Source organism: Pocillopora verrucosa, chromosome 1 (genome assembly GCF_036669915.1).
Source record: "Pocillopora verrucosa isolate sample1 chromosome 1, ASM3666991v2, whole genome shotgun sequence".
Classification (NCBI taxonomy): Eukaryota; Metazoa; Cnidaria; class Anthozoa; order Scleractinia; family Pocilloporidae; genus Pocillopora; species Pocillopora verrucosa.
In genome coordinates, this window is record NC_089312.1 from 19,275,047 (window position 1) to 19,555,739 (window position 280,693).

General features: G+C 38.4%; 31 protein-coding genes, 2 long non-coding RNA genes, 1 other non-coding gene and 2 pseudogenes across 45 annotated transcripts in view; 17 read left to right on the forward strand and 19 right to left on the reverse strand.

Annotated features, from left to right (window-relative positions):
• The window catches only part of LOC131788824 (uncharacterized), a 6,444-nt gene extending 24 nt beyond the window's left edge, over positions 1 to 6,420 (reverse strand). Inside the window, exons 1-6 of the mRNA XM_059105917.2 lie at positions 5,850 to 6,420; positions 4,236 to 4,444; positions 3,167 to 3,364; positions 2,009 to 2,250; positions 1,328 to 1,506; positions 1 to 886 (exon numbers count right to left, since the gene is read on the reverse strand). The exon at positions 1 to 886 is cut by the window's left edge and continues 24 nt beyond it. Of these exons, the coding sequence (XP_058961900.2) occupies positions 495 to 886; positions 1,328 to 1,506; positions 2,009 to 2,250; positions 3,167 to 3,364; positions 4,236 to 4,444; positions 5,850 to 6,414 (1,785 nt within the window). The 5' untranslated portion in view covers positions 6,415 to 6,420 and the 3' untranslated portion in view covers positions 1 to 494. The remainder of the gene's footprint in view (positions 887 to 1,327; positions 1,507 to 2,008; positions 2,251 to 3,166; positions 3,365 to 4,235; positions 4,445 to 5,849) is intronic.
• A 1,441-nt stretch (positions 6,421 to 7,861) lies between these two features.
• LOC131788730 (uncharacterized) lies at positions 7,862 to 13,969 on the reverse strand. The gene is made up of 6 exons (XM_059105812.2): positions 13,031 to 13,969; positions 12,174 to 12,385; positions 11,280 to 11,480; positions 10,677 to 10,921; positions 9,722 to 9,900; positions 7,862 to 8,726 (listed from the first exon to the last, which is right to left on the reverse strand). Exons 1-6 carry the CDS (start codon positions 13,614 to 13,616, stop codon positions 8,389 to 8,391), a joined length of 1,761 nt encoding a protein of 586 aa, XP_058961795.2. The 5' UTR covers positions 13,617 to 13,969; the 3' UTR covers positions 7,862 to 8,388.
• Positions 13,970 to 15,524: 1,555 nt separating this feature from the next.
• Positions 15,525 to 20,795, reverse strand: LOC131788731 (uncharacterized). The gene is made up of 6 exons (XM_059105813.2): positions 20,177 to 20,795; positions 19,305 to 19,516; positions 18,441 to 18,641; positions 17,110 to 17,354; positions 16,392 to 16,570; positions 15,525 to 16,001 (listed from the first exon to the last, which is right to left on the reverse strand). Exons 1-6 carry the CDS (start codon positions 20,754 to 20,756, stop codon positions 15,664 to 15,666), a joined length of 1,755 nt encoding a protein of 584 aa, XP_058961796.2. The 5' UTR covers positions 20,757 to 20,795; the 3' UTR covers positions 15,525 to 15,663.
• Positions 20,796 to 21,436: 641 nt separating this feature from the next.
• On the reverse strand, positions 21,437 to 29,602 carry LOC131788744 (2-Hydroxyacid oxidase 1). The gene is made up of 6 exons (XM_059105828.2): positions 29,415 to 29,602; positions 25,699 to 25,850; positions 23,436 to 23,941; positions 23,185 to 23,346; positions 22,584 to 22,653; positions 21,437 to 21,901 (listed from the first exon to the last, which is right to left on the reverse strand). The coding sequence occupies exons 1-6, from the start codon at positions 29,552 to 29,554 to the stop codon at positions 21,840 to 21,842; spliced, it is 1,092 nt and encodes a 363-aa protein (XP_058961811.2). The 5' UTR covers positions 29,555 to 29,602; the 3' UTR covers positions 21,437 to 21,839.
• Positions 29,603 to 31,390: 1,788 nt separating this feature from the next.
• On the forward strand, positions 31,391 to 33,015 carry LOC136277675 (uncharacterized; annotated as a pseudogene).
• Positions 33,016 to 35,499: 2,484 nt separating this feature from the next.
• LOC131788726 (serine/threonine-protein kinase 10) lies at positions 35,500 to 52,693 on the forward strand. Its single transcript, XM_059105807.2, has 22 exons — positions 35,500 to 36,350; positions 38,365 to 38,529; positions 39,194 to 39,242; positions 39,906 to 39,964; positions 40,887 to 40,977; positions 41,616 to 41,688; positions 41,995 to 42,052; positions 42,468 to 42,604; positions 42,899 to 42,980; positions 43,312 to 43,419; positions 43,793 to 45,043; positions 45,362 to 45,507; positions 45,861 to 45,984; positions 46,141 to 46,269; positions 46,950 to 47,012; positions 47,325 to 47,405; positions 47,902 to 48,031; positions 48,409 to 48,533; positions 48,978 to 49,166; positions 49,322 to 49,447; positions 50,390 to 50,503; positions 50,797 to 52,693. Exons 1-22 carry the CDS (start codon positions 36,204 to 36,206, stop codon positions 50,986 to 50,988), a joined length of 3,639 nt encoding a protein of 1,212 aa, XP_058961790.2. The 5' UTR covers positions 35,500 to 36,203; the 3' UTR covers positions 50,989 to 52,693.
• Positions 52,694 to 52,913: 220 nt separating this feature from the next.
• On the forward strand, positions 52,914 to 64,204 carry LOC131788843 (uncharacterized). Of its 4 annotated transcripts, XR_010718898.1 has the most exons (12): positions 52,914 to 53,057; positions 53,172 to 53,443; positions 54,475 to 54,561; positions 55,447 to 55,602; positions 56,010 to 56,041; positions 57,391 to 57,568; positions 58,250 to 58,365; positions 59,104 to 59,253; positions 59,991 to 60,148; positions 60,854 to 62,628; positions 62,709 to 62,757; positions 63,729 to 64,204. XR_010718898.1 is itself a non-coding variant. In XM_059105937.2 (10 exons), the coding sequence occupies exons 1-10, from the start codon at positions 52,919 to 52,921 to the stop codon at positions 61,069 to 61,071; spliced, it is 1,506 nt and encodes a 501-aa protein (XP_058961920.2). In that variant the 5' UTR covers positions 52,914 to 52,918; the 3' UTR covers positions 61,072 to 63,495. The 4 variants fall into 4 exon arrangements, 1 of the variants encoding a protein (XP_058961920.2); XR_010718897.1 differs by having other exon boundaries at positions 60,854 to 62,757; XR_010718899.1 differs by lacking the exon at positions 62,709 to 62,757.
• Positions 64,205 to 65,585: 1,381 nt separating this feature from the next.
• Positions 65,586 to 65,966, reverse strand: LOC131788827 (proline-rich nuclear receptor coactivator 2-like). Its single transcript, XM_059105920.2, has one exon. The coding sequence runs from the start codon at positions 65,964 to 65,966 to the stop codon at positions 65,586 to 65,588; it is 381 nt and encodes a 126-aa protein (XP_058961903.2).
• Positions 65,967 to 67,566: 1,600 nt separating this feature from the next.
• LOC131788733 (RING finger protein 44) lies at positions 67,567 to 75,539 on the forward strand. Of its 4 annotated transcripts, XM_066172828.1 has the most exons (10): positions 67,567 to 67,777; positions 68,006 to 68,222; positions 68,951 to 69,026; positions 70,689 to 70,781; positions 71,323 to 71,501; positions 71,679 to 71,982; positions 72,155 to 72,310; positions 72,579 to 72,812; positions 72,893 to 73,117; positions 73,676 to 75,539. In XM_066172828.1, the coding sequence occupies exons 4-10, from the start codon at positions 70,701 to 70,703 to the stop codon at positions 73,727 to 73,729; spliced, it is 1,233 nt and encodes a 410-aa protein (XP_066028925.1). In that variant the 5' UTR covers positions 67,567 to 67,777; positions 68,006 to 68,222; positions 68,951 to 69,026; positions 70,689 to 70,700; the 3' UTR covers positions 73,730 to 75,539. The 4 variants fall into 4 exon arrangements, with proteins under 4 accessions (XP_066028925.1, XP_066028929.1, XP_058961798.1 ...); XM_066172832.1 differs by lacking the exon at positions 68,951 to 69,026; XM_059105815.2 differs by lacking the exon at positions 68,006 to 68,222.
• Positions 75,540 to 75,659: 120 nt separating this feature from the next.
• On the reverse strand, positions 75,660 to 81,567 carry LOC131788734 (histone RNA hairpin-binding protein). Of its 2 annotated transcripts, none has more exons than XM_059105819.2 (6): positions 81,342 to 81,567; positions 80,682 to 80,891; positions 79,450 to 79,542; positions 77,952 to 78,116; positions 77,237 to 77,395; positions 75,660 to 76,811 (listed from the first exon to the last, which is right to left on the reverse strand). In XM_059105819.2, exons 1-6 carry the CDS (start codon positions 81,479 to 81,481, stop codon positions 76,652 to 76,654), a joined length of 927 nt encoding a protein of 308 aa, XP_058961802.1. In that variant the 5' UTR covers positions 81,482 to 81,567; the 3' UTR covers positions 75,660 to 76,651. The 2 variants fall into 2 exon arrangements, with proteins under 2 accessions (XP_058961802.1, XP_058961800.1); XM_059105817.2 differs by having other exon boundaries at positions 75,660 to 76,814.
• Positions 81,568 to 81,694: 127 nt separating this feature from the next.
• LOC131788790 (serine/arginine-rich splicing factor 10) lies at positions 81,695 to 86,251 on the forward strand. Its single transcript, XM_059105887.1, has 6 exons — positions 81,695 to 81,793; positions 81,870 to 81,974; positions 83,920 to 84,023; positions 84,557 to 84,653; positions 85,104 to 85,130; positions 85,543 to 86,251. Exons 1-6 carry the CDS (start codon positions 81,726 to 81,728, stop codon positions 85,808 to 85,810), a joined length of 669 nt encoding a protein of 222 aa, XP_058961870.1. The 5' UTR covers positions 81,695 to 81,725; the 3' UTR covers positions 85,811 to 86,251.
• Positions 86,252 to 87,487: 1,236 nt separating this feature from the next.
• Positions 87,488 to 93,383, forward strand: LOC136283722 (uncharacterized). The gene is made up of 5 exons (XR_010718901.1): positions 87,488 to 87,639; positions 89,928 to 90,011; positions 91,334 to 91,431; positions 92,442 to 92,543; positions 93,268 to 93,383. It is a non-coding gene; the product is annotated as an uncharacterized lncRNA (long non-coding RNA).
• On the reverse strand, positions 93,258 to 102,705 carry LOC136283727 (uncharacterized). The gene is made up of 4 exons (XR_010718902.1): positions 102,649 to 102,705; positions 100,680 to 100,792; positions 97,392 to 97,515; positions 93,258 to 94,223 (listed from the first exon to the last, which is right to left on the reverse strand). It is a non-coding gene; the product is annotated as an uncharacterized lncRNA (long non-coding RNA).
• Positions 102,706 to 103,627: 922 nt separating this feature from the next.
• On the reverse strand, positions 103,628 to 120,265 carry LOC131788848 (uncharacterized). Of its 3 annotated transcripts, none has more exons than XM_059105942.2 (18): positions 120,046 to 120,265; positions 117,363 to 117,554; positions 116,530 to 116,595; positions 115,669 to 115,773; positions 115,232 to 115,355; positions 113,648 to 114,685; positions 112,967 to 113,193; positions 112,722 to 112,859; positions 110,978 to 111,119; positions 109,872 to 110,093; positions 108,627 to 108,679; positions 108,005 to 108,269; positions 107,305 to 107,559; positions 106,112 to 106,182; positions 105,865 to 105,972; positions 105,280 to 105,374; positions 105,093 to 105,162; positions 103,628 to 104,711 (listed from the first exon to the last, which is right to left on the reverse strand). In XM_059105942.2, the coding sequence occupies exons 1-18, from the start codon at positions 120,196 to 120,198 to the stop codon at positions 104,466 to 104,468; spliced, it is 3,570 nt and encodes a 1,189-aa protein (XP_058961925.2). In that variant the 5' UTR covers positions 120,199 to 120,265; the 3' UTR covers positions 103,628 to 104,465. The 3 variants fall into 3 exon arrangements, with proteins under 3 accessions (XP_058961925.2, XP_066028886.1, XP_058961924.2); XM_066172789.1 differs by having other exon boundaries at positions 109,878 to 110,093; positions 116,530 to 116,598; XM_059105941.2 differs by having other exon boundaries at positions 116,530 to 116,598.
• Positions 120,266 to 120,372: 107 nt separating this feature from the next.
• Positions 120,373 to 127,337, forward strand: LOC131788762 (C-Jun-amino-terminal kinase-interacting protein 1-like). Its single transcript, XM_059105850.2, has 8 exons — positions 120,373 to 121,281; positions 122,065 to 122,107; positions 123,149 to 123,215; positions 123,660 to 123,773; positions 124,318 to 124,383; positions 124,998 to 125,071; positions 125,174 to 125,272; positions 125,878 to 127,337. Exons 1-8 carry the CDS (start codon positions 120,615 to 120,617, stop codon positions 125,948 to 125,950), a joined length of 1,203 nt encoding a protein of 400 aa, XP_058961833.1. The 5' UTR covers positions 120,373 to 120,614; the 3' UTR covers positions 125,951 to 127,337.
• A 4,046-nt stretch (positions 127,338 to 131,383) lies between these two features.
• LOC131788846 (galanin receptor type 1-like) lies at positions 131,384 to 133,386 on the reverse strand. Its single transcript, XM_059105939.2, has one exon. It carries the CDS (start codon positions 133,022 to 133,024, stop codon positions 131,930 to 131,932), a length of 1,095 nt encoding a protein of 364 aa, XP_058961922.1. The 5' UTR covers positions 133,025 to 133,386; the 3' UTR covers positions 131,384 to 131,929.
• Positions 133,387 to 134,888: 1,502 nt separating this feature from the next.
• LOC131788719 (aspartic and glutamic acid-rich protein-like) lies at positions 134,889 to 137,145 on the reverse strand. Its single transcript, XM_066172918.1, has 11 exons — positions 136,979 to 137,145; positions 136,838 to 136,903; positions 136,695 to 136,763; positions 136,557 to 136,619; positions 136,414 to 136,482; positions 136,270 to 136,338; positions 136,127 to 136,195; positions 135,982 to 136,050; positions 135,840 to 135,905; positions 135,420 to 135,545; positions 134,889 to 135,347 (listed from the first exon to the last, which is right to left on the reverse strand). The coding sequence occupies exons 6-11, from the start codon at positions 136,280 to 136,282 to the stop codon at positions 135,085 to 135,087; spliced, it is 606 nt and encodes a 201-aa protein (XP_066029015.1). The 5' UTR covers positions 136,283 to 136,338; positions 136,414 to 136,482; positions 136,557 to 136,619; positions 136,695 to 136,763; positions 136,838 to 136,903; positions 136,979 to 137,145; the 3' UTR covers positions 134,889 to 135,084.
• Positions 136,382 to 138,364, reverse strand: LOC136277696 (nucleoprotein TPR-like). The gene is made up of 14 exons (XM_066160237.1): positions 138,267 to 138,364; positions 138,124 to 138,192; positions 137,983 to 138,048; positions 137,840 to 137,908; positions 137,696 to 137,764; positions 137,553 to 137,621; positions 137,409 to 137,477; positions 137,266 to 137,334; positions 137,122 to 137,190; positions 136,979 to 137,042; positions 136,838 to 136,903; positions 136,695 to 136,763; positions 136,557 to 136,619; positions 136,382 to 136,482 (listed from the first exon to the last, which is right to left on the reverse strand). The coding sequence occupies exons 1-14, from the start codon at positions 138,288 to 138,290 to the stop codon at positions 136,382 to 136,384; spliced, it is 936 nt and encodes a 311-aa protein (XP_066016334.1). The 5' UTR covers positions 138,291 to 138,364.
• Positions 138,365 to 138,405: 41 nt separating this feature from the next.
• On the reverse strand, positions 138,406 to 146,107 carry LOC131788828 (serine-aspartate repeat-containing protein I-like). The gene is made up of 48 exons (XM_066160280.1): positions 145,753 to 146,107; positions 145,321 to 145,491; positions 145,182 to 145,250; positions 144,980 to 145,042; positions 144,818 to 144,886; positions 144,659 to 144,751; positions 144,435 to 144,503; positions 144,290 to 144,358; positions 144,148 to 144,216; positions 144,004 to 144,072; positions 143,861 to 143,929; positions 143,577 to 143,645; positions 143,433 to 143,501; positions 143,290 to 143,358; positions 143,146 to 143,214; positions 143,003 to 143,071; positions 142,859 to 142,927; positions 142,716 to 142,784; positions 142,572 to 142,640; positions 142,429 to 142,497; positions 142,285 to 142,353; positions 142,142 to 142,210; positions 141,998 to 142,066; positions 141,855 to 141,923; positions 141,711 to 141,779; positions 141,568 to 141,636; positions 141,424 to 141,492; positions 141,281 to 141,349; positions 141,137 to 141,205; positions 140,994 to 141,062; positions 140,850 to 140,918; positions 140,707 to 140,775; positions 140,563 to 140,631; positions 140,420 to 140,488; positions 140,276 to 140,344; positions 140,133 to 140,201; positions 139,989 to 140,057; positions 139,846 to 139,914; positions 139,702 to 139,770; positions 139,559 to 139,627; positions 139,415 to 139,483; positions 139,272 to 139,340; positions 139,128 to 139,196; positions 138,985 to 139,053; positions 138,841 to 138,909; positions 138,698 to 138,766; positions 138,554 to 138,622; positions 138,406 to 138,479 (listed from the first exon to the last, which is right to left on the reverse strand). The coding sequence occupies exons 1-48, from the start codon at positions 146,105 to 146,107 to the stop codon at positions 138,406 to 138,408; spliced, it is 3,723 nt and encodes a 1,240-aa protein (XP_066016377.1).
• Positions 146,108 to 149,278: 3,171 nt separating this feature from the next.
• LOC131788716 (uncharacterized) lies at positions 149,279 to 162,577 on the reverse strand. The gene is made up of 26 exons (XM_059105800.2): positions 162,348 to 162,577; positions 161,728 to 161,855; positions 160,975 to 161,046; positions 160,676 to 160,750; positions 160,289 to 160,347; positions 160,117 to 160,175; positions 159,351 to 159,466; positions 158,981 to 159,075; positions 158,436 to 158,548; positions 157,837 to 157,915; positions 157,349 to 157,404; positions 156,425 to 156,547; positions 155,644 to 155,720; positions 155,086 to 155,234; positions 154,654 to 154,750; positions 154,212 to 154,434; positions 153,802 to 153,916; positions 153,372 to 153,520; positions 153,035 to 153,111; positions 152,462 to 152,615; positions 152,045 to 152,169; positions 150,730 to 150,815; positions 150,517 to 150,626; positions 150,301 to 150,429; positions 150,040 to 150,217; positions 149,279 to 149,539 (listed from the first exon to the last, which is right to left on the reverse strand). The coding sequence occupies exons 1-26, from the start codon at positions 162,426 to 162,428 to the stop codon at positions 149,298 to 149,300; spliced, it is 2,967 nt and encodes a 988-aa protein (XP_058961783.2). The 5' UTR covers positions 162,429 to 162,577; the 3' UTR covers positions 149,279 to 149,297.
• A 58-nt stretch (positions 162,578 to 162,635) lies between these two features.
• On the forward strand, positions 162,636 to 164,088 carry LOC136283662 (histamine H2 receptor-like). Its single transcript, XM_066172861.1, has one exon. The coding sequence runs from the start codon at positions 162,764 to 162,766 to the stop codon at positions 163,739 to 163,741; it is 978 nt and encodes a 325-aa protein (XP_066028958.1). The 5' UTR covers positions 162,636 to 162,763; the 3' UTR covers positions 163,742 to 164,088.
• Positions 164,089 to 165,251: 1,163 nt separating this feature from the next.
• LOC131788718 (histamine H2 receptor-like) lies at positions 165,252 to 166,676 on the forward strand. The gene has a single exon (XM_059105801.2). It carries the CDS (start codon positions 165,376 to 165,378, stop codon positions 166,339 to 166,341), a length of 966 nt encoding a protein of 321 aa, XP_058961784.1. The 5' UTR covers positions 165,252 to 165,375; the 3' UTR covers positions 166,342 to 166,676.
• Positions 166,677 to 168,541: 1,865 nt separating this feature from the next.
• On the forward strand, positions 168,542 to 170,309 carry LOC131788829 (adenosine receptor A1). The gene has a single exon (XM_059105922.2). It carries the CDS (start codon positions 168,698 to 168,700, stop codon positions 169,664 to 169,666), a length of 969 nt encoding a protein of 322 aa, XP_058961905.2. The 5' UTR covers positions 168,542 to 168,697; the 3' UTR covers positions 169,667 to 170,309.
• A 3,968-nt stretch (positions 170,310 to 174,277) lies between these two features.
• Positions 174,278 to 176,178, forward strand: LOC131788800 (histamine H2 receptor-like). The gene has a single exon (XM_059105898.2). The coding sequence runs from the start codon at positions 174,400 to 174,402 to the stop codon at positions 175,366 to 175,368; it is 969 nt and encodes a 322-aa protein (XP_058961881.1). The 5' UTR covers positions 174,278 to 174,399; the 3' UTR covers positions 175,369 to 176,178.
• A 1,861-nt stretch (positions 176,179 to 178,039) lies between these two features.
• On the forward strand, positions 178,040 to 179,743 carry LOC131788799 (histamine H2 receptor-like). The gene has a single exon (XM_059105897.2). It carries the CDS (start codon positions 178,123 to 178,125, stop codon positions 179,077 to 179,079), a length of 957 nt encoding a protein of 318 aa, XP_058961880.2. The 5' UTR covers positions 178,040 to 178,122; the 3' UTR covers positions 179,080 to 179,743.
• A 1,372-nt stretch (positions 179,744 to 181,115) lies between these two features.
• On the forward strand, positions 181,116 to 182,540 carry LOC131788711 (uncharacterized). The gene has a single exon (XM_059105795.2). It carries the CDS (start codon positions 181,116 to 181,118, stop codon positions 182,538 to 182,540), a length of 1,425 nt encoding a protein of 474 aa, XP_058961778.2.
• A 5,399-nt stretch (positions 182,541 to 187,939) lies between these two features.
• LOC131791976 (uncharacterized) lies at positions 187,940 to 188,866 on the forward strand (annotated as a pseudogene).
• A 2,554-nt stretch (positions 188,867 to 191,420) lies between these two features.
• Positions 191,421 to 193,430, reverse strand: LOC131788624 (uncharacterized). Its single transcript, XM_066160389.1, has 2 exons — positions 192,325 to 193,430; positions 191,421 to 192,255 (listed from the first exon to the last, which is right to left on the reverse strand). Exons 1-2 carry the CDS (start codon positions 193,428 to 193,430, stop codon positions 191,421 to 191,423), a joined length of 1,941 nt encoding a protein of 646 aa, XP_066016486.1.
• Positions 193,431 to 193,483: 53 nt separating this feature from the next.
• LOC131788625 (uncharacterized) lies at positions 193,484 to 194,867 on the reverse strand. Its single transcript, XM_066160433.1, has 2 exons — positions 193,582 to 194,867; positions 193,484 to 193,499 (listed from the first exon to the last, which is right to left on the reverse strand). The coding sequence occupies exons 1-2, from the start codon at positions 194,865 to 194,867 to the stop codon at positions 193,484 to 193,486; spliced, it is 1,302 nt and encodes a 433-aa protein (XP_066016530.1).
• A 1,776-nt stretch (positions 194,868 to 196,643) lies between these two features.
• LOC131788794 (melanocortin receptor 5-like) lies at positions 196,644 to 198,332 on the forward strand. Its single transcript, XM_059105892.2, has one exon. It carries the CDS (start codon positions 196,959 to 196,961, stop codon positions 197,964 to 197,966), a length of 1,008 nt encoding a protein of 335 aa, XP_058961875.2. The 5' UTR covers positions 196,644 to 196,958; the 3' UTR covers positions 197,967 to 198,332.
• Positions 198,333 to 228,813: 30,481 nt separating this feature from the next.
• Positions 228,814 to 230,699, forward strand: LOC136283704 (uncharacterized). The gene is made up of 4 exons (XM_066172907.1): positions 228,814 to 228,944; positions 229,037 to 229,078; positions 229,228 to 229,364; positions 230,235 to 230,699. Exons 1-4 carry the CDS (start codon positions 228,851 to 228,853, stop codon positions 230,607 to 230,609), a joined length of 648 nt encoding a protein of 215 aa, XP_066029004.1. The 5' UTR covers positions 228,814 to 228,850; the 3' UTR covers positions 230,610 to 230,699.
• Positions 230,700 to 234,370: 3,671 nt separating this feature from the next.
• On the forward strand, positions 234,371 to 235,501 carry LOC136277775 (uncharacterized). The gene has a single exon (XM_066160476.1). It carries the CDS (start codon positions 234,371 to 234,373, stop codon positions 235,499 to 235,501), a length of 1,131 nt encoding a protein of 376 aa, XP_066016573.1.
• Positions 235,502 to 243,050: 7,549 nt separating this feature from the next.
• On the reverse strand, positions 243,051 to 243,123 carry Trnav-uac (transfer RNA valine (anticodon UAC)). The gene has a single exon. It is a non-coding gene; the product is annotated as a tRNA-Val (tRNA).
• Positions 243,124 to 244,419: 1,296 nt separating this feature from the next.
• Positions 244,420 to 264,132, reverse strand: LOC131788873 (ankyrin repeat domain-containing protein 17). Of its 3 annotated transcripts, none has more exons than XM_059105970.2 (29): positions 263,871 to 264,132; positions 261,333 to 261,471; positions 260,413 to 260,580; positions 259,680 to 259,811; positions 259,051 to 259,452; positions 258,142 to 258,284; positions 257,932 to 258,053; positions 257,401 to 257,468; positions 257,204 to 257,305; positions 257,005 to 257,094; positions 256,452 to 256,561; positions 256,230 to 256,317; positions 255,973 to 256,100; positions 255,070 to 255,790; positions 254,615 to 254,848; positions 253,929 to 254,074; positions 253,256 to 253,612; positions 251,918 to 252,155; positions 251,217 to 251,413; positions 250,471 to 250,762; positions 249,961 to 250,117; positions 249,404 to 249,640; positions 249,152 to 249,304; positions 247,287 to 248,569; positions 246,852 to 247,081; positions 246,318 to 246,389; positions 245,840 to 246,073; positions 245,336 to 245,380; positions 244,420 to 244,541 (listed from the first exon to the last, which is right to left on the reverse strand). In XM_059105970.2, the coding sequence occupies exons 1-28, from the start codon at positions 264,003 to 264,005 to the stop codon at positions 245,345 to 245,347; spliced, it is 6,414 nt and encodes a 2,137-aa protein (XP_058961953.2). In that variant the 5' UTR covers positions 264,006 to 264,132; the 3' UTR covers positions 244,420 to 244,541; positions 245,336 to 245,344. The 3 variants fall into 3 exon arrangements, with proteins under 3 accessions (XP_058961953.2, XP_058961954.2, XP_058961951.2); XM_059105971.2 differs by having other exon boundaries at positions 245,336 to 245,377; positions 250,468 to 250,762; XM_059105968.2 differs by having other exon boundaries at positions 250,468 to 250,762.
• A 1,499-nt stretch (positions 264,133 to 265,631) lies between these two features.
• Positions 265,632 to 276,128, reverse strand: LOC131788724 (zinc finger protein 271). Its single transcript, XM_059105804.2, has 2 exons — positions 275,865 to 276,128; positions 265,632 to 270,885 (listed from the first exon to the last, which is right to left on the reverse strand). The coding sequence occupies exon 2, from the start codon at positions 270,853 to 270,855 to the stop codon at positions 268,861 to 268,863; it is 1,995 nt and encodes a 664-aa protein (XP_058961787.2). The 5' UTR covers positions 270,856 to 270,885; positions 275,865 to 276,128; the 3' UTR covers positions 265,632 to 268,860.
• Positions 276,129 to 276,865: 737 nt separating this feature from the next.
• On the reverse strand, positions 276,866 to 280,607 carry LOC131788725 (two pore potassium channel protein sup-9). The gene is made up of 3 exons (XM_059105805.2): positions 280,536 to 280,607; positions 278,672 to 279,005; positions 276,866 to 278,046 (listed from the first exon to the last, which is right to left on the reverse strand). The coding sequence occupies exons 1-3, from the start codon at positions 280,560 to 280,562 to the stop codon at positions 277,331 to 277,333; spliced, it is 1,077 nt and encodes a 358-aa protein (XP_058961788.1). The 5' UTR covers positions 280,563 to 280,607; the 3' UTR covers positions 276,866 to 277,330.
• Positions 280,608 to 280,693: the final 86 nt, after the last annotated feature.

Consider the following 280,693-nt stretch of genomic DNA (forward strand, 5'->3'; position numbering starts at 1 on the left):
GAATTCAAACCACTGACCGTGACACACCATATTCATTTCAGCTTTACCTTTTTCATACTAGACCCGAAAATAGCAATTTATCAATGCCAATCGATCGAAAGCAAAATCTACAGCTGCAAAGTTAGTGCTGATTCCTCTTTTCAAGAACCAGTAAAGAAAAAAAAGATTCAAGCCATAACGAGATGACATGATTATATTTGGTTGCACAACAAAATTCTGGTCAGCGAATCGCAGCATAATTTCCTTTTATGATTTCCACTCTCCCCAGAGTTAATCAGTAATGTGATATAAATATTTTGTGAACATTTTCAGTGAATTTTATTTTCTAAAAAAGATTAATTATTCTCATCGTTATCAATACCGTTGTTACTTTCAAGGCTTTCAAGCAAAGGTATATGACAATATTATTTATGAAAACAACGAGCTGTAAAATTCTATGAAATAAATTCTTAATTCGTGACAAGTATGCTTGACCTCACCAACAATTAACAGTTTTATAATTTTCGATATCTCAATACTTCATTATCTCCACTTTTTCGATCTGGTTTCATCAACCAAACTTTATCACGGACAACCTTGTCTTTATTTCGGACCCATTCAAAATACAATGCTGACCTATTAGCCACAAGGACTCTTCCATATCCGTAGTCATTCTCTCGAAAACGTGACCATTTCACATCCCAATAGCCTTGTAAATTCAACCAAAACCCAGCAGACCCAACCACCACGTGTGTTGTGCCAATTCCATCCTCCTGACATTGATGCTTGTAAACTGCGCATGTTCTTTCGTAGCTGTGATAGTGTCCCCAGAAGGCAAGGTCCACTTGATATTCGTGGAAGAGGTTTTCCAAATAATACTGCAAGCCTCTTGACACAATGTAGTCCCCTAGGAGAAAGGATGGTTATAAGTCAATGGAAAGCCGAACACTAATCTCGCGAAAGAAAACTCGGCGGAGCTAGAGCTTCCATGAGTCTGATGGTAGAACATTCTTCAGGTGGTACAAAGCGGAGGATCATACGTTTGATTCCTCAAAGAAACCTCTGACCTCTACACGAATGTATTAATATCATCCTTTCTTATTCATTGGACACCCTCAGGAATGGCAAGGTCGTTATCAAAATTTGGCGTCTATCTTATGAAAGTGACAGATTTTGAAAAGGGTTATAGTACTGCTTTTTCCAATTCGGACCAAAGTTCATGTTCAGTGAATGAGCGTGTTTCCTAAATATCTGAGAGGTGTCTTAGATGCGTGGTATGTGCTGAATTAGCATTGGCATCTCGGGATTCTGGCAAAAAAATTTTTTAAAATACATCATAAGTGCTTACTCAGCACTTTCTGACTTGTATACATTGGTCGATGTCCTCCCAGCACAATCCAAGGTGTTATATTGCGATCAACTTTCTTCAAGTCATTTTCCAGCCAAGTGTACTGCCTTGATCCGGGTCTGATATCATGTTCGGTGCTCATCATAATGAAATGAACGCTTCCATATTCATAGCTGTACCTGTAATATCAAAACAGTAGCGGTGACCAGGACGAATCGTAATGATCAGGATCGTAAATCTCCCTATCATACAGAGAGTGCAAGTCTTGTGGAAGAATTTGACCCTTCCAACTGCAATGGCTGATGGTCAATATAATTGAACGCGAAGGGAATCAGTAAATGATGGAAAACCTTTCAAGAAAGTTTCAAGAAGATAGCTGCCGGCGGTTAAGTTAAATATGATTTACTGCAATAAACAAGTTGCTATTTGATGTGTGCAAGGGAAGAGATGATCATCCTCATCATCATCATCATCATCATGGTTATTCATCTCGTCCTTAGTGTAAAGGTGCGCGGCGATGTGCGCCCGTACTTTAAACTCTGAGAAAATAACAACATCTTCGAATGCTCCCAACCTGAAGGATATGTACATGGTTTGGAACAACTTCGACTGACAAGAGAAGACATCAACAATGCGTGGTAATTATGATAGAAGTGGTAAAATGTAAGACTGACGACATACCACCAAAGTCCATTTCCATTGTCAGGCATATGAAATCTGTAGAACATAGGCACTCCACACTCTCCCCCTGAGTCATCCAAATAGTTTCCCCACCAAGGGTGCCAGCCATCACCCGGGGCACCACTAGGGTCCTTGGAACCTCCAAAGATATGGTCTTGTTCGTGATTTCCCACGCCCACCATGTATGGCATCAATGTAGCATAAGGCTCGATGAGATCGTGCCATAGTTCCCAGATATAGGCCTGATACACAAAGACAGGAAATTTGAAAGTTACATGGTTCTATAGGAGCTACGTCATAGTCTACTACGTCTTGAAAAATGAAACTAAAATATTTCTGGATTCAATCCATGCTGATCACCACCATCCCACGCCATCTTTTCTATTTTTTTTTCTGGTTTATTCTCACTTCCTCAGTCATTGTCCATCCCGGCAAACTGTTGGTAAAGATAACCCTCTCTTCAAATGTTCTTTTCTATGATGCTAAAAATGGTCTATATATCGTGACGTAGGTATGTACAGAAACCTACGTTGCATGAGACATCATGGCACCCGTTGTTTGATGCTCTCAGTTTATTTATCTTAGGCCTTCTATATCTTCCTTCCGTGTCCGCACAAACATGTAGTATCGATAATACTACAAGTGAGTGCAGCCGCATGGAATTAGGGGTAAAAAAACATATTGTCGGTGTACATGTCGCGTTTATACATACGTGTTTTGATGCAGTTTGATCGAAGAACCTGCAATCGGCAACAAAATTGTTGACGCATTGACCTTTTCAACCCCCCTGTTCCTTCAATTTTATCTCTTTGGTCTTGTTAAGTTAACCTATCCGCCCCCTTTATCCCAAAACAACGCTGTATTGTGATTCCATGAACTTTTAGCTACATAAAGGCAACATTGAATGGAGGAGAGAGAGAGGGGGGGGAGGTCTTGTCAATGATTTAGAGTGTGTTAGAAACAGGAGTGTTATTCTACGCATAAATAGGACTGTACAAACATGATGTGTCAACTAATTTTAGCGCTGATTGTGGGCCCCCCTACTGTTCGATGAACAGATAACTAGACAAGTTGTTTGTTGACATGTTTTCAGTTGCATAACGGCGGACTAATTCTGCTTCAAAATTCGGATGCTTACGCTTTTTTAAATTTACTTACAATTCCAACAGCGTATGAAATGTCACCAATGTGGAAAACAAGTGAGCTTCCGTTCTTGGCTTCCTCAACCATGTACTTAGCTGTATCGTGCGCGCCAGGGATGGCTGTGATCCCCATGTCTCCATAAACTACAAATTTAAAGGACGCATCTGGATCTGTGACGGGAGCTGAACGAAAGTGGCGCACAGGGCTCATTATCTGCACAAGGAGATAAAACCATGGAGAAATCGTAGGAAATAAGGTGAAAACTCTTTCACACAAATCTTCCCTCAAGTTCATTTCGTGGGATCTTTTCCCCGTGTCGTTTGTCACAACGTCTCCCTGTATCAGAATTAATTAAGACAAGCGGAGGCGTGGCTAATGGGGCCTATGGTGCATAGGACCCCCTCTCGGTCAAAGTTATGATAAGTAATTATAAGTGCAAACACTTCAGAAATCCCTCGGGGTCGGAGCTCGTGTATTTCGAGGGCTTCCAGAGAAGGGAAGGAATTGCCGCCTACATTTCACGCATATCATAAAAGCATTATGCTTCTCTACGATTGAAAATGTACGATGTAAAAACCTGAAACGTTATCTAGTCAAAATGAATGACAGTACAAGTACTACAATAGTGTCCTTTATGCGGGTGGAGGAGGAAGGCAAGGGGCCTATTTAGAAACTTGAAGTTCGAGGAAGGTGTGTATTAGATGTGAGAAGTAGCTGACAAAGAGGGAGAGAGGCGTATGAGGGCGTTGATGGTGTAATGGAAAATCCCCAGCTATGATGCTCGAAAAATACCAGTAAGACCAGTAAGACGTTAGTGTTGGAACACCTAACTGCAAAATCTCACATCCTCGTACTGAGAAACGCATGAACTCGTTGAGTATGATTATGAAAAATCAGTTATGTACCGTAGAATTACAAAAAAGTTCAGGGCATGCAGAAAAATCCAAGAACCACAAACTCTTTACCGTTCCTGTTTGCGGTTTACTTCTCTGTTCCCCGATTGGCTTTCTCATCGGAAAAAATTTCACGAGAGTCTCTAGGGTTCATTTTTTTTCTGAGTTTCTCTTTAAAGTTACCAACAAACCTCCGATGATCCGTACGAATAGAAATACTGTATAGAGGGAGTCAATCCTGTCAAGAGAACATCATGAATGTAGCCAGGATTTCTAAAACATATCCACAACGACGCCGGTGGGCCACACATATCGCTCCTTTGGTATGTCTTTGAGGTGCCTGTGGCCCTGAACTTCAGCAGAGAGGGATCTTTTCCATAGTATACAACCGGAGTTTCATCTGAAAAAAAACCATCTCAGTATTACGAAGACGCAAATGATGAGATTTAAATGAGAGATGCACGACCATAGTAAAATTTTCCTAGGAAGATGTACAGCGGTGGTTTGCTTACGACGCTGCCACATTCTCGTCATCCTTCAACAATTGCTAAAGAAATTTATCAAGATAGAGTGAAGAACAATGCAATAACTTTTCTCTATCAGGATAACCAATAATTTTTTCCCTAAATTTGACAGTCTCAGTAGCTGTCAGCCATCCTAAGGTACAAAGTAAGGTTATCAAAGAAATCAAGGGCGCAGAGTCACGACATTCAAGCGCACACAATCGTTATGTTAAGGTCCCCTCCACCTCTAACTGTGAATGAGAATCACTCGTGTGATCGATCGCGTCCATTTGGGAGATATGAACGTAAATGCTTACTGCACATCAGGTGAGGTCACGTGACACGACTAATCATTACGAGTCCATTGATTAACATATCTTATAACATAGCGCGCGTGCTTGCCCTATATAAGTCCTATTTAGCCGCTATGAACAAAATCTTTATTTACACACGCCCGTGCGTAAATAAGATGACGTGGGCATTTCTTTTACCTGGCTTCAGAGTTTCTGCTGCAGCCATAACTGTTCGTCAAAATAACAGCGTGGTGGTTGCCCAGGAGAAAACTGCAAGTTTCCTGCAGTCTGTTTTCTCCAATTGCACCGTGCACGGCAGCGTAAACATTATTTTAACCAATCAAAACAGTTTAAACTCTTGATAACTTCGGGTCTTTGACTTTTAAAACATTTTTTGGTGACACTTGAGTTCATTTGGCTTTGATTTTCTCTATTTTCCCCGTAAATTTTGAGCTTTTCATTTACAGTTACAGGTTAACTGGATCAAGATGTCCTTGCTCAAACCAAAGTATAAAAATGTGGCGTGTTTTTGACCAGCCAATAGGGACGTTTGTTTACTTTTTTTTGTGCGTTGTGAGAATTTTGCACTCTATCACAATAAAAGGCTTTTTCGCGCAGATCCTTGTCGCTCTGTTATAAAAGAATTTGCTCATGCTTTTAGCTGTGCTTTTATCAAGTTATGGATGCACTTAGAAAGTTTGGAGAGGACTCAAAAAGCTAGAGTTGCTTTCGGCTGTGCCTCGAGCTACTCTTTCACATTTTTCGTGCTCTCCAAACCGCGTACATCCATAACTCGATATACGCTCGCTAACCATGAACAAATTCTTAATTTCAGCACCTCTTATGATCATAACCTTCAATGCCCAGCCCCTTTTTCGTGCCGATCACTTGCACAGTCATCGTTGCAAGTTCAAGAAGTAGTAAGCGTTCGGCGAAAAGTAGGATCGGAAGTGAAAGTTTATCAACAGCTAAGCACTTCACTAAATAAACGGCGCAACAATGATTTTACCTGTTCCCGAAACCCACATAACTCTCATCTGTGTTGGATCGCCTGTAAGGGCCAGATGACCTTGCAAAGGAGCATTTTTTCCTCCCTTAAATTCGAGCACATTACTGGTGGCTACTTGAATTTGTTTCTCCTGATAATAACGGAATTCGCAGCTGGTTCTCATATTGTGCACAGTGACCTGCCTCCAGCCATATCCAAAAACATAACTTGGTGAGTCTGTCACGTAAAACAAGTCCAAATAATGATCAGGATGATCCTCTTCAGGGCAATAAAACGCGATAATATCCGGGCTGTTAGGCATCTGTATTCCACTCCAAGAAACATTCACAGTGGCACTGTTTTCCACCAAAGAGGGATTGACCTCCAGAATCGCACCGGTGGAAAAATCTCTCCGAGTTGGATTCGCAAACTCTACACGAATTTTGAGATTGCCGGCGTCTACCAGTGAGCCATCCGGATTTATGCGTTTAAAGTAAGTGGGAACCGCGTGGTTTTTCTTTGTCTCTGTCGCTGAAAATAGGCCAAGAAGAAAATATGCTAACAGATGAGCCCACCAAGCTGCCATGTTAAAATTTCTGGTTGTTGCAGCGCCGGAGCTTATATCATCACTGTTGCGTAACGAGGAAGAAAGGGTCACTGCCTGAAAAGGATGCGTGATGTGTCTGTGATGGCGTGATGTGCAAGTGATTGTGTGATCTTCATAGTGTTGAAGACCGTATTCGAAGCGGGGGTGGGTGGGGGCGTTACCGGTAGTGTGTTGTAACGGTATTTTCATATTCTTTTCCTGAAGTTTTGCGGCGTTACTTTTTTAATATTTTGACCCAAAAATGAACACTGAAAAAGAACTTATTGATGACTTTGGTTACCTTTTAAAATAAGGTAGGCGAGAATGTTCATTAGTACGGTACTTTTTGCAGGGTTTCATCGGTTCTAATTGTGTAGATGGGGTTAAAATGTCGTCAATTTGCGCTTGATGTAGTTATTAACCCAAAAGCTAACCGGGCTGACAATTTCACCTCCCCTGCCCCCCCTTCCGGTATCTACCACTTGGCTGCCAATTTTACATTGGCTCGCGTAAAAATGCCTGTTACACCGCAAAATGTAGTAATAACTTTTCGACGCAAAATGTAATAGATCTCGAATGACATGTATCGTCATAACTCTGTTGTCTAACCCATCGCAGATCATGCAAGTGTAAGTTCGGGCCCTCTTCGTTTGAAAATTTATTACATTTTACGTAATTGTATAATGTAATGGAAAACTTATTTCATAGCGAGTGTTATCAGGGCCCGCGCAGCAAATTTTTGAGTAGGGGGTGCTAAAGACGCACGCGTAAGCTTTAGCCAACAAGGCATGGGTCTGAGGCATGCTCAGCTAGACAAGTTTTTTTACCAAAAAAAAGGGGGGGGTGTAAGCCCCCCCAGCCCCTCCCTCTGCTTGGTCCCTGGTTACTCCAGCGATTATTATTAAACAGAAGCCTAAAGATCATTATTCAAGCAGAGACAGGCCAATGTTGTACATATCTTATGGTTATCAAAGATTTCATAACTAACCAGAGCTCAGCAGTATTGGCCGCCCTCAATAAAATACCTGTAAGCACATGCACATTGTCTTATTATGATCAGGAGCCTGTTATTTTTTAATACGGCCTGATCCCTGACTCTGTGAGAAACACTGTTGATCTCGATCTCAAAGTTTATGAACTCATTAATTCTGGAAAACAATTTCTAGAAAACACGAAATTAATAAAAATTGTCTTTCTAAATCGATTTTTTGTAATTCGCACATTTCGTCGTCAACAAGACAAACGTTACCTCGCATGAAAGAAGCCGCATGAGCACGTTTTGTGCCTCTCGAGTAACGCACGATAATTGTCCGATCCTTCCGCGTGGAAAATAGCACTAGGCTATTGGCAACCTTGAATCGAGCTCCTGGTTGCAGGGAGGAGACACACGGCGCGCGCATCAAGAACGGAGGGCACAGGCACCGACTAACAACACTAAGAGACAACCTTAAATGAAAAAATCAATCGAAAAAAATTTAATAACATTCACTCAACTGCGTCACATATCAAAGGGTTAGTATCTTACTCACTTCTACGAGAGAGAGTTATACTGTACTGGTAACAAACGTTATTTTTCGTGTTCAGTCCTCGTAACCTCAACTAGCTGGGGCCGTCTGAGGAACAACCTCTCGCTTACAATGTCGGTAACTTCGAATGTCTCTGATAACCAACCTCTGTGTGTTCTGGATATTGCATCAGATAAATCAGTTTACTCTGGGTTATGATTATTCCACTTATGCTCGAAATTTGGCCCTCTGTCTTATAGTAGATTATCAGTTGCTAATTCAGGAGAAATCTCGCCTTTCTCCATTAATCAATCCACAAAAGACAGCATTACCGGTAAACATATTTAAGTCTATACAGTGCTATTAAAGTGAAAATAAGATTATGATAATTAAGTTTTAAAAACTCATTTTTAAGTCTGCATTGTCTATTTTATACCAAACGAGGGTTAGCACACATAAAAAATGATTATCACTTCGTCAACCACACTTGATCTTTGACCTTTCCGCTTGTATTCTGAACCCATTCCCACAGCAGCGCAGACCGATTAGCTTGAGTCAGCCGGCCATATCCATAGTCCCTTTCGTGATACAGCGACCAGCTCGCAGGAAAATAATCTTCTGTATCCAACTCTTTCCCTGCTGTCCCCACGACGATGTGCACAGGTGCTCCTGGGGTACACTGACGCTGGTAGACAGGACATGTGCGCTCATAGCTGTGATAATGAGCCCAGAAGGCCAGATCAACTTTGTACTTATACAACAGAGAATCTAATGCGTGCTGCATGCCAAGGGAGACGATGTAATCCACTGCAAAGGTAAAACAAAGACAAAGTGGAAAACAATGGTTAAAATTTTAAAATTATATTGAATATAATGACGATAAAAACAATAATCATATTGATGATGTTATTTACAAATCACGCAGATTTGTTAATAAGCCTGATAAGAGCCTCTGTTTATTAGCCGATGAAAACCGTTGTTGAAACAAAATTATTCTTAATTATCCCTGACTCAGCACCTACTCTTGAAAGTGAGTATCTCAAGTAAATTTGTAAGGTTTCCTTCTGTGTGTGAGTTGTGGTGGCCTCACAATTAATGTCCTGGACTCCAGGACAAGAGGTGTGGATGTTGGTGCTAGTTAAAGTAAGTGTGTTGAGTTCTTTCATGGCTCTATCTTTACCCAGAGTTCGATTCTGCACTGGCTAACTAACTGTGTTGAGTTCATTGCCAAGAGCAGAATTAACCACGAATGGCTCTCTCTCCACTCAGAATGGATTTTGCACTGGCTGAGTAACTGTGTTAAGTTCTTTACAGAGAAAAGTTATTATACGTCCAGAGTAGGATTTTGCACTGGTTAACTTACTGTGTTGAGTTATTTAAAGAGGAAAGTTGTTATCACTATGGCTTTTTCTCCACCCACAGTGGATTTTGCACTTGTTAAGTAACTGTGTTGAGTTCTTTAACAAAAAGATTCATAATCAATATGGCTTTCTCTTCACCCAGAGCTGGAATTTAGACTAGCCGAGTAACTGTGTTGAGTTCTTTACCAGGAAAATTTGCAATTACTATAGTTCTCTCTCCACTTGCATTTGTTAAGTTACTGTTTTGAGTTCTTTGCCAAGCCAGATTAGTATCTCCATGGCTCTCTCTCCGTTCAGGAGTATAAATAAATACCAGTAAACTGTATCTCTATCACAAGAATGAAATGCTATTCTAACAACTTTCATCATTCAGAGAATGGATAGGATGTCTCTCTTACTTTGTTATTGGGCTTGATACTTAATTCTATTTGTCCCACTTACCTTCCTCCTTCTGACTTGAGTACATAGCTCTGTGGCCTACAATTGCTACCCAAGGGGTGAGAGAGCGGTTGACATTCTTTAAGTCTTGTTCGATCCATTTGTACTGACGAGATCCTTGTGTAAAGTTGTGTTCTGTGCTCATCATCGTGAAGTGGATACTGCCATAATCAAAGCTGTACCTGTCAAAAGAAAGAAAAAAAATTAACGTTTTCAAAAAGAGGTGTAATCTACATCAATCATCCGATACAATATCTTTTTTTGATGTAAAAATAATTTCTGATGAGAAAAGCATAACAAAAAAAAAATGAAAATGGCAAATTGCTTTAAGACTTCTGTGACTGTTCATTACAGGCATTATTTGTACACATGCAGAAAGTTGGTTAAAACTATACATGACAAAAAAAATTATGCACTTCTAATTGGCTTGAAAGGTGTACATTTTTTAAGTAAAATGAGTGCAAAGTCATGACACAAGTGTAAAGTACAAATAACATGCACTGTCAAAATTTTGTCTGTCCTGACTTCTGCGATGCTTTTTTCATGAAAATTATAAATAAGTTATGACACAATTTCTCATGCAATTTGGTGTGAATAAGCACTTGTAAATTTTTTGAAGACTTCAAATTGCACTTGCCCTACAGGCTCATGCAATTTTTCTGCTTTTGAAAAAATTAATTCATGCTCAGTCACCAAAACCAAAATCCACTTGAAATCATGTTATTACCTATAACAATACCATCTTGTGAGTTGTCATTTTTTTTCTGTTAAAAGCAAGAGTTTCAATAATTCAAAATCCTTTTCATGACCCCAACATGAAAGTCTGGATTAATCACCATACATGATCTACACTTGACATAAAAACTCCTTTCTGTGTTCAATGAAGAGTTACAGGAGGGAAACAACAAAAACTTTGAGTTTGTGAGAGAGGGAATAAGTTTGTCATATCTGGACTTACCACCACACTGCATTTCCATTGTCAGGCATGTGGAAACGGTAATACATTGGAACACCACATTCACCAAATGAATCATGGCCCCATCCCCCTGACCACCAAGGATGAAAGCCTTCTCCAGGAGCTCCACTGGGGTCCTTGGATCCTCCCTTCACGTGATCCTGCTCATGGTTCCCAATACCCACCATATATGGCAGTATGGTGGCATAGGGCTCAATAATTGCATGCCACTGTTCCCAAATGTAGGCCTGTGATGAATATAAAATGTTTATTTCATGTGGGAATGGTCTTACAGAAACTACATGTAGAAGAAACCTGTAAAATTCATTTCTTTTAGGAACTGTTGTGCAAAGTGCGAAGATTATAAGAAAGAGACTTTTTGGAGGCACAATAGCAGCATAAGGGAATACTTGAAAAAAAGCTTGATTCAACTGAAAGAGGATTATGTGCAAGTATCCTACATTAGCACTACTTGGGTTTTTAAAATAAAAGCGGCTTCGAAGGCTTGTGATTAGCGTCTTGATGTACAACTAAAGATTTGTTATGGCTTGACCAAAAACTTAAGACTAAACTTAAAGCAAAAGCAATAAAACTTGTTTCACTTACATGCCCTCGAGCATAAGATATATCACCATTGTGAATTACAAAAGCTGCAGTTCCATTGTTAGCCTCCTCAGTTGCATAATCTGCTGTCTTGTATGCACGAGGTATTGGGGATACTCCCATGTCTCCATAAACCAGGGCAGTAAACCTATTTGCAGAGCCAACAGGAGGAGCTGTATAGAAATGCTGAATGGGACTCATCATCTAAATATTAAACATTCAAATATTTTAAGATCATAAATATTGGTACTTCTGATAAAAGTTGAGAGCACTGTAATTGGCCAGTCCTAAGATACTTGGCATACCTATCTTTACCAGTCACCTGGACAAAAGTTATTTCTAAATCCATTACCCAGGCATATAGCATCATATCCAAGGTTATTTCCCAAAAGCATCATATCCATTATGATAGTATCTACCCAAAGTCTACCCAAAACAGTTTAAGATTACCAATTCTGTGAATTTGGGAATTTACTGTTGGTGAAATAAAAAATATTTACCAGTAGAAATCAGTTGTGTTGGGTGATCTACTATCAATATTGCAAGAAAACAAACTGTTCTGATAGTTCACAAGTTAACATATACATACACACAAGTTAAAGATTCACAAGACTTGCACAGTTATTTGGATGTCATTTCAATGCTTAGCTTCAACTGATCTTCAGAAAACCATAAGTTCACCTAAAAAGCTGGAAGTTTGGACGGCATTAGACATCAGATAATTCTCTGACCTGTATACCAAATTCTTCAACTGCCTTTTGATGACCCCTTTTATTCAAAAGTAGAAAACAATCTAATGTTACAGTATCTTACATTATTCACCTGCTTCTTGATTTTCAAACAAAAACCCTTGAAAGACCACATGTATACAAAACAATTCAGTTCTGCAAAAAATACCTTCTTTGAACCATAAGAGTAGTAATATCTTGTTCCTGGTGTGAGGTTAGTCAGCAGAACATCATGAATATAGCCAGGATCAACAAAGTTATTGACATCATTGGCAGGTGCATTGCACATGTCAGCAGCAGTGTAGGTTTTACTGATATTCCCCATGATCACTTCAGACATAGCTGATGGGTCAGTCCCGTATTTTACAAAAGAAGTTTCCACTACAAATTAAAGCAGTGAATTTATCATCAGAGAAGAAAGAAAAAATCTATTTATCAAAAGGAAAGCTCGGCAACTGTTGATTTTGTTTGTTTGAATTGTTGTATTTACAACAGACAATTCTGCTAAAAATTAAAGCAATGAAATCACCATATGAGGGGAAGAGAAATTCTAGAGTCTAACTGTTGATTTGGTTTAATTGAAAATCGCAATTAGAAAAATAACTGGAAATTATCATTCTATATATCAACGGTGTCATTAAGAACTAATAACAATTTTTGGTGGAGCATGAAAGTCTTGCTTGAAATTGTCAAAAACAGAACTTCTCTATGTGGCATAGCCTAAAAAGTTTATATATTATAGTCCAGGATCATCCTATTGCAGTTTACCCCTCCTCTGAAAATTTCAAAAGGGTTCTGTATAGCTTGCTGGTCAAAAGATACCGAGTGTCTAGCCCACAAAAACAAAATAATGATTGATGGAAAAACCAAGTTACATTGAATTCTTTAATTTGTGCCGTAGGAAAAAGTGGCAAGTCTAATGCAGAATGCAAGGCACAGACAACATGGTACGCTGAGCAACTCCAGCCAAAGCATGCTTTCTCTGCTCCCTCTATTCTGAAACTATGCACAAATTACAGAACTTACTGAAGCCAGACACCCACATAACTCTCATTTCTGTAGGGTTGCCTGTGAGTGCTAGATGGCCCTGTAATGGCATCTCTGCTCCTCCTTCGAAAGTCACAATATTGCTTTCCACCGCAAGCATCGAGTAATTACCAATCCTGAAGTATCTGAATACACAGTCCTTCCTTACGTTCCAAAGCCGAACTGCAAACTCGCCATAACCTTTGGGGTAAGTCGCTATAGTACTGACATTGACATAGTCTAAATATCGTTCAGGTTCGGCATCTGGTGGACAATATAGAACAACGACATCTTCTTTATTTGGAAAAGTAACTCCATGCCACATGACGTTCACCTCCGCGCCATTTTTTATCTCTGATGAAGGTGACACTTTCAAAACAGCACCAGAATCTTGAGTTGTAATCGGTTTCAGTGGAAAAGAGAACCTGAGCTTATTTGCCGGGTTTCGAGCGTCGACGATGGTTCCATTTGGATGCAGTTTGCCGAAATAAGTTGGAACAGGATGGTCGTGTTTACAGTCTATGCCAGTAGCCCAAAAGACAGATAACCAAACCGCTACATTAGAAACCAAAACAGTAGCCACCATTTTGAAATGTGATGTAACGGGTCACATTGCATTTCCTTTGTGAAGAGCCTCACCGTGGGGTGGGCAATCACAAGTGAAAGGTAAAGCCGATAACACGTACCCCTCTGTTAGATTAAGGCATAAAAAGCCAAACATTTGTTTAAAGTATTTTCAGGGTATCAGAAAAATCGTGCGAAATTTTAGGAAAACGAAGGAGCAAGTGAGATTTTTACGGGCTTTTAGATGTTGATGAGGCGAATTGATTTAATAGTTTCTTTGCCATTGTCTAGAGATCGGACAAAAGCATAATTTTAAATCTGTTTTCATAGCTTTGACTGCAATTAATCCAACCTTAAAGCGATACTTCCATTTTCTAATCTCCAAATCTACACCAGTCAGGTTAGTTAGTAGCCTCCTGCGCAGAAGTTGTTAGGCACGTCACGTCACGCAATCATTCCTCCCCACAAACGTTAGTAGGGAGGAATGATTGCGTGACGTAACAAGCCTGACAACGTCTGCCAAAGAGGCTAAACAGACGAAAGACGCACGTTTAAAAAGCTACCTAGAGTGTTGGGACTTTAATAGGGTTTCATAGAGTCGTTTTGAGGGGAAAAATTGGAGTTTTAAGATATTTTTTTAACGATGTTTTTGTTTGTTTGTCATTGCTTTTTGACTCTTCCGACAAAGTCAAAGGATCACTTCAAACTGCAATGACGCTGTTATTCACTCTTTTGGAAATAGAATTATCAAACACTTTCCGAGTTATCATAAACATGCAGAAAAGTAGACATAGTGAACATCTGTTAAAAAAAAATATGGACTCTAGATATCTTAATAAATTTATTTTCATTTACATTTCAAAAGAATTAAAAGATAAAATATAAAAGGAAGATGTGTTCCAAAATAGAGGAAGGAAGGTTTAATACGTTCTCTAGAAGGGTGGAAAAGAGTGCACTAAATTTCTGTAAAAAGATGCAAAGTTGATAAAGATTCTAATATTAAAATCTGGGGTTGTTGTAATCTAAGACAAAAATCTATTTAAATAGGAAAATAAAAACCAATGATGATTGTTTCCTCACAGAAACTAAAACCCCCTCTCTCCCTCCCTTCTAGGCTGTTCGCAGATGATAACTTTATCTCACTACTAAGGGGGTGAGGGTTAGGGGATAATGTCCTCAAGAGATGCACATCCTGAGACAACAAGAGAAAAAGAGCAGTTAATGACTTCAAGTAAACTAATATTAATGCCTTGATGAAAGAAATGTGCAAGGATTACCTTGAAAGTTGTCATTTTGTCCATCGATAATACCTTTGATACCATGCGGTATACACTATCCCACTGAAAAAGACCCTCATGCTTAAGAAACAACAGGAGCCCATCATAAGTAATGGGCTCCTGGAAACAAGTACTATCCAGGTACTGGTGTTATCTGATGTTTCAACTTCATCCTCCTCTAAAATTGTCCAGTATCTGAGTTTTCTCAACAATGATGGTGTCAGTAACACACACATGTAAAATCTGCTCTATTTTTTTAATGTCCCAATTGTAGAGCAGAACAGGTCACTGCCTGAAAAGGGTGCGCAATGTGTCTGTAATTGTAAGATGTGGAGTACTGAGGATGAACGAGGTGGTGCAAATAATATTTTGTATGGGTTGTTTCCCCCCTGAATTCTACAGCATTATTTTTTTCATATTTTGACCAAAAAAATGAACACTAAAAAAGAACATATGTCTGACTTCAATGAATGCCATAAATTAAAGTAGGTGAGGATGTCCATCACTGCAGGTCTTTTCCCAGGGTTTTACCAGTCATAAGCATGTAAAAGGGTTAAAATGTCTTCAATTTCTTCATACAGATACTAGCCCAAAAGCCATTCTGGGCTGACAATTTCACTGATCCACAAAAGGCAGCATTAACCAAATTAAAATCCATACGGTGCTTTTAAAGTGCAAATTTTTCTAATGAAATGTAATGAAAAATTAGCCGTAAGAACACAGTTTAAAGTCTGCCCTATTCACAAATTGTCTATTTTAAATAAACGAGGGGTAACACAATCAGAGTGATCATCACTTCGTCAACCACACTTGATCTTTGACCTTTCCACTTGTATTCTCAACCCATTCCCACAGAAGTGCAGAGCGATTTGCCTGAGTCAGCCGGCCATATCCATAGTCATTTTCTTGATACAGTGACCAGCTCACTGGAAAATAATCCTCTAAATCCAATTCTTTCCCTGCTGTCCCTACAACAATGTGCACAGGTGCTCCTGGGGTGCATTGACGCTGGTAGACAGGACATGTGCGCTCATAGCTGTGATAATGAGCCCAGAAGGCCAGATCAACTTTGTACTTATACAACAGAGATTCAAATGCATGCTGCATGCCCAGGGAGATGATGTAATCCCCTGCAAATGTTAAACGAAAAAAAAGTATGAAACAGGGGGTATAATTTTCTAATGATAATGAAGATAGTGCAGCCTATACGTGGATGCGGCTTATCTGCAGGTAAATCTGGCATTTGTTAATATGCCTATTAAGAACCTTTTGAAAATTGTGGTTGAAATAATAATTATTCTTAAGCATCCTTCACTCTGAACCTACTCAACCTTGAGCCAAAATGTTAACCACATGACGATGGTAACAAAAACAAACTGGCATCCTCACTACAAAGGACTAATATCCCTATCAGAGGAATGGAATGCTTGTCCAATAACTTAAATTGTTCAGGCAATGGATAGAATGCACCTCTTGCTTAGTTATTGGACTTGATACTTATTTTGATTTGTCCTACTTACCCTCCAACTTCTGACTTGTGTACATTGCTCTGTGTCCTGCAATCACTACCCAAGGGGTAAGAGAGCGGTTGACATTCTTTAAGTCTTGTTCCATCCATTCATACTGACGAGATCCTTGTGTAAAGTTGTGTTCTGTGCTCATCATCATGAAGTGGATACTGCCATAATCAAAGCTGTACCTGTCAAAACAAACAAACAAAATTACACATTTCCAAAGAAACAAAATCTATTCAATCCTCCAATAGGATATCCTTCCTTGATGTTAAAATAATTTCTGATAAGGTTAACAAGAAAACATGAAAATGGCAAAAAAACTTAAGAATACATATCTTCTGTGATTATCCATTACAGGCATTCCTTGCTCACATGCAGATAGTTGGTAAATACCATAATAATAATCTTTATTGAGATAACTTTTAAACAAACATGGTTTTTAAAAAAGAAGGATCTCATACCACTGAAAATAAAATAAAGCGAGTCGTCAGTTTATTTTTTTTTCTGTTTTACAAAATTGAAAAAGATCACTGCATGACAAGAGCTAGTTTCAATAATTCACAATCCTTTCCTGACCCTAACTTGAGAATCTGGATTGATCAACATAAATGATAACACTCCTTTCTATGTTCAGTAAGGAGTTACAGAGAAACTCATCTGAAGGGAAACAATGAGAACTTTGAGTTTGTGGGAGAGGAAACAAGTTTGCTATATCTGGACTTACCACCACACTGCATTTCCGTTATCAGGCATGTGGAAACGGTAGTACATTGGAACCCCACATTCACCACCTGAATCATAGCCCCATCCCCCAGACCACCAGGGATGAAAACCTTCTCCAGGGGCTCCACTGGGGTCCTTGGATCCTCCCTTCAAATGATCCTGCTCATGGTTCCCAATACCCACCATATATGGCAGTATAGTGGCATAGGGCTCAATAATTGCATGCCACTGTTCCCAAATGTAGGCCTGCAATTATACAATAGAGAATCATACATGGGCATGCATAGATATGGAATTTCTCTTTGAGTGTTCAACTCAATAGCTCACAAGTGAGCATAGCAAACAAGTGAGATGTCGAGATGAGAAGAGAAATTCCATATCTATAAGCAACCATGTATTATTTTGTTTATCATATAAACACAATAGCCCTTTACTGTCAAGAAAAGCCTACTTCATTAATGAATGAAAATAAATGAATCAACAATCCCCAAATAACAATAGTAAAGTGCATTGGCACTAACTGTCAAGATGGAAAAAGGCGTTGAATCACGATTACAAAAACAACAATGGTCGTTATTTTTAATTTACCAAATTCTCATTTATTGAATTTGTCCTCACCAACAGAAGAAGTCTTTCAGGTAAAAGACCAAAATCGGCTTGTGGCAAATCTTCCAGTAGTCAATTTTCATTATCAGCCAAAAGAAATGCCAACACCAAAGCCACTGAATACGTAACTTTTGGTTTCTTTTTGTTGCTAGTCACTCTCAGGGGTTAACCCTTTCACTCTCACAAGTGACCAAGACAGAATTTCTCCTTACAATATCAATACAATATCAAGCAGGCAGGTGATGAGAATAGAGAAGAATATCAATCATGGGATTATTAGTTGATCCAATACTAAATTCTCTGAACTAACATCATAAGAATTGTATGGCAGATAGTAAGGAGAATTACTAAATAGATCTTAGGAGTGAAAGGGTTAAAGGGTTAATTAAGGAAATTCATAAAATAACTACATTCAGGTAAAGAGTATTATGGGAAGGTATCCTCAGCTGGTACTACACTGGTTTTTAAAACAAGAGAGGTGTGGTAAGCTCATGATTATTGTGTTTATATATGTTGTGGTTCAATTTTATCCTTAGTTCAAATTTTGTTTTCTTTTGTTTTTGGGTATTGTTATGTATGATAATGAGTTTGAAACAAAAGAAATTAAAATTTGAACCAAGGATGAAATTGAACCACAACATATACAACTAAAAGTTGGCCAAGTTTTAACAAAAAATTTGCAACAAAACTTAAAGGAAAATCAACAGAATTTGTTACACTACTTACAAATCCTCGAGCATAAGAAATATCACCATTGTGAAATACAAAGGCTGCAGTTCCATTGTTAGCCTCTTCTGTTGCATAATCTGCTGTCTTGTATGCCCGAGGTATTGGGGATATTCCCATGTCTCCATAAACCAGGGCAGTAAACCTATTTGCAGAACCAACAGGAGGAGCTGTATTGAAATGCTGAATAGGACTCATCATCTAAAATTAAACATTAAAATATTTTAAGATCACAAAGACTTCATAATGAAAGTTGAAAGTATTATAGTTGGCCAGTTCCAAGTTAGGCATGCCTTTACCTGTCACTTGGACAAGTATTATTTCTAAACCCATTAACCTTCAGCAACATATCTAAGGTGATTTCCCATAAGTCCACCCAAAAGAGCTCAAAGGCAACAATTTTATGATGTTCAACAAGAAAAGAATTTGTAAATTTTATTCTCAGTGGAAAGAAAACTAATTGCTGATGGAAATGAGATATGATGAGTGATATATTACAGTGTTGCAAGATATCAAACTTTTGTGATACCTCGCAGGCAAAATACACTTCTTCTCAGGTGAAAGATTCACTAGACTTGCACAGTTATTAGGGGTCATTTCAATGCTTAGTTTTGACTGATTTTCACTTCAGAAAACCATGAGTTCACCTAAAAAGGAGGAAGTTCTGTGGGCATCACACATCAGATAATTCTCTAACCTGTATACCAAATTCTCCAACTACCATTTGATGACCCTTTTTATCAAAAATAGTAGAAAATATCCTCCTGTTACAGTATTTTATACTATCTGCCTACTTCTTGATTTTCTTTAATCAAAATCCTGGAAAGACTAATATATGACATGATTCAATCCTGAAAAAGATACCTTCACTGAACCATAGGAGTAGTAATATTTTGTTCCTGGTGTGAGGTTAGTCAGCAGAACATCATGAATATAGCCAGGATCAACAAAGTTATTGACATCATTGGCAGGTGCATTGCACATGTCAGCAGCAGTGTAGGTTTTACTGATATTCCCCATGATCACTTCAGACATAGCGGACGGGTCAGTTCCATATTTTACAACAGAAGTTTCCACTATAAATTAAAGTAATGAATTTATCATCAGAGGAGAAAGAAAAAAATCTATTTACCAAAAGAAAGCTAGGCAATTGTTGATTTTGTTTGTTTGAAAATCTAAATTCAGATAATAAGTGGCTTTTATCATTTTTTATATAAACTGTGTCAGTAAGAACTATTTACACATTTTTATGCAGCATGATAGATTCTTACTAGGAATTGTCAAAAAGGTTTATCCATTTTAATTATAAACCTGATAGTACGCATGGGCAATAAGAAGTGCATCCTCTTTGTTTGGTCAAGATAGCGGGAGATTAGCCTTCTTCCTTTAATGTGTTTTTAAGGAACCTTGCCAATATTCAGCCATCTTGACCAAACAAGCTTGGTCACATAACAAATACATTTAAATAAATAGGATGATCCTTTCCCGTTTGCCAGTAAAAAGATACAAAGAGTCTTACTAAAAAGTAAAATGAAATAATGATTTCAGGAGGAATCGAAAAAAGGGGGTGGATAAGGGAAAACAAAGTGACATTGGATAGCTTTGTAAAATGGGAGAAAAGAAGTAAATCTAATGTATACAAGGCATGAGAAACATGGTTGGCAGTGCAACTCGAGCCATAGCATGCGTCCTCTGCTTCCTCTATTCTAAAACTTTGCAAAAATTGCACAACTTACTTAAGCCGGACACCCACATAACTCTCATTTCTGTAGGGTTGCCTGTGAGTGATAGATGGCCCTGCAGTGGTATCTCTGCTCCTCCTTCGAAAGTAACAACGTTGCTTTGTACCACAAGCATCGAGTAGTTACCAATCCTGTAGTATCTGAATACACAGTCCTTCCTTAAATTCCAAAGTCGAACCCCAAACTCGCCATAACCTTTCGAGTAAGTGGCTATGCTGCTGACATTGACATAGTCTAAATAAAGATCGGGTTCGGCATCCGGTGGGCAGTAAAGACCAACAACATCTTTTTTATTTGGAAGAGTAACTCCATACCACATGACGTTCACCTCCGCGCCGTTTTTGATCTCTGATGAAGGTGACACTTTCAAAACAGCACCAGAATCTTGAGTTGTAATCGGTTTCAGTGGAAAGGAGAACCTAAGTTTATTTGCCGGGTTTCGAGCATCGACAATGGTTCCATTTGGATGCAGTTTGCCGAAATAAGTTGGAACGGGATGATCGTGTTTACAGTCCATGCCAGTGACCCAAATGATAGATATCCAAACTACTAGGAAGGCCTCAGCGGCCGCCATTTTGAAGGAAGGAACGGACTTTAGGTGATGTAACGGAGTCACGCGGGCCAATACAGATGAACGATACGCAACTAATCCCCTCCTCCCCCCCTCTACCCATGTACCTTTAGAATTGAAGAGGTTTAAGGAATATGTAGAAGGAAGGATTTTTATGGGATTTTAGATGATAATGACAAAAGTGTGTGTATTTGTAACGAGGGAGATCATTCATTTTTTTCTTTGATTTTCTCTGCCCGCTCTGTTATGAAACCTAACAAAATCACAACTTTTTCTTGCATTCCTTTTTACTATTGAATGACTTCAATACAACCTTAGAGCAACATCCCCATTTTGTAATCCTCAAATTTACACTACTCAGGCAAGGTGGAAACGATTCCCTTTCATCTACTGTTTTGGAGACATACACCAAAGGGTTTCAGAGCGTCTTTTAGAAGAAAAATAATGAGAATTTTAATTTGTAGATTTTTTCGATTTCTGTGTCCCAGGCTACTAAAGTTCTCCCTTGTTTTTTAATCCTCTGACGAAGTAAAAGGATCGTTTCAAGCTGAAATTGCGCTGTTATTGATTCTTTTGGAAATAAAATCCGAGTTATCATAAACCAGCATAAAAGTAGACATAGCGAACATCTTAAAAGAGTCATGGACCTACAAATCTTAATAAGACCTTTATTCTTCACTAACTTAAAATATCGATAGAAATAAAAAGAGGAGGATGGGACAAATTCAAGAGAGGTTAATACGTTCTCTGGAAGGGTGAAAGTGAGTGCCTATGGTGTAATTCACGTATCTACTGTCGAAAATCCGTTTAGTTAAAAAAAAATTTATAGTATTAAAATCTGGGCTTATCGCACTCTTTTACAAAATCTATTAAAATAGCAAACAACGGACAACGACTGTTGTCACATAAAATTATTGAAACTCCTTCTATGAATGCTTGCAAGAATGCGTTCGCTTTTGCAAATAAATTTTTTCACTAGGAATAAATATCCCCAGTTTAAATTCAAAGCAATTCATTTCACTGCTGCTCTGATTTTCCTGATGGGAAAATTGCCATTTCTCAGCATATCATCGAATTCTAAGCCTTTCACAGATTACTTGCTTGTCTCATCACTAAAGCTGGGGTAATGTCCTTGAGAGATGCACAACCTGACACAACAGAAGAAACATTGCAATTAATGGCTTCAAGTGAATTACTTTTCACACTATGATAAAAAAAAATTAGCAATGATGACCTTGAGATTTGGGGTTGGTGTAACGATATCAAATTGATGGCGATAGCGATCTTTACAACGAAAGAGCTAATAATAATAATAATGATAATAATAATAATAATAATAATGATAATAATAATAGTAATAATAATAATACTAACAAAAATACAGATTGGGTATGCTCATTTCCTTCTAAGGTGGCCAAACGAATATTTCACGGCAAATAGAAGACGAAAAAAGGGTTTTAGATTGATAAGTGATTTCGCAGCGTGCTAATCAATCGTAGTCAACGAAAAGTTTGCTAGATTCTAAACCTCGGAGAACCTACAGGTTAAAAAACTGCTGCAATACTTTCCAGAGTTAGAGATGAGGCTTCAATAATAAATCCTTAATTAGCTAAAGCATTGTGAAAATAAGTTGTTCAAGTTACAGCAATGGTAGTGCTGTTGCTCAAGCAGCGCAAACTCATTTATATCGGAAGCAGAAACAGGTCACCTTCTTAGAAAGCTTTTGTAAAACCTGAGTCAATAAAAGTTGCGATTGTACTTGAATTAACGGGTAGACCCAAGTTGATGGATTCAGTCGACTTTTGCGAGTTACAAGTTCAAACATGATACCTGCCAAAGCCATGGCCACCTTCAGTTCATCTCTAAGCATCTCAAGGACTTTACTTACACCCTGCTCTCCCTTATAAAAAAAAAAAAAAAAAAAAGAACAAAGACGAGAATGCACGGTTACGGGGCCTGTTGATTATCTTTAATGACGTCTCCTCTAATCCTCTTGAATTGGACGATTTGTTTGTCAAAAAAGATTTCACCCTGGGATCAACGAGGTCTGAATGCAAAAATGGCATAGAAAAATAATTTGTATAACGATTCAAGATAAAATAAATCATATTAAATAACATGACTTTAGAGAACAAAAGAACGATACAAGTAATTTCGTGCTGGAAAACGAGTGGGTGCAAATCTGCACCGGTGGTAGACTATGTTACACCATGATAAACATTTTATTTTTTGTCCTAAGTCCACGCGTAGCATTTCTATCTCTTTTACGCTGAAAACATAGATGAATAAGAGAAACAAACTAACGTAGAAAAGAAAAACTCTCGAAAGCAAAAACAAAACTTTTAGGGGAAAAAGTACCTTGCTCAAAGGGTTCGTGGTAAAAAATGATTGAATGCGAGTCTAAACAAAAAAATTCACACCAGTTTGGCACCTTATATGCGAGTCCCCAGATAACTGGCCTGCCAACAAACACTGCTCGTGCCCCCAAAGCAAGGGCCTTTAGAACATCAGTGCCCAGTCTCACACCACCGTCTATATACACTTCGATCCCAGTCCCTCGCACGGCTTCCACTATATCGGGTAACACCTCAATCTGAGAACAAATGAAATATTTTAATAGTCATAACTCCGAGGCAGAAATAAAGGTGTCTTTCGAAAATTTCGTATCAGTTATCAACGTACAGTGGCCGGGACACCATCTAATTGCCGTCCTCCATGATTTGACACCATAATTCCCTGAGCCCCATGTTGCACCGCGAGACAAGCATCTTCTGGAGTCAGTATTCCCTTGAGAACAAACGGAAGGGACGAAATCGAACGGAGCCAGTCAAATGTCTTCCAATCAACACTGGCGTCAGATGCATTGATAATATAATTATCAATCTCCTCATTAGTGCGAAGTCCTTTCTCCGTATGTAACGATTTGAAATTAGCATACTTCAGATGTTTCGGGAGGTGAAAATTGCGCCTGGCTTTATGTCTACCATAAACCGGAATATCAACTGTTAGGAAAATTGCTTTGTAGCCTGCTTTTTCCGCTCGTTTTACCACTTGCTCCATAAATGGCCGATCACTGTAAAACTGCAACTGCATGAATTTGATCGTGTTCGGACACTCCCGCGCGACGTCCTCAAGACTGTTTGTGGAGTATAAGCTTAAACCCATTGCTGTATCTACAGACTTAACCGCTGAAAGAGAGATGTAATAAAACAATCAGACATAGTTTGATGCTACTCTGGTTTGCAGATTTAATGAATGTATGTAAGGTGATCTAATCGCTGCAACAAGAGGTCCTTTTATATGATCACTAATTAGCGGCCTTTTTTCTGACGAGGTGTAAATAGGCGTCAGGAAGCAAACCGCCATCGTCACGATTTAAAGGAGCGTGGGCGGAGTTAATATGCCAAGCCTCCAAACAAAGGCGCTGGTGGTAACGCCGATTAGTGGTGATAAGTTTAGAATTATCCCATCCAATTGTATGGTTAGTTAGGCATGTGTGCTCCGATAAAGCTGAATTTTCCTTTTTGCAAAGGAAAACCGCTTTTTGGTGCTCTTTTAACCGTGTACCAACGTTTGGTCTGTCCGATGTATTCGTTGCCACAGTCATTGCAAGGAATAGGATAATTGGCGTCGGTTCGTTGTTCTTTCGTGACAGGATCCTTGGGTTTGGCGAAGTCTGAAAAGGTTTTTGAGCAACTTTAACGTTGTGGATATTCAAAATTCTCTTGATGGGTTCCGTAACGTTGGACGTTAGACGTTGGGTCTATGAATTGTAACTTCTTCGGTTACATTCATTAAATCTGCAAACCAGAGTAGCATCAAATTATGTCTGATTGTCCACCTGGTTGCAGTGTGAACTTTAATATATTTCATTTGCGAGAAAAGTATGGTCAAACTGTTGTTACAAGGGTCAACTGGCTCGCGAACATCAGAGTCCGCATTGCTAAGTATCGCTGTCATTTGTATTTCAATCACCGTTGTAAAGAAAACTATGTGCTTCCATCGAGTTTGAGATTTCGGCCTCCTTTACGGAGTGCTAAAGGATACAAGCTCATGGTCCGTACTGGTTTTTCTTTTTTAAGCTACGAATAGATGAATGTCACAGTTCCATACTGCGTTTGCGTGCGTTATTCTCTCGTTCACTCAGTGAACTCTCTGCTTTGATTAACAACTCCGAAACCTCCTGGGTCGAGGAGTTCTGCAGTTCGAAAGAACTGCAGACGTTTACCAAACAGAGAGAGAGACACGACAGAAAACTCTGTCACTTGCTCAGTAAGAGGTCTCCTGTTAATTCGGGCTCATCTCTGAAAGATAAATGGGTCATGAACCTTTCCTCCAAGGAGTTATCCGCGCTGGAACGGAGTGGTTTAGAGAAGGGTCCGAAGTTTGCTATTGCTCCTCGCAAAATACCGACTGCCGAAATTGTCGCCACTGTTGAGGAGAGTATCTCTCAACTCAACGACGATCGTAGGCATTTGGTAACAGCAGAAGTAAGTAGCATACTCAGGCGTGCTAAACCCCCTCCCAAAAACATTCAAAAGGATGTTTTCAATGCGCTTATAGCTCTCAAAAAGTATCCGGACAGGCTTGTATTATCTGCTGACAAGGGTAATTGTGTTGTGGCTATGGACAAACAGCAATATCACGACAAAGCTTTGTCTCTGCTTAGTGACAAGAGTACGTATGTACGTAGTACGTTCTCTGCAAACGACAATGAATGGGAATCTAAGTTGTCTTAAGGATAAATAAATTCAGTAATTTTTAGCCCTGCTATGCCATCCAACTATAATGAACCACTTCAAGCGTGGAAGATTTCAGAGTACGTTAGGAGATGTAGCCTTTTTCGTAATCAATGTAATTGAGAGACTTTTAAATTTTTTATCGGGTTAGCAAAACCCGATCTGGTCGCATTAGTCGGAATTCAGTGTAAGAACTGTTAGTTTACCTCTGACTGTGGCCAGTTCCCCGTCTGGATGTGCCATTGCTTGATAAGCAGTAGGTGACACACAAATTGGCATGCTAAGCTGGTGGCCTAGAACCGTGACAGAGATGTCCTGTTGAGAAACGTCTCGCAGCATTCGCGGCCGTAATTTTATCCTGAAAAGAAGCATACCGAATCGTTCGGTAAACTAGCTTTTAATTTTGATAAGAGATAAACATTCCTCAGTTCTTTTTTAGTAACAATAGCTCAAACCTTTATTTAAAGAAAATGCCAAGAGGGTAGCTTATATTCAGCTGTTTCGGGTAGGCTGTCAAATAAAAAGGACAAAAGTGCAGGCCAAAATTTTGAAAGGTTATTTGGGTATCCGGTGATCAAAGAGTTTCAACAAGTCAAATAAGCAGACCAACTCGTCAAACCCGCTATGCCTCGTCTTTATTACGGTAACTTTTCTCTCAGATTTTCTTTAAATCCTGGGGTCAAGAAACCGTGACCTGAAACTACCCACATATCTCGCATCAATCAGATTGCCGCATAAGGGTAAGCATCTCGCACTAATCAGATTGCCGAACTAAGGTCTGTATCTCGCACCAATTATGTCACAGCATTAGAATATCTCTTCACCAATCACAGCGTTTGGGTATTGCTTTCTTACAAATGATGTCATAGAATCAGGGGGCTGCGCAGAAAGAGTGACATTAACCAGAAATTTTGGGCTCATTTTATAACTGCAATGGTTTGTGGCCTTCGCGAGAGCCTCGTTGATTAAGGTTAAGATTTATCGGGATATAAAAGATTAGCGTTAAGCTTTTATATAATTTTAAGTTAAAACGCGTTTTTCCGCTCCTCTACTAACAACGCACACGTGAAACAACTTACATCCCATCACGTACCATAAAAAACGATGTTCAAAGTTCAATCATAACATACTTAGTCAGTGCACCACGTGAACATTAGGCAATTTTTCACGTCATTTCCGTGTAAAAAAAAAAAACCTGAATTTTATCACGCATTCTAAACGAATTGCCCAGCCCCACCAAAAAAATGAACATAGAACTAACTGTTAATGATAGTGAATTTCCAGTTTTATATTTTTGCCTAGAAGTACACCTTCTGCTGTTCATTACCAGAAAATATACTTTCATTTATTCCAAAAGTTATATCAATAACGTAAATATGTTTTTCATTAACTCTAAAATACATTTCATTAGTGTTGATCGAACTTTCAATTAGGATATTTGAATATGTATCGATATTCAATAACGTTAACTGACAAACAAATGCGCGCTCAGACATTTTGAGCGGGAACTTTATAGTGTATTATGGCAATAGAGACAATAGACCACAAAATATCTGTGCGAGTTTAGATAAATTTTTTTTTTGTTTCTTTCTCTTAAGGTGAAGGAATGCGATATTATCGTTCTTTTGAAAGTTATGCTATTTTTCTGTTACAAAAATGAAAACAGTAGATACACAGTGTCCCATCTCAACCCACCCAGCCTAAACAATACGCAGTCTGAAATAGACTAGATGCCCGGCAGACAAAAATTTTCGCGCAATTTCCGCCGAAAGGTTCTTTCAACCTTCCTAAGAATACCAAATGTTTTATTAACAAATGACAAGCGATTCCAAAAATTTATTTGTGTTTTTTTTTTGTGGACAAATGCTCCGAGCTTGTGCATATTATAATATCGCTCGGTTGTCGACAACTTGGAAATTCAACGCTTCTGATCAGACTGCCGGGCACGGTTTCAAATGGACTAAATGCCCGGCAGTTAGAAATATTCACCAAAATGCCACTGAAAGGTTCCTTCAAACTTCTTAAGAGTATCAGATGTTAGTTAAGAAATGTCTAGCGATTCCAAAAATTAATTTTTTTTTTTCAGTGGACAAATTCTCTGAGCTTTTGCATACTACAATAGTACTACAATATCGCTCGGTTATCGACACTTCGAAATTCTACGCTTCTGATCAGACTGCCAGTGTCCTAGCGGAGTTGGACCCCCCAACAAAACTAAGTGAAAACATCATCCTTAACGTTCTAGTAAAAATATATGATACTTTGCGTTTCAGTGCGTACTAAAGTATGTCTTTAATTCAAAACATGCGTATCGTTAATGCATACGAACTGGTAGCCGGAAATGACCCGTCGGATGTTTCTTTTGACAAAGGGAAAATGGGCAAGCATTTAGTTAAATGTTGGAGAAAGGTCGTTTTTGAACCTTTTCCGCGATAGTCGAACAATGCTAGATTCAATAAGAGACAAACTTGTGACACTGATTTATTTTGTCATTGTTCAATGCTCGAGTATTGGGACGACATGGTACAGTGCGAGTTGTGCGAGGAATGGTTACACATGAGCTGCGAGGGATTTAAGATTGTCCCGGAAGGCGAGTGGTTCTGCATTGTCTGCAGATCGCCAGACTCTAGAAGTCTTCGTAATTGTTAAAGTGTTATTTCGGATCCCTCAACAGTTAATAATCGTTAAAATTAGAAAATAAGATTAAGTTCGACGCAATAGTCTCCACTTTTGTTAACACGTAGACATGAAAGTTGATTTGCATCTGAAAATAAGCTGAGAGTTCCAATAGTTCAGAGTAGAAACATTTTTACTTGTCATAGGCTTTACGAACGACTTGTATTAGGAGTAGTTTCTTCACTCTTGTTCAGAAACTGTTTAATGTTATTATTTTAGAAAATCAGACCGAGTTATTTTTGTAACTGGACGCAGTAGTCTCCACTATTGTTATGACGTTTCGTATCAATGTTGATTCGTATCAGAAGAAGCAAAGATTTATTGTAACAATTTCAATAGTTCGAATGCAGTAGTTTGTTCGCATCTAATTCTTGCGTATACTGTACGACTCGCTATAATAAATGCGACAGAAATGGAACGAAATGGCTGGTTTTTCTTTACCTTTTTTGAGGAATGTTGTGTTGTGATTGAAAAGAACACCGACAAAAAGCTTGAAAATAGAATTCGTTACCAAATATGATACAAACGATGCTTAAAAGGAAAGTTTGGTAGGGGGGGTTCCAAATCTGCAAATCCGCTGTGACACCGGGCACGGTCTCAAATAGACTAATAAATGCCAGGCAGTCAGAAATTTTCATCAAAATGCCACTGAAAGGTTCCTTTAAAGTGCTAAAGAGCATCAGATGTTTGCTTGGAAATGTTAAGCGATGCTAAAAATTGGTATTCTGACGTAGCTGACCCTTGCTTTCACACCACAGTTGTCTACGAAACCAGCCTGACCTCCTAAGCTTCATAACATGTTTATAAAATTTATATTATATATATCACCGACTGTAAGAAATTACGCCGTCAGTTACTGGCGTAAAATGTTACAGTGTATACATTACCGACTGGAAGAAATTACACCGTTAGTTACTGGCGTAAAATCTTACATATGTACATTACCGACTGGAAGAAATTACGCCGTTAATTACTGGCGTAAAATCGTACATGTAAACATTACCGACAGGAAGAAATTACGATAACCCTCGGGCCCATGATTCGAGTTATCGAGAGAAATATTCATGAGTCCTCCAATTTATCACCTTAGATATTAAAAATCCGTCTCGCCGAAATTCAAATAACTATATTCCAACCTTTCGTTTTTCGCTTATGCCTCGAATGATGTGTTAAGTTTTTGGATTGGTTAAATTCCGTGTCTTCGTGATTTACAAAGAATTAAGCTTGGACTAGGTCTTTACTTTACCTTCTAAAAGCTTCTCGATTTTCGTGCAAAGTCACATCCTTGTCTGCTCCTGTAGAATAGTAATCAAAAGCGTTTTGGTCTAGATGTCTTGCAGCATAGGTCTCCAAATCATCCATTGTGACAGGCTCTCCAAAAGCCATCTACGGTCTTACATGAAATGATCTGTAACCTTTTCAAAGAGGCCAAGAGTTTGCTTGATGCTTGTCAAACAAACACAGAATGAAAAAGAGAAGGACTGGGGATAAAGGTCGTTTTGCTGTATCACCGTTCTTCGATCGTCGAAATTTGCATCGCTCTGGTGTTGGACTCAAAAGATCTTTATCAACACTTACCAGACCTGGAAACAAGAGTCTAACAGTAAGATTTACCCTGTGCAATAAGTCACTGTGCAAGAGCTGTTTATTGTCAAACGGCATGTACAGTTGAACTTCGATTATCCGGACTCGGTGGGACTAGACGAAATAGTCCGGATAATCAAGAATATGAATATTAATGAGGAATAAAAACTAGTTAAATTAAAAAAGCGATATTTGATCATAAAATAAAACATGTACATATCATTTTGAAAAAATATGGTCTACGTCTTCACTATCAATTGTGAACACCGATTTGAAAATGCTAATTCCGTAAACTCGGATTTGCATAAGACAGTAACAACCGAGAGTGGTCGAGTACCTTCTCCCACGGGACTGCTTAGTACAATAGTCACAGATCAAAACAAAATTAAACTAAGTCTGCCCGATTATGAGGTGTTTCCTTCCGAAATAAAGAACAAAACATGGGGTAATATTAGCCTCGCGAGCTTCTGTAATATTGTCAGTGTTTACGACGAAATCGTCCACTACAGGAGAAATATATTCAATGTACCATCTGGCCGTACAGGGAAGAGTTTCATTGAAGAATTCACTTTCTGGATTAAGCAGTTCAATGCAGATTCTGATTTGAACTCAGTTGCCTTGAAAGCATTCATGGTGCTCCCAACTTTGATCCTGCGAACACCGTCTGCTACTTCTAAAAGCAAGGAACACAGCGCAGCAATAGAGCGTCGATTAGCTCTCTGGAAACAAGGAAACCTTGATTTGTCGCTTAAAGAAGAAGTTTATACAGGAGAAATTTGTGAACTCTAAGAAAGCTAGGACGGTCGAGGACGTATCCAAAGTTTTTTCAAAACTGACTCTGCAAGGAAAATTTTCAGCTGCAATGAAACTCCTAGATAACGAGAGCTCGTCTGGCCTGCTCGACCTATCACCAGACGTCCTGCGAGGGCTACATGACAAGCACCCAAAGGCGGCTGATATTCACCAAAGGAGAGTTTGTTGCACGGTCCAGTTGATTATATTCCACCAAACGTGTATGATCTCATAGACGAAGAAATGATCTACAACTCAGCAAGCAAAACCAAGGGCTCAGCAGGGCCATCTGGAATGGACTCGGAGCTTTATAGGAGAATCCTGTGCTCTAAGAACTTTAAGACTGAGGGTAAAATCCTGAGAGAGGAGATAGCTGTGTCCACGAGAAATCTGCTTAAGAAATCGTACCATCCATCTTTACTCGAAGCCTTTGCAGCTTGCAGGCTCATCCCGCTCGACAAGAACCCTGGAATCAGACCAATTGGTGTTGGAGAGGTCCTAAGGCGAATAGTGGGAAAAACGGTCAGCGGTTTCTTAAAGGAGGAAATAAAAGAAGCGGCAGGTCCTCTACAAGTTTGTGCTGGTCATAATGCAGGAGTGGAGGCTGCGATACATGCAATGAGCCAAGTGTTTGAAGAAGAAGGAACAGATGGGATCCTGTTGATCGATGCAAGTAACGCCTTTAACCAAATGAACAGGTCAGCGGCTTTGCACAATATCCAGATCATGTGTAAAGAAATGGCGCTCTATGTAATAAACACCTATAGAAGCCCATCTAGACTGTTCATCTGCGGTGGAGGTGAAATACTTTCACAAGAAGTCACTACGCAGGGGGATCCCCTAGCGATGCCACGGTACTCAGTCAATACATCTATAATGATTCAGAATCTGAGGACGCACTTTCCGATGGTTAAACAGGTGTGGCTTGCAGACGACTCTGCTGGAGGAGGGAGAATCGCGCAGTTGTAAGACTAGTACAAGCAATTGATTAAAGAGGGAGAAAAGTTTGGATATCTCGCGAACGGGTCACAGAGCTGGCTGATTGTTAAGTCTGAGGCACTTGCAGATGAAGCAATGAGGGTGTTTGGAGATGAGTTAATATAACAACTGAAGGTCAGCGCCATCTAGGAGCAGTCATTGCGTCGCAAGAATACAAAGATTTGTATTGTGAGGAGAAAATTCGCACATGAAAAGAGGAAATCGAACGGCTCTCCGAAATTGCAAAGAGTCAGCCTCACACAGCTACATTGCCTTCACAAAAGGGTACAAGTCAAAGTTCACCTACTTCATGCGCTAAATAATTCGTTTGAGGATTATGTCGATCCAATCCAGGGGGCGATTGACGACTTTCCTCTTCCAACTTTGTTCGGTCAATCAGAGCCTCTCCCCAACGAGGTGCGTCTACTCGTCACCTTAAAAACAGCTCAAGGGGGTCTGGGCATGCAAGATTTGAGAGCTGAGGCGCCACAACAGTTTTCTGCCTCGAAGTCAATAACTTCTGCGCACGTAGATTCTATCACATCGCAGAATACATTTATGGCGCCAGGCGAAAGCTCTACGGAGGAGCTTAAGAGATATCATCAGTCACTTAAGACGGCGCGTGACAAAGAGAAAATGGAAAGCGTTGCGTCAACTCTTTCCTCGGATCTGCTGCAACTAGTTAATCAATCGAGAGACAAGGGCGCAAATTCTTGGTTAAATGCGATGCCTCTCGCAGATCAGAGCTTAGCCCTTAATAGGCAGGAGTTCAGAGACTCGCTACGCCCACGGTATAATTTGCCTCTAGTCGATATACCAAGTCTAGGTGTGTGTGGGGATAAATTTACTGTAGGCCATGCCCTTTCATGTAAAAAGGGGGGCTTTGTAGCGCAGAGACATGATGGTGTCCATGATTTATTAACGGCATTCATCAATAAGGTCTGCAACAATGTGGAAATTGAACCACGCCTTCAACCCCTCGACAACGAACGGCTACATTTGAGAAGTGCTGTCACAAGCTCTGAGGCAAGATTAGACATCAAGGGGGGAGGTTTCTGGTCAAGAGGAGTTACGACATTTTTTTATGTAAGAGTTACGCACGTTAACTCCAAGTGTTACCAGGACAAGACAACACCTGAAGTATTTAAGGAGCAAGAGGACAAGAAGAAATGCAAGTACCAGCAGCGGGTGCTAGATGTAGAGATGGGTTCATTCACACCTTTAGTGTTTGGAACCAATGGTGGAATGGGAAATGAGTGTCAGAAATGAATGTCTTTCCTGAAGCATCCTGCAGATAAGATAGCTCAGAAGGACACCAAGCCGTATAACACTGTTATCGCATGGCTCAGGACACAAATCTATTTCGAACTAAGAGTCTAAGATCAGTACACGCATGCGTGAGGGGTTCACGAACGCCTTTTCACAGCAAGATAGGACACTCCTTAGACTACAAAATAAAAGTCGCCACTGCGGGCATCTTAAGTTTTTTTTAGGGCAATTTTCAAGCTAAATGCTTTTGTACTATACATGATTTTGAATTTTTATGAAATTTCGTATATTAATTTTATCAATTGTATTATGTAAATAATCTTGAATTGTGAATAAAGTAATCCTTTCAGTTGTCGGCAAACTTCATGTTTTCTCCCTTGATCGTGAATAAACATTCGTGAAGCTGTATAGCTTATTGATCTTGCATCATACCACGCCGAACGAGCCACTAGAGCGTGAAATCTCACTTAGCAACAAAGCAACTCTAAACCAATCAAACCTCATTCGAATGTTCTCTACTAGTTACAACTAATTCATTTTTAAGACGAACATGTCAACCAGATTTACTTAAGTTTGTCACATAATACTCAGCATAAGTATGAGTGGAATTTCTTAGAAAGGAACAGTCTCTATTTTCATGATGTTTCTGTTTGATTAGGAGTATTGCTGACAAGGCCAACCATTGTCTGAAATACTACAATCAAGTCATATTTAGGGTCATTTTCCTTTTGTATTTTCAGTGATATTTAACAGCATGTATGACTGTATGAAAACCTTAAGGGTCCTTATGTTATTCTTGAAAATATAAAATGGTCATATTATATCTATATATACATAGAATTTATACAATTAAATAAATGAGATTAACCTTTGCCTGTGCTAGTTATTGTATTTTTAAATAAAAATTGCTATTATTGAAAAGAAATCAAATCTTTCTTATTTGAACGTCAACCAGAAACCCTTTACTTATTGCCTAATAATGCCTGCTTTAGTTTCAGCTGATTACCCATAAGGAGTCATTTGTTGCTCATAGCTTGTGCGCTGTGTCATCAAAGAAGCAGTGGTAGGTACACGACCAAGGAACGAGAGGATATTCTTAAAAAAGTGATTCTTATAAGACTAAAATGGAATGCCAAAAAGTAAAATGCAGAGCAGACTGTGATAAAAATTGAGCAAAGTCGATGAAATATGCAAGCTGTACTTCAAGTATTTTCTAAGCCTCCTAAGAAAAAAATAGAAAGTAATACGCGGGGAATTCGATGAATTCTTTAATATAAAAAATAAAGAAGCCTTAATCCATCTGTCAAACACGCAAAAATTTGAAATAATTCCTCCAAGAAGATAGGGAAGATATAACTCTTGAAATTTCACTTTTCAGAAGACATACTGAGGCAAGTGTTGTCCTCCATGATTAGATACCATAATCCCATGAGGAGAGGGAGTGGGAAGAGCCCACTCTTCCCAATCCCTTATCCCTTTTTCCCGTACTCCGTCAATAACATTGCCCCATAATTTCCTTCTTGGCACACGCTGTTAGGAATGAAAATAAACATCTGACCTTTGTCCTCTCTGAAAACAATTGTAGTATCGGGGTCTACTTACGGTGATTTACACGTGCGAGCATGTAGAATTTGTTGGACTGAGGGAGAAAGAAATTAATTCGAGCACTTTGCCAAGTTGAGTCCCAGCCAGATCAGATATTTCACGCATTTGTTCATCAGCGAAGTTACGGGAAAATTGCCGGTGGTTTTTAGGCTCACAGCTCGGATCAGCAATTTCGAGAGTGTCCTATACGCAGAATGGGTAAAAAGGACAACTGGAAATTTCAGCGCGGTTGTCAGGACGGACGACCTATTGGTCTCTTCGTCAGTAACAGCAGATTCTCCTCCTAAAGCAGGTGTCCGCGAGGCTTGAAGGGATTCCACTTATACTCCAGCGGCTCATGTTTTCGTGCCTATTTTAGCCATTACCTAAAGCCCAGATAAGTTGTTCATCCTTAAAGAGTGATAACGTCGTTGCAAAATGTTTGTTGTTGAAGACAGTTGTTGGGAAGTCTTAATTATCCTGTGAAAACGGTCAAGGTACCAATTTCTGGTTGTACTTAAGAGTTTTCTCTGTAACTATCTCCAGTGAACTTCTGATTTCACTGTTTTAACGTAATCACCAGAATCGCGGGAAATAATAAACAGATGGTGTTCCAGGATTGGCTTCTTCGGTTGGTTGATTAAAGCGGCCTAGCTGAACTTCGTTTCACAAATTCCTATAAGCTATATAATTAAACTCGACTGCTTTTTGGCTAGAAAAGTTTGTTTCACTTAACTTAAGAGAGAATCGTGAGATTTTCTCATACTGTAATTAGTGATCAAGCACCCAGTTGGTCATACGAGAAAGACAGTAATCCCCGTGCTTTTGAACCAACTTCCTGCATGCCTTAATGCACAAATGAATTACAGCACGATTCATGATGAGGTGGATATTTTGATCCTATTACTCAGTATTTGTCCATGAGGATTTTTATCCTCATCTTATGATGAAGTTACTCATCACACTTTATATATTCACACTGTATCCCGGTTGAAGAAAATCTGTTCTAGCTTTATACGGCTTTTTTAGTTTCTTACTATTTTTTTTTAGTTTTATTATTTCAGCTCGAAATAGGTATTTTATATTTTACACCTTTACACTCCTATTTCTTTTTTTCTCTTCCCCACATCAATTTTTATTCAAATATTTTTGTTTCATATGTATCCGTGATTTGTACATCCGGTATTTTCGTGGATCGTCAAGTTCGAAACCTGAGAAACCTGAGAAATACACGATAAGAACTTCAGATAAATGTCACGAAAATAATTTAATTTTTTTTTTCAGTTTAGTGCGATCAACCTTTGCATTTTATTATTGTTTCATAACTATTTTTGGCTGATCAGATATTTTACAGATCTTCCCAGGCCGGCCTCAGTTTCAGTTTTTGGCATTTCAACATTTCAAGGATCATTCTTCAGAGCAACGATTTCTGTGTAAACTGCTTACGAAGTGCTCGTGGTGCGTGGTGATGCAAGAAAAATATTTCCTGCTTGGGGCGTGCCTCTTACGTCACAGCGTGACAGAGAGAGACTGCATCGAGCACGAAACTTGGCACTGGGAACGATATCAGGATGTGACGTCAGTTATCGGAATGGCCGGAGGAGGAAAGTGTTCATCGGTGAGGGAAATGATACTAGTAACACTGTGAAGGGGGATGTTTGTAAACCAACACTGCACTTATATTCATGTTCTGAGTAATTCTGTACAGAATTTTTAAACAAGTTATCCTTAACATTACTGATGCAAGATCTTTCAAAATCTGCTCAACTGGGTTAAGATTGTACAAGTTCGTAATAGCTGCTGCACACGCTTATGATCAAAATTCAAGATGTCTTCGTTCTTCAAACAACTGTTCCCCTTCATGAAAGTCAAGAAAAAGAAGGAATTTTCCTACATTATTCGTGGAGTTGACCCTAACACTATTTGGAGTCTTGTTGGTGAACTAGGTGATGGAAGTTTTGGGAAGGTTTATAAGGTAAGATTAAAATGCATATTCACTATTAATTTAAGCCGTTGCTGCACTGTAAATTCCAACGAAATCTTGTTTGGTTTGACTTGATTCAGCTTTGAGTTTGTCTCATAAGAAACACTTTACAACGCCTTGGGGAGTTACGGGAATATTTTTGTGGTAAATTCTAGAAACAATGTATGGATGCAAGTATTTCGTGAGAAAAATGTCTGTAAATTTCCTCATTAGTTAGAAGTTGTTCATGCAATTGGTCCGGCAATTCTTAAAAATATTTTGAGATTCGGTTTTTATAGCCTCACCGGCGACAGAAATATGCGACGGCAAAGCCTAACATTTTGCTTATTCTGATCGTGTTTGTGCAATGTTTACTGAACAAACAATACAAATGATATGTACTAATCAGTCGTTTGGATGTTTCTGTCAACTTTAATTTGCATTGTGGGATGCGGTGTAAGATAAATAGTTTTAAAAAAGCTTCAAATCACCTCTAGTATAGATTACTCACACATTCATCCCATTCTCCATTTGGAAATACTATTTCAGTTTGAAATATAAAATGGTATCCCTCAGGCATTTTGCACACAGGAACTAACAAGTTCAACAAAAAAATAATTACTGTAAATGGAAAGCTATTGAAGTATGACCCTTACAGTCGCCACATAAATGTATTCATGACATCAATGATATTGGTGGGCAGCTGTAAAGTGCTTCCTGCATAGGATAGCCTAAAAGTATCGAGAGAAAGTATCTTGTGGTTTTATTGCTATTACTTCATGCAAGGAATCATTTTTTATCATATTAACTGAGAATCTGGCAACCATCATCAGCTTGATAACCATCTTTTATGCCCTCTCCTGAGATCTGATTTATAATTCTCCTGTTAAGTTGCTATACATTTTATCTTACTTAGTTAAGAGAATTTGGTATTTTATCAAGACAACTCAAGTTTGCCTGTTTTTATCATCTGATTGGTGTATAGCATAATGATCTTGTTTGGAAAAGTTGTTTGTTTATCACCCCTTGGGGTCAGAAGATCAATTTAGTCTAGATCTTCTGTTAAAATCATACATACATTTGTAAGGATCATCTGACACTTGTAAGGATTCAGATAGATCCTCTCAACTGAAACTTTTGATGTTAAAAAAATCTTGCACAAAGCAGTATAGTGTGCATAAGGAAGTGCAAACAAAAAGCAAAAAGATTTTGAACACAATGTTGTGCAAAGTGTCAGATGTATTATCTGTTTGAAGTTTTTCATACTATTTCATTTCTCACATCAAAATTGCTAAAACTCATTAATGACACACTAGAAGAATAGGGCAGCAATGCAAACAATGTTCACAAGGATTACACGGCATCATATCAGTGCTAGAACAGAAAATGTTCAAGGACAAATTCATGAGAATATTTTCAAGCCATCATGTTAATCAGGCCTGCATGTTTATGGTCTTCCAAATATTTTTTATATATACAGGAAAAAATCTTTCTATACTGATTAGTATCAATATTTTCTTTTTAGGGTTGTCTTTTTCAACCATTAAACATTTTAAATTTGTCTCTCTTTCTGTAACAACAGCAAATTTCTCTATTATCATGAAATGAAGGTTAAATGAAGATTTTTATTGTTTGGGACATGATATTACATTTTTGTACGACCCATATGGCCTGTGTGTGTGTCTATTTAAAGACACAAGACAAAAATCCCTGTTTGAGGGCTTTGCGCTATGGAGCAGACAGGACCAGAAAAAGATGTGAGATACAAGCTATAAGAAGAAAGAAAGATAAAGTGGTGATCATGTGATACCATGCTTAGTGTCTGAGTTAGGTAAAAACAGAAAAAATATTGGTTCTCTATCATGACCTGCCTGGCTGGCCCTCTCAATCAGTAAATAAGTACATATCTGGTGGGGCATTTTAAGTCAAAGTATGTATTGAGCTTTAATTAATGTGATATAAAATACTCAGGTGGAAGTTTCAGTTGTTTGTTTCACTGAATTTGTGTCACTAAAATGTTTTACAGGCAGAACGAAAAACAGATAGTGTTCTAGCAGCTGCCAAGATCATTGATGTTAAAGATGAAAGTGAACTGGATGACTTTATGGTTGAAATAGACATTCTGAGTGAGTGTAAACACAAGCATGTCGTGGGAATGTATGAAGCTTACTACCATGAAAATAAGTTGTGGGTAAGTAGTTAGCAACTTATGTTGCAGAATGTATTAAATTATAATTATCTTAATTTGCTTACACAGAGCATGGAAAAAAACCAGGAGACAGTTTCCAGATACCCTTGAAAATGAAATCATTTTGTTAATTGTATTAATCTCTACTTAGTCTATAATGTTGATGCAACTTATTGTTGTACAATCAGGTCTTTTATCAAGTTATTAACAAATCAGATAACAGTGAAGTAGGAGTCCAATTTGTTAATCATGTGTATGATTACTGACACAAATAATATATGATGCAAAGCCAAAGTTCAATGTTATATTTTTATTAATGAAAATTTTACCAGCTGGGTATATTGTTTTGTAAATATGTCATAGTGTTAATTACTTGTGAATAATTGGTAACAGGACTTAATTGATTATCAGAGGCCCAATATGAGTACATAGTCTAATAGCTATGCTTGTGATATGACAGTTTGTGTTGTGTGGGAGTGCTCTCATACAGACTGTTGGAACTTACTGTATTTTTGTTAATGCTCAAAACAAGTTGCTGATAACCAACGATGTTCAAGAATTGAATATAGTTTTGAATGTGGTATGGGTATACATGCTGATACCAGGTAGATATTAAGTGGTTGTAACAGCAACTTAGATAAAGAATTCATGATTGTTTGATTTGCAGATGATGCTGGAATTTTGTTCTGGAGGAGCTTTAGATGATTTAATATTAGGTAAAAATTTTATTAAGGCTACATTGTATAAGCATCAACGTGTTACAAGTTCCTTTTGAGGGATATTTACACCTCAAGTTTTGTAGCTGGACAGCACCTATGTCATCTCTGGTAGGAAAATGAAATAGAGGTGGGTGGGGAGGGGGTCACTGGATTAATTTTGCTATAGATTGTTTCACAGACAGTACTATCAATGGTATTCTTATGCAATATTTGATCAAATACACAATTTCAAGGTAGTAGGATGGTGTATTCTAACTTGAGTCTGTGATATTAATCTCAGCTTCAATAGTCTTATCAAAAAGACATTTCCTACCACTGTCATTCCTTCAGAAACAGCTTGATTTTATGTGAACAATACAACTGCAAAATTACTGAAATTATTCAAATTCAGAATTTTTTGTTGAGGGTTAATAGAATCAGTAATGGAATGGATTTATTAAAAAAAAAAAGAAAAAAATTATCTTCCTCGCTAATAGGGTGTAAATCATGATACTAGGACAAATTTTATGTTGCCCTGATTGGAGAAAAATTTTGGGTGGAAGGATGACCACAGTAAACTTTAAATGAACTTAGAGGGAGTTGTTTTATTAAACAGTATGTATTTAATGTACTCTGGGACTGGTTTCATAGACCTGGAAAATGATTTATTTTCTGTTTTAGAACTTGAGCGAGGTCTAAATGAAGAACAGATCAGAGTGGTGTGCAAGCAAATGTTTGAGGTAATGATAATTTATTGTTGTATACAGTTCAATGTCCTTTTTACTCATGAGTATTCAGAGCATAGGAAAAAGTAAAGTGGGCATGCACATTTTGTGGCTTTAGCATGGCCATAGGAGTCAGGGAGAGTATGCATCTTATAAATGATGTTGGACCAATCTTTAATTGTGGTGAATCAATTAGGGAGTACTTTCATGGGATGACAACTCATTTCAGTTTCTTGGAATCACAAGATATTGGCTTGTAGTATTATCACTGTTTATTCCTTTTGAACACTCTGCACAGGGTATTGACAGGTTCACCATAGTGTCACTTTGATTAGTGTCTTGAATGGCAGTTGTCCTTGTGAAAAACAAGTTTGCTTGAGCTTATTGTAGGGTCATTTAGAAGCAAACATTTCTCAGGATGAATGTGCATTTTTGATGGCTTCCAATCTTAAGGGATGGTACCTGCTTCTATTAATCATCTAAGGGATGGGTGTTATTAATAATAGTTATACTTTCTTTGAAGTGCACCCTGCACAGCATCAATATAATACTAATCCTAAGACTCTAAGGCTGCCAAAACTATTCCTATAATACATATTCTATGGCCCATCATTTTCACAACATTTTTGTCTGCACTTTCGTGGGTCATCTGACTGAATTTTAGAAAGTAGTCAGAAACCTCTGTGTTTGATCTGTAAACTCTGTTCCATAGTGAGAATTTAATTAGCTTCTCATACTCTGGTAAACTTTTTCTTCATGAAGTATATATTTCTCCACAGTTTCATTTAATAGTATTTGTTTGTGGAAATATATTATGGCAATTTTTAAAAAGTCAGGATTCATTTCAGTGATGCTGAAAAGTCATGTTAGCTACTATTTATAATCTGTTTTAAGAAAATTTTATCCACTCATTCATCTATTATCTTCTTAATTGTAGTGCCTCCACTTTCTTCATACTCACAAAGTAATCCATAGAGATTTGAAAGCTGGAAATTTGCTGCTTACAAATGAGGGCAACATCAAGCTTGGTAGGATATGTTTGTGATATAAAGGAGGCCTTGAAAAATTCCTTTCTAGGGATGAATTCAAATTTGCAAAGGGGTACTCTTACTTGTACTTTACTCTCAAAGTGCATCTTCCCCCTGCAGGAGTGTAGGCTCTGTAGCAAGGGGGTTAGGTCATTATTGAGAAATTGACCAGCATCCTTTCCTCGAAGTAGGTGGAGTGTTGTGTTTTGTTTTGGGCAAGGCACTTTACTCTCACAATACCTCTCTCTCCCCCACAGGAGAATCTGTGGGTTCTGGCAGACTACTTGGGAAAATATATGTGGGAGGGGGGGGGAGGGGTAGGGGCAAGTTATAAGCAATGGATTGGTATTCTTTTCGTGAAGTATTAGCAACACTCCTAGTTGCTTAATGCTACAGAAACCAGGTAAGGTATGGCTTTTAAGCCAACTTTACCATTTTAAGTTTCACAAGTGGGCAAAAATATTGATTATAAAAATATGATTTTTTCCTCAATTGGGGTTATTTTAATGGAAGGTTACAATTTTTCATTGTCTTAAAACTAATGGGTCTCCTAATGTATATTTGGTGTGCATAATTACAAAGTTTCCTTGAGATAGGATTTTAAGCCTCCCTGTGAATGAGTGCAATTTATTTTCCAGCTGATTTTGGTGTTTCTGCCAAGAACAAGAAAACTATACAGAGAAGAACAACATTCATTGGGACACCTTACTGGTGAGTTAGATTATGACTCAAAGATGTCAAAAATGTGTTGTGATGTAGCTACTTAAAGAAATTATGGAGAATTTGAGCCAAAAATAAGAGTCCCTCAGATTTTAACCATGTACACCCATATTTCTTGAGGGTCTCTCAGAGTCCAACAGTTGCAAGGGAAAAAACTTTATATGTTTATTTATTTAGTTATCAATAATATTTCACTAGGCTGGCCTAGTTCAGCAGCAACCAGTAAAAACATTTTAGAGTAATATGTGCTAAAAGACCCGAGATAATTTACAACAATTAGTACATGCTAATTTTTAGGATGGCTCCTGAAGTTATTGTAACAGAGACATGCAAAGATGACCCCTATGACTACAAGGTAATGTTGACTTCATCTTGTTAGGTAACTGTGGTATGCACTACTCTGATCTTTTCAATATACCTCAGATATGCTGGTGCTAAAACACAATTAGACAAACTGATGGTACAGATTTTTAAAACTGTGTAATTTGTAAATGTGGAAATCTTTCAAGCAAATGTACTGCTCTGTAGTGTGAGACCATGTAATATTTTTCACAGAGCCATACAATGCTACTTTTGAAGGTTAAAGTATGTCATTAAATTTACATGTACCTCATGTTCTTTCCTCTTGTATGTTGTGGTAATTTTATTAGAGTAATGCTTGTAAAAGGCCCTTTTTCCTTCTCACCTCCTAAAGGGTTAGGATCGCAGCATTCAGAGAAGTTGAATGATCTTCACTTTGCCAACTTTAACTTTCTTTGCTTTCATTTAAGGCTGATATTTGGTCTGCTGGTGTTACACTCATTGAGCTGGCTGAGATGCAACCTCCCTACCATGACATGCACCCTATGAGAGTGTTGTTCAAAATACCTAAAGCTGACCCACCTACACTGCAGTTTAGAAATAGATGGTAAGTAAGGTCATTGAAGGGTGGAGTGGGAAAGGGTGATGGGCCATTAGGCACAGTGTCAGTTAGGGGAACAGAGACTTTTAGTGGGAGGCAAGGAGGATACACTTACTGTGTATTATTATAGACATGTATGGTTAGCTTTTCCTCTAAATAAGTTATATTTTACCAAGTTTTCTGTCTGTTCTAGTGTTTGCAAAAGTATATTAATACAACATTGTTGATAAGCCATTGTGGTCTTAAAGTCAGGATCACGTTCTCTACATTCACATACTCTTCTGATTTTTTTTTCACTAGGTCCAAGGATTTCCATGATTTTCTGTCTCTTTGTGTGGTAAAATCCCCTGAAATGCGATCATCAGCAGCAGATTTACTGGAGGTGAGAAACCAAGATAATTTATGATCATAATATGTGTTCAAAGGAACAACATTTTTACAGAAAATGATAGAATCAGGAAATTTAACTCTTCATTCCTTGTGATGTTAATCCATTGACCCCTGGGAGTGACTAGCATCTAATTTCTCCATATAAAGCACCCCTGAATCACACATTAAGGTCACAATAATAATAAACAAATTCTCCTTGTCAGCACCTTAGGAGATGTTTAGAGAACAGTTGGAAGAATTTGCTTAAAGATGCTAGGGTGTAAAGGATTAAGTAAGCAGCACACTGTGTTAGTAATCCAGGTGAACATTCGACTTTCCTGCAGCATCCTTTTATTGTCAACTGTGTTGACAATAAACCTCTGAAAGAACTTTACAATGAAGCCAAGGCTGTTGTGATTGAAGAATTTGAAGATCTTCCTGAAGATAAAGAGGTGCTGTTTTACTATTCATTTGATTTAGTTTTGTGAATGCAATATTTATTAGGAGAGGCATATGCTCGTGGTATGCTCATTCATTAAGGGTGCAGTTCTATCTGATGATATGGATCATGATTCAACATTAAAATTGGCCAATTGAATGGCCCACTGACCCACAGACGGATGGAAAGTTGTAAAATTTGTATGAATTATTTTGTAGATTCTTTGAAAAGATATTAACTCAGCTGTGCTATTTCTTAAGACTGTACCAAAGAATAATTGGGAAATGTTTTCGCTCGTTTTGTTTTGTGTCTTAGTTTGCTTGATAATTTTGTGACCAATTAACATATTTAAATTCACTCTTTGGTCACGATTTTTCTGCACTTAGAAGAGAGATAAAGAAGCCCTGAAGTCAGCAGAATCGACTGAGTCTTTGGACGAAAGTGAAGAATTGTTTATCGAAACAGGTTCAAAGGACTTGGATAAGGAGAAAGACGAGAGAGAGGAGAGTGAGCTGGAAGAATCTACAGAGAAGGAAAAAGATTCTGAGAAAGAGGCTGGAACAGAGGAAGGTGATGAAGATCTCAAGGAAAATGCAGAGGTGAAGAAAGAAGAAAGAGACGAAAATTTATTAGAGAAAGAGGAGGAAATTGCAGATAAAGGGGAAACGAAGGAAGAACGAAAGTCAGAAGGAGAAAGTAATAAAGAAGAGGGACCCTTGGAAAACCAAGCGGATGCGGTGGAAGAAAATATAGAAGTTTTCGATGACAAGGAGGTGAAAGAGGAAAAGGAGAAAGAGAACCTTGAAGAAAAGGAGGAGGAAGTTGAGGTGAAGATAGAGGAAGCTGGAGAGAGGAAGGATGAAGGCGAAACGGAAAGTCACGGATCTGAAGAAAAGAGGGAAGAAGGTCAAGCTGAGACGGAGGAAGCGGTTGAGAAAATCGAAGAAGATGGAGAAACGAAGGAGGAAGTTTCAGAAAGTAGAGGGGAAACAGATGAAAAGAAAGAAGAAGTTGAAGAGAAACTCGAGGAAAGAAAAGAAGAACCTGAAGTTGTAACAAAAGATGCTGAAGATAAAGCAAATGATATTGAAGCAAAAGAAGAGATGGAAGATGAAGAAGAAGTTACAACTGAGGAGTCGAAAGAGGAACCCACAGCGGACGAGGCTGATGCCGTGATAGTTGTTAAAGATAGTAATGAACCGGCAAAAGTAACACAAAAAGAAGGACAGCAACTGCCAGATAAGTACTCTACACGCTTAGACAACATCTTAGACAAGTTAGAGGAAGACGAAGGAGAGTCAGCAGGCGAAGTAGGAGAACCATCAGTTCCTCAAGACGAAGAAAAACCCGAAGAGGGTGAAAAGCAGAGGGATGAAGAAACAACGACAGCTCAGGAAGAAGAGAAATCAGATGACGCTGAGGAAACAGCCACAAAAGTGGAGGAGAAAGAAACGGAAGAAAAGAACGACGAAGACAAGGACAGTGAACAGACTGAAAACAAAACTGAATTAGAAGATGAACAGACTTTAGATGCAGATGAAAAGATTCCCATACCAAATGGCGATGTGTTAGTTCAACCCGTGAAGAACGACAAAGAACCGTCCAATCATTCTAAAGAGAAATCAGAAACTACAGATGTAAGTTAGTTGCATGTAAATTTTTACAAGTCTATAGGTTTCTTTTATTGGAACGCTTTTTTTTTAAGCTTGTTGTAAAACCTTTGCAGTCGTCCTTGTAATGTCACGCAATGCTCTCAGGAGCGTTGCATGACATCCGGAAGATGGTCTGTAGAGGAGTCTCGTTGTGTGTTCTTTTGCTTACTAGGATTAGATCCAGGGATAGAGATATCTTACTCAGGCTGTTTCCCCGAGTCGTGCCTTTAAAGTATGAATTACCGTATTTTTTAATGGCAGGGGGGGTTAGCTTCCGTTGAATTTTTAATTATTACAATTTAGGGCGTGGAGGAGAAAAGTTTCAAAACATTAAAAAGGATTCGTAAGTATGAAAAAGATGGCAAGATAGTGACGGAGACGACATCACGAGTTGTAGATGTGAGTCAGGATGACTACAGGAATGCACTGATGAAAGAACAGCAACAAAGGTACTACTGTAAGCCGGCAAAGTGAAAAACATGAACATTCTAAAACAAGTGTTACTGATAGTTAAAGATTTGCCGCAAATTTCGCGAGGAGTACTCGTGATGGATATACCCAAGGAAGCTTAAACTTCAAGGAAGCTTAGCATATATTTTTTTTTGCTAGCCAGTTTGTAATCTGTTTCTGGGAACTCGTAGACAAGGTGACATGGTGGGCTGGTTTGTAGGGAAATTGACTTGTGGGCGAATTGATGTAGAGGGAGTTTACTTTAAGGCGAGCTGATCGTAGGCGAGACTACTTGAGGGCGAGTTTTCTTGAAGGCGAGAACTACTAATGTTTCTTTAATGTCTTTTCCTAGAAAAGTGAATCTTCGTGAAATGAAGATCCTCCAACGCGAGGAACAGAAACAAGGAATTCTACTCATGGCCAAAATTCGCCGTCAGTGGGAAGCTCAGGAACAACGATTTGAACAGGAGCTGCAGGTGCCATATGACTGATCCTTTAGATGATAGAACTGCTACGATTGGTCAATCTTAATTAATACGTTTTCCACACACGTAATGTTTTCTTTGTTGAGAGCAAGAGATTACTTTTTTTGGGGAGCATTCCAGATTTACCAGAATTTCTCGTCTTTGTAGGAATTGGTAAAGAAATTTGAGGTAGATTTGGACACTTCAAGCAGGAATCAAAAGAAAGACATAGAAAAACTAGAAATTGCGCAGAATGCTGACCTTCGCACTTCCTCACGCAAGATGAAACAAGACCAGGTAACTTTTGGGATTCATTCTTTTAGCTCTTGTGTTTCAATCACAAAACTGTGTAAATTCTCTGACCTTCTGACGTCTGTTCAGCATCTGTGATCGCTGTAGGAAGAAAGTCTCCTTCAGTTTTAGGTTGAGAAGTTGAAGTCTTCTCTCAAGCTTTTCAGTTGAGACTTGGTAACTCCTGGGAGTAGTCATTGCTAGATTTTTCCGCGCCTATAAGGGAAGGAAAGGAAAGGGAACGCGGCGACTGATTTCCGTCTTGTGGCACGATCTCTCCCACTTTTTGCCGTCTTTCACTTTTATGCATTAATTTTTTTTTCCTTATCCGGTGTATCAATATTATATTTTTTGCCTATTGCGAGCTTAACGACCGGCAACTAAAGCCAGCATTCGACTTCAATAAGCCGGCACTGCGATCGTTACCAATGCTTTATCAACCGTTTCAACATGGTGCGATAGTGGTTGAAAAGTTGATCGATCAAATCAACCAGAAACTGTTCTCTTCCTCAAGAGAACACGGAAGCCCCGGACATCCTGGCAGTTGATCTAAGAAAACTCGACCTTAGTCCGAACCCCTTATGAAGCGTCACACAACTATGAAAACCTTAAACGTGTATCGTGACAATTGAGAAGCGACGAGCGGTTACACCTATGTCTCGCATTCACTGTTTTCTTATTTTCAGGAAAAAGAGCTCAAGAAATTCAGAGAGAATCTCAAAGAGGAACTCAAATTTGCCAAGAAAGAGGTTTGAAAACTGAACTAGTCTTTTATTGAGTCGTGGAAGGGAAAGGAACATCTTGAAATAACTGTTATGATAAAGATTTCGAATGTTGTTTCTCATTTATGACTGTTTTAAAAAACACTCATAAATGAGAAACAAAAGTGGGTTTTTTGTACTCTATATACTGAAGAAATAGTTACCATGGTAGCAAACCTGTTGTTTCTGTAGGAAAGACTCTCTTTGGTCAATTGTGTCGCGCTTTTTTGCAGCCTAGGTTTGAAGAAATGTCTTGGTTATATAGATGGTTATTCCCTTTATTTCATGATTCTGTTTAAGGTGGATCAACTGCCAAGGAATTTAAGGAAGGAGAGTTGGCGAAAGAAGAGAGATGAAGTAGAAGTCTCACAGCGGCAAGCTGTAAGTACGACACTTACTAATGAAATTCAATGGACTTAAATACAGTATTAATAGAAAATTTTCCTTTGTAAAAATTGTCCAGAGTTTCTCTCCCACAGTTGCCAGTTTCAATAGCTGTCAACTATCTTTTTCAAATTAAGGATATCATTCTAAAATGTTCTTCAAGAATTTTTAATTCGCACCCTAAGATTATATTTTCGTTTTGAAAATGATAAAGATTTCAGCCAGCTATTGACTCTGGCAGCTATAGGAAAGAAACTGGGTTGTGTTAGAAGAACAATTTGGCATTAAGCAGTAAGTAAACTTTAGAAGAATTCTCAACTTATTTGATATTGAGATTAATCCTATAGTTTCCATTTGGGTAAGGGGTAGCGATGCAAGTCCTTGCATAAAGCAGCATTATTCCAGGGTTAGGGAGGTAACGCGTGACAGTTGTGATGGTTGTGTTTTCTCTCTTTCCTCCAATCGTCGCTAATTGTAATCATTCTGTCTTTAGGAACACGAATTTCTAGCCATGCAACAGGCGGAGTTTGAGAGATTCACGAAAGAGCTGGTTGAATTACATCGTGAGAAGATGTACGCCATGGAAATGCAATTCCTAAAGGCGAAACACACCCTCAAGAGAGGTACATTTCTTGTCTTTTTTTAAGCGTCATTAGAGCACAACTCGTTCGTCAGTTTCAAATGCGATCATGATCCCTTCTTAAATGTGTTTCTAGTTCTGACTCTTGTTCCGATTGTTCCATGACTCGTTAATAAATTTGTTCTGTCACTTGTGCTGTAACCTACGCGTTGCTGTTCATGCTTAACCAAAACTTTGTTGTTGTTGTTGTTGTTTTATGTAGAAGGAGAAACCTTTATTTGTTAGACATTTTCTATTAATTGTGGAGAACTCTCCAAGTTCTGAAGCAAACAAATACTCTTAATTTTTTGAGGGTACGATCAATTTCTGTATTGAGGCCCTGTGAATTAAGCATTGGGGATCATGTTGATTTGTTTGCAGATCACGAGGGAGATTCGTGGAAGATTGAGCAGCGACAACTGCAGGACAGACATCAGTTGGCCAGAACACAACTGAAGGAGACTTTCTTCCTACAGCGATCACAGATGCTGAACAGACATCAGAAGGTCAGAGAATTTACACAGTTTTGTAATTCGAGTTTTCCTCTTGTAAATGGTGTAGAACAATGCTTCGAAGGATATCTTTTGTTTATAGCGTTCAGTGTAAAATGCTATAGGAATGGTATTATAAGGGGGCCCAGTCATTTTCATCAACCCGAGCTATGACCACCAACGAACCAATCAGAACGAACTAACGTTACCAACTGATCAAAACAACTTACAACTAACTGACACTACCCAAGTCTTACAGCTGGTAACATCACAGCGAAAATGACCAATCAACTTGACTCTGATGATGACTTTCACTTGGGCTGTCGAAAGGTCAGTCCCTCTCACCGACAACAGCTCTTTTTTAGTTACTCACGCCAGGAGTATCAGACTATCCGGTCAACTACTGTGCCTGGTTTGAAAACAGTTACTGTATGTATGATCTTTCGGAATTTATTGCAGGAAGTGGAGCAACACAATCGTCTAACCAAACTTAAGGAAGAGGAAATGAAGAGACGTCATGAGATCGAACGGAAACGGCTTCCCAAGATACAACGGGAAGAAATCAAGTCTAAGACACAGCAGTACCGCAAGTCTTTGAGGATAGACAAGAGATATTCAATGGATATTGAGCGAGAATTAATGAAAGAGGTACCATGATCAGTCATTGTTAAAAGACTGACATCATTTCAGTTATTTACAGATAATGTCACGTGATCTTATTGAAATGACGGCTTCTTATTCACAATAGGAAACAAAGGAAAAGCGGTGGAATTAGTTATTTTTTTTCTCTTCCCTTTTTTCAGTTTGAATTGCAGGAACGTAAAAAGGCTCGATCAGAGTATGATAAATTGTTATTCCGACAAGAAATGGAGGTAGAGGAGCTGCGCGTCTCCTCTGAATCTGCTCTCAAAGAGTTGCAACTGTTACAGGTGAGCTGTTTGTCACCTTCTATGTTATCTTGCTCACGAAAAGTGAACACGAACTGGTAGGCGGTATCACTTCTTCGAAAGGAAAGCAATTATCCTGGAAATTCTTCCCTGTGAAGAACAAATTTAGCATGTGTAGATGGGTTTTTATGGGTAGTTATCACGGAGAAAGTTGTGAAACATTGAATGGAAATTGTTTTCCAGTATTGATTGGTATTCTTTTCCGATATTTTTTTAAGCGCAAAAAATTTTCTTTACGGATGCAGTTGAATAATGGAAGATTTGTTAAATATTTAAGGATGAAGACTAGCGATACGAATACATCTTGTTTCGATGATTACATGGATTTTTCAATAATATCGTTGCAGAGGAGTTTTTTTTTTCTTGTGTCGCTCAAGTTTATTTTTAATTTGATTTGCAAGGAGCACCTAATGGTGTAAATGCGGCTTAAGGACAAAAATTAACTCTCACATGGCATACAAATTTAGGACGCTTTTCGATTCAATGTCTTAAAACCAATTTGCAAATCAATGGTGCTGAGAGCTGTGCATGTTATTTTCTCCTATAGAAAAAGGTAACAGGATAACGTATGATGAACTGTTGATTGCTCATAACACTGCAGATGGTCATTAGGAGTAATTTTAATCTGACTGTTTGAAGTAATTCAGGATTGCATACTTCATATGACTAGTCGCGCCAATGTTGACTTGTAGGATACAAAATCTGCGTCTCCAACGGTTTGTTTATTTTTATTTTGGGTTCTCCTTGGTTTGTTATCCCCGAATCTTTTTTATTGATTAGCCTTGGCATTACTTTGGTTTTGGTTGCTGCACATTTAATCTTAATGCTTTTCAGTCCTTCTGGGCCAGGGTGGAAACGGTAAACAAGTAATAGAAACTGATTTAAGATTAAAAAGGGATTTCGTATGATTGATTGGTTTTGCAGAATGAGAAGCGTCACATGTTAATGGAAAGCGAAACTATGAAGTTAAAAGAACGAGACGAAAAGCATCAAACCCAGTTAGAATCCTGGAAAGCTGAACTTGGTCCACGAAAGAAGGTAAGGCGTTCCTAAGTCATTCTGGCAGTATACACTTGGCAAATTATAGAAAACGGGGTACTCTTTAAGTGTTTATGGTGAATTTTTAAGAGACAGGGACGATTTGGTTTGAAAAAATATTTCACTTTGGACGTCAGGTTTCTCTGAGTTTTAAAGAGAAGTACGTAACCTTATGAAATTTTGCTGTGTTCATCTTCGAGTATTTTCTGAGAAAGCTTTTCCTGGCTCTTATTAAGGTGGATTTTTGTTCAGTCCTACAATTGACACAATATTTTTTCGTTTTCTTTCACCAGATTCTCGAAGAGGAATTCGCGCGCGAGGAACGTGAACAGCAACTTTTTTATGCCGGAAATATAAGCGATTACCCAATCTCCCCGGTAACGTCGAATAAGGAATCAGAAGAGGAGCCTGGGGAGATCCAAATGGATGGAGAGAAAACGCCAGAGGACAATCTTTCTAGTAAATCATCATCCGGATCTACTTAGTTCAATGTTGTCTCTATAGTTTCTGTACAGTTATTGTTCAGTGTAATAGTGTTTTTATTGTTTAAAAGGTAGATACGCACGTTATATTTGTGACATGTGTTAGACAATTCCCTGCTGAAAAAAAAAATGTACTCGGGATTAATAATTTACCAGACAGGAAACCGAAATAGTTCAATTGAACGTTTGGTTGGGTGATAGTCATTCGTTTATGAATCTCGGAAGTCGGGAAATTAGCTTAGATACGAAAACAGCGATTTAAAACTGAGCAGTGATTGACTCTTGTTGATATTAAGTTGTCGCCTAGAGGGCTTTTTCCAAAGAGGATACTGAAGATCTCGACAGTTTTATAGCGCGCTCTGGGTTCTTATATTAAAAATTGGAAATATTGTCCTTGATGTTAAGTTTAACCAGTCGGCCAGTCGTGCAGACACTTGTCACAACAGTCGAATGGCAAGGGTAGTACTGAGCCAATCAGAATTCTTGAGACATTCCACTTGTCCACACTTGTGCAAAACGTTGCAATTACGATTCTTGAAGGTTTTACTTTTCGTGGAATGTGGGTGAGAACTTGAACGAGTTACCATAAAAACTTATCTGAAACTGAAGAACCAGTTTCTAAAATGTGTGTTTACTTAACATTTATATGATGCGACAGATCGTGCCTCTTTGGATGCAATTGATAGATTTGAGTCAAACGTTCGTGTCTTCGCAAAAATTATCGGTTTGACATGCATTCTTTTTTTTCCAAGTGGAAATGACAGGTGATGTGCCTAGGTACCATTGCAAACTTTTCGGAGACTGGTCCTCCAAACACTGAAATGATTCTTGTAGACTGAATTGAAAAATGTAGCCTTTTTAAATTTATCAATAGTTTAAAACGCGAAAGGAATATCTCTTTTGATAAGTTTTACCCTCCGCTACTTTTATTTCATGTGTGTTGTGTTATTATCATTCATTGGATTTGTCTTTTGCTCAAATATATTCTTTGGTTTTTCTTCCTTTTAATGTGCTGTAACGTGCAAACCTTTTTTTTAAGGTCAAACAAGTCTGGTCGTATACATTTTGAGAACATTTGTAAGGCTTATAAATATATTCTCTTGACAGAATTGGCTTTTATGAGATGCTTTTCTTTAAGTGAGTCTTATCTTGGTTTAGTCCAGTATTTGCTCTTTGAAACGTTATAATTCCCGTAGTAATGTCGCTGATAGTATTAGGTTCTTTATGTTCTTCATCGAATCGATGATAACTTCATTTCTTTAAGGGAATCATGTTTGGCTCGATGGCAGACTTCTTTTCTTGTTATTCATAACTTCACGGCCTGTGAAATTTTGCCATGCATTTCCTGTTTAGTTTGACCTTTTCAGACATCAGTCCAAGCACATCTCCCTCTTCAGTCTTAAGAATCCTTACTGCGATACTCGTAATGGCCTCTTGTAACATGTGGCCATCTCCCACGAAAGAGGTGTCGTAAAACGATCTTTGCTTTCTATGAATATCTTAATTTCGAAATGCTGTCTATTTATGAGTGCAGTCCCCTTTAATTATAGTTTTTCCTACGTAATTTAGGTTGCATAAACCATAGCTAAAAATTTGTTAAAGTAATCCCCTCTAGCAGAGCTGTGCTCGCTTAGATTTTCAAATTTTATGGGAAATTAAGAAAACAAGATAAATATTTGAAATAGTCGAATAAAAATTGTAATTATGATCTGCTCGTTGTAGTCTTTTTTATTACTGTAGATTTTAGAACGGCTGAGTTAGTCCTTGCACTGCCATGTTGGTAGGAAGGTTTGCGAAAATGAAGGAAAGTTGGTGAGGGTCTCAGCATTTGAGGACGATATAAGAATGCTTTACACAGTGTAGGTTATTAATTTCGCATTGCATGGAGGGATTTCTTACGAGAACGAGATAGACTGGGGTCAACGAGTCACAAATGGCGGGCAAACCGTCGAACGACGCTAACCTGTTAGGAATCACCTCGGAATGGTTCCTAGATTATTGTATTTATCAGCTTTGGAAGGAATTCAAAGAAAAACACTCATTTTCTGGCTTCTGGAGAAACGCTCTACAGGGTAAGTTTTTTCAAGAATTCAGTGCAGAATTCCTTCATCGAAGGTAACTTTACCTTGTTGGTAAACTTAAATTTTGTCTCTGTTTACAAACTGACACGTGCTTACTTTGTACAGATTACTTGTTAAGTGGTCGACACTCTGAAGTAAGGAAAGAACTCTCAGATAAGCTCAATTGCATCAGATTTATTATTGGATTGTGGGAGTGTCAAGAAGATGATGTTGGTGGAAGTCAGGAAAGTTCCCCTTCTGACGATGAAGGTCACTGTGAACAAATCGAAAAAGGGATACTGGGACCGGAATGTCTGAAATTCTTCGAAAAAGTAACGTGCATCTTTCCGTTTTCTCAGGCTGAGCGGTCTCATATGAAAAGCAGTTTAAAGTTACAGGTAATGATTTTGTATCGTAGTTGAGCCACGATTAAATATCACTCGCGAAACAGGCTGCTCCTAGCTGAAAAGGTTGATGACGGCAGGTATCAGCCTAAGCTGATACCTACCGGCAGCTCGACCCTAATACCTAATGTCACGAGAATAAAGGAAATGACCACCAACTAAAGAAGCTCTTGATTATTAAAAAAATTACCTTTGTCAGCTCCTTAGGAAATGTTTAGAGGACAGTATGGAAAATAAGCCTTCTGATGTTAGAGTGTATTAGAGATCCACAGTTCATTGATTTGCCAGCTTTGACATCTATCAAACTCAGAATGGTCAAGATAGTGGAGTGTTTATGAGCTTGAACCCTGCCTGTTTATCACTGAAATGTTTACAGCTTATTAGCATCATCTGTGAGCTAACTTACAACAAATGAAACTTTTAATTCAGAACCACCTTAATTTTTTGATAATTTTTTGGTACCTCTCAATGTTATGAAAATATTTTTTATCATTTTCCATATAAATGAAAGTGGAAAAAGAATAGGGGTCACTAAAATTTTTCTTTTAGCTACAGGGACCCAATAGGTTTTTATTAAGTATTCATGCACTGCTAAGGAATCTAGCTCTAAAACACTACACTGCCTAGCTGAACAAGTGCTAACACTCAATTGCTTTTTATTCTGTGGCTACTATTACAAACAAACTAATGGCATAGCCATGGGTACCAAAATGGGACCTAGATACATCAATCTTTTCATAAATTTATCAAACACCAATTTTTCAGTCATTACAATAGCCCTAAAGTTTCTCAGACTTCGTTGTCTGTGTAGTGACAACTCTGATTTTTCTGAAAAATTTTTCCCCTTTTATTCATTTGTAACTAAAAATTACAAAACTTTTTTGAGCCATCCAACAGTAAGCTTCAGCCACTTGCCCATGTTGCCTTCTCTGCTTTAAAGTAATTTGGTACTTCACAGGAATTTTGACAGAGTTCATCAATTAATTGATTAATGATTGATTAAAACTTATCTCTTTTCCTCACAGATCATCCTATCATGTTACAGATGTGGTGACATTCAAAATGCTGAAAACTTGTTTTCTAGATTGTACAGTGAGAATGGTTATGATGAAGTAAGTTACATGTAATTATTGCTACATTTTACCATTTACTGGATATACTACTCAATTTACTGTAGAAAAGTACAAGGCTAAACTATTCATCCAAGAAAAGTCTAACAGCCAAGGACATATTCACAAATCCCCTTCTTTGTGTTCAAAGTATATTCTAGTAAAAAAATCTGTCAATAGTAGTTGAGAGAGTGCTTTTCCCATTTGTTGTAAGGGAATTTATGAGATCAATTATAGTAGGTTTATCTCAGTCAAATGGTGTGTTTTGTCGTCATTTGTATATGTTTTTCTGTTGAAAGGTTGGCGTTTACACACATAGTTTTTTGTTTGAAGCCTTGTTTCTCACCAATAATCGTGATAGTTCCTTTTTGAATTACTAAGTGGTGTTTCTCTTTGAGCTCCTGAAATAGTTGGCTGATGGGTTGATTAAGCAAGTTGGAAACATGGGGTTGAAATCAATTATATAGGCAGACACTGTTTTCGGAAATGAAAGTGTTTATATCTAACATACTTGGTGCTCTGTGAATGGACGGTAGTATCCTATTTAGCACAAATTGGGCCGATATGTCTTGGACAAGTTTGAAAAAGTTCGAGTGATGTTTGTTACAGTCCAACAAAATTTGAGCAACAAATTAACTTATGGGAAATTGATCCTAAAAGCACTCCCTTAACTGTTGTCAGTTTTTTATGAAAATCTTATGTTGTATTTTTTATTGTCCCATTTAAAATCTGCCATCTCCCTAAAGACTATATAGAAGCTATGTTTAGTACATGATTTACAATTCAGAGTTTTGTCTGATACTGTGGCAATAATTTTTTCGAGATATTGCTGTTAAATTTTTATTAATATAGACCCAGCCAAAGGTATGATTGATTTCTTTTTAACAGGAGTATCAAGATGACCTCAGGGAGTTATTTCAATCTGAAAATGATACGTTCATAGAAACATTTTTGGGAAAGCACACATATGAAAAGTTTCTCAACCAAGTTCAGAAGTTTTTTACCCCAGCATGGAAAAAGTTTGAAATTCCAGTTTTAGAAGAGGTAAAAAAATTAACTCCTATATCTTATACATTTTGCTGTACCTAGTTGTAAGGAATCAAGGATATGAATCCTGAAAAAATCCAGATTTTTCTTGAATACAGAATTAATCTTTTTGGGAGAACCCCTGACAACTGCTATTCTGCTCAGGCTATATCATTTTGAGTGCAACCTTGAGTGGAAAATGAAAATGATGGTTTGGAAAAAAGTGTGAAAAGTCTTAAATTTTGCACACTGTTGTGTGTTTATGAATCCTGTGTGAAGCATTATTGCTAAGTGACCCTCCATCACCTTAAATATTTAGAACAATACTGTAGTGCACCAATGTTAAGCTTAGTTTTCTCTTTTCCCCTTTATAAGTGAATAGTGTCATTATAGTAAGTTTTACTTTCAATTCTTGCTTATTTTAGGCACCTTTGCTGGAGAATGCAACCAAAGAAAGGTATGTCCTCCCATTTTAGGCCTTGGGCTTTGCTCTTTCACAGAGAGAAATCTCTGCAGACAAATATGAACTGAAGTATATGTTTTAGGCCAAATGGAAGCAATTTTTAGGTATACATGTAGAGGTTATGCCATGCCTTCCATAAGTAGTTTCTAAACCTGAATGAAGAGATAATTATCATATTTTTTAATTTGGGTTTTTCATAACACTTGGAAATTATTATAAATTCCTAGGTTTTTGTCATGTACCTCATCCTTTGGCTTTGGCAGTTAACATGAATTCAGACCTTGGTTATTCTTACTGTTTTGCTTAACCTTATCCAGTTAAAATTATTTTGTTCAGTGATGATAAGAATATGCCAGTTGTGGTTGTCTCCATTTGATTTCATCTCAATTACTTGGCTTGATAAAGTTAATATGGTTGATCACTCTCTCCCTGAGGCTTATATAATACTTTCTGAATACATGGAAGGTCAATTTTAACTAACAGGTCAAGGGGTGAATAATAAATAGTAAGGAGATCACTAAACACAATGAAAATACACTGAATGATATAGAATAAGAAATATGGTTAATTCAAGCTCTGCTTAGCTGTCGAAAAACGATAGTTATTATTTGTCTGTGACCAGCGTAGGGAAAAAATTCCATATCTTTCTTACAGGAAACCTTCATTCTTGATGCAAATGTTGCTCAAAAGGCTCTAAATATATTAAATATGCATGGATTCATGCAATTGGAAGGATATGTCTCCCAAAAGAATCATGTCTGTGTTCCAAACATTTTGAGGACCATTGCTTCCATGAATCATACCTAATGGAAGAATGGATAGCTTTGTTTACAATAGAATGACTGGATACACATTTGATAACAGAAGCCCAGCAACTATCACATGTCATTATTTCAGAGTGCCCTAGGCACCTAATAAGATGGTGGATGTAGAAAGTTCAAACTTGCTGTGAAGTGTGGTTTTGAAGGCTGAAAAAATTTTACTAGTTTAGAGGAATAATTTTTAAGAACCAAATATCTTGTATTTGATACATTTATAGCCTTTTGAGTTAAATGTTTGCTGTAAGAGTGGAGGTTCCCTTTAATGCCCATACACTCTTGTGACATTGATGGCCCCAGCAGTATGCAAGAAGCTTGTTGTACATAATCATGTATATTTCTTAGCTTGCCAAAGATTTTTCTTTTGTTCAGTGACAGAACAATAGACCACAAAAGCAGCAAGTCAGGGGCTTAATTCATCATGGTGTACTCAGATTTTTTTGTGTAGAACAAAAAAAGTGAATGCTAATTGTCTTAGGTTATTAATCTGTGTTATAAGTGTAAGAATTGAATTTACTCTTATAGGCCTGGGATTGATGCAAAAACAATAAAAGCCCTTTACTTTGCTTGGGATACATCAGATGAAGTTGAAGAAAACTGGAAAAGTATTGTGGAAGGAACCCATCCTGATATTAGCATTTTGAACAAAAAAATTGGTAGAGGAAAGATAAAAACAACATCTCCAATTTTACCTCAACAAGGGGTATGATAATGGCATTTTTTTAGACCAATGACATGTTAACTGTTAGATAATGCAAGTGAGAAACCCATGTTCCATTGTTTGAGACCAGAATACCATAATGATTGCTTTTATCTACCTGTGACATGTACAACAAAGGGATCTCAAACTCCAAAGTTTCCCCTGGGTTCTCATGTGGTTATGTTATATGTGTTTATTTTTGCTTCTTCTTTAAGAAATTTGATAGTGTTTGAAACTAAGTCAATGTAATGCCCCCCTTATCTTCAAAACAAATAACACAGAGTCAGTTTTGTATGTCCTGGGAAAGTAGAAATGCAATCAATACATAATTTTCTCAAATACAGCATGTTTTAAAAGTTAATTGTCTCTCAGCATGAAGAGTGAACCATTTGAGAAAAAATTGTCAAAATCTGCTGAGTCACAAAACTATAGAGTTGATGTCACCTATAACCTTGTTTTTGTCTAGTGTTCTTCCGTTTAAATTCAGAATATGCAGATATGAAAGTTACTGAGTTGAGCTTAAACATGAAAAAAATATCTGGGTGGGTGTGGGGGGTGTTGGGGGCGGGGTGTGGGAAGGATGGGTTCCTAGCTCTTAAACTGACTTTATCTACTCTACCCCTTTACCTATGTGACAGGGGAAAGCATTCTTCAACAAATCTAAGGTATTCTTTCTTCCCAAAGGTTACAAAAAGCAATGCAGAAGCAAGTAGCACAACTGCAGGGAGTAGTATGGTACACAGGATTCAGCAATGTCAAGTAGTAATCAATAATTTGAAACAATCATCTAAAAATCTTTTGTAAGTGCTTCAAGCTTTCTTCTCTGTTAAATTTCTATTTTTTGGTAATAACCTTTACCACACATCTGAATGTGGAGAGTTGGTCTACAATTTTGCTGCAAATGAACTTTTCCTTATGGAAAAATGTGACAAGCATATTTTGTGGGGTATTGCAATGTTTTAACTTTGGACTTTTGTGTACCTCTAAGATTTGTAGGTTGAAAAATATATTCTTCAGAAAATATTGACAATTCTTATTAGATCCTAAAGTATACTCTAGGTTCTTGCTGCTACATATTAAAGAGTTAGCCCTCTGCTGCCTGATTGTCAAGGATTGGGCATGTTTTTGTTGAAAAACCTCAAGCTTTTGAAAAATCTACTAGAGTATTTCATTTATCTTCACTAGCACTCTCCCCTTGCCAAAGTTTTCGGTATGATTGGATTAAGACATGTATTTTTCATTGCATTTTACAAGAGGTTTACAAACGATGTGTGAAAATGGAAGGTATGAAATTAAGTTTTTAATCAGGCTCATTCTTTTTTTACCAGAGTCAATCATCAAGTACCTATGTTACTATACTATAGATTCCACTGAAATTTGTTTGGTTGATTTTACTTCAAGGCTATGTTGTGCCTTATTTTTCAAAACATTTGAGTGAGTCATGAGGTCTTATGTTCTGCCTTGAGGGGTGACAAAATGTTCATAGATTTCTACGGTTTTGTTTTCACCAGTTTTGTTTTCTATTTCAATGACTTTAGCTCTGGAGTAAGTAAACAGCACTCTTATAAGGTGGCAGCAAAAGCTGGGCCAAGCAGAGTTATCGATGACAAAAGCAATGACAATGACAAGAATGATAATGATGGGGAGAGTGAGAGGCATTGCAAGACCATTGTTGCTCTACCAGTCAGGTAGAAAGGATTTTCTCTAGCAGTGTTATTAGCCTTCATTTGCTTAAAGTAGAGATGTTTGTTGATTACCATTGTTAACAAAGTTTTAAGATACCTCCCTTTTGGGAGTTTTATTTTTAAAAGAGCTTGGTTACATTTTGTACAAACATTTTCCACAAGTGGTTTGATAAAAGAAATCAAAGTTCTGTAGTTTCATTGCTCCAAAATCTAAGGATTGACAGGAATTTTCATTTTAAGTATAGTAACAATGCTGGTAAGCATCATAGCTAAAATTGGTAATGAATCTATTTGTTCTGGTACTGAATATGGAATTTCCTAAAATGTTACAAATGAGCTGAAGGTTAGAAGAAGTAAAAAGGCACTAAGCTTACAAAAAGGCCACCTCTCGGATCTGGCATACATCTCTAACATTGAGCTTTCCTTTTCTATGAATATTTCAATGACTCTATGACAAATATGGTGAAGAGGGAGAATAAAATTTATTGAAATGTTCTTCCGATTAACAAGTTTGCAGAGAGCTCAGTATTACAGGGATTGATTTTTTAAATAAGTACTTTGATTTGAGTATTTGATAGCTTGTTTTCGAGCAAAGGGCATCCTCTTATGAGTTATGGCCCTTAGGGACTTGGATTTATCTGGGAGTGAGGATTTGATGTGGTTTGATCAATGAAGACTCTGATTATTTAAATTGTTAATTCATGAATAATAATGATATTATTTTGTCATTGTTGACCCAGCATATCTAGCCCTAGTGGAAGTAATCAAAACAAAAGAGAGAGGAAATCTTTAGAAAAACGGACAATAAAGAGAAGGTATAATGAAAATCATAGCGATGCTGAAGAAATAGATTGGGCCTCAGACGACGAGGAAACAGTGTTTAAGCACAAATCAATTAGTAAGTCTTATAGCTGGGTATATCACTCTGAACAATTTAAAGTGTTCTAGCAAGATTAGGTTGATGAAACAGTCTTTCAAGTGATTGAAAAGGTTTTTTTATTGTGCAAAAAGTTATCACTAATAATTAAGAATTAATTCAATGAATTAATTCATTATCTATCATATTGTTCCATGGAAGGGGGCTTTTTTTCCAATCACATTTGTGGGAGGGAGGATGGGAGCAGAGTATTTTAAAACTTGACTTGAAGTGGTATATAATTGTTGTATGATCACGATTAGCTCTACTCTTTGGAGGCCTATTTTTTAAATTGCCTTTTAGGAAATTTTTACTGACCGAATCCCCTCTTGAAAAACAAAAATGATAAATCAGCATTTAAGAGTCATTATTGTAGAGATATCATCTCCTTCCATTAGCTCCTACCTTGATTCAGTATAATGGTTCTTAAAATTAAAACAGAAATGAAATTTTTTATACCAACTGGGTCACTGCATCAGTCAATCAGAATATCATTCTGTGATACATATAAATCTGTAAAGTGTAGGGTAACTTTTGATGTCAATCACGGAGGGTGGGAGGGTTAATGTAAGGGAGAAATAACCTTTAAAACTAAGGGGAGATTTTTATCTGTGATGGTGGCTGTACAGTACAAAAGGTGCTTCAAACGCTTTCAGAAACATGATCTGAGATTATTTTCTTGTGCAGCACTTCCTTCCCCGGCTAAACCACGACATCTCAATATCAAGCTCCCTGTTGGTTCAGCAAAGAAGTTTTGGAGCGCTGATGAAACAAGATGGTTAGAAGAGGGTGTGGAACTATATGGCACAGGGAACTGGGCAAAGATACTGAAAAAGTATAACTTTGTTGGGCGAACATCAGTTAATCTCAAGGATAAGTGGCGTAATTTAAAAAAGAACAGTTGATAATGAGCATGTGGATGAATGAGATGGATAGTTTAATGTTTCTGTCTGTGATGTATATAGTAATTTTTGTATATTTATGGAAATTCCTTGCCATCAATATTTCTTGAAAAAAAAGAAAGGAATCTTTATATTTATATTTTATCAGATTATTTTGTGGAACTTTTAGTATGCTAGCTAGCACAAAAATCTCCAGGCTTTTTCAAATTCATCTTTAAATAAATTTACATTTGAACCTCTCCCATATATATATATATATATATATATATATATATATATATAATTATACCCATTTTCAAAAACATTCGTTTGAAAATATATTTGAAATATATATATGTGTCTTCTGTTTTCTCATCAAGAAAGGTGATGAACAATGCAGGTATATTTCACATCAAGGGAACAAAATCTTTTTTGTTATAGTTTGAGAATTGCTGTGCCTACTAACATTGTCTTACACCAGTCTTTGCATGGTGCCATTAAGTTCAGTAAGAAACCGAAATCTCAATGCAATCACAAGTATTTCAATATATGTATAATATATAGATCTAGAGAGAGTACTGTTGGTTTATTCAACACTATCTTCGCTGTTGTATGACTGCTTAATTATAGCCATAAAAGTCAAACATAACTGAAAAAGTAGGTTCTACAGTATATAATCTCAATTTATCCATATCTGGTTTACAACAGTATGCCTTAGAGTGACACTGTTTGGTGTGTACATCTGGAAGAGTTGAACAAATGCTGCTTTTCTTAAATTGTTGTTTTGTTATTATTATTGAATATGCAACAAAGCCTTTGTGAAATTTCCAAGTTAATGCGTTGTCTACTATGTTATTCACCACCAACTTATTTCAAAAGAGAAATGGTTAAAGATCACTGGTTCATAATTTATGCAATCATACAGGTATTTCAGTGGAAAACTTGTCTACTTGACTACAGTTAAATTGTAGTCCCACTTTTTCACCTGCATAAATTGGATAACTTGATCTACATAATACATCTAAACAAATGGGCACTTAAAGCAAAAGAATCGTACAAAGATGAAACAAAGTCTCTGGAAATTTTGACTATTGTACTATCCTTTTGAAAAATTGTCCCTTTAATTGATTCTGTTAACACCTTTTTTATGAGAAAATGGGTGTATATATATATATATAATTATTATATATAATTATATATAATTATATATTTTTAACTATGTAATGATTTTTTGAAATCTTGATTTGAGTTTCCATCATCAAATTTCAATGAATGTGTGACAAGCAATACCTGATCAAGCATGCAGGAATTTGGTTTTGTATTTATTTTACAAGTGGCAACAAATAAGAGAGTGAATTCCTAAATGATTGACAGTTATTTAATAGTCTCTTTTTTTATATGGTTTTTCTTATTGAAATGGAAAACACTCATTAGAAAGTCTAGACATTGATGTTTTAAGGTGTAAACAGCATTTGAAGGTTGCTTGGCCTTTTCCCAAATATTTACAGAAAATTGTTTGTTTTTAGAACATAGTGGAACATTGTTAAGCTGCCATTTTCCAATTGATTTGTTGAGGTTAAGGTATGCTCAATGCAGTTGCATATGCTTTCCAGTAATAGTGAGCTCTCCTTCATAGATTTTTTTAATCCCCTCTTTCTTAGGCTGAACTGATTTTGACTGACAGCAAGTCTGATGATTTGAGATTTATAGGTAACTTGAATGAACAGGGTGGAGAGTGAACGAAATTGCCAAAATGTTGTTTATTTACATAATGAACTAGATCTCCTCAAGCTTGACTGGGGATGCTGATTTTAGTTTTGATTATATTCATCAACTACACGGATTATTAACAGAGGTTGTAATAAATTTATTGGTGATATTGTGTTCCATATGTAAAACTTTTTTATATTGAATAGAATGTTTATTTTCTTGTGCATCTTGTAACCTACTGAGGTGATATCAGTAATCATCAGTGTATAATATCTTGTTTTATCATAGTCAATTTTTTAGATTTGATTTTTTTGTTGGTAGTTTTGATAATTTTCATAATTTTCAAAAATACATAGGCTAGATGTTCTGTAGTGTGATATCTGAAGTCATTACTTGAAGGTTAAGTTATTTTCTCCTATTTTTCCCATTCTCATCTACCCACCAAACATACATGTATTTTGCACCCAATTAGCAACTTGCCAATAAAAATTTTGACCAGGTTACACTAAGAGTTTCAAAGAAACCATCCCACTTCTTGGTGGTTTCAAGGTCTGCCTTCACCCTTTAACTCCCACAATCTGATTGTTAATTCTCCCCTCTAGCTGCCACACATTTTCTCATAACTTAGTTGTGAGAATTTGATATTATATCAAGATAACATCCTCTACCTGATAAGTTTAAGTATTTTTATAACCTTTTTGCTGGATAATGTATAGCTATTATAGGGAGAAGTAACATGTTAATCACTTTTGGGAGTTAAAAGAATCATTTACTCTTGGTTTCTTTGAGAGCTGGACTCTGAAATTTTAGATTGGATTAAGAAATCATATGTTTTGCTTTTATTGATTTGAAGTGTACTGTAAATGTTAGGGCTACTAGGCAAGTAGATACACTTTTTGTTCTTAATAGTGTAAGGTGTTGCTATTAGATTTTGGCAAGGTCTGAACCTTTTCCTTCCTCCCCCTTCAAAGCAAAGTTCAGCCAGGCAAGTGGCAAGGTTGCTAGTAACAGGGAAATGGTAACGAAACAAAGCCTTGTGGAGCAGTTGAACAGAAGAGTGGCAAGTTTTTGCCAGAGCAGTTTTAATGAAGTGCAAGGATTAATCTGGAATTGCTTGGAAGTCAGTTTAATTTTACTCTGTGATTGCCTGAGCAAAGGTGAACAACTGAATGTGAAAGATTCGGGGCAAAAGACCTCATGCTGAAGTACTCATTGGCCAATTATATGCAAGGCAATAGTCTGTCAGCTAACTTGGCTAAAATGCAATTGGCATTTTAAAAAAGACTACACATTTCATAGAGCAGTATTCAACTGGAAAAGTAAAGTCAATTTGTGTTAGTAAATGGAAATTTGAGAATGTGATAATAGAAGGTTGGCATGTGTATCCATTATAAGTAAAATTTGTCGCAATGATAGAATTTAGGTTTAATTAAGCATCTCGTGCAATGCTCACTCTTTTAACTAATGGTAAGAATTTTTCATTTTCAGCCTTTCCTTTGGAATTGATGACAATGAAAAAATGTTGAATTTCAAAGTGTTAGATATGCTTACCAAAGCAGATTCAATTCTCAGTTAAAATGTTCCGCATTCCATGAGGAATGAAAGGTTATTTGCCTTCAAGGTTCCTTTATAGACAGATCTGACAGGAGGGAATTTTAAGTTAGCTTGACGAACTTTGACTTCAAACAGGAAATGGCTTATCTTAATAAGCACTCACAGAGCTGAATTTTGGATGGGGTCCATGAATTCTATTCAAATCCTTAATTGTGGTTTGGTAGAAGTTTGTATTGTTTCTATTTTTTGGCTTTTTAATGTCAATCTTGACACCTTGAACAGCTAAAATTGTCTGTCTGGGTGAGAAAACTACACAATGGTCTTGCAAGTCTGGACATGTTAAAATGACACTAGTGACAGTTTATAATTTAAATACTGTCATGACTATGATAAAAAAATATTAAGTTACACTGGGGAGGAGAATGGACTGAAGTTGATTGATATGGAGCCATTAAAGTAAGAGAGAGTTAAAGAGAAAGAGGAGTATGAGCATGAATATTGTGCATTGATAAGAATCGACTGCACAAAATATCTCACTATTGGTTATGACTTTTTCAGATTTGGGTGGCCCTGAATAGGGCCGGTGTGTTGTCGTTGTTGTCTTGTCTGAATAATTGTGTCGCAGTCTTCTTTCTTCAGTCTTGCTGGCCTCAGTCTTTGATTCCTTGTAGTTGTGAGTTTTTAGCTATGGGTGTCCAAGCAGTCCAGTATTTTTGTCTTTGGTTCAAGATCTAGCGAAGGAGATGAATCCATTTGTTGGCACTTCACACTTCCTCTACGTGGAAATACGTCGATCAGTTCTTTCTTCTCTTCAATCAGTCTGTTGTTGAGCGAGTCTTACAAGTCCTATCCTATCTATTTTTGTTTCGTCAACTTTCCAGTTTAAAATATCCGATTTTCCTTACTTACTACTTAACATATTATCACTACTTTCTGCACCATCCTAAGGTTGAAACGTTCCAAAACCTAACGAAAATTTTTACTTTCTACCTGTGTCAAAAAGGCTAAGAAAAAATTCATTTGAGTCGATCAGACATGAACAAATTACCAAAATTGAAACAAAGCAAAATGAATTTTACACGTCAATATAGCTAAGATGTTGTAAACTCGAAACTAAAACAATTTAAAAATTAGAACGTATGATAAATTTTCTCTTATTTACAAATATACAAATTTGTACAAAATCTACAAATTTGCTATGACGTCTCGGTCTTGATATATACACTAGAATAGCTTTTACTTTCGTTAACCGTCTTTGTCTTTGAGAAAGCTCACTATGACTCTACTCGAAGCAGCATTCTAAGATGTTGCGACATCGCCGCAAAATCTCCGTCGAGATTGTGGATGGGAGACGATATCCAGTGTGATGGCGGTTTGGGAAGAACACTTGGATGAGGTGGACTGCTAAATTTTGGCCCCGCATATGGAATGAGCGCCGTGTCGCTACTGTTTTCGCTTCGTCGTCGACGTGGTATGTTGACAGTAGTCGCGAGTCCTGAATCTAATACAACGGAAGCAGGCTCCTGAACTGATTTCACTTTAACGGAACGGTCGTTCCGAAATCTTGTGTTCTTCTTCGAGTTATTTTTGTGATGGATGCTGTCTTTATTAGGTGAAATGCGATCGTTTTGTGTCACTTGTGTCCCGAACGTCATCTTCACTTTATAGCTCTGTTTCCCTTACGAATCGCAATGCTGCTAATCGTCGACTTATCTCTTCTCGTAAGTTTTACTCCACTCTAAGGTCCAATCTCCTTTAACCAAACTATTCTTACGGTTTTGTGCACAGCAATAGGAAGAACGTTATGGCCTTTCCGTAAAACCTTCCTTTCAATTTTACCCACTAGATTGAAATGGTATTGACGAGTGTTGAAAATTTATTCCTTCGCGGAAAGCCAATCAGCGAAATTTGGACGTCAGAATTGTCATAGCAACAGCCAATCAGAGCCCTAAAGATCTCCACACCCTGATCATGTGAAGTAGAATGACGTTAGAGAAGGAAAATCTAATTTTAGAAAAGGGACTTTTGTTTGTCTTTCGGTTTTGTTTTGTAAAGCTGGAAACTTTATCATCATCTTGCTTGGGCAATATTTAGATTGTGAGAAGAGTACAGGAAATGCTTCATGCTTTTAGAATCATTACAATCAGAGGCGACAGCCTTGGGCGATCGTAAATTAGATACTGTGCCGATGTGTTTCTGGGCACGCAAGTGTCGATTAGTCTTCAGGCTTCAAAGCCAGAAAAGTAAGAGATTGTCTGAAACTTTGTCGTGAGTGCTGTAGTACTTCCTATCAATCTCAATCTAAAATGGTTCATTTCTGTAGAATTATCAGCGTCGTTCCGCAATCTGTTTTGATTTCAAAGCCCAGAAGTTGGTTATTTCCTGAAAAGGAAGGGAGACAGGCAGATGTCACGCGCCAATCATAATCGGCCCGGAGAAACAAAGGGCTTTTCTAAATGTGTCAAAACAACCCTAATCTGGATGTATGCCTCGCTTTTTGCATTATTCATACTTTTCACTGTGAGCGCTTTCCATGTTAATTGTGATAATATTTCGTTGTGGAAAATTCTATAAAGATCGAGAATCTTCTCAGTCCTCGATCTCTACAAGTTTGCAAAACGCGGCCAAACTGTATAATTCCCTTAGAATTTGTAAATCTTTTTTTCTCCACACAATTAATCTATAATCCGAAAGCTCGAAACACGATTTTAGTAATACTTTGTTGAACCCAAAGCAAGCCTCAGTTCCATGAGCTCTTTCTCTTTGAGTCAATTTTCCGCCCCCCTTTGGACCGGAAGTGCGCTTAGAAAAACCCTTTTCCAATTCCAAAGTAGAACGCAGTAATATTGCCTTATCTTGCTGTTCATTCAAATTTTCGCACTGAACATGTTTAAAGCAGCATACCAAAGAGATAAAACAACAAAGCTTTGGCGCCTCACACGTACTCCGGACGAAGATGAATTAATCCAAAATGACGCGAAGCTAAAATTACGAAGAGAATATCAAGCAAGATTGACCTTTCCCAACCAGTTAAAGGATCAGAATGTCATAAATAATTTTTGGTCCGAATAAAGATCGTCAAGCACAACGAAAACTTGTTCGGATGTGATAGTAGCTTGTTTGCGATCGAAAGGACAATATCGAATGCAAGTGATTATGCATTCAGTGGGCTGGGGCTTCGAGAAGTGTCAAGTGACGTCACAATATGACTGACTATGATGTCAAATGTCAACAAAGACTAGGGGAGGTTTTCCATTGATCGATTTCACAAAGAACCGCAAACCCATGTGCAAGAAGTAGTTTATACTCGTAAATATAAATTCTTTTCCTCGCTTTTCCATTCCGATCTGAAACTTTTCAGGGCCAGTGATTGAAGAAGACCCGATCATTTCAGCTGGAAATCGTAAATTCAATCGTCGACCTTCGGCTGAAAACTAAGAACTGAACCTGAAGAGCAAACATTTAGGTAGGTTACACGGATGGATTTTAGGATCCTTTTGGTATGAGCCATATGTTGTTCTGTTGTTATTGCTTTCTAAAGCAATGTAGTAGAATGTCATCTCCATAAATTAAATGATATAGGTGATCTGGAATTACGTATAAATCCTTTGAAACTAACATTCCGGTTGCCTATTTCTGTTAACTTGCTACAGCGATCGATCGAATTTTGAGCGGAAATGTTTTTATTTCTGAGATTCGTTAATAGGAAACGACCCTTTGGGCCGAAACAGCTGAGAGGGATATCGCAAGATTCCTTGAACTTTCTACAGAAATAGGACTGGCAACAAAAAGGTTAAAACGATTGGGCCAAAGTTTCGGAAACATAAAAAACGGTGAAACGCATCGGCTCGAGAACCAATTCTTTGATCCTCGTGAGGAACAGCAAATTAACCGTACCCCAGTATCGAGAGGTGGGTTTGGTTCTAATCTTCAAACGTATTCGAGGAGCATCGTGATCTTGAAGAATGTTAAATGTGCTGTACTTGTTTACGTGTGAGTGAAGGCGAAAGATTGTGAATTTCCTCGGATGTTTGTTTCAAAGCTTCGACTATGTTTCTTTCCCTCCACCGGAGGGAATAAAGTCACGTTTTGACTGTATGTTTGTTCGCCCGCGAGGCAAAGCAGTAGGGTTTTGCCGTCAAGGGCGACTAGTTCAGTAGCGAATATTAGTTTCTATCTATCGATCAGCGAATAAGTTGATTGGTTATGTCTTAAGTTTGCCAAAGTTTGCTCAACTTGTACCAGCCAAGTCGTAGACTCTCCTCTAACATGGGTTGTTAATGAACAGTAGCTCAGTCACGGAACTGATGGCAAGGTAACAGCTAGTTCGTTGAAGGCGAAAAAGCTTCCTGCTCTCGGCAGTTTTGTCTTTTGCCGTTCCTATAACTGTTACCTTTAAAAGAAACACCGCTCGATCAACTCCGATCGTGCAGAGACTGAACTTCTGAACGATAAGTTTGTTACAAAATTGTTGGTGCTCAAACACGCCAATTTTGCGAAGATTTATCGAGGAAAGGCATAGGGGAGTGCTTTAGAGCAGGTATATTTTAATTTGTTTGCACTGATTCGGGAAAGTAAAAGAAGTGTAGTGATTCAAATGTTCCCCAATGAGTGAATCAACGATGTCTGGTTTTTCCAGTTCTGCCGAAGCTTTACCGAGGAAAACCATATGCAAATGTTCTGCGGTATTCCTGTGTTCAGCTGGGTCGATACAGGTACATTTCTTTGTCGCTTTCCTTGCACTTCGTAAACTTTGTTCCTCATATTATTTTTTTTGATTTTTGGTTTAATAAATTTATTTCCATCAGGATCAAGATTTGCGCTAATGCATGAACTATTTTTTTAGTCCAAAAGTTTCCTTGCGGGGAGCGTTTCATGCTGTCGTCTTTCATGCATAAATTAGAGGTCAAAAGGAATTGTTTGAGATGACGTTGTGGTTTAATCATTTTTGTTCTGACAATATCGCTTATTTGAGACGTTACGCGTTTATTGTGAAGTTTTGAAGCTAAATATCCTTCCCCTGTTATTTTGTTATTCCAAAAAACGATGTTTTATGCGAATCGTTGGTTGAAGATTCGAATAGTATCGTGCGAACGCGCATTCGTCACGCCTGGTCGCAACATCGGCAAATTAGCGGCAAAATCAAAAGAAGAACGAACTCCCTCGGCAATGAGACCTGTCGGCAAATATCATAACGAAAAATTCGAATCTTATCTGTTACTATAGAAGATTGCTTGGGAGCTTCACTAAAACCCAGCTTTTTCACAAATGAGTGAGTTGAATTCATTCCTGTAGTTTGTCTGAGACGGAAAAATATGTACTAGATTTTTTTGGCCCCAGATTCTTTTAGTTTGTGGTTACATCAACCTATCACGTTTCAGTTTTTTGTCTGCGGTTCCACTTAGACAGATTACAGCCATGGGGTTTGCTCTAAGAAATGAATGCCCTTTACACTTTCCCACTCTTTATTACTTTTTTTTTGTTCTTCATAATGCTTTCTACTCTGTGATTCATCTTATATATCAAAGTGTCAGCTATGCAACTCTGACAATGCACAATTTTTCTTTTTTTTTTTTGTTGTTGTTGTTGTTGTTGGGAAAGATTTTGGTTGTATCTTTTTTTGCAGCTCTGTAGTAAGTTTGGTGTTTGCAATTATTTTCTTTAGAATGGTACCCAAAAACATCTTGTGAATCCAGAGCTGTGGTTCTTTTCATACAATAGGTCTATATCACTATTACTCTGAAGAATCTGTGTACAACATAATTTCTTGTAATTATATGAAAGTGAGTTTTTGTGGATGTGAATCAACATAGAAGTAAAGGAAAGAGGCATCTTTGCAGCTTGCAGCATTTCAATGTGCTTGACCAATCTCTCTGTGATATCCCAGGTAAAAACAGGTGGTTGGATCCTCTACCTGGGATTCCAGATGGGATTGGTGGTTAATCTTGGCTGCCTTTTTACCTGGGTCTGGCAGTAGTGATATAAATGGGTCTGATAATAATGGCGACATTAAGGGTGGTGGTGGACACAAGAGTGGGATACATTGCTGTGAGGCTATTGTTAAAATTGTTTAGGTGTATTTATTTTGCTGTCAGCATCTTGTAATATTGTGAAAATGGTTATGGTTTCCATGTTCAGCTGGAAGATAATAATTCCCCAATATGAAAAGCTATTATTTCTGATGTAATCTATGATAGAAGTGTAGAATTTTGTTAGTTTTAATTACCCAGACCAGTAGAGAACAATGCTTGAGAGTGGAAGCTTGAGATAGCTGATGGTAAATAACTGAATAAATTTAATTTATTTTACCATGAAGAATAAGTTCCATTGCTGAACATGATGGTGGAAAGCTTTAGCAATTTTTTTTTCCATCAAAGGTTGGTTATGATATGGCCAGAGAATTGATTCCCAGCTTGCAACCACTTTCTCCATTAGAGCATCCTGGAACTTCTTGTAGTACTTTCATCAAGGTAGTTATATTTATGTACCCCTACCCAAAATAATTTTTTGGCACTTACTGATCATTAAGCTCACATCCTAGTGCACTTAAGAGTCTTGACCTTGTAACCATAACTGACAAAACCTGGATTTAGTTCAGTTTACACCATTCTACAAACAACACTCTAGACCATGTTTCAGCTCTATGCTAACATGACCACTGGTAATCTGAACATTAAATATATTCTTGAAACTCCTTAAAAACTACTGATATAAGGAAAAGATGTTGTTTATCTAAAACATGAACAAGAAAATACAATGAATTGTCTCTTAGTGGGGCTGCTAGTGTCCTTGGAGGCTCAATTTTATGCCAGAACCCTTGCACACCCCACACTGGCTTGCTTCACCCACCCCATCAATTCTTGCAGACTTTGTAAGAAGCTTGCATTTAGTGCTCATGTGGCAGTGCCAGACTCCTGGTAAACCTTACTGTGCTCATTAGGTGAAGCTCACATGATTCTTATTCTTACATAGCCATGAATTCTTCTGATGGTTTTTTAAATTTCCTCTTAGAGTGATATTAAGTCAAGTCGTAGCCCACAAGTCATTGATCTCACAAGTGAAGGCTCTTTAACAACTATGGCACATCAGCCATTGAGGCATATGCCTCCTTATCCAGCTCATCCTCATCATTCCTCAGCCTTTCACAGAGTTAATAATCTGCCTGGTCATCCACCCTCAGAAAGTCATGGGTGAGTACTCTATTTTACAACAACTCAAGCCCAAGTTAATAAAATGCTATATTTATTGTGTTATATGTGTGATATGATGAAAATTATTTTGAGTCAGTCAGGGTCTATCTTATGTTGCTTTACCTGCATCTGTCAACTTATTTAATATTCTGATTTAGAAGTAATTTTGTGTTTTAGGAGTTCATCAAGTCATAGCTGCCCCTTTCTTCATCAGCAACAGCAGCAGCAGCAGCAACACCATCACTCTTCACACAATAGATTTTTCCATCCATCAACAAACAACAATTTCTGCCCTCTCAGTATGGGATCTACAGTTCCTTTACAACATCACCCACCCCATTCTGGACCACCAGTTCTCATCGATGTGGATCAAATACCTGATCATGTCAGAGCAGTACCAGTAACAAGCCTACCAAACTCTTTGCTAGTTGCAGGTGTCCCTGTTGCAGCGCCAACATACATTCAACCTCACCATTCTCCAGTAAGTAATCTTCTTAGAAGTTTACACCAAATTGTTGTAGCCAGCCATGTCACAGATAGGTACCAATAGGAAACTTTAAAAAGGAAAACAACCTAAACTAGAATTAGTTGTATGTAGGATTAATAGTATTAGTAGTATTAGTTTTTCATTTTTTATTCTGCCGATTTTTCAGATGGATGTTGATGGCAGAGGAAGTAATGGAGTTAGTACACACCATCATCATCATTATCACCACCATCACCACCACCACCATCATCATATCGTGCAGCCTCCTTACCAAGTTCCACAGCCACAGGCATACCACCCATACCCTACACCTGGAAGTATGGTAAGATATCATTTTAACCCAACATATGGAACTGCGTTCTTTTCATCAGTTCTGTGAAGTTTCCAATCTTCAAGGATATAGTGAGTTTTGTAGTGTATTAAAATAAGTAATCAATAAAATAGGAAGGGCCCTGAGTAGTGTGTTATTTTATATCTTACTCCAGGATTACCACATCTCCATCCCTTCTATAAATAAAGAGACCATATATTCAGTTGTGGAATTTGTGAATCAGGTCTAAGACATCCATTTTTGTTCTTGTCTCTATTAGCACTACAGACACTACCGAAGATGGCACCACAACAACACATCTCATCCAGGTTGGCCTTCCCGGCGTGCTCACCGCACACCTCCACCACCACCCCCTCCTCCTGTGCACTCTGGTGTACATCCATACCCTGATTTACTCTATCATTTAATATCTGTGATGTCCATACAGCAGTTAGCAACACAGCCAACTCCTGCTGCATGGGAAGAAGAACTTCATCCACGTGAAAACTATGAGGTAAGTTTTAATTTAAGAGGAAACTGCCAGCTATTAAGTGCTTCTTCATGATTGTTAAAATTTCTTTACATTTCTTGCAGACCCTCCTTAACTTTGCAGAGCAAATGGGAGAGGTAAAACCTAAAGGATTGTCACGTGTTGAAATCGATCAGCTTCCCACATACCGTGTAACAGCAGGAGCAAAGGAAGAAGCTGAGGAAAAACGATGCGTGGTTTGCTTGGTAGACTTCGAAGAGAAACAGCTTGTCAGAGTATTGCCTTGTTTGCATGAGTATCACACAAGATGTATTGACAAATGGCTCAAGGTAAGAGCAGTTTTGATTTCCAAGGATTATAAATTAAGGTCTATTTCAAGGTTTTGGGCCAGGGTTTTAAATTTCATGCAAGTAACATTTGTGGTAATTCTTTTCATCAGATGGATTGATGGATTGAAAGATTGCAAGTTACTTGAAATTTTGAAATATAAAAAATTAATTGACTTTGAATTTTACTTATAAAGCAAATCAATTAAAGCAATATTAACTATGGTATTGAATTGAATCATGGAGCAGGATTTGACCAATCTTTATTTGTAGCAAAACAGTTGAGAAATATTTTAGTTTGCTTTAAACAATAAGGGGAAAAAAGGGATAACACCTGTCTAATTTAACTTGAGGAAGTGACTTCCCACCCCTTTTAAAGGTGTCTAAAGCAGACCACGAGTAATCTGTAGTTAGTTGGAATTGTATGACTGTAAATATTATTAAACAATGAATAAAAAGAACATTAAGTAATGGTTAGACTGTGCATCTTAAAATTTTTTCATCCATTTAGGTTGATAGCTGATAATATGATTATTGAATTTATTTGTATTTATTTTGTAGTCAAACAGAACATGTCCCATTTGCCGAGCAGAGGTTAATGTCAATACAGATTAAAGTGAAGAGTTGAAAAATGGATTTAAGGGAGATGTACCCTTAATGAAGAACAAAAGAGGTAGCAGCTGCAATAAAATTTGGGGTCAAGAAAGATGGCTTAACATTGAAAGGCCTTCAATTGTAAAAAGCTATAAAATCTTAATTGCTATGTAACCGCAATGTGTTCCATGAATGAAAGGTGCAATAATGCAGACTTATGCTATATATTTGGAAGTGTTGAGACAAAATTGAGATAACCAGCTTATGCTGACATAGGAACAGTTGTAAACATTGTGGCTATCATGATGTTGAGCCCTTTATACCAATACAAGGAAATAAAACAATTTATTTTTAGCTTATGGAATACTCCAACCCTTTAAATTCTAGGGAGAAAGTCATCTGAGAAAAAGTGAAGCATTTATGCAAAACATTGAAATTTGTTGGTGCAGAACGAAAAGGAATTTTATCTGGAAATTTTTCTTGCTTTATGCAACATAGTCAATACTTTCATTTTTGAATTGAAACTACACAGGTCAGTCATATCTCTTACTGCCAAATACATGGCTTTGTGACCCATATTTTGAACATGTCAGTGGAAATGCAGATTGGTAAAAACTATGTGTTAGCTTGATGCTGCTAAGAAGTGATGAAACAGTTTTTGTTTTCAATCTCTTGACCTTAAAGATCTAAGAATTTCTCTGTCCTAAGGAGTATATTGAGAAACCTATTTTTCCTTATGAGAATTAGCAATTCTGTTTTTTGGATTTAGGAACTTTTCAGATCAATTGAGTATAGGTGGGTTTTCTCTTCTCTGCTTGCATGTATTCATTTTGGTAAATGAAGTCCATGGTTCACCTGTTGTTCCATTTAAGTAGTTTTGAAGAGAACAGTTCATTTTTTTGGTTTTTAATCATGGTAAGGTATCTCATTACAATTTCGATGGAATAGAAAACTTGCACAACTTTCGTATTACACAAAAGATATTAAAACCAAGGTCAGATAAATTAATTGGGCTTGATTGTGACCATTGAGCATAATGCTGGAAGAAGTATTGTACTTAATGAACATACACATCTTAACCTCTCTTTTTCTCTGACTTGCATGAAGTTTCCAGGCAACACATTGGAAATGCTGTCTCACTTTTCATTACTTTGGCTAGTAGGCAAAGACATGTCAACAGATGGCTTGTTACTATTCAAGTTCTTGCTATGCGTGGTTGCCTGGGCACTGTGAGAATTAAAATTTGCTTTTAAAGCTTGCACCTTAAGTCTAGTTAAATTTTGACCTCAGCCTAAGTAAATCTCAAAGTTTTGAGTGTAATTTATCTGACCTCTATCATAATTAGCCTCAGTGAAATTGTTTTGTATTTTTAGTGTTCTAAAGAGTTACTTTAAATGGAGCAACACCTATTTACCTTCCCAAAATACGAACATTTTACTATCTCATATTATTTTGTTACCTGTGATAAACAGAGAATTGTACTTTGCTCATTCTGTTTCAAAACAGAAACCCTCTCATACCAAAGCAATTTGTAAATAAAGAATGGCCATTGAGTAAGACATGCTAGGTATGAAAACTAAAAGTGGGAAAAATAATTTTTATAAAGTAATGTCACATACATATAGATATATCCTGCTGTTTTGTACAAAAAAGTATAAGTTACCATGTGCATGGGGATGAATGTGGCTGTGAAAGTAAACAAAAGTTGAGAGAAATATACTGAGCAAAAGTTGCATTACTGATTTTATTAAAAGGAATTTGAAAAATGGCAGCCATGAAAGGTCAATGTACATGAAACAGCAATAACAAATAAAGATAACTTTTATGACAAGTTGTGAGATGAATTATTTTATCTTGTTTGATTCCTTTTGCCAAAAGCTGGCATCAATGATGAAAACAGGCGTTAAACAATGTGATGACAGTACAGTGCAAAGGGAATAACAGTAATAATGGTGTCTCTCTGCAATGAGTAATCCAAATTACAACAATTATTCAGGTAATTGTGTAGTACATTGCATCTATTGCTGTCATTATTTCTTACTTTTGAAAACCTCCATCTAAGAAAATTAAATATATTTTAACCTTTAATTTCTTGAAGTGATTAACGTTTAACTTGCCGATATAATATCCAACATTACCCAGGCAAACAGTAATAAGACTGTTCAAACTTATGGGGTTGAAGTTATCTTGATCTAACATCACATTCTTGTAACCAATATACAAGGAAATGTGTAGAAGTTAGAGGATAGAATTAACAATTAGATTTTATGAATAAAAGGATTAAAAATATGTTAGTTGAAATATAGGTTTCTGTATTTGAGAAAAAGGCTCAATGGAAATCAATACACAAGTAAAGAAGTTTAGAACTATAATTTACCTGGATAAAAAATAAGCAAAAAATATAATTTCCTCCTAAAGTTTTATTGTTAATTTCATGATCAGTTACCAGAAAAGAAAAAAAATATCTCCAAGTACACTACATGAGTATTCCCCAACCCATTCAATGATTGTATTTAAGTTATTACAGTTAACATTATGGGTTTACAAGTCAATCACTTTATTTAAGTGCTCCATCAAAATTTCTAGTACATACATGAATATTTTTCTTTCAGCAGAGGAGTAAGAGTGGCCTTGGTTTTTTCACATCAGAAATGCTACCAAAAGGCCAAAAAGGCTGAACTTCTCTAATAAATAAAATCTGAAATTCAACTTATCTAAAACAGGTCAAATCATAAACCACAGTTTGAACTTTGCAATAGTTTTTTAAAACTTTTGAAACAGTTCATTTGAGAAATTTGTATAAACCTATCAGAACTGAATAAAAGTTTGACCCATGCCTTTTGAAATCTATGCAAATCTCAAAGTTCTTTTAACACTAATTACTTAAAATCTTGAGTCTAAAAAATTTCTTAAATGAAAAATGGAATAGGTATATTCTCAAAATTATAATGGCAAGCCATCATTCATCAAACAGGCATCAAGATCAAAGTCACCAAACACATCATCAATACTACTTGGGGTGGATGTTGACATCATGTCATCATCAGCATCACCATTATAACTATCCACTTCCATCTTACCCTCACAAGGGAATGACTGAATACTGCTGTTGAATTAAAACATTTTCAACCAATAATTAACACTCAATGACAAAAACTAGCAATGTTAAATGTTGATTACTTGAAGAATACTTACTGTAATCACAAAACATTTTGGTCACATGTACATTGGTTCAAAAGAATCAATTCCATACAGACAGCTCTCCTTTAGTCAACCCTTAAACTCTCAAGAGCTAATTGTTAATTCTCCCTCCTAGCTATGACACTTTTACATGTAAATTAGTAACATGAATTTGTGTTAAATCAAGAACATGTCTTCCTAAAAAGTTTGAGTATTCTCATTTCCTGTTTTTTGGATAATGTATGGATATTACAAGGAGAAATTGTATGTTGATCCCTTCTGAAAGTTAAGGGGTTGATGAGAGTAATGCTTCAAACCACTCTTTGCCTACTAAATGTGTGTCCCTACCTCTGTGAAGACAAAGAGAACAAATCCTCTTTTCCTTCAGATGGTGGGTCCCAGATGTGAAGTTTTCGACGCCAAAGCTTCACCTGACCAACCCAAGATCGAGTGCTGCATATTTGAAATTTGTCTGGTGTATTGGGGTCTTCTTTCGTCCGTTGTTCTCTGAAAGTTTTATTCAATAGGAAGTGCACATAAGAGACTTATCATTTTTGCTAAGTGTAAACTTACAAAAATTCAAGTTTAATTACGTTGGCCATTTTTCTGGTGATCTCAGCTGTAATAGAATAGTAATTGAATTAATCTCTAAGGGTATTAGTTCAACAAGTGATAATATATAGATTTAGGCAAGCCTAAAAGCGGAGCTTGCATTTTTTTTTCCTGCACGTCTCTTCAACAGAACTAAAGCCCCTACTATGGAAAAAGTGCATGGTAATATTAATGGATTTTCATTCACAACTTCTCCATGTCCGTGTAGAGGATTGATCATAAGACAATGCCCATGGTACAGTTGGCCGCACATGCTAAAAGTAGCACCTTGTATGATCAGTCGTACAGTCATATGGTCATACATCCAAATTTGTTCGGCTTGATGGGTTACCACTATTTTGTACAATTATGGGGCTACATAAGCTCCACTATATACTTACAACAGTTACAAAAACAGCCTTTCTCAACATTGTGGAGGATGGTAAGACTACCATTGCATGCTAGTAATTACCTTGGCACTGCAGCTGTGTAACGTCCATAGGACAAGGTGTTCTTTCCAATGTCAATTTGTTTTTGTCTTTGGAGCAGTTTATGTGGATCAGTCAAGACAGGTTTCTGGCTTAGAGATTTTAAATTTTCATCCCTAGACTCTGAGAGCAGCAGTTTTCTTTTAAATCTGCAAGTTTCAATTAATTTTGCTTAGTACAGTTAAGTTCTCCAGAAAGCATTTTATGATGCACTAGATAATGATATTTAAGTGTTGAATACATCTGTCTTGGATACCAATAACTGACGCATAATAATACAAGTTCTAAGCCAGAATTTTTACTATATCACACATTTCTAATTCTGGTGGAATATTTCCTTGTCATTGGTAAAGTTTTTCTACACTGTTTGGCTTCTCTGAAGGCCTAAACAATTAAAAAAAAATTAAAAGAAATGACTGTCTCCAGAGGAAAAAAATGTACATTGCCCAAGAAAAGTTGAACAGAAAAATAAGATCCTGAAAACCTTTACTCTATTTGTCATAGATTTCTTCATCAGAAAATTTTTTAATTTTACACCCTCATCTTTGAGGAATATCTCAATTATTTGAAGTAATACATTAGTTTTGGGTGATGGGTCTAAAGAAGTCTAAAATTTGTGAAGCTTTGCTTCTTAGCCATCAGCCAGCAATTGTTTGTGATCATCTCATGGTTAAATGTGACATTCTGCCAAATGTGATGTTCTTATGAAAGCAAGATTTAATTCTTGAAGAATCTTACTAGTCTCTCAAGAACAGCTAAGTTAATGTCTGCCTGTTCAGTGGTTAGCAACACAATGGACAAGTGCTGTGGCTCACAAATGTTAAAAGATCAGACAGTTATTGCAGTGATGTGGTGATGATAAATGACTGGATAAGTACGGAGGAGCAAACACACACACACACACACACAATGGAAGAGAAAGATGAATGAACTTATGAGAAGGCAAAGTCACATTTCCATGTCTCCTGCACTTCGCTGTCATCATTTGGCATTTACCTATCACTCACACTGTACGTTGTGCATTTTTTTTGTGGCATGGCAAAAGAAGAGCTCAGTAACTTGACAGCACGAAGGGTAAGACTCTTTTCCTTTATTCACCTTTTTTCAACAAAAGTTGACCATTGTGGTCATCATTAACAACAAAAAACATTTTCATAGCATATTTTAGAGGCAGCTTATTCCTGCTGTGATTTGTGGGGGAAAGGGTGGGTAAAAAATGTCGTCGCCTGCTCATGGAGTGTCTTCTTCATTGTAATTTCCTGAGCAACTGGTCCACAACCTTACTATTACAGCCAATTATTAGTGCCCCACAGCGAGTTAGAGCCTCAACATTTACATATTCAGACCCAGGGTGCTTTTATTAAAACATGGTTGCACTGTGAAAGGTATTATTCCTATAAAATTACCCACAATTACTTTACAGGTGAGTTGAATCAATTTGTTTAATTTAAAAAAAAAAAAAAAAAAAAAAAAAAAACATACCTTAAATTTGTTCTCTTTTTCACTGGGTCTCTTTTCCCTTCTTCCTCTTCATCAACTATACTTCCCCAGTCCTTTGTCAACTCAGGAGTATAACTGAAGGATAATTATTTACATAGTACTTTCAGTATTACAAACTCATTCATGTACTTAGAAGGTGAATTCTTTTGGAAGCAATCCAGATCTGCATTGGTGATACAAGTTCATCACTTGGTGAATTTGCTCAGAGTTATCATTCATAAGCTTCTTCAATGTGTTAGAGCAATTCTCAATTGAGTTTCCAGAGTAAACTAGGATAATGTTTTGGTTTTACTTAACCTTGCTCTGTAATTGGTCTAGAAAACTTCTGCCATCCTCTTGACCAATCTTATGCAAATCTTAAAATAATTGGAACTAATTCATTTGCATTTTCCAGTGCTCCAACACTTTCAGTTCTCATTGGCTAGTGATAATGTTAACCTTGGTTCTGATTGGTCACTTGGGTTGACTTGGTTTTTTTTGATACTTAATTGAAAATAGCTCTATAAAGCAGGTGATCTTGGATCACTTATCTCTTAGTTGTTAACGTTCTATTTTTCTGATCAAGAGGTCCAAATTTGAGCCTCGGCCAGGGTCTACATCACTATGCTGTGTGTTTATAAACATTACAGTATTTCTCTCAACCCTGGCATATAAATGAATTTCAGAAAACCATCAGGAAATCTTTACAAAATTTTGGCATAGAATCGCATTCTACCTTCAAAGAGAAGCAAAACTGCCCTTTGTTATCTCACAGAGGGCCAGTATGAAGACTTAGGCAGTGTTCACACTTGGTGCCCGAGCACTAGTACCCGGGTACCGGCACAAAATGGTGCTGTGTTCAGACACACGGTACCCAGTCTGAAGATATGTTTGCATTCAATAAACAGAGCACACGCTCACTATTGAAATCTCGAGTGGGACAAGGGATTGTGGGTACGAAAACAAGTGGTTTGTGGGTAAAGTGTCAGGGCACCAACGAAAAATGTGTTCACACAAGGACTCAGTGCCCAGTTTAGTGCCCGAGTACAAGGTCGAGACCTTGTACTCAGGCACCGGCACCGTGCCCGAGTTCTGGCGTGGGTACCAGGAAAAAAGGTGTGTTCACATTGGTGCCCGGCGTAGAATAGAACCCGGGCACGGTGCCCGGGCACCAAGTGTGAACACTGCCTTAAACACCATTGATTGGTACAAAAACGGATAACATGAATATTTACCTCGAAACTCCAAGAGGAGGGAATTCTTTGGAGAGGTCCTGAATTTTAAGATGTGATCTGTTGGGGGGTGTCTGTTTGCTGCTTGCAGTTTTAGCCCATTTATTTCTTTCGTTTTGAGGGGTGTTTACATCCGAGATGTTTTCATCAGAGTTGTTCTTGACCGAAGGAAACAGTGATATGCACTGACTCTCTGGTATTTCCCTCCTTCTCCTTTCGAAATAAAAGGATTTCTATAAACGCGTGCATATCTTATTCATAACACCCTTCTACTAAATTTGAGAACGCCATCGATCCTCCGTTTACACAGGTGTGTTTAAAGCGAATATTTATGTATGCCTTGCATTGCGGTTTAAGTATAATCAGCAACATCGTGAGAGCGTGAAATGGAAATGATGAAAGTTTAAATAGAACAAGTCAGGTTGATTTTGGTCTTTAATCTGGTTCGCACATCGCGAAGCAAAACATCATCTCACACAGAAATCTACCCTATTCTATTATGGCGGGAAATCCTTAGAACAGTTAGACTCATAATACTTACGATCTTGAAATTATCTGAGTCGTATCGCTCAATAAAACCTTATAATTACGTTCTTATTTTAAACCTGTCGATCAACGAATCAAGCAAACTGGAATAAAGCAAGGAAAGATTAAAAAGAATACCTGTGATTGTCACGCTTCTGTGTCTTTCGGAAGTTCCCTGACCTGTACATTTCACGAGAATCTCTCGAACTTCGTTCACTTTCTCTGCTGTCAGGACGCGATTTCTTGTTTTGCTGGAATGTAGGAGACTTTGCGTCCATATTGTTTAAGGGACTAATTATTTCTTGAACATCGATTCACTGAAAAAGTGGTTGTAAGTCAGTCGAGAGTTTAGGCGCTTTGTGAAATGAATTTCGCGCCAAGCGACGAAAAGAAGCTTGCTTTCCAAATAAGGTGACCGAAGCCAAATTAGGTTAGTGAGCGAGACCGATGACCGAAAATAGCGCAGATGTCTTTAACACCATCCCATAATTTAGCTTTGTAGCGTGGATTTCAGTTCGCAAAATGTCGAGTCGTTACTCAAGACCGCCAAACAGTTCACTTTACGTGAGAAATTTACACCATGATACGAGGTAAGACTCACAAGAGACACAGTATAACCTCTATTCTTTTTGAAATCCACGTAACGCTATGGATTTCTTTTCACAGACCCGAAGACCTTCGACGTATGTTCGGGAAGTATGGACGCATTACCGACGTGTACATTCCCCTAGATTACTACACGAGGGAGTCTCGAGGCTTTGCCTACGTACAATATCCTTTTCTGTATGTTGTGACTTGTTATTCGTCAAGTTTCTTTCTATCTCTGAGTTTCTTTGGTATTATTCGTAATAACTGAATTATCTCATTGTACTTTTGGTAGTCAGGACTAGAGAGAGAACGAAAGCGAAAGTCCTCAAGAAAAAGTCTGCTAAATCGGTAAAGATTTTAAAGCCCAAGCTAATCCAAAGTGGGAACGAAAGTAAAAAGTCCAAGTAACAGGAATGAAAGCTTGTAAAGACAAAGCAAAGAGATATGATTATTCAAAAGATGAAGTTAAAAAGAGTAAATTGTCAAGCTACGGCTAGCCCAGGCGCGAAAAAGGCAAAGAAAGGTTTCAAGGGCTTGTCGAGTTAAGAGCAGTGGTGTTAAAAGTGGAGCCAATTCTGCAAAGAATGAAATTTTTAGATGTAAGTATTAGAACCAAGCATTAACTTGCCATCACCATTGCTGTTTTTATCGTATCCAGAAACTCCTGTCCATTCTAAAGCTTAAAATTTTTTTCAGGAATTAAGTAGTAGTGCTACCAAGTATAAAAGATCATCAGCAACAACAAAGAAAAGGTGTAGGCATGTAAAAGAATCTTAAAGTCAAGTCAAAAGAAAGAATGTGGTTGGCCTGCTGATCAAAGTGTGTTGCACAAGGTGCAGGGCAATTGAAAGGCAAACAGAGTCATCATGATGGTTTCCTTTTCAACCACAGATAAAAGGCGCCTAGAAAGTTCAAATTTGTCGGACTTGCAAGCTTGGTACACAGACAAGTCTTTAAGTAATGTATCAGAGAGTTTGATGATCAAAATCTTTAAAGTTTAACAAGGTGCAAAGAAAGGCGACAAAATGACATTCCAAGCAATTATTTTTCATCAAGACTGGCATTTCGGTTATCAAGTACCAAGTTTTCGAAAGAATAACAACAAATACTGTAAGTAATTCATGGTGATATGGAGCTTCAGTGTCTGTTTTAGATAGGGTATATCCCTTAGAATAAGGTATTTATTACAAGGAGCTTGGAAAAGGAGGGGTAGCAAACGCTTCACTTGATATCAAACAATTAGCTATGTTATTCTGCCGGAACAAGAGATATGCCAAGGAAAAGTGACCTTTGTTCAAATAGAAAGCAAAAATAGGTGCAACATGGTGACACAACTACCCCTTGGAGGGCCTTTATCTAGCTAGCATTGCTTGTAAAAGATTTTGTGGCTTTTTCCTTTAACGTTCCTCTGATATTAACTTTTGAAGAGTTTCATTTTCTCAAGATGTGATTGTATTTAGCCTTCAGGAATGTAAAGGTCGGAATTTTCTTTCAAACTACCTGCTTAATAGCAAAATGCCCTTAACAGCATTAGTCAACCTGCTATGACACCTTAATAGAGTATTGTAAAATCAAAATAATGAATCATAACTAATAATTAATCACAGTAAAGGAAATTATCACAAAAGCCAACGAGAATGCAAAGAAGAAACCAGCAAACTATTCAAAGTTGGAAAAACATTGGTCAACTAGTTGCAATTGGTTTTAATTTTGAATCTCAATGGTGGAGAGGGTGGCATAAGTTTTCTGGACCAATCACATGATGAAGTGAACCAAACCAAATCAATCCAGATTAACTTTTGAAAATCAGTGAGAAATTGCTCTAAATGAATATGTTGGTGGGAAAATCAGAATAGAGTTTAGCCTTGTTAGAAATGTGGAAGAAATGTATCACAAGTAACTTTGCTTACAATCATATGTAAAGCATTACTTAGGGTCATTTGAGTGTGGCATGTTTTATGCTATTGTCAAATCTGCTCCAGAAATGCAAGGGAAGGTAATTAAAGAGTGTGACGTATCAGCATAAAGTATCATTGTGTTCAAGTGTACTTCAGTGGTGACAGCACCTTCAAGCTTCTGGTCCAGGTCAAGCTTGGAAAAGGGGAAATCAAGCCTTAACTAATGATACATTTGAAGATATCCGTGATGCAGAAGATGCCCATTACTACTTGGACAGGGTTGTTTTGCTTGGAAGAGAACTGGAAGTTCAGTTTGCAGAAGGAGACAGAAAGAGTAAGGCACTTTATGAGACATAAACCCATTCAACATCAAAATAAGTTAAAGCTTTGATACTTTTGGAATTAACACCTCACCTGAAGCCAGCCTTTTTTCAAAAGCCTCTCACTTGTCAGTCAGAATTGAAAATAAACTCCTATGCATAGTGGCACCTCTCCTCCCCAATGTTTTCACGGACAAGCACTGAGTTCTGTAAAGTTTTTTAACAGATAGAGAATGAACTAGAAATCAAACAAGATCACTTTGCTGTCATGTCCAATTTTTTGATGTTTAGCACTTGAGGCTCAAATAATTAAATAAGCAGAGCCACCCTTAGTTGTGTAAATATTTTAATTCCTCTTAACTTCGTCATTGCAATGCAAGAAACCAATCTCTTTTCTTTAAAGATGCATTTTATAGTTTTATCCTTGTAATTGGGCATTTATACCTTAACTGGTATGGATTTTGTGACTTGAGTCTGAGTCTTCTGTTTTATTGCATTTTCACCTGCTCTCAATATGATCTAACTGCAAATTATTTCTTTTGTTTAGCCCCACAACAGATGCGCGGCAAAGAAAAAAGGGAAGCCTATGGTGGTGGTGGTGGTGGTTACAGCAGCAGGAGAGATTATCAGGATGATTCTTATAGGTGAAACATTGCTTTTAATCTCTACTAACAAAGTTAGAGTACCTCATGATTGGGTGTCTTAAAACCCAAACCAATATGAAAAATACAGACCATCACATTAGAGGTCAATAGTGCAAGGAAGTTCTAAGATTCAAAGGATGTACATGAGAAGTAGCTCATACTTGTGAAAGTGTTCATAATTCAAGCCCCATTAGATTGCCATCTGATTTGTGTGGAGGATTTTGAAAGGTTTCTTTTCAAGTGACCTACTCCAGTGAGTAATGCAATGGAACCATGGCAATTCCATTTTACTGTCAACACCAAATTTGATTTGCTGTTTAGTTTGTTTTAGTTTGACCCTACTGAGTTTGATTGTAGTTGGTGTTTTGGCCCACTAAACTCTGATTTAATTACATGTAATGGAATTCTCCTTTTTAGATCATTAGTAGATTTTGAATTTTTTTTTTTCAGTCGTCGCTCCCGCAGTCGCAGTCCAAGGTGAGTTTTTGTTATTTCAAAGCTAAGAAACATGCGTCTGTGTAGCCACTAAGTCCCCTAAAGTACCGTCTTTAGTCCCTTAGTTTTTTGTATGTGTTAGCATGTGACTGCAGTTGCTCCTCATCGCACCTAACCCAGCTGGCGTACATATCGACTCCTGTTTTGTGTTCGTTCAAGCGTTTCAATTCTTCTCTCGCTGGGAAAACCTAGCGAGTGGATGCATCCTCAGAAGGATTAAAATATTTTGTTCTAGAAGTTGTGCTGTTACAATGGGAGTAAAAATAAGACGGAAGACCGACATCTTTCCACGTCCTTGGAGTTTTTAGATGTAGTTCTAAGCAGACGATTCGTTCCAAAATTTCCAGTATTAGTACAGTTCATGATCACATTCATGATTGTTTCTTTTCTTCAGACGTCGTCGCCGTCGATCTCACTCCCGTTCTAAATCACGTTCTCCCAAACGCCGTGAACGCAGCAGCCGTAGCGAAAGAAGCCGAGACAGTCACCGTGACAGCAAAAGAGAGAAAGAACGAGAGCGATCACGATCTCGCTCGAGATCACGCTCGCCATCTCCCGCACGATCAGCAGCTTCACGGTCACGCTCAGGCTCTCCAGCAGCAGAGTTCAGCGATAAAGAAGAAGAACAGGGTGGACAAAGCCGCTCACCAAGTCCAAACTAAGTTGTTCTCACTATGTGCTCGATTTAAAAGACTTGAGATAGAAAAGGAATTATATTCCAAGAATTGTTGCAACACTTCCAAGTTCAATAATGCGTTTTTTTAGATTTAGTTTGGCCTCTAGCTCTGTTCACCTCTCTTAGCACAAGCCCAAGGCAGTGTTCCTGCACAGAAAGTAGGAGGAAGTTGAAGAACTCTTAAATTGATATTTGTGTTTAGTTTTGATCATGCAACAAGTAGTGTTGTTCCAAATCGCAGCTATTCTCAGGCTCGAAGATTTTTTCTGTGGCGGAGTATTTTCAATAAACGACGGCATATAATGATTTTTCCATTTTAGGGCGCTATGTACACATCAAAAATGCACGTGCAATCGAAATATAGCTTTATATCTTAACACTGTAAACTTTTATCGTAGCGTTGAGAATTAAATCTTGCGTTGTTTTACGTTTTGTTGAATACTGAATCTGGCTGCCCACCATGCTCATGAGTTACACACAATTCGTATGAACATCTAAACAACTTGATTGCATGACACTCAACTTGTATGTGGTCAGTTTCCTTCGTGTTGTCTTTCGTAAATTTTACAAATTTGGTTCACGGGAAAACTAACAGACAATTATATCGCAATGAAAGCCAAATCCTCAAGGATTGAGAATTTTCATTGAAATGTTTCTAGCCTTCGACCATCCTTGATTCCTCTAATTCCACCGAGTGACCAATCTTAGGTACACTGGGTGGCAGAGTCGCTCGGATCCAGGGCGACTGGTAAAAGCCTTAGAGGATTAAACCTTAGAGGAAGGTGCAAAAATTTATATTTTTACCATCTTTCCCTGTACGGTGATGATCGCGAAGGTCTCCGGGACGTACTTGTGGCCATGTAACAGTGTTCACTCACCACTGGGTTTCGATTGGTACGGCTGCACGTGAGTGACTGACCAACTGTCGGTTATTAGATTAGTGTATATTTCTGTTTTACTCCAATCCACCCCAGGTCCCCGAGTTTGGATAAATTCTGATCGACCTCTTTCCCAGGCAGGTCCAAGCCTATGAGGACGCTCAGGAGCTAATACCACTAGACACGAGGCGCTAGTATCAATCAATTTACGTCCATATTCCTTTTACTCTAAAAAAAATTCTTCGAAATGTTGCGTCTACGCAGTAATTCTCTATCTTTAGAAACATCCATAGATAACGGAAACCAGGAACCCATTACTTGATGGGTTCCTGCGGAAACCCAAGGTATGTACATATACACACACTTCCTCGGTAATTGGAATAGGCTGTAGTCAGGAGCCCATTACAGTAATGGGCTCCTGCTATAGTATAATAAATGTCAAGAGCATACTTTCACTATCCCTCTCTATTCCACCATCTATCTTTCAATACACGTTTACAGGATTAGAATTTTATTTTTAAATGATAGTCTTGGCGATTTTTTGCTGCTCGCCAAAAGCGTGTTACTGCGCGTGTTGCGTGAGATATGTGCTCTCTCAGTCAAAAAAACTGGGAACAATAATATTTACTCATTTTGCGCGGGAAATTGGTGTGAGGCTGGCCAAAATTAACGCCCTTGCGCATGCCTTACAATTGACCGCTGTGTTGTGCCATCATGACGGCCTATATCTTGAGTGTTCAACTGTGCTGTTCTGAACTGCGAAATGAACTGCCTATTTTGAGACCAAAAGATGAGCAAAAACGGTACCACAATCTTCACTTGCCTAATAATATACGACGGCTCTTTTCAGATGGTGTTTGGATGGAAAAAATGACGTCTCAGCGGTTTTAATACTCTGAAATGGAAACCACGTGTGACATGTAGATCAACTGCTGAGGTTAGTGAAAAACATAAACAAAAAGACTGGTTGATGAGCATGTTGTTTCAATTTATTTCTGCTCCCTGTTCTTTTAAGTTATTGAATAAGCTTGTAATGTAATCGGATCATTTTGACATTCCACCAGTATAAGTACAAATAGTTCTCAGTGTTTTGCGGGAAATTTAAAAAGTGCTGACAAAGTAAAATTAAATTTTCTGACAGTTTTAAAATTACATATTCTTATATACGATGTGAAAAATTTTTTGTGTGAACGTAATCTAGTTCATGTTTATCTTATCCTCTGTTGACCTAAGTGTTGCACAAAAAAAGTATTATTTAATTGCATGCTAGATAATTATTATGAACTGTGTTGGTATTTCAACATTAATTCTTCAGTTGGTATTCAATTTCAAGACTTTGGAGCCCTCTTTTTTCCAACTATGTATTCCTCTGTATGTTTGCTCTATGTCTTTAAGGTCTACTAAGATGTATTTTGATCAAATATAGAAGCGATCCTCGTAGTTATGAACACTACTTAAGTAGTAGTGTAAATAAGGCCTGAAAAATATTCAGGTTCATACAGGATTTGAACCCATGACCTCTGTGATACTGATGCAGTTCTCTACCAAATGAGCCAACGGGCTTTATTTTCACCACTTCCTAAGTAGTGTTCATAACTGCAAGGATTGCTTCCATATTCATTTCTTCAATTGAAGTTCACATAAATAATTTTCATGTACCGGTATTTACAGTCATTTATATATTTTGATCATTGATGGAGTGAGAAGAAGGGAAACTACTTAGATCATTTTAGCATAGGGCCTATGACAACAGACCTCATTTTGATAAATATATTGATTACTCAATGTGCTCAGGCAAAAATTTACACCTTTGTCCCACCCCCCCCCCCCCAAGTATATGTAAAAAGACAGTAGCATGAATTTGGGGAAAAAAGCAAACTTATTAGGGGAAGCAGAGAATAACATGTTTAATCAAAGTGTTAAAGCATGAATTGATTGTCTTAAAGATTAGAATGGAGCAAGTGAGTAACAATGTGAATTGAATGCTAACATCTTGAATTTGCAAACAGGATTTTGAGTGCCATGCTTAACGAGTTTGCTTGAAATGTTCAAAACATATCTGATTTGTCTCTTGGCTAAGATGAAATGCCACGTCATACTAGTTACAAAATATTATTTTAACAATTTTCTGAAAATGTGGTCTTGTATTTTCAATTTGTTTATGTTCTTTACCCAAATGTTTTCTGTGCTCAGACCAAAAGATGGCTTTTAATTATTAAAACATATAAACTTTGTGTGACAAATAACATGGCAATGCACTCACCAGGTGCCAAACAGTATTAGTAGTAAAGCCTAGTTGGATTCCAAGTCAGTTTAATCTGGAAGTAATGTGAGGTCTCTATATTCTTCACTGAAATGTTGATTAAGAAATGTTAGTGGCTGCTGAGTGCTCAAATGTTCCAACAAAAAAAGGAAACTATGAGTATGGATTATTTAATTAGTGGAAGGTACATCAGGCTATGTAAACACGGAAACCATTTTACATTTCTTTTATAAAATAACTAATGAAAGAGGAACAAAAACTATGTTTACATATGCTCGTGTAAAATGGCTTTATGGCCAATCAGAGCGAGTGTACTATTTGAATTATTTTATAATTCACAATGTATCTTCTGCAAAAATTACATTTTCTCCCCAGTCTCTTCCCACAGGATCGTTTTAAAACTGATTGAGAGGTCTACAGAATTTTGGATTTTAATTTTGAATTTTGAATTTTGAATTCCTTACTCTCATTAGATATTAACAAGACAGTCATTGAACTTGAGTTTGTTTGCCAAACCAGTGCTGTTATTTTTTCAAACATGTACATGTGCTTTTTTTTTTCCTTATGTGCTCTCTAATTGACAGGTGTCAGATCATGACTGATACTTGTTAAAAAATTGTTTCAAAGTTTGTTTGGAAGCCTTTTAGATCAACCTTTTCATTACACAAATAAAAATGTTATGGTGAAGCCTCTCTCTTTCATTTGCATTAGTTCTGTTTCAACTACCTTTCACTTGTTCAAAAATTGTTCAGTTTATGGAGGATCTTGCCTAATTTACATCCATAAATAAAGGATTTCATTAAGTTTTAGGAAAAAATAAAAGTGTTATTTGCCAGCCTAGGTTGGTCTGTATTGAGAAAAATTGTTCCCTCAGCCTATGGCATCAGGCAGTACTCAAGACCTTGGGCAGAGTTTTTACTAACATGGACCTCTCTGCTGTTATTCAATGTTAATTATTTCAGGATATTTATGCATTAAGCTCTGAGCTTAACTTGGCTGTTAACAGTTTGCTGCTGGACAGTCCTAGACAGTCATAACTCCTTAAGGTTAGAGCAGAAATGTTGGTTGATCTTGACTTATAGTTTTTGGTGCGTAAGGGTGAATACAAGTGGGTCAACTTAGTCAACCAATGAAGTGACAGAATTGGTGTCTTCTTTGAGCTCATGAAAATTGTATTGTTTCATTCTCCTGCAATGTAACATGATGTTATAAATGACTGACAGACTGACTGACTGATCAATGAACAGAAAAAAAAAACTACCTGAATGATTAACTGATTGACAAATAGACTTACTGACTGGTTTAAAAGCTTGTTGATCGATCCATTGATTGATTGATTAGCTGATTGACACTGCCTGACTGACCAACAAATGCTCTGACTTACTGACTGACTGACCAACTGACTAGTTGGCCAAATTGCTGACTAAATGACTGACTGATGGACAGACTGACTTGTCAACAGATGGACTTTCTGACCAGTGAACTGGCTGATTGATTGACTGACTAACTGGTTGACTTACTGACTGGTTGACAAACAGATGGACTCACTGGCTGTTCAACTGGCTGATTCATTGACTGATTGTTTGACTGACTTACAGACTGACTGACCAACAGATGCACTAACTTATTGACAGACCAACTGACGGACCAAATGACTAGCTAGCTGGCTGGCAGGCAGGCTGGGTGGCTCGTTGCCTGGCTGGTTGCCTGGCTGATTGACCAACTGAATGAATAATCTATCAATAAATTTACCAAGAGACTAGTAGTATTGTTAATTCATTTATGCTGAATGGTTACAGACTGAACATAATTGGGTTTCCAGATGAGTTATTGCCTTTTCATATGATTATTTCTGCTTGATGGTTTCAACATCCTTTCCCACTGCCGAGATGGTCTGGGATACTGTAAAGGGCCATTATGAATGAGAAAAAATATCTAACCCTTAAATTTAAAATAAGATGTATAGGGCCATTTCTCAGTAGTAAGTCTTGACTCTGTTACACCTTGTGGGCCTGAATACTGCCTCACTGTTGATGATTGAAAAGTTAATTGTCAAAACATGGCACATACCTCTTTTTTTCCTGTCTGTACAGCTGTTTCAACAACTGACTATGGCAGCATTTTAAGCTTTCAAACAATTTTTTATCTGGATGAGTTAAACCTGTGTCATTGTTATTTTTATATCAATGTTCATTATGTTCTCACTGGCCAAGATGCAACTTTTTGTAACATATTACAATCCTTGTACAGATGTATGGGGTCAGAGCCTAATAAAGCACTAGTTACTCATGTTACTACACTTTTTCCACCATCTTCATCTCAAACAAGAACAACCCCATTTACTGTGTTCAAACCATTTTTGTTTTAGCTCCATGTGAAACAAAAGCCACAGCTGAAGTTACATAAAGACGTCATCTTTACACATCAAACCAAATATTTCTTCACTAAAGAGCTAGTCATCAACAGGTATTTATTTGCACTGTATTTTCCGCTTAATTATGAATGTATGTATAACTATGTAATCTCACTATCACGCATTCCCATACCTATAAATAAGGAAATTTGGCCAATAGTATGTGAAATTTTAGTGCTTTTGCCTCTACCCAGTGGATGTTTTCCTGTATTTGTAAGTTGCAACTTTTTGGGTGGGGTTGGGAGTCAAATCTGTGAGAGAATTTTCCTCCATACATCTCTTAAATTGTTCACTCAGCAGTCAACACTGTCCACTTGAATTCTACATATAGGTGTTAAAAAAAAAAAAAAAATTGGGCGGGGCATTTGAACACAATTTTTGCCCCCAGGGGATGGGGTGGAAATTCGAACAAACCAGACTCAAGTGCTCAAAGGGTTGTCCAGGGGGAGATGTTAAAGTTTCAAATTGATCAACACATACACAACTCAAGACTGATTAAAGGTAACCGTGTACACATCTTTATTTGTCTCTACTTATAGTGAGAAGTTACGGTTAGATTTTGTATAGAATGTTAGAGTCTCAGCCAGTTTTGAACTTTTGTTAGAGGAAGGTTGTGTGGTCCACTCTAAATTGTTGAAGGTTTCTCTCAAAAAGGTTATTGGGGGAACGGGGGGTATTTGGAAAAGAAGGTGCCTTAGGGCCTTTCGTGGACAATATTCTCTTGCCAAACTCTGACTTTAATATTCGTTCAGTTGAGACGTTTCTTTTATTCCTATTTTGTTGTAAAGGCCAGTAGCTATGTGATAAGGTAGTGTTGCCTTTAACAACATCTAAAGCTACCCATCACCTGTTTATTTCCTGGTGAGATAATGCCTAGATAACTTTGTTGTACTTGTGCTACATTGTCACTGTTTTTTGCACAAAAATGGAGTTAACTTTGGCTCTGCTTAATTCAGTTAAAGTTTAATTTTGTTTTTTGATGTCTTTGTATAGTACTAAACAAATTACATACAGTATCGGGCTCGCACCTGCAAATACGTTTTACTCGAACTTTCTTTTTCAGGTAGACATTGTTTTAGTTGAAGATTACAGTTATGGAGGAATCGTATATGATGTCTACGGGGATCGAAATATCCAAGTTGAGATGTCGATGTACCGATTACAGGTTAGAAAGTTCTTCAATTTATTGAGTCCATGGTCATATTCTACAGAAACCTATCTAGACATGAATCAGTAATAGTAGGACTCAAAACCTTGAGAAATTGATCCTATCGCTGATGGGAAACTAAAATTTGAATGCATAAAGTGTCAAAGTAAACGCAAAGTGTGGTTTTAATGGCTTGTTGGAATGTTTTCGCCTCTTTGTTCCGTCAAAATCAAATTATAAGGCACATTTGTTAGTTTGCACTTGTTATTTCCTAGTCGTGCAATTCAAGCAATTAGCGAGTCGGCCACTGTCTATTTGTAGTACAAATAAACAAATTAAATATATCAATCAAATTCAAGTCATACAACTCCGCAGGTGGTTCTCCATGGACTAAGATTCACCGAAATTGTTTTTCAAGTTATCAAGAAATACGGGAAATTTGCTTCACAGAATTCAGTAATGCGAAGCCATTTCAGAAAGCCACATGCAAACGCAAGTTGAAATACGCAAATTCCACGCCGAAAGCAGAATTCACGCTGCCCGAGGGATTTGAGAGCACCTCGCTTATAGTTTCACCCTCCGTTTTGTTTCTATCTATCACCGTTTGCTTTTTGCTTTATTTCACTATAGAGATGCCTTCGTCAATCTGATAGAGTTGTACATTGTGATTTGTCAAACCTCAAAGACTTGAACAGTACACTGAAACAGCTTTCGTGTTGAATGATACTCTGTTTATTTGCAGCCCGTTCAAACAGAAGTACAGATTATATTTGTATCCTTAACCTTTCTCCAGATTGCTAGAGGGAGCAAAGAAGCCGGAAAGATTGGGCCTAAGAAATCAATAATGAAAGGCAGGAAAATATTAGCTTTTTGTCAGATGAAGAAAAGCTAATATAGTTTAATTACACCGAGGAGACGCTTAGTCTATACCAAGACAGGAGAAAGAAACAACGCAGAAAGGAAGGAAATATTTGAATCATTTGTCTCTCCCAATATTTACGTTTACCCTGATAGCTTGGACAAATATGAAAATTGGAAGGAGATATTGGTAAAAATCGGGGGTCGATCCGCTACCGTCCCCCACTACACCCACCTATTAAAGGCAGTTTTTTTTAGTATTTGTAAGAGCTGCGTACTTTCTGGCGACAACATCATGTAACATACATGCGTAATAAGACCTTTAAATGTTACTACCACTAGGTAGAGAACTTTTTTAAAAACTTACCAAAACTGCCACAGGAGGTGGGCGTGGCGGGGGAGGTTGGTCGGGGGAAACACAACTGTATTGAAAAAGTGGTAATTAAATTCTTGTAACTAAAAAAATGCAACTGAATTGATGTAAAAAAGGATTGTTACTTACATTAGGAGGTTATACTATAATATTAATAAAAAAAATGTTTGTACCACACGCTAGATGACTTTTATCTAGAGTTAGGAAACTGTCTTCTGGGGAACGATGGACGGGGAACCGTCTTTGATTTCTTTCCAAGGTAGGTGGGGTGGGGGATGGTGAACGGATCGAACCCCAATTTTTTCATTTTATTCCCTGAATTTGGGGTCGATCCAATTTTGCTTTCCAAGATTGATATTTGTCTCTGGTCTCGTGCTTAAGGTGATCGTGTTTCTTGGTATTTAGCTTTGGGTGGTTGAACGTTCATATTTGATCTTGGTTCTTGAGATAGTCATTCTTCAAGAAATCTGTGAAAAGATGAAGAGAGACTTTCGAATCAGCCACATTGCAACATTATAATACACGATATGACACCAATAAGCACTCATTTTTAACTGAACTCCATAAAGACGCGAATGGCCACTCAGTTCTAATGCTGTACATAAAGTACTTTGTTAAATTGTACATTCGTTTCGTTCAACTGTACCACACGTAAAAAATCTTGTCGTTTAATTAAAGCTTAAACTTATCAAGTTTGTTTCTGATGGTGAAAGACTACATCCGAGTAAACTGTACGTCAGCAAATATACTCTTTCAGACCAACTCTAAGTTTTAACCTGGATAACGAAAAAAATGCGAGTGTGTCAAAACTCAACGTAAAGTGCGAAAACAATGTTGGATGGATAATGCTTTTCCCTACTTAGGTTACTTAGAATCTTCATGGTGATTTTTAAAGACCCAGTTTACTACACAATCTATTTTGTATTGTTTTCCCTCGTATTCACGCTTGTAGTTATCTTTTCTTAGGAACACATTTGGTGTCTACCTAAATTACCCAAATGGGTGGTTTAAGACAATTTTGTGTGCCCCATAAAACACGATTGCCGCCCTACGTGCCACACGGCATGATGGGCATGAGTGAGTGATAAAACACGATTCAAAATACCATGACAGCACTCCTTGACTTAAGAAAGGGATATTTCTTCATATAACTAATTTAAAAAGTGAACGGAAGGGGAAGCCCTTCCAGGTAATTAGTGAGTGGATATGATTAAGGTTGCATGTCCTAAGATTGAGATAGTACATCATTCTTATAACAATCACAACAAGTTTGAATAAAAGATGATGACATACAATCCAAGAAGACTGCTACTCATCACTGACTGATCTGACAAATAATTGCTCCTTACTTAGTCCTAACATGATACACTAGACGACTCCATATGCCAATCGCACACCAGATATCGGTAATTTTATTCACCGGTATTCACAAAGCAGACTCGGAGCCAATTTTTTGAAATTGCCAGTAACTTAACAGGCCCAAAGCCATATTTTACTGACAACTTTCGCTGGCAATCGTTACAATCAGTGTATAGAATCGTCTGTTGTGTCACTGGCCCCTACCAATGTGTGACCTCCAGGAATTTGTGTTATCAACAGGGAAAAGGAAGGTAAAGAAGGTCATATAATAATGAGAACAGTCCTAACAATCCTGACAAAGTCTCTTACAAACTGTGTGAAAAATAGGTTTGTCCTACTCGTGGTAAAAATAAAAGCATCACGCCGGACAAAACTGGTCTCAGGCTAGCATTCAGTGAAAATACACTATGACACTGACCCTAGAAAGGGTCAGCTTTTAGTAACCCACCTCTTGTACAAAGTCAAACGCCCAATCAGCACATAAAGACATTCCAGTGGCCGAAACAGTTTACCCTCTTTTTGGGGGACCAAGTCTTTGCATCACAGATCAAGACTAAGGAAGAGTTGTGCAGGGTGAAACCAACTCCTTAGTGGGTCAGCTTTCAGTCACCCATCTCTTATACAAAGTCAAACACCTGATCAGCACATAAAGACAGTCCAGTGTTCAAAACAGTTTATCCTCTTTTATGGGGACCAAGTCTTTGCATCACAGATCAAGACTAAGGAAGAGTTGTGTAGGGTGAAACCAACTCCTTAGCAGGTCAGCTGTCAGTCACCCATCTCTTGTACAAATTCAAACACCTGATCAGCACATAAAGACAGTCCAGTGTCCAAAACAGTTTATCCTCTTTTATGGGGACTAAGTCTTTGCATCACAGATCAAGACTAAGGAAGAGTTGTGCAGGGTGAAACCAACTCCTTAGCAAGTCAGCTTTCAGTCACCCATCTCTTGTACAAAGTCAAACAACTGATCAGCACATAAAGACAGTCCAGTGTTCAAAACAGTTTATCCTCTTTTATGGGGACCAAGTCTTTGCATCACAGATCGAGACTAAGGAAGAGTTGTGCAGGGTGAAACCAACTCCTTAGTGGGTCAGCTTTCAGTCACCCATCTCTTGTACAAAGTCAAACACCTGATCAGCACATAAAGACAGTCCAGTGTTCAAAACAGTTTATCCTCTTTTTGGGGGACCAAGTCTTTGCATCACAGATCAAGACTAAGGAAGAGTTGTGCAGGGTGAAACCAACTCCTTAGTGGGTCAGCTTTCAGTCACCCATCTCTTATACAAAGTCAAACACCTGATCAGCACATAAAGACAGTCCAGTGTTCAAAACAGTTTATCCTCTTTTATGGGGACCAAGTCTTTGCATCACAGATCAAGACTAAGGAAGAGTTGTGTAGGGTGAAACCAACTCCTTAGCAGGTCAGCTGTCAGTCACCCATCTCTTGTACAAATTCAAACACCTGATCAGCACATAAAGACAGTCCAGTGTCCAAAACAGTTTATCCTCTTTTATGGGGACTAAGTCTTTGCATCACAGATCAAGACTAAGGAAGAGTTGTGCAGGGTGAAACCAACTCCTTAGCAAGTCAGCTTTCAGTCACCCATCTCTTGTACAAAGTCAAACAACTGATCAGCACATAAAGACAGTCCAGTGTTCAAAACAGTTTATCCTCTTTTATGGGGACCAAGTCTTTGCATCACAGATCGAGACTAAGGAAGAGTTATGCAGGGTGAAACCAACTCCTTAGTGGGTCAGCTTTCAGTCACCCATCTCTTGTACAAAGTCAAACACCTGATCAGCACATAGTGACAGTCCAGTGGCCAAAACAGTTTATCCTCTTTTTTGGGGACCAAGTCTTTGCATCACAGATCAAGACTAATGAAGAGTTATGAAAGGTGAAACCAACTCCTTAGCTAGTCAGCTTTCAGTCACCCTTCTCTTGCACAAAGTCAAACACCTGATCAGCACATAAAGACAGTCCAGTGGCCGAAACAGTTTATTCTCTTTTTTGGGGACCAAGTCTTCACATCACAGATTGAGACTAAGGAAGAGTTGTGTAGGGTGAAACCAACTCCTTCGCAGGTCAGCTTTCAGTCACCCATCTCTTGTACAAAGTCAAACACCTGATCAGCACATAAAGACAGTCCAGTGTCCAAAACAGTTTGTCCTCTTTCTTGGGGACCAAAACTAGACTTTAATATTTGTAAAAACTAGACTAAACTAGAAAAACTAGACTATAATATTTGTATGTTGTCCATATCAATACTTACCTCATGAAATCCACACCACTACCAAAAATCCAGGGATACTCATTCAGCGGAAGAGCATCCTTCTTACCATGGGATAGAAACAGGAAATCTTTCATGCCTCCCTCTCAAAATAAGGTTTTGAGTTCTGTAATATAAAAGAGTTTGATAGTTGTCTCAGTAAAAAAAATACAATAATACCTACAATCAATTTCAAGTGCTTTGTTAACAAGTTTTGAACCTTTTGACAAGCAAAAATCAATCTTGGTTACAAAGTATTTATAGCTATGTGCATGCTCTGTTGGGAAATTAGGTGTTTTAGTGGGCTAGTGGAGGGATGCTTCAGACTATTTGCAAATAAATTTTTAATGCAAGCCACATAATGAAAACTAAACCATAAGCATAAAAAACTTGTGAACCTGACAGCTATATGTAAGCATAAGAACAAGGAAGCATAGAAATGAACTTTGCAAGGCAGATTTTGCAGTAATGAAGCCCACACATTGAGAGCAGGGTTCTTTTTTCCCAAAGAATAATTGAAAGTTGTTATAAGGACAAGTGTTTGGTTTTGCAGTTCTAGTCAGTAAATCAATCAGCCATCAGTAAGCTGATAAATCTGTTAAGTACTCAGTTAGACAGTTTATCAGTCCCTCAGCTACTCACTCATTGACACTCAGTTCATCAGTGATACCTGTGACGACTCTCTTGAAATATCTCACTGATAAAGGATGAAATTTCAAGTCCATAAGAAAATAATTAGATTTTCTGTTCAAGGAAAGTTCAATTTGTGTTTTTCTTTTTTAGGATTATGTGCTCCATTTAAGTGACTTCTAGTCAATGGAAAGAGACTGCATAAAAGAGGTCAATCAAAAAATTTAACAAGAGGGGTGGTTATGAAATTCAAATTTGACAACTTCAGATTTCAGATTTTCAAAAGTTGGCATCTATGCAAATTGTCAGTTATTCTGTACATCAGTTGTCAGTCTGTCAGTTTGTCAGTCAGTCAGTCAGTAGGTCAGTCCATCAGCTTTTTAGTCAGACAGTCATCCAGTCAGTCGTGCAATCTTGCACAAACATCACCGTTTTTTGGTTGTGGTAAGTCAATTCATTTCTGTGCAGTCTTATATCAGTTTGCCTAGTAGTTAATTGGTCTGTAAGAAGGTCTTTTCTTGCTTAATAACTTGTAGTCAGTCTGTTAATGAATAAGATCATCAGCAAGCGAGCCCCCCACTTTACTCAAGACAACACTTCAGTCATTTTGTCTTTGAGTTTTCTGGTCAAAGAGTGAATCAGCAAGTGAGTCATCAATGATTCATTGCAAGGGTCACTCAATAGCTCAGCAAGTCATTCTAATGGTCAGTCACTAACTCAATTAATCAATAACTGCAGAGTTTCTTAATTATCCAGTGAGTCCATCGATGGTTTATAGGATTTGTCAGTCTGTCAACCAGTCTGTCCATTGATTAGAGAGACAGACCGTTACTAATTAAGTTAGTCAATACATCAGTGAATCGGTCACTGATTCTGTCATAAAAGCTGACATGTCTGTGAGTCATTTAATGAATCAGTCACTCTATCAATAAGATACTCACTCAAACAGTTGCGCAGATAGTCAGTCAGTTAGTAATTCCACCTCATTTTAGTGATTTAGTAGGTCTGTAATTCAGTCATCCAGCAAGTCTGATGGTACAGAGGTTCTTTATAAGTCTGAATGCTTGAGTAAATGTATCATGTGGCAAGTTGATCATTTAAGCCATCATTTAAGTCAGTCAGTCAGTTGGTCAATTTATGAGTAAATTGATGAGTATGCCTGCTAATTCATAAATGTTTTCTGCGACTCAGTTTTTTTAAAAGTTAATCAGCTTATTATACATCAGTTAGCAAGCCAGTTAGTTAGTTAGTGAGACAGATAGTCAGCCACTGAATCTCACAGTTAAGAGATCAGTAAGTCAGTGAGACAGTCAGCAAGTTGGTCATAATTGAAACCACAAGTTCATTAGCAGGTTGACAAGTCAATCAGTTAGCTAATTGTTTAGTCAATCCTTTTTTACATCAATGTAAATGTATCAGTCAACAAGTTGATTATTTCAGCCAGCAGTTGATAAGTGAGTGAAAACACCCCAATGAACAATCAGTCAGTAATTTGACAATGGATAGGTTAGTAGAGTGTCAGCCAATCAAGTCAGTCCATCAAGTAGGTCCATAAAGTCAGCCTATCAAGTCGGTCAATAAAGTCAGTAAATCAATTCAGTCAGTCAGCCAGTTGATCAATCAACAAACTGGGCAATGAGACAGGGTAAAATGTATCATCATCAAGTTGCTTATTCTAGCCAGCAGTTAATACGTAAGTTAATACACCTAAATATACCAGTCAGTTAATTGGTCTATTGGTAGGTTAGTGAGTCAGACAACAAGCGTGAAGGTAAATCTGAAAGTCAAGAGGTGAGGTTTTGTCAGGTTAGCTCAGTAAGAAAGCTGGACATTCAAGGCAGCATTTGATACACAAGTTAAAAATTCAGTGTTTTGCAGACAGTAAGTCACTCAATCAACGAGTCTGTCTATCAGCAAGTCAGTCATTCTGTCAGTAAATAAGTCTGTCATTTAGCCAGTCACACAGTCAATAAATCACCATATCAGTAAGGAACTTTGTCATTCAAGCTGGCACCGAATGGATAAGTGGTAACTTGGGCAGCCAGTTTGGAAATCAATGAGTCCGTCAACCAGTCAGTGAGTAAGTACATCTTAAGTCCAAGTCAGATGGTTAGTAAATCAGTATATCATTAAAAAAGTTGATCATTCAATCTAGCAATTAACAGAAAATTATGATGGATGAGTCATAGAATAATAAGACCAGCAGATAGGCAGTCAATAAGTGAGTCTGTTAGAGTCAATTGATATGTCACTAAATATGACACTCACATGGTCAGTTACAGCAGTAGTCAGCATGTCTGTGAGCATGTCTCAGTCAGCTTGGTTGTTCCAACTAATAATTTATGGCTGTTATTCAATTGGTCAGACATACAGTTAGATAAACTGTTAGTGACTGAGACAAGCAGCCAGTAAGAGACTGGCAGTCAGATTAATCAGGGTACCACCCAGCAAGATAGTCATTCATGCCAGAAATATTTCACTGAAAAATTCAGACTACAAGTTTTGAAGAAAAGGCATTATGTCATGTCTTTCACAATGAAAAAATAATTCATAATCTAAAAATCTTTCAGATTCAAAAAAGAAAGAAACAGTAGCAAGACAGACTGCAAATAAGAAGTGAGTTAAGTAGACCAGAACTTGGCCTACATCAATTTTTTTTACCTGGTTCACTCACTGGTAATAAGTTGTGAAGCAGAACAGGCACTGTGAAATAGAACCATTTCAACAATTTTGGTCCACTCATCCAGTGTTTGACGTCTCTGCTGACTCATTATCTTAAAGAAAAGATTATTATACAATAATCACTTCAAAATAGCATAAAAATTTTGAGGTAGAAATTTTCAGTCATGAACCTGTTGGTTCGTTAATTAAATAAAGCATCACTTATCATTACTTTGTTACTGTACCTAAAAAACTGATTAAAATGCTGGCATGCATCTGTTATAGAGCAGACATGACAGCTTTTAATGTGATGTTAAAAAAATTTATTCAAAGAAATTGTTTTGATCTTTCTTTGTGCTCTCATCAAATATCACACAGTCATTAACTACAGTGAAGGGGAATAGTGGAGGATATTTACAGAGACAATTAAGGTGGCAAGTTAAACATGTCTCTTTCACCAACACTTGGGTGAATAATTATTTCAATAAAAACTTTATACTGCAGTCTAAGATGAATTTAGGTCAAATTAATTTTCTTCTACAAAATAATGTAGTTTGACTGTTTTCTTTTTTTCTTCATAGCAGTAAATTTCTTAAACCTTTAGCTCCCATGATCTGATGGTTAATTCTCCCCTCTAGCTGCTATGCATTTCCTTGTGAAGTAGCTGGGAGAATTCGGTATTAAATCAAGGTAACTTTTACCTAATAAGTTTGAGTATTCTCATTACCTACTTGTTCAGTACTGTATGGATGTTACAGGGAGAAATAACATGTTAATCACTTCTGGGAGGTAAAGGGTCAACTACAGAAAAACAGAAGCAAGCCTTGTTTCAGATATCATCTGAATCAAAGTCCTGTAACAATTAAGAAACCCCCCAAAAAAGCAGTGATACAGCGATAGACTGATAATCCAACCAGTCAACATTTTCATTTAAATGTAGAAAACAGCTGTTGTTATCACTCAGTACCTAAAAGTCTGGCACAAATCATGCCAGTGTTTCTGTTCACATTTCAAATGACCTATTGTTTTCCATTCAATTTTCATTGGTTGGGTTCATAACCCACAAGAAATCCAAAAGTGGTTTGTAAAAATGAAATTTAGCACACAAAGCAATGCTATCATAGACACATACTGTTAACGCATGTGAGCAAATCGTTATTAATGTTTGCTTCTTTTTTGGTTATTACTTGAAAAGTTTTTGAGGATTCAAAGTTGTATTCAAATATGATGCACACTGACACAAGGTCAGCAATTTTGGTGGCATGTGAAATTTTAGTCAGGAAGTTGCAAGTTGAAGATACTGAAGACTACTAGCAGATAATAAAAATGAACTACAAGGCGTTATACGAAATTTTGATCGCCACTACAGTCATTTTACCATTAGCCATTTTGACTTGAGTCTGTTTTTAGCGAAACTGCTGATTGTAAAACTATCGTTTACTATCATCTCCCCGTTCAAACGGCAAAAACTATTCGTATATTGTCAAGTCGAATTTGAACATGCCGAAACTACATGACAGTTGAGATAATCGCTGATAGTGCATGATAGTTTGTGGTAGTTGAAACCATTATCGACTATCAAGACCGTTTGAACGGGGCTTCTGTTCGCCAGACATCGTACGTGGAATAATCGCAAGTAGAATACTCACAAGTAAGATACAGACTTCATTACTGATCAACAGTATACTCAAATTCAAACAAAAATAATTCTGCAATCCAGCTCAGTACCTTATTTCATACTGTACTCGATACTATCTCATTAGATTTCCGTACAAAGCATTGGTCCCAAAGGTTATCTCATGTTTTCACCATTGTTTCCTTAAATCGAAAAGCTGTCTACACAGTGAGTTCATACGGAAATGCTACCCTGCATTGCAATTTTACAATATGCTAACTGAAGACCATGCACAGATAGCTCTGAAGACCTTTTTTACAGAGGTAATAAGATTTGGACGATAATGAACCTCACCTGCAGTATGAAAACAAACATAGCGGATAACTTCTTCCTAATTTAATCCGCATAGCCTGTAACCAACGAGAACAAAGCTGGCCAAATTACGAAAACGAAAACACGGCTATCATTCTCCTGATGTGATATTTTAGGGTAAAGTTATTTCCAAAGTCGGTACAAACCTGTGGACTACTGGATAACAGGCATGGCTGCCGAGTAAAATATGTTCACCCGCAAAGACTAGTGGGAAGTATTGAAACTGACATAGGGGGACTCATAGGGAGGGCGAACACATGGATATCCCCCAATCGAATTGCACGACTGTTCGGGACCTTTTCTGCTACTCTTCGTAAGTTTTGCAAGTCCTTCATTGGGTTACTAAGTTTTCACTTCCAGAACCCCTTCGTAAAACCTTCGGGATCCTTCAGGCTCTTAAATTTTACCTCTTTCATAACTTCATCAAACCCCTCCCAGCTTGCGCGATGACGATGACACATACACATTCATTGAAGTCCGTGATATCCTCAGCCCAAGAATTTTACCCTAACGAACGGACCTGGGATGAGGTGATCAATAATAGCTGGCAAAGGTCCATAACAGCTTCCAATGATAACCAAGGTCAGTATATACTACACAACTGAGGAGTGTTGTTCGCGCGCGCTGATTTCTAGTTCGGAAGTGAATAGCAACTTCTATTTACTGACGGGAAGGGGAATAATTGCTAACTTTTGGCACGACTTGGTGACGACGGACTCCAAGAGTATTGAGTTGTGATTGCCACATTCAGCCAAATCATAGTAAGGTGATCACCGAGAAGGTTCCTCACAGTTTTTTGGGGGGCCGGTGTGTTGGGAGTCTTTGGAATGGGGTAGGGCTGACTACGGGAAGGACGATGGCTGTTCTTACATTCAGGACAGGAATTTGTCCCCTTAAAAGTTATCTAAATGCAAAAAAAAAGTCAACACTTCAATGTTCAACAAGTAGAATACTTCTTTGCTTTGCTTTGGTATATCTACATCAGGTGTCTTCTTAAATAATTTTTTTGACTATCTTTAGACAGTTGGCAAATGTGCACAGTGAAAACTTGTTTATCCTTTATTTCTCTAAAGACTTAGTTCAGAGGGAAATCTCAAAATGAGAAATTCTTCAAATAAATAATTATAAATTATACCTCAACGCATTTACACCCAACGAAATCTCGCAATTTCCATTGACATACGAAAATTGAGTAACTTCACAGGGCATATATTCATTCGCCTGTTCGATTCAAAGTGGACCTTTTCGTGCGAAAAAAGTATTTACCAGAGCTAAGCGGTAAACGTTTTCAAACATAGCTGGGAAAGTAAGTCCCAAAACATTGCTAAAATAAACTAACTAATGTTCCCGAAATGAACTAGCAAACTAATACCCACAATAACATATCCCTCAGGAACAACGAGGTATCCCTGCTACATTGAGCAATAGGTTCTTTTCTATCGAGGAAGTCATGCATCGAATCTATCTGCGAGAATTAAATAACCACCAGATGACGGTTGGAGACGTTCAAGGCTTGATCGTCCCCTGTCGTGTTCATAACGAATGCAGTCAACGCGGGTGACAAAGGTGCGCAAGGAATGATGGGTACTCTCCTACTGCGCTCGTTGAGAAGATATCAGAGCACGAGCCAGAGCAGAAAGACTGTGTTACCGATAATAAGTCAAAAAACGTGCGATGCAGTTTAGAATGATTTGTGGCAATAGCATCGTCTAAGTGTTGTGTGGCGTTTCCTGATTGGTTGAGGACAACCAAGAAAGTCACCTCTAGACGGTATTTAGGACGAGCACCACATGCGATCTCTAAACTGTCAACATACTTTGGTAGACAACGGTTCCCAGTGGATCTTGTAGAATATGATCATGAATGTGTATAAATAACGGAATGTATGTTAAAAAGTCCAAGAAGTCCAAAGAGGCCGTCCTGCCGAGGATTTTCATTGTCTGTTCTTTTTGATCATCTGACAGACCACCAGCCGTTAGTCCTAACATAAGCTCCTCAAGCGAGATGGTCTTAGTCGCTTCGTCAACATAGCACAGAAACAACCGCTAAATAGAAAAGTAAAAAATGTCAATAGTGCGGATGTCTGAGGTAGCACACCTTTCATTCCACTACTCTCAATTGACTCAGGAAACACCATTCTCATCTAACTACGACACAAGGCAGCATTTCCCAGCTTGCCAACGGGTTATGCGCGTTCGTTTCTAATACTGGCCTACGTTTAGCCGTACCCGTACTGTCACGGAACACGATTAGTGTCAGGTTTGCGTAGGCGTTCCCTCGCCTCCGTTTCACCTTGGGGGTAGGGTGCGGCTACATGTAAACTATTCTAAAACTAAACAAAATCAAAACAACATCCACCAGAAATGCATTCTTGACTTTCAGGTACCTTAACTTTTACGAACTTCCATGAATCATTTGTGTCATACCTTTGATTTTTGCAATTTGAAATCCAATTCTCTGAAATCCAGCTTCGAAATCAATATTTTTGCAAATTCGCTAAGGGACAGAATAAATGCAAACCATGTGAGTACATTCAATTTACTATACAGTAAAGATATGAAAATGAACAAGATTTAGAAAAACAGAATTTGAAAATAATCTCAAGCTACGTACTCCAACACTGCGACGCGCTGAGAAAATGCAGCAATCACGGAAAACAACTTCATATCCACTCCAGAGTCCAAGCTGCAATCACACAATTCCAGTACCTAGACAAACGAAAAAACAATGGCCACACCAGTTTCGAATGGAAGAGGAAAGGAAAATCAGCATCAGCTCTAGTTTAAACTGAAAAAATAACTTACTCCATCTTTGACAATTCCAATGAATGATTCTCAGTTACGCTAGAAGCGCATTTGAATCAGGAAACTAGCAAGACCATTACAGTGCAAATACCCACAGGACTGTAGCTATCGTCCGCTCAACACAGGGTACCCACCCAGTTTGGGGTCCCCTCTATTTAACAAATAGATTCCAAGTTGCCGTGCGTCTGTTCAGTAATAGATCACAGATGACGTCAAAATGTGGTAAGAACAAAAAAGTGGCACACGAGACGCAGCCGAGTGTGTCACTGATGATTTAATGATGACGTCATCTACGCGTCTGTCCTCCAATAGATCATAAGTGAGAACCCATCAGATTGCGTGCATAACTGAGCTTATTATATAAAAATATTTCGTTGGATACAAGATAACTTACTCGGTAAATATAATTTATATGAGAGTCCGACAGCAGGTTTGAATTGACGCTTTCAAGGGCTTCAAGGAGATCTTCGGGAAATAGAAATCCATCCTTGTCTTCATCAAACTATAGAAATAAAAGGAAAACATTTCGTGTTAAAATCAACAAGGCTACAAGAGCTTGAAGTTTCAGGAACTACAGCCTTTTGTGAATGTAACAATCCAAGACATGTCTCCGCAGGTGTGAGACAAATCATCATACTTACGGTTTTAAAAATACGACGGTAGTAATTAGCTTGTCCTTCACTTATGATGCAGTACTTTGAAAGAAAGTCGTCTGCAAGCAAAATTAGACATAAGGTTAGATGGTCTTCAAAAAGTAAGGCTGCTTCCCTACGTATCTGGACATAAAGTAGAGCTTTGACTCATCTCAGTAGAAGGGAAAGTGCCTCTAAATCATTCATTTCACATAACATGAACAACACTTCTTCAAGGCAAGTCCCTTGAGGAAGGCTTGGGGATTGTTTCTTATCCATTTCAAGTAACTTACCCCTTAACCCACTAGCTCCTGAACCTGATGTTCTATACGGTTTCCCATACGTTAGCTAAGGCTGGAGGGGGGGGGGGTCCTGGGGTGCCCGTGACCCCCTCTTTGTCAGCCTTTTGTTGTCACATTAAGTATAACACAGCGTGGAGGTTAAGATGACAATCCAGTGAGTACCCTCTGTTTGACACATTGTGACCCCCCCCCCTCCCCCTTTTGAAAAATCCTGGCTGCGCCCCTAGTTTAGGTGAAGAGAGGCTCTTCATCGCGGCACTGAGAGGCACTGCATCGTGTCCAAGAATCTAAGACTGTCCTCAATCTGGTCAAGGGTCAGGGATCAAAGAGGGAATCTTTCGATCCGGAATCTAGGCGCTAATCATTATAGCCTCTATAAATCCCCCAGAGAACGAAAGAATATTCACTTTCAGAACCAAAAGCACGAGCACTTCTAGAAAACTACCCCGAGACATGTGCAAATTTCTTTGGCTTTAGATGACTGAAATTTCTGCTCGGAACTGATTTCTGCGATTTTCTGTTTGAGCAACAGAAGAGTAACAAAGAGATAAAATCTAGTGTTTCCAGATTCTCCACTAACTTTTCGAGCCAAACAGAGGGCAGTTATTGGGTAGACGATATGTAGATTGATATTTCAAGTGAGGAGAGACACATCTACGAAGAAGAATAATAAACGTTTCATTCGCATGCAGTGGTTTTCTTTTGACTGAGTATGTTAAATTCTTGCGTTTATTCTGCGGATTTTTTTTTCTTCGAAAACTTTAGCATCAAATCCGCACAATTTAGAACCATGCTAGCAGGTATTTCTCACTGTTTTGCGGGGCAAGAGATAGTTTATCACTTGAATGAGAATTTTGTTTTTTTAATTTACAATCTGCCAGAATAAAGTAATCTACCCACCTAAATGAGCAGAATCACCGTGACTATCAACGACAGGGCTCTGCACTTGAATCCCTCTCTTAGATTTTCCCGTGGCTGCCAGTAATTTCTTTCTCCTGTCCTCCGCCAGCTGTTGACGCATCAGCTCGTTGCGAATACTGTCATCTGTCTGCGCACGTCGCCTGACTGGTTTAGCCGGCTCCTGAGAGCTCTCTTTCCTCACTGGAAACATGCTGAGGCTACGTTTAGGAGGTGGCGGCATCTGGGTAACACTCTCTAGGGGTAAAAGATGGAGAAAAATTGAATTCATAAAAATTACGGAACACATCATTTAAGGCCTAATGAGAAAAACAAACCGAAGGGTACAAATGACATGCGACTACGTAAATACCACTCAAAATGATAACTTAAACAGCTTAACTTTCATCTTGAATTTAATTTAATTTTCATCTTGAGCCTTGAAATACCCCTTGGAGTAAGATTTTTCCGTTACACCCAGTTTCATAACCCCACGAAATTCTAGCTTTTTTGAAACTTCAAGGTCTCATGAATAGCATATTAAAATCAAGATTAACTTAATCGATCAATTATTAAAGGTTTATAGAATACATCAAATTAAGTCTGGATGCTTTCTTAAATTGCTCAAATAATACATCCGTTGTAAAATCATACGTGTGTTAAAAATGGCTGGCAACGCAGACGGTTAAAGATCGACTTGTACCTGGTCTCTTGGGTATTTCAGGGATGATGGGTGAGTTTCTCTTAGGTTCTTCTTCCTCTTCTTCCTCTTCTTGGGACGAGGCTCCCTCTTCCTCCTCCTCGGTTTCTTCCAACAAAGTAAGACTAGATTCACTACGCCCTTTCACTTCCCTTTCTTTCGCCATCTTCTTCGTCTTTTTCTTCTTTTTCTTTTTCCTCTTTTCTTCGTTTTCTTCCTGTTTCTCCTGTTTTGGCTTCTTGGATTTTTGTTTGGTTTTAGGCGATTGCTGAAACAATGAAGTAGTAAAATTGTTGACAAAATCGTGTTGTGGTCCAACAATCGCGGAAACTGCCTAATTGTCAGATTACCTTAACTGGCTGAAGACTGAAGAAAAAGTTACAATGCGCGGATTCTGAGGTTCAGACCAATAAGCTACACCTCCTTTTCCCTATTGCCTTTTACACGGTAACTGGTACCCTGCACCACAACACCCCCTTAATACAACCTCCTTCCTGCACTAACACCGATAACTATTAATTTTTAATTTACCTCATACCTAGACCTAAACTGTAAAAAAGTAAACCAATCACAAACGCGTACTCTACATGTTGTGAACAAATCTTGCATTTAGTTAAGGACGCACCTTTTCACCTTGCACAGCAAGGTCCAACGATGAACTCCGGGATATTACAGCCACTAGACCAATAGAAAACAGGAAAAAGATATGTTAATTGTACAACATCCAAAAATATGCTCTTCGTTGGCCAAATATGTCGTGAAAGCTGCCATTTTTTCTACAGTTTTAGGTCTTTTTAGAGCCAAGAGGAAAACACATATGCGTTCGTGGGAGTCAAGCGAGGGGAAGATAAATTCAAGTATTTATGAGTCGATAAACCAGTCTTGCCCGTTCGGATAGCCAATCACAACACAAGATTCGTTCATCTTGCCTACTCGCTGAACCAGAGAAGAAAGAGCATACTTTAAAACCAAAGTTATATTTGCGATGTTAACCGCAAATTTAACCAAATCTTTTAAGATGTTTTCAAGCGTCACAACTCAACATCGACAGGAGCTTCCTTCAAAAACTCTTTCTCCATCATATCGGCTGCTTCAATCATTGTTACCGACCCTTAATCGAAATGTTGTTGGTACTTCGTCGGACTAAAGTTTCAAAAAGATACAGACCAAACGGAACTTACGATAGGGTTCAATAACGCCACTATTGGGTGACTGCGAACGAAAGAGTAGCTTACGATTGATTCCGCCACCTTTCCAGTCTAAGGCAAGGGAAACTGAGAAGTTTGTGTGTTTCGCAGTATACCTCTGCCGATAATTCCACTGGAAAGCTGAAGTCAGTTTGCATTTGAATCCACAATCATCAAAAGGTTTTTTTACACAACAATTTCTGTCGCATTGTGAAATGTTACATTAGGCGTGTGGGAAACCATAAGAGCCGGATTACTGAGATTGATGAGTTAAAAATAACATCGAAATGAATAGAAAACTAATGAGCGACTGGGATGACCAAGGATGTAGAGCACCGGCATATATTGTGAATTAGAAAGTCAAATAATCCAGACTTCATTTTCAAGACGCACTTGTCGTGAATTGGCTCATTTCAGATTAGGATAAAGAACGAAAAAAAAAATTACCAAACCAATCAGAGTGACAATAAAACTACTATAAACATTTAGTGACTTAATTGCAGTTCCTTTCGATTTCAACTTATTGAAGGTATCAGCATAATTATCCCGGAAGCAATAATATTTAAGGTTTTTCTAAGCAAGGCAATGCACAAATGAAACGCAAATAGAAAAGCCTTCACTTACACAATCAAGATTCTAAATCTCGTGTCAACCCATGTTGTCAATAAAAACTTGAAACTTACCTCTACCTTGAATCTGTGAAGCTGTTTCGACAACAGTATGCGCAGTTTCCTCTTCCCAGGCTTCCTCTTCCACCACCACTTCCTTGTTTTCAGTGTCACAAACAAATTCCTCAAGTTCTGGTTGTTCTTCTTCCTCTAAAATAACGTTATGGACGAAGTCTCTCTCTTTTTCTTGCTCTTCTTCAAGTAGCGGAGATGGTGAGTTTCTCTCCAAGTCAGGCTCTAAAATGAAAACGAAGGTGCCAACGATTGTAAAGCATGTAATGACTTCATAACGATCTTCTAATCTGTTCGTTCAATTGTTGTGCTCGCCTTTCTTTTAGACTGGCAAAACAATAATCACTTATCTTTTAGCCAATCACTGTAAAGACGCAATCCTCTCGACTAATCAGCGACACAGCAATTTGACAAGCAAATTCCTTTCTGCATTAATTTTAATTAATAGTCCATTAGCGAAAATAATTTAAATTTAGATTTCTATTTTATGAAATGTTGGTATATTTCCTATCAAAAGCACAGTCAAGAAATTGCTGAGCTTGGTTGTTTAATATTCAAAAATAATGCAACGTCTTTGTTCTGGGAATTTATCCTTCCACAGCAAACAATCTTTTTGTTTTCAAACCACCTTCGCCAGAGCCAAACTACTCGTTTCCTTTGCTATCCGCTCCTGGCACACCAAGAGTGACAACAAATCATGCATGACCAGCATAAGCGCTCTTTTTGCATCTCTATGTAACACAATTCTTGCTTCGTTTGCGACACTTCTTCTCTTCTTGGTGCTATCATTACAACTATCTATCCTGCTCAGCGCGTGGCGCTTACGAGTAGTCCGAACTCATTTATTAGATAGTTTAATATAAGATTTAAAAAAAAGCCCTTCTCGAGCGCTTTTCCTTGAATTCATTTGAAAACCATCCTTCAAACAAGTGATTGCAAGTTACCAATTAGATGATTGAGCCAGGGTTAGCGTGGGACAGTTCTTATTACTAACTGAACATATCCTCTTTGTGAATAAACCCATCTGACCAACCGATTCTGACAAATAATACGCGCAACCTCATTGAAAAAAATATATATATAAAAATAAAATTATCATATCAATGTACCTGTAACTTCTCCGTATACTTCAACTCTCATGGCAATGCTGTTTTTCCAGGACTGTGGTATAAACCGAACAAATCTTGCCTCCACTGGATTTTTAATGCTGTTAATAACAACTGTGTTGTTGTCTCTGTTTCCTCTGAAAACCTGCAATGAAAAGTTGTCTTTTCTTATTCATACCAGAGGGTATGAAAGTAAACCCTACACAACTGATTAAAACTCCGCAATGTAAGTAAATAAAAGATGTAACTAAAATCTCTATAGATAAATAAGTTCGGTCTGACTGAACCCCAAATAACTGAGCAAAATCCTATAGTGTAAGTAACTTAAAAATGAATAAAAAAGATAGAGAACCCAGATTTTTGATGACCGTGTCATGTATTAACTCAACCAAGGATGATCTGTTACAAGTTTTCTTATTTTGAGGGCCGAATATTTAAGCAAAGTTTAGCCGTTTTTTTTACAAAACCGCGTCCTAAACAATGCTCAATTTAGCTCAACCTTTTGTCTGAACATCTTTTTATGTAAACGATGTTAAGAGTGCCGAAAGCTAAAAATGTAAGAACATTTATTTAATTAAATCGACCCTCTTTGAGAGAGAGCGTGAGGCCCACTGATTGCGTAAAACCATGGTCTGGGTTAAAACCCTGTATAAATAACCGGACCTAAAAGTCTGTATATTAACTTCAGCTTCGAATACAAGGCAGCCACTCTTTTGGCCTGTGCCACAAATTCTAAATTTCGTAATAAATGGAGAATTGATGAAACAATATTTCGCATTCTTATCAAAGTCGTTGGGAGCGGTACATTTAGAATACTGTACACATTCTTGTTTAAATTGTTGGTTTAAATATTTTATACACTGAGCAAAGTAAAACACAAATACGCGATATCAGTAACTTCAATGCTTAAACTATGTTACTGTATGTTAGAAGGGTAACGTGATAATACCTGCCATTGTTTAGCAATTTTCTGTTACCATGCTGTTTAATTTTAATTAAATCATGACTGTAGGCTGCAATACAAGTGGAAAATGAAACAATGAAACATTTTAAAACCTCATTTTTAATTTTTAAAAATTTTACGCTGCCTCTTCTGATTCTCTTTCTTCACTTTAAAGAATTACCGTAATATGCACACTAGTATAAAGTAATCAAAATATAACTAAAAGTTTAATCATCTCTTGTTTAAAAAATATAAGTCGTGAAAAACTAAATTTGTTCTACCATTTACTATGAAAAAATATTTAAGATAGTACGCGCGCTCTCATTGATTGATGGCGCGTAGATGTAAGAAAGCAAACACGGTTGTGATGTCACGCTGTCTGTGTTTATAATTATCTATGCGATATAATTTATAAAACCAATAGAGGATTTTTTCCCCGTGTTTACATAGCCTGATCTAAACACGACCGGGTTTAGGAGACGCAATATCGGGTTTGCATAAACTTCTCGAATCATCTCAGCTTTCCTCGTGTTTAGATGAGGCTCTATAACCAAGACCCCTATAGCTTAGTTGTTCTCTCAAATCATGTTCTACACAGAGTGCATTATAACTTAAATCTAATTGAAAAAAACTTCAGGTGAATCTGAGTATTGCTAATAGAAGACTTCTGAGTATGTCAACTGCACACATAATCGTCAAAAAATAGAAGTTCACGTAATTGTAACAGGGAACTCTCAGGCACAGCCCAGCAGTTCAATGTAGGTAGGTGGCTCCCACATGGAGAGGACTATAATCAATTATTACCTTCACCACGCCATCCTCTGTGTAGTGTTGCCAAGTTGAGCCATCTGTGCTGAAGGCGAGAACGTATGACTCCACCCAACATTTATCTTTCTTCTGTGTCTTAACACCGTTAGCTGAGGGACAACCTTGAGTGGCGACCTAAATTACGTAGAAGAACGTATCCTATTTAAAGGTTCACTGAACTGATATTTTTCTACGAGGTCCTGTATAAATTGTTACCAGAACTGTGTAAAACACGCACAAACCTGAGAAACGAGCGTCAAAGCTCCAAGGTCCACCTCTAGGTATTGCTTTTTGTCATTGATTTTTGGTTTCCAGGCTCCACTGTTTTTCCCCTGTTTGGTATTATTTAGTCGTGCCTGGCTAGGTACATGGTAACGATCCAGTACGGAAGAGGCTCGCATTGCATCATTGGTTATTAAGCCATTGCCAACGCCCAGTGCCACGGGAATAAACGCCCCCATCAAAGAAGCTAAAAATAAACGTATTAATTAAGAGTGTGGAGAGACAATTAACAAAGCAATGACAAAAACAGTTTCATAAATCAGTAAAAACAGCATTGCCTAGAGATTTGCAGACCACAACAAAAACGGATGAGTGTGCGCAAGTCAAGTCGAGAGTTGTATAAGGTAGAGAAAATACAGTCAAGGAGGGGTCTCAACTGAACCTTCCAGGATATTCCCAAAATGAAAAGAGACAAGAACTGATAAAAGAAATACATGGCCATTTGCGCATCTTGAGAACTTTTATATAAGATTTTAAAGAGTTACATCCTTGTTTCCCTTTGGTTTCCTCTCCCCTGTTTAGCGTGTTTCTCCTTCTCTGCGAACTATCACTAAGAAGGCTTCCTCCTGATCATAGACAACTTTTGATTAGCCAAAAAACAACCCAAGATCCTTCAAGAGTTAATTCAACTACATGATTACCTGTATCATCTGCATCACCTATAGCACCATTATCAGAGCCATTCTCACCAGCCAGCAGTGGAACACTTGGAGGTGCAAGATAATTCATTACTATTTTCTTTATTTGTTCTTTGTCTTCACCATGTTCACTTAGTTCCTTCTTGTCCACTCTACTTTGAATTCCCTCCTCTTGAGGTTGTTCCTTGGTCTCAGCACTTGCTATACTATCCAGCTCTACTGTATCCTTAACTTGTACTGTCTCTATCGTTTCGTTTACTTGTTCTGTCTCTAATGTTTCGTAAACTTGTTCTGTCCCTACTGTGTTGTTAACTTGTTCAATCTCTAAAAGCGCCTCTGTGCTACTTACGTCTACTGAATTAATATTCTCCTTTTGCTGTTCGTGAGACCTTTCCGTGTCTACTGTTTCTTTTTTTCTATTTAACACAATCTGTTCATCAACTTTTGCATCTACACTTTCCGAAACTACATCACTTTCAAGTTCTATTTGTAAATCCAACCGCACAACATTGTTATTATCTAATAGGGCTTTCACATTCTTTCCTTCCACCGTTTCAACACTGCATTCTATGCCTTGAGATATAGAGTCTGTAACATCAGTGTCAGCCTTTGTAGGAACTTTCTGCTCAAGTTCGGGCAATATCCTACCGACTTGCTCTTCACCCTGTTGTGTATTCTCAAAATAATTCCGTTCTTGGCAACTGCTCTCTAACTCAGGCAGCGCAAGAGAATCTCCTTTGCTACCCTGGGACTCCACCTCGCTTTCATCATTTCCTTTATCGATTTGATTTTGAAGACCACTCGGAATGTTCACCAAACTTGGTAACACACTCTGTCTCTCGTTTGTAAGGCTTTGTGGTCGGGAGTATTGAAGTGTCTCTAGCTCCTCGTACTGAGAAACAACTATTTTAGGAAGTTTAAAACGTTGCTTGGATAATATTTCTTCCCTCTTTTTAGCTTGCTCGAGGCGTATAATTTTCTCGCGTTCTCTTCTTTCTTCTCTTTTCTTTTTGATAACTTCATCTGGGTCGACGTAACCATCTGTTGTTAAATACAAGAAAGAGAGGGTAATCATTATAAAAGTGCACGAAACACTCAAGAATACACTGAAGGCGGTTGTTAAAATTGAAAGATAGAATAGCAGCATAATCTTTTGTACAACAGCAAAGGGACTGCTAGTGCACAAAGTAAGGGCCTTACTGACGCTACTTCATGTGCATCTCACAGAGTCTCGCAGAGCCGCGCGGAAGATTTGCAAGCTGTCTTGGTCAACTCCTCTTAGACCAAGGAACACGAACCAGTTCGAGATCCTCAGGCAGCGGTGCCAATGAGAGCGTTACCGCAGGCTAGGGTCTTGGTACCAATAAACCCGCGTCTCTGTCTGCTGGAGCGATTTTCAGTTGTGTGTTGAAAGCAATCAGATCACCTCACTCTGCGATTAGACGGGAAAATTCGCGCCACTTCCTCGACCAATCACAAGGAGATGTAAAGCTGAACCTAGTCGTGTCAAAATGACTTGCCTCTATGTATTCATTGGCTCTCGTGATCTTATCTTTAGTGTTGGTTTACTGACTAAACCAATGTTACCTCTGTTCTTCCTGAAGTTGTTCAGTCTATTATCGTGTTCTGTTCCTGAGGACTTGCTTTGGTTTGACCACTGATCCCACATGTCACGAATCTTTTGAATTCTCTCGACAATCCGCCTATGACGCTGACATGAAAGAAATAAAATCTCCATTGGTTTAAAAAACTAAAGTTCCACGGAGTTTCGAACTTTAAATTTTCAAGTTCACCATTTGCAATTCATAGAAATATTTTCCAATCTTATTCCTCTTTGTTCTTTCTTAGTTCAGCATTACCCTTTTTTTTTTTTTTTTTTGCTTTGTTTTTTTTTTCTTTTCATTTTTTCTGACTTACCCGGATTTTATATTTTGTAAATTCTTAGGAGATGAGTAACTTCCCCTAAAGTCTCACTTAATTTAAACGTATCTTAATTTTACTTAGTTGAAATGTAGAGCACAAACCTCTTGTTTCCTCAAATCATCATCTGTTTTCATCCTACGTTGTTGTCGTTTAAGAGCAGAGAGCGTCCTTTCGTGGGAACATCTTGGAACATGTGGACAGGGATCCTGTATTAACAACGAAAAAAAAAACCACACAAATCAGCGTTAATAAATACTTACACAAAGAGACAAGGGCCCCAATTCCATTAAACACGTTTACTTAACTACTCTTTAATACGCACGTAAAGCAGAAGTACATTCCTACTTCCTAAGGAACCGAAAAACGACTTTTACGAAAATATACTAGCATACACTGCAAAGAGGGAAAAATAAACGGGAATATACCATGAGACAAAAAGAAAACTTACCAAATGCTGAGGTAATAGGCGAGACAAGAAAAACTCGTGGGAAAAAGGTTTACATCAACGCGAAAATAAAACACACTGCTACAAGGGGCGTGAGACATGGTATAGGAAGGGCGGCATAATTTACATAAAGTGCGAAAATGATGGCGGATAAACGAAAGGTGTAAAAACGAAAAGAATAAGCGTAAAGAAATGGGTGCAGAAATAGACGACCGGCTAAACTGCAGAATACCCTGCCACTCATTTACATGTCATTGAATAAGAATAGCATCTATTCTGTTAAGCCTCGTTCTTGAAAGCCTCACGACACATATAAATGAGGTGGACCAAAGTGGCAGGGTATTCTGAAGTTACTCCATACGACCTATACGTAAGAAAACAAAAAAATATACATTCGCCACAACACTTACATCTTGTTACATTAACTGCGACATTCAACAAGGAAAAACGTCGACATTAACATTGTTCGTGAATGATCGATTCAGTTCTAACAATATTAAAAGCACCCTATGCTTACCAAAAACATGTCACTGGTGCGTCTTAACAGCTCAGCATTTCTTATGAATGTCTCATAGCAATTAGTCTTCTGCAATGAAAGAATCAACATCACTGACACTACAGTTTTTACAGTTACTTCAGGTATGATCCTTTTATGATCATGATAGGAAAAAATTATTATATTCTGCAATTGTCTAGCTCCATTCTCTGTTTGTTTTATTGTATAAAAATCACTTGGTAACAGCAACAAAGATCCAAAAGGAATGGAAAAAGACAGGGTGAGAAAACCTGCAAGAGGATATGTAAGGAGGTAAGAGAATTCCCATATAAATTTTGTTGGATTTTAAACAATTTAAACATCAATTCAATGACACACTTTTCTTTAATGGAAATTTTTTCAATCCAACTAACTTCTCATCTTCTTATGTTTCAAACTATGGCAATTTTCTTGAAACAAAGCAAAACCAACAGTGCATTGCTTACCATATTAAGATATTATTTGTGCAATGTACAACCCAACATTGTTTATGCATTCTGCAGCATAAATACTCCATAACTAGAAAGTATTACATGAATTATTATAGAAATCAAAAGCCACACTATCTAACACAATCAATGTAACATCTTTAATGAAATGCTGCTCATAGTTTGAATGGATATTTTTTAAATGTTTCTGAAAAAATGCAAACAGAAACACTTTCATATTACTTCTATCTTCAGCCCTTTACAGATCTTCAAAACATTCTAAGACCGACAATCTTGCAGAATATTTCAAAGACAGATCTTTTATACTGTAATATAAATTTTGCCAAAGTTTGCCTGAAATTGTGTATGGTGGTGAGAAGTTCTTACCTTATTACTGGGTAGCCAGACTCCTAGAGGATCCAGCCACGTTGGAAGAGATGATTGATTCTGACTCCTTGTTGGTCTTCTGCAACTTTTGCTTGGAGACGGTGATTGTGCAGGAGTGCGATATGGTGCAATATCACCAAAGTAAATGCTACTTGTTCCTTCAAGAAGTCCATTGCTCTCCCTTGAACATTCCTAGAACAATTTAAAAGTAAAGAACAGTCATTTGTAAATCAGGACTCAAGAGAAAGCTACATTTAAATAGTGATTAGAGTAATCATATGAGATTATCCAAAGGAACCTCAATTGTATGAATTTCTTTGCAATTTAAGGGAATCTTAAAATTTTAAATTCAATCTTAAGACTTTTGGCTTTCATCAAGATTCATAAGAAAGCAAACGTATCCCTGAGGACTAGCCCATGATGTACCAGTAACAACTGAAGAACTGAGAGTTCTGCAAGCTCCCTCTCTGTCTTCTTCTTAATCTTTTCAATTACAATCAGATTTCCCTTAATTGTCATATTTTAGTAGAATCTTAACAAGGACAATGTCCTATCCCCCTTCAATCATTAGTCTACTAATGAAAGTCATGTGTTACAAGTGCATGTACTGACTGCTGACTGATAGAAGGCAAACCTAAATTTAAGTTTTGCCGCTGCAACTCTGAAATGGTGGTAACAAGAGAGAGTTAAATTATCAAAAATTACATTTATAATTTTGGAAATAAATTTTGTCATTGCCCCAAAGTTAATACACACCATTCTTAGAATTCTTATGTAAATCATCTAGATTTTTTTACATATTTTTACTATTGTTGACCTCTTTATTACTTTTTTAAGTTTTAGTTTGTAAACTGAGAGATTTCATAAAAAAGGTTGTGGTTATTCATCATGGTGAATAACAATAAAAGCTAAGTTTTCCGTTTGTCTCATGATGTAGTCATGTGTGGTGTAAATTGCAACATTTCAACTGCATACTTCTAGTCTTCTTCAAGCAAATGACAATGTGAAGAAGACTAGCATTATGCAGTCGAAACATCACGATCTACATCACATGTGACTACATCGTGAGACAAATGGAAAACTTAGCTTTTATTGTTAATCTAAGAGATATAATTTTTTATCTAGAGAAGAATTATGGAGACTACCAATACTACATCTAAGCTTAATTATCCATGCATTTTTAATTGCTTCGTAGTAATCCTCTACTGGAGGACAGACACATTGATGACACCACCATGAACAACTCTTTGCTTTTTTATTTCACATAGTATGTGTTGAGCTACTAACTGTGTTTTGATGAACAAGAAAGCAGTTTAATCAACTCTGTTTCATTATGGTGGCTGAGAAAGGAGAGTTACATGCTGAGTTTCTTCTTAAAATATAAGAAGGTCAATATGGAATGAATTCAGTTTATTGACCTTCATCTGTTCAACAATGGATCATAACAGATATCAAACAGCAGTGATACACTTGACTGCACCTTGTATGCCATTTTCCTATTTTTACCACATTTTGATGTCATCAGTAATCTCTAGAATAGCAACAGCCCAACATGGGACCTCCTTAGACTCTAAAAACTTAATTTAATCTGTTATGATCCATTGTTGAACAGATGAAGGTCAATATGGAATGAATTTAGTTTATTGACCTTCATCTGTTCAACAATGGATCATAACAGATATCAAACAGCAGTGATACACTTGACTGCACCTTGTATGCCATTTTCCTATTCTTACCACATTTTGACGTCATCAGTAATCTCTAGAATAGCGACAGCCCAACATGGGACCTCCTTAGACACTAAAAACTTAATTTGCAAAATACTAACCCACTGGGATGACGATATTTTAAGAAGAAACTCAGCATGTAACTCTCCTTTCTCAGCCACCATAATGAAACAGAGTTGATTAAACTATATGCCAAAATTTTCTGCTTTCTTGTTCATCAAAACACAGTTAGTAGATCAACACATACTATGTGATTTTCTCAGCCACAAATTTAGAAATAAAACAAGATGCATAAAAGTGAAAGATGGAAATATCTGAAGGCTATTTAATTGCTTTGTTTTGTATACACCTCATAGGGTAAAAGAAAAATTTGAATAACAAGAACACCCAACAGACAGAATGTTCAAGATTTAAATAATAACCCTGAGGGCGCTACATACTTATCTCTTCCAAGTAAATTAAGAGAGCTCCAAATATGACAAAAATGCATTTTACCGACACCTTTAAACCAAAAGAAATTTGCCTATAATTTTTCTAAAAGTTTGTGTCTCAGTAGTTTACCTTTGGTAAGAAAGTTGAATATTAATTTGTTAACTGGTTTGATTTCACAAAGTTACTGCGCTACAGCGTTGCAAATTTCTAAGAAAAAAATTACCTAACAGCTGTACAGAAAAATGCACAATATTTACCTTCTTATCAACCGTACTCGACGAGACTTAACAGCGAGTAATCAAGGCTCACATTGGCTAAATTTCAGTAAAATTTCTAATGTGATCAGTCGACGTTAAACTTAGCAGATAAACTGTTGTATCAACAATGGTGTCTAAAGTTCGAGAATAATGTGGTGTAAATTTTTCAAAAGATTATTTTTGTTCCATGTAAAATCCAAAATTATTAAGTATAGCCAATTTTGTATCCTTTTTAACACGTATTTGCTATGTTTGCAGACCACTCACCGGTCTGTTGACATTTCTTCCACTCTTCGATTGTCCGTCCTTGAACTGAGCTGTCTTGGACGAAACTTCGTGTAAACTCAATCTGTAACTTTTCTTCTCTGGAGAGACAGCACTCTTGGGCTCTTTGATTTGTAAATACGGTAAGGCCTGCATTTTGACTGAGCCTTGACCACCAATTAATATCAAATTAAGCCATCACGAATTTGCTTACATTCGTACAACTTGGTTGCTAATGAAGCTAGGCCAGGTTACCTAGCATAATTAAATTCCTCCACATGCCGTCGTTTGGTTAATATTTACAATTCAATTAGATTAACCTCAAAGTCATTATCCGATCGTGAAAAGTCAGCTGACATGCTCTGGGTCTGAGACTTCACTGATATTAGAATGTCTGCCCTTTCTTCTGAAGAGCCGGTGAATGAGGTAAAAACGGAGGGAAACCGCGCGATCCGCCTCTCAAACGTAAGTGTTGTCATTTTTTGGTTGCCGCCAAGCCGATATTGCACCAATATTTGTTGATCGATACAAGCTCTCAAGCGGGAAGTACAAAAGGTAAGTTTCCCTGAGCGATGCTAAATTCGGCAGCCTCTACATTAGTGGACTCTGATCTTGCAAGAACAGGTGAAAGAGAAACAATTGGTCGAAACATAACTTCACTGTACGGGAATGCGAAGAACAATACAGAAACCCTGAAGGAACAATTGGAAACTTTCACCATTAAAAACAAAGATGTGTTGAGGGATCACAGAGATAAAATGACAAGCCGAACTTCGACCGTAGAAGAAAACGGACATGTCAAGCAGTCTCGAGATGTCGGAAATGTCTCCGAACAAAAGATAATGAGTCCAAAAACAGAAAGAGGAAGAAGACTCTTACCAGCAACTCCAAAGTCACTTTATTTATCCCAGAGTCCAGTGACTCCGTCGATTAATTATTCAGCTGAAATTGTGACATTAAAATCCAAACGACTGAGTACGTCCTCATCACGAAGCAGTAATACTTCTTTATCTTCGGAAGATGACCTCGGTAGATCGAAAATCAAACAAACCCACATTGCGCTTTATAAGTTCGTGGCCCGACACGACGACGAAGTTAGCTTGGAAACTGGAGATGCGGTTCATGTGAACAAGAAGGATGAAGATCTGTGGTTCGTAGGGATTAATTTGCGGACCGGCGAATCAGGAATTTTCCCATCTCGCTACGTCTCTGATATTTTGCGAGAAAGCGACGTTCAAGGTTAGAGTGATATTCTTGTCAGAAAAATAGCTCGGGTCTAACATTCAACTCTATTTTCTTTGTTTAACTTTGAAAAGAATGAAACAATTTCCTTTCAGCTTTTATGGATTAGGAAACAATGGAAATAACAACAAATAGCAAATAAGTGATAACCAGCTTCCTAAAATGAATGAAACATATAATTATGTAGGTGGTAACTTCTTTATTATTCAAATTACTGCCATCAACATCGGTGTTGTCGTCATTACAAACAAATAAATGGATTGCATGCTAGAGAGCCTTTCTAAAAACAGACGTTGATTACGTAATAAAGGCAAAGCATGTTTGTTCAAAAATTACACTTTTGTTGCTGGCCCAAAGCAAGCAAATTTATCATAACTCGATTTTTCTAATAAATCAAACTCTCAAAGTGATCTCAATTGAAATTTTTTTTGGTTAAGAGTCTTCATTGACTAATATTAGTTAACAATTATTCATTTTCACCGACATTAAGGTGAATAATTGTTTTAACAATACACCAGACTAGAGCCAGAAAAATGGTCGGAAATGAAGTTCTTGAGGGGCTATTTTCCTCTGGCAGCTTGGAGATTCATAGCACTAACTAATCACTTGCGAGGCTAAATTTTGCCACTACTATGATCAAGACTAGAAATATAAGTCAGCAAATTTTGAAAAAAAATAAGTTTACAAAAATAATTATTTAATTCTACTAAGAGCATATATGATCTAAACATATATATTATAAATAAAGCAGTCAGCAAGACATATTTTCTACTCTTTCAGACAATTCCAAAAGAGGTACACAAGTGAATCAGTTCAGTGTCAGGTATGTACAATGTAACATTTGGGTGTAAAATGGAAAGAGAAAGCATCTTTAATTTCAAATATAGCAAGTGTACTATCTCTATATTTACAATATAGGTTATAAAATGATTCCAAGTTTTATTTATAATTAGAGAGTATTGTCAGGTAAACTCTTCTAGGATTGAAAAAAAATCAGCAAGAGCTCATTGTGGTCTTTATAAGTGGATTTTTGGAGTGTAATATTAAAAAGATATTGCTTAAGAAATTATTACACATCAGTAATGTACATATTACTTTGTACTGTTTGGGATTAGTTGACCAGATTGATATGCTCTCAGTTAAAGAGCGTGTTAACACTTTAGCAGATGAAAAATGAAAAATTTGTCAAGGAGTTGTTTCATTTAGAATGAATTAGAAACCTAAGAACTGAAAAATGATTTGTTCTCAGTAATCATTTTCTTCTGGGCCACTTATCATAAGTTCTTTTTTAATTGAATTTGGAATTGACATTCCATTGAATTGAACTTGAATATTTAATAAACTAAAATTGAATTATCTTTGATGTGCGATCAAATTTCATGGCTCTGAAATTTAATATAATTAAATAATAATTTAATTAAGCATTGAATGTTACCTAATGGTCTATCACATACCACCTATGGTTAGCCATTTGATAATAATTACTAAATAAGCAGTACAGAAAATACTAATACAGTTATCAAGTCTGTTAAATGTAAAAAACCTCAGTGGTAATCATTGTATAAAGAACCTCTCAAGAGCTTTGACCCAAGATTTTAATTTTTTATGGGGTTTTGTTACATTATTAAGGTAGACAATGCTCTTACTCAATTTAATTTCAATTTTCACTTTCCATGTGCATGAGCTCATAGAGATGTAAAAGAAACAGTGCTGGACATGAAGAAAAGCCATTGAAATCATTTTGTTACAATTTTTTTCTTAACTGCAAAATATATTGAGTGATTAAGTTTATGAAATCAATGTAAACATCTATTGAACACTTTTCTGGAAGGAACTTTATGTTTCTTGTTTTCATACTCTTAAGATTTCTCGGATCAGTTGAAGTGAGTGGCTTCAAGGGAAATGATATCATATGTGATGCTATGAGAGAGGTATGCTTGAGTTTTTTGCCAGTGTTATTACAGTTTGTTTTCTTTCTTTTTTCCATTTGAAAGGATTCATCTCTGTATCTCAAAATCTTTAAAAACATCAGATCCTTCTGATACCTTGTAAAAGCAAGTGATAGATGAACACCAGTCCTTTGCTTGTATGATCCATCCTTACTGAACCTCTCACTTGTTTTTTCTTTTATTCCCCCCCCCCCCCTGAAAAGAACTGCCAGGCTGTTTTGAAGACTATCAGCTACTTTCAAGAATCCTGCTTGCACCCATTGCATTCATAAATGCATAAATTTTACAATTCAACAGGCCTTTGTATAGGTTGTGTAACATGGTGTACCTTTGATGTTGGGATCCAATATTAGGGGTCTGCAGAGTCCTATACATCAAAACCTTTTTTTATTATAATAATAATTATAATTTTTTAACACCTTTCAGATTGTAAAACAGCATCAACTGACATCAGTTACCAAACCCCCAGCATGTTTACTGGATGTCAGTGAGAGAGGAATCAGAATTACTGAACATCCTCAAGGTCCATTAGGAGGGAAGGTAAAGTGTATTTATTGTTTATCTACAGTGCAGATGTCACATTACATACAGTGTTCTCCTAATATTAAGTACAGCAAAATTTTCTTGAATTCCAACCAATCTTAGCCGTTTATAAAAGGTACTACAAGTGGTAAATTTGACCAGTTACTACCCAAAAAGGATAACACTATGCATTTGAACTTTATAGTCCATTGAATGTTGGTTATGACTTGTTGTTTGGTGCACTATTCATCACCATAAGCATGGGTACATAACTGCTATCTCTCTAAGGGGAATACAGCATGGTGTACATATGAATGTTGAATGTGTTGAAATCTGTTTAAAAGTCTTGATATAATTCTCAGCTTATCTTGGCCTAAGAGGAAATGATTTCTGTGTTTCCAAATTGATGTTTGGACCCTCCCTACCAGGAATTCCTGGATCTGCCCCTGTGACTGAATTTTAACCTGTAATATATATTTCTTGCAATTTACACAATGCTATATGTTGTGCTGGTGACAAGGTAGGGATTCAGTGGTGATCTCTTTTTTTGCTATCATTTCAGGACTCTGCATCTAATAAGAAATCAAGCAGACGTAAACTAGGAAAACTTTTTGACAGGGATGGAAAGGTTTACAGTTATTTTCTTACAACAAATCAGGTTTTTGTTATAGTTCAGTTGCTGGGAGATACAATGGCCTAATAATCAGTGCACTGGACTCTAGGTTGAGTGTCCAAGGTGTAAGACATGGCCAGGTCAATGTGTAGTGTTGTTGTACAAGATACAATACTCCAGCAGTGCCCTTCTCCACCCAGGAGTATAAATGGGTACTAGCAAATTGTCAGGGAAGCCTGATGAAATGCTGGAGGGTACCCTTAGGATGAGTGGCATCCCATCCAAGGGGGAGTAGTAACACTCCTAGTCAATTCATGCTACATGGAAACTGGGATAGGCTCTGGCTGGAAAAAAAAGGAAAAAATAAACAAGGAGGCTGGTGATAACATCCCTGTTGCATTCTGTTATGCCAAAATGGTGAAAATAAAATCTTTGAAGTTGTTGAAGCATTCACCGGTTGGATTCAATCTCTATTACCCAAGGGTGGGTGTTTGTTACTGTTACTGTAATGCTTATATACTGTAGAATGTTCTGGAGTAGCTTATGCCGCTTTATTTCACCTTTACCACCCTCTCCCAAATGAAGAAAAGAAATATTAAACCCAACAGTGTTTGTTTGTTTTTTCGTAGGAAACTTTAACGCAATCTCACTATTTTGCATTAAAGAATGTAACGTTTTGTGGTTGTCATCCACAAAATGCCAGGTACGCTAGAAAAGTCTTTTTTTTCTTCGTAATTTTAACTACAGATTTTTTTAATTGAAAGTCAATGCGCACATTCTAACGACTAGTTTTTCTGTTTTCCAGATTCTTCGCCTTTATCACGAAACATCCTGAAGATCACCGATTTGCGTGTCACGTGTTTATGTCGGAATACTCGACCGAGCCAGTAGCAAATGCTGTAGGGTAGGGAGTTTCTCAATGTTTTCTAGATCTTTTTATTTTATTTATTTCTGTATGTTATATTTTTCTGTTAATCTTCTTTAAGAGTGGATCAAGCTACAATACACACCAAAGAAACTAAACCCTCTTTGGAGGTTCTATTTCAGAGTCAACCTCCTTAAATTATTTTATAGTTAATCTCTCGTGTTAATTGAAGAATAAACGAAGAAGACTGGATGGGTAACGTTTTTGTCCACATAAGCTGCATTTGCCCTTTTGGGTTGGCTATCTGTTAGGTGTTCCTCAAATATACGAAATCCTAAGATGGATTACCCCTAAAGTAGATCTTAATGTGGATAATTCAGTCCCACGGCTTGATCGTCGTCACTTGTGATAACTTTGGCCCCCCTTAGCTTGACTCAACGATCACTGGTAACATTTCAGTTTCATGATGGCCAAGACAATGTTGCCGAATGACAGTGGGCTTTTTGATGTACTGCGTTTGCTGAAATGCTTTCTCCTGTTTGGCTGAGTTCAGTCCGGCATCATTTGGCTTGAAATAACGGACATAGACACTCTTTCTTCCGTTAAAAGTACTAATCGAGTTTTATCTGCTCTTGTGATTACAGGCTTGCCTTCAAGAAGTTTTATGCTGAATTTCTCGACTATCAAGCTCCTATAGAAGATTTCTATATCGAGTGACGTCGAAATTTGTCCCTGTTTTTGGTTTGTTGTACCCCAAAACTATTGTAATTCATTGCAATTTAAAATATACTTCCAGATAATTTGATTTTGAAACATCAACAAGGAATTATTTAATAGATAGGTTAAACCTAAATTTGGTGATATGAAAGGTATTCTCCCTTTCGTGTTGCAAGCGGGAACAATCCGCGTAAATATTCATTCAATTTTTAAATGGTGATATTAATAATATTGTAATTTTGAAGAAAAACAGTATATACTACAGATTGGTAGCCATAAGAATCCTTGAAATGTGGTGCAGTGCAGTCCTGATACAATACTCACCTTCCAAGTGAGCATCCTGAACGTGTTTCGTTCCCAGTTCTATCGCAAGAATTTCTCTCTTTCAGTTTGGAGCTGAAATCGTTGGCCAAACTCTTTCCTACTAAGAATTAGATACTGAAGGAAACAATATACGCGGAGCTTATTTGGAAACTAAGTTACAAAATGTAACATTAGAGAATGTTGTGTTCAAAGAATAAGTAGATAATATCAGGTCTGCACTGCGCGCAAATATTTTTAAAGAGTAACTATAATGCTCTACACCTGTTCATTTATTATGCATATTAGATGAATTTTGTAACCTACTGAACAAAAAGCTCGATACCATTAAGCTTTAGAAGCAACCCTTAATTTTAGTACTTAGATGATATAGAGTTAAGTATATAGTTTTAATATATAGATTAAGTTGAGTAAAAAATTTGTGTTGAAACACATCCGAAACCGTGCCATTACGGTCAGTAACGTGGTCATTACTTTTGACTTAAAAAACCTTATAATTCATATGCAGACGCAATAAACTTTGACTGAAATCTTTACGAGATTGGAAAAAGATAAACTTAATTAAAAGACTGGACCGCCTCTTCAACAAAGGAGTCGGAGAATAGATCTGTTATATAGTACCTTGCTTGAAAGGAGACCCTTTAAATTGGCGCCGAGTCAGACCCCTCAAGCCCTCACTATATAAGTCAGAAAAATTTAACCAACACAGAAGAAATGACCCTTAATTTGGCCGTTATTCGAAGTCTCCACTAGCTAGGTATTGTTAAAAGTAACCATTTAAAATGAATTTCAAACATAGTCTTTGGCTTGGGTTGACAGTCATTGAACCCACATTCTTTTGAGCGTCTGTAAATGAGCACATTTTCAAACCATCGTTTCTATATAATTGGAGTTGTATTGCCTTAAATTTCCAATACTCTCCACTTGAACTATGAAAGTCGTCGTAGTAGGAATTATCTTCCCTTGTGATAAATGTTAACTTTTGATTTCCAAATTAAACAAAGCATCATTTATTGCATGGGGTTTACGTGGCTTCATTTTATTTAAGACAGGTGAGTGTTGTGGATGACGAATAAGGGGATCTACAAGACTCCATGTGACCAAAACTCAGAGATGTGCTGTATCAAAAGTACCGCAGATATGAGTGTTCAACGCTGTTCAAATTGATTTGAAACAGTAGAGAAATCAGTAGATTAAAGAAAAGAGAAAAACTACTGTATTCCTTTCATAACGAACCTTTTTTGGCCGGCGCCCGTTTCTGTCACAATTTACTTGTGAAACCATGTGAGGAATGCCAAGTTATCGACTGTTTTGCCGATTCAAAGAGATGTAATATTTAAAAAAAACGAAATCACATTTACACGGTTGAGGTTGAAGACCAATAAATAGAACGTCATTTTTTTTTTATTTCGTTTAACCCTTAAATTATCTCTTAATGAGTTGAACATCAACCTTTGTTTCCCGCACTTTGTTTTGCACACTGGTTTGTATTTATTTCTTTTTACCCTTATTATCTCTTAATGAGTTAAACATCAAACTTTGTTTCCTGCAGACTTCCATCTTTGAAACATCGATATCAACGTTTGCTGGTGAAGCACAATGACTTAACAACTCTTACTTTCAGATTATTTTTAGTTTGATAAACTTTCTAATATCAGGTCGCTTATACTTCAGCTCTGATAAACGCCATATCTACAATGCAATGTTTCATGTCTAAACTTAATAAATGAATTTGGAGAAGAAGGCGGTTCTCAGAAAATCGGCCTGTCCTTATCAGATCACCGACAGAAGTTATTAAAATTATTGAGTTCAAGTGCAATAGGTGCAATAGTCTTCATGTCTCTTCTGAGTGAACAAAGGAATATCACTTTACACACGTCTTTTTTTCTAGCTTTCTGTTAAAATTCTATCAGTGTCAAGAAATTTTACCTTCTTTAGTTCCTTTAAGTTTTAACCTCGCTATGGGGCACTTCTCCCACTTGGCTGTGTTAGTCACAAGAGTTGAGAAGGAAATATTGGATTTTAAGACAGTAAGTATTTACTGTAGTTTGATACCTCAGATCAAATCCCTGAAATAACATGAAATATAAAACAGTCTTGATATATATGGTTACGTCCCGAATAAATTCACTGCGGTACGAAATCTATCCATAGAATTCTACTCTTTTAGTTTACCACTGAAATTGTCGAACTCTTTCTTGTGGTGACTCGTGACATGGTAGTATAGGTGTTATGATGCAAACTTACAAAGAATATTGGGCTGTGTGGGTGAGAGTCATTATTTAACAATCAGATTATGGGCTAAAGATTTCCCTCGCTTGATACTCAGTAGTTGGTGAGAGCAAAGCCCGAATCAACCATCACGCAAAGAAATCGAGTGCGAATAGGCTGATTGCTCTAGTGTAAATTTTACTGCTCGTTCAAAACCGAACAAGACTGGCCTGTGTAGTTCAGTATTTTTATTCTGTTTACAATTGCACCGACACTATTCGACCATTTACTTTACTCAGCGTCTATCACGGAATAGATAGCGAGTGGCGAAGCGAATAAGATAACAGCATTTGTGATAGAACTCAAGTGGACTGGTACTAAAATCGGATGTGCATCTCGCACAAATATTTTTAAAAAATTGACGATGATGCCTACTACAGAGTTTAGAGGCATTTCGTAGCCTATCAGATATTTCATTTGGGAGGCTAGCACTTGAGAAACAATACTAAATCATGGCGCTTGGCTAAAAATAGCTTTACTCAAGTTAGGATAGGTTAAAATTATGTGCATGCAAAACTATCCAGAATGCACCATCACAGTTAAGTTAAGATAGTGTGCAAAAAATGCTTAATAATTCATATAGTAACAGAGTGCGCGTTGATAAATTTTCAGGTAGACCAGTATGAAGACTAGCAAAAATCGATCAACGAGACAGAATTCAAAGCCTCCAGAAAGAGAAACCCTGTAAGAGAATGGTGCGAAATGGTCACAGATAATCAAAACACTATACTTTGAACTGTGCTCACTGTAGGAAACATGTTACAGAACCAAACTATATAAGTATTAAATTTATCAATCCCACAAAACTGCAGTCAGCTAGTGCAGGTGTTGTATCTGCCGAGAAAATGTAATCTGACAAATCAAAGAACAAATAAAAAAGTCACAAACTCAGTCAGACGTCATTAAAGAAGAATTATGTTAGTCTGTTCAGTTTCATGATAATTTGGGTTGTGGTTACTTCTCGAACAATAACCTTCCTTGCTAGCACAATTTACTCAAAAATGAGCGTCGAGAACAATCCAGGATTGCTTGGGTTTTGTTTACTTCGCTTCGCGGTTGCTACTTTGGTGAGGGATTTTGGTAAATATTGCTAAGATCAAATAAGTCTGATTGGCTCGGGTGTAAAATATCTATCAAGAATAGGGCCGTCACAAATGCATATGAATGCATGAATTTGAAATCCGTAAGTAAAGGAATCATGAATCCCCAATCGCTCCTTCAGGATAGCGCTCGTTACGCTTGTTGGACCGTTTCCAAAGAAAGAGTACCTTCTTATGCATTGAATAAAAGGGGTAAGTTTCTACAGAAACTCTGGTGCCGCGTCAATGGGAGTTTTTAACAGGGTAATTTAGCATTATCAACTGAGTTGATAACGTAAATTTGCCACCGTAAAGAGTTAAAAAGCTGACGTTTCAAAGAGCTACCGCTCGAAACGTCAGCTTTGAAACTCTTTACGGTGGCCAATTTACGTCGTCAACGCAGTTGATAATGCTAAATTACCTTTTTGTGCATTGTTTCAAATCGTTTACGGACATCACGACACTGTTAAGATTGCAGAGGGGTTTTTTGTGTTACACCAAGGACTTTGAAAAATTTTAGGCGGGATACTCAGCTTTGTGTGCAGTGATCCTCTTGCCCGATGTTAGAAAAGAAGGCTTTGGTATTCTAGAGATTCTATTTTGTTTTCTTTGGTTTAGTTTTGGTTTATTTGTTTTCGCTTTGTTAGGATTAACCATGAATAAAAAAAACATCATCTTTTCATGGAATTTTTATCATAATTCTTTGCTTTTAATCTGTCTTTTAAATAATTTACAATGTAAAACTATAATTAATAGAACGTGATTTAAAAAACCATCTTGCCCTGGGGGCATTTCCCACGATAACTTGTAGCTTGCGTTTGATTAACAGTTCAAGCCCAGATCGCGTGCTCCAGCCAGCGTAAATACCATATCTATAATTCCAGCACTCAATGGTCTACAATAATAGTAAATAAGTTGATTAATCCACATAGAATGAGGGATGATTTTGAGGAAATCGTATTATCCTAATCATACATGAGACACCGTCGTTAAAAAAAAATTGAGTTGATTCGGAATAGTTCTGTAATGTTTCGTCTGGTTTGGCAATATTTTTAGTCTACATTCACCGACGGCCGTGTTTCTGGTAGGCAGTGAAAAATTAGTTAGCACTAACACGTCTCAGCAGCTGAAGTATTACTACGTGAATTAGGCTTAATTGGGTACAACACCTGTAAAAGCAATGTTAAGAATGTGTTGACCTGCAGGAAGAGCCTTTTGCTTTAGGAGTCCAGAAGGACGGATTTGATTATTACAAGGACGAAGTATGTCACAAGTACTTGTGCGCACGCACCCTACCAGCACCCTTCGCACGCTTTCCTCCTGCACCCACCCAAATAATACCCTTGTACTACAGACTGTAGTCTGGAGCTCTTTTCTGAAAGAGGACAACGATCGATCAAATTGTCGGTTATTGACACAATTGATTTTAAATACTCGTCTTTTTGCTCAAACATTATTTAAGTAATTCTAAAAACTGGAAATTTGTGTTCACTTTTTTACGAACTATGAAAATAATAAGATTTTTGAAATGTGAAATGATGTATTCCTGATTATCAGCCACCGGTGTGACTGAGATGCACAAAAAGAGCACGAAATCTCAACTCGTAAAAATTAATAATAATAATTGGAATAAAAAAACAAATCAGACGAGATAGAGATTAAAGAGAATGCTCCCTATTTACGTCAGGCAAGTTGAACGGTTTGTGTTCTTCAGGAAACAGGATGGTGTGGTTCATCTTACCCGGAAAGCTTTTAATTATTTTGACAATTAAAGTTTCCTTTGGTTACAAAAGTGTCATCAGGATCCAAGAAATCTTCCAGAACAGACGCCAAATTTTATGAAACCTCCATTTCAAAACGGTTGGTGTTACAAAATAGGGGGTATACCTTAGGTCGTTAACTGTTAAATGTTATCGTTCCAAAATATGGCCTTAGATAACTTACAGCTACATGCACCCGATCAGTGCAGAAGGTATCATTGTGCTTATCAAACAGCAGCAATTCCTTTCTTTATTAGGATTATCGCGTAGTATCAAAGATAAAACGTAAGCCTCTGAATCGATTACTCGGCGAGGTCCAAAATAATTGGCAATCGAAGGCCTAGTTTAATCTTTCAGAGGTTAATAAGTTCAGCTTTTTAAACTTAACATCGAAGTTTCGCAACAATTGTGCCCTCAGAGAAAATAACATTGATACCTTACGCTCCGAAAAGTTTAACAAACCGATATATTTTACTCGCTTGGCGACTCAAGCGATCTCTAGCGCTAAATAACTAACATAACTTGACAGCCAGATTAATGATCCGTGTTCATACGGACGAAGTATAAATAATGGGGGCGTTTGGAAGCTTAAAGTACGGCTTTTTTGTTGAATTATCGCAGTTTTGTTGTTTTAGGGATACGTTGTTGTTTGTCTTTCGCCGTTCGTTAACCATTTGAATATTCAAGCACCTTTGAAGCATGGCCGCACATGTTTTACTCCAATTGTGTCGTATCACAGTGCCTCCAAAAATAAATGGGTCCACTAAACTGTTGAAATACACCAAAGCGTTCGCAAACACCAGTACATCTCCAAAATAACTCCAGTGAGCACCATTTCCGAAGTCAGCCCATAACCACATAATGTGATAGGGTAACAAGCACAGGGAGAACGCTACAGCACCGAACAAAAACGTTTTCACAATAATGACATTCGTCCTTGTTCGCTGCCTCACCAGCCTTCGGAACGACTGATTTCCAGCACCTTGTTTAATGCTGAATCGTTTCATCTTTTTTCCGTCAGAGTACAATCTGAATCCAATGCAAATGTATGCCGGGGCAATAATACACAGAGGCAGAGAGTAAAAGAGTAGAAAAACACACATAGTGAACATTTTTGGATAGTTCTCACTTGGCCACGCTTCGGTGCACTGTAGCTGTTCGCGTTTATGTTCAAGAACAACGATGTAAGGTGACACAAGAGCACCAGATATGCACCAAACAGCGGATATCACAACCTTAACCATTCTTTTTGTTATCATTGGCTTGAAAGGTGTCACAATGGCCCGATATCGCTCGATGGCCATGCATGTCAATGTTGCAACTGAAACTCCTATTAAAGCCGTCTGAAATGGGTACACAACTTTACACATGAGGGCTCCAAATGGCCAACGCTGGATTAAAATTTCGGCCATATCTAACGGAATCCCAACTGCACACGTCATGAGATCGGTAAAAGCCAGATTCAGCACGAAATATTCGCTGGGGCTTCGTTGTTTTTTTCCCAGCAGTGCACCATACAACAGTAAATTTGCAACAGTCCCGAGGATTGTTATGAGCGCATACGATGTCACTTGCACAATTGTTACTGTCCCTATATCTGAAGCTCCTGTCGAATTTGGCTGCGTCTGGTTTGAGTTCATCATATTTTCTGTTTTATCAAAGTTAGTTTTTGCAAAGAGAATCAAGCTCCTAGTTCCTCTACAGTCTGTGCAACAGCAATTAGTCTTTTAAGGGCTACGAAATTTAAGCTAGCGTGAATAATTACCGTATAGCTCGACTCTCGTGTAATCTTGAACCAAAGTTCAGTTGTGTGGAATTGCATAAGACCTCTGTTAAAATGCTTCTCTATTCTGCGATAATATTCCCTGAAGGCATATCACATTAAAATTGTTCGATGTAGGTGCTGATGTTCTCAATCACCTCACCAATGGGCTCAAAAATGGACTATTAATGCACTCCCCATTAAGAGTTTTTTAAGCATTTTCCCTTGCCACATATGCCCTGACGTGACGTAAATTGGACTCCATTCACTGTTTTGAAAACTGTAGCCTAATTAGGCGCTTTGACGAAGGAAAAGATTAGAAACGAGTGGGTGTGGTTTCGTATGACAGTGACGGCGATGTCCATAAGCAAATGCTCATTACTTTTCACAAGGTTCTGTTAAGAGCAGAGCAAGACACCAGAAAAGATTACTTTCTATTTTTGATATTGAAATGGTGACTTAATCTTCATTTTAAAGCGCACTTAATGATAAATATTGGTCCGTGCACCTAGTGACACGCGTGAGAAATTGTTTATCGTGAGTGGTTAACCGCAAGATTGAGCGAAGACTAACGTTGGAGTAGTGAGGGGGAAGATAAACTCTCTTATTTCCCTTTTCACCCACTCGTCTTCGAATTATATTTTATATTTTCCTTTACATGATCAAGGAAACTGAGCTCCACCGGCTTAGTGATATCGCTTCAACAACATAACATCGAATAAGAGTTCTTTTTAAAGGTGTTTACCTCAACTTAGTAACCCTTTATCACGTAATTATCGCCGCATGGTGCAGAAAATTGCCGAAGGTAAAAATGTCACACAGTCGTCTCTAGCAATAAATTAGTCTTTTGCAGTAGTAACTGAATTAATGCCGGAAAAGAAAAGTATTATTCCCCAACGAAGTATTTTGAAGAGTGCAATGTTTCGATACAATATTGACCTTTTGACTTGACGGCAAAAACAAGTGTAGCAGCCGATAAATTGTTAATCTATCCGATTTAAAACACGGTGTAGTTTGATTACGACAAACGAGCGCCCCTGACTTTATATTTTGGATTACTTGCACTATGCATGATACATATGGTTACCTGCCATTTCCTTAGTTGTTGTGTTTTGTTACTAACCTTTCATAATGCAAAAATATGATATAATATTCTTGGAAAGTAATCGAATTAAAAACACCAATGCGTCGTCTATCTGGTGTTTCGTACTTCGTTTGGATTAGACATATTAGGAGCTTGTGTACGTATATAACTGTCAGAACCACTTCGCTCTCCCTGGGCAACAATTAGCACAACTCAAACCAAAACATCTGTAGAAAAGTCCACGAATTGAGGGAGCAACTATTCTCTTGTGACGCACGGAAGAGAAGGATTGAGAACGAGGGAGAAATAACTAAAAAAAACTTAAAAACACGGAAAAATTGACAAAAATGCATGGGGTATGCAATAGACAAGAATAATCATTTTGCTTTCGGCGTGGTCATGAATGGTATTCCTAATAAAGTGAGAACCGTTAATAACATGAAATTTGTGCAATACAATATGTTTGATGCTGAGCCTAAAGCCGACTGAACCATAGCCTAAGTCAGGCGCTTGATCAGTGAATACGCAGTGAGCGAAAACGACAAAAAATTGATCGCAAAGCATGATCGGCCATCATCCATGAACTGGTTGAGAATTATCACACTTTAGAGAAATTGTGTTGTCAACCTGTCAAAGAGTTTTATTGTTATGAATACCAGAACTGAAGAAGGAGTTGTACTTTAAGAAAAAGAAACCAAAATTTCCACTCATTCATTGGCCACATATTTCCTTCACTGTAAAATCTTGATCAAAGACCCCCCTCCCGCAAATATAGATTCCACGAAAGCAAGTTGACAGTTATCAAATTAACATCATTATCATGAAAAAAAAGAAAAGTCCTCATTCCACTTTAAGTTTCAGATTTCCTCCAAATTATTTTCAAACTCATCGAAAGTGTTTTCATTGTTGTCATTCCACCATGCAGTTTCTATGCCTTCATTATTATTATGAACTCCAAAGCCTCCAGAACCCTCCTTGTCATCATCATCACTCCACTCTGTATCCTCAAATTGCGCGTGATGCTCCACAAATTTAGGGACGTTTCGAATATCTTCGGTATCTGGATCTGAAGCTTCGGTTTCTGGAAAGTCGTCTCTAGCATCGAGAGCACCTACGATATCTACAATCGTTTCGAATTAATTGTCAATATCATCTACGTGATGATTTGAATCTAAAATCTCATTTGATTCACCTTCAGAAGAGGAGTCATCAGCATTTCTTTCATTCTGTTTGGAATGTTCACTTTCATAAGGGTCGTCCTCAGTGCCGAAAGAGTAGTCATCTTCATTCTGGTCCCAATCTCTATCATCAGAACCACCTTAGATACATAAAGAGTCATTAGCAAAATCTTCTTTATGATTCGAATCACCCGTACCTTGGAGCTCATCTTCTTTAACAAAGCTTAACATCAAAATCGAAAGAGTCCTGAGTATCATCCTCTTTCTGGTTCGAATCTTCATTTTCAACGAGCTCCTCTTCGATACCAGAGTAGTCAATTCTATCATCATCATGGTGATCAAGGTCTTCCGTTCCATCAAATTCACCTTTAATGCCAAGAGCTCATTACTTTTGGCGTTATTGAGAGAGAAATCCTAACTTTCATGGAACTTACCCTCACTATCAATAGAGTCATCACCACCGTCACTCCACTCGATATCCTCATAGCCATTTGGCTCACCTTTAGCACAAACAGAGCCGTTAGTATCACCTTAATTTTGACGTCAATCACCATAACAAAGTTTTCTGAGGCTTACCTTCACTATCAATGAGGTCATCATCCTCACTGTCCCTCCACTCGATATCTTCATCACCTTCTAGCTCACCTTAAGCACAAGGAGAGTTGTTAATATAATTTTGATTGCAATGTTAATCTCCATGAAAAAGTTTTCTGAGGCTTACCTTCATTATCGATGAGGTCATCATCCTCACTGTCTCTCCACTCGGTATCTTTATCTTCATCCGGCTCACCTTTAGCACAACAAAAGCCATTTGTATCATCTTAATTCCGATGTCAAACTCTATGTTACTTTCATAGAGCTTACCTTCACTATCCATGAAGTCATCATCTTCACTGTCCCTCCACTCGGCCTCTTCATCGCTATCTCGCTCACCTGTAGCACAAAGAGAGTTGTTAATATCATCTTAGTTCCGATGTCAATCTTCATGATAAGTTTTGGAGAGTTTACCATCGTTATCAACTTGGCCATCATTGTCACTCTCTTTCCATTCGACATCTTCATCGACATCCTGCCCACCTTAAGCACAAAGATAGTCATTTGTATCATTTTAATTCCGATGTCAATATTCATGTTCCTTTTATAAGGCTTACCTTCAATGAAGTCTTTATCTTTATTGCCACTCCACTCGACATCTTCATTGTCATTTAGCTCACCTTTAGTACAATGACAGCCTTCAGTTCATCTTAATTTCAATGTAAATCTCCATGAAAAAGTTTTCTGAGGCTTACCTTCATTATCGATGAGGTCATCATCCTCACTGTCTCTCCAATCGGTGTCTTTATCACCATCCGGCTCACCTTTAGCACAAAGAGAGCTGTAAGTATTATCGTAATTCTGATGTGAACTTCGTGATTAGTTTCATTGGGGTTACCTTTACTATCAATAGAAATGTCATCATCGTCACTCCACTCGAGATCCTCACCGCCATGTGCCTCACCTATAGCACAAAAAGAGTTGTTAATATCATCCTAATTCCGATGTCAATTCTCATGAAAAGTTTTATGGGACTTACCATCACTATCGACTAGGTCATCATAGTCACTGTCTCTCCATTCGACATCTTCATCGCCAGCCGGCTTGCCTTTGGCACAAAGAAAGCCATTTGTATCATCTTAATTCCGATGTCAAACTCCATGTTACTTTCATAAAGCTTACCTTCACTATCCATGAAGTCATCATCTTCACCGTCTCTCCAATCGGCATCTTCATCGCTATCTCGCTCACCTGTAGCACAAAGGGAGTCGTTAGTATCATCTTAAATCCGATGTTAATCTTTAGGATAAGTTTCGGGGAACTTACCATCATCATCAACGAGGTCATCATCGTCACTGTCTCTCCATTCGACATCTTCATCGCCATCCGGCTCACCTTTAGCACAAAGATAGTCAATTGTACTATCTTAACTCCGATATCAAACTTCATGTTACTTTCATAAGGCTTACCTTCACTATCGATGAGGTCGTCATCTTCACTGTCTCTCCAATCGGCATCTTCATCGCTATCTCGCTCACCTGTAGCACAAAGGGAGTCGTTAGTATCATCTTAATTCCGATGTCAATCTTCATGATAAGTTTCAGTGAGCTTACCATCGTTATCAACGAGGTCATCATCGTCACTGTCTCTCCATTCGAGATCTTCATTGCCATCCTGCTCACCTTTAGCACAAAGATAGTCATTTGCATCATCTTAATTCCGATGTCAATCTTCACGTTACTTTCGTAAGACTTACCTTCACTATCAATGAGGTCATCATCTTCAATGTCTCTCCACTCAACATCTTCATCGCCATCTGGCTCACCTTTATAACAGGGAGAGTCGTTTACATCATCTTGATTACGATGTGAATCTTCATGGTAACTTTCATTAGGTTTACCTTCACTATCGATGAGGTCATTATCTTCACGGTCTCTCCCATCGGTATCTGCATTGTCATCCGGCTCACCTTTGGCAAAAAGAGAGTCGTTAGTGTAATCCTAGTTCTGATGTGGTATTTATGATTTGTTTCATAAGGGTTACCTTCACTATCAATAGAATTATCATCACTGTTGTTCCACTCGATATCTTCATCACCATCAGTCTCACCTGTAGCACAAATAGAGTTGTTAATATCATCCTTATTCCGAAGCCAATTTTTATGATAAGTTTCATGAGGCTTACCATCACTATCGTCGGGGCCATCATCTTGACTGTCTCTCCACTCGACATCTTCATCGTCATCCTGCTCACCTTTAGTATAAAGAAAGCCGTTTGTATCATTTCAATTCCGATGTCAAACTCCATGTTACCTTCATAAAGCTTACCTTCACTATCGATGAAATCACCATCTTCACTATCTATCCAATTGGCATCTTCATCGCTATCTGGCTCACCTGTAGCACAAAGAGAGTCGTTAGTATCATCTTGATTCCGTTTTGAATCTTCATGATAAGTTTCATTAGGCTAACCGTTACTAGCGACGAGATCATTACCGTCACTGTCTCTCCATTCGACATCTTCGTCGTCATCCGGCTCACCTTTAGCACAAAGATAGTCAATTGTACTATCTTAACTCCGATATCAAACTTCATGTTACTTTCATAAAGCTTACCTTCACTATCCATGAAGTCATCATCTTCACCGTCTCTCCAATCGGCATCTTCATCGCTATCTCGCTCACCTGTAGCACAAAGGGAGTCGTTAGTATCATCTTAAATCCGATGTTAATCTTTAGGATAAGTTTCGGGGAACTTACCATCATCATCAACGAGGTCATCATCGTCACTGTCGCTCCATTCGACATCTTCATCGCCATCCGGCTCACCTTTAGCACAAAGATAGTCAATTGTACTATCTTAACTCCGATATCAAACTTCATGTTACTTTCATAAAGCTTACCTTCACTATCCATGAAGTCATCATCTTCACCGTCTCTCCAATCGGCATCTTCATCGCTATCTCGCTCACCTGTAGCACAAAGGGAGTCGTTAGTATCATCTTAAATCCGATGTTAATCTTTAGGATAAGTTTCGGGGAACTTACCATCATCATCAACGAGGTCATCATCGTCACTGTCTCTCCATTCGACATCTTCATCGCCATCCGGCTCACCTTTAGCACAAAGATAGTCAATTGTACTATCTTAACTCCGATATCAAACTTCATGTTACTTTCATAAAGCTTACCTTCACTATCCATGAAGTCATCATCTTCACCGTCTCTCCAATCGGCATCTTCATCGCTATCTCGCTCACCTGTAGCACAAAGGGAGTCGTTAGTATCATCTTAAATCCGATGTTAATCTTTAGGATAAGTTTCGGGGAACTTACCATCATCATCAACGAGGTCATCATCGTCACTGTCTCTCCATTCGACATCTTCATCGCCATCCGGCTCACCTTTAGCACAAAGATAGTCAATTGTACTATCTTAACTCCGATATCAAACTTCATGTTACTTTCATAAAGCTTACCTTCACTATCCATGAAGTCATCATCTTCACTGTCTCTCCAATCGGCATCTTCATCGCTATCTCGCTCACCTGTAGCACAAAGAGAGTCGTTAGTATCATCTTAAATCCGATGTTAATCTTTAGGATAAGTTTCGGGGAACTTACCATCATCATCAACGAGGTCATCATCGTCACTGTCTCTCCATTCGACATCTTCGTCGTCATCCGGCTCACCTTTAGCACAAAGATAGTCAATTGTACTATCTTAACTCCGATATCAAACTTCATGTTACTTTCATAAAGCTTACCTTCACTATCCATGAAGTCATCATCTTCACCGTCTCTCCAATCGGCATCTTCATCGCTATCTCGCTCACCTGTAGCACAAAGGGAGTCGTTAGTATCTTCTTAAATCTGATGTTAATCTTTAGGATAAGTTTCGGGGAACTTACCATCATCATCAACGAGGTCATCATCGTCACTGTCTCTCCATTCGACATCTTCATCGCCATCCGGCTCACCTTTAGCACAAAGATAGTCAATTGTACTATCTTAACTCCGATATCGAACTTCATGTTACTTTCATAAAGCTTACCTTCACTATCCATGAAGTCATCATCTTCACTGTCTCTCCAATCGGCATCTTCATCGCTATCTCGCTCACCTGTAGCACAAAGGGAGTCCTTAGTATCATCTTAAATCCGATGTTAATCTTTAGGAGAAGTTTCGGGGAACTTACCATCATCATCGACGAGGTCATCATCGTCACTGTCTCTCCATTCGACATCTTCATCGCCATCCGGCTCACCTTTAGCACAAAGATAGTCAATTGTACTATCTTAACTCCGATATCAAACTTCATGTTACTTTCATAAAGCTTACCTTCACTATCCATGAAGTCATCATCTTCACTGTCTCTCCAATCGGCATCTTCATCGCTATCTCGCTCACCTGTAGCACAAAGGGAGTCGTTAGTATCATCTTAAATCCGATGTTAATCTTTAGGATAAGTTTCGGGGAACTTACCATCATCATCAACGAGGTCATCATCGTCACTGTCTCTCCATTCGACATCTTCATCGCCATCCGGCTCACCTTTAGCACAAAGATAGTCAATTGTACTATCTTAACTCCGATATCAAACTTCATGTTACTTTTATAAAGCTTACCTTCACTATCCATGAAGTCATCATCTTCACCGTCTCTCCAATCGGCATCTTCATCGCTATCTCGCTCACCTGTAGCACAAAGGGAGTCCTTAGTATCATCTTAAATCCAATGTTAATCTTTAGGATAAGTTTCGGGGAACTTACCATCATCATCAACGAGGTCATCATCGTCACTGTCTCTCCATTCGACATCTTCATCGCCATCCGGCTCACCTTTAGCACAAAGATAGTCAATTGTACTATCTTAACTCCGATATCAAACTTCATGTTACTTTCATAAAGCTTACCTTCACTATCCATGAAGTCATCATCTTCACTGTCTCTCCAATCGGCATCTTCATCGCTATCTCGCTCACCTGTAGCACAAAGGGAGTCGTTAGTATCATCTTAAATCCGATGTTAATCTTTAGGACAAATCTCGGGGAACTTACCATCATCATTAACGAGGTCATCATCGTCACTGTCTCTCCATTCGACATCTTCATCGCCATCCGGCTCACCTTTAGCACAAAGATAGTCAATTCTACTATCTTAACTCCGATATCAAAATTCATGTTACTTTCATAAAGCTTACCTTCACTATCCATGAAGTCATCATCTTCACTGTCTCTCCAATCGGCATCTTCATCGCTATCTCGCTCACCTGTAGCACAAAGGGAGTCCTTAGTATCATCTTAAATCCGATGTTAATCTTTAGGATAGGTTTCGGGGAACTTACCATCATCATCAACGAGGTCATCATCGTCACTGTCTCTCCATTGGACATCGTCATCCCCATCCGGCTCACCTTTAGCACAAAGATAGTCAATTGTACTATCTTAACTCCGATATCAAACTTCATGTTACTTTCATAAAGCTTACCTTCACTATCCATGAAGTCATCATCTTCACTGTCTCTCCAATCGGCATCTTCATCGCTATCTCGCTCACCTGTAGCACAAAGGGAGTCGTTAGTATCATCTTAAATCCGATGTTAATCTTTAGGATAAGTTTCGGGGAACTTACCATCATCATCAACGAGGTCATCATCGTCACTGTCTCTCCATTCGACATCTTCATCGCCATCCGGCTCACCTTTAGCACAAAGATAGTCAATTGTACTATCTTAACTCCGATATCAAACTTCATGTTACTTTCATAAAGCTTACCTTCACTATCCATGAAGTCATCATCTTCACTGTCTCTCCAATCGGGATCTTCATCGCTATCTCGCTCACCTGTAACACAAAGGGAATCGTTAGTATCATCTTTAATCCGATGTTAATCTTTAGGATAAGTTTCGGGGAACTTACCATCATCATCAACGAGGTCATCATCGTCACTGTCTCTCCATTCGACATCTTCATCGCCATCCGGCTCACCTTTAGCACAAAGATAGTCAATTGTACTATCTTAACTCCGATATCGAACTTCATGTTACTTTCATAAAGCTTACCTTCACTATCCATGAAGTCATCATCTTCACTGTCTCTCCAATCGGCATCTTCATCGCTATCTCGCTCACCTGTAGCACAAAGGGAGTCGTTAGTATCATCTTAAATCCGATGTTAATCTTTAGGATAAGTTTCGGGGAACTTACTATCATCATCAACGAGGTCATCATCGTCACTGTCGCTCCATTCGACATCTTCATCGCCATCCGGCTCACCTTTAGCACAAAGATAGTCAATTGTACTATCTTAACTCCGATATCAAACTTCATGTTTCTTTCATAAAGCTTACCTTCACTATCCATGAAGTCATCATCTTCACCGTCTCTCCAATCGGCATCTTCATCGCTATCTCGCTCACCTGTAGCACAAAGGGAGTCGTTAGTATCATCTTAAATCCGATGTTAATCTTTAGGATAAGTTTCGGGGAACTTACCATCATCATCAACGAGGTCATCATCGTCACTGTCTCTCCATTCGACATCTTCATCGCCATCCGGCTCACCTTTAGCACAAAGATAGTCAATTGTACTATCTTAACTCCGATATCGAACTTCATGTTACTTTCATAAAGCTTACCTTCACTATCCATGAAGTCATCATCTTCACTGTCTCTCCAATCGGCATCTTCATCGCTATCTCGCTCACCTGTAGCACAAAGGGAGTCGTTAGTATCATCTTAAATCCGATGTTAATCTTTAGGATAAGTTTCGGGGAACTTACTATCATCATCAACGAGGTCATCATCGTCACTGTCGCTCCATTCGACATCTTCATCGCCATCCGGCTCACCTTTAGCACAAAGATAGTCAATTGTACTATCTTAACTCCGATATCAAACTTCATGTTACTTTCATAAAGCTTACCTTCACTATCCATGAAGTCATCATCTTCACTGTCTCTCCAATCGGCATCTTCATCGCTATCTCGCTCACCTGTAGCACAAAGGGAGTCGTTAGTATCATCTTAAATGCGATGTTAATCTTTAGGATAAGTTTCGGGGAACTTACCATCATCATCAACGAGGTCATCATCGTCACTGTCTCTCCATTCGACATCTTCATCGCCATCCGGCTCACCTTTAGCACAAAGATAGTCAATTGTACTATCTTAACTCCGATATCAAACTTCATGTTACTTTCATAAAGCTTACCTTCACTATCCATGAAGTCATCATCTTCACCGTCTCTCCAATCGGCATCTTCATCGCTATCTCGCTCACCTGTAGCACAAAGGGAGTCGTTAGTATCATCTTAAATCCGATGTTAATCTTTAGGATAAGTTTCGGGGAACTTACCATCATCATCAACGAGGTCATCATCGTCACTGTCTCTCCATTCGACATCTTCATCGCCATCTGGCTCACCTTTAGCACAAAGATAGTCATTTGTATCATCTTAATTCCGATGTTAATCTTCACGTTACTTTCATAATGCTTACCTTTACTATCGATAAGGTCATCATCTTTAGTGTCCCTCCACTCGACATCTTTATCGCCATCTGGCTCACCTTTAGAACAGGGAGAGCCGTTTACATCATCTTGATTATGATGTGAATCTCTAGGGTAATTTTTATGAGGCCTACCTTCACTATTGATGAGGTCATTATCGTCACTGTCTGTCCCATCGGTATCATCATCGCCATCCGGCTCACCTTTGGCAAAAAGAGAGTCGTTAGTGTAATCCTAGTTCTGATTTGGAATTTATGATTTGTTTCATAAGGGTTACCTTCACTATCAATAGAATTATCATCACTGTCACTCCACTCGATATCTTCATCACCATCAGTCTCACCTGTAGCACAAAGAGAGTTGTTAATGTCATCGTTATTCCGATGTCAATTCTCAGGATAAGTTTCATGGGGCTTACCATCACTATCGACGGGGCCATCATCGTGACTGTCTCTCCACTCGACATCTTTATCGTCATCCGGCTCACCTTTAGCACAAAAATAGTCATTTGTATCATTTTAACTCCAATGCCAAACTCCATGTTACTTTCATTAAGCTTACCTTCATTGTCGATGAAGTCATCATCTTTACTGTCTATCCAATCGGCATCTTCATCGCTATTTTGCTCACCTTAAGTACAAAGAGAGTCCATAGTATCATCTTAATTCCCATGTCAATCTTCATGATAAGTTTAGTGGGTCTTACCGTCGCTATCCACGAGGTCAATATCGTCATTATCTCTCCATTTGACATCTTCGTCGCCGCCCAGCTCACCTTTAGCATAAAGAGAGTTATTGCATCATCCTAATTGCGATGTCAATCTTTGTGTTACTTTCATAAGACTTACCTTCATTATCAATGAAGTCATCTTCTTCACTGCCACTCCACTCGGCATCTTCATCGCCATCTGGCTCACCTTTAGCACAATGAGAGCCGTTAGTATCATCTTTATTTCGATGTCAATCTCCACGAAAAAGTTTTCTGAGACTTACCTTCACTATGGATGAGGTCATCATCCTCACTTTCACTCCTTTCGATATCTTCATCGCCATCTAGTTCACCTAGAGCATCAAGAGAAACGTTAGTGTCCTCCCTCTCTTTGGTTATTCAACATTATAAGTTTCGTGGAACTATCTGGGGCTCCCCTTTAGTACTAAAGGTAACATAAGTATTATTCTTATTCTGATAAAAAAATTTTGAGTTTCAGGAAGCTTACCATCAGAATAATCACTGTGCTTGTCCTCAATACCGAAGTAATCATCAGGATCATCATTGTTTTCAGTTGAGTCTTCAGTTCTATCGAGTTCACCTTAAATACCAAGAAGGTCATTAGTATCGACGTTATTGACATATAAATTCTCATTTTCTAGCTCACCATCAGCATCGCTAGACTCATCACGATCACCGCCACTTAACTCAGCATCTTCATCGACATCCGGCTCACCTTTAACAAAAAGTTAGCTGTGAGTGCTTTAAGCAGGGATATCATTAGCATCAGTGTCATTCTCATATAAACCCGTACTTTCATGGGGCTTACCTTCACTGTTGATTAAGTCATCACCGTCGCTCCACTTGGCATCTTCATCGTCATTGGGCTCACCTTAAGCACAAAGAGGGTTATTAGTATCATCTTTACTCCGATGTGGATTCTGCGTGATAAGTTTCATGGGGATTGCTTTAAGTACTTAGGGATTCATTTGTATCAACGTCATTGTCAATGTCTGTTGTACGGAACTTACGCTCACTATCGATAGAGTGATCATAATCACCGTCTCTCCACTCTGCGTCTTCATCGTCATCCAGATCACCTATAGCACCAAGATAGTCATTAGTATCATCTCAATTCTGATGCTAATCTCCAAGGTCGTGGGGGCCTACCTTCACCATCGATAGAGTCACCTCCTTCTTTGTCTCTCCACTCGGCATTTTCGTTGTAATCATCACCGTTAGTCCAGTTGGCTTCTTCATCGTCATCGGCTCCACCTTTATCATGCAAAGAGTCGTTAATATCATCTTCATTCGGGGGTGGATCATTTTCGGGGTACCTACCTTTAATGCTAGGGAAGTCATTACAACTGTAGTATAATCCTCACTCTGGTATATATATTCAGTGTCATGAAGTTTACCGTCAGAATCAAGAGCTACATCATTGTAAGGTTATTTATAAGGTGATGTTAATGACTCTTAGTTCCGAGAGTACGTTAAGAATTCAATGACTTATGCATAGCGTCTTCATTTCAACCTGAATCCTCAGAGTCACCGGGTCACTTTCATTGTCGAGACATGAATCTTCAGGCTCATGGGGCTTACCTTCATAATCGAAAATGGCATCAATATCATTTTCTTTCCACTCGGAATTCTCAGAGTGATCGGGAACACCTTCAAAATATTCTGAGTCATCATGATTATTATCATCGTTTTGACTCATACCTTTGTTATCAATGTCATCTTCTATTTGACGATAGTAAAAAGCATCATCTTTATTCCGATCTGAAATATCAATGTCTTCACCGTAAAGGGAAGACTGGTCTTCGGATGATTCATCGATCTTTTCTTCGTCTGTGCTTTTCTCTTCATCAATAGATCTAAAATAATCATCTGGTTCTTCGCTTTCTTTGAACGCTCCTTCTGTGCCACGGGCAATTTTATCAGGAGGGTGTTTCATGTCCTGTAGAATTCCTGTATCGAGGAACAGAAGTCTTCCTGAGAACGGGGATGTTTATGAAAGTTTTCCATCGAGACTAAAACTGACGTCATCAGACTGTGGAAGACTGTTGGCTGATAGCTTTTCATCTTAACTACTCTTTAGGAAATTTAGTGTCAGTGTCCAGCCATACGTAAATTATTATTCTGAACCCTACCGTTACTCTTTGAAACCTTTGATACCATTTCGCCGAGCCAGAACTGACTTATCGTGAGCTTAAGAGTACTTTACTTTAACTACCTTGAAATGAAAATCTACGCGCACGACGTAAGAGTATCAGAAACTAAACAACCTAGAATAACAGAGTTAAAAAAACGTATGTACACATCACGGACTTTCGCGGGCTAACGCCATGGAGCCATAGCAATGGTCGCAACACTACAGACTTGCCAAAGAATCAGGGAAGGTTTTGAAAAATTGAAAGTTGTCGGGAATTTACATCAAGGGTTATGCCTATTGACAGTTGTCTAACATGGATATACAGCCTATCTTTTGAACACCTCAGTTCGACTGTTTCATTCCTGGACAAACGCTGAAAGCTGGCTGCAAAGTACTTAAAACTCAGTAGTTTTAACACAAGCGCTTTTCAGCAGTCGTTGCTTTATTAGTCACTTTGCTTCAGATAAACTACTCAATAAAATTTTAGCATCACTTGGGTCGCGCGATCCATTAAAGAAGTGCGTGCAGCTCTTTTTATTATTGATTATGTCGAACAAATTCACCCCTAGTGTTCGATGTACCCTCCCCAACCGCATAAAAAATGAGGAAATTAGAATTTAAAAATGCTTTATCAACATGACCTTCGGCGATTAGAGCTGTTTTTTATTACTAACTTTGGTTTTGCCCTACCAAGTTCTATGTCTGGCATAGTAATTCGCGCTATGATCTTGTCGATTACATTTTCCTGCGCCTGAAGCAGGATACGTCTGCCAACTTTGTGCTATCACTTTCTATAATTAATAATGTTACAATGATTGGCCTTCGTTCATAAGCTCCAGTCATTGGTTGGTGACCCCACAAGACGATATACCCGGTTGACCTATTAATTATTATTATATAGGTAATCACATGATTTCGAGTGCAATAAATAAGCACGAGTAATTTTTTCTCAAAGACTAATAAAATTGCACGAGCCCTTTGGGCGAGTGCAATTTGTGGTCTTTGAAAAAATTAACGAGTGCTTATTTATTCCAAATTGCACGAGGAAAATCATGTGATTTCGTATTAATAATATACATGAAAAAATACGAGATAGCTTGTCATAATAGTCCATTTTACAGTTGTGTGCTTGGATGCCAAGCCTTTGAACAGGAATGAGGCTAAGGGTGACCTTGTTATGATACAAACCTTGCTGCTTTTCAAATGCAAATTACTTTGTTATCATGCTAATTGGATACTGGTCTCTATCACAACAAGGTCACCTTCAGCCTCACTCCAAATCAAAGGCTTAGCAACTAAGTACACTACTGGAAAATGGCCTATTATGCAGAAGCAAAGCGCGCGCATCAAGTGCAAAAATAATTTATTCAAACCTGCAAGTGACAGTGCGCGTTCGGTCAAAACAACCGCGTACAATCAAAACAATAATATACAATATTTTCACATCTCTAAGACGCAAAGAAGTTCAAAGTCCGGCGAAACAGTTCAAGGAATTGTTCAGTCTGTGTCCGATCACTTTCGATGAAATGGAATCGTCGTTTGCGAGGTTTAACCATGTTTGTTTTTAATTTTGGCGTAGAATGGCTCGAGTAAAGTGTTAGGCTGGGTCGGCTCGTAATTTTCGATTTCCTTAGCAATTCCTTTCTCTAAACACCACTTTTTCCAAACCGACAACCAAAAGGTAGTGTTTTCGTTATTAGAGCTGTTTCTCAGCTGCTCTATTACGGTGGCGAAAGAAAACCTACTCAAAACGCCGGCCATTGTTCGCTCGCAAATTTCCAGCGTATCCAAATGTTGCGACATCCAAGGCTCGCATTTAATTATTGACCAATCAGAATGTCTGGTTTGTAACTTCTTTGCACTGAATTAACCCTCTTCTATATTGAATTACCTGAAAACTACACTTATCTTAACCAATCAGAACTGAGTAATTTTTTCATGTATATTATTCAGTAGGAAACCCAAGGAATGTTTACCTACCATCATTTAGTAGTGGTTTTGATCTTGGAATGGGCCGAGCATTGATTCCCAGTTGTGTCGACACAACCAAGAACACAATCCCGACCCACAATTTCATTTCTCCTTGTAGGAAATCTCTCTTATAAGAAAATTTTGTCTCCGCACTGCAACTCAACTCCTAATGTGAAGAAAAGTTTCGCAATACTAATTCTACGTCACAATAACGAATTAGTACATTTGACGTCGTGCCTCGTGAATTAAATAATTACAAATAATGGAGATCACCTCATCTCCCTGTAAATCAGTAATTGCCGTAAAGTCAAGGTCGCTTTTTGTAAATTTTGAACAGTAATGATAGTACCGCTAAGGCTATGTAAACAAAACGTTAGCTTTGGAGTCTTTCTTTAAAAAAGGCCTTACCGCCTTGTTTCAAAAGTAGAACGCTGCGCGCGCAAAATGCTGCGTGCATTATACCGCCGAAAGAACGGAGAGGTACTTTTCCCTAATTTCCAACACTTAGGCAAGACAAGAGAAGTAGCAAGGTTTTTTTTTTGGCATTACTGCTACCATATTATCGCACCTACATGTCGTGTCAATCAGTCTGCCAACTTGAACAGATGATCTTGTTCGATTCACTGCAGATGAAGATGAAACAGTCTGGAAATGAGTTGTCACAGTGGTGTAGCTTTTTAGAATGAAATTCTGAGATGCATACAAAAAGCCAAATAAGCGAGTAGATAACCAAACTGCGGGTTTTTTGTTACACCAAAAATAGAATACGGGGCGTATTGCCTTGATGACGATCACTGGTAGTTCTTCTCTTTCACCACGATCTTTCAATGATGTAGCAAATAGATAACCCGAATATCTACAGCGCAATTTAACTCTAAGCAACGCGGAAATCACCCCATTCGCTTATCGCACCGTTGAAATGGACAATCATAACAGTTGACTAACGAGACTTTACCAGTTCATCTGTGTCTAGGCAGTTAAAAGATTGTGGATAACAGCGCATTTCTAAATTCAAAAATTTCTATTTACTTTCAGTAATCTTTACATAATAAAACAGCCAATAGACTGCAGCAACTCCTACAAAGCCTAAGATTTTTGCCGACAGAGTGCTGCAGTAAATCAAAAGCACCACGTTGCTAGGAGCCGTGAACATAACCAGTTGTTGTTCAACCAATGACATCTCGCCGGCGCGCCATATCGTGCACACTAAGACTACATAAGTCGGTAAGGAACTGACCAAGATAAGCATCTCCAAAACGTAACCTGTAGAATAAAGTTAAAATACTTTAAAGAAACTATAAAAATGTTCAGGACTAAGAAAAGTAAGGATATGTATGTCTTGTATTCTCGTAACAGAAAAAGGAAGAACGAAGAAGTTCACCAACTGCTATTCCTTGCTATCGGAGAATGAAACAATTTATTGCTTCCTCAAGCTTTTTGGCGTTTCCCTCGGCTTTTTTTGTTATTTGTTGCCAGTTAGCGCGCTGGAATCTGAATGGAAAGGTCTAGGTTCGGTTCGATAGGAAACGAAATTAGGTTTGGCATAACTCTATTTACTTAAATTTACAGTCTACAGTATGAGAAGATAAGGAAATGGGAAATAAAATCATTTGCTATTTGCTTCCGCACATAACCATTAGGGCACAGCCGCCGCAAGCCCGAGGTTGTGAATTCCAGTATGACGCTTCTATAGTTCTCAGACCCCTTCACACGATTATACTTTACCAGGTGGTTTTCAAATATTAACAATGATGTGTGCTAACCTGTAACTGAGAAGAAAGATAGTTGCGTTGGTAATGCTTCAGTTACTGTCCGAGAGTACATACACAGAGCTAACGCTACTGTCGCAGGTAAGGTTGGCGTGAACCGAACACGAATGCCTCTTAAATAAGGCAATCCTTCCGGTCTCAGAAATAACAATAGGAGAACGGCAAAAGAAATCTGGGAAAAGACAGAAAATCTTCATGAAAAAAACAAAACAATTTGCTGTTGCGGTTGTTTATAGTTTTTAAAACACCACTTACCCACAGCTCCCAATAGTCCGAGGAAGAACACACTAGAAGCAGTAGAAATGAGATGCATATGGAAATGTTGGAGAAAAACGAAAAGCTCTGAAGAACGAGTCCAGATGGAAGCTTTCCTTTCTTCTCTTCCTGCATATAAAGTCAAGGAAAATAGTTGTTAAACTAATTAAACTAAAGAGAAAAAATCTTATCGCGACATGTTCATACTAAAATTACCAGGCTATCTTCTTGTGCCACAGCATCTCTTCTGAGGCCCAAACCCAAAATAGTGTAAAGACACAAATGATAAAACGAACTGGAGAGGACTGGAGGCGGTTTGTGCGATCCTTAAAGAAAGCGAAGAAAATTGTAAAGATCATTTTGAGAAAGAATAGAAACACGAAAAAAAAAACATTAAAAAAAATGTGAAGGGCCCTTTCGTTAACTGACCTTTCAATACATCCAGGGGTTTAGAAGTTACAGTCTCTGACAAGACGCAGGCCAAAAAAGAACCATTTAGAAGCATATATGGCAAGCTGAAATTAATGGAGACAGCACAAACAGAAGACAAAACCAATAAGTTAACTATCAAAAGAGCGCTTCGGTTTCTTTGTCGAAGAGCCCTTAGCGGGATAACGTCATTTGAAAATTCAGCCACAAGCCCCTTGTGCACTAACATTTTCATGAATCTTTTCCACCTCCGTGATGTTTCCACGTGAGCTTTCCTTTGATTTGAATGTTTTTGGAATATTTTTTTGCAAAAATGCACAAGCTCACACCTTGAAAGTGAGGCTTGGGGTGATATTGGGTTTTCCGACGTAAGCATGCACAAGACCTATTTCGAAAGTGTTTCCGCTCACGCAGATAGGAAAATGTCAGCATGGTTATTGGCCGAGAACACGTCAAAAATTGAAATTAAATCAATTGACAGAAAAGACTTTGAAAAAATCACTGGTACTGATTTATCTCACATCGCACTCGAAATCAAGGGATTACCTAGAAAACCTGAGCATGAAACGCGAACTTACATGACTGTTTGTGTAATCTTAAATGTTGTCGTTTGATTAACTTAAGATTCACCTAACCGCAATAGCGTGGTAATGAATAGCCAAATCAAACACGAAGGGAAAAAAAGGCTCATTAGGAGTATCCAGTCAAATCTAAATTATCGTTGTTCATGCCAGATATTGTAGAGGTAAAGGTAAAGTTTGTACTCGAGCCTACTAGCCCACCCAATCGGACCTTCTTCCCATGTAACATGAAGCGCCTAGGAGTATTACTACTCCCCCCCAGGATGGGATGCTAATCCATCGCAAGGGTACCCTCCAGCATTTCATCAGGCTTCTCTGACAATTCGCCAGTACCCATATTTACTCCTGGGTGGAGAGAGGCATTGTGACAGTAGTGTGTCTAGATATTTTACGTGTATGAAAATCACCCAAACAATAGGAAAAGAGACGTGTATTAACCAATTGAAATAAACCTAAATCAGTTCCTTTTCATGTTTTATAACTGCTATGATCCTGGGAAGGAAACTTTTAAGCATATTAATTCTCATTTGCCTTTTTTCATTTTTCCCTATTTTCCATGACTACGTTGTTGCAATTAGATGTTTTTTTTAAGGATCTGGTCTGTTTCCGTGATCGCCTAAGAAAAAAACATAGGTCAATTTCTCATCAAGGGGAAAAAATCGATAGCAAAAGTGGCCTGGATAAAATATCCGCTGTAGATTTTCTGGTTGGAACTTAATTTTGTAGCTAGATACCTTAAATTTGGGGGTGCTTCTCCAAAAATCGGCTTCCAGGAAATTATCAGTAAATAAAATGTAAAGCTGGAAGAGATTCCAAACAGGAGAATGATCAGAAGTGGACGAGTTGTTGGAGGCATCATCTACAGAAAAAACGAAGCTATACAGTGAGTTGAGATGGTATGACTCAGGTGTCCATCTAATTAAGGTCGCATCTACTTGGAGCAGATGAGGTTAGCTCTAACTTAAGCTACTGACATTTCGATAACGCGTGGTTAAGTCGTCTTTGTGTTCGGACATTAGAGTAAACGCCTTCATGTTTGACATGGAACTCAAATGCCAGGGATACATACTTAATCACTTAAGTATGTATCTCAGTTCGATTATTCAGAAATGACGGCATTGGAAATTATAGACGACCCTCTTTACACTTACCGCGGAGGAAACCTTGAAACCCAAAGCCAAGCCGATTAAAACGGCAACAGCAAGCCTCTGTGACCAAGACGCTTGCTCAAACGTTATAAGTTTAGTCAATACCGCTAGTAGCACTGATAAAGCAACAAGAATTAGCCAAGGCAGTACAGTGGCTCTGGAAAAAGTAAAAGAAAAAAATTCTACCACTAACCACAGAGGTAAAACTCTTCGCCTATAAGTAAGTAAACGATTATCTCATAATTTGTAAAAAGTAAGTTCCATCGATGCCGAGGAAGTAAATTATGAAAGACCCCATTATCACGTAAAATAAAACCCATACCACTAAAAACAACGTTTCTGACTGGTACTTGACGAATTTCATTCCAAAAACCGAGAGGTATATATATGAATTCTTACTGCTACTGAAATAACAAGAACAAGAAATATCCCCTTTACCCATTTTCCGTAGCAGTAACCACAAACCTCCAAGTCTCTGATTGAAATCACTTCATTATTTCAAAGGGCACCAATCAGTCAATTTTCTGAGGGCAGCGTTAATTTTAAGATTCTGACTGACAAACAGACTAAACTCACTCTGATGATAGAACGCTTTCATTGCTGAAGAATGGATAAAACAGTGAGATCACAAACACCAAGGCGCCTTGCAGTACCTGGTTAAGAAATAATTACATTACATATCAAATAAATTGAGCACCGCCCTTAGTGGTACTTAAATGACTAGCATGTGTACTGACGTTAACTAACAACAGTTATGCACATACTACGAATTAACCTTCTATAAGAAGGAGAGGATTCTATGAAGCCTTGATTCGATGTCAAGTCCTAACATGTAAAAGGCACATGTACTAACTGTTAGCCATTCATAGCAATCATATCTCTTTAAAACACCTTGAGGGTACAGAGCACTCACCCTGTAAACATTTAAGTCTGGTTGGATAATTTCCACTAAAACACTCACACACAGAACAAGGATGTTAAGTCTCTTAAGGAAGAGATTGTGTGAAAAGTGCATGTGGGACAACTTGAGGCATATGGCTCCCCAGATGAATAGCACTCCAGCTGAAATAATCACAAAAAACGTGCTTCAGACAGGTTACCTGGTTGTGGTCTGATAACACTAGGAACTAACGAACAAACTCAGAGGTGGAAAAAAATAATATCAACACAAAAGTTTTTTTTCCCTACATTGAAAAGACTGCAAACAGAGTAAAGGCGGGATAAAGGCAAGGATCTGCGGGAAAGGGAGGCTAGCGTCAAGCCATTTTTCTGCATGTCTGCGGTTAACACGAATAACTGTTCCCTGATATTTTCAATAACACCACATCTAGTGATCCACTTACCCAGAACATCCGCTGGCAAAGGTATTCTGTGAGTCATTAGGAGCCATAAAGGGAGCACAAGAACATCGTATACGGCAACTGTTACAATGCCTGATGCCATACAAAGCTTTAATCCCTACGACCAAGGAACAAATTAAAGAAGTCAGATTTGCTTCTCCATGCCCTAACATGGACTTGACTGCAGCAGCAACAGCATAGAAACAAATTATAACAACAGTAACAAAACAGACTCCTCAATTCTTACGAAATTTAGGTCTGATCGCTCTTTCGTGCTGCTTATTTTTTCTGTGATCGTTGCAAACGATTTAATTCAAAACCGACTGCTTGTTGGCAGCCGGCTCAAATTAGAAATAAATTTTGTTTTCCGGCGAAAAGAATGACTGTTTTTTTCCTTTTAAGAGAAAACTTACCTCATTTATTGAGAGGTCCTCGGGCGACTCAATTATCTTGCTTACAACGTACGTAAAAATGAACATGAGTACTGCAGGTGATATAACTACTATGCTGGGAAGCAATACAGAGGATGTCTGTCTGAAGGGGAGGACCAGCGATAAACACAGGGGCACCTTTGAACCATGGACTGCAATACACAGTAACATAGACTGGGAATGGAGCTTGCCTACACTGCGCAACCTAAAAGCATACTTGCAATTACTAGTCATTACCTATATGATCTACAAAGGCATAGATTATCTTAAGCGTGCTTATGTTTTGGATAAAATTGTATGAGGAAACTGAGTTCCGTCTATGAGGAAATTTTGCTGTTGGCGAATGTCTGCAGAAGTTGCTTGTAAGGTAAGGGCTCTTGTATGCCAAAACGTCCTCGCTATAATTGGACAATGTTCTAAATACCTTTCAAAAATGTAACTAGCACAGAGCATGGTCCCCACAAGAAAATAGACTGGATAGAGGCTTTCTTTAGCAAGGATATTTTCACAAAGCACAAATACTGTAAAAATAAAAAAAGCAAGTCATATTTGATCCCACCATGGAAACCTAATTTTTTTTAAAAAAAGAAGAAAAAACTGCATCAACCAGCATGAGTACGTTTTCTCGCCACTATACTTTCAAAATCTGAGAATAATACAGACATGCAATGAAGTTTCACTTCTTTGCGCGTTTTCTGTGCCTCAGAGAATTTGCCTACTTCTATGTTAAGCTCCACTTAGCTCCTTGTGTTCTTTTCTTTTGTTCTGATTGGATTTTGTAATTACCGGTAGTTGGGTTAGAAACCTAAATGGAATGCGATCCAAAATAACCAAATTTGCGTTTCAGGAGCCTTACCTACGGACTGAAAAACTAGAAGAGGATTTATCCATTCTCTGTTAGTACTGTGAGAAACAAGATATACACAGAGTACTGAGAGACAAGAAACTAGTCCAAGAAGAAAGTTAACTCCCCAGAGAGGGAGTGAAAGAAAATGGAAATAGTATCTTCCATTTGTTAAGGATTTCTAAATAAGAATGACCTTGTTTATTTGGTCTTTGAAAATATACACTATTAGGATCTATCTGAAGAAATAACTAACATGTATAGTAAACTTGATCTACCCAAGAATTATTGTAAGAAATACGAGGAAACGTTTTGAAACAATCCCAACTTTAAACAATGCTAGAATTGAAATAAGTCAAAAATGGTAAAGTGAGAAGCCACTCGATGTCTTGTTAATCTGTCCAATAGTCATGCGTCACCGTCCTCTAAACTCATAGCGGGTGGTCTAAAATGTATTTTTAACTTTTTAAAACACACACAAAACTCCATAACAAGGCATCTTAAGCTGTGGTTACCCAGATCAGATAGTACATTTATAGGCTAAATATGAGTAAAATTCCTCAAGGATACATTAGTGTCCAGGGCAGCATACATACACCAAGAAGAGACAAAATACCAAGTACTGCATATAAAGAATTCTGATAAACCTGCAAATAATTAGATTTAAAAAGAGTTACTTTAAAAAAGGTTTTCTAATAAATTGCTGAGAAGAAATTGAGAATTGGCACTCATACATTTTTATATTATCACAACACACAATCAAAAGAGAAATGCTGGTCAGTAAACCACAGGTAAGTGATAAGAACTTTACTTTCTGAGGGAAAAAATGTAGGTGTGGCCTGGGCTTTTTGGTCCTTAGGGAACAACAAAGTTTAGAAAAAGACAACATAGACAAAAACTGCTGATAGAAAATTATTGAAAAGAAGGTGAAAAAGCACTTGTATTCCTGACTGTTTTAATATCATTGACAACAAGATACAAGAATTAATGAATATATGGGGAAAAATCTAAGCTTATATTTTTATGTGCTTTAGTTTCTGACAACATGAAGTATGCTGCACTTTTTAGCAGTGTAATATGGTCATAATTTGAGTAAAACATATACTCTAGTGCAGATTATTACAGTCCATTATTATTAGTTGTTCCAAGAGGAAAATTTCAACTTGGTGATATGTTTGATCTAGTGTTAATAGAATAACTATTAAGTTATAGCATTAATCTTGTCTATGATGATAGAAATGGCTTGCTGGGATGTGTAGGCATCTGTACACTCAGTAGGTAACAGCCAGAGATGATACATAATTACTAAAGAGGACTTTTTATAGTCATTGCTGAGATTTATTTGACGTACCCTCCACTTTTCTCGTCCACTAGTGATCACAATTAAAACACCACAGATGACATTTCCTAAAATTATTGGTAGACTATGGAAACCCACAGTACCAGATGAAATCAATATTACAACCAACAGTAGCTGATGAGAAAAACAAACAAAACAAACAAACCAAATAATTATGTTTAGTAGTTGTACAAATAGATTAGTACATTATAAGTGACAATAAGAGTAACAAACCTTTTTAAGGAAAATAGAATAAATGCTATAATCATACACATTATACCTTGTAACTTTTAATTTCATTATTTAAGTAACACATAACATTCATACTGTTACAAAAACAGTAAAAACAATGAAATTCATAGACTGCAAGTGTCATGCTGCTTGTAAGTAACAAAAAAACCCAGCAAAGAAAAAATTCTTCATGATATTAAATTCTGAATTGATGTCATAAAGTTCCCAGTATTCATATAATTCCTCTTATGATAAGAACACAGCTGCAGTTACACACATGCACACACACTTTACTCATGTCATGTCATTTGTTCATGTATTTTAATAGGTCAAAAATTTGAGCACCCTCTCATGATTCAAAAACAACAAGAGCCAGTCAATACTAATGTTTTAAGAACGTATAACTTGTCTGGTGAAGCTTAAAAGAATGAATTACTAACAAAATACCCACATTGAAATCACCTTTGTTTTCAAAAAGTATCCACTTTTCTTTTGTACTACTTTTGGCACTTTTGATTCCATTCAAAGGTTCTGTGAATGCTCTAAATTTACCTCTTTTTTTTCATGAAGTATTGCTTATGAACAGTTGTTTGGTGTGTGCTCTTTGACACTGTCCAGGGAAAATTGGCATGTGGCTGGCCAACATTAATTTATACACTGATATCCTATGTTTGACACTTTGTTTGTGACAAAGCTTGGACTTACCAAACTCCCCAATCCAGATCCTAGTTTTGTTTTGGCCACAGCATCTTTTGACAATTCTGATTTTAATTAAAATGATCTAATGTTAGTGGTATGGAAGAAATTACGCAGCAAGACAAAAGTATATTAGTTGCCTTGCCATTAAAAATAGTAGCATTCCCTGTAACATCAAATCATTTACTGCACTTTGTGTACGTCATAGTTTATAATTTAAGGTAAAGAAAGAACAACTTGTATCTATATAATCTGTGGATGCAAACTGTCCAATTCAAGTCTTATTTTATTACACAAGAATAAAGGCCATAATTCTCTAGGCACTAAGTGGTGGTAACTGGCCTCTGTAAAGAGTCACTGCTTCAACAAGTTGTGGGGTAAGTTACACCCACAATTTATCTTGTAGGACATGTTGAATTCAGAGTTCATTCTTCATCTTCCAAATGTTTACTGTTACATGTGATTAGCTTAATAGACTCTGTGTTTGTGAACCTTACCCAAAAATTCTATCTCATCGTCAATATCCAAACAAGTACAGAGAAAGATAGGAAGAACACCACATAACATCAATTTAATCTGTAGAGGAAATACAGTAAAAAAAAAAAATCATATTCCCCTACTGAGTTATGAGTCAGGGAAGTACATTCTATAAAGTCTGTTTGAGACTAATACATTCTTAGTAAGATCCTCTGCATAAATATAGCTATACACAAACAAAGAAGACAATACTGGTTTGACAAAATGGCTCATCTTTCTCACTAAAGTAGACAACAAGAAAGCAATATTTGCTTCACCTTGCCCACTTGCAGTGCCAGTTGTACAAAAATATGCATTTGTAACCAGTTAACTAATGAGAACTAACAAAAATGGGATATAGAGCATTGGGGTTGAAAATTTGCAACACAAAAGAACTGAAAAGGTATGCTTAATTATCAAATTGAGAAAGGAAAGAAACTGCGGCAAGCTGAGTTTGATCAGTGGATAATGATGTAAAGGTGTATCTTCATGTACAAGAACCAAAAAACTGCAGTTATCACTGATTACAAGAAACTAATCAAAGAAATTCTCATGATGTTTCTTTAGAATAAATACTCACCCAAGTAATTATGTGCAAGAAGTCCATAAAATTAATCACAATAAACATGCTGCCTGGGACAGTAACTAGGTTTACCAACAGCAGTGTCTTTTCAAGACTACTTAAAAGGAAACCTGAAAGGAAGTTTATCATCACATTATGATTTTAGAAAAGCATGCTTATATTTTTGCCAAAACTTACTCAGTTGTTGTTACATCTCTAAGGACCCTAAAAGAAAATCTTCCAATGGAAAAATATACTCATTAATTTGTATCATCATTTTCTTTCCCAAAGACAGCTGACACACAGCTAACAGCTCACACCCTAGATGTGACATCCATTTCAAGAGTTAGAAATTAATCTGACTGCCTCTAAATGAAACTTAAGACAAAAGTCAAGGTACTTTCTTTATTCAAATATAAATATTTGTTAATTTTGATGAAATGGAAGTTCTCTGCAGAAGAAAATCAGACATATCAAGTTGATGAAGAAGGTTTTCATGTAAAGAACAAAACTATTTCTTTGAAGTACAACAAGTGTAACAAAGGTTGCTATTAATCACTTACGTTCAGGAGGTCTTTCCTCCCCAGCCTTATGTACTACATCATGATAAATGAAAGAAGAGCGACTTGGAGGATAGAAAATTTGAAGAAAAAGGAACCTAAAAAATAAATTAAAGTGTTGATAATATGTCGTACTGAATCAACTTAGCATTCATTAAATATCACATAATTTTCTCCAAATGAACAATTAATTAACTGATATTTTTCAGTGGATATTCAGTGTAAGATGAAATACCTGGTCAGACATGACTTAATGAGCAAAGTAACTCATTATGTTTATTTCCACGTCAGCACAAAAGAACTCAGTTCATTGTCAAGGTATTAATGTATTATGTCTCAATACTGGAGAAAATAGAGGACTTAATTTACTCACCCAAATATAATACAAAAGAATGGTGCAACAGACCAGCTGAACACATTTCCTGATACTGCTGTCAGTGTCAACTGGCCAACTATTGGATAGCTAATGTATATTACATACTCCATGTTCTACAGAGAGAAAATAAAACATTTTACAACAATTAAAGTTCTTGAAATCAAGTAAACAGGATATCTCAGTAAGAGAAAGAACAAGGAACATTGAAGAAGATTAAAAGGATTGCATTTTGGTGAGCTTTCACCAAGTTTGCTTCACTTTGTTATGTGTTATTGGCTTGATTTTTGTGAAATTTTATGTTAGAAGTTTTTTGTTTCTGTTACAGGCATGGAGCAAAGAAATTATCTCTATCCCTGTCCAGGAATCATATTTTTTGACATTGCATTCCGTTGCCCTACTACTAAACAGCAGGAAATTCTAAGGTAAGCCAGGCTCAAATGAGACACATGTCCTGCACATAGATAGGATCAGCAATGAAGAAAGCATCTTATAAGTGACTAAATTAAGAAAGATGGTTACTTGTATCACCATTCTTTTATGGATAACTTAGAGTTCAAAATTTACAATCTCTCTTATTCTAATCAAAGAGGTATTCATTTTTATCTAATATGAAACACATCCTTGTTTTGTATGTTTCAGTAATTTGGCAAATGCACATAGAGGGCTGTTGCTCTAACTGATTGAACTCAGGGAAAATGCTGTGACCCTTTTATTAAAACAAGGTACAATAGATTTGCACCAATAAATTGAAAAGTTTAGTCACCTTTATAAACTCAGGCTCTTCATACTGTAGTTGCTTAAACTGGAAGAGACCAACACCACCTTCAAAAATAAATTTCACAAAAGAGATTAAAACAGTCATGTTAATTTACATAAAAAAAATCCTGGGTTTTGAATATTGCCACATACAACTGCTAATCATCCAGCTTCTTTACCTGACAGCACAATAAATACATTGTAAATAAATATAAGTCCAAGGTTAAATACTGATTTCCTACAGAAGGGAAAAAGAAAAATAGATTTCATTATCAGCACACTATAAATATTTATAGTACTGGGTATCAACAAATATCCTGGATCCCAGAGTGGTGCTCTTGTGAGCTAGGAATATAGAAATGATTTAAAAAAAAAACTTTTTTATTAATAAAGGAGACTGTATCACCCCTTACTATTCACCTTAAAAAAAGACTACCTGGTACATTGTACTTAACTGCATTTAGCTTGTTCAAAAGTTACTTTTATTTAAGACTACACAATAACTACTCTTCATTTACTCATTATTACAACTACCTTTTGAAAATAATCTCTCTGTTTAAACTTACCATAGAAAGGGAACAAGGCAAAATATTGAAGATAATTGGAAAAGCAGGACTGAAACGACATATGCCACCAAAGACCTATAGGAAATGAGATATGGCGTTAAGTTAATACATACTATTGCGGACATGAGCTATCCAGATACTCTATGTCAAATAGATTTAATTTCTAGTTGGTCATCAAATGCAGTAAATACTCATAAAATACATAAGCTTAACAATATCTTAACCAGAACTAATCAACCAGCCAGCATGCACACTTCAACAGGAATAAATTCTCACAAAAATTATCAAACTTGAACCACCTTTTTCTACATCTTGAAGTGTTTTCCACAAGATACATCATCAAAATACAGAACACAGCAAAACCAAACAATCTGTTAATATTGAAAAAAATGATGAATACAATCAATTTTGAGATGATAAAATTATTGGTCATGCTACAAGAGATTCTGGACAAATTTGTGTTCACACAGTGATTTGTGTATGTTCAATTTGATTTCATTGCTTTTACATAACTTTTTCACATTTTTGCTGCCAAGTTGACTGTTGGCCAACAGTTGGCCAAAACTTTGGCCTAACACATAATGAAAACTGTCGGCAGACAATTGGCCAACAGTCAGCCAACTGTCAGCCGACTGTTGGCTGACAGTATCTTTCAGGGACTGTTCTTCACTTTTACCCAATCAAGAGCTTCTTTGGTTGGTGGTCATTTCATTTATTCTTGTGACTCTGATTCAATGGTGATATTGTAAGGAGAAATTAAATGTTGCCCACTCTTAGAGTGTAAAGAAGTAAATTTCTGCACCAGGCTGTTGCATTTTTTGCATGCATTACATAGCATTTTTGTATTAGTTTCAATGTTAACATATTGAAAAATAAGAATAACTCCAACATCGTTTAAGATAAGATTAAAATGGGAGGTAGTTTGTCTGTTATATGTTGGCTAATCCAACCCAAATTAAGTGACAATAACAGTAGCTAACTTCTTTCTTGCAAGCAGAAAAATCATTTAGCCATAACTGAAAGCAGTAGCTGAAAACCATAGTTATACATACAGTTCTCCTCCAATGTAAAACAAAGGTACAACACAAGGGATGAAAACACAGGCAAACTTCTTGTTGTGGTGACAAGGTCCTGGGATAAAGGTGGAATCCCCTTGAACATGTTTGTCGTGCAAATGCAACTGAAAACCGTAAAATGCACTACATTTCAATATGTTAGTGGAGACAAAAAATTATTTGCCAAGTCATAAATACGTAAATGTTTGAATTTGCTCTTCAGTTTAAGTGATCTTCACTTTATTACTGTTTAAATGAGCTGAGACACTGTCCATACTCTCCTTGGCCAGCAAGTGTGCTATGATAAGAGTAAGCTAATCCTGTAAATATATGCGACTTTTATTTATTGGTTCACTAAGGCATTTATTCATCTTTTGCACTAATTTTATAATAATGGAGGCATACCCTAGTAAAAACGGTGAACGTGCACATAGGGATGCTTAATCCTTCCAAAAATATGACTTATTTTTTATTATCTTCCTTAGCTGCAAAACTATTGAGGAGAGATATAACAAACGAAGAACTTGGAACAAGAAACGACTCTTTTTCTTCGTAACCTAGATGGGAATATGTAGGTTTTAACTATGTACTATTTGTATTTGCAGAATTCACCTCACCGTGTCATCTTTTTGTTGTTGTTTATACGCTTCTGTATTTTGAGGCACAACATGAATATTTCTAAGTTCTGTCCCGTCCATTCTACTTCATATGTCGCAGATAAATTAACTGTCGTTCCATAACGTAAAGTCCACCCCTAGTTTCACATTTGGTTCCAAAATGACGAAGAAGTGAAGTATATGTTCATCTCGTTATCTGCCATATTGAAAATGCATGGGTACTGGATCTAGTTTGTTCCAGTCTTTCTCGCTATTGTGGAAGAAAACGAACGTGACGTAGGTGGTGGTAGGGGAAGCGATAATCGCCTGGTACTTCCGCTGCGAATCAAGGATCACGATCACGTTCTACGAGTAGTTTCAAAACTGGAACAACTTCCTCCCATCGTTGATTTTGTTTTCCTTTATATTTACGAGCAATGTCTCTGTTCGGTGAATATCCATGTATCAATCAAACAATTGCTCCAAGTTACATTTCGTTTACTTCAGCGGCAATATCAGTTCCGATGTGCTTGTTTACCATCGCTGGCAACCTTCTCGTGGTATTGGCAATTTTCATGGACCCCAACAAAGATCTAAAATCGCCGTTTAATTACTTTGTGGCGAACCTAGCCATCAGCGACCTTGTGGTGGGATTTGTCGTCGACCCGTTATCCTTTGCATATCATCTGAGCGAAGGAGTTTCAAGGAAATATCCAGCCCCATTGGCTTACATCCACATGCCATACTTCATCTCGTGTACGGCGTCTGTTCTCAGTTTAGCGGCTTTGACTGTGGATCGACTCTTGGCGATAACGTCTCCGTTGACTTACCGAACAAAGCTGAACCCTAAGCGAGCAGGCTTTGTGGCGGCTGGTATATGGGCCTTTTCACTAAGCTTCCCGTTTATTTACTTTGTGACGGGCTACCTGACTTACGCATTTGTCTTCGCTCACACTGTCATAATTTTCACTTTCCTGGTCATGTTGACAACGTATTACAAGATTTTTCGCGTATTGAAAAATCAAGTGAAACAGTGGGACTCGATGGATCACACGAACGTGGACAATCAGGCCAAGAGACAGGCGGCAAGATGGGAACAGAAAGTGACAAAGACTTTTATCATTATTTTGGCCCTCTTCTTAGCATGTTATCTACCTTCCTGTATTTCCATCTACATCACGAATCTCTGCAGTGCCTGCAGTTGTACGTTTATTCACTGGGTCAGAGATTTTCATTTCCTTTTGATACTTGCCAACTCAGGGGTGAACCCCATTATTTACGCCTGGCGATTTGACAATTTCAGAAAAGCGTTTCAAAAGCTTCTGTCTTGTAAAAATTGTTCATGTCATCGTCAAGGAAGAGCTGTAGAATTAAACACCCTCCCGGAGAGTACGACGAGTGACACTACCGCGTAGAAAATTGTAGGCGTGCGAAAGGGTAGCAAAGTTTGAAGCCATAGGGCATCGTTGATGTTTCGAGGTCATGCGAAAAGACAACCGTTGCGTGCCAGCAACGACTTATTCGCTTTAGAGGTATAAGGCACAAAAATACCATTTCACACCTTCGCTGAGAGGTTAAACAATCACTCAAAGGAGAGATGAGTATACTAAACATGCTAGAGTATACCTGATGAAGAGGCTCTAGACAAGTAAAGTTGAATTATGCCCAATTTTTCTAAGCCAATAGGTCACGCAATGCTTATCACTCGGCGAGATCAGGAATGTAAGTGCCATTTGATGCGGAAATAAAACTGGTTTGTTAAGTTAATGTTTCTGTAATTATCTTTACCACCAGCTTGTAGACCTACACATAAGCGCAAGTAAGTTCCAAGTATTGTTTTGTAAAACTTCTGGTGTATCTTACAAGTACTGATAACGTTACAAAAAATGCGGATATTAAACAATGAGGAAGAAAAATGAACCGCAAGGGAAATCCAAGGTATGATTACAAGTTGCATCAACAGCTTTATTTAGCCACTGAAAAATTCGCCTCATTCATTTCAAGATGATACTTCAGGAGAGAATTCGCTTTCGCACAGATGAGCCAACAGTTACCCTTAGATGGTAGTCTAGTTACGGTGTAGAGCTAAAGTATACAGCTGAGATGTAGAGCGTCAAACAAATCTGTGATTTTTTTCGAGGGAGCGCAATGGTGTGGCAGCCCAGGAGTAGCTAGCACAAGCACAAGCCGTCTGCCGCCCCTCGGTAGATGGCCTGATGATATCTTGTGTTATTCTTCTGATGTAAGCCAAACATATTTAAACGAAAATAAATTCACAACCTTGAAAGCTCGAAGGCATTAAATTATCACATCAGACGTGTAAAATATCGCGGTGCTCTGTCTCACTTTGTGTCAACCTTGAGAGATTCCGCCATTGTGTCGGCAGTGACAAACCTTTATTTGAACAGTTGAACCCCGGAAACTCGAATTGCCTAGGGGATTGAAATTACCTTGAGTTCTCGGGGTTTCGAGTTCTAAGGGTCTCGAACAAAAAGACAAAAAACACTTAATCAATTCCAGATTTCGCGCCTTGATTTCTCTTTGCGGGAAGAACTGTCAAAACTGTTTGTTTACGGACATACAAACGTGTGATATCGACAAAGGTCAATTTATCATAACATCTAAATGAGATTAAATGTAATCTTCCGGTGCAAAATGTTATGGCTCATTAGTCCGCAAAAATGGACTTTGAGTTATCGAGGGAAAAATTACAAAGAAAAGTACCTGAAGGGAAGTAAAAATTGCTTCAAGTTATCAGGGTTTCGAGTAATTGGGGTTATAATTACAGTAACTATATGAGGCAAATCCAAGGGAAATCAGTTTTGCTTCAAGATAGTGGGGTTCGAATTATCGGGGTTTAACCTATTGTTATGGAAGAGCCTCATTTCCAAAGCTGACAGTTTTCTATTTATAGTCTGAGGCAAACGGTGAAAACAATACTTCTTTCGCGTTGGAAGTGAAGTGTACAGCAGATTCGTAAGCCAAATCTATTCAATCTTAACTTCTCATTCTAACCTAGCGTTGGTGCCGCCGTAAAACTTATCGAGTCATGTCTCTGTTTGGTGAATATCCGTGCACAAATCAATCAGTTGCTCCAATCTACATCTCGTTTACTACGGCCACGATATGTGTTCCGCTGTGTCTATTTACCATCGCTGGAAATTTACTCGTCGTGTTAGCAATCTTCATCGATCCAAACAAAGATCTAAAGTCACCTTTTAACCATTTTGTGGCCAACCTTGCCATTAGCGATCTATTGGTGGGATTCGTCGTTGACCCGACTGCGGTGGTGTACCATGTAAAGGAAGGAGTTGAGAGGAAACTGCCACCTTTACCCTACATTCACATGCCGTACTTCATTTCATGTACAGCTTCTGTTCTCAGTTTGGCAGCTTTAACATTGGATCGATATTTGGCGATAACTTCTCCGCTAACCTACAGAACAAAATTGAATCCTAAGCGAGCAGGTTTTGTGGCGGCTGGCATCTGGTTATTCTCACTAAGTTTCCCATTCATATACCTTGTTACAGGCTACCTTACATATTCATTTGTCTTTCTCCACACAGTCGTAATTGGCACTCTCTTAGTCATCCTTCTAACATATCTGAAGATATTTCGAGTGTTCAAAGATCAAGTGAGACAGTGGGATTCTTTGGATCAAACGAACGTGGACAATCAGGCGAGGAGACAGGCGGCAAGAAGGGAACAGAAAGTGACGAAGACCTTTATTATTATGCTGACCCTCTTCTTAGCATGCTATCTGCCTTCCTGTATCTGCATTTACATTATTAATTTATGCACAGTCTGCAGTTGCACACTTATTCACTGGGCAAGAGATATTCCTTTCCTTCTGATCTTAGCCAATTCAGGAGTGAACCCGTTTCTGTATGCCTGGCGGTTTGAAAATTTCAGGAAAGCGTTCATGAAGCTTTTGAGGAACAGAAAGTGTTGTCGACAACGAAGCCAAAGAACCTTAAGATTTGACAACGTCGCCATGGAGACGATGGACAACTGAGTTAAAGCAGTGACTAGTAAAAGGCTGCAAATGGAGAACAAAAAGTAACCAAGGCTGCTATCGCAGTATAGGCTTTGTTCTTACTGTATCTCCGGTTGTAAGTTTATACCGGCAGTCAGTCAGAGATTTTCATTTTACTTTGATCCTCGCCATTTCAGGAGTGAATGCGTTTGTTCGTGCTCAGGCTCCGAAAAGCGTTTTTAAAATCTTCTGACGTGGAGAGAGTGTTTAGAGTTAGAATTTGACATCTTCAGAGGGAATACCGCACGTTATTAAAAGGAGCAAACTGTAAACATGTTAAATACGGCGAACTTTAAAAATCTTTTAAGATACTATTTCTTTATTGAGATTCTCTTATCCTTTGTTTGGGAAATCCCAAAACATCGAACTCATGAAGAGCTCAAGTGAAAAGTGCCGAGCGAATTCAATTTGTATACATATATCTTAAAAATTATTCGCGCCAATACACAGTAATTTCTAGAAGAGGGATTAAGATTTTCAACAATGTATGTTATCGCGACCCTCGCGATTTGTCTCACTTCGCCAGTTATAGTTTAGACTCCATGAGTCATACTCCTTTCAAGACTTTCTTCCCCTGTATGAGATGGAGGGTCTTTGAGGATTTGTTTAAGTAAAGGCAGATTTTCTACGAATTACCACTTGACCGCCAATATTTCCTTTAGATTAGGTCTGATTGGTGATATTGCGTGACAAAGGGTAGAAGTTTCGTTTGAGCGGTTTGACTCTGTTTATAAATTCACTTCTGAAAAACTTCACTTCTGACTCTAAATATACTCAACTACATCCGCCAATCACGAAATTGATTACAACAACCATGGCAACAACTTACTCAACATACCAGCGGGTTTTCCAAAAGGGAAGAATTTTGTTACAGTCGAACATGTTTAAGTTAGTACTACAAACCAGGGTATTTCACCACCACACCATGTATGAGTGTCGGGTTACTTCGCCATTCAAAAAGGGAGTGTCAGTTAAGTACCCTATGCGAGATGTGAATGTTAGTATGATCCACACAAGGAACTCACTACTACAACAGATGATAAATTTAGTTCGTGCTTGTGAACTGTTATCCTAACTATAGCGATTTAGGGTCTATGCATCTCTTCAAAGTGAAGAAAATTGCCGGTTGCCACTCTCATTCCAATTTCCCATCTTCCTCGAGGAGAAGTGGACATTTTCTGGAATCACACAAATTAGAAACAACTTTCCTCATTTAATTCAAATCTTTTTTTTCGGTTCATTAACCATAAGTTGCCACGTACTTGATTAACTTTTTAAGGCGCAACAAATGTCATTTTTGAACCAAGATTTACTGAATAACACTAATAGCCGATTAAATTTGCCCTCTAACGTTTGTTAGCGGAAGACAGCCCATTGTCCAAATTTGGTTTACTGAACCAACCCGCGAAAGAAGTAACACTTTCTCAAAATTTTATTTTCTCTAATTCACCTTCTTGCCCTCTCATCATGGATACGGCAATCTCAGTTGTGTTTCTGTTACTTCTTGAGATGTGAAGTGCAAAGACTTTGTTCTTGCCGAGAAAGATGGAATTGCCAATGTAGCTTTTTTTAGTTTCTAATATATCCTGGACTGGGAAACCCCTTTTTAGACAAGCGACAGAAATCCACTACGCTTTGGTATTTCTTTGTCCGATATACTTTCCTTAAATATGGAACAAAATATTTTAAGAAGGTATACGACTTGTACGCACAGTAAATTTCTTTGTTTAAAACCTTGGAGTTAGGCCTCTGGACTTTGATCTCAGTGCAGTCTAGGATTACCCTTGTTTTAGGGTATTTGATTTCGAAGCAGAGGCATACTACTTTCAGTCTGGGCAGTTGTGGGCCAAATTGGCACTAGGCGAAGCATTTTACGTATGTCTAATCTCAAATAAAAACAATTTTTTCTTTAGAATTGTTTCTTGATCACAAATAAAAACAATTTGTTATGAAGTCATAAAGTCATAAAAGGCATTAAGTGACATGGAAAAATTACAGCCACTGCTTCGCCTTCGCTGATAGTTTTCTTTACCTCTGCCACGTTTTATTTCGCTTCTCGTTATAACAATAGTTAATATAGCAAAGATTGTGGGCAATGCTTTCTTGTAATCTTCAATCAAAACACTGTAACGCAACACAACCCAAAGCACGTCCAGCCTCGATTTGGTGCCCAATGCGATCCAAGATGGCGCTGAAGTGAAGGTCCTCCAAAGCTGACATATCAGACATAGTTTCCTGTTTTTAATAACTAGACTGTACCAGGAAGTGAATAGTTTCGGGTAGAAAGAGAGGTATACAGTAAATTTGAGCAACCAAATCTGCTCAGTCACGAGTCATGTCTCTGTTTGGTGAATATCCGTGCACAAATCAATCAGTTGCTCCAAGCTACATCGCGTTCACAACGGCCGCGGTAACTGTTCCCTTGTGCCTGTTTACGGTCCCTGGAAATTTACTCGTCGTGTTAGCAATCTTCATCGATCCAAACAAAGATCTAAAATCGCCTTTCAACTACTTTGTGGCCAGCCTTGCCATTAGCGATCTTTTGATGGGATTCTTCGTCGACCCGACTTCGGTAGTGTATCATGTAATGGAAGGAACTGCTAGAAAAAGACCACCAGCATCCTACCTTCACGTGCCGTTATTCATTTCGTGTACAGCTTCTGTTCTCAGTTTGGCAGCTTTAACACTGGATCGATATTTGGCGATAACGTCTCCGCTAACCTACAGAACACAATTGAATCCTAAGCGAGCGGGTTTTGTGGCGGCTGGCATCTGGGTATTCTCATTAAGTTTCCCTTTCATATACCTTGTTACAGGCTACCTTACATATTCATTTGTCTTTCTCCACACAGTCGTAATTGGCACTCTCTTAGTCATCCTTCTTACGTATCTGAGAATATTTCGTGTGATCAGAGATCAAGTGAAACAATGGGATTCTTTGGATCAGACAAACGTGGACAACCAGGCAAAGAGACAGGCGGCAAGATGGGAACAGAAAGTGACCAAGACCTTTATTATTATACTGACTCTCTTCTTAGCATGCTATCTTCCTGCCTGTATCTGCATTTACATTGTTAACTTATGCAAAGCGTGCAGTTGCACTCTTATACACTGGGCAAGAGATATTCCTGCTCTTTTGATCACGGCTAATTCAGGAGTGAACCCTTTTGTGTATGCCTGGCGGTTTGAAAATTTCAGGAAAGCGTTCGCAAAACTTTTGAGGAACAGAAAGTGCTGTAGAAAACAAATACAAAGAACTTTAACATTTGAAAACATAGCCATGCAGGGAACAGAAAGTAACTAAGGCTGCTACCACAATATTGGCTCTATTTTTTCTGTATCTCCAGTTATACCTCTATTCACTTCAGTGGGTCAGAGATTTTAATTTTATTCTGATCCTCGCCATTTCAGGAGCGAATCTGTTTGTTCGTGCTCAAGTTCCGCAAGGCGTTTTTAAAATTATGAGACGTACAGAAAGTGTTATGGTTATTTGAGGGAAAGAACATTAGAATTTGACACCCTTAAAGGGAATACTTCAAGTTATTTAGAGTAGCAAAGTGTAAACCTGCCTAAAAATACGGCGAAGTTTGAAGATACAATTTTTTTTATCAAGAACGTCTTCTTCTTTGGCTAGGGAATCCCGAGCCTTAAAACTCATCAAGACCTCAAGTTAACAAAGTGGCGAACGAATACAATTTGTATATATTTTAAAATTGTTGACTGTCAATACACAATAATTCCTTGAACAGGGATTAAGACTTTCAACAATTTGTGTTGGTAAAAAGTGTTGACAAACCTATCACGACGCCGACCCCGGAGATTTTGTTGGACTTGGGCACCTAGCATAGTTTAGACTGAAGGAGTACTCCTATTAAGGCTTTCCTCCCCTAAATGAGATGAGGGGAAGGTCTTTGTATATTTTTTTAAGTAAAAATCGCTTTCTAAGAAATGCTATACATGCCCACTAATAGTTTCTTCACATTGGGTCTTATGAGTAACATTGCGTGGCAACGGGTGGAAGTTTTTGAGAGGTATGAAATTCACTCAGTTCTGATACCAAATACACTCAACCAAATCCGCCAATCACAAATGTTATTAAAAAAACCATGGCACTAACTTACCCGAAAGTGACAAAAGAAACAAACGACAATAGACATAGGAAGGGGGACAGGGTATAAAATAACTTCCTCGTGTGCTTGGCAACAACATACGATAGGGATAGAGGTTCCCTTATACTCTACTTTGCTTGATGATTGATGCCCAACCACCTATTAAAAATGCCTTCTAGGGTTGTCCTATACGTAGCTGTTCTATTTAAGAAATGTAAACTGGTTTCCGTGTTTACATAGCCTGATGTAAACACGCGGGAGGTTGGGAGAACACGAGATAAGCGTAGGAAACCACGACGCGAAGCGTAAAATAACTAATGAAAGAGCCTCTTCTTGCAACCAAGGAAAGCGACGTGCTTGTTGTTGTTGTTCATTTGGCTTTTCGGCCGTTTCTTGAATACTGGGAAAATTAAACTCCAAAGAAAAATTAGGAAAATCTTCTTCTTCCATTACTGTACTCAAAACAAACTTAAAGAAACTGAGTTAAATAAATAGCAGGGAGAACTCCGCGAGAAGATTCTGTATGAAAACCGTGTTTACATACGCTCATGTAAAATGGTTTTATGGCCAATCAGAGCGCGCGTACTATTTGAATTATTTTATAATGCTTTTTCTGTTACTTTTCTATTTGTTATTGCTTGCATCAGTCACACCGAACTTGACTCAAGCTGCGAGTCAACGCTGCGTTAACCAGCCTGTTTCAAATTCATGTCGAATATCCCTATTTCACCGTCAATCACAGCACTATGTGTCGGCATTGAAAATCATGTTGTCTTATACGCTTCTTGGTCGTGCTTACCAGTGCAATCGTGATGTTTGAGATGCTTATGTCGTGGTCTAGTAAGTATTCATGCAGTTGTTCGTGGAATATCAAATTTTGTTCTTCCAACTCAACTTCTGGAAGTAGGGTTACCGTATTTACCCGTGTATAATGCGCACTTTTTTTTCCATAAAAACAAGCATCAAAATCGCGGTGCGTATTATAAAAGGATTCTATTGTTTGTCAAGCACGTCCTAATTTGCATACGTTAAAAACGCAACAAAGAAAGTAAAAGTGCACGGATCGGTGGCCTGGGGAGGAGAAAGAGCTTGCTTGTTTACGACTCATTTGAAGCTCACATGACAGATACTGTGAACACTTCCTTCAAACGCGATCTTCCCTTCTCCAGTCGCTCGATGTATCTTTGAACAAACCATTTAGAGATGGAGTCCGAAAGGAGTGGATGGCCGATGGAATTCACGAACTTACTGGACGACAAAAAAAGGCTTCGGAGGAACTGATCTGTTCGTATATTTCGCAAGCGTAGGAAGGCATTCCATCATAAATGATCGCTGCCTCTCTCTGAAGTGTGGGATCACAAACAATTCGAATGGATCACAAGATGAATTGGTTTACAATTCAACTGAGATCACTGATGAACTTGAGGATTCAGTCATCGAAAACCTATTCGAATCGGACTGTGAGTCGGTTTAAAGACACTGAACATTTTACTTAAATCACGCAATTGCAATGCAGTAATTATATTCAAACTACCAGCAGTACTGTGAGTAGAAATAATGTTTATGAACGGCTGTTATGATAATAATTCAAGTTGTGAATTTAGGTATATTAGTAAGGACTTCAAGTTACAACATTTATAAAACGTTTGACTGTTACTGAATAGAAAAGCACGTAAATAGGTGCTCAGTGCGTTCGATATTTGTAGTAGCAACTAGTTAGAAATTTTTGTAAACATATTATTGATGAATTCCCAGCTCTTGTTAATTAAGTGAAAAAATGGAAGTTTTAATTCTTGGTATTTGTCATGAAATCTTTTTTTTCGGAAAAAAAGAGGTCAAAAATTAGGGTGCGTATTATACACAGGCGCGCATTATACACGGGTAAATACGGTAACCAGAATATAAGCATATAACCCATAAGCTTCTGGTTTAACAATTTGGTGACTTCGATCTCTTGCACCCTCTCCACAACCGAAACAACGTCCACTACAGACTACCAGGCTTCATCCAGGCTCCCATAAAATTGCAACACATGCCGCACTATCTTTCGCGAATAGAAATGTTTTAATAACTTTCTTAAACCTATTTACGGACGCAATGTTTGTGATGGAAAACGGAAGATGATTCCACAAAGATATGAGCGGCTGCGTAAAAGGAATGATCGCCAAGCGTAACGAGTGATTTACCCTTACAAGGAGGAAGGCGTAGACCATCATTTGAACGTAGATTATGTCTTCCGGTGTCTCTAACAGAAATAAGGTCGCTTATACAAGCAGGGGAAAGAGCAGGTAATTAAGAGAATTTTAAAAGCAATACGATATCATACAGGCAGCCAGTGTAATGACTTCAGCAGAGGTGCGATGTGACAAAATATGTTCTCCTGGAATATTAGGCACGCAGCTCTGGGCATTCTGGACTCTCTGTAACTCATGTAGATGACATTCGCAAGCTACAAACAAGAGACTGTTACAATAGTCCAGGCAGCTTGAAATAAAAGATGTGTAAGTGTCTCTGCCCAAGTACTTTCTAATTCTTCTAGGTGTTGTAAAGTTGCAAAGAGGATGAAGCACTTCAGAACTAGTCTTCTCGTCGTGATATGATCAATCATAGAAACGTTTGGGTAAAGCCAGACTTTTTAACAGTAGAGTGCGGAGCTACATTTACATAACTAACTTAAACGTGGCCAATATTTAGTATGGAGAGGTGCAGCTTCGTGCCAATCAAAAAAGAGTCAGTTTTAGCCTCAACCAACAGTAGTTTACTGTCACCCGTCTAACACCTGAGCGCCTTAATACAACCGACGCTCGATAACATGCAGAAATGGTAACAAAGTGACCCGTGTCATATGCGGGACTGAAGGGAATTAAAGGTGGGTGTCGTCTGTGTAGCAGTGGACGGATGGAATATAATCTTGAACAACATCTAGTAGCGAGATCGAACAAATGAAGCGGCTCAAAACAGGAGCCTTGAGGGACTCTGCATTTCAATTTAAACTTCCCAGGCTGACGCCCACAAACTCATATCCGCTGATTACGCCCTGATAAATACGATCGCAAACACTTAAACACCCTTCCCCCCAAGTTGTAGCCTGAATGCTTTCAGCAAGATCCTGTAGTCGATAGTATCAATAGTAACACAGAGATGTCGTTTTTAACTTTCGGGAGTACAGTTTCAGTGCTGTGGTTCTCTCTGTAAGCCGATTGCGCAACGGATATAAGTTTGAGTCAACCCTGTAATCATGTATCGAATGAAAAACTGCTTTCTCAGAAAACTTCCATAAGAAAGCCAAAGTTGGAAGATTTTATGCGGCGGCGACAAAATATTAATTTTTTTTAGTGGTAAGGACAATATCTCACCAGTGAGCCCCGGTATCGTTCTTGTCACGAGAACATAAAATTCATATTTTCGAGCAAACGTGTAATTTTCTTTTTTGTAAATGGACAATAAATTAACCTTCGTCGTTTACCACAAAATCTTGCGGCAGCCATCATTCCAAACAACAAACAAACCACGTTCATTCAGCAAAGTTCGAAAAGGCGGAAAAAAGTGCCACTCTGTTCTCGGATGTGGTGATCTTATTGATTCTACGAGTGTTTTAGTTCCCTGTTCTGTCCTGATATCAAGGTGTTTTCATTCTTTGAAGATGTTTGATAAAGTTCGGGCTTATAGACCGTATCATGAAACATCATTATCAAAATTAAAAGCATTGTCTCCGACTCATAGTCTAAGCAAGAAGTAAAATCCAGTGGGCTCGAGTAGGAAGTGAAGTGCAGACTGTGCGATTTTGAGACGCCAATACCACAAAATATTGGCAGCCTTGGGAGAAACTATATTCACGTATCACTAATTCGAGCTTCGTATCTTCCACTCTATCCCATTGTCTGATTGTAATTTAGTTTTAGTAGCGCTGAAAATTTGATTGAGCTTCATGTCTCTGTTCGGTGAATATCCGTGCACTAATCAATCAGTTGCTCCAATCCACATTGCGTTCACGACGGCCGCAGTAACTGTTCCTTTATGTCTGTTTACGGTCGCTGGGAATGTACTCGTCGTGTTGGCAATCTTCATCGATCCAAACAAAGATCTCAAATCACCTTTTAACTACTTTGTGGCCAGCCTTGCCATTAGCGATCTTTTGGTGGGATTCGTCGTCGACCCGACTTCGGTAGTGTATCATGTAATGGAAGGAACTGCGAGAAAAAGACCACCAGCATCCTACCTTCACGTGCCGTTCTTCATTTCGTGTACAGCTTCTGTTCTCAGTTTGGCAGCTTTAACACTGGATCGATATTTGGCGATAACGTCTCCGCTAACCTACAGAACAAAGTTAAATCCTAAGCGAGCAGGTTTTGTGGCGGCTGGCATCTGGTTATTCTCACTAAGTTTCCCTTTCATATACCTTGTCACGGGTTACCTCACATATTCATTTGTCTTCCTCCACACAGTCGTGATTGGCACTCTCTTAATCATCATTCTTACTTATCACAAGATCCTTCGTGTATTAAAAAGTCAAATGGAACAGTGGAATTCTTTGGATCAGACGAACATAGACAATCAGGCGAAGAGACAGACAGCAAGATGGGAACAGAAAGTAACCGAAACCTTTATTATCATACTGGCTTTCTTCTTAGCATGCTATCTTCCTGCCTGTATCTGCATTTACATTGTTAACTTATGCAAAGCATGCAGTTGCACACTTATTCACTGGGCAAGAGATATTCCTTCTCTTTTGATCACGGCTAATTCAGGAGTGAACCCGTTTGTGTATGCCTGGCGGTTTGAAAATTTCAGGAAAGCGTTCGCAAAACTTCTGGGGAACAGAAAGTGCTGTAGAAAACAAAGACAAAGAACTTTAACATTTGACAACATAGCCATGCAGGGAACAGAAAGTAACTAAGGCTGCAATAATACACACAATATTGGCTCTACTCTTGCTGTATCTCCAGTTATACCTCTATTCACTTCAGTGGGTCAGAGATTTTAATTTTATTTTGATCCTCGCCATTTCAGGAGCGAATCCGTTTGTTCGTTTGAACTTGTGTTCAAGTTCCGCAAGGCGTTTTTAAATTATGATACGTACAGAAAGTGTTATGGTTATTTGAGGGAAAGAACATTAGAATTTGACACCCTTAAAGGGAATACTTCAAGTTATTTAGAGTAGTAAAGAGAAAACCTACCAAAAAATACGGCGAAGTCTGAAGATACAATTTTTTTTATCAAGAACGTCTTCTTCTTTGGCTGGGAAATCCCGAGCCTAAAAACTCATCAAGACCTCAAGTTAACAAAGTCGCGAGCGAATACAATTTGTATATATTTTAAAATTGTTGACTGCCAATACACAATAATTCGTTGAACAGGGATTAAGACTTCCAACAATTTGTGTTGGTAAAAAGTGTTGACAAACCTATCACGACGCCGACCCTGGCGATTTTGTTGGACTTGGGCACCTAGCATAGTTTAGACTGAAGGAGTACTCCTATTAAGGCTTTCCTCCCCTAAATGAGATGAGGGGAAGGTCTTTGTATATTTCTTTAAGTAAAGATCGCTTTTTAAGAAATGCAATATTGTCACTAATATTTTCTTCAGAGTGGGTATTATGGGTAACATTGTGTGGCAACAGGTGGAAGTTTTTGAGGGGTATGAAATTCACTCAGTTCTAAGTACTTCACTTCTGACATCAAATACACTCAACTAAATCCGCCAATCTCAAATGGCAACCATGGCACTAACTTACCCAAGAAAACTGAGAAAAAGTGTTTATAAAGAAACAAACGACAATAGACATAAGATGGGGGACAGGGTATAAAATAACTTCCTCGTGTGGTTGGCAACAACATACGATAAGGATAGAGGTTCCCTTATAGTCTACTTTGCTTGATGATTGATGCCCAACCACCTATTAAAAATGCCTTCTAGGGCTGTCCTATGCGTAGCTGTTATATCGCTTTTTCTGTTGCTTTTTTATTTGTTATTGCTTGCATCGGTCACACCGAACTTGACTTAAGCTGCGAGTCAACGCTGCGTTAACCAGCCTGTTTCAAATTCATGTCGAATATCCCTATTTCACCGTCAATCACAGCACTATGTGTCGGCATTGAAAATCATGTTGTCTTATACGCTTCTTGGTCGTGCTTCCCAGTGCAATCGTGATGTTTGAGATGCTTATGTCGTGGTCTAGTAAGTAATTATGCAGTTGTTCGTGGAATATTAAATTTTGTTCTTCCAACTCAACTTCTGGAAGTAGGGTTAACCAGAATATAAGCACGCTGCAGAACTAGTCTTCTAGTAGTGATATGATCAATCATAGAAAGGTTTGGGTCAAGCCAGACTTTAACAGGAGAGTACGGGGTTACATTTACATTACCAACTTAGACGTGGCCAATATTTAGTATGGAGAGGTGCAGCTTCGTGCCAATCAAAAGAAACTCAGTTTTAGCCTCATCCAACAGTAGTTCATTGTCACCCATCCAACACCTGATCGCCTTAATACAACGCTCGATAACATGCAGCGATGGTATCCAAGTGACCCGTGTCATACGCGGGGCTGAAGGAGAATGAAAGGTGGGTGTCGTCTGTGTAGCAGTGGACAGATGGAATATAATCTTGAACAACATCTAGTGGCGAGATCGAACAAATGAATTATCTCAAGAAAGGAGCCTTGAGGAACTCCGCATTTTAATTGAAACTCCTCAGGCTGACACCCACGAGCTGATATCCGCTGAGTACGCCCAGATAAATACGATCGCAACCACTTAAATACCCTGTCCCCAAGTCGCACCTTGTTGAGTGCCTTCAGCAAAATACTGTAGTCGACAGTATCAATTGTAGCACAAAGATGTCGTTGTTAACTTTCAGGAGAGCAGTTTTAGTGTTGTGGTTCTCCCTGTCAGCCGATTGCGCAGTCGGATATAAGTTCGTGTCAACCATGTGATCATGTATCGGATGAAAAACATCTTTCTAGAAAACTTCGATGAGAAAGCCAAACTTAGAGGATATTATGCGGCGGCGACAAAATATCAATTTTAAAGTGGTAAGGACAATATCTCACGAGTGAGCCCAAGTATCGCTCTTGCTACGAACATAAAATTCATATCTTCGAGCTAACGTGTAATTTTCTTTTTTGTATACGGACAATAAATTCATCGTTGTCGTTTACCACAAAATCTTTGCGGCGGCCATTATTCCAAACAACGAACAAACCACGTTCATTCAGCAAAGTTTGAAAAGGCGGAAATCGTGTCGTCATCACTTAATATGCCCATTCGTGTTTTATACGAAAAAAGTGCCACTCTGTTCCCGGATGTAGTGATTGTATTGATTCTACGAGTGTTTTAGTTCCCTATCAAAGTGTTTTCATTCTTTGAAGATGTTTGATAAAGTTCGGGCTTATAGACCGTATCATAAAACATCATTATCAAAATTAAAAACATTGTCTCCGACTCATAGTCTAAGCAAGAAGTAAAATCCAGTGGGCTCGAATTGAAAGTGAAGTACAGACTGTGCGATTTTGAGACGCCAATACCACAAAATATTGGCGGACTTAGGAGGAACTGTTTTTACGTATTACTAATTCGAGCTTCGTATCTTCCATTCAATCCCATCGTCTGATTGTAATTTAGTTTTAGTAGCGCTGAAAATTTGATTGAGCTTCATGTCTCTGTTCGGTGAATATCCGTGCACAAATCAATCAGTTGCTCCAATCTACATCTCGTTTACTACGGCCACGATATGTGTTCCGCTGTGTCTATTTACCATCGCCGGAAATTTACTCGTCGTGTTAGCAATCTTCATCGATCCAAACAAAGATCTCAAATCACCTTTTAACTACTTTGTGGCCAACCTTGCCATTAGCGATCTTTTGGTGGGATTCGTCGTCGACCCGACTACGGTGGTGTACCATGTAATGGAAGGAGTTGAGAGGAAACTGCCACCTTTACCCTACATTCACATACCGTACTTCATTTCGTGTACAGCTTCTGTTCTCAGTTTGGCAGCTTTAACACTGGATCGATATTTGGCGATAGCTTCTCCGCTATTCTACAGAACACAGCTGAATCCTAAGCGAGCAAGTTTTGTGGCGGCTAGCATCTGGTTATTTTCACTAAGTTTTCCTTTCATATACCTTGTCACGGGCTACCTCACATATTCATTCGTCTTCCTCCACACAGTCGTAATTGGCACTCTCTTAGTCATCATTCTTACTTATTACAAGATTCTCCGTGTATTAAAAAATCAAATGGAACAATGGAATTCTTCGGATCAGACGAACGCGAACAATCAGGCGAACAGACAGGCAGCAAGATGGGAACAGAAAGTAACCGAAACTTTTATTATCATATTGGCTCTCTTCTTAGCATGCTATCTGCCTTCCTGTATTTGCATTTACATTATTAACTTATGCAAAGTTTGCAGTTGCACACTTATTCACTGGGCAAGAGATATTCCTCTCCTACTGATCTTAGTCAATTCAGGAGTGAACCCGTTTGTGTATGCCTGGCGATTTGAAAATTTCAGGAAAGCGTTCGTAGGACTTTTGAGGGACAGAAAGCGTTCTCGACGAGAAAGCCAAATAACTTTAGCATTCGACAACATGACGATGGATAATTGACATAGAGCAGTAACTGGTAAAATGCTTCAAAGGGATGGGACACGAAATTAACTTTGCCTGTTATCATTATGTTGGCTTTCATCGTACTGTATCCTCAATTGTGCCCTTGTATAATAGGTCAGAGATCGTCTTCTTATTTTGGTCCTCGCTATTTCTGCATTGAATCCGTTTGTCTGTGCTAAGGTCTGGAATAGCATTTTAGAATTTTCTGACGAAGAGAAAGTGCAATGTTTATTTTGGGGGAAGAACATGGGAACTTGAAATTTTTGAAGGGAATACCGCAAGTTATTACGAGTAGAAATTGTAAACATTTCGCGGAATACCACGAAATTCAAACAGTGTAACATGGGGGTATGCTTTCAGCTTTTTGTTCATTAATTTACATATTTTAACTAATTAAACAATGTCTGTAGCTGAAGTAACAATTATTAGACAGATGTGTTCCACTACAATTTGTCTGAGATAAAGAAGGAGTGATCTTGTTTGCTTATACTTTGTGACGAACAATTTTAGGAAACCAGCGTTAGAAAGGGAACGGTTAGCTAACAACGGTCAAAATCTTAAAATTTGTTGCAAGAGTCAAAACAACGATTTCCCTTCCTTGTAAAAACAAAATATTTTCTTGACAACTTACTGCTGGAAAAAGAATGTAATTAAAAATCAAATGAACCTTTTTCGTGTTGATAGTGACAAAAATAGAATAGTCTTTATAAGTGAAATGCTTAGAGTGAAGTTGTTGTAGTCAAACGTCTGACGCTATTCCTAATGCGTTACCTTTCAATTTTTTCAAAACGTTCGTAATCTCACAGTTCTCAAATTAAATGGTTGAACGCTTCCTTTCTTTGACGGTCTCTAAAGCTATTCACAAGTTCACAAGCGGATATAACTGCAAGTCTTTAGAGCGTTGGGTATTTTTGCATCAGTTCAGTTTGATTTAACACTTGATATTGATTGATACCTCTCTGATCTCCACAAGTTGCACAAAATGTAGTTTGTTTGTGTTCAAGTTAGGGTCTGAGAGATCTACGTGGGCAGCTTGTAAATAGTTCCGAACCAACCTCAAACTTTGTCTTAATTGTACTGAAGTGGGGGCGCTTACCGTCAACGTTCCACCAAAACGAGGCACTTACATATTATAACGAGGCGCTATAGTAAACGTTGATAATTAACTTGGTTTTCACTTGCCCGCTGGCACATTCGAACCTAATTTCTTTACCAAATTTTACTGAGAAAGTAATTGAGGTTACATGGGAATGGAACATTGATAAGGATAACTTGTTCCGTTGCCGTAAAACGTACATCGCCGGACTACGAAGAACAAATGTGTCCCAACCTAGTATTGAGTACAACAATTTGCATGTTGACAGAAGGCTGAAGTGTTAATTCGTTTTGTTTGTTTAAGCCTTCGTCTTCAAGTGTCCATAGATAAAGTTAAAAAGAACAAAATCCCTTTTGAACCTTCTGTGAAGACCGTCTTCAGCAACATATTGAAAGTCGTGACGTGAGGGATTATAGCCCCTTGCAGAAGAACTAAATTAATTTAGACGAGAAAGCCATTAATCGTTAATTAGCGGTCAAATTTAATAACATTAAATTCGGACCCTTTTTTGTTACAAACAAGCCCTAAACCGTCAAAGAAGTGTTACCATGGAGACTTAAACAGTGGACGTTTCTTTCTCATTTTGACCCTACCCTCGGGATTACTAGTTACATTAAATAGCTTTAGACTGATTACAAAAGAAGCTTTCAAAGGTTGCAAGTAAATTAAAATAATAGTAGTGGTTCCTCTGTTATTAGTGTGTTAGGCTTTTGTTTTCGGCTTCTTTGACTTCTTTCTCCTTTTGCGCTTGGCCAGCAAGATATTTCTGAATAACATTAGAATAACACTTGAATAGCTTTGTAAAGCGTATGTACAGCTGTGTGGGCAAGTCAATATTTGATCTGGAATAAGTGATCAGCAATAACGATCTAATTTTCATATGAACCGTCTGTTTACTACAAAAGTTTGTATTGACGAATAGCTAAGAAGTGCGTGTATGGCTGTGGGTAAAGGAACGAAGTTTTCTCCACCACATGGTATCACAACCTCTTCTTCACAGATGAACAAAACCGTCATAAGAAAACAAAACAAGTCGAAAGAAGGAAAGAAACTCCAGGAGTTTGAAGTCTTTTCTAAATTCGGGGGTCTCACCTCTAAAGACAAATTTACAAAAACCAGCCTCTTCGGCAATTACGAAAACGCTGCTTTGCCCCGGAGTAAGATTCGCTCAGCCGTGGAAAAACCACCGCGAATTCGCAAAAAGTCACTACACACAGAGGCGCTTGATGCTCGATTATTACAGAGAGAGGAAGAAAACTTAGATTATAAATACGTTTTCGTTGGAGAAACCGACCTTGAAAAATCTACCAGAGAACGTTTATTACGGGAGGTAAAACAACAGAATTGGATTGACAGCGAGAGATCATGTCATTACGAGAGCCCGCCATCGACCCCGAGTATTTTAGGAAGGAAAATGGGTGTCGCAGCACCTCTCCATGGCACGCGCTTGAAAAGTGGAACTTTAATCAGCTTTGCCCCTAGAGTACAATACTGTGATCGATTGGTACACGTAGGCAAGGATGAGTATTCGAAACAGTTCTGTGATGTTCTTGGTCCTGACCTGTGCACTGACTGTACCAAGTCTCAGATGCAACAATTTGTTATCGACGAACACATCCGAAGTTTTCCAGACATTTGTGTTTCGCCATATGTTTTGTGCGTCCCGCAAGAAACCGAAAGAGACCTCAAAACCCCATTCTCCGTCTACAAGGAATGTGACCCACTGCAACGCAGAAGACCTTCACCTGTCTCTTTAACCCACCACCTTCAAGGTCTTAAAACGCGTCCAAATAGTTGCTCTAACGAAAAATCAAGATCACACGACTCTAACTACGCTGCTGATTTCATCCAAAGCGAGAGCCAGAGCAGCAGTTTGCCCTTAGAAGTTCGACTTTGTGCGAGGTCACCAATTTCGTCGATCTGTAGTTCTCGAAGATCAAGTATTACAAGGTTCTTGATCGAATCAAAAAATAACGAATTATGCTCGAAAGGTGAACATTCAGACGAAGACGGAAAAATGGATGTTTTTCAGACCTCACTGCGAGGAAGGATCTCACCTGCGTTTCGCAGTCCCATGGCTGACTATAATGATGGAGACGAGGGCAGTTTCGAAGCTAACTGTTTCAATAAAAGGGGCAGGAAACCTCATTCTTCCTCAGGGCTAAACATAGCAAGATCAAGAAGTTCCATGTGCAAGACTCCCTCTATTGAAAGAACTGGAAAGCTCCGGGAGGTACCTTACTGGAAGATTTTGATACCTGAGCCACCAATGATGGAAGTTGGGCGGATGAATGTCAGCATTTATACTCCAAAGCAAATCCCAGGAATCAAGATTTTTGATGAAAGATTTTTTGAAATTTGATTGTAAGTGAGTTTTTCTATCTACTAACTATACTGAAGAAATTCATAAATTTGGTGTTCTCAGTTTTGAAATTTACGGTGAGCGGGGTCACGAGCTACTTATGAAAATAAAACAATTATATCGAAGTAATTCAATCTGTAGAAGTTATTTAAAAACAAACTGGGTTTTGTTCAAGACGAAAACAATAGATTAAGAATATACCTACTGATGCGTCGAACAATTCAAAGTTTCAACATCCCCCCCGGGCAATTGAACTTTTGAAGATCGGTTTGTTCAAATTCCCGCCCCCGGGGGCAAGAATTGTGTTCAAATGCCCCATCCAATTTCTTTTGCAAAACGCAAAATCAGCGACTGTAACTTTTTACCCCTTGATCAAGCTTCAAAATCTAACCTTGAGGACCTTTTCTTCTGAGCCATTTGCTCGCGAAAGTGAAATATTTACCTTGAACACCTCCATACTAAAAGATATCATACTTGTAATCCACTGGAAAGACTTGAAACTTACGGTTTAACTTCCCCACCCCTGCCAGGAAAGGTTCAAACTCCTCACCCCCCCGGACAAGGACGATGGTCAAATGCCCGTTGCCCTGGGGGATGCTGAAGCTTGGACTTGATCGGCGCACTACAGGCGTACATGAAGAGTTGGCGGATTGCCTATAATCTAACATAAAATAACTCAATCTAACGAGAAAATTTAACTGAGACTTGGCGAAGCACAATGAATGATGAAAGAGTCACACAAAACATCCCTTCCTTTCCAACACGAATTATTGCTAATGAAGAGTTAGCGAGATAAAAATTTCAGGATAAGATCTCTTTGGTGGATATTCGTGGAGCTCCTTGGACTTTATGGTCAGTGGTTGATCTCTGTGGGGATAGTGAGGAAAAATGGAAACTGACTCTAACCGGGCCGCGAGGTAAATAATTAAGGAAAGGAAGCTGAATTTACCAGAATACAGAATGGTAGAATGGTACAATACAAAATGAGCGCATGTGTTTGCGAGTTAAGTAGTATTTCCCGAGCCCCGTCGGAAGCGACGAAAAACACGATCAGTGAGCCATTAAATTCTCCTAAGTGATAAATAATAACAGATCTACTTCACTTAAGATCCAAATTGAAGTTTGAATAATTTAATGCGGCCCCCTTATTGCTCCGCCTTCCGTCCGTATTTTTTTCCCTGTTCTAAAATGTGATAACATCGCACATACTGCGTGTTCTGTTTCCTTTTACGTTGAAATGATAAAAATAACAATAAGACTATTTGAATTGGGCGCCTCTTTAGGCACAACACACAGTGTCTGTGGATGAATAGGATGGTGGGTGCTTGTTTTTATTTGTGTATATGCACTATTAATATACAGCATTGTTCATCAACCTCAAATCACGTGATACTCAAAACGATAGTGGGCTCTGAAGACGTAGTAAATATTCATACTAGATGAAATGTCCCGTCGGGATTAGACGATGACGAATGTTAAATGGCTTCATTAGAATAAACCGTATTACACAATGTGGAAACTTAAGGGAGGTCCCTATTTACTACTTGCGCTGTTGCTGAGAACAAATTCGGCGAATTGTCAGCTTTTTTCCTTGTTTGGCAAAGTGCCAGCTCGAACACAGCGGTCAAAAGTAAGGCATGTGCAAGGGGATCACTTTTTTCCGCCTGTGCACCAATTTCCCGCAAAAAGTTTCGAAGGAAAACATAAGAACTGCTGTCTTACAAAATAAAGCGGTCAAACTTCTGCTCATGTACGAATGTTGCAATGAGTAGGTGGTACGCTTTCAAGTTGTCAGAACCGAGATGTCCTACAGGAGTTACAATCAATCACAAATGTCATCAAGTTACGGTGTTTCACCTTTGGTGAGATGGAACACTCGTGGTTTAGTTAACTTGACATTACTGGAGACGTTTGTCGTATTTGACTTAACGGTTTATATAGTTGTGCACCCTTCCCCTGGAACTAAGGTGGAGGTTGTTCGACAGAACGAAGAAACTAATGGCTTTCTACATAACCCAGCTTCCCTATCGGTTGTTGGAAATCGACACTCGATTGACCGCAACATTTTGTTTTGTTTTCGCAAGTTGCATCAAGACCCCCGTCTACGCTGAAGAAGTAAGGGGTAAAATTTCCGCACAGCCCCATACTACATTATGCATTCAGTTCTTGGATAGAGAAAACAATGACAAAAACAATACATTGCCATTGGGAAAACAGATTTGTTTTACAATAGGATGGGACTATGGGGAAATTTTACCAAGCAAGGAATTCTTAAATACAGAGGCGGACGTAAAAATAGCAAAAGAATAGTCAAGATTATCATCACATCTCTCAGCCTTCATGGACAATTGAGCATTGTCAAGCAATTGAAGTTGCTGTCATGAAATAGGCGAGTTAAGGAAGCCGATTACACGGAGATGTCTAACACCCATACCCCGCGAGCCAAAGCCATCGGCCTACCATTCTGTTTTTGCCGTGCCCAGATGCATGTTTATTAACATTTGAAGCCTGACTAATATCAAGAACAAAGTTAGAGCCGTAGTTGTGCTTGAGGCTGATACGTGTCAGAATGATATGACTGCGTGTGTGATATGATATGACTGCGCACCTCAAAACAGCACAACTAGATGCCATGGTAAACATCGCAAATTCTTCTATCTTTAGGAGAGACAGAAACTGGTCTGGAAGGGATATGAGGAATAACGGTGGTGTTGCAATTTATATACCAAACAACCTCACGGTAGTTAATGTTTATTGCCGGCTCAACCTTGTATGAAGTCATCTGCATAAACTTGCGTCTCCCATCGGGACACCGCTTTTTAGTGTGCGGAATGTGTTACCCACCTAGACACAATTACGCGGAAGAAGATTTAATGAGCTCTAGAACCAACATTGTTGATAATGAATTGGATGAACATCCGCAAACTGTTGTTGTATGCGGCGGCGATTTGAATAAACTGAACATCGATCGGTTAGAAAAATTGACAGGCTGGAATGCGATGGTGGATTTCCCAACAAGATGCCTTTCATGCTTAGATAACTGTCTCTCAAATCTCAAGGAATTTTTTTGGGAAATACTATCCTTACCAAATGCTGACAAAAACCGATCACTGAGTTGTGATTTTACAAGCTGGCAAAAAGCTTTGTCCCAGCCGACATAAAGTTCAGATCCGAGATCAGAGAGAGCAAAGAAAGCACGTTTTATACTTAGCATTAACAAAGGAAGACTTGGGAGATGTTTATCGTGCCACGGATGTTGACCAAGCAGTTAATCAATTCGAGAGAATTAGTAGCGGACATTTAGATAGGTGCATGCCTGTCAGAACGGTATTAATGTTGTCACTCGCATGAACCCAGCGCTCTACCCACTGAGCTAACAAGCCAACCGGGAGCTGGTTATTAAGTTGGTTCCAAAAAAAACCCATTAAGCCTGGAAGGCCAGGCCAGGAATAAAGCAGTCGACATGCTAAAGAGTGCTAAACGAAAGTATTATGTCTCAAAACTTGAGAATAATAAAAACAATGCCAAAGAAATGTGGAAAACAATCAAATCAAATTCTGGATTGAGCAAACAGTCTAAGCGTGTATACAACCTTAAAGTTGGTGGGTATCTCTTAGAGGACAATAAAAAAATTGCTTCCGAGTTTAATTTTCATTTTACATCTATTGCGGATCAGCTTAGGTCTCTACTTCCTCAATTGAATTTTGACATATCTAAACTTCAAAACTTTGTCATCAAAAGAAAGGATGCTAGCATCACTTTCTCCATTCCTCCTATTACAGAGAGCAAGATCATCGATTGTCTCAAGAACATTACCTCAAACAAGGCCAGTGGTATTTATAATATCAGTGCGCGAATGCTGAAATTAGCAGCTCCTATTATTGCTTCGTCCATTGCTAAACTAATTAATTATTCCTTCGTTACATCAGTTTTTCCTCAGCGCTGGAAGACTGCAAAAGTTACTCCGTTATTTAAAGGTGGGGATCCAGAAAACGTAAACAACTATTGTCCGATATCAGTGTTGCCAGTACTTACCAAGGTAATCGAGAGGCATGTACACGACTCACTTTACAGTTATTTGTGTGTCAATAATTTAATTTATTCTAAGCAGTCTGGCTTTCGCAAGCGTCACAGTACTGAAACTGCTCTTATTGGAATTATCGACGAACTGCTGTTTAACCTTGACAGTGATCGCGTGAGTGGTATGATTTTAATTGATTATTGCAAGACTTTCGACATGGTTGATCACTCGATTCTATTGCAAAAACTTCAAGCATATGGGTTTGACAACAAATTGTTGATCTGGTTTCGATCATATCTGAATAAAAGGCGCCAGTTGGTATCCATGGGTAACATAGAATCCCCTACTGCTTGTGTTCGTCATGGCGTACCTCAGGGCTAAATTCTGTGTCCCTCGCTTTTCATCGCCTTTATTAACGATCTTCCGCTATAAAAGTGCTTACCATTACTGGCAAGCGACTTTCTACCAGAATTAACCGTGACATTGCTGTAGTTGTTAATGGAAAACTACGATGGCCCAGGAGGCTCACAGTCCAGTTTTATTTTTTTCACAGTCCAGTTTTATTTTTTGCACAGTCCAGTTTTATTTTTTGCACAGTCCAGTTTTATTTTTTCACAGTCCAGTTTTATTTTTTCACAGTCCAGTTTTATTTTTGCACAGTCCAGTTTTAATTTTTTCACAGTCCAGTTTTATTTTTGCACAGTCCAGTTTTATTTTTTCACAGTCCAGTTTTATTTTTTCACAGTCCAGTTTTATTTTTGCACAGTCCAGTTTTAATTTTTTCACAGTCCAGTTTTATTTTTTCACAGTCCAGTTTTATTTTTGCACAGTCCAGTTTTATTTTTTGTACAGTCCAGTTTTATTTTTTCACAGTCCAGTTTTATTTTTGCACAGTCCAGTTTTATTTTTTGCACAGTCCAGTTTTATTTTTTGCACAGTCCAGTTTTATTTTTTCACAGTCCAGTTTTAATTTTTAATGTAGTTATCAGCTCTCTATATTGAGACGCAACCGCTATACGCATGCTCACGTGCTGTGAAAGCTGGCTTTTTGCGGGAATTTTAACACTACCAGTTTGTCTTACCTGATTCACGAAGTGTAGAGATGCCTTTGCCAATATATACGCCATTTATAAGAGTAAATGACGGATCCGCTGAGGATTATCTGGAACTCATATCAATATATTTTAGACAAGGCTACAGTAATCTGGAAATACTTGAATTTCTGAAGCTCCATGGGGTGACCATTAGTTTATCAACTCTGAAGAGAAGGCTTACCTCATTAGGATTATCAAGAAAAACTAACATCTCTGATGATGAACTGAGAAGTGCCATTGAGAAGGAACTTGGTAAAAGTGGTTGTTTTGTGGGATACCGCAAGATGTGGGCAAGGATAAGGAAGAGGGGAATTATAGTCAAAAGAGCAAGAGCAGTGACTCTTTTGAAGGAACTAGATCCCGACGGTGTAGAAACCTGGTGAAAGAAAAGGTTACGTCGTCGTGCATATCATACAAAAGAGGCAAATTTTATTTGGCATATTGATGGCCACGATAAATTAAAGCCATTCGGGTTCAGCGTGCATGGCTGTGTTGATGGGTTCTCTCGAAGGCTTCTCTGGCTGGAGGTGGGCCCCATAAATAAGAATCCAGAAGTGATTGCCAAGTTCTACCTAGATACCGTGAAACAGTTGGGTGGTGTACCCCGGAAGATAAGATCGGATGATGGGACTGAAAATAGTGTGATTGAGGCTCTTCATACTTTCCTTAGGTATGCTGATGAAAATGCTGGCCCAGGATGTTTTAATATTGGCAGATCCACGGCTAATCAAAGAATTGAATCCTACTGGTCACAATTCGTAAGGGATGGTCCTGGTTGGTGGATCAATTTCTTCAAAGATTTGTCCGACTTAGGTTTATTTAACAGCACGGATCCTGTTCATCAGGAATGTATTCGATTTTGTTTTATGCAAATATTGAGAAATGAGCTTAATGAAGTTGCTGAGATGTGGAATCAACACATTATAGCTTCAAGCAAGTTTGGAAATGGTAGTGGTCCTAGAGGAAGACCCGACTTCATGTTTTTCCTTCCCCACCTGTACAACTCAGAAAACTACAAAGTACCTGTTGACCCCCAAGAACTTGAGGAGTTCATTGACGAATCAACCATGTGTTTTCCAAATTGGAGTCAAGAATTTGAGGAGTTTGCTGCAATAATAATGACTGCATTGGGACTGCAGCCACCCCGGGATGTAAATGAAGCACTCGATATGTATGTGACATTAATTAAAGAGGTCGAAAAGTTGCCATAGTTTAATTATTTTGAATGTAATAAGTTGACAACAACAAAAAAAGATCTAAAATTGTAACAGCTTTAATGATTATTAGTTCCACAGAGACAGAAAAAACATTCTATGCAAAATCTTAAAAATATTAAACCCTTCCAGTTCTAATAAAATAAGCTAAAATATGAAGTTGCCCAACTTAAGTTTTTTTCTTTTTCTTAATACAAAGAGATTATTCCATCAAAATAGTTCTGGTGAAATCCCCTCACAAATCAAATCAACACAACACAGTCAAAAAGTAATGTGTTGTATGAACCTGGAACCAAAACCAAACACAATGACCTTTAGTCACAGATCACAATTTACATTCCCCTCAAGGGCAGAAAGGCAATGCCTCCCTCAATAAAGTGCTGGCAAACATGTCATCTTAAACCTATAACTCCCAATATTAAATTTGCTATTCTCCTTTCCAGCTGTTATCTACTTCTTTGTGAATTGTTTTGGAGAATTTAGTTTGTATCAAGATACATCATCTGATTGATAGGCTTGCCTTTGCTCATTGCCTGTTTTCTGGCATTGTGTTGATGTTATAAGGAGATCTTGTACTGATCTCCACTCACTTCCAGAGATGAATGGAAAACACAACAATTTAAGACACAATCTGAAAAATTGCATGCATTTTAGGGAGATAAAAACTTAAGGTATCTCCTCTGATTACATGTTTACAAAACTTTTTTACATTTTTTTAAACTAAATATCTGTATAAGTGTATATATATACTCTGAATATGAATATAAATATATATGAATATATATAAATATATATGTGTGTGTGTGTGTGCACATGCATATCTATATATACACATATTCAGATATAGTTGCATGACAACATCTCTTTGCTATGTTAAATTAAAAAACTCAATTTGCATTTTTCACTAAGAGTGCCTCGTCCAGACTTAGATAACAGGTTGGAACAGGAAACTATCTGATATACCCACAAAGTTTGGCTTTATGGAGAGTAAAAAGAATTACAACATCATCAGCTCTTCTACCAGCTTTGGCTACATAAAAAAGGCTTTTGAACTACAGAAGTAAAGGTTCCAATATCACTGTGGGCTGATCATGGTAAAAGGTCTGAAGGAGACCAGTTGCCTAAAGTATCAAGTACAATGTAAACTTAGCTTTTCCTACAAATTTTGTAAGTTGCTTGAAAAAGATGAATGATGAAACTATAACAGCAAAACAATGAAAACATACTTGAGAAGGGTTGTAATCTGAGGTGTGTTGCATGGTGTATGTACTGTAGCATACACTATATTCCTATTTCAAAGAAAAATGACAAACTTTGACTTTCATACTTTTGTAGATTACTTGGTGACAAAAATGACAAAACAAAGCATACAAATAAAACTGTTATCACAATTTTCAAATGAAAAAACACAGTATAACATTACCTGGCTATCGTGCAAACTATACAGTTTATTCCTTTGTAAGTCCCATTATGTCCATTTCCCACATATCCTTTTCCAAAATGTTGTTGAACTGCTCTCTCAGCTCAACAAAATTAGAATAAGTGGAAGGCAGTTCCAAGAGAGGTCCACATGTAAGAGCAATGGGCCTACAAGCAGCACCTTCAAATTTTGTGAATGTGACTTCAAGCTTGTTGGTAATCAAGACATCTGATGCAGTTGTGAATCTTAGGAATTGAATAAGCTTGCCATTGTCTAAACCTCTTATATAACGTTGCAGAAATTTCAGAGCATCGCGTTCTGCATCTGTGTCTGGCTGTGCTACTAAAGTTTCTAGAACTTTCTTGTTTGTTAGGTTTAATGTATCATATAGGCCTTGAATACCTGAAACACTCTGAAAATGTGGATACTGCTTTAGCTCTTGGACACTAGGCTGCCAGGTGGAAATCATGACATGAGGCTTTTGGATTAGTTCTTGATTAGCAATTTCTAAGAGAACTTTCCTAAGATTCTGTGCAGTAACTGCTGTTCTACAATTGAATCTTTCCAAGAATTCAAGCAGCTCTTAATTTTCCTCTGGGAAACAATCTTTCTGCAGATATTCCCTCACTAACTCTTCTCCACTGGTGACAGATACTGGTCCAACAAAACCAAACAGGCAATCCAACTAGGCTACGCAAATCGTATAATCTATTCCAATATATTATTATTCGATCTAAAGAAAAGAACGAGATACATTTGAGAAATTGAACAGGATCCATCGATTCATAAACACACGAGTAAAACTATTAGATAGAATTGCAGCACTGAGAACTTACTTCTATGACGATGTCTAGTAGGATTGTTTCACGGTGTATAGCTACGTACAGGTCAGCAACAGATGAAACAGGTCAGGGTATAACAGAACACGGGTCAGCAAGACAGGTTAGCAGAACTTGTACGTATCTTCGAATCTTAAGTATCTGAACTGAAAACTGAACTATTCACGTGGCTTAATTACATAAGCTAGTGTCAATCAAAATCAATCGGGAAAATCAAGTTAATAATTCATTATATTGACGAAACACTCTCCGCCCCGATAAGGGCGTAGTCCTTATCATAGCAAATGTTCCTTTAATCGTCGCCTTCAGCAGGGTGAATGACTGCAATCTTCGTTACTGGGCGGCTGTACTCTCCAGTGGCTGTCTTGACTGTAACATTTCGAACGCGTCCGTCAGCTCCAGGGTGTACTTTGGTTACTCTGCCTACAGCCCACTTGCCTCTCACAGCGTTCTGGTCGGCTACCGTAACTATGTCATCAACTGCCACATTGCGGTTCTCAACGTGCCACTTCTTTATTGGTACTAGAGTAGGGAAGACGTCCCTAGTCCAGCGTTTCCAGAATGAATCAACTATTCTTTGCACGAACTCTACTCGCTTGCGGAGATTTCTGGTGTCCTTAAACGGACCTTGTGGTACTTCCGGAGTGGCTCTTCCAAGAAGCATGTCGTTCGGACACAGGTAAGCTCCGTCGTCTGGATCATTAGGGATGCGCCCGATGGGACGTTGGTTCAACAGGTTCGCGATCTCCAGGAGGCAGGTGTACAACTCGAAAGGCGTCAGAAGTTGCTTGCCGATTGCAATCTTTAGTGATCTCTTACAGCTCTTTACAAGGGCTTCTGCGCAACCGTTTTGGTGTGGCGCAGCTGGCGTTGTGAAGATCCACTTAATGCTCTTTTCTCCACAGAACTCGCGTAACTGATTGCCATCTAGGTCTTTCACCATCTCTCCCAGTTCGTTAGCGGCCCCAACCATCTGTGTTCCGTTATCGCTCAATATCACTGCTGGGTATCCTCGAATTGAAAAGAATCTGCGAGGCACTTGGATGAACTCCATCGTAGTTAGGTCAACTGCTAACTCTAAATGGACAGCCCTGGTGTTTAAACACGTGAAGATCACTCCGTAGTGCCTAGCCGTCTTGCTTCTTCCAACTTTAACGTTATAGGGACCAAAGTAATCACACGCGGTGTAGTAAAACGGTGAGGTGTGTGGTGCTAAACGGAGAACAGGAAGGTCTGCCATGAGTTGCGTCTCAGCCTTGTGTGCCATTTCACGGCAGAATCCACACTTAGATTTCACGGACTTTCTTAGCTTGTTCGCTTTTAAGATCCAGAACTTCCTCCTTGTCTTGCCTGTAGTAGCGGCTACGCCGGAGTGTCCGTACTGGTGAGCGTGTCTTGTTACCAACAAGGAGATCCAGTGGTCACTCGGAAGAAGGGCGGGATACCTTGTTTCATATGACACGATAGCTTTATCCACTCTTCCTCCAACTCTGATAATTCCGTTTTCATCTTTGAACGAGCTGAGCGATTTGAATTCACCTCTATTTAAACGGCTGTAGAGGGTTGTCTGTGCTTGGCTTATCCAGTAAATTTCTGCTTGCTGAAGCTCTTCAGGGGTCAGCAGTCCTTCCTTTCCGTGTTGGTCGTATTTCTTCAGTCGTATCTTTACTGCCAATCTGCGTATTCGTGCCGTTACACTGATCAGTTTTCTCCAGCTTGAGAACTTGCGTGGATCAATACCATTGCTAGCTTTCGGTGCTGTGACTGCGGTCAATATCTGCATCTGACGGCGTTCCATGTCTACATTCGGCGCTGGCAGGGTTGTCGTAATCGGCCATTGACTTTCTGGTAGGTATAGGAACTCTGGGCCATTCTTCCACCTGCCTTGTAACTCATTAACGCGGATCCCTCGCGACAGGTCGTCAGCTACATTATCCTCACTGGGGATGTGCTTCCACTGGTTTGGATCTGAGTTACTTTGAATTTCTCCCACTCTCGAGGAGACGAATGGTTTGAAGCTGCGTGATGGACCTTGAATCCAGGCCAAGGTAATCGTACTGTCGGTAAAGAACTTGACATCTTTAAACTGTATCCTAGATTCCTCCTGAATGGATTTGGCTAGGCGACTTGCGAGGACGGCTGCTTGTAGCTCCAAGCGCGGAATTGTCAGCTGTTTCAACGGGGATACTCGAGACTTCGCTGCGATGAACTTGACTGCGTAAGTGCTGTCATCCTTTCTCTGGCGTGTGTAGGCACATGCTCCGAGTGCGTCTTGTGATGCGTCAGCGAAAACGCATAACATTGGCGGTTCCACAGCATTGACTACTGTTAGACATCTGTCGAACGACACACTGTCTAGTTCCTTAATTTCCTTGAAGAGTGAAATCAAGTTTTTCTGAACTGCAATTGGTAGCTCGTCATCCCAGTCCAGCCCCAGCTGCCACAGTCTTTGCATTTCAATCTTTGTTCTGACGATGAACGCTGCTGCAAATCCAATCGGATCATAAATGCGAGCCACTTGACTCAGGATCATTCTTTTGGTCATCTTCTGCACATGGTTTTGACTGTTGTCTAGCTTCAGTAGGTTTGCTGCCACTCTGAAGTGAAACTTGTCTTTTTTAAAATTCCACAGGGTTCCCAGGACCTTCTCCTCATCTCCTTTGAAGATGTTAATTTCCTTCTCTGCGTCACCGTTCACTTTCTCTTTGAGTATCTTATTGGAAATCCACTCTTTAACTCTGAATCCTCCCGTCTTCAAAACAGTGTCTATGTCATTTGTTAATTTTCTAGCTTCCTTTTCTGTATCCACAGACTCACAGATGTCATCCATGTACGTGTTGTTCGTCAGCACCTCGGCTGCTTCTGGGTAGCCTGCCTTGTTCTCTTGGGCTGTTTTTCGTAGCGCTATTTGCGCCATGGCGGGTGCGGGCTTGTCCCCAAATGTCAGAACTGTTTTGACGTAAGTGACAGGTTCTCTGTCTGTTTCCATATTTCTCCAGAGAAAGCGGTGTACGTGTTGATCTCTTTCGGGAATAAGGATCCTATGATACATCTTGGAGATGTCTCCCAGTACTGCAACTTCCTTCTCTCGAAATCTCAAGACAACTCCAAATATGCCGTTTAAAAGGTCGGGACCTTTTTTCCAGTAATCGTTCAGAGCATGTCCTTGGAATGCAGAGGAGGCATTGAAAACAATTCGAACAGGTGTGCTCTTCTTATCTGGCCTCAGTACAGCGTGATGTGGAATGTAATGAACAGGACCATGATACTTGTCTTGTTCTTCCTTTGACAGCTTTCGCGCAAATTTCATGCTTTCCATTTCCTCCATCTGTTTGCAGTAAGCTTCAGCTTGTTCAGGGTTTCTTTTCAGGCGTCGTTCTGTTGATTCTAGGCGTTTTATTGCCAAACCTCTATTGTCTGGCAGCTGGTTAGGGTCTTTCCTCCAGGGGTAAGGGATCATCCATTGGTTTTCGACTTTCAAACACGACTCCTCTATGAGTTTGGCTTCTTCTCTTTCTGTTTGAGTCAGTTTGTCTGCATCGCACACACAGGGTTTCACGGCCACGCCCATAGTTTCCGTTGTCCAAAAGTCCGTTAAGTCTATTGGTGAGGCGTACTTGACATGCAATATGCTGGTTACGTCACTGATCTCTTCTGGTTTTCCTCCAAAAACCACCCATCCAAGTGGAGACTTGCGAGCTAGCAGGTGGTCCACTTGCCTTGTTTCCTCAGCATGCATCTGTGCGTGATCAATGCCGATCAGCAGGTCAACGTGCCCTTTTCCACGGAGAAATCTGGTGTTTGGTACGCCAAGAACCTCCGGTTAGTGCGATGTTTTCACTGCTGGAATCTTGTCACTGATGCTATGAATGCCAATTGCTTTAATAGTAAAACGCTTGTTGCTGTCAATACAGGTCAGCTGAACATTGTACTCCTTTGTTTTCATTTTTTCGAAAAAATGTTAAAAAAGAAACGAACGACAATAGACATAAGATGGGGGACAGGGTATGAAATAACTTCCTCGTGTGCTTGGCAACAACATACGATAGAGATAGAGGTTCCCTTACACTCTACTTTGTTTGATGATTGATGCCCAACCACCTGTTAAAAATGCCTTCTAGGGCTGTCCTATGCGTAGCTGTTCTATTGCTTTTTCTGTTACTTTTGTATTTGTATTGCTTGCATCAGTCACAACGAACGTGACTTAAGCTGCGAGTCAACGCTGCGTTAACCAGCCTGTTTCAAATTCATGTCGAATATCCCTATTTCACCGTCAATCACAGCACTTTGTGTCGGCATTGAAAATCATGTTGTCTTATACGCTTCTTGGTCGTGCTTACCAATGCAATCGTAATGTTTGACATGCTTATGTCGTGGTCAAGTAAGTATTCATGCAGTTGTTCGTGGAATATTAAATTTTGTTCTTCCAACTCAACTTCTGGAAGTTGTAACTTTCGTTACAATCGCTCTGACGAAGGGCTAACGCTCGAAACGTCAGCTTTTTTACCCTTTACGGTGGCTAATTTACGTTTTCAACTCAGTTGTTAACACTAAATTACCTTCTGGAAGTAGGGTTAACCAGAATATAAGTATATAACCCATAAGCTTCTGGTTTAACAATTTGGTGGCTTCGATCTAGCTAGTCTCTTGCACCCTCTCCACGACCGAGACAACCTCTACTACAGACTGCCAGACTTCATACGGGCTCCGATAAAATTGCAACACGTGCCGCACTATCTTTCGCGAATAGAAATGTTTTAATAACTTTCTTAAACCTATTTACGGACGCAATGTTTGTGATGGAAAACGGAAGATGAATCATCTCAAGACAGGAGCCTTGAGAAACTCCGCATTTTAATTGAAACTCCTCAGGCTGACACCCACGAGCTGATATCCGCTGAGTACGCCCTGATAAATACGATCGCAATCACTTAAATACCCTGCCCTCAAGTCGCACCTTGTTGAGTGCCTTCAGAAAAATACTGTAGTCGACAGTATCAATAGTAGCACAAAGATGTCGTTTTTAACTTTCAGGAATGCAGTTTTAGTGCTGTGGTTCTCCATGTCAGCCGATTGCACAGTCGGATATAAGTTCGTGTCAACCATGTGATCATGTATCGGATGAAAAACTTCTTTCTAGAAAACTTCGATGAGAAAGCCAAACTTAGGGGATATTATGCGACGGCGACAAAATATCAATTTTAAAGTGGTAAGGACAATATCTCACGAGTGAGCCCAGGTATCTCTCTTGCCACGAACATAAAATTCATATCTTCGAGCTAACGTGTTATTTTCTTTTTTGCATATGAACAATAAATTAATCTTTGTCGTTTACCACAAAATCTTTGCGGCAGCCATTATTCTAAACAACGAACAAACCACGTTCATTCAGCAAAGTTTGAAAAGGCGGAAATCGTGTCTTCATCGCTTAATATGCCCATTCGTGTTTTATACGAAAAAAGTGCCATTCCGTTCCCGGATGTAGTGATTGTATTGATTCTACGAGTGTTTTAGTTCCCTATCAAGGCGTTTTCATTCTTTGAAGATGTTTGATAAATTTCAGGCTTATAGACCGTATTATGAAACACCATTATCAAAATTAAAAACATTGTCTCCGACTCATAGTCTAAGCAAGAAGTAAAATCCAGTGGGCTCGAATTGAAAGTGGAGTGCAGACTGTGCGATTTTTAGACGCCAATACCACAAAATATTGTCGGACTTAGGAGGAACTGTTTTCACGTATTACTAATTCGAGCTTCGAATCTTCCACTCAATCCCATCGTCTGATTGTAATTTAGTTTTAGTAGCGCTGAAAATTTGATTGAGCTTCATGTCTCTGTTCGGTGAATATCCGTGCACAAATCAATCTGTTGCTCCAATCTACATCTCGTTTACTACGGCCACGATATGTGTTCCGCTGTGTCTATTTACCATCGCCGGAAATTTACTCGTCGTGTTAGCAATCTTCATCGATCCAAACAAAGATCTCAAGTCACCTTTTAACTACTTTGTGGCCAACCTTGCCATTAGCGATCTTTTGGTGGGATTCGTCGTCGGCCCGACTACGGTAGTGTACCATGTAATGGAAGGAGTTGAGATGAAACTGCCACCTTTACCCTACATTCACATACCGTACTTCATTTCGTGTACAGCTTCTGTTCTCAGTTTGGCAGCTTTAACATTGGACCGATATTTGGCGATAGCTTCTCCGCTATTCTACAGAACGCAGCTGAATCCTAAGCGAGCAGGTTTTGTGGCGGCTAGCATCTGGTTATTTTCACTAAGTTTCCCTTTCATATACCTTGTCACGGGCTATCTCACATATTCATTAGTCTTCCTCCACACAGTCGTAATTGGCACTCTCTTAGTCTTCATTCTTACTTATTACAAGATCCTCCGTGCATTAAAAAATCAAATGGAACAACTGAATTCTTTGGATCAGACGAACGTAGACAATCAGGCGAAGAGACAGGCAGCAAGATGGGAAAAGAAAGTAACCGAAACTTTTATCATCATATTGGCTCTCTTGTTAGCGTGCTATCTGCCTTCCTGTATTTGCATTTACATTATTACCTTGTGCAAAGTTTGCAGTTGCACATTTATTCACTGGGCAAGAGATATTCCTCTCCTACTGATCTTAGTCAATTCAGGAGTGAACCCGTTTGTGTATGCCTGGCGATTTGAAAATTTCAGGAAAGCGTTCGTAGGACTTTTGAGGGACAGAAAGCGTTCTCCACAAGAAAGCCGAATAACTTTAGCATTCGACAACATGACGATGGATAATCGACATAGAGCAGTAACTGGTAAAAAACTTCAAAAGGATGGGACACGAAGTTAACTTTGCCTGTTATCATTATGTTGGCTCTCGTCGTACTGTATCCTCAATTGTGCCCTTGTATAATAGGTCAGAGATTGTCTTCTTATTTTGGTCCTCGCTATTTCTGCATTGAATCCGTTTGTCTGTGCTAAGGTCTGAAATAGCATTTTAGAATTTTCTGACGAAGAGAAATTGCAATGTTTATTTTAGGGGAAGGAAATGAGAATTTGAAACTTTGGAAGGGAATACCACAAGTTATTACGAGTAGAATACCGCGAAATTCAAACAGTGTAACATGGGGGGATGCTTTCAGCTTTTTGTTCAGGAATTTACATATTTTAACTAATTAAACAATGTCTGTAACTGAAGTAACAATTATCAGACAGATGTGTTCCATTAAAATTTATCTTAGATAAAGGAGGAGTGATTTTGTTTGCTTATACCTGGTGACAAACAATTTTAGGAAACCAGCGTTAGAAAGGGAACGGTGAGCAAACAACGGTCAAAATCTTAAAATTTTGTTGCAGGAGTCAAAACAACGATTTCCCTTCCTTGTAAAAACAAAATATTTGCTTGAGAACTTACTGCTGGAAGATAGAATGTAATTAAAAATCAAATGAATCTTTTTCGTGTTGATAAGGACAAAAACAGAATAGTCTTTATAAGTGAAATGTTCAGAGTGAAGTTGTTGTTGTGAAACGTCTGACGCTAATCCTAATACGTTACCTTTCAATTTTTTCAAACGTTCGTAATCTCACAGTTCTCAAATTAAATGGTTGAACGCTTCCTTTCTTTGATGATCTCTAAAGCTATTCACAAGTTCACAAGCGGATATAACTGCAAGTCTTAAGAGCGAGGGCTATTTTTGCATTTAACACTTGATATTGATCGATACCTCTCTGATCTCCACAAGTTGCACAAAATGTAATTTGTTTGTGTTCAAGTTAGGGTCTGAGAGATCTACGTGGGCAGCTTGTAAATATTTCCGAACCAACCTTAAACTTTGTGTTAATTGTACGGACGAGTGGGCTTTCGAGGGGGCGCTTTCCGTCAACGTTCCACCAAAACGAGGCACTTATATATTATAACGAGGCGCTATAGTAAACGTTGATGATTAACTTGGTTTTTCACTTGCCCGCTGGCACATTCGAACCTAATTTCTTAACCAAATTTTACAGAGAAAGTAAATGAGGTTACATGGGAATGGAACATTGATAAGGATAACTTGTTCCGTTGCCGTAAAACGTACATCGCCGGACTACGAAGAACAAATGTGTCCCAACCTAGTATTGAGTATAACAATTTGCATGTTGACAGAAGGCTGAAGTGTTAATTCGTTTTGTTTGTTTAAGCCTTCGTCTTCAAGTGTCCATAGATAAAGTTAAAAGGAACAAAATCCCTTTTGAACCTTCTGTGAAGACAGTCTTCAGCAACATATTGAAAGTCGTATAGCCCCTTGCACAAGAACGAAATTAATTTAGACGAGAAAGCCATTAATCGTTAATTAGCGGTTAAATTTAATAACATTAAATTCGGACCCTTTTTTGTTACAAACAAGCCCTAAACCGTCAAAGAAGTGTCAATGTCTGAAGCTGAATTTACCAGAATACAGAATGGTACAATGGTACATTACAAAATGATCGCATGTGTTTGCGAGTTAAGTAGTATTTCCCGAGCCCCGTCGGAAGCTACGAAAAACACGATCAGTAAGCCATTAAATTCTCTTAGGTGATAAATAATAACAGATCTACTTCACTTAAGATCCAAATTGAAGTTTGAATAATTAAATGCGGCCCCCTCATTGCTCCGCTTTCCGTCCGTATTTTTCCCCTGTTCTTAAATGTGATAACATCGCACATAATGCATGTTCTGTTTCCTTTTACGTTGAAATGATAAAAATAACAATATGACTATTTGAATTGGGCGCCTCTTTAGGCACAACACACAGTGTCTGTGGGTGAATAGGATGGTGGGTGCTTGTTTTTATTTGTGTATATGCACTATTAATATACAGCATTGTTCATCAACCTCAAATCACGTGATACTCAAAACGATAGTGGGCTCTGAAGATGTAGTAAATATTCATACTAGATGAAATGTCCCGTCGGGATTAGACGATGACGAATGTTAAATGGCTTCATTAGAATAAACCGTATTACACAATGTGGAAACTTAAGGGAGGTCCCTCTTTACTACTTGCGCTGTTGCTGAGAACAAATTCGGCGAATTGTCAGCTTTTTTCCTTGTTTGGCAAAGTGCCAGCTCGAACACAGCGGTCAAAAGTAAGGCATGTGCAAGGGGATCACTTTTTTCCGCCTGTGCACCAATTTCCCGCAAAGAGTTTCGAAGGAAAACATAAGAACTGCTGTCTTACAAAATAAAGCGGTCAAACTTCTGCGCATGTGTGAATGTTGCAATGAGTAGGTGGTACGCTCTCAAGTTGTCAGAACCGAGATGTCCTACAGGAGTTACAATCAATCACAAATGTCATCAAGTTACGGTGTTTCACTTTTGGTGAGATGGAACACTCGTGGTTTAGTTAACTTGACATTACTGGAGACGCTTGTCGTATTTGACTTAACGGTTTATATGGTTGTGCACCCTTCCCCTGGAACTAAGGTGGAGGTTGTTCGACAGAACGAAGAAACTTATGGCTTTCTACATAACCCAGCTTCCCTATCGGTTGTTGGAAATCGACACTCGATTGACCGCAACATTTTGTTTTGTTTTCGCAAGTTTGCATCAAGACCCCCGTCTAACGTGTGTAATACGCTGAAGAAGTAAGGTCAGAGGCGGACGTAAAAATGGCAAAAGAACAGTCAAAGACTATCATCACATCTCTCAGCCTTCATGGACAATTGAGCATTGTCAAGCAATTGAAGTTGCTGTCATGAAATAGGTGAGTTAAGGAAGCCGATTACACGGAGATGTCTAACACCCATACCCCGCGAGCCAAAGCCATCGGCCTATCATTCTGTTTTTGCCGTGCCCAGGTGCATGTTTATTAACATTTGAAGCCTGACTAATATCAAGAACAAAGTTAGAGCCGTAGTTGTGCTTGAGGCTGATACGTGTCAGAATGATATGACTGCGTGTGTGGTGATGGAAACGCACCTCAAACCAGCACAACCAGATGCCATGGTAAACATCGCAAATTCTTCTATCTTTAGGAGAGACAGAAACTGGTCTGGAAGGGATATGAGGAATAACGGTGGTGTTGCAATTTATATACCAAACAACCTCACGGTAGTTAATGTTTATTGCCGGCTCAACCTTGTATGAAGTCATCTGCATAAACTTGCGTCTCCCATCGGGACACCGCTTTTTAGTGTGCGGAATGTGTTACCCACCTAGACACAATTACGCGGAAGAAGATTTAATGAGCTCTAGAACCAACATTGTTGATAATGAATTGGATGAACATCCGCAAACTGTTGTTGTATGCGGCGGCGATTTGAATAAACTGAACATCGATCGGTTAGAAAAATTGACAGGCTGGAATGCGATGGTGGATTTCCCAACAAGATGCCTTTCATGCTTAGATAACTGTCTTTCAAATCTCAAGGACTTTTTCGGGAAATACTATCCTTACCAAATGCTGACAAAAACCAATCACTGAGTTGTGATTTTACAAGCTGGCAAAAAGCTTTGTCCCAGCCGACATAAAGTTCAGATCCGAGATCAGAGAGAGCAAAGAAAGCACGTTTTATACTTAGCATTAACAAAGGAAGACTTGGGAGATGTTTATCGTGCCACGGATGTTGACCAAGCAGTTAATCAACTCGAGAGAATTAGTAGCGGACATTTAGATAGGTGTATGCCTGTCAGAACGGTATCAATGTTGTCACTCGCATGAACCCAGCGCTCTACCCACTGAGCTAACAAGCCAACCGGGAGCTGGTTATTAAGTTGGTTCCAAAAAACCCCGTTAAGCCAGGAAGGCCAGGCCAGGAATAAAGCAGTCGGCATGCTAAAGAGTGCTAAACGAAAGTATTATGTCTCAAAACTTGAGAATAATAAAAACAATGCCAAAGAAATGTGGAAAACAATCAAATCAAATTCTGGATTGAGCAAACAGTCTAAGCGTGTATACAACCTTAAAGTTGGTGGGTATCTCTTAGAGGACAATAAAAAAATTGCTTCTGAGTTTAATTTTCATTTTACATCTATTGCGGATCAGCTTAGGTCTCTACTTCCTCAATTGAATTTTGACATATCTAAACTTCAAAACTTTGTCATCAAAAGAAAGGATGCTAGCATCACTTTCTCCATTCCTCCTATTACAGAGAGCAAGATCATCGATTGTCTCAAGAACATTACCTCAAACAAGGCCAGTGGTATTTATAATATCAGTGCGCGAATGCTGAAATTAGCAGCTCCTATTATTGCTTCGTCCATTGCTAAACTAATTAATTATTCCTTCATCACATCAGTTTTTCCTCAGCGCTGGAAGACTGCAAACTGAGTCACTCCGTTATTTAAAGGTGGGGATCCAGAAAACGTAAACTATCGTCCGATATCAGTGTTGCCAGTACTTACCAAGGTAATCGAGAGGCATGTACACGACTCACTTTACAGTTATTTGTATGTCAATAATTTAATTTATTCTAAGCAGTCTGGCTTTCGCAAGCGTCACGGTACTGAAACTGCTTTTATTGGAATTATCGACGAACTGCTGTTCAACCTTGACAGTGATCGCGTGAGTGGTATGATTTTAATTGATTATTGCAAGGCTTTCGACATGGTTGATCACTCGATTCTATTGCAAAAACTTCAAGCATATGGGTTTGACAACAAATCGTTAATCTGGTTTCGATCATATCTGAATGAAAGGCGCCAGTTGGTATCTATGGCTAACATAGAATCCCCTACTGCTTGTGTTCGTCATGGCGTACCTCAGGGCTAAATTCTGGGTCCCTTGCTCTTCATCGCCTTTATTAACGATCTTCCGCTACAAAAGTGCTTACCATTACTGGCAAGCGACTTTCTACCAGAATTAACCCTGACATTGCTGTAGTTGTTAATGGAAAACAACTTGAGAATGTTCGTTGTGCAAAGCTTTTGGGACTAGCAATCGACCACGAACTAACATTTATCCCTCATGTGGAGAAATTGAGTAAAAAGCTCTCGCAGCGGATAGGCATTTTAAAGAGAATTAAATATTGTCTACCTCTAAAACATCGACTTATTTTCTATAACACCATGATAAGAGCGGTAATTGATTATGTAAATGTGGTTTGGACGAGCTGTGATAAACATTGCCTTAACCGTGTTCTAAAGTTGTAGAAGAGGGCTGCTAGAGTTATTCTAGACGCCGATTGTCAAGCCTCCTCCCTCAAACTGTTCAATAAACTAAACTGGACACCATTTTTCGAACAGGCTAAACTAACTAAATGCTGTATTATATACAAGCGTTTACAGGGGTATGTACCAACCTATCTTAAAAGTTTACTTAAGCTTACTAGCGACTCTCATTCACGGCAGACAAGGTATGCCAACTTCAATATTGCTCGCCCTGTTATCAAACGTGAAATTGAAGGAGGAAGAACATTTACTGTGACTGCCTGTCAAGCCTGGAACAGCTTACCGCTATCTATGCGGACAATAGCGTCGCTTAACTCTTTTAGGAACTCTCTTTGGAAAAAAAGTTTTGAAGAACAGCAGCTTTTAAATCATTTTATTCTGTGATTTAGTTTTACTTTTGCACTTTTTATTGATTTTATCTCTTATCTCTTGTATTTTTATTCGTTATATTATTTCATAGTTATGCCATAGTTTTTAACATCCGTATTGTACATAATTTTAGAGGGCCACTGGTTTGTTAGTATTTTTATACTATTTTAGTGCTACCCTCTTTAAATAAAGTCTTTACTTACTTACTTACTTACTAAGTGGTGAATAAATGAACGTAAATATATGAAAATCATATATTTACAGTCATTTCTTCACCACCTCACGGGTTTATTTGGAACCAACTTAATGATCAGCTCCCAGTTGGCTTGTTAGCTCATTTGGTAAGGCGTCTCACCGGTATCGCAGAGGTCATGGGTTCAAATCTTTTACATGCCTGAATTTTTTCTTAGGCCTTATTTTCATCACTGCTTAAGTAGTGTTCATCACTGCCAGGACCGCTTCCACATTCCAAGAGTTCTTTGACTGGATTGGGGACTTTGTCAAACAGCAAAGCTACACATGAAGTGACAGCTTCTCGCAAAGTATCGTAAAACTTCTCATGGAATTATTGGCTGAGAGGACACAGAGCACAGAGGGCTTTAATCGTGAGGTGTTTGAAAATCCTTAGGTATTTTCCCATACACTGATTTTTGAAATTTTACATCTTCCATTAGCACAGCATTTTCTGTAATTCTTTTCCGTTTCACCCAAAGGCAAGACACTGATGTGTAAATCTCCAGCTCATTTCTCCTAATAGTTGCTTCCAAATCGAGCAGAGCAGCAGCTGTATGTTTGCATGCACAATCAGCACTATTAAAGAAACAAAACAGAAATTATTTAGATTTAAATAAATTAGCTTACCGTTATTTTAAAATTAGCATCTGCCAAACATTAAACAAATAGGCATTCCTCTAGCCATAAATGGGGATTGAAATAATTTTGGATTCTTCCTATCTTTTTCATAGAGAAAATTTGAAACTGTGCACTCCTTTATTGTTTTCCCTTGTATATATTAACAACCTGGGAGGTGATTGAAGAAAGTCGATAGAGAATGCTAGAATGCTGCACATGCCTGGTATTTCTTGAGAAATGAAAATATAAACTTTTTTGATGGAAGAGAACCAGCCTCTATAAGGTAGTTTTACCGTAGGTCTAGGCTTCCGAGCGTTCTACCAATATCGGATCTACTGTTTTGTTTGGAAAAATATCGGAAACATAACTTATTTCTAATCTGTGTTTTAGGTGTACCTTAGACGCACCTTGTGCGTGCTTTGAAATCACTTGAGGCTACTCCGCATAGCCACAATTCTTAATATTTTCCTTTGAAACGTGTAAAAATCATTAGAGAGTGAAGAAGTCGCTATAGAAAGAAGTTCATAGGGGCGAAGGTTTTAGGGTGTAGATTCCTGAACAAATCTAGTATCGACACCAGTTCAAGAACTGTTCGTCGACAATTGTACAGTAGAGCCAGTTTCTAGAGCCAAAGACAGGTCTAGCTATAAAACTCCAAATAACTTTTGCCGAGAAGTCAACTTGGATCGAGTCACTGATATGCAGATGGGATATCTAGAAGGAATGCACAAGCAATCGATCAAAACCTGTGTTGTCCACAAGAACTTTTCTTCGCAGATAAAAGTCCTATTTTTGTCGATGTCTTACAACGGATAGGCAGATGCAGAAAAGGTAAACATCTTTATGGAAGAGTTCCCTATCGTTCAGAGACGTTTACTCTTCATTCAGCGAAAGGACCAAGAGTTTATCTCAAAGTTTGGCTCTCAGAAGACTACGCCAACGATGCCGAAGTCAAGCACTTTGTTCTCAACAATATTCCTCCTCTAGCATATGCACCTAACCTTCCACCACACAGCTTTTTTATCTGGGATCGTCTTGGCCGAGCAGGAAGGTGCAATAATCCATCCTAACAGCACTATAATCCTGTGATACATTCGAGAATCCAATATTAAAATTGTGATGCTACCACCGAAAGGCCACGAGGCAAATCCAACAGATTTATTTCAAGCTTTTAGGCAAGGTGTGAGAAAATGGCAACTCCAAGTAGGCGAGCCCAGAATTATGGTCTGCAAACTTTCCGAGAAGCACAAATAGCAGTGTCTGTAGTTCTTGGCCGACTACGCTTTAACACTGCAGCGTTTCGTGGCTAGTACGAAGCGCGAGCTCCAGGCCGCCATCTCCAAAACAGGTGGAAGATCGAACCAGTGGCAAGATGAATGTCGGAAGACAGTGTTGCATTTCAGTGGCCATGACAAACGAAATCCTGAAACACGTAATGATGATCTTCGCAAAAGTACTCTTCAAATACGCCTTATTCATAAATGGCGAACGCGCGGTTGAGACCTGAACCAAGTTCACGAAAACGAAGCTGGGGAGGCATTGGTCGATCTAACAAGGCTGTAAGTTTTGTTTGAAAGGTTGTGGATTGCCGATCGCTTTGAGAGGGACGGATTGATCTTACGTAGTTTGGATATCTTGTCGAATGTTCCGTTGTGAAATGGCGGTGAGTTTTTCAGTTAATTTGAGTGAAGAAGACATTGCCGTTGCGTCTTTAGAGGGAAGAAACTCAGCAGAGCTCCACAACGATGGCCTGAGGTTTTGCTTAAAATACAGGGGAGACAAATGCAAAGGGCTGAAAACAAAGGCTCAGCTGTTAAAACGGTAAGTTTAAATGTACCGAGCAATTGCCACATAATTAGCAGTACTTCTTAACTTCTTCTGTTGAGCGAGTGAAGAATAGTGTGCTTTCGATATACGAAAACTGATTTTTCTCCGGGGTCGATGAATATATAAAATCTGGTTCAAAAGAAGCGATAGTCGATCGAGATCCGGAATTAATCTACACGAAAAGAGAAAAATTACTAGAGAACAAAAAAACAGCAGCAAAGAAGAGACTGTAGCAAGAACCTCGAACGCCAGCTCTACTACTGTTTCCCAGCTTTAAGGGAAGTTCAATTACCCAACGAGTGGATAGGGAATCTCACTTCAGAAAATGGCCTTTTTTTCTCCGGTACCGAGATGGAAAAATTTGTTGCACTCACTGGTGAGAGTTTGGGCTGTGCCGGTTAACTGTTCGAACTGAGCTCAAAAAAGCTACATTTGTAAAGGATGTATATCTTAAGGAAATTGAAAGTACAGTGACCAGAGGTATTTTTTCAGGCGTTGCAAATGTTAGCACTCCTTTTCAAAGAACGACCCCCTTCATAATGTCTTTTTAGCATTATGCATTGTCTCGGGTGAAGTGGAAGATTCCAAATGCTCGTTTGTTTCGGGTTCTTTGGGCTACTGCAATCATTCATTAGCCTTATTCTTAAGGCTTGTAAATTTAGCCTATATGTGTCCAAAAACACTAGAGACCTAGAAAATGAAGCTGATCAGATCCCGGAGCGAGCATGCACCTCAAAACTTCCAACTTGGAATCAAAAGGCACGCGGTGAAACCATATACCCTAAGCCTACTGTGGATGTCATTGTTTCAAAAAACAAACTAGAGGAAACAAAAACGAAGGAATTCATTCTCTCTTTTACGAGGCAAGAAATAAGGTCATGTACAACAGTACAGAGGAGAAAAAGATTCAAGCAGGCAATCAGAAACATAAAACCCTCGAATGGGTCTTGCTAAAATTGTTAATCTTGGGAGTGCAACACATCTGAAACGAGATTTGGGCATAGCTCAGTGGGCTTTTATGTTAGCCACTAATTCACCCACACCGAGTCCAACTTTAATGTATTTTTTGATATTTCCTCTGTGCCACGAAAGAGCAAAAATAACAAGCCGTTAACTAATCCCAGGTTTCCCTTAAGAAAGTGTGCGCCTACACTTCAAAACAATCAGATAACAGATGTAGGGAAGAACTTGTATGAATCGCTATCAATAATTCTCTGCTTTTGCAGTAGTTTTTCAGCATTTGCTTGTTGAAGCTGAGCTAAGACTTCATTCAGCTGATTTGCCATGGTGTTGTGCTGAATTTTCAAATTGCGATTCTCTTCCCGAAGACGTCTTATCTCGGCCTCATAAACTTCTATAAGAGATGGCTGTGTTTGTACCAGCGCGCAACTCTGTTCTCGATTGTGATAAAAATGAGTTTGAAAACTCCCACCGCCGACGGACTTAACCTTAAATTTCGACAACATTACTGAGCGAGTATCAGTCCTCATTACACCCGGAGGTTTTTAGTTACCATCATTTTATGCCTTGTGTTCATTCATGGAAAACTTAATCAAAGCGATTGCTTTTAATACAATGCAATTGAAGCAATTAGAGAGGCAAGTGCGAACTGAGATCGCTTGAAACTTGACAATGGATCATTTTTATCAGGAAGGTGAGAAAATAACCACCTATTGTTTTAATCGTTTCTCATGAAGCGGCCGCGTGTATCATGAGAATTGATCGATATCAAGGAATATTGCTGCTTTTTTGCGCTAAGAGCATATGCCATTAAATAACTAATTCGCCCGCGGTTTAAATACTTTGTAAGCATTTGCGTTGTCATTAGATGGTTTCTTTTTGGGTTTCCTTTCAAAATTCTTCATTGCTGAAACCAGTGTGTCGATATCGATGGGGATAAATGTGAGTAACGAGCATCCTTATGTTCCGACATGTATTCGAGAATAAGCCGTAATGTAATAAAGATCGTCGGTGGAAAATGTCGTTTGAGATCAGGAGAGTGAAAAGACAATAGAATTCTTATCTTGTCTCACAAATCTTGCCGTCTGGAAAATCAGATGCCATCTTCACGGTACATAAAATCTTCAGCGGCGTTCAGTCACTCATCTCTCAAAGGATTCAAGTTCATCTCGGTTTTTGTTTTTTGTTTGTTCTTTTTTCCAGAGGATGAAAAACTTCGTCAATGTCAGTGCGCAACAAACGCAAACCAAGACCCTGTTCTAAAGCCGCGGTTACACCTGCGATTTTTTCGCTTGCGATGGTGATGCGATTTTTTCAGTTTCACGGAATGAGTTTAATTCAAACAAGTTTCATTCGTGACCATTCACACAAATTTCATTTGGTTTCATCACTCTTTGTCAGTCTCTCAGTTGCGACATGCTATGTCTTGACCAACCCTCCTTGAGTAGCAAGTGACCTTGGCCAGGGTAAGATTTGACATACACGCGCTTTCGCTAAATATTCAAATTTCGCGCTCGTGCAGTAATCGGCTATGTTTGAATTTACCTCGTGAATTTCGCTATTGTAATGGCAGCGAGTTTGAATTTCCCTCGTGAATTAATAAGCCATTGTTTGGCTCTAAAGCTATTGTTTCAAGATATCCTTTTATGGATATTTGAGATACTAAACAAAGGGCATTGTCTTTGAATTTGACCAGCTTTTCTTGATACGATGCATTGATAAGGAAACTGTCGATACCATCGAGAAGGAGACTAGGAATCAGTCAAATTCTGACAGGTGGAAGCTTGAACGAAAGTACCGTTTTACAGCATCTCAGTTTTATCTAATTTCCCGCAGACAGCGTAGTCATGATAAATTTGCTCTATCACGTGTCCAAAAACATTCCACCCTAGACATACAGATCATGGGATTAAATACGAGTTAGTAGCAATTGACAAATATCACAAATACATGCACAGCCAAAAAACACCAGTACATATTTAAAAAAGTGGATTTGTTGTATACTCTAATACTACAATTCTGGGATGCTCTCCAGACGGAAATGTAATAGACCCCAGTTCTGATTCCTTTGGACTAATGGTAGTTAAGTGCCCGGAAACTAAGTTTCAAGTGAGCCCCCTAGATGGTTGATGCTTGGACCCTAAGTTTTTTTGTGAAAGTGTTGGCAACATGTGCCAACTGAAAGAACCCATGCTTACTATGCCCAAGTTCAGGGCCAAATGAGCTGTACTGGTGCACAATGGTGTGACTTTCTTATTTACACCAAAAAAGGAATGTCAATTGAAAGAATTACCTTTAACAGAAGTTACAGGGTTGAGCTTCAGGAGAAGCTTTGTCAGTAGTATTTCGCACATTTCATTAAGTATGCTGCAGCTGAATTTGCACCACCACGTACAGAAGCAGTGATGGATTGTCATTCTACAAAAGCATCAGAATCAAACATTTAAAGCATAATATCTCACGATGATTTGATAAATTTTGTCAAGGGTGGAAGTATACTAAGGCTAAATCAATTGATAGAATTGAAGCTCACAAAGACAGTGCAAAGCCTGTATCAGAATTCCATTTTACATCTTTCTTGCTGTGGTGGGTCTTTTCACTGGCCCCTAATATTGTTACCATTCCTTTACAGCTATCATAATTATTTGAGTGGCTGTGTAATGTATGGAAAGGAAATATTGAGCTCCTGAGACCTAGATAGTAAATTTAATAATTCTATTAAAACAACATACCCTTGTTTAGCCAAAACATTATACATTTCAAACATGTAACTTCAAATCAACAATAGTCTAAAACTTTCTATTGTGTTAGCTTGGTAAAATAGGGTCTTGAATGTTGCAAAGAAATGAACAAACAGACCACATTTGATTTGCAACCCTAAAGAGATTCAGTGGGACAACAACATTTTTAATTTTAATTTGGAATCTCCTTTATTAAATGGCAGGTCAAGAATGCCTGATCTTTCTACAATTTCTCTGTCTGATATGCTTTCCGTGTACAGTTGGCTTATTAATGTGATAACACCAGATGGAGAAATTCCCACAAGACCCTTTAGTGTGGTATGATTCTTATGGGCACCGAACAACTCACTATTTAGCAACAAGCTACTGGGCATAGTGCACTTTACCTCAGTACAGTTAATGATTACTCTTGTACCGGGATATGCCTTCTTGAAGTCTTTAAGCATTGTTACGTTGACAGCTTCTCTTGAAGGCCAAATGTTAAGCACTCCAAATCGATGATACATAAAATTGATCCAACTGATTACGATCCTACTAACAGTTGCCTGAGAATTAAACAGATGAGAAAAGTGGTTTTCCGCAAATCCCTGTCTCAAGCGACACAAAGTGAGAAAAAATTCTTCTAGTGATCTTGGTCTACCCCTCTTTACACCCAACTGTGGTGGAGACTCGTAGTGTTCTAAGGATATCTTATTATCACCTGACAACCAGTACCTTGCTGTTTGAGGTGTTTCGTTGATTAATATTTCAGGCTCCAAAGACACTAAAAAATACTCTTTTTTCGGGGACAGATTCCCCCTTATTTCGCTGTCGTTGATAAGGCCTTTCGATAGGGGGCGGCCACGTTCGTGGTGAAGTTTGCTTTCAAGCAAATATCGAAGGAACTGCACTTGTCTTAAGAGACATACGTCCATCAAGACCCTTGGATATGACGCCAAGCTTAAAATGTAAAGAACACACTTTTGATGCCTCGGAGATGCGAAGAAATCTACCAAGATCTTTTCGTATAGCATGTATCCATCGCTTCTTTATTTCCTCTTTGTCTGGAAATTTAGAGAATCCAATTCGTTCTCCTTTTGGTCCAACACGCCCTCTGTTGGTATGCAGTGTTACAGATCAGGATTGTGCCTAAATCCTACCGGCCAGAGGTACGCCCGAGGGGCACTAGTTACGAGTTTCCGAGTCGCGTGATTATCGGAAATTGTCGACTATTCGTCTTATTGTAATTTGCTAAACGAAACGAAACAAAATGAAAATCTGTAATTTGCGAAATAAAAATATGCTAATTATTTGAGATCATTAGCATATTTTCATATATCTAGAAATCTGTTATTTGCGAAATCAAAATATACTGATGATTTGCAAAATCTGCGTAGTGAACGTTGCGGAAAAACCACTACGTTCGAGAACAACTCAATGCGTCGTTTAGGCCATAGAGCGCAAAAGTAATTTGAAATGTTAGTTGCGAAAATAATGTGTCAAAGTTTGTTTGGAAGCCTTTTAAATCACCTTTATCACGCAGGATTGCAGCCTGCCAAATAATAATAAAAACAATTACGGCCTACGGCCTCGAGCAGCATTTTCAAGACCGAGGTCACAGTTTTTCACCATACGGACCGACCCTTAGCCGGTAAATAACATATTTCTTTATTATTTAAAACTTAACGAAATTCTTTCGAAAGAGCCCAAATGTTTTGGGGCTGTAAATAAGGCAAGATCTTCCATAAACTGAACAATTTTTGATCGAGTAAATGGTAGTTAAAATAGAGGTGATGCAAATTAAAGAGAGATGTCTCACCGAAACATTTTCATTTTCGTAATGATAAAGGTGATTTAAAAGGCTTCCAAACAAGTATCTGTCACAATCTGACACCTGTCAATTAGAGAGCGCATAAGAAAAAAAAAAAGTGCACGAACACTTTTGAAAAAACAACGAAACTAGTTTGGCAAGGACTGTCACGACAATGTTTTCTTCCAAAACAGTCAATGATCTAACGGAAAGTATTATTCACCCTCTTCGACGATTAATTCATATACGAAGATTTACCTCTGTTCATTTAGTAAACGGCGAGGAAAGTAATTGTAAGTAAAATTCAAATTTCTTATTTTGAAGTTGTGAGAGTTTGCTCGTTTGTTTGCTGTAATGGCGTGTGTAAATCTGGTCTTTCCTCCACAAAAACTAAATTCGAATGATACACTCCAACGAGACACAAGGGGATTTAATGCAGCCTTTTCTCATTGAACTCCTTCAGTTTCTGTTGTGCAATTTACAGTACAAATGTCCAAATTCAACGGGCTTGGAAAGACTCACCGAAAACGTATATTTGTTGTAGAACTGAAATTAAAACTTCGCTCCCTCTTTCACTACGAACAAATTGTTTGAGAAAATTCAGATATTAACTAGATAAAAGTTCCATCGATTGGTTCAATCGTAACCAAATACCTCACGTTTTAACTTTCTAGGTACTTTTTGTGAAAGATTAAAGTTAATTGCAGACGATTTTTAGGCCGCTTGTCAACCAACGTAATGAAGGCACTATCGCTTATACAAATTCATTCTGAAACCAACGTTTTTCTGTCAACCAAAGTGATTTGAGAGAGAGAAATGAGAGGATTAATAAGTTATTTATCGGCTTGGGGTAGTGACCATCGTCTTTGCTTAGAAATACTGCCCAGCCGGGAAAACGAGATACTGATATTTATGAAAAATGGAGACGAAAGTAGGAATGTACTCGGCGCCTCACGAAAGCGTTACCGTTACCCATAGGCCAAATTTATTCGGTTTTGAGTTTGACACCGAATTGTTGGAAATGGCGGACGACGACGATTTCCGTCAAGTTATACCTCAGGAATTTTCCCTGGAAAAAAAGATGTTGCTGTTAAAGGCTTCTAAGAACATTAGAGGTAGAAAGGTCAGAAATAAGAATGCAAAAACAGACAGCGATGTTATGAAAGCCACTCGCCAAGGAAAAATCGACGACCTGATTCGCAAAAATCAAATAAATGCTGTCCGCAATGTCCGTTGATGACACTAATGTCGTGAACCCCGAAACAAACCTGCTTATTAAGTTTGCAGACGATATCACCTTGAGTATTCCAATTGAGCCAAATTTGCCTGATGACTCGTCGGTCAGTGAAATTCAGAACATTAAGCTTTGGTCAAATATGAATCGTATGAAATTAAACCTAACTAAGACATGGGAACTAGCAATGAGGAAAGACCCCCAAAACCCTCCCGGGACTGTGCCCACTATTGAAAGAAGGAGCGAACTTAAATTATTAGGAGTAACCTTTCATGAAAATCCATGCAACTGGAACATTCATTTTCACAATATGATAGATAAGGCTGATTCAAGACTCTATATCCTCAGAATTTGTAAGTGCTGTGGGTACACTTTAGAAGAGCTTACGATCTTATTTCATAGCTTAATTATGTCCGTATTTACATACGCAATTGAAGTATGGGCATGTGCTTATGGTGGTAAATACCTCTCTAAGATCGATAAATTCTGTAAGCGAGCATGGAAATATGGCTACACCAAGGAGCGCATATTCATCAGTGATGTAATTCAAACTAGGGATAAACAACTATGGAAAAAATCACAGCTACAGATACACATTGTTTAACAGATCTTCTACCGAACAAACGTACATATCAATCTTTAAGTTCACGTGGTCATGACTATATGCTACCACGTATTCGCACAGAGCGCTTAAGCACTACCTTGTAAATATCTCTTTTTAACTTTATTTAGTTTAATGTTTGTAAAGAAAGTTATAATTTTTACATAACTCCTCTTCTATTGTATTGTAAACTTACACGTATGTCTGCAAGTGTTTGGTTTAATTAATCAATAAAGATTTAATCAATCAATCAATCAACGTCATTTCTTCTTTCGGTAGCAGGGAGAAAGGTTTTTTAATTTTCATATTATTTTGAATGTTTGCTATATGATGTTTCTTTACTGCCGAAATTCATAATTTCCAAAAAGTATTCCTTGTTTGCCACCCACAGCTTCGTCGACTTCTGTGAGTAATTCGGTTCCCTTTTCAACAACCGCAGGCGAGTTTTTTACCCCATAAGGTTTCCCTTTTTAAAATTTCTTTTTGGAAAGCGTCCTTCTTCAACTTCAGTAAATTGATATTCAGTTTATCAATGCACTGATGCAAGTTCCACCTTGCAATCAGGTTAGTGTACTTCGTCACTCTTCCTTCTAGTTTTAGTAGTGCAGGACACGTCAAAAAGTTGTTTAATTGTGGGAATTTTATCATCATTTGTTTCACAAATGGTTTAATTTCTTTCGGGCTAAAGACAATTCTCTGCCAGCTCAAAACGAGTCTTTTTCAGAAGGTACTTCTTCCACTTTAACTTTGATAATTAGCGGGCCATTACCTATTTGCGAGTTTCATTACATTTTCCAAATCATGTTTTCTCCGCTTCTCCTACTGATAATCTTGTATTTATCCATTTTGTCTTGAAGCTTCGTCGGCCTCTCTCACTGCCCCGGCCGGTTTCATCGCGGGTGAGTCATTTGTCTGTCTTTTGTATTGTTCGTGATTCTATTATTGCGCTGTGTTTGAGACCTAGCTAAATCAATCAGTTTATTTGTTTTAATGAGGCTACCTTCCTATTCTCTACAGCGCCCTCTACCACTACATTTACATGTGCAACAGAGGAAATAGGTGCGAGTTCCGTTACTTCAGGTTGTGTTATGAGAATTTTTTTCTAAATATATATATTACATTTGCTTTCTTGGTCTTTTGACATTCCATGTGGCTATCTTCTTATTCTCCACAGCGCCTCCTACCTCTACATTTACATTTGTAACAGAGGAAATAAGTGTGCCTTGTGCGAGTGCACAGGTAGTGTTATGTGAATCTTTTTTTTTATAAAAATATATATTTCATTCCCTTTCTTGGTCTCTTGGCATTCTATGTGAAATATTCCTCGGTGAGTGCGCCAGACAACCGAACGACCCACTTATGGAGAGCATGATCTGCTTTCGATTATAGGTTTATCAGAAACCTTCAAACAATGGATTGTTATGCCGTGGAGGGATTTGCAGGGTACCTGAAAGGCGGACGGACGATGTCTCTATATAAGGGCCCGAAATAAAGAATGCTTTCGAGGTTACGACTAATTAGGGAACAAAAATCTTCCTTCTCAGGGTCAACGGGTGTAACTCATGGATGGGCGGAGGAAATGAGGTCGGGCGATGTTACTCAAAAGAGTAAACTCTGATATTTTGTAATTTTTTTTAATTGTTTATTGAAAGGGACTCTAGAGTGGAATGGTTGGAGAATTGGGAAACATTTGTCTGTTGCGCTCTCTCTATCGTTTACTGTACGTATTATGATGCAAACAACTTATCAAAGGACATTTTTTAAACGTACGTGGCCCTTATAGGTTCTACGAATGGCGTTCTTTCTGTTTGCATTTTCTTTTTGTCGTTCTCTGAAGGACTGATGTGTGTGCGTGTTGTCAGTTGTTTATTTTTCTCATCATTCTTCCCAAGGGTTCACTCCGGCTGTAGGCAAGGGTTGTTGACCCAAAATAAAAGAAGGCCTTTGGCCAACGGGCTCTTAGACGAGCTCGGTAGTCCACCTCCGGTGAGGGAGTCCATGAAGATGGGGTAATTGTCCTTTGTGTAGATATAAAATATCAGGGGCACGATTCATTAATTAAATCAGTTTCGAACAATGAGTAATGGTGTATGAGTAACTCTTTCCTTCTATGATAATTTCCACTATTGTATGTTTCCTTTATTGCCAAACATTCAATAAATCAATACAATATACAATATACAATATACAATATATATCGGCGCCAATCATGGCGGCCACGTTTAGAGTAGCTCTAGTTTCTATCACTATTCTATCCTGTTTAAGCGCTGCATTTCTAAACCATTTATTATCCTTCGAGGCTACTTTTAAATCAAGGTGGGAACCCCTGCACACTGCTGTTCAACTCAAGAAGAAATGCACTTGTATCGTCAAAGATGGTTTTCATCGATCAAGAGTTCCAATGCAGAAGCACACTAAACACGGGTTTGTCTCCTTAGTCATCCCTGGCCACGACCCTCCATTGGACATCACGGTATACGTTGATATTTCGACCAACCCCGGTCCTGCTCAATCTATTATCGCCATTGGTAGCCGGCAGAGAGCCACTCGAGATTTAATTCGGCAGCTTGATTCTCCAATTCGCCAAACAACGACCCTACAGTACTCTCGGCGCGAACTGGTGTCGCTCCGGAAAAATTACAGCCTTCAGGAGAGACGGTCAGTTTTATTTAAGAACATTCGAGCGGATGGAATTTTTAAGTACCGAGGGAAACGGTCCGGAAGACTTACTAAAACACAATTAAATACAGGCCGAAGCAAATATTCTTCAGAAACGAATGAATTTTCAACCTTGAATAATTATTCACAGTCGAACAATCACACCTTACCGGGGCTTTCAGTAATTCCCGTGAGAACAACCACACGCGCCATCTCCAGTAGTTACACAAGACCAAGAACTGTTAATTGCTATAACTCTTCCATCTTGAATGAATCTTTACGGTTCAATAATCACGCTTTACCGAGACTTTCAACAATTCCCGTGAGAGTAACTACGCGTGTTTCCTCCAGCCGTTACACAGAAGAAAGAGCCGTCAATTTCAATAATCTGGCTATTATCAAGCCTAAGAGAAACATCGACGCCAGGAAAAACACCTTGCAGTTCGTACCGTCAATAGCTGTGTCTAATGTAATGAGTTTGGCACCAAAAATAGACGAACTTCGTATTTTTTTGAACACCCACGAGTTTGATCTTTGTTGTATAACGGAGACATGGCTGAAAGATTCTATTGATGACAGCGTAGTTGACATTAGTGGCTACAACATCATACGCAAAGATAGGACCCACAAGCTACATGGGGGTGTGGCTCTATATGTAAAAGATTCCATCAAATTCTCAATTCTACGGGACTATGAGTTTCCTGACCCCGAGGGCCCTGAGGTTTTGTGGGCCAAAATCACGCCCAACCGATTGCCCCGGGGTTATAGCTGCCTTATCATTGGTACAGTATACCATCCTCCACCGCCTGCCAAAGATGAGCCCCTCCTTGATTACATGATGGATTCTCTCTCTAGGATAGAGAGTGATATCCCTGGCGCAGGTATAATTCTCGCTGGCGACTGGAACAGGGCAAATGTTTCACCAGTTATTAAGCAGTTCCGCCTCACGCAAGTCGTCCATTTTCCAACAAGAGGGGATCGTACACTCGACAAAGTGCTAACTAATCTTACAGAACACTACGAGAAACCTTCTCCATTCCCGCCCTTCGGACTATCCGATCATTGTACTGTTGGTTTGTTTCCAAAAATTAGATCGAAGGCCAATATTCCTGCAAACAGAACGGTTACTACACGTGCTGTTAACGCTGAGTCCAAACAGGCTTTTGGTCGTTATATGACGGGGGTCGACTGGTCATTAATCGACACTATAGATAGCGTCCAAGAACAGTATGCTCACTTCAGTGACCTAATTCACATAGGGTTAGATTCTATCCTTCCCAAAAAGCGAGTTAAGTTCCACCGAAACGACGCACCATGGATTTCACCCAAACTCAAGGCACTTATAGCACACCGTCAAAGAGCATATTACCAAGACAACAAACCATTGTTCCACTACTACCGGAACAAAGTAAACAGGGAACGGAAGCTCTGCAAACGCTCTTATTACAACACTAAAGTCAGCGTTTTGACCGAAAACAATCCTAAAATGTGGTGGTCCGAATGTAGGCGGTTATGTGGAATGAACAAAACATCTACAAGTGTCGCAAATCAGCTCCTAGCAAGTAAACCAGCTACCTCAATCAACCTTAAGATCTTGGCTAATGAAATCAACACAGCTCTGCTAGAACCTCAAGCTTCGTTTGACCCACTTTTAGATAATATCGAAACTGTGAGCACTGAGGGTTTTAAAACTCCCATTATTTCACTGGAAGCTACCTTCAAATGCCTTAGTACGGTCAGCTCCTCCAAAGCTGGGGGCCCAGATAATATCCCAAACTGGGTCTTGCGTGACTTCGCTCCTGAGCTCGCTCAACCTCTTCGTTGTATCATCAATTCCTCGATTAGTCAAGGGACTTTACCGGACATTTGGAAATGTGCAAACATCACCCCTCTTCCCAAAACAAAGATAGTTGAGGATGCGGCGAAAGATTTGAGACCTATTTCACTGACACCAACGTTGTCCAAAATTGCCGAGCACTACGTCGTCCATGAACATGTGAAACCAGCACTTCTGAAACGCCTGGAACCCGATCAATTTGGGTGTATTCCAGGATCCTCCACTGCGCATGCATTGATAAACCTGATGCACAATTGGGCGCAAGCAACAGACGGAACGGGGAACACCGTGCGGATCTTTGCGTTGGACTATAGAAAAGCCTTCGATCTGATAGATCACAGCCTCTTGCTATCGAAACTCTCGACCTACAATATCAACCCTTACATCATTAATTGGATAATAGCCTTTCTTAAAGATAGGAAACAAAGGGTCAAACTTGCACATGATTGTCTCTCAGAGATGGGATCGGTCCGAGCAGGAGTACCGCAGGGAACAAAATTGGGACCGTGGCTATTCTTGGTTATGATAAATGATTTGAAAGTACCATCAGCCAGTGATTGTATAAAATATGTAGATGACACGACAGTGTATGAAATCATAAGCAAGGGTGGTCCTAGCAATGCTCAGTCTATGATAAACGAAGTAGCTACCTGGTCAACACTTAACTCGTTTCAACTTCATCCGAAAAAATGTAATGAGCTAAGAGTTTCCTTCGTGCGCTCCCCTCCTTCCTACGATCTCATAGAAATTAATGGCTCTAAGGTTAGCGCCGTTAGTGTCGTGAAATTACTGGGTGTGTATTTTCAAGACAACCTCAAGTGGAACACTCACGTTACTGAGATGATTAAAAAGGCCGCTAAGCGCCTTTACTTTTTAACTCAGTTAAAGCGAGCTAAGGTACCATCACCAGAATTAGTGAATTTTTATGTTGCTTGCATTCAATCCGTCTTACTTTATGGATGTCAGGTCTACCATTATAGTCTCCCCGATTATTTGAGCTTAAGTTTAGAGCGTGTCCAAAAGAGAGCCTTGAAAATTATATACGGTTATGATAATCATTATAGAGAAGTGCTTCAGATGGCAGAGCTGAAAACCCTAAGGGATCGGAGGGAAGACCTTTGCTTAAAATTCTTGAACAACATCGTCTCCAATCCCTTGGATTGTTTGTACCACTTACTGCCTTTCGACAACCGAGATCAACTTATGGAGTTACGACGACGCAGACCATTTAGAGTTTCCTTTAAAACAAATCGGTTCAGAGATACTTTCATTCCAGCAAGCGCAAGACATTTTAATTGACATCTATTACAATTGTATATGGGCCCATATGTAAATTAGTTCCCTTTTAGGTTTGATTTTATTGTATAGTTCTATTATATAATTTGTACACCTTTGTAATTCAGCTTCCAGCTGCTATTAAGGTATTCTTAATAAACGTCTATCTATCTATCTATCTATCTATCTAAATCAAGTTGACTATTGTTCATATTATGATGCAGAAAAGACGATGAGGATAACATGAAGCTCACCATAGAGTTTCAAAAGGAGAAGCAGGACGGGGGAAATGTTGAGTACAGGTACTCATTATAAAGTTATTTAACGACAGTCATATATTCATTTTCTGCGCCAGGTATAGCTGTCGATTCCCTTCAATATGTACATATTTCTTATTGTTTATATTTAAAAATATTTATTCGGCACCAAATGTATCGGCACAGGCTCAGACCGGTGGTGGCTTGTTTAATTATGTGGTATAGATGTATTTCTGTTATGCTCTTGTTTTCCTTTGAAATATGAAAAAAAAAAAAAAAAAAAGTATTAAAAATTCTTGATCTATTATTATTTCAGGAGACCTTTTACGTTTACTCCGTTACATAAAGGTTCCCCTTACGACCCGGCAACGGCTTCGGGTTTTTGTTCCTGGCCGTAAGGAGTGCCTTTATTCTGCCTGCTCACGAAGCCTACGAGCATGGTGACTTCCGTCTTCGAGAAGACGCGAAGTCGTGGTATCTTCTTTGTGAGATAGACCAGTCAAGCGGAGTAATCAATGTAAATATTTTCTTTTTTTTAATTTTCTTATAGTTCACTAGATTCTAATCTATGGATTTTCTGTCTTCTCCTCCCACAGTCTCTCACTACCCATGCATGTCGACGCATGATGAAAGATCATTTCACGCAATACTTTTAAATTTTAAAATTTAAAATTTTAATTTTTTGTCACAAGTGATGATGTGCACGGTTAAAATAGAATCTATGACTACCGTCCAGTATTTCTCGTGTAATCACAATATTTCCTTTACTCTCAGAACACCAAGCCATTACAAGGCCTTACGGCCGCGTTTAATACCCTTGTGGCAAAGGCGGGATTTTATGTGCGGAAATTAACGCATCACTGCAATAGATCGGTTAGTTTAAAAAAAAAAATTTTTCTTGTAACAAGTGTAACAAGGAGTATGTTGGCGAAACGGCCCGCGCTCTGGAAATCAGAGTGAAAGAACACCAATCAAGAAGTTCATCAGCTGTTCACGAGCATTGTCGCCTAGAGGGCCACTCGGTGGACCCAAATAAGACAAAAGTACTATCAACCGAAGTTAACACCTTCAAACGCAGGATAAAAGAAGCTATTCAAATTAAACTTACGAAACCGGCGTTAAACAGAGACAATGGTTACGAATTAGCAGCTATCTATGACACAATTCTAACCCCCAAGAGGCGTTAAAAAAAAAAAAAACCTTTTTAAAATTCATCTTTTTAACATTCATATCATTGACTGATGAAGTCCGGTCGAAATACGGACGAAATATTTCATAAGTTTTAACTTTTAGCTCCGAGTTTGGAAAAAAATTTTTAACTTTTATTATGCTTCCGGAGCAGGAAATTAACGTTTTTGATTGTATCAGTATATCAATTAATCGAAGCAATGTTTACGGCATAAAGGGGGAAATGATAATCAAAATATATAAAAGATTATTTCTGATGAATGATGAAACAAAAAGTTTGTTAAAGAAATGAGCTTTGTGGCAAGTTTCATTTGGAAAGCGACATAATTCGCTTAATAAAGTATTTTTTTTGAACGCACAAAAGTGACTGTTATTCTCTTCGTAATTTTCAGCGACCTCCGTTCAGACAACAGGACAACCTACCTTGAAGGTATAAAATCTGCATTTAACTTCAGGGTGGAAAAAAACCTCCAAACAATGGAGGATTGCCATGGCATAGAGGGCTTTACAGGGTACCTGCAAGATTTTCTGCATGTAATAAACCAATTGTCACATGTCACGATATGTGAATTAAACTTTTCTTTTTTTCCTACAGAACTTGAAAAAATGAAAAAGGGGGAAAGCGATGAATTTAAAGGTGCTTTACACAGATCCCTTGTTTGAATCTTTGTTTTTGATTGTGGTCAAAGTCACAGACCACAAGATTTAGTTTAATTCATTTTCGCATTGATATTATATTCTCACAATTGATAAATAGTGAATTTCAATGTCCTTTTTTACTCCCAGGAATGACAATGAAGGGCCTCATATTTATTTAAAATAAAAGCCCTGAAACAACAGGCTGTGTTTCGCTTTGCCTCCGCCTACAACACAAAACAACATGATGAGGCCAGGGGAAAAAATCCACCACCGCACCCAAACAAACCTGTAAGTAGTCAATAATTTCACATTAATCAGTCCCACTTAAAAATTTAATCAGTTACACTCACGGCAATTTGGTTTTGTCCATTTTCCTTATTAGGGGTTTACAAAACCACTGAATGTGTTAGGTCACCTGCAATTCTTGTTGGAGTCAGAGAGGGGGGAAGATCTCTCCTTAAGGAGATTTTCTCCCCTCGAATATTCTTTCAAGCTCAGTGGACCTGTGGAGTGTCCATTTGAAGGCTACGATTTCCAAGCAGACCTTGGAAAAACAATGATAAACCATCAGCAGGAGGTGCGCCACCCTGGCTGGAATCGGCACAATACCACCAGAGAAGGCCAATCTACGCCTTGGCACTGCGGTCTGAGGACATGCCAGAAGGCTTTCCCAACGTGGGACGGGTGCTACAAACACATGCAGTCCCACAACAAGCCTCTGGCATGTCCTGTTTGCGAAAGTTACAGGACAGACCGGATGCCAAGGCTTAGAAAACACCTTAAAGACGTGCATGGCCAAAAAAACACAGGAAGCGGCCACTTCTCGAGGAAGAGTGGAAGTAAATTCCTCGCAAAATAAAGGCAAGTATTCGCACCCTTTATCACTTGAAGCCACGAATTCATCTACACAGAATTTTCGACAACACGTCCCTTCGTCATAAAAAGGAAAGCAACGATGTTCCTACAAACCACACAATTTTCACCAAAAATCTTTCATGACGACGATGAGACGAGCTTTGTCCTTGATAATGGCCATATTGAAGATAGATTTCATTATTTGATCTGTTAGGAGGATTAAAAATGATCTTTACCAATCTAATCTTAATCTTAATCTTAGGTGATGCCTTGTTTCCCTTCACTGTTTCTTGTCACAGTGTGGACAGTGTGTACGATTCTGTTTCACACTACGGGTTAGGGTTCTACTGGGGTTTACGACGCACCAGGATTGAAATGTCTACCGATTGTACCAATTGTTTTTGCACTTAAAATAGCACTTTTATTCATTTATTTTCTTTTTGTTGATGTTTTTTCATTAGTTTTTCTTATGTTTTTTTTGTTTTGTTTGCCGTTGTTGCTGTTTTTTTCTTTTTTGGCCTATCTAAGAATTGATTATTTAAAGCTATTATGTATGATTTTGGTGACTGCAAGGGCTCGCCCAGCATGGGGTCCTGGACTCTTTTGCAAGTCTCCTTTGCAAACAAAATTTATTTGATATCTATATGTTTGTATTTCCATCCTGATTCCCATAAATTTTAATAAGATATTCATCACGCTTGAGTCACGGTATCCGTCGAGCACGTGTACTCATTTTGTTGCTCTGTCACTACTGGGCACTATTCGAGGAAGAGTTAATTCCTATCCAAACAAATTAAACGTAGGCGCTTACACCATTTACAAAACTAAGAATTTATGTACTGAGGCTTTTTGGCTCATGTGATTCAAGAAACAGGAATACCAACCAAATTTTAAGTAATGGGAATAGATTTTCAAGGTTGGACAATACATGTCCCTTCAGTTTATAAAGGGATTGAATGAGGATCCTCCAAACCATAAATATATAGCTAGAAATATTTCTCATGATGATGGGACAAAATTGGATGTTCGATCATAAGAAAGATCACCGACATTCGGCCTCGATCAAATTTGGTTAAAGCAACAAAGATAAAGTTAGTTCTAAACATGACATATTGGTCAAAGAAAAAAAAAATAGCAGATGGCTGTAGGGCTCGGTGACACCCGAACCAGTGGTTTGACATCAAACACCGTAAAACATAGCAAGAGATGCAGGCTACAGAGGCCACCCAAAAGCCCGTCAGATTGTTCAAAGAGTTTCTCAAAAGGCCACTCTTTAAAACTCAATCTTCCTGAATTGAACTCAAATCAATGCTTAATTACCATTACCAATAACCATGAGCATGTTTGTTTTTACGTTTACTCAGAAACATCTTCACTCATGTTTGTCTAATAAACTACCCTATCAAATAATCAATTATTGTATTGTATGTAATTCATCTATCATTTATTTGTATCAAATCCCATTTTTCTTAAATAATGTAATTTATCAGCTTCCTAAGTTTTTTTTAAATTCAAGTTGTTATCAGGTTTTAATAATTACTCTGAGTATTTTTTCAGCCTTTACATTTTAATTTGTTCTTTATCTTTAGTATTTTTCCATTCTCAAGGCAAAATGAGAATGCCCCCAAGATGAGAATGGAAACATATCTTTTTACAAGAACCTCCACAACTGTGATGTAGTTTGGCAAAATCATGACAGTTTGCAGCAGATTTAAACCACCTTGCAGCCCGATTCACCCACCGTTTTTACCCGACGGCCAGTCGCCAAAATGATTACAAAAAAGGGGGAGAGACCATGGTAGCTTGGATTCCAAACTAAGTTATATTTGTACCTTCTAAATTCAATTTTCTTTTCTGGGTACTAACTGAAGCAACGAAACACAAGAATACATGACAGTGTGTGAAACAGCCCTCATTCGAATTATCGATTGCGCGATATGTGTAAACAAGCTCGGCATTATGGGAAACCCCCTAGATCCCAGACCATATCCGAGCCGCGGGTGCCGTCGTCGTTGGCGGAAAAACGCCCAGATTTTCCCGCTTTTTTCGGGTGCCATGTGTAAACAAGGTCGGAATTATGGGGAAGGCCATAGATCTCAGGCCATATCCGAGTCCGTGGTAGCCGTCATTATTGGCGGGAAAACGCCCAGGTTTTCCCGCTGTTTTCGCTCGTGATCCCATGACAAACGCGTCAAAAAAAAATTTTTTCTTCCGCCCTGACTTGAAATCGACTCACAGCCCCTGGGTCTCCGAGGATGATCACTTACTGGAAACATCATCCTAGACACGCTGGCGACATTGTGCGGTTGTGCCTTGTTTCCGTATTAGGTTTACAATGGCATTGTTTTCGATAAAATTTTGAGTTGGCTTGAGAGTCGCTTCACCTCATTGTTGACTGAGGATGAAACTTGTAATTTACGGCAAAATTTATTTAGTTTTGAGTTCGACTCCGAAATGTTGGAAATGGCGGACGACGACGATTTCCGTCAAGTTATACCGCAGGAATTTTCCCTTAAAAAAAAAAGATGTTGTTATTAAAGGCTTTTAAGAACATAGAAGGAAGGTACCGTTAACGTCATATTCTTCTTTCGGTGACATGGTGAAAGGGTTTTTCGATTTTTATATCATTTAGTATGTTTGCCGTATGACGTTTCCTTTATGCCGAAATTCACAATTTCTAAACATTATTCCTTATTTGCCACCCACAGCTTCGTCGACTTCTGTGAGTCATTCGGTTCCCTTTTCGGTAACCGTAGGTGAGTTTTTTACTCCATTCTAAAATAAGGTTTCCTTTTTCCAATTTTTTTTTGAAAGCGTCCTTCTTCAACGTCAGTAAATTGATATTTATCAATGCAAGGTTTTCATTCCTTCTTCTTTTCGCAGTACCTTTCACCGGTGCAAGTTCTACCTTGCAGTCAGTTTAGTGTGTTCCGTCACTCTTCCTTCTAGTTTTATAAGTGCAGGGCACGTCCAAAAGTTGTTTAGTTGTGGGAATTTTACCATCGTTTGTTTCACAAATGGTTAAATTTCTTTCGGACTAAAGACAATTCTCTGCCGGCTCAAAACGAGTCCTTCTCAGAAGGTACCTTTATTGATAATTTTCGCTCCCACTTTAACTTTTATAATAAGCGGGCCAATACCTATTGGCTCTCCTCTTTGTATGCTGCGGTTCAGTCTGTATATCATCTTACATCGCCGGAAGGCCAAGACGCCCCTGTGTTTCCAGATATAACCAAAGGCGATCTTCCAACCTGTCTTTTTTTTTTAATCACGAGTTTCATTACATTTTCCAAATCATGTTTTCTCCGCTTCTCCTATTGATAATCTTGTATCTATCCATTTTGTCTTGAAGATTCGTCGGCCTCTTTCACTGCCTCGGCCGGTTTCATCGCGGGTGAGTCACTTGTCTGTCTTTTTTATTGTTCGTGATTTTGTTATTGCGCTGTACTTGAGACCTGGCTAAATCAATAAGTTTATTTGTTACTAATGAGACTACCTTCGTAATCTCTACAGCGCCCTCTACTTCTACGTTTACAACAGAGCAAATAATTACGAGTGCCGCCACTTCAGGTAGTGTGATGAGAATTTTCTTTATTTAATGTGTATATATATATATATATATATATATATATATATATATATATATATATATTACATTCGCTACCTTGGTCTTTTGGCATTCCATGTGAAATCTTCTTTTTCTCCACAGCGCCTTCTACCTCTATACTTACTTTAGAAACAGAGGAAATAAGTGCGCCTTGTGCGAGTGTCCATGTGAAATCTTCCTCGGTGGTTAAAGGATTTTATTTTTAGTAAAGAAACTTTCTTTACCTTCAAAACAGATCTAGTGCCAGATTCGAGCATGGCCAAGTCTGGACGGCTTCAGGTCTTTCTGTGCCAAGATAGCCAGACCAGAGAGGAAGAGATGAGAGAGGCAGAAACACAGTATATTCGCACAAGGAGCGAAACCGTGATATGTTAAGTTTAAACCCTTTTTCACATATGGATGGTTGTATGTTTCTATATCTACAGAGTAAGCGAAATGAGTTAATAGTGGATCCATAATTAATACCTATTACATAAAGTTAAATTAGGTTACTTGGTGCATGATACAGGGGAAGTACGGAATATCTTTCACTAAGGCTCTTCTTTCATTTCAGTTGGATGCAATGGTAAGAGCCAGAAACGCGTACCAAAACTGGCACGCAGCCGTCCACGGCGATGTGACTCAACTTCTTCCTCTCAGGCAAGAGAACATAAAGGCGTTCTGCGCAGACCTGGCTAAAGCCGGTTATGCGCCCAACACAATCATCCAGCTATATTTAGCTGGTTTGTGTACTTGGGTAAGTTGTTTTCCTTTCTTAGATTTTTCAAAAAACGTTATTTTACCCTACTTGTATCTCCTTCCATTTACATGTCTACAAAGTACATTAAAAATTACAATAGTATTGTACAGTGAAATACATATTGCATAATTTGAAACTCGTTTAAGCATAAACTTATCGTTGCAACACAGATTAATAACAATATTTATTTTCATTTCAGCAAATGGCCAACAATTTGCCATCGCCAAGACGAGGCCCTGTTCCCGCAGGATGTCGAACACTTGATCGACACCTACGAGATTGACACGCCCCAACAGCTACAGCTTTCATAGCTACAGCTTTCATTTCCTAGTATTTTTGAGTAAAGATATGATCACTGTGATTGTTTTGCAGGCGCATAACCGAAACATTGGAAAAGCCCTCATACTCTTTCATCCTTCATGCTCACTTTCGCCCAATTTCCCTTTGTTCTACGCAGTCTCAGTCTCAGTCTGTCCAAAACCTCATATTTTTTCAATCTTTAAATCTTGGTTGCCTTCATCATTTCGGCCTCGTTCCACTCTGGTTATCGGCAAGGGTCGCTGACCCGAAATAAAAGAAGGTCTTTGGCCAACGAGCTCTTAGAGGAGCTTGGTAGTCCACCTCCTATTGTTCTTATGTTCATGCAAAAAAGACGACGAGGATAACATGAAACTCACCATTGAGTTTCAAAAGGAGAAGCAGGACGGGGGAAATGTTGAGTACAGGTACTCATTATAAAGTTATTTAACGACAGTCATATATTCATTTTCTGCGCCAGGTATAGCTGTCGATTCCCTTCAATATGTACATATTTCTTATTGTTTATATTTAAAAATATTTATTCGGCACCAAATGTATCGGCACAGGCTCAGATCGGTGGTGGCTTGTTTAATTATATGGTATAGATGTATTTCTGTTATGCTCTTGTTTTCCTATGAAATATGAAAAAAAAAAAAGTATTAAAAATTCTTGACCTATTTATGTTTCAGGAGACCTTTTACGTTTACTCCGTTACATAAAGGTTCCCCTTACGAACTGGCAACCTTCGGGTTTTTGTTCCTGGCCGTACGGAGTGCCTTTATTCTGCCTGCTCACGAAGCCTACGAGCATGGTGACTTCCGTCTTCGAGAAGACGCGAAGTCGTGGTATCTTCTTTGTGAGATAGACCAGTCAAGCGGAGTAATCAATGTAAATATTTTCATTTTTTTTATTTTCTTATAGTTCACTAGATTCTAATCTATGGATTTTCTGTCTTCTCCTCCCACAGTCTCTCACTACCCATGCATGTCGACGCACGATGAAAGATAATTTCACGCAATACTTTTAAATTTTAATGTCACAAGTGTTGATGTGCACGGTTAAAATAGAATCTATGACTACCGTCCAGTATTTCTCGTGTAATCACAATATTTCCTTTACTCTCAGAACACCAAGCCATTACAAGGCCTTACGGCCGCGTTTAATACCCTTGTGGCAAAGGCGGGATTTTATGTGCGGAAATTAACGCATCACTGCAATAGATCGGTTAGTTTTAAAAAAAAAATTTCTTCTTTCTTCATTCATATCATATTACTTTACTTTTAAACAAACGTTGTCCATTTGATAATGATCTTATCGTTACTGTTTTTCAGCTTTATAACAGGGTATGGCCACGACATTTATTATAAATGAAACTTTAAAAAACAATGGTACTTTTCCCAGGGAAAGTGTGGCCACCCTGTGCCGTCTGGGCGGCTGGTCGGTAAAAAGTGGAACATGGTCGTTGTATGTTAAGGATGTTTTTGAAAAACATCTGGACACAAGTTCATCCCTCTATCGGTAAGGATCTCAGCATATCTTTTCCTTTGGAAAAGTCAGTATATCAATTAATCGAAGCAATGTTTACGGCATAAAGGGGGAAATGATAAACAAAATATATAAAAGATAATTTCTGATGAACGATGAAACAAAAGGTTTGTTAAAGAAATGAGCTTTGTGGCAAGTTTCGTGTGGAAAGCCACATAATTCGGTGGTTATCTATGAGAATTAAAATAAAGCATTTTTTTTTGACCGCACAAAAGTGACTGTTATTCTCTTCGTAATTTTCAGCGACCTCCGTCCAGACAACAGGACAACCTAACTGGAAGGCATAAAATCAGCATACAATTACAGGGTAGAAAAAAACCTCCAAACAATGGAGAATTGCCATGCCATAGAGGGCTTTGCAGGGTACCTGCAAGATTTCAGAGACACTAGTCTCAACATTTCGATCGGGGAGGCTGAGAAAGGTGATTACTTTTAATTTCAATTTTCTGCATGCAATAAACCAATTGATCACATGTCACGATATGTGAATTAAACTTTTCTTTTTTTCCTACAGAACTTGAAAAAATGAAAAAAGGGGAAAGTGCTGAATTTAAAGGTGCTTTACACAGATCCCTTGTTTGAGTCATTGTTTTTGATGGTGGTCAAAGTCACAGACCACAAGATTTAGTTTAATTCACTTTTGCATTGATATTATATTCTCACATTTGATAAATAGTGAATTTCAATTTCCTTTTGTGCTCCCAGGAATGACAATGAAGGGCCTCACATTTAAAATAAAAGCCCTGAAACAACAGGCTGTGTTTCGCTTTGCCTCCGCATACAACGCGAAACAACACGATGATGCCAGGGCGAAAAATCCACCACCGCACCCGAACAAACTTGTAAGTAGTCAAACATATTTGAAATGTTCTCTTGCTTGCATTGACATCTTTTTCGTAATTTCACATTAATCAGTCCCGCTTAAAAATTTTATTAGTTACACTCACGTCCATTTGTTTTTGTCCATTTTCCTTATTGGGGGTTTACAAAACCACTGAATATGTTGGGCCACTTGAAATTCTTGTTGGAGTCAGAGAGGGGGGAAGATCTTTCCCTAAGGAGATTTTCTCCCCTCGATTACTTTATGAAGCTATCTGGACCTGTAGAGTGCCCGTTTGAAGGTTGTGGGTTCCAAACAGATTTCGGCAAGACAATGATCAGCCACCAGCAGGAGGTGCGCCACCCTGGTTGGAATCGGCACGATACCACCAGGGAAGGCCAATCTAAGCCTTGGCATTGCGGTCTGAGGACATGCCAGAAGGCTTTCCCAACGTGGGACGGGTGCTACAAGCATATGCAGTCCCACAGCAAGCCTCTGGCATGTCCTGTTTGCGAAAGTTTCAGGACAGACCGAATGCCAAGGCTTAAGAAACATCTCAAAGAAGTGCATGGACAACAAAACGTAGGAAGCGGCCACTTCTCGAGGAAGAGTGGAAGTAAATTCCTCGCAAAGTGAAGGCAAGTATTCGCACCCTTTATTACTTGAAGCCACGAATTCATCTACACAGAATTTTCGACAACACGTCCCTTCATCATAAAAAGGAAAGCAACGATGTTCCTACAAACCACACAATTTTCGCGAGAAATCTTTCACGACGACGATGAGACGAACTTTGTTCTTGATGATGGCCATATTGAAGATAGATTTCATTATTTGATCTGTTGGGAGGATTAAAGATGATTTTCACTAATCTAATCTTATTCCCTTTTAGGTCATGCACTTTTTCCCTACACCGATTCTTTTTTCTTGCCGAGTTTTTATATCCCCGCTCGCTGGTTCAACTAAATCAAGAGGACTGTATCTTTCGATGTTACAACAGGATTTAATCCAAACCAACAATGTATTGCGATATACAATTATAACATATTCGACGGCCGTAACACAACGATCAGTGATCAACGATCAACTGACACATTCTAAGTATTTTTCTGCTACCCTGCGTAAGGTAGTATTTTACAAGAATCACATGTACAGAAAAACTTCCTATTGTGATGCATCTAAATTAGGTGACTATTACAAAATCGCACGTTCTTTCACCTTATTTAACCTAAGAAAACACAGGCAGTTGCATCATTATATATCGTAAATATATTGAACTAGTTGTTTGTTAACTACTTTAAGGTTACGATATCGCTTCAGCAAGCTTAATGTGTAGTCGACATAAAATAAAGACACACCTTCCATTGCTGTATTGTGGATCGACTTTAAAAGCTTTAAACAGAGTGTACTTGCCCTCAAGATGGTGTATGGATTATGACCTCCACATGTTCATGCTAATGTTGATTGGAATCATGCCCTGGCTGTAAAATTGAAAAAATGATTGAAATCTTCAAAGACTCCGTTTAAATAGTGCACGCTGGCCATCTTTTGCGTCGTTTCAGAACGCGAGCCAGTTGCTTTTAGGGCTGGAAAGACATCATCTTTTGTGTGTGTCACTGCTGGTCATCTTTGGTTTAATATCTCTATTTGCGGCTTTTCCTACAATTTTTTTTCAATAGAAGCTTTGAGTTTGGTTAATACAATAAAAAAAAATTTAAAAAAAAAACAATTAAAAAAAAAAAAAACAATTTAAGCAGACCTTGGAAAAACAATGATAAACCATCAGCAGGAGGTGCGCCACCCTGCCTGGAATCGGCACGATACCACCAGAGAAGGCCAATCTATGCCTTGGCATTGCGGTCTGAGGCATGCCAGAAGGCTTTCCCAACGTGGGACGGGTGCTACAAACACATGCAGTCCCACAACAAGCCTCTGGCATGTCCTGTTTGCGAAAGTTACGGGACAGATCAGATGCCAAGGCTTAGAAAACACCTTAAAGACGTGCATGGCCAAAAAAACACAGGAAGCGGCCACTTCTCGAGGAAGAGTGGAAGTAAATTCCTCGCAAAATAAAGGCAAGTATTCGCACCCTTTATCACTTGAAGCCACGAATTCATCTACACAGAATTCTCGACAACACGTCCCTTCATCATAAAAAGGAAAGCAACGATGTTCCTACAAACCACACAATTTTCACCAAAAATCTTTCATGACAACGATGAGACGAGCTTTGCTATTGATAATGGCCATATTGAAGAAAGATTTCATTTTTTGATCTTTTAGGAGGATTAAAAATGATCTTTACCAATCTAATCTTAATCCCTTTTAGGTCACGCCTTGTTTCCCTACACTGTTTCTTGTCACAGTGTGGACAGTGTGTACGATTCCGTTTCACACCACGGGTTAGGGTTCTACTGGGGTTTACGACGCACCAGGATTGAAATGTCTACCGATTGTACCAGTTGTTTTTGCACTTAAAATAGCACTTTTATTCATTTATTTTCTTTTTGTTGATGTTTTTTTAGTAGTTTTTCTTATGTTTTTTTGTTTTGTTTGTTGTTGTTGCTATTTTTTCCCCTTTTTTTACCTATCTAAGAATTAACTATTTAAAGCTATTATGTATGATTTTGGTGACTGCAAGGGCTCGCCCAGCATGGGGTCCTGGACTCTTTTGCAAGTCTCCTTTGCAAACAAAATTTATTTGATATCTATATGTTTGTATTTCCATCCGGATTCCCATAAATTTTAATAAAATATTCATCACGCTTGAGTCACGGTATCCGTCGAGCACGTGTACTCATTTTGCCGCTCTGTCACTACTGGGCACTTTTCGAGGAAGAGTTAATTCTTATCCAAACAAATTAAACGTAGGCGCTTACACCATTTACAAAACTAAGAATTTATGTACTGAGGCTTTTTGGCTCATGTGATTCAAGAAACAGGAATACCAACCAAATTTTAAGTAATGGGAATAGATTTCCAAGGTTGGACAATACATGTCCCTTCAGTTTAAAAAGGGATTGAATGATTTTTCAGCCGTTACATTTTAATTTGTTCTTTATCTTTAGTATTTTTCCATCCTCGAGGCAAAATGAGAATGCCCCCAAGATGAGAATGGAAACATATCTTTTTACAAGAACCTCCACAACTGTGATGTAGTTTGGCAAAATCATGACAGTTTGCAGCAGATTTAAACCACCTTGCAGCCCAATTTACCCACAGTTTTACCAGGCACCATACGGCCAGTAGCCAAAATGATCACAAAAAAGGGGGAAAGACCATGGTAGCTTGGATTCCAAACCAAGTTATATTTGCACCTTCTAAATTCAAATAAGGCTACCTCAAAACAACTAGGAAAACTGAGACAAGAGAGCTGATAGAAGATAAGTATAACATTAAGAGAGGTAGAACATGGCCAATGAGAGGCTTAGGTGAGGACCAAGTGTTGTCCCAGCAGGAGAATAAAAGCACCGAGCAAAGAACCATAACGCTTTGGCAGAGCCATCATAACATGTTTCATCTTGCAAAAAGGGGACTTTAAAACTAGCATTTACCCATACCAGAGCAGTCCACAATGCCCTCAATATGTGTTAAACATGCAAATATTAAAATCATACTAAAATCATCCACATGTCAGAAGGTAAACACCACTCCTTAAAAATGAAAGTGGGAGAATACCATTCTTCAACAGTTTTGCACATTTACCATGATGAATAAGTGTATTTGCTTTACAAGAACTGTTTTGACTTTATGACCAACTTTGCAATCAAACATTCCAAAGAGTAGTGGTTTATTACTGGATTTATATTTTGGGCATTTGCATTTTAGCACTTAAAGTACTTGTTAAGCATGTATATACAGATATATAGTCCAATCGACGAGTTGAAGGAATTTGAAGACGACATGCTACATGCTGTGCTGATACCATCGACAAAATTCAACAAGTAAACCACCGTTTTCTCGACAAACTCAAAGACAACACCAAACGCATAAAAAACGAAACCAAGCTACACATCGCCGCTGACAAAACAAAGAACTTTTACAAACTAGAACCGTCAACATACAACGATCTACGAGAACGCAATATCACAAAGTCCCACAAAAAAGCACAACTGAATACCACATGAGCCATCCATTCAGAAAACAAAAACATCGCAACGAAACTGGGCATCGATGACAGGGTGGACACCACAGCCAACAAAGACGCATTCAAAATATATTAAAGTTCACATGGCAACCAGGTGGACAATCAGACATGGTTTGATGCTACTCTGGTTTAAAGAGTTAATGAATGTCACCAAGAAGTAACAATTCATAGATCCAACGTTTCGACACTCCTCTTTAACCCAGAGTAGCATCAAACCATGTCTGAAAGACGCATTCATAACACTGAAAAACCACAAACCAAATTTCGCTAACAAACCGACCTACTGACTAATCAACCCCACCAAATCTGAGATAGGCAGAATCAGCAAAACAATCCTCGAAAGAATCAACAGCAAAATCACGAGAGCATCCAAATTCAACCAATAGAAAAACACGACATCCTTGATCGAGTGGTTTAAAGCCATTAAAAACAAACAACACCAGTTTTATTTGCTTTGACATCGACTTGTAATTTGCATAACATGGCGGGCGGGCACGTTTTCTGTGCTCCGCGAAATCTATGTGTATTCTTATTCACCTATTTGTCCTTCACCACCTTACTGAACGTAGACTGTTCCTGGAGTATCTTCTCTACACCTGGAAAGATTTTGTATATTTCCCAACAGCTTTCCATGCCTACAATACCGAGCGAAGGAGCATCCAAACTGAAATCTGCTGGATCGTCTCGTTCAAGACACAACCTTGTGAAAGTTCATCTCGGCCTTACTCTGATGCTCAACTCTACCTACGCAATGATGATGATTTGTTTGTCCAATGACGTATCTTTGAATCATGGACCGACAGTTACGCAGTCTACAAATCTACCTACAATCCGAGGCTTTAAAAATTTCTCATCTCAACGTCCGCAGCATTACGCACAAGATGGATTCCATTCGCCTTCCCCTCAAAGACAATACTTTGGATGTCTTCACAGTTTCCGAAACTTGGCTGAGTCCTAAATTAACTGACGCTGAAATAACCATTCCTGGATATTCAGTTGTAGGGAAAGACCGAAACTCTCGCGGTGGGGGAGTGGCAATGTTCATACGGGATGGAATTCCTTTCAAGACGCGAATGGACATAACTGACAATAACACAAATTTCGTGAATAATAGTCATCGCGTTGTTGGCAGTGGTGTAGTCCCTCTCGCAATTAGCGACCATTCACTGATTTACGGAATATTCAAATCTGGAGTTCCCAAGGCACCTCCACGTATTGTTGAGCATCGCACATATAAGAAATACAAGTCTGCTTTCAACAAGGACATCAACGAACTAAACTGGAGTATTATTGATGATATGGATGTCGATTCAGGTGTCAACCTGTGGAATACTTTATTTTCTAAGGTTGCCAATTCGCACGCCCCCATTAAAAATACTAGAATTAAAGGCATACCAGCACCGTGGATGACATCCGAATTAAGCCAACTTATGCATGACCGCGACTACCATCACACCAAAGCTGTCAAATCTAACTCGAAGTACCACTGGGCAAGGCATAGAAAACTCAAGCAAGTGGTTAAAAAGCGAGTTAAGGAATGCAAAGCCTCTTATTACAAAGATCTCATCGAGAAAAACAGCGGAAATCCAGGCGAATTGTGGAGAACATTGAATGAAATAACGAGTCGTAAAAACGTCTCTCCACCATCTTTCATTCAGTCTAATGGATGCCAAGTAACTAATCCAAAGTTGATTGCTTGTCTATTAAACGATCACTTTGTCACCGTTGGAAGTAAATTATCATCCAAATTTCAAACTGTTTGCAGTGCTCTCGGCAAAATTCTTCCATCAGCTTCAAAACAGAATGCTCAATCAAATGATTTCTCCTTCACACCTGTGAGGAAGTCATTTGTTTTCAAACAACTTAAGACCTTGAAAACAAATAAAGCGATTGGCTTGGACAAGATCAGTTCAAGGCTTCTCAAAGATTCTGCCGAGAGTATCGCACCTGTATTAACAAGATTATTTAATCGCTCCCTTGACTCTAGTGTTTTTCCAGCCATTTGGAAATAAGGCAAAGTAACAGCACTCTTCAAATCTGATAACAAATCTGACTGTAATAACTACAGGCCCATTACAGTACTTCCGACAGTTAGTAAGATTCTCGAGAGAGCTGTGCATCAACAACTTTATGGCTATTTGACTAAGTCAAACTTACTTACAACAAAACAGTTTGGCTTTCGCCCTAAACTATCAACCGAAGTTGCTTTGGCTCATTTCACAGACAGAGTTCTGGAAAACTTGATAATGGAATGTTGACAGGTGCAGTATTCCTTGATCTTTCGAAAGCTTTTGATACTGTCGACCACAGCCTCCTATTAACAAAGCTCAAGCAAATTGGTGCTTCCGATAACGTAACTGGATGGTTTAGATCTTATCTCAGCAATCGCTTTCAGCTGACTGCTGTTGGTGATGTGCAATCTACACTAAGACCAATTCAAGTTGGCGTTCCTCAAGGGAGCATCCTCGGCCCTTTGTTGTTCTTGGTCTATATCAACGATCTTCCCGAGTGCCTGGAACATTGTGAGGTTGCACTCTACGCTGATAACACCGTGATCTACTTCAGCAGCTCGTGCGTTACCGAGATCGAAATTTTTATCAACAGGGACCTATCTAAGCTTTCTTCGTGGTTTAGTACAAATCGTCTGACTTTGAATGTTTCTAAATCTAAATTCATTTTAATTGGTAGTCCAAAGAAGCCTAGCACCTGTAATGACGTCAATGTAGTTATTGATGACTCGCCGCTCGAATGCACTGATACTTTTAAATACCTCGGCGTAACCATAAACAAGACGATGACTTGGGGTGACCATGTTGAAGCCATATCAACTAAAATCAATCAAAGACTTGGCTTGCTGAAACGAATAATTTACTGCCACTTGAAACGCGGATTACTTTGTACCACAGCCTAGTGCGCCCGCTGTTCGATTATGGCGATACTATCTGGGGTGATAAGGGCAATGCTACTCTTATGAATGAATTGCAGCTACTGCAAAACAAGGCTGCCAAGATTATTCTCAGTTTACCTAGTTTTTACTCTTCTACAGAGGCATTAAAAAAACTTTGTTGGCCAACACTTTTTAAACTTAGGTTATTTCACCGCTGTGTCTTCGTTTATAAATATGTAAATGGCATTATAGATTTTAAGTTTGATACAAAGCTAATCAGTGACATCCATTCTTATAATACTCGTGGCAAATCCAATTTTTACTTACCGCGAGTTAGGCGCAATTATGGAAAACAGCGCCTTTTATATCAAGGACTGGGAGAATGGAACAGTCTTGACAAGTCAATACGTGACATGAGGTCACTTTTAATTTTTAAGCAAGCCTTAAAGACCGCAATTTTTTAACTCATTTTATAATGTTATTTTATTGAACATTTTAATATTGTATTTTTAACTATTTTTAACCTTTCAAATTTAACATTTTTCTTTTTTTGGCAGGGCCTCACTGAATAACACCTTTGGTGATGTGAGCTCCCTGGATAAATAACATTATTATTATTATATATCGAAGAATTCTACCCCTCCATCAGCCAAGACCTCCTGAACAGAGCACTCGACTTTGCCTCAGCCTACGACAACATCACCGACTACGAAAGAAACATCATAATACATGCAAAACATTCGATCCTTATGCACTATCGGCAACGTAGGCAAAAGAGGGGCGATACAACATTTGACGTCACAATTAGCAGCTACGACGGTGCTGAAACATGTAAGCTAGTAGGAAGTTTCCACCTTTCCCAACTACAAAACCTCAACATCAAACTTTACCGAGATGAGGGACTGGCCATTTCAAACGCCACACCGAGAGATACAGAAAACATCAAAAAGGAAATATGCCGCATCTTTAACCACAATGGGCTACGGATCACCATCGAAGCCAACAAATAGACCAACAACTCCCTAGACGTCACTTTCAACCTGAACAAAAGCACCTACCAGCCCTTCACAAAGCCTAACACCACACTACCATACGTCTACCGCGAAAGCAATCACCACAAAGAACAGTACCGCCGGCATCAACAAACGACTGTCATCCCCTTCATCTGAAAAAGCATCCTTTGACCAGGCCGCCCCTCTATATCCAAAAGCACTTGACGAATGCGGATACCGGTACACTCTACATTACGAACCACCTACAACTAACAAAAGAAAAAACCGACAACGGAACAACATACTCTGGTACAACCCCCCGTTCAGCAAAAACGTTAGCACCAATATTTTTTAGACACTTAAAATAAAGTTTATTGATTGATTGAATATCGAACATAGATTCCTTGCCCAAGTAGACAAGCATTTCCCTAAAGACCAAAATCATAGAAAAATCTTTAATCGTAATACAATCAAGATCAGTTACAGCTGCATGAATAACACTAAACAGATCAATGACAACCACAACAAATGCATTTTAAAATCATCCAAACACATCTATGACACCGTAGACACGCCCACTTGACGGAAGCTGTCTCCAATCATCACCGATCTACCAAGCCACCGTCACACGTAAGGACAACAGCACCACTGAAACAAACATCGGATTCGCAAAAAACGACTTCAAGAGTAGATACAGAAACCACACCACATCATTCCGACACATAAAACACAGAAACTCTACTGAACTCAGCAAACATATCTGGGCCCTTAAAGAAAATAACAATGATCACTTTATTTCATGATGCATCCTTTCATTAAGAACACCCTACAACGGCACAAGCAAAAGATGCAACCTCAGCCTCAAAGAAAAATTACTCATCATCTGCCGACCAGAATTATCATCACTCAATAAACGTGATGAACTCGTGTCCTCATGCCGCCACATAAACAAAGCGTTACTGCGTAACAATTCAACAAAGCATTTAAATTTACCACCACGCCTATTTTGTAAATTTGTAAAGTATATAAACGATGGTTACGAGCATTCTTGACAATAAAATCTCCTGATGAGTGAGTAATCACGAAATAGGCTTGTAGGGTTGAAAGTATAGTCTCTTTGTTTTTTCCCTATCTCAATATATATATATATCTATATATATGTGAGTATAGGATTTGTAGACTGCAATACGCAGGAAAAAGCGAGACAGCTTTAAACTCGCATCTTAATAATCTGAGAGACGATATTAAGAGAGGAGTTAGTAGCTGCAAACTCACAGAATATTTTCACCATAACTATGGGAACACTGTTACATTTACAAGCATTGAACAAATTAAACGGAGTGGCATAGCAATTGAAAGGAAATAAAGAATTACTTCAAGCAAGAGAAACATTTTGGCAAAGTCGACTTCACACATTACAGCCTGACAGCCTAAGTAAGAGAATGGGCTAGAAGTCAGAATTCGATATACCTTTATGGTATATTCTATACAATAATTGTTTTAAAACATTTAGTTATAAAGGTTAACCAGCTCTATACCTCTAAGATTATAATTAATCTATTGGAACAATATTACCTGGTATGACTCTCTTATTGAGATATAATTAAGAAATGAAACACTTTACATGTATGACTTCAAGGTAATTATCATTATTGTTTAATCAAAATCAATGAAAAGAGCCCTGATGAAGGCAGTGGCCGAAACACGTTGGATGTAAAATAAAGATTTCACTTGCTGTAAGATGATTCTCTTTTTTGCAAAATATATGTATATATACACCCTTTAAAAGTATATATCAATTTGAAAATATACATCAAAGATAAAGCTCCTGATGAAGGCTGTAGCCAAAACACGTTGGGTCTAAAATAGATATTTTATTTGTTGTAAGACGATTCTCTATTGTACAAGTAACATATATGTATACACAAGCTTTAATGTACACTGCAATTTGAAAATATATATCAAACATGCATACCTTTTCTTTTCTCATTAAAAAGATGATGCATGATACATGTATGTTTAACGACTAAGGAAATATACTTTTCTGGTCATTTTTACGGCAGTTATATTTCCATTTCAGGGCCACACTGAGCCCACTATACCTTTTGGTGAAGTGGGCTCCCTGCTAAAATATTGTGATTGTTATCATTATTTTAAATACCCTGTTTTACATTCTCATAAGACAAACAATACATAGGATTTAAAAGGCATCTTAATATTATAACAGGTGTGCAATATTGTTGTACCCAAGTCACACAAAACCACATGTCAACAACATGACAAACCAGACCATTTTTTGAAAAAACATTGCAGCCAGCCATTCTTATCTACAAATCCCTCCAACCAGCGACAAGCTATATCACAAAAAGCTACATGTGGCAACTTCAACTTTTCCATTTATGGTTATAACTTAATTTAAAATAATATTTTTAAAGCTACTATTTAACTCTTCTATCAATAATAGAAAGCCATCAACAATAGATATGACCATGTGATGGTGACCAACTCTAAAGCTTGTAGGCTATTTCAGTCTGCATAGTACACCATTTAAATATGTTTTCTTGTAAATTAGTTCAATTTTTACTTTTTTCCCAATTAAATGTTGTATTACTTTTCACATTGTTATTTACTTGTAAACAGCGTACTACAAAATATTGACTTTTGACTTTCAAAACCTTTTAAAGGTACATGTTCACAATTAGTCACTGTTGCACCTATCATTCCTTTTCAAAGGGACAGTAAAGAGAGGTTGCCATGCAGATTAAGAAATCATCATTCCCACTTTTAGGCTTGTGTTTCTTTATTGGGCACATTCCCAAAATTTTATCAAATACTCCAGACAAACACAGACCAGACAGAGACATAAGCTTCTTATTGCCATAAAATATATGGTTTGTTTTGGTCTTTTTGTTATTCCCATTTTCTTCTGTTTTAATTTTGCAGTTATTTCCATGTAAAGGTAGTTAGCTGGAATTGCCTACTTGTAGACATTTGCTTCATTAGACTGCAGCACTTAACCGAGAAATGGACCAAAAAGACTTACTATATAACATGCACTAAATAACTTGAAACCCACTACATGACATGCAGCATCTGGTGCCACAAAATTCAACACCCGAAATCCAAACTCCTTCCAACACCTGAAGTGGCACCTACCCATGCCAGTGCTATCATCCATGTCTACACAAAGTCTACAAACTGGAAGGTGAAATATGCACCAAACCCATTCACCAAACAAAAGATTACCACACCTCATCCACAAACAACCAATGTGTATTTCAATATAATAGTTGATTTTGGTTTACCTAATCTTAATTGACATGCTTTTGTTCATGAGCATTTGGATTATGTGGTGCACATTTGATCATATGCATATGGTAATTTGTGCATTACAAGCCCTAACTCATCCTTATGTTGTTATTATCATTAACTTTTTTAATAACCTACACTAAAACCTCCTTCTTACCTGTTTCTGCATTTACAGCCGGAGGAAGTTGACCATTGTCATCTTTTCTGCATGTAAAGTAAAATTGTGTAGCAAATGGGAGAGTTCAACATGAAAATATGAGATTTTACTATTTGACCTGAATTTATTTCGTGGTGAAAAGTTTTCTTCCCTATATGTTAGAAACTTAATAATTAAACAATGCTGCCTTCAGTTCAAAACCTAAAAAGAAAATAGGAGACAAGTCTCTTTGCCAGTTGTAATCAAATCAAAACATATACTGGACAGTGCAATTGATTGTCCACCCAAACACCTGAGCTGGAGAGAAGGAAGATACATTGTTCAATATATATATTGCAGTAACTTTGTCGTTATTGTGTATTTGATATTGTAATATTATGCAGGGAACAGCTTTGAGTCAGATTGTATATACATTTCTGGCCCAGACCATTGCATTCAATGAAAATGAAAGAAGAGCTATGAAAAAGGTGATATAACAAATTTTACCTACCAAAGTTTTATTCCCAAGGTAGATGTCTTGAGTCTCCACATCTTCTATTATATATATGGGGGGGGGGCAGGGTTTAGGTATCACATCATGGCTCAAAAATGTCTGATGCTGATAGGAATTGGTCAGATAATAATCGAGCATTAATTCTGTTTTGAAAAAAAATAAACAGGTCAGCCAGCTTCATGAGGAGAGAAATTTTCCATGCCTGAACACACTTACAATTAAAAAAAATTATAATAATGATAATTTTGCACCACTCAAAGAATGATTTAACCAACAAAACCAATTTAATCTGAAACTACTCAACTCACGAAGGCAATAGTATTTACAGGAGTTCTGCGCACCGGTGGGGGAGCAGATAGCCATGCAGATTTAGGAGTTGTGGAGTAGGAACAATTGCATGAAGAAATTTCAAAACGTTCACTTCGAGAAAACGAGAAAACTAACCCCACATCAACCAGGAAAATGAACCCACTAGTGAATGTATTCAGTGCAGTCGCTCTGGCACGTCGGTGTATGAAACACTTCTTCGGTAGACAACTCTATGGAATATGACAAAGACAAGAGCCGTTCAGGATTTTTACCCTTTTTCAGAAACAAATTTGAAGGACTTTTCCAGGACTCCGATCGATTTCTCCAGGACTCCACATTTCATCTTAAACCCTTTCATTCCCAAGATTTTAAATTCGATTCTCCTTACAGTTTACTTACATTTCTTATATCGGAAATTCTAAAAACTTTATTGCTTGAGTTGAGCAGATTTCAAGAACTCCAGGCTTCTTCCAGGACTTTCCAGTCCCGGACAACGTTTGGGTCAAGATTGCCTGAGTATGTGATTTACCGCGAAAATAGCTCCTCACCGTGTTTAAAACTTGGTTTCTTTCGAAACAAAACCGAAGCTGGAGTGATTCTTTTTCCACTCACTCTCATGGAAAATCCACATCGCACTCGCTTTCCCACGGTCAACCAGGTCCTTGCAAAATTGCTGCGCTAACGGTGCCTTCTTCGGGCTTGTAATCATCATTTTCTCGATAAAACCGACGATGAACAATTACACCACACTACCAAACGTTATATAGAAGGAAACTAACTGGAGGAGGACAAATTTCTGGTTCGCCCTTCGAGGGCAGACGGACTGCTCTTATGGTGCAACTCTGCACCACCACTCAGTGTAGAAGTGCGCGGTCTACTTTCGCGCCACAAGCACGCCTGTGACCACTTAATTCCCGTGATACCTTGCGTTAACAGATTTTCTTGAATCATTCGAAGAGTCGTTTTTCTCGGAAGGAAATGGAATAACACTGGAATACAACAAAATTCGGCAATAACAACCGTCCAAAAAAAGGATAATCCAGCATAAAAATGGCCATAAATACCTCGAATTTCCAAAGACTCAGTCTACCGAATATACCTCAATTCACAAGTCTTACTGGAGATAAGAGAAGACTCGATTTCACATGGCCGCCAAGTATTTATCATGACAAAGTCAATGTCAGGTTCGATGTCTACATCTGAAAAGTTTCACATTTTTATATCGATGTTGTAGAAAAGATATAGAGAAAAAAACATTATTGTATCAGTGCATCCTGATCAAATGAGCTCTAGTCTTCCAAAGCTCGATCTCGGCTTTAAGATGTTTTTTTCCTTATCTGCATGTTCCAGATCATTAGGGAGCACGATCCATGGTAAAATTTGAATAAAAATATCACAAAGGAAGAAAAATAACTGGTTCCGGCAGGGCTCGAACCTGCGACCTTCCGCGTGTAAAGCGGACGTGATAACCACTACACTACGAAACCCTTCCCGGAATGAGAGGGAAAATAATATATATTTAAATAATTTGTCATGGAAACAATGACGTCACAGAAACAAAGGCCATTTACTGAGGTTATTCTTCCATGTTCTATCTCGAGCAAAGCGACGTTCGATTTGGCTCGTATTTGATGTTAATTGGTTGATAGGAAAACAACACAAAGTATTTCTTACCTTTCTGAAATTAACGAAATCCGGAATAAAGACATATCGAACGTTCGATCACTCGAACTTATTTGAACCCAGTGAGTGAAAGGGGTAAGTTTCTAAGAAACTGTGATGCTGCTCGAGGTAGTAGCTTTTACAACAAAATTTTGTCAAATGAGTTGATAATGTGAATTAGACACCGAAAAATGGTTCGAAAGCTGACATTTCGTGCGTTGGCCCTTCATCTTTGAATCTGGAGAAGGGCTAACATTCGAAACGTCAACTTTAAATAGAGTCCTCAAGTTGGAAAAGTCTTATTAACAACTCAGTTGATAAAACCGAATTAGTTCGATCAGGTTCGGGCAAGCCAGACTGTCAAACACGGACGAGATAAAAAAAAAATTTAAATAACCGTGCCTAATCTAAAATTTTAATTGTTCAAGTCATATTTAATGGTCGTTTCGAAGACATGTCCGGCGAGCGACAGATTGTGGAATGCGACCAATCTGACCCCCTCCTCAAACCCCAACACCACTAGCAACACCACCTCCTTGCCCTATGGTACGGATTTTGTCACAATTAAACAAAGTAGTGAACGCTTCTTTTATTTAAAACTTATCGCCGAGTCAGCATCATCTAGACCGTGATGGTGCCAATAGCGGATTGCGATTGTTCATTGTGGTTAGAACCTGTAGATGCTCGAAGCGGACCAACTCATTTTTGACCAGCTTAGTTGTTAATTAGTATCACGGGAAACGCGCTCAGTTACACAAAGCTTCATCCAATACCTCCAACAATGACGGTGGTATACGTCTCATTAACAACTGCAGTGAATTTAGTAATAACCCTTTACATAATTTATACAGAGAAAAGAAGAATCAAGAGTATGATTGATTATATGCTTTGGAGAGGGGGAATGAAGTTTACATAGAGAGGGCCATGACTGAGTGAGCCCATGCAACATTGTAAGTTCCGGATCATCGTTGTCCAATTTGTAAGAAGAGAGTCTCAGTAAACGTTGCTGTTACAGTTAAAGTAGCCCTCATCCCCTACCCCCTCCAGAGAAAGAGGTCCGGACCCTCTTAGTCCCGCTGGAATTCATTTACACAGCACCAATAAACAACTACATAGCAATGTTGATTCAACATAAGATTTATTCATCACTTATAGCTCCAATTAACCCAAAATAAAGTTTGGTCTAGTTTTCAAGTCCTCTGTTGTCCAGAGTTCAGCAATATCGAAGTTTATATGGTAATCCCTGAAAAGAAGAGGGAAAAAATATAGCATGGTCAGAATAATTCTAAGACATGTTTAAACGGACAGTTCCTTTTATTTGCAAGAAGCAGAGTCCCAGGATCAAAATGTTTATTTGAAGGACGGTTTACTTTGTTTTACCATCTGGTAACTGTTTCTAGATACCCTCGAAACAGAATCTATTAACTGATATCCATAACTCATCTGTCTCACAATTCGTTCATATTTTGTTAAAACCCATTTCACTCTATTTGTTTTCGGTTTGTTTTTCGATTTTCACGTTATCAATTCTATATCAATTTTAATCCTAATCGAGAGACGGATACTTCATGAATAAAGGTTTTTCGTAGTCAAGCTGACTCTTCTTTAATCCGCGAATCGTAAGACTGAATGGGAAACAAACTTTGTGAACATTTTTCATTATATGGTGCTCAAACTTTACTCCCTCGAGATCTTAAGTTCTTCCATATTTTAGCTACAGAATTCTATTTTTTGCACTAGTTTATTTCTACCCTGAGATTTTAGGAATCACGTCGTGGATCATAAAGGAGAGATTAAACTTCGACAACACAGGTACTACTTGCTGAGTTGTTTAAACTAAGGAAAAGTAAAATCTATACAGAAATATAAGATGAGAACTACAGAGCAGAGAATAGCACTGGCACAGGGATACGATAGAGGACCATAAGCTAAAAGGAAGGCTATACTCCTCTCATTAACTAGCTAGTTGCTATGATGTGCGAAGTTATATCCTGTAATTCAATAACGAAATCTAAGGATACATTTAGTCAAACTTACCACTTAAATTTAAACTGCAGTCCGGCTCCATGATTTCCACCCCTGCTGTAAAATGACGGATAAGACACAATTTCAAACAAAGGTCGAAGCTAAGTAGGCATTTCCACGGTTTGGCTTTATTCCCCTAGTAACTGGTCTTGAAAACTTTCGCCTACATGTAACTCAATGATCAAGTGTAAAACTGACTAGTCGTGACTAAATCAATCCCGTTTTTCCGCCCTTATGGAAACCTTTGTTTTTACTTGGAGTGCTCATCGGCTTCCTCTAATAATTTCCTATGATCTGTATAGCCATTGACAATATTTGGTTTTGCCATAATTACAGTCAGTTGAAGGCACTCTGAAGGGAAGTTAAAACCGAGCAAAGGCGAACATCATCAGTCTACATCATAAGGTGAATCTGTGAACTAATCACGCTGAGAGGATAAACCGACTGAGGAAATGTTGTACCCATAATGATAGACATAATCATGTAGCACTTAGAACTCAGAACATTGTTCCTTACTCTTTTGTTCGGATCGACTTTACGACCCGGTGCCCTCTTCGCTCCAAATGGAACCCCAGGAGCCACAGTTGTCGCTGTCGATGAGGTCGCTATGATTCCCCCCGGAGGATTCCAGCCAGCGTTTCGACCGACTGGCCTTGAACCGGGGGAGGCCCCAGCTGGAACTGAACTGAACTCCGAGGTTTCGCTGGTGTAAATTTGCCGAGTGCTGTTCAATAGCTTCACTCGAGGTCCCTGGAAATTGGGAAAAAAGGAAAAAATTTACTCACGGTGACTTTGTGAATTCTCAAACAGAATCTTTTCCATTCTTCCAGTTCTGCGTTGAATAAAATCGGTTCGATAACCAAATTTAAAACTGCTTCAGGGAAAGCAATACAGTTGATAGTCCGATGACGCAGTTTCAAGTTTGATGCTCTATCAACCAGGCGATGTGGTTTTCAACAAAAGGCCATATAAAGTCAAACCTTAGATTTCTAACCTTTGGTAAGCCTATATCTGCATAGTCTTTTTCCGACATCAACAGAAGAGCATCCAGGTCAATTTCGTTTTTCTAGAATAAAAGAGCAAGTATTTTTGTTTTCAAAACTAAACCATGCTAAAATAATTTTTCTCAAAGTGTCGAAAAGCTGCTCTAAGTTTACCATATCCCAAGGCAAGCTAATAATGATACAGGATTATGAACGATGATCTCCAACTCCGGCTATGAAATGCATGCAATTTTTCCCTAGACGTGTTCATGTTCGTATCGAATGTTTTTGGCACAACACAGACAGCTTAAATTTTCATATTTCCTTCCGCACCAATGCGGTGGTGCTTATTGTCAATAATTACAAATGACATTAAATGAAGTCTCTCCATAATGGTACATAGTAACTTTGCGCATTTACAGGGAAAATAAGTCAACTCTAAATTAATTTATAAAAAGTACTCTTATAACTGGTAAAGTATTGGAAACAGGTCCACATGCCTTTTTTTTTAGCTTATCAAGCAAAACCAATTAAATTGCTTTTACCTGGAAAAGACTGAGATGGCTCGAGAGGGAAAGCCGTTCCAAGAATGTTTGAAGTGTATCCCCTGGATTCACACCAAATTGTTCCTCATCAGAGCCTGGTAAGGAGGTATTGCCGCTGATCATGGATGGCGCTGGCGCTGTTGAGACTGACGGAGCAGCTGACCAACCCGTTGAAAGTGCGGAATCTGGGGTATATGAATAACTCCAAACTCCAGCAACTTGAGTTCCCTCTAGAGGAAGAGAGAGGAAGGCAACCGCTCGAACGTTAAATATTGAATAACTTCATCACACACCAAAAAGATTTCCTCATACAGAGCGACCAAAATCATACAAAGTTTGCCACCTTTGCAAACGGATCATAGAACATCTTATGTTTATTTTGTTATTATAATCACATTAAAGTCCTAGGCTAAGACAAACGTACTGTTGATGTACCTGTTCCTATTAACGGCGATATCCCAGGCACGGATGGAAGTGGACTGGCGGACACTCTTCTTGACGCCCTCTCTGTTCCAATTGGCCTCAGTGATGGTTTCTCCCCAGTCTCTCCTAAAGAGGAGTTTCCTGAAGCAAGGGATGTCCCTAAGGGCGAGGAATTCGGTGAGGTTGATGTTGACGGTGTTGTGGTCGGCACTGGCGAGCCAGAGGTATGGGGCGGGGAGGACGACGTCGCTTCGTGAGGCAGTGGGGTAAACAGAGCTCCAGGGGTCGTGATGTACAAGGGCTGTGTGATGGGATCAGCTGGAGACACAGAAGAGGAAATATCTAGTTCTGACACGGGACCAACGGATGGTCTGGCACTAGGATGTGCGATGTCATTCCATACGCTGGGACTGAACGTCTGGCCAACATGCGATAGGATGTTGCTGATGACAGGTGGAAGGTTTGAAGACCCTGGAGAAGTGGTCACCGAGCTTATCACAGAGGAAGAGGAAGATGTTGTGACAGTAGGCGTTATATCAAGTGCACCGCTCCCTGATCCCCCAGTCACTCCCATGGCAACAGAGGAATACGAAGGAGAACCCTTAACAACCCTGGATGTTTTGCTTGCCGAATTCTTCCTTGGTATTGGCTCAGTTGGAGTTTCTGGAAACAATTGTCGCTTAGCTGGAGTCGGTGGCTTCGCCACACCAGAACTAGATGAACTACTTGTATTTGAGTTTCCACCTGATGGCTTCCTGACTGGTGCCGAGGCCACAGGAGCGGCGCCAGTAAGCGAGCTTGTCGCGGCTACTTGAGCAGCAGCCAGCGGTGTCTTCTTGCTGGTACTAGAGGCAGTTTGCGTGGTGCTCGCCCATCGTGCTGTGCTCGGCATGTGAGTTGAAGTAGTCACAGTGCTCTTGGCTGTGGTGGTGCTAACGGATGTGGTTACCGCAGGGTGCGACACAGGGGCACTATTGGTAGATGGCCAAGAGCTAGACAAACTTTGACGACCAGCAGATGTTGTCGTTTTGGTGGTGGATTTCGTTTGCGCAATCTGTGTCGTAGAGGGGCCTTTGGAAGACGTGTTGGTAGGTTTAGGTTCAGACAGGGTTCTGTGATGAGAGACTGTGGATGTGACTGATGTGGTGATTGTTGTTGTTGTAGCGACAGCTGAACGGCTAATTTGAGAATGAAGGTGCTTTTTTCGAGGAAGAACGTCATTAATATCACACTCGGGATCCTTGACAAGCGCTGAGATGAGCTGGTGCGCTTGTCGAGTTGCATCGGCTGGTCCCCTGGGAAATGGAAATTACAAAACGGTGTTAGTTGCTTCCGTTGAACTCCCTTTGGAGTTTACTATCCGAGATTTTTCTGGGCCTCACAGTAAAGTATGTTCCCTTTTATCGAACAATTGACAAAGTGATTGAGCTGTCCATAAAAAAAATCAATTTGACAAAAAAGAAATAAGACTGTGCCCATACTCGTATTGGTTAGTGAGCGTTTTCAGATGAGAATATGCAAAAACCTTATTGACTTTTTAGATTTACGCGTATATTTTAGAATATTTTATGACAGTAGTATGAGGCATTTCCCATGTTGACAAAGCCTCATCTTAAAATTCGGAAGGTTGGGAGAATTTCGAAATTAAAGAAAAACTGTTTCAAATTCCTCCAACCCACCTCGTATTCAAATGAAACCACGTAAGTATAGAAGAAGTCCTGTAAGGCTCAGGTCACACAAAGCCGCCCAAAAATTGAATTAAAAAAAAAAAACAAAAAAAAAAACATAGGCAGCTACATGAGCAAGCTTAGTTTTCCGGTCACTATATTCTATTTCCTCTCACAATCACTTTCGAAAATGCTGAAAGAAAAACTTACTTGATAGTAACTATACAGCTGCCAGTTGTTTTCTGTCGGTTGGTATCGATATCGATGTGGGCTCCGGTTGTTTCGCGGATGGCATTAATATTGCACCCTCCACGACCAATCACACGGCTTATCACAGACGATGAAACAGACATTTTCTTAGATCTAAAAATAAAAAGCCAGAGTCAACCCACAAAAGGTGTTAACTTCACCACGATACACAGTCCATATTTTTCAGGTTTTGACAGTAACTGTTCTTCATACCTTCTTACAACTTCCTTCCAGCCGTCCTCGTGTTTTTTGCCCTTCTTTGGACTCGGTAAAGTTGACATCTTCGTAGTAGCTGTTGTGGTAGTTAGAGTAACAGCGAGACATTGAGCTGCAGCAGTGGCGACAGTGATGGGTGACAAAGCACTGTGAGGGGTGGTCTGAGTCATGATGGTGCTTGCCACTACCTTGGTGATCTCCGCCGTCTTCATAACACTGATTACATCGCTCGACCTGACAACAGTGGAACAAGTCACACCAAATCTTTTAATGGAGAATTGATATTTAAGAAAGTGAGGAACAAAAAAAACGTTGGTAAAATATCTGTATATTAGGTTCATAACCATTGTATTTCATTAACCAATGCAATTCATTAATCACGAATATGACCTGAACAGACTCAATTAATCAATTTTGACCAGCAGACACTCTGCCTCACCCCAATAATTTGCAAGACAAATGTACGACCCCGTTCACTGCTGCATGTTACTGAATAAAAAATGGCAGTAAAAATGTCCAACTGTTAATCACAACAAAAAGAGCGGTGTACTTACTTTCCAGTTGAAGTGGTGGTGACAGCAGCAGTGATTGCAATACTAGTGAGCGTGTCCAAGGAACCTGTTGATGACTTTCTTGTTCTGACACCACTGACACTGTTGCTATCAATCACTGCAGAGGTGGTCAGTGGAGGGGGCAGGACACCAGCATTTACTACAAACAAGAAAACAATCCATAATTAGTTCTGTTCTATATTCTTTCTATCCGCAGAGAACACAAAAAAGCTTTAATTATGTGTACGGTGTATTGTAGCCTTTGTCACCGTCGTAGTGCTCTGAGTGCAGGTTACCTTGTGAACATAACCATTTTTAGAATCTTTTAACAAGATCCTGAATTTCCCTTAAACTGGGAAACAAAATTTCAGATAATAATTCCCTTTAATTTTTTTTCCAGTCAGAAAAATTGTCATCCAGACCCTTTACAAACAAACTAAATAACCAAGGACAGCGTCCTTCCAGAATTCACTTTGAACTACCAGTACTTAAAATTTGAAAAACTCTAACCACCGTTTTCAGCTGAAATCTTCCTCTCAGGCTCACTGCTATCATCACTGTTTTCTTTTTCAGCCATGTTTTTCACATTTGTTTCAGCCTCCTTTTCCGCCTGCAGCTTCTTCTTCTTTTTCTGTTTCTTTTTGTCCCTCTTTCTGGCAGCAGCTGCCTTCTTCAACTCTTCTCGTTCTTTCTCCAAATCTATCTGCTCCAAGAGTATGGATGCATTCTTGTTGGCTTCAGCAGCCTGGCGATCTTTAGCACTAATTATGATCTCCATGTTCTTGTGACATTTATTCAAGAGCTCCTGGAACAAAAACATAAGTCGGTCATTTCGTACCAATGAAAAACAATACCCACAAAGTTCTAAAATCCAGCCACCTAAATTTAGTTCAAAGAAGCATGATTGATACAGAGAGCACTAATTTCAAACAAACGGAAAGAATGGAGTTCTTGTCAATAAGCGGGAAACCAAATTTAAGGTAATATTTATTAAGCCTGTTGGTCCATGAATATTGAAGAGAAGTAGCATTAAGTGACTCTCAGGCAGGGCACTAGTCCAGCACAAGTAATCTCAAGCAATATTAGTCTCACTTACATTTTGCACTGTAAATATCAATTTTTGAAACCAGAAATACCACACAATAACCTATCTCTTAACTCCCATTCCAGTGTGGTAACACAAACTCATTGAAGATGACATTCTCTTCAACCACAACTGTTCACACAAATATTCTTCAAAGAGCAAAAAATTTTCTCACCTTGTCGGAAAGAGTAGAAACAAATCTTGTACATTCAGAGTCTGATGGGAACTGATGGACATGCTTAACAAGCCACTTAATAACTTTGAGGTGGCCCTTTCTAAATGCTGCCATAAGGACAGATACCTTCCTGTTGTCTTGACTATCAACATCAGCACCATAACTAAACAGCTGTTGACAGACTTCCAGATGACCACCTAAATATACAAGAGCCCTTCATGAGTAATAATTTAGGGATAACCATGTGTAAACACTAGCAATATGTGAAAATATCATTCAAATACATTGTATGGAAGAGCTACCTTTTATTCCCAAGGAAAGCAAATTAAGTAACCTAGAGAGTAAGCTAAACATCTCAGGTATTTTTTTTTCAGTTTAAGGCCTCTAAACAAACATTTTTCTGTTTGGTAGTGGTTGTAGAATACACAATATTTGTGTGTCTGCTGTCTCTAACCACATTGTAACTAACAATGTTTCTGATAAAAATTGACATTGTACCCTCCTATACTATGTTACAGAGTAGATTTTATGTGCACACCAATCAAGGTTTAGAACTATTTTATGGTATGAATCAATCTACATGAATATTCCTTGATTACTTCCACTACCACAGTGTTAACAAGAGATCATAATACAAACAATCAAACACTCATTGATCAAAAGAGTGATAGCTACCATTAGTTGCATGTACATGTCCCTACCATTTGCTGCCAACCAAAGTGGTGAATTTCCTTTCTTGTTCTTCACATCTACCATTGCACCCCGTGACAGCAACAAGTCACAAAATTTGTAATGTCCCTTATCAGCAGCTATGGTCAGTGCTGTGTCTCGAGAGGAAGGAACAGGAGGGGCATTGACATCACATCCTTTATCAAGGAGGATTCTACCCACCTCCACATACCCACCAGAAGCAGCCTCCATAAGAGGAGTCAGACCAGTCTGTAAAACAATAACCACAAAGAAATAATTGTATACCGGTATGCCTGATTATTTGCAAAATTTCTGTTTTCTTCCAAAAAAACCCAGAATCAACCAAAAGAATATAACACACTGATGAAGAGAGCAACATTTTGTTGCCTGATCTTCAAAGGTGGGAGGATTCCTTTTGAAAACTGTTATCCACAGCAATACAGTAATACTACATGTATTTGCAGTAAGATTAAAGTGGTGTTTGTCAGTTGTGACTGACCAGTTTTTATATACAAGTTAAATTTTCCTTTTGATTTTTTAAGGTATTGTATGTCAATGTTGTAAATATTTTGAGAATTTTTCTCTGCAATTTGGAGACTTGGTGGAACAAATTTTTGTAGTTCAAAGGCAGAGGCTTTGCCTGGACTAAGGGTAGTAATTCTGGCATCATCCTTTTGTAAGATTTACTTTTTGTTAGGACTTAATCGATTGGATCAAGAAACAGGCACAATTTTTTTTTTAAAAAAGAAAAAGTCCAAAAAATTTTCATACTACATAGTGGCTCCTATCACATGTGAGTTTACTCAGGCATCACAGGGCGTGAAATTAACTTTTTTTTCTGATAGCCACTTGGCTCCTAAATTCTTCAAAGTGGTAGCCAATTCAAAAAAAGTTGGTCGCCATTTTCAAAGACAAACAAAATCTTTCTTTGTGCTGTCAGCGTTCTAGATAGACCCTCCAAAATTAAGTTAGGGAAAAGACCTTTAACGTGCTACAAAGTGGACACTAGGATGTATGATATACAACTTTCAGGCTCATCTAAATCCAAGATGGCATCTAGTTGTCGATCGAGATGCATGTGCTACGTTTTGGAAACAAACTTAACAAGGAAGTTTGCCGCGGATTTATCTTTGCAAATTTATTTAATTCACTATATCTCTTAGTAAGGTTATGATGAAACGTTGTAGTCGCCAATTTGGCGACTAACTTTCAGGATTTGGTCGCCAAAGTGAAAAATTTAGTCACATTGGCGCCTGTATTAGGCGCAATTTCACGCCCTGCATCACCATTGTGCAGGCTTCAGCTCTCTGCTGGCTTTCAACAAATAAATATCAAGAATACTCAGTTACCTTTGCACGGTGTTCAATGTTTGCCTTCCTTTCCACCAAAAGGTTCACAACTTCATGTCGCCCTTGAAAGCATGCCAGTGTTAGGGCAGTGTTCCTGTTAGTCTCAATCTGAGCATTGATGTCACTTCCCATGTCTAACAGTAGTTTAACAGCTGCTGTGTGGCCATTCATTGATGCTAACATTAATGGGGATATACCCAATTTGCTTCCAGTGCGAGAATTGATCTCAGCTCCATGGCTCAGTAAGAGTTTAATGATACCAACATATCCTCCTGATGCTGCTAGACTGAGCGGAGTGTAATCTGAGACATTACGGTGTTCAAAGTTGGCCCCTTTGGCAATTAGTAGCTCCACCACCTGATGAAAAAATGTCACTCTTTTGATTAACACAGAGACCAAAATGTATGTAAAATGTTCAAGTAAGTACATTATCTTTCAAACTATTTGATGTCCATCTGAAAAGTATTTATTGAGATTTTTCCTGCAAAAAAAATCTTTTTTCTGACCTCACCAAAATTCATGTAAATGATCATGAAATAAAAAAAGAAGTATCTCCAGCATAATAAAATTTGCTTGATCATGCTGGAAAAATTGTCTTTAAATGCTGCACATACATATTTGGGGGAAGAAATCACTTATAGCAGTTCCAAATACAAGTACATGTATCACAAACCTCTTGCCTGCCACCAGAGCATGCTAAGGAAAGTGCAGTGTCTTTAGTTCGATCTGACTGGGCTTCAATATCTGCTCCATTATCTAACAAGATCTCAACAGTTGAGGCATGGCCAGCTGTGGCAGCCAAAATTAAAGGAGTACAACCTATACAAAGAAAAATAAAAGGAAAAATTTGCAAGAAAATTCTACAAAATTCCCAGCAACAGTGCCCAGGACCAAGTCATACATACATGTAAAGTATGTAACAAATCCCTTCCTGACAATCAGGCTAATTGGAGGTCTATATGCAAAATGAGGTGGTAACATCTCAGTGAGAAATCTAAACATTAGAGGACAAAAGTAATGAACATAAATGCACAACAAGATATGGTTTTCTCCCAGAAAAGTATAGTTAACTGAGAAGCTGTTGTACATTGTACACAAGATATCTTAAAACCCCTTCAATACAAAGGAATACACCTCAGATTTTTTTTAAAATCAGTTTTTAAAACTTTCACAAGTGAAATAATACGTTGAAATTTTGTTGCCACATTCCTTAGCATGATAGGTCAAGAAAACCTGCAACCATATTTGAAAATTTTTATTTCACAGGACTTTTAGATGATGGTCGAAGACCTTTGACAACTTGTAACAAAGGTATAAAATAAAATATCATTCTATTCAAAAATGAATCAACCACTCTACCTTTCTTGTCTCTGTGCTCAATATCAGAGCCTTTAACAAGGAGAAGAGTCACCAATTCATCATGACCTCCAGCAGCTGCCAAAGTGAGTGCAGTGTCTGAGTTACTGTCTGTTTGCTGATCCACATCAATCATAGGAGGAAACTGAGGCGAAGCAGGAGATGGGGTGGGTGTTAGCAGTACTGATGATGTACTAAGGTCTGGAGGAGTAGGTGGACCACTGTTATTGCTTGAATCTAAAAAGAAAACAAAATATATATACATGTAAGTACCTCTACAGATTGAAATAGTAAAAACTTTCAGTATGTGCAACAAAATTTGTGGATTTCCAAAACAGTTCCAAAACTTTGGTTAAAAAAATTATATATTTGAGGAGGGTCATTCAGATATCACTTTGAAGCACTTAGACTGCTATATATTTGAAACACAATGTGATATGTAAAAACCAAATAAATACCTTCAGATAGCATGTCTCCAATGGTCTCATGAAGAGTCTGAGCAGGTTCTGCAACCATTAAACCTTCAATGCCATCTTGATCATCAGTAATCCCACCAGTAACAGTACCCACAGAGAAGGGTGATGGAGGCAAGGCAATTTCCTCTCCCTCAAGATTCAGTGCTGATACTTCATCATTGACACTCTGGAGAAGCTCAGGAGGTATATTCTCCAGTGAGAGGTTGGCACTCTTCAAGGCTTTGGCTAACTTCCCTTGAATAAGCTGCAGCTTCTCACAAATGACAACCTTGTTATCAGTCTGCACAGCAGTTGAAGTCATGTTTGTTGACATGTCAGACATTGACTGGCTTACAGATGACATGGTGGAAGAAGTGGAGCAAGACGTAGTTGGCATTTCTGGCACAACAAAGTTGGCAGGGGTGTTCAACAGAAGAGGTGAATGGGGTGACAAAGGGGTGTTTGACAGCTGGTTTAAAAGCTGCTGGTTTTCCATCAATACCTCTGCGGTCATATCAGGCAGATCAGGATGTTCCATTACTGGAGGTTGAGTAGCATGAACAGGAGGCACTCTGGGTGGTGGCACAGTTGGAGTGGGAAGAGTAGCAGGCATTGAATGAAGTGGTAGTTCTGGAGGGTTGGAAACAATGGGGTTCTCCAAGAGGAAGCATATTACTGCTGCATGGCCTCCTTTGGCTGCCTCTATCAAAATGTTGGAATTATCCTATGGTACAATGAAAAAAAAAATGTGACATATTTTTATACACAAATTTGGTTCACATGTATCAAAATTGTTACCTACTAATTTGTCAAACTAGTAGTTGCTCTAGAAGGGATATTAGACAGGAAATCATAGACACTCGATGCTACCGATCTAAAGTAAATCTAGTAATTTGTAGTTCTCACCTTTAACTTATGCAAAGGGTCAGCACCATGTGCTAAAAGCAACTCTACCACTGCCAAGTGCCCACCAGCACAAGCAAGAGAAAGAACAGTGTGATCATTCACAGTGGTCTGTCGGTTGACATCAGCTCCTACAAAGAAATGTCAAACTCAGGTAAATCCTCATTCACTGTATCCACCTTACCTATGTCCACACAGCTTTCACAAAAAACCACAATAAATCATAATTTGTATTGTTGAGAATGTCATCAATAACTAACCTCTACTGATGAGAAACTGCACAGTACAAAGATGTCCAGCTCTTGCTGCTTTCATGAGAGGTGTGCGGCCAGCTTCAGACTCATGCTCCTGTTAGAAAGACAGATCAGTTTCACAAATTAAACCCATAGCATTCATTAGATGTTGGTAATGCTATTACAAGTATACCTCCCAGCCCCAGCATTACCAGGCAAGATTCAAGTTGTGAACTACAGAAACCTTACCAGTTCAGCTCCAGCAGATAGTAGAACATCAGCGACATCTGTGTGGCCATTCTCACATGAAAATGACAGTGGGGTATCACCAGTTGCAGTTGTTGCATTAACATTAGCCCCTATAAATTAAAACTCAAGTTGTATAATTTTTTGTCCTTTAAAATTACAATGCAAATTTTACCAATTTATCAAATTTAGGAGAAAAAAAAGAAAACCCAGGCCAACCACAAAAAAGAACTCTAAAATGTGACTAACCAAATACAAACATACAAGTTTCTTTTGGTCTTTCAGGCAGTTTGTTGATATTACAGTGGAAGCCTCTGCACTTATTTGCTCATTATTTTGTTTTACGCCTTTTTCATTTCCCAGTAAGGGAACCTACAAAACTTCTCTTGGCTAATCTTTCACATGCAAGACAAGTGGATGCAGATTCTTTGAACATTATTTAGCTAAGTGTGTTGATGCCACCCTTAGTTTTCTTGATAAACACTACATGTAAAATAAGAGCACACATTCCCACTCTGAAAAAGTAAGCTGAATTTAGATCACATGATCCATGTACCTTGTTCTAGCAAGAATTTAACCAGATCAACATGTCCTTCCTGAGCAGCTTCCATGAGGGGAGTTGACGAGCCCTGTTCAATAGTAGCACCTGTCAAGAAGACACAAAAGTCAAAATATTGCAAAGATCCTGTCATTGACTTTTCCATTTTAAGTCACTTCTGGTTAAGTATTGATAGAAAGCAAACTAACAACTGTACCGGCTTGAAGAAGAAATGCAGCTACATCTTGAAAACCACCACAACAAGCCAAACTCAAGGCTGTCTCTTGAGTTTCCTCTGTTTGTGCATGAATATCAGCTCCTAGAGCAAAGAGAAGTTTCAGTGTTACAAGAATTAACCTTACGAGGCAAAGCCCCAAGTTTAAGACCTGAAATGATTGTCAAATTAATATTTACCATGCTCGAGTAGCAGTGCAACCATATCAAGATGTCCTTCCCGTGAAGCTTCCATAAGAGGGGTATACCTGACACACAAACAGCATTTATATGTAACCTGTACTGTACTACATGTACTTGAAAGATAAGGTAAATGCAAATATACCTTGGAGGGGCAAAATTCTCTTTCTAGAATGTTTAATATGGTCATAACTGTAAGTATGTCACTTTTCTATATTTCAATTATCATACCATTCTACTATTCTACAGTGCAGATGATTGTGCAATATATTGGGGCATGTTTGTATTTTAGATGCATCTATATTGGGGCTCATGCTTGTTTTTTAGATGTATCAAGCTAACCACAAGGTTCTGCAAGTGGCCACTTACCCTTGGTACTGATCACCACAATTTCAATTGATGCTATTAAAAGCAAGCTCTCTTAATCATCCCCTTCAAATTTATCTTGTGAACAAATTTCTTTACAGGTACAAGTCAGAAGATTGTTAGAATTTTCTATGACCAAAACAACTATACTTTCTCTTTGCATACCCTTCATCATTGACTTCTTCTAGGAATGCTCCTCTCTTAATAAGCAAGTCAGCCAGTTCCACATGTCCACCACAAGCTGCCAATGTCAAAGGTGACTCAAAACTATCAGCTGGCATGTTAACCTACAAAATAACCATAAGGGAATTTACTATAATTTGCCACAACTTCATTCACTTTCCAAGCAAATAAGCTAAGTTTCTTTGTTCCTACCTGTGCTCCATGATCTAGGAGAAGTCTGGCCACTTCCACATGTCCATCCATGGAAGCTTCCATCAGCGCAGTGTGCATTTCATCTGTCTTGTGCTCTTGATCAGCTCCAGCATCAAGCAAAAACTTGACCATTTCAAGGTGACCTTGTGTGGAGAAAATGCTTACAATTACTAATGAAAGACTTTGTCACTTGATGCACATATAAAACAATCAATCAATCAATCAAACTCTTTGAATCTCCTGAAAATTTGTTCTGGACTTGGGGTCAAGACCAGGCTGGGTCATTGTGTTGTGTTATTAAGAAAAAACACTTTACTGTCGCAGTGCTTCTCTTCACCCACAAGTATAAATGGGTACTGACAAATTGTCAGAGAAGCCTAATAAAATGATAGAGGGTAATCTTGCACTGGACTAGCACTCCCTCCATGGGGGAGTACTAATAGTCCTAGTTGCTTCATGCTATTAAGACCAGGATCAGCTCTGGCTGGATGGGCCACATGGCTCTACTACAGACTCGACCTTCATCACAGGTCTATCTACATGCACAACTCAATTCAGACAGTGTATAAGGGAAGGTGAATTACTCCAAAATAACTTTCAAAAATATCCTGTCACAATCATAGGAATCAAAGCTTCACATCTTGCTATCAAATGTACTACATTTACTAAAAAAACCCCACCAGTCATACAGTGTGATCATCTACAAGTATGTGAAAGTGAGATAGGTCAGAGCAACAATAGTTAATGTTAGAGTCAGGAGAGAATTTGTTGCCCTTGGGGCACATCTAAAAGTACATCAAGAAAGCAGACAAATAATGCTTGAAAAAGAATCAAAATGAGACATAGGCAAACCCTACCAGCAAAATTATTATTTTAAAAAGTGTTGCTCAAGTTCATCCATTCCCTTACCTTTATAGCACGCCAGTGTCAATGCACTCTCCTTGAACTCATTTGAATGCGAGTTAATACAGGCACCTCTCTCCAATAACATCTTTGCAACACTGACATGTCCACCACTTGCTGCTTCCATCAGGGGGGTGTGACCATTCTCATTGTGGGCTTCAATATCAGCACCATGATTTAGTAACACTTCTACCACATCTTCATAGCCACCACAGCAGGCATAGATGAGTGCAGTATTACCAGCTTGTGATTGTGAATTAACATCAGCAGTGTGCTCAAGTAACAGTCTTACAATGTCTATATAACCACCACTAGAAGCTTCCATCAAAGGGGTACAATCTCCTTTGCTCCCACGATCATCGACACTTGCGTTCATTGCAAGCAGTACTTGGGCAAGTTCATAATAACCTTTTGGGAAAAAAAGATTAGGATACCACAGAATTTTTCAAAAGTAAGTTAACTTCATGAAACAGAGAGATGAAAGGTAGCTGTTCAGCCCTTCTTGCTCTTTTACAGACAAGAGGAATATCCCAAGGGGGGTCATGAAAACAATGGGTGGGTGGATGGAGACTTTAGCCAGCTTCCCATTTTTGTTGACAACCTTACAATGTCAGGGAACTAATCAATGAAAGTACCTGCTGAGCAAGCTAAAGAGAGTAGACTCTCTCCTTCATCAGTTGGTTCATGTACACTCCATCCTTCTTCCAGCAGTTTGCGCACAGCACTGACATCCCCTTCAAGGCAAGCTTCTGCAAGACTCCGAGCTCCTGTTTAAACACACCAGAAAGTTAGATAATATCAGCTCCACCCTAAAACTGCAACAGACAGTTTATCAAAAGAATGTGGGAATCTTTGCAAAATTGTACAGTCTCCAGTTCAAATCCTAGAGATAAATTCAGATTTTAATTTTTTTCCATACATATAAGATGCTACCATTTTTTCATATCTCTTGACCATTTTTGGGTAAGTATTTCCCAACACAACACTTTTTTCATTACTGAACTTAACAGTATAAAAGATGCTTGTCACAGATACATATAAATAAATTAATGGCAAAGCTCACAAAGGAGCTCTTGGCTGTGAAGTAATTATTGTTTCTGTACCTGTTCCTATTGTCAGAACCAATGCTTTTTTAAAGAGTGGTATATCAAGTTCTTAAAGTGAACCCTGGTTAAAGTGATTTTAAACTACTTTAATTTGCATATATTTAAGTATCATTTTAGGAAGCATGCATACAGAGGAAAATAGTAGTCAGCCACATTTACAACAAATGATTTTGACCTAAAGTTCCCATTGAACTCAGCTTAGTTCAAGAGATTATTGACCAATATTTACATGTACCTTTGAATCACTTATGAGGTGACAAACCTGAATCAGCAGTTGTTTGTCCAGCCGATGATGGCAACCCATTATTTTGGCTTCTCATTCGGGTCAAAGCAGCTGCAGCCTCATCAAGTGCGCAGCTAACAGATGAAGTTAATCGGCGAAGTACTTCAGGATCAGTAAATGCTTTTCCATCTGCCAATTTACCAACACCTTGGAGATAAAAGGTGAAGTGATTTCTTTACCACGACCCAAGCTATAGAAGCTTTTACAATACTGCCTTATTTATAAGTAAAGGAGACCTACAGTTGGAATATTGTCTGAGACAGATTGATCATTTGTTCAGTCGTGAGTTTCTATAGAGAGCACTTGTTTATCATGACTCTTTTGTTTCTTGCGTCCACCATTTTTTAAAAAAGGAGGTTATGTACTCACAAATTAACCACAATACCTATCTACTCTTATATAATTATCATATGTCATCTACACCATGTTGCTCCTTTATGTCCTAATAGACAGCAATAAACCCACTCTTCAGCATTAATAGCTCAAATATTGAGAAAAAAATAAACAAATAAACCACACTTTGAAGCAACATTTTTGAACTGCTCCACTTAAAAATTTCAACCAGCAGCCTACTTCTTTAGCCACAAGCCTGCCTTATGGACTGACAACATGTATGCACCGTAAAAAGTTTTACTGTAAATAGTAGAAATTTGTAATTGGGACTGCCAACATAATATCATTTAAAAAAGAAAAATTTGCCTTGACTTTTATTGTTTAAATGAAATTGTAACATGAAAAAAACAAAGGGATAATGGAAGTACAAGTCAAACATCTTAAATTGCATCATCCTTTGATTCACATGTCTGAGAAAAATTAAGTAATGAAATTCCTCTGATTGCATCATCCTTTCATTCTCCTTTCTCAGACAAATAAAATAAGGCAATTCAAAGGAAACACACCTGCAGCTTCCAAAAGCGTCTCTAGACGTGCCTGAGTCTCTGGGTCCATCTTCCTTAAGTCATTACTCAGACCATCAGAACCAGAAAGCATGAGCTTTGAAGTGAGTTCACTCCTTTTGGCTCTAAGAATGTACTCCATCTACAAACAACAGAATGTAGTTATGCTTTGTCAGGGTTCATTTATGCATTACAGAATCCTGTAAAGTAGAGGCAACAGACACATGAAGGATATTTACTATCTCCATCAATTATCAACTCAAGATGCAGTCAAGAATATGAAAAATAAAACTGATAACTATCAAAATTTGCTTTAAAGGAAAATTGTATCTCCGTTAAACTTAAAATAAAACCCTAGCTTTGTCTACTTGCGGGATCAAAGACCACTTCCATCATGGTGAATCAAAGGAGTCCATTAATACTTGTTTCTCCTTTTATTACCAAAAAGAAAATCCTAACATGGTCAAGAGAAGTGATCCCCTAGATAATGAGTTAAAGGAGCCATTAAATACTTAATCTAAGAACATTCCCAATGACCCAAATGATCTCAGAGGTTTACTTGACTTGTCTAGCCATTACAGGATTCTGGAACATGCCATGAATGTTAAATCTGACCTTGGCACCATATAACCACTACTGAATTTGTACGCAGGCCAAAGATCAGCATTTCCATGCAAACACTATACAACTGCACTATTAATCCTTTCACAAGGATTATGACCTTACAACATGAATAGGTTTTCACTACAGTCTATTTAACAGAACCCTGAACTGCACAGATGTTATCATCCCACAAAGGAAATGGCCATACTGAAAATAACGATGAACATCATAGAAATGTTAAAAGAGATGGCAATGTTCCTTTCGTGGTTTCTAGATGAAGGGCATTGTGTAATAAAGTACAGAGTCAGTTTGCAAAGTGTGTATCAATGACTGAAATTGTATAATTTTGTAGCAAACTTGAAGTATACAAACTTCTTGAAATGTGATGCCATTGAAATTTAAATAAAAATATGTCATCAGGAATTGTTACATCTAAATTGGAACTGGGGTCTTCACACAGTACTCAGAATATCACAATTTAAGGGTTCTGAAGATAAACAAAACAAAAAAAAACCCTAGATTGCTCTACATAATATTTATGCTTGTTAGACATCTGAAACAATAGTTTAAACTGAAGGTGACAGATAAATCAGAGAAAAGTTCTGTATTATGTTCAACATCACTGCATAAGCAAGTATTCCTACACAAACATTTCATGTGAGTGAGAAAGACAATTTCAATTAAGACAACTTTATCCACATAAAAGAAGTAAAAATAATTTGTGAAAATAGGGATATACTTGAAAACATTAGAAGAAAGCACCAGTCCCGAATCAACGTGGTTATGTAATTCATGTTGTTCCTTGAGGCAAAATACAATAGCAACTTCTTAATAGTTGTGAAGGACATACCATTTAGTGACATATTTCGGAACTCAAAGCACAACTGAACATCACTTTACATTGATCAAATAGTTTCCTCAACTGGTATATTTTCCGCCATCGTTCGACAAGACATGAGAAGTAAGGACACGATATTTACTGTGGCACTAAAACACGCACAGTGGGTCATAAAATTCTTCGACGCAAATAGGAAATAAACAATTTTCATTTTCCGCAAATTGAGGTTACCTAAGAATTAAGAGAAAACTAATGAAAAAAAGTAATTCAATAAAGAAAGGAAAAGCCTATAGTTTCTAACGAATGACGATAAAAATTCTACGAATCTACAAGTTTTAAACCACTCCTCCGGCACGTGTTGAGACTTCGGTAATGATTCGCGTAGCGAAAGGTAGCGATCACAAAATATTATATTAGTGGTAAAAATCTACATTCTTCTTCTACTAAGCGCCCCGAACGACTTAACGTTCCTGAGAATGAATTATTACTCAGACATACACTATAAGATTTCACATTATTGAAGTCTTAATTTGGAATAAGAGACTGCCAGCAGAAGGACATCGCACTCACTCAATTTCTCTTGAAGAGAAATGTACACGCAGACAAAATTCAACTTACAAAGAGACTTGTCGTGTTATTTCCTTGCAATTTTATCGAAAAAAATTCCTTAAACCCTTCATCAAAAGATAAAGAGTACCATCACAACAGGGTAAATAGACTGAACAAACTTCTTCTCAAATATTACGGCAAAGAACATGACACTGTTTTCGAGCTAACCGTTCGCTTTTATCGCACGAATATAACAAAGGACAATATTGCTACAGATCATACCACCATTTCTCCCAAAAAATGAACTATTTTACACTAGAAATTTCTCTCACCGGCGACTCTGTTTTCTTCGAAACAAATATTTTCTATCATAAGTCGAAGGGTTAGCTTTTATAGCTTTAATATTAATCATGGAGTTAGAATAATTAACATACCAAGAACATTTTTCCTCTCTTTCAGAAAGGGAAAATGTCCTTAAGAACTCTTTAACCGAATAAAATAAAAACATAATAACACACAAAAATTATCAAATGGTATGAAATCGCCATTACCGCTGAATGTTCGGCGCTTTCGTCGTCCAAATCATCATCTTCCTCGTCTGAAGAATCCGAAATCGATGGCGACCTTTCGTTCGGAAAAACCGCGGTTGAGTTTACCACTGACTTCTGTTGTTGATGAACAGACATTATCTACAAGTTTTCACTGCTATATACAAGTAGTCTTAAATGTTTTCTTGGCATATTACAGTCGTTACTTAATGTGAAAATGCGAAGACTTGTTCACATTCTCGCCAAGATCCGCCATGTTTCAGGCATCACGGTGACAATGATTCTCGGAAAACCCCGGATATATGTAAATGGCGGCTCTGAGATTGCGCAGAGGCAAATCGAGAACGTGGTGGTCAATGTAGTGTTGGTTGGTCCTTTGGTCGCCAAAATTTATGTCTGGAACTAATGAAACTTAGGCAGATTTTCTATCCTCTGTTAGCGTAGCTGAAAAATTTAATTTGACGAAAAGATCGAATAAGTTTTGTACTGAAATTATAGCTTTTCACACGATTATTTAGATTATAGATATAGAAACCGGTATCAAGCCTACGAGATCATGTGGGAAGCACCCTTCGAATAAAATCCCCTTTTTTAAACTTGACGAAATAAATCCCCAAATAATTTCGTAAGGGAAAGGCAGACGTAAAAGATAGTTCAGAGAAACAAAATAAAAAAACGTGTGCGCAAAGGGCTATCGGGAGTTCATCGTTCAACGAGTACATCAGAAAAAAATAATATTTAGGTAATTCACGATTGAAAACTATTTTGAAACACACGAAAATGATTTTAGACTATTGAAAGATGACTGAGCCAGGGGAGAATAGAATCAATTAAAACTAAAAAGATAAGAACCGACGGTAATCAAAGGTATTTGGAAATAAACGAATAAATGGGACACGTTTCTAAAGAAACTGCGGTGCTACGTCGGTGGGGTTTTTTTTCACAAGTTTATTTGCAAGGTAACGTGTGATCGAATTAGCCCTCCGCTCTGACAAAGGGCTAACGCTCCAAATGTCAGCCATAAAAACTTTTTACGGTGATCAATATACATTATCAACTCAGCTGATAGAACCAAATTATCGTGTATTTGAAGATAAGTTTTCCGCAACTATGGATACATCGTCAATTATCGGTACTTACGAAGAATAAAAATTCCGCAACGCTCTCGATTATTTAATCACTGATCCGATTTCATCCCGAGACCATGAAATGCGGGAAAAGAAGTTTAGTTTTATGGTCTCTGGGATTTCTTCGATTAACTTTACTGCGCGGGCTGTTTTTCGAAACTGCTCAGACAAGATATGGTACTAAACGACTGATCATACTATACAATTTACCCTATTTACCGCGTGGGTGTTTCTGAGTTCACAAAGTATTACTTTAACTTCTGGCATGTTTGGCATTGCGAAGATAAATTCTGCAATAGAGGCTCGATTTCAGCCGTTTTCTTGTATCCGATCTTCGATCCTCCCGATAAATAACTCTTTGGAAAAGGAGGTAAGAGCGGGTTCATTTCCCGATCAGCGGTTAATCATCGTTCCGAAGCCCATTTATATTACGTCTATTGCGTACACATCACGAGTGCAACACGAGGTTATGTGGTCAGACTCTGATCAGAGTTGCTAGACTGTTCGTAGCCAATTACTTCCCACGATCATCGTTATCTAATACTGAAGTGTTTCAGAAGCACCCCTTAGCCACAGAAGGTTATGCAACAACAAGGAATTATATTTAGAAAGCTAAAAAAGACAAAATTACTTCAACTTTTGCAAGATGGCATTTTATTACTAGAAATACTGTGAATAAATAGTAGAAAAGGATCCGATGCATTTTATTCGTAAAAAATAACTAACTGTCCACTTGATCAGATTGTCCAAGCTGAAATTGTTCGAGGCCATGTGAGCTGTGCCAAAGAAGAGATCGAACGACAATGATGCAAGGCTTTAAGAACACCTAACCCTTTGACTCCCAGAAGTGACTAAGAAGTAACTTCTCTCCATGATATCCATACATTGTAAAGCAGACAGGTAATAAGAATACTCAAACCCATCATGTAAAAGTTATCTTGATCTAACACCAAATTTTCATTACTAATTTACGAGGCAAATGTGCAGCAGTTAGAGGGGAGGATTACCAATCAGATCTCAGGAGTTTGAGGGTTAAATGTTCAGTTGGAAGGGGCGTTTTACTTCAATTGGTATGGACATTTAATTGGGTTAAACCAAGCTAATGCAGGGTCAATGCTGGTCAAAGTAATCGCACTCTTTTAGAAACGCGTTTATGTCGTCTCGTCTTGTCCCCTTCCCTCCCCCACTAGGTCTCTTGACTGCCCAGCATCACACTTGTCAGTATTCTCATCACCTGGTAAAAACACGCGAGAAGGCCATAATTGTCACTTCAAGTAACCAATTGCTCATCGACTCGCACTACTAAAGCAACCTGGAGGATTACATCCATTTTAAATGGAAACGGTTATTTGTAGAGGTAAGTATACTTAATATCAACAAGATATCTGCACTATGGCTTTAAAAACAAGAGAAAAACTTTAAAATAGTAAAAATGTCATATCGTAAAAATTTGGCTAACTCACTAAAAGTACATAATTTGTTCATATATAACCTAATGTAGTACAGTCACTTATACTAAGAAAATCTTTCAGTTTTCACATGTTAGATTTAAAATAGAATAAAATACAAAGTTAATAAAGTGAATATTGTTTGGAGAATCAGACAACCAAGAAAAACAATTAATTTTTGACCACATCAACTATTGAGAGCTTGGCAGCCACGATTCTCAAAGACAATAGTAATGTATCGATCAAATACAAGACACTCCGTTCACAATACATCATAAAAAGACTGAAATTGGGCGAAAAAGATAGTTATTACAAAACAAGTTTGTAAAAAATTGAAAATGGCTGAGATAATAAAACGCTTTCACTGAGGGCGGATGTCACCTTTTATCAGTGAATGACCTTAAAGTGAGACTTTAGGGTTAATAAATCACTAATTAAGCATCCTTAGTAGAAAAATTACAAAAAAAAAACCAGTCCTTTAGGTTTTCCTTTCAGAAGCCAACGTGCTTCTAAGTTTTACGTCTTCAATGATGTGAACGGAGCTTAAGCCGGCGACACACCTAGCGATTTTATACGCCTATCGCAGCGATCAAATTCGTCGCCACCGGCGCATTAAATCGCTTTATGTAAACTTCATACTATCTAGAATTCCTTCAGTATAAATTTCAAACCCTAACAACATTCTACACAATGTAAAATGGAACGATAGCGCTAAATGTTCGTTTAAGTTTCAATTAGAAATATTTTTTAGTAACTATGATCCACATACACAACCAATTACAATTACCAAAACAATATCACCTACCGTTACATATCATATGTCAACAACATTACGTTGTTCACTTATGCCTTTAATATCCACCAATAAACCCACTCTTTAGTGTACATAGCTCAAATATACATTAAAAAAAGAACGGTTGAATTGTTTCTGATCGTCAGGGAAAAAACACATTGCTAAAACGCATTGTGCTAACAAAAAGTTTACCGTCGATACCCGACACTAAAAGTGGCGGACGTACTCAGCAGGAAGGAGAAACTGGGCCCGTTGCTTGCCCTTTTATGTTTTTAAAATTGCAAACTGAGATATTTGGTTTGTCAAAAATATATTCTAAAGAATCTCGCTGAGCGCCCACTGAGGAAGAGTCTGGATTCTTCAATAACACTGAGAGTAAAATTTCGGCGCTTCACTTCATTCTCAATACTCGCCGCTGGCCACAGAATAGTGGGCACACAGGCAATGCTTAGCATAACGCACCAACGGTACATTAAACCTTCGACAATGCCACATTTTATACAGTACCTAAAGCATTTTTTTTTTTTGGACTGAGAAGAAGGGTTTCGAAGGTAAACTTGACTGACCACAAGGCCACGAATTAAGAATTTGGTAACAATCGCCCATTAATCAAGCAGTTATACAAGTGTCTTGCCGATTTCCCTAATTGCCTGGAAAATCTCCGAAGAACAAAAAAATTTTTAAGGCTTAGATTAATTCTCTAATTATTACAACAAGAATGCTGGCTCCCAATTTCTTACCAAAGAATTAATGAGAGGTGAAGTCCTCGGTCAACTATGAGCAAAAAGACTAAGAGCTGAAATAGCGCAAATCAGTGAGTAATCTCTATAACTACACCTATAACATTTACAGTTGTACCAATGCATTGGTTACTAATATGGACTTCTCGCTCAAAATTTAAGAATGCAAATGATAATACACACTACACTTTTTTCATTGGACCACAAAACTGTTACCGAATTTTGACGACTGCAACAGTTTCATCCTCGAATGACGGACACACGAAACACTAGCTCAAAAGAGGTGATATACACAGAATGCATTTGAAAAAGAATCTCATGGTTTTTAAAAATGAGTCACATCTAAAAAAAATTAATAAAGGGAGTAAGTTTCTAAAGAAACTGTGGTGCTGCGTCGATGGGAGAGTATAACAGGGTAATTTAGTGTTATCAACTGAGTTGATAACGTAAATTGGTCACCGTAAAGAGTTAAAAGGCTCACGTTTCAGGCGTTAGCCCTTTGTCAGAGCGATTGGAGGAGCTGTGGGTTTATAAACAGAAAATGGAGCTACGCTACCGGTAGGAAGCCGTTTTTCCATTCCCACCAATAGCATAGCTCCATTTTCTGCAAATAAACCCAAACACAACCCAGAACTCCTCCAATCGTTCTGACGAAGGGCTAACGCTCGAAACTTCAGTCTTTTAACTCTTTACGGTGGCCAATTTACGTAACCAACTCAGTTGATAACACTAAATTGCATCTAAACAAACCTGCTTACTTGCCATCTACGTGACGGATTTACCTTTTAACAGCGCAAAGTTGTAAATAGTAACTGCGTTTATTTTCAAGCTGCTATTTTCCAATGTTTCTGTTTGATGTGGGATCTTCAAAAACAGTTACTGTCTTTACTTTGCCGTGATGGCGCTTTTTAACCTCTTAACACACGATTCCAGAGTGCTACTTCTGTCTCTATGCGAACTGATGTGAAGATCCAGATCCATTTGTTCAGCAAAACGTCTCTGGCACACCCAGCACCTAAATGGTAACATTTCGTCATCGTCTACGATCATCGGTTCTTCTGCGCCACCCCGAGGACGTTCAAGGGTGTGATCGTTCTGATGAAGAATATAATGATCGTAAAGTTTTGAGAGTGTGGGGGATGTCACTTCACAATATGAACATTTATATCGTTTTTCCTTGGCGTGGCTTTTCATATGAACAGCAAGCGTTGACTGTGTTCTGTAGCAATTTTCACACTGCGTGCACTTAAATGGCCTTTGACCGGTGTGGATTCTCACGTGTCCAGCCAGTTCTGTGGTGGAGACAAAAGCTATTCCACACTGGCTACATTTGAAGGGTTTGTTAACAATTTTCATTAGCTTATCCATATCAAGATCGGGTTCGGCGCTGTTCAATTTTCCACTGTCTTCGGCGGAGGCCACTTTATCGTTGGTAATGGCAATCTGTGCCATCTTAAGCCCTTGTCCTAAATTCAATGTCTGGTCAGAAATACCGCCTTGCGCTGAAGGCTGTCCGTTGCTTAGAGCCACTTGTTCTTTATGAGCCCCTGAACCAGGCAACGCAGCAGTGTGGTTCGCGCCATTACGAAGGAGGGAACTGTGAAGTTTTTCATGAATAGCAAGTTCAGACGAGGTACCAAAAGCCATCACACAAAGGTGGCACTTGTGGGGCAGGTCGATCAGATGGAATTTCTTATGAGTTGTCAGGTCAGCCATTCGTTTGAAAGACATTTCACATTTAGAGCAAGAAAAAGGTCTGTCACCAATATGACTCCTTCTATGGACGCCAAGTTCAGATGCAGTCTTGAACTGCTTGGTACAATGGGTGCACTTATACGGTTTCTCACCAGTGTGGGTCCTGCAGTGAACAACCAGCTCTGATGTGGTCTTGAAGCACTTTTCGCAACTAGTGCACTTAAAGGGCTTTTCTCCAGTGTGTATTCTTTGATGTACCACAAGTTCGGACTTCCTACCGTAAGATTTGTTACACTGGACACACTTGTATGGTCTTTCCCCCGTGTGAATCACCCAATGCTGGAAGAGCTTGGACTTGAAGGCAAAAGACTTATCACACTGCGAACATTTGTAAAGTTTTTTACCTCCGTGAGTGTCGGTGTGAGCTGTCAATTCCGCTGAGGTCCTAAACGACATTGAACATGATGAACAATCGAAAGGCTTTGAAACAGAGTGAATTTTTGAGTGGGTTTCAAGGTGTTGTTTCGTTTTGAACGACTTATCACAAACTGTGCACTTAATGGGCTCGACGACAGAATGATTTTTCTCGTGTTTTTCCTGTTCAGACGGGGTCTTGAAGCTTCTTTCGCACTGGCTGCATTTGTAGGGTCTCTCTTTGCAGTTGTTTCGCTCATGGATGGTGAGATCGGCCTGCCGGAAAAAGCCCCTGTCGCACTTAGGACATCGAAAGGGCCTCTGACCCGAGGTAACCTTGTTGTGCAAACCAAGCTCCGACGCTGTTCTGAAAGACTTGTCACAGTGGAGACATTTATACGGCCTTTCACCAGTGTGAAACCTATCGTGAACAACAAGCTCTGATTTGGTTTTGAACGCCTTCTCGCATTTTAAACAACGAAAAGGTCTTTCCCCAGTATGAACCCGCTGATGAACCACAAGTTCTGATTCCCTCTTATAGGTCTTGTCGCAATTGGGACACTTGTACGGTCTTTCCCCACTATGGGTTATCTCGTGAAGAAGTAGTTTGGACCTGTACAAGAAAGCCTTGTCACAATGCGCACATTGGTAGTAATGTACTTTACCAGAACCTTTTTTGTTCGGCTGTCCTGAGGGCGAGGCATTATGCATTTGTGGAGGTTGACTTCGACTGTTGCAACCGCTAGCTGAGGGCTCAGGGGATCGGTCCATATATGGAATTCACTTCAATGGTCACAATCCCTGGAAAGAAAAGTGGTGAAGAGTGTCAGAGTAGCTCAAAATTAATTTGACAAGAAAATATCAAGTTAATAATTTCTTACAAACAACATCTGTAGATGAGGATAGAAATGTTATAAAGGAGGGATTTAAAGTCAGTTTTAACCCTTTAAACCCAGAGAGTGACTAGCATCAAATTTCTCCCTACAATATCACCCCTGAATCACACGTTTAGGTCATGAGAATAAAGGAAATGATCACCAACGAAAGAAGCTTTTGATTGGTAAACAAATTCTCTTTCTCAGCACCTTAAAAAATGTAGAAAGAGCAGTATGGAGAATATGCATACTGACTTTAGGGTGTAAAGGGTTAAGGTTCTTTGGTTTTAGTTTGTACTATGCGTTCTGGCGTAGTATAAGGAGGCTACAACTAAACAATGCAAATAAACTAAAACTGAAAACATTAGTAAGTTTAGCTACATGTACTAAAGTTAGCTGTGGCAATGGAAAAGACCATGCTTGCAGTCAAATACTACTCAAAGCTAACAGTGCATTGATCTCCATGAGTGTAAATACTCCCTACAATGACTAAGCGTAAAAAAAGGTCATCACTTGACCTGCATGATCTATCCAGCTGGCACTCACTCATCCCAGTTTTAGTAGTGAAAAGGAGTAAAGCCACTGTATGGGATGCCAATGCATCACAAGTTACCCCCCCCCCCCTTCCAAAAAAAAAAAACATTTCATCAGGCTTTCCTGGCAGTTTGCCACTATCAACATTTATTCTTAAGTGGAGGGAGGCACTGAGAGTAAAGTGACTTGCCGAAAAAAAACAACAACAACACAAAGAACCAAGCAGGTTCTGAACATGGACCTCTGCACTATGAGTGCAGTGCACCTATAATGTCTTCCACAATAACTGAAGGAGCCCTCATTATTTATACCGTTCAAAGGGCTGTTGCACCTTGAGGGTGGGTTGCCAATATGTGATCAAGCAGAAGGGAGGGACCTCATAAGAAATTTATGTAGGGATATCATTACCAACAATAAATGAAATGACAACTTGATACTGCAAAAGACTTATGAATTCAATTTATGAATGGTCCTGGGTAAAGCAGCTTTTATACATGTAAATGCCGTGTGCAGATATCTCATACTCAAAATCTGGTAGGAGATATCTGGTGTAAGCTGCATTGTGATGCTGATTACATATACTTGTATCTAACCTGTGAAAGAGGAGAGGACAATATTTTTGCCTCATGAAGGAGGGGATCAGGAGAAAAAATTAACATGGAACACTACTGTACCAACCTCATAACCCTCTAAATTATGATGCCAGAAAAAGGACAACATAACTTTAAATCACACACAGTAAGATCAATATTAGAATACAGGTACGTTGTGTTTTCAAACTTGCCGCTTTATTTGTCAGATGCCATCGAAAAAAGTGTAAAACCGCTTCCTTCCAAAAATTTTTCTTACGTCATCATAAACTGAAGCCTTGACAGTAATTTACAATCACTTCAAGACAGAATGATCATAGAGTGCAAAAGGTTTATTACCAGTCTTAAACCAGGTAACCCTGTGTACAAGCTTGTTAATAGTCTCATAGTAGATACTCAATATAATTATGCATCAAGTCCTAGAGAAAGAAATTCAAATATCCATTTATCTCAAACAAATACACTTTATGCATTGCACATGACTAGTTTTCCATTATTTTGCCTCTATATACTGGTTGGTTGCTAATACAATCAATTTTTCCTTAGCCATATATTTTGTGTTATTACTTTATTATTCTTTGCCGGCCAGACCTGTAATTCAGTCATTTATACTGCAAGAGGTCTTAATAAACATATCCACTCATACATAACATGTATAATTTCCTTTTTCATCCTCCTCCATTTCCCAACAAGTTGGCTGCCAGATAAAACAAAGTGTATACACAGTCAACTATCAAGCTTCGAAAGAGCAATAATTTGAAAATGGTTGAAATAAAAAATTCTTAGTTACCAGCTTTGATTTTGGTTACATTTTTTTCATAACTGTTTTTACCCATTATTTCCAAGATGTATTTTGTGTCTTGGTAAACAGACTCAAAAAGTTTACTTTGTGAACACTTAACATCTTAACCCTTTCACTTCCAAGAGAGACCAAGAGAGGATTTCTCCTCATGATATCAATAAACATTTAAGCAGAACTTTACTGAGAAGAAAAGTACTACCAAGGGGATATTGTATGATTCAATGTTAAATTCTCAGAAATAAAATCATACAAAGTGCATCGCAGATAGTTGGGAGAATTGATATAGTGATATCTTGGCTAGGCAAGGCAACAAAAGTGCTACTGTGCAGCATGAAAATTTTGTGAGTTTAGAATTTGAAAGATTTAGGATTGTTATCGACTCAAAATTTAAGTTCACATTGAACAAAACCCTGCATCACATAACACCAAAAACTTAGTTTTAGTTTAACAACAACGTCACCCCATGTAAGTCATGAGCCACTTTTTTTCTCATCCACATTCCACTAAAATACCTCTCTGAATGTTCTCAAGGATCCTGTACACCTCTTAAAAAACTCATCACACAAACAAATCTAAAAATGAAAGGTTTTCTTTTTCATTTAACATGTTCTTTCGCTCATACAAAAAATCCCAGCATTAATCTTGAGTCATCTAAAAACCATAAATAAATGTTTCTGCAGGTAACAAAAATCACTGATTCAAAGAGTATCACTATGGCAAAATTTGTTCTACTTTAGCATGTATCCACCCCTGTTATCATCATCTATCATAAGTCAGGAGTGATGTGTATTTAAAATTGTACTGATAATTGACTCTAATTTTCAAAAGTACTTTTAATCAAGAGTTATTAACTCATTAATAAAAGTTAAGCTTAAGAGCTGGTGAATAAAGAAACAGTGGAGTTAGGCAACAACAAGGAATGGGTAAGGAGTAATTACCTCCAATGCCACTGAACTAGTGTTTACCAAGAAGAATGGTGGAAAAGAAAAAAGCTTGATAAATACGCAGACCTCTCTCACAGGGCAGCAGACAAAAAATGAAAATACACCCTCAGAGTGGTAAATGGATTGTCTCGCAGATGAATAAAAAATCTCCAGTTCTACTCAAACCTGACTCTACTTAAGCATCAAAATATTGTCGTTATTTGCTCAGTACCACTACTCAACCATGTAGGCCTAGCTAAAGAAACAGCTAGAAAGCAATGTAACTAATTAGGGTTTGCTGGAAAACATTATGAGCAAACTTTTCTAAGGAGAAAATAAATGAAAGTCATGACTAGGGGACCTTCAAAACTACAATAATTGATGCAAGGCTTCTCCAGGTGACTAACCTGTATGGTAAATTATCCAAAATTTTTATTAACCAAGAACTAACTTTATAGCAGAGCATGGTAAACATCTCGCACTCAGATTTCTAAATCATAAAATCAAACACTCATATGTTTGAATCAAAGAAACTCTGGTTCAGAATTGAAATAAAAAGTTCTGTCTCAGTTAATAACTTTTTATCAAGGGTCTCCACATCTCAGCCAGTATTGGATTTTCACAAAAGACTCACTCAGGGTGATATAAGTCACATGAACCCTGCATTGTTCAACACCACAATAAACAATGTCACATGCATCCTGTCTGCCAGACACAGTATTAAATAGGAATTTACTTTGAATTTATTTTGAAAAATCATATATTTGTCATGAGCACACATCAGAGAAAAAATTTCAAACACTTAGGAGGATTTTAATCGAAGCATTGTCCCTGTTGCAGGCTCTAATGCCAGGCGTTTCAGAACTTGTTACTCGGGAAAACCACATAATGAGGGTATTTACCATGACAGACCTCACTGGCCAGACTGAATCACTAAGGAAGAAAACACTTCTGTTTAGCCCCCTCAATCGATATTACAGAAATTTAACCACTTTCAGATGAAATTTTCAAACAAAATCAAAGAAAACTCTGATAAAAATGGATCAATTGATTTTCTGGCCAACAAATTACAACAGATCATAGGAGCCTTCTGTTATGTAATAAGCATTCTGCTCACTAGGAGACAATCAGGTCAAAACACCTATGTGGAGATTAATGAAGAGGGATGGGAAATTTTTCTGTTTATACCAAAATACAGAAAGTTACAAGTAGAAAAATGTTTGAAATGTAGGTTTTTTTCATTAAAAAGTGTTCATCGTCTGACACTAATTTTTTTCAATACATTTTTATGCAGGAATAAAACTTATGCTTACATGCCTCATTTCGGCTTTGGTGAAATTATCAAGGGAAAGTAAATTCCTGAACTCTGATCATGGCTTGCTAAAAGAACTACAGCGAATCACTATACAGCATATTTATGTAGCCGTGAGTAAAAAGTAAATTTTAAAGCTTAGAAAACTATCAGAGATTGGTGAGAAACCCTCTAGGAATAATCCAACCCAAAAGCATCTTCACTCATCCAGTCAAGGCAAGATTACATCATCACAAACTAATTTGAACAGGTTGATTACATTTTGTGGAACAATATGACCAAAATATACAATAGAAAAATATCACGCGAAGTATTGAGGAACTGATGAAATTTTAATAAATGCGTGATTTGTGAACAAGACAAGCGGTAGTTATTCGAAGTGCGACACATGTAATAGCGAAGGTCACGTATGCGATGTGTTAAGTAATCGTAAGCAATGCTAGACATTAAAACTATGCATGTGTACTTCATAACTACATCGATTATCTATAAACCAAATTTGGGTGCCTTGTTACCAAATGTAAAATTGCAAATCGCTGCAAGACAATGAGTTGCGCTACGGAGAGCGTAGCTTTGGACAATCGATTCGTTTGCGCTACATGTAGCGATTTTACGTACTAGTCTCGGCTGGGAGTTTCCAAATACCGACACATTGGCGAACTCGACCAGGCAGAAAAAGCATATTTAAAAGAATGTGAGCGCGATCAATCGAAAAGCGTAAAGATATAACAATACTTCACTTACCTTTACAGCATTTTCTTGAACGGACGTCCGCGTTCAGCTTCCCTTGAATACTCTAAAGTCCTCTTTGAAGAAACTTGAGAAGAAATAACTCATCATCATTCGGCATTATGAGCTTGGAATCGAGGCTGGGACGCAGTTCGATGGTTTCTTCGCGGGGGAGGGGTGAGGAATAAGCTGCATGAGCGGGCAAATATAATTTTCCAAAACAGGAATTAGGTGTAATTTTTTGTTACTACAATAAAGAAAACTGTTCGTAGGAGCACCTTCTTCAATGACCAAATGACGAATTGATTAAAACCTATTTATGCAATGACGTACAGAGAAAAGCTGGTGGCACACAGAGGTCAAGTCTGGTCACGTTCAAAACACGATAAACGTTTAATTATTTCGGTCATGCTCACGTTTCAAATGTGAACACTGGCCACATGGGCCGCATTGAAGGTAAAGCGGAAAACTCGATGCACGACCGTGTCATTTCATCCGTGCTATTGGTATGAAGGTGTTTTGTATTTTTAAAGAGAAAATAATAAATAAACTGAAAATAAAAAATGAACAGTTTCAGCCTGCAAGAGGACTTTAGGTAACACCCACGCGAGATAGTAGACACGCGGGAACTTTCGAGCTGGTGTCTTCTTCTCGGTCACTTGCGCTATCTGCGTGAAATTTAATGATTTGGACCCGAATTAAGCAAAGATATGAAAATCAAATATTTAAGCCTGAAAAATGAAAACCAGATTGACGCATAATTTTGTATCATCAATTAACAGCAGGAGCAAATGGAACACTAAAAGAGATTATTGCGAATAGCGCAAATATTTTGAAAGCTTCTTAATCCCCAACTTCTCACAGAATAATTTTGTTTATTCTGCGTTATTGTAAACTTCCTCGTGGCCATTTTCTAACAGCACTACCACAATAAAGCTATAATATCAAAGCTATTTCAGAGTTCCCAAAAAGTCGTTGGGTCTCTTCGTTCATGTTTCATATTTCTTAGGCGACACGATAGTATATGCAAACAGGAGAAAACTTCTGACACAAGGAACAACAAAGTTTTTTTTTTTCATTATTATTTTCATCAACCTTTTTCGAAGAGACTTCGAATTTTCATCATAGTTTGCTGACCTACGAAAAGCAATGACGCAAAAAAAAAAAAAAACAACAACGACGGCACGTTGATATGTTGCTTTGGTGACCTTTCCAAAGCTGATTCAAATAGAGTAATAAAGAAGTTGAAGTGGTGGTGATTTTCCTGAGATAATATAAAATCCGATTTGAGTAATATTGAACGAAAGTGATGCATTAAAATCATTCATTCCACTGAAACAGCTGGCTTGTCTCCTTATACCTATCTTTCCCCTCATGAGTAATGTCCCACTGTCTCCCCTCTCTCTCAATTCCATGCATGCATGCAGCCTGAAAGATTAGTGACAAAACAGGTCTCACCATGGAGAAACTTCTAGCTTACGTTATTTTATTTCTGCAACCGACCGTGAAAGATTGCCCTCTACAGTTTGAACGTCTGAGTGTTGCATTTCTTCATGTTCTTCACGCTGCGAACAACTGGCTAGATCTATCCCGATGTGGTTATGAGTTTTTCGAGGGATGCATCCAGTAGCACGCCGGGTGAGGGGATTTTTCGTTTCTTCCAAGGCAGTCATGATGGAATTAATCACACCAGATACCACACACAGACCGAACATGCAATACAATGACGCCAATACATTGTGGATAACCGAGTAAATGGTATCCTCTGAGTGAGCTACTCTAAATTTGCTTCCTTCCTGCCTTGAGGAGTTTTTTGAAAATAATCTCTCGAGACTTTTGATTCCGGATTTAGTATGTAAAACATAATCTCCAAAACCGATTGTAGAAAATGTTATAAAAGAATAATATACTCCTTCGTCAAAAGTCCAACCTAAAAGATACGGTACCAAAGATCCATATGCCGTCATCAGCAATATCATCGACGATACCAAAACAACAGCAGTCTTAGTTTGAATATGTTTCGGCTCCAGTGTATTCAAGAATTTCTTTTCGAAACGTCTGACTTCGGCATTAACACGGCTGGTAATCAGCTCCCCAATGGATTTTAACAAGAGCAGGGTGATAGGAATCCCATATAAACAAACAATGATGCACAAAATTCTGCCTGAACATGTTTGAGGAGTGATGTACCCGTAACCTGTAAAGGAAATATTGAAAAATCTAATATTACATAGGTGATTGTTTTACGGACAACACCATTGCAGGAAGGTGACTGCTTTGGAAAGACTGTTGTTCAGAGGACGCTCCATATAAAATTAAGGAAAGGTTTCTACAGTGGAGTAATTTTAAAGGGAGTGTAGATGGACAGTAATCCAGGATCATGTTAGGTTCTCTTTACTCCCCACCGCGATTGTTCCAGAAAACTTGCTCCATCTCTCCACCAATCAGATGGGAAACTAAAGCCAATCATGACTTGCTCCTCCTGGTTTTTCCCACCCTCCAGGGAGTTTGCTTATTTTCACATTGAGTTCTCGCTGACCCCTGGAGACATGATCTTGTTTTAGTCTGATAGACCTTTGTTATAGCTTTGCTTTTGGTTTTACGAAATTCAATCGAAAATTGCTATCGGCGGTATCTGTCATAATAACACTTAAGAGGAGTTGTTTACTTTGGGTTTGCGACTGTTTCTTGACAGGACTTTTAGTGTCAAATAACTGTATTCGAGAGAGGTCACTGCTATAAATAATCTAGAAAAACACCTAGAAAGAATCGTTAAACTGGGAAAATGTCTTCAACTTCTCTTGATAGACGCCCTTTCTTACCTATGGTGGACCAAGCTTGAAAGACAAAATCAAGGGCAGACGAAAAGGTCCACTTAGGTTTCGGATCACTTAGGGCCTCGTGTGCGATATGAGAGAAGTTAATGAACTCTTCGGTGGTTATATTGTATTTAGATATCATGAATTCTTGCAGGGAGTGCAACACTTGATACTTTGTTTCTTCCTCGTCTTCCTCCGTGTACTCCACTTGCAGAAAGAGCCAAGCGCTGGGAAGGAGAAATAACAAGTAAAGCAGTGTTCGCAACAGTACTTTTTTGAACAGTGGGTCCATGTCTGGAAACTGCCACTTGTCTGTTCGAGCTCTCTGTAATGTTAGCTGGGAAAACATCACAAAAATAATTGTCTAAACATACGGAGAATGAAAATGGTGCTGAAATCAGTTTGTATTAGAATGGAACACGTACAAGTTAAAATTGTGACTTCAAAGTTAAATACAACAAAGAAAAAATGAATAATTGCCTGAGTCTCTCCCTAGCGGTTGAGGATTTTTTATTCCATGAGATGGAAATACATACCCGTCTTATTGTCATCATCACCTTCTTTTATTTAAAGTATTGTTATCAAACAACAGGATTAAGGACATCTGAACCCTTTACGTGGGAAAGCTAACTCTGTTATTGTTCAGCTTTGGCAGAAGGTGCAAAATATTCTAAAAAAGTACTAAAGAGGCCCTATTAGGGGTTATCAGGATACAAGATATTTGGGTAAAAAATTACAGGGATACGGGATATTCGGGAGGAAAATTAAAGGGATAAGGGGTATTTAAAAAAAGATTCTGGGATATCGAAGATCGAAGTTCTCATTTTTTTAAAATAATGAAATAAGTTTATTAATCAATATAGAAGGTGCAAATAATTGAAAATTGCTTTCAAATGTGATTTTTTTACATTTTGCCATCAACTATTGTCAATATTGTCAATAGGTGCCAATATCGGCTCTTGTTCAAGAACAACTCTTCAACTCTTCCCCTCCCCACGACTTTTTCCATTTTGCACCACTTTCTCGGTGACTCATTCCTTTGAATTCACCTCAGTCCTTTAGCAATTCTTTACAAAATGTTACTTAAGAGCATACCATCGATAAACGTGATGTCTTATTTGCACGTAATTTCTTTTTGAAATACAAAACGCTCCAGGAAAATGTGTTTTCGTTATCAGGTACCAAAACATTTTACGCTCAATGACGTCATCATGGTAACTGGCGTTATCGGGATACGAATCACAAGAATGAACCGGATACGGGATATTTTGGCCAAAAATTAATGGGATACGGGATACTCAGACCCCCCTAATGGGACCTCACAAAATCTATTTGACAACCTATGCGTGGCAAGTCACTTCAACTTAAGGTTTTGTAATTTTTTCCTTCCTCTCCTTTTATCCTTACTTTGAATTTAATCAAAATCGTTGAAGTCTTGGTCTTACTCACCATAAAAAAAAAACAATTTCTAAAAATATGTACAGTTATTATGCTCATAGTCGAGTTAAAAATGTGTATCTAGTTTTTCTTCAGCACGAAAGCTGAAATATCTGATTCAAAGGAGTTGGTCTCGGCGCAACGATCGCGGTAATAAAAAAGTTGGTAAAAATAGTTCAGTGGTACATTTTGCTGTTTGAATACTGGTTAAATTTTACATTCTTCAATTTATTTAGCGATGAAAAGAAACAGAAATACTAATTATTAAAGTCAAAGATTGTTAAGTGAGTTCAAAGGAATATGATTCGAACCAGAAAATACGAAATTAATTGAGTTTTCCAAAGTTTTGGTCTCAATCAAATATTTTTGTAAGAGATCGTTGATTCATTACATTCATTCTTATAAACACTGAATTTACCAACGAACTTACCAATTTCGAAGTATTGGGAAAAGACATACGAGAACTTCATTCACTAAATTATCTGTGGCCGTCCTATTTCATGGATAACAATCAAAACCCAGCGGTGGGGACAGCTGTTTGAGATATTGAATTTACTCCACTCAATAGAACTTCCTGAACACAAAAAT

Bases quoted from the DNA above. Each gene is read 5' to 3' on its own strand.
- LOC131788730 (XM_059105812.2), bottom strand. From the start codon at position 13,616: ATGGTGGCTACTGTTTTGGTTTCTAATGTAGCGGTTTGGTTATCTGTC. The intron at 12,386-13,030 runs GTAAGTTCTGTA...TTTAATTTGTAG, and splicing joins TATGTGGGTGTCTGGCTTCA to TGGAAACTTCTTTTGTAAAA. The intron at 11,481-12,173 runs GTATTTTTTGCA...TTTAATATTTAG, and splicing joins ACTCTTATGGTTCAAAGAAG to ATGATGAGTCCCATTCAGCA.
- LOC131788731 (XM_059105813.2), bottom strand. From the start codon at position 20,756: ATGGCGGCCGCTGAGGCCTTCCTAGTAGTTTGGATATCTATCATTTGG. The intron at 19,517-20,176 runs GTAAGTTGTGCA...TTTAATTTATAG, and splicing joins TATGTGGGTGTCCGGCTTAA to TGGAAACTTCTGTTGTAAAA. The intron at 18,642-19,304 runs GTATCTTTTTCA...GTTTAATTTTAG, and splicing joins ACTCCTATGGTTCAGTGAAG to ATGATGAGTCCTATTCAGCA.
- LOC131788744 (XM_059105828.2), bottom strand. From the start codon at position 29,554: ATGGCTTTTGGAGAGCCTGTCACAATGGATGATTTGGAGACCTATGCT. The intron at 22,654-23,184 runs GTGCCAAACTGG...TTTTTTTATAAG, and splicing joins TCTGGGGACTCGCATATAAG to GGAGAGCAGGGTGTAAGTAA. The intron at 21,902-22,583 runs GTATCATGTTTG...CTGTTGTGTCAG, and splicing joins GGTGGCCATGGCTTTGGCAG to GTTGTGCATCTCTCAAGGAC.
- LOC131788726 (XM_059105807.2), top strand. From the start codon at position 36,204: ATGTCTTCGTTCTTCAAACAACTGTTCCCCTTCATGAAAGTCAAGAAA. The intron at 49,167-49,321 runs GTACCATGATCA...CCCTTTTTTCAG, and splicing joins AGCGAGAATTAATGAAAGAG to TTTGAATTGCAGGAACGTAA. The intron at 50,504-50,796 runs GTAAGGCGTTCC...TTCTTTCACCAG, and splicing joins AACTTGGTCCACGAAAGAAG to ATTCTCGAAGAGGAATTCGC.
- LOC131788843 (XM_059105937.2), top strand. From the start codon at position 52,919: ATGGCGGGCAAACCGTCGAACGACGCTAACCTGTTAGGAATCACCTCG. The intron at 53,444-54,474 runs GTAATGATTTTG...TTTTCCTCACAG, and splicing joins AAAGCAGTTTAAAGTTACAG to ATCATCCTATCATGTTACAG. The intron at 54,562-55,446 runs GTAAGTTACATG...TCTTTTTAACAG, and splicing joins GTGAGAATGGTTATGATGAA to GAGTATCAAGATGACCTCAG.
- LOC131788827 (XM_059105920.2), bottom strand. From the start codon at position 65,966: ATGACGTTCGGGACACAAGTGACACAAAACGATCGCATTTCACCTAAT.
- LOC131788733 (XM_066172828.1), top strand. From the start codon at position 70,701: ATGGCCAGAGAATTGATTCCCAGCTTGCAACCACTTTCTCCATTAGAG. The intron at 71,983-72,154 runs GTAAGTAATCTT...CCGATTTTTCAG, and splicing joins TTCAACCTCACCATTCTCCA to ATGGATGTTGATGGCAGAGG. The intron at 72,813-72,892 runs GTAAGTTTTAAT...CATTTCTTGCAG, and splicing joins ATCCACGTGAAAACTATGAG to ACCCTCCTTAACTTTGCAGA.
- LOC131788734 (XM_059105817.2), bottom strand. From the start codon at position 81,481: ATGGACGCAAAGTCTCCTACATTCCAGCAAAACAAGAAATCGCGTCCT. The intron at 79,543-80,681 runs GTAAATATTCAT...ATTATCCTTCAG, and splicing joins CCTCCTCTTGGAGTTTCGAG to TTATACTCCTGAGTTGACAA. The intron at 77,396-77,951 runs GTAATTACTAGC...TAAAACTTTCAG, and splicing joins TACACAGCTGCAGTGCCAAG to AGAACAACGGACGAAAGAAG.
- LOC131788790 (XM_059105887.1), top strand. From the start codon at position 81,726: ATGTCGAGTCGTTACTCAAGACCGCCAAACAGTTCACTTTACGTGAGA. The intron at 81,975-83,919 runs ATATCCTTTTCT...AACTAATGATAC, and splicing joins CGAGGCTTTGCCTACGTACA to ATTTGAAGATATCCGTGATG. The intron at 85,131-85,542 runs GTGAGTTTTTGT...TCTTTTCTTCAG, and splicing joins TCCCGCAGTCGCAGTCCAAG to ACGTCGTCGCCGTCGATCTC.
- LOC131788848 (XM_059105941.2), bottom strand. From the start codon at position 120,198: ATGCAGGCCTTACCGTATTTACAAATCAAAGAGCCCAAGAGTGCTGTC. The intron at 115,356-115,668 runs GTTTGTGCTCTA...CTTTCATGTCAG, and splicing joins ATGATTTGAGGAAACAAGAG to CGTCATAGGCGGATTGTCGA. The intron at 108,270-108,626 runs GTGCGTCCTTAA...TCATTGTTTCAG, and splicing joins TTGCTGTGCAAGGTGAAAAG to CAATCGCCTAAAACCAAACA.
- LOC131788762 (XM_059105850.2), top strand. From the start codon at position 120,615: ATGCTAAATTCGGCAGCCTCTACATTAGTGGACTCTGATCTTGCAAGA. The intron at 122,108-123,148 runs GTATGTACAATG...CATACTCTTAAG, and splicing joins GTGAATCAGTTCAGTGTCAG to ATTTCTCGGATCAGTTGAAG. The intron at 123,774-124,317 runs GTAAAGTGTATT...CTATCATTTCAG, and splicing joins AAGGTCCATTAGGAGGGAAG to GACTCTGCATCTAATAAGAA.
- LOC131788846 (XM_059105939.2), bottom strand. From the start codon at position 133,024: ATGATGAACTCAAACCAGACGCAGCCAAATTCGACAGGAGCTTCAGAT.
- LOC131788719 (XM_066172918.1), bottom strand. The intron at 135,546-135,839 runs GTAAGTTCCATG...TATGTATCTAAG, and splicing joins TGACTCTATTGATAGTGAGG to GTGGTTCTGATGATAGAGAT. The intron at 135,348-135,419 runs GTGAATCAAATG...AAACGATTGTAG, and splicing joins TGATGACTCCTCTTCTGAAG to ATATCGTAGGTGCTCTCGAT.
- LOC136277696 (XM_066160237.1), bottom strand. From the start codon at position 138,290: ATGGTGATTTCATCGATAGTGAAG. The intron at 137,335-137,408 runs GTAAGCCTTATG...TTTGTGCTAAAG, and splicing joins CGACCTCATCGATAGTGAAG to GTGAGCCGGATGGCGATGAA. The intron at 136,620-136,694 runs GTAAGCCTCAGA...ATTGTACTAAAG, and splicing joins TGACCTCATCGATAATGAAG to GTGAGCTAAATGACAATGAA.
- LOC131788828 (XM_066160280.1), bottom strand. From the start codon at position 146,107: ATGAAACACCCTCCTGATAAAATTGCCCGTGGCACAGAAGGAGCGTTC. The intron at 139,915-139,988 runs GTAAGCTTTATG...TTTGTGCTAAAG, and splicing joins TGACTTCATGGATAGTGAAG to GTGAGCCGGATGGCGATGAA. The intron at 139,628-139,701 runs GTAAGCTTTATG...TTTGTGCTAAAG, and splicing joins TGACTTCATGGATAGTGAAG to GTGAGCCGGATGACGACGAA.
- LOC131788716 (XM_059105800.2), bottom strand. From the start codon at position 162,428: ATGGACGGGACAGAACTTAGAAATATTCATGTTGTGCCTCAAAATACA. The intron at 160,751-160,974 runs GTGGTTCAAGTT...CATTTCCTATAG, and splicing joins ACTTCAAGATGTAGAAAAAG to GTCTTTGGTGGCATATGTCG. The intron at 152,170-152,461 runs GTAAGTGTAAAG...TTTTTTCTGTAG, and splicing joins GTTTCAAGGTTTCCTCCGCG to ATGATGCCTCCAACAACTCG.
- LOC136283662 (XM_066172861.1), top strand. From the start codon at position 162,764: ATGTCTCTGTTCGGTGAATATCCATGTATCAATCAAACAATTGCTCCA.
- LOC131788718 (XM_059105801.2), top strand. From the start codon at position 165,376: ATGTCTCTGTTTGGTGAATATCCGTGCACAAATCAATCAGTTGCTCCA.
- LOC131788829 (XM_059105922.2), top strand. From the start codon at position 168,698: ATGTCTCTGTTTGGTGAATATCCGTGCACAAATCAATCAGTTGCTCCA.
- LOC131788800 (XM_059105898.2), top strand. From the start codon at position 174,400: ATGTCTCTGTTCGGTGAATATCCGTGCACTAATCAATCAGTTGCTCCA.
- LOC131788799 (XM_059105897.2), top strand. From the start codon at position 178,123: ATGTCTCTGTTCGGTGAATATCCGTGCACAAATCAATCAGTTGCTCCA.
- LOC131788711 (XM_059105795.2), top strand. From the start codon at position 181,116: ATGGCTGTGGGTAAAGGAACGAAGTTTTCTCCACCACATGGTATCACA.
- LOC131788624 (XM_066160389.1), bottom strand. From the start codon at position 193,430: ATGTTATGCGTTTTCGCTGACGCATCACAAGACGCACTCGGAGCATGT. The intron at 192,256-192,324 runs GTTTTACTACAC...CAAGACGGCTAG, and splicing joins TTAGCACCACACACCTCACC to GCACTACGGAGTGATCTTCA.
- LOC131788625 (XM_066160433.1), bottom strand. From the start codon at position 194,867: ATGCATGCTGAGGAAACAAGGCAAGTGGACCACCTGCTAGCTCGCAAG.
- LOC131788794 (XM_059105892.2), top strand. From the start codon at position 196,959: ATGTCTCTGTTCGGTGAATATCCGTGCACAAATCAATCTGTTGCTCCA.
- LOC136283704 (XM_066172907.1), top strand. From the start codon at position 228,851: ATGGAGAATTGCCATGCCATAGAGGGCTTTGCAGGGTACCTGCAAGAT. The intron at 228,945-229,036 runs GTGATTACTTTT...TTTTTCCTACAG, and splicing joins GATCGGGGAGGCTGAGAAAG to AACTTGAAAAAATGAAAAAA. The intron at 229,079-229,227 runs GTGCTTTACACA...TTGTGCTCCCAG, and splicing joins GGAAAGTGCTGAATTTAAAG to GAATGACAATGAAGGGCCTC.
- LOC136277775 (XM_066160476.1), top strand. From the start codon at position 234,371: ATGGATTCCATTCGCCTTCCCCTCAAAGACAATACTTTGGATGTCTTC.
- LOC131788873 (XM_059105968.2), bottom strand. From the start codon at position 264,005: ATGTCTGTTCATCAACAACAGAAGTCAGTGGTAAACTCAACCGCGGTT. The intron at 251,414-251,917 runs GTAGGGACATGT...TTGTATATTTAG, and splicing joins ACTTTGGTTGGCAGCAAATG to GTGGTCATCTGGAAGTCTGT. The intron at 249,305-249,403 runs GTATGAAGAACA...TTTTATTTTTAG, and splicing joins TGGAAGGAAGTTGTAAGAAG to ATCTAAGAAAATGTCTGTTT.
- LOC131788724 (XM_059105804.2), bottom strand. From the start codon at position 270,855: ATGGACCGATCCCCTGAGCCCTCAGCTAGCGGTTGCAACAGTCGAAGT.
- LOC131788725 (XM_059105805.2), bottom strand. From the start codon at position 280,562: ATGTCTTTTCCCAATACTTCGAAATTG. The intron at 279,006-280,535 runs GTAAGTTCGTTG...ATGTTTTCCCAG, and splicing joins TTCCCAATACTTCGAAATTG to CTAACATTACAGAGAGCTCG. The intron at 278,047-278,671 runs GTAAGAAAGGGC...TTTCCTTTACAG, and splicing joins TCAAGCTTGGTCCACCATAG to GTTACGGGTACATCACTCCT.